This window comes from Paroedura picta, chromosome 2 (assembly GCF_049243985.1).
Source record: "Paroedura picta isolate Pp20150507F chromosome 2, Ppicta_v3.0, whole genome shotgun sequence".
In the NCBI taxonomy this organism is placed as follows: domain Eukaryota; kingdom Metazoa; phylum Chordata; class Lepidosauria; order Squamata; family Gekkonidae; genus Paroedura; species Paroedura picta.
This window is the reverse complement of record NC_135370.1, coordinates 182,279,339-182,524,470: the sequence shown is the minus strand read 5'-3', so window position 1 is coordinate 182,524,470 and position 245,132 is coordinate 182,279,339. Positions and strand designations below refer to the sequence as shown.

General features: G+C 49.1%; 2 protein-coding genes across 14 annotated transcripts; both read left to right on the top strand.

The window, feature by feature from the left end:
* Nucleotides 1-15,652: 15,652 nt before the first annotated feature.
* Nucleotides 15,653-80,069, top strand: DDHD1 (DDHD domain containing 1). 7 transcript variants are annotated; one of them, XM_077324083.1, is made up of 14 exons: nucleotides 15,660-16,660; nucleotides 43,104-43,277; nucleotides 50,707-50,748; nucleotides 51,849-51,950; nucleotides 56,961-57,089; nucleotides 61,169-61,316; nucleotides 64,712-64,818; nucleotides 65,851-65,957; nucleotides 66,977-67,239; nucleotides 71,081-71,156; nucleotides 72,634-72,783; nucleotides 74,452-74,691; nucleotides 77,167-77,361; nucleotides 79,081-80,069. In XM_077324083.1, the coding sequence occupies exons 1-14, from the start codon at nucleotides 15,781-15,783 to the stop codon at nucleotides 79,345-79,347; spliced, it is 2,880 nt and encodes a 959-aa protein (XP_077180198.1). In that variant the 5' UTR covers nucleotides 15,660-15,780; the 3' UTR covers nucleotides 79,348-80,069. The 7 variants fall into 7 exon arrangements, with proteins under 7 accessions (XP_077180205.1, XP_077180198.1, XP_077180199.1 ...); XM_077324086.1 differs by having other exon boundaries at nucleotides 15,664-16,660; nucleotides 74,452-74,704; XM_077324084.1 differs by lacking the exon at nucleotides 50,707-50,748 and having other exon boundaries at nucleotides 15,661-16,660.
* A 17,071-nt stretch (nucleotides 80,070-97,140) lies between these two features.
* Nucleotides 97,141-223,399, top strand: FERMT2 (FERM domain containing kindlin 2). Of its 7 annotated transcripts, XM_077324066.1 has the most exons (18): nucleotides 100,503-100,650; nucleotides 100,683-100,730; nucleotides 102,277-102,446; nucleotides 126,799-127,032; nucleotides 161,985-162,119; nucleotides 178,237-178,269; nucleotides 178,885-179,110; nucleotides 179,196-179,298; nucleotides 180,916-181,023; nucleotides 184,053-184,187; nucleotides 186,996-187,045; nucleotides 192,798-192,922; nucleotides 199,326-199,432; nucleotides 202,393-202,614; nucleotides 211,107-211,127; nucleotides 218,313-218,437; nucleotides 219,651-219,792; nucleotides 221,651-223,399. In XM_077324066.1, the coding sequence occupies exons 3-18, from the start codon at nucleotides 102,290-102,292 to the stop codon at nucleotides 221,822-221,824; spliced, it is 2,097 nt and encodes a 698-aa protein (XP_077180181.1). In that variant the 5' UTR covers nucleotides 100,503-100,650; nucleotides 100,683-100,730; nucleotides 102,277-102,289; the 3' UTR covers nucleotides 221,825-223,399. The 7 variants fall into 7 exon arrangements, with proteins under 7 accessions (XP_077180187.1, XP_077180181.1, XP_077180182.1 ...); XM_077324072.1 differs by lacking the exons at nucleotides 100,503-100,650; nucleotides 100,683-100,730 and adding an exon at nucleotides 97,141-97,161; XM_077324067.1 differs by lacking the exon at nucleotides 211,107-211,127 and having other exon boundaries at nucleotides 100,506-100,650.
* The last annotated feature ends 21,733 nt before the right edge of the window (nucleotides 223,400-245,132 follow it).

Below are 245,132 nucleotides of genomic sequence, written 5' to 3'. Positions count from 1 at the left end.
CTGAATGAGAGCTTAGCCCAGCCACATGTTCTACAGGCAGAGAGCTGTGACCTGCAGAAGGGAATGGAGCTGCAGACAAACTAGGGTTTAGACTCCAGAGTTGTTGCAAAAGCTCCTCATTCCTCTGCCCAGCAGCTGCAGCTGCTCGTCAGAACACCTGGCTCACCTGAGCCAATTGCCAGCTACCTGCTCAAAGAGAGCTCCAGTCTAAAAGGCACGACAGGTTAGCAAGACTGCTGTTGACTGCAGAAGCCTGTGTCATCATAGAGTGAGGACTGAGAGGCTGCTGACACCATATATAAGCTTGCAGCTATGAGGTATAGGCTGTGGATGCAACTTTGCAGCTACCTGTGACATGCTCCTTCTATTGGATGCCCTGAGTGAACCTTTGATTCACTGGACAGTCTGACCTTGCATTCTGCCTGTCCCCTTGGCATTCTGTTTTTGGATACTAATTCTCCCTGCCTTCCTGTCAGCACTTCTGTGCTTCCTTCCGGCAGATAGATGAAACCCGAGATCAGCACACCCAGGGATAACTAACCTCCAGGTAGGGCTGTACAATAGTAGCTCTAAAACAACAGTAAACAATGCCTTCAAAAGTGCAAAATAGTCATTTAGCATTATAATAAATCAGTAATAACCATACAATGCTGTAAATGTATGTACCATAAGTGTAATACAAAAATTAGTTCAGGCAAAAGTCCAGCAGGAGTTCCAACTGAAGTCCAAATGAGGATCCGGTAGTCCCCTGTTTCGGAGGGTGGCTTTACAGTGGACCTAAATGATTGTTGTAAAATACTACTTTTTGCTACTTTTTCAAGACACGCATAACCTGCTCAATGGACCAGAGAAGGAAGAAGTTACAGTCCCATAGAATATCAATACCTGTGAATTATTATATACGTTTCCACTTAATAATCGAGGTTAAGACTCATTAGCCATTTCAAGGGAAATTCCTAACCTCCATTTTATAATGCAAAGCAATGTCCAAAAAAGGTGTAAGCATGGAGACTATATATAAAAAACTAATAAACCCAAGAGGGTCTAAACAATTAATCCCAGGCTTTCAAAACAGATTGTGGCTATGTATTTGTATGTGTTCATAGTCACTCATAGCCAGTTTGGTGTAGTGGTTAGGAGTGCGAACTTCTAATCTGGCATGCCAGGTTCGATTCTGCACTCCCCCACATGCAGCCAGCTGGGCGACTTTGGGCTCGCCACGGCACTGATAAAACTGTTCTGACCGAGCAGTGATATCAGGGCTCTCTCAGCCTCACCCACCTCACAGGGTGTCTGTTGTGGGGAGAGGAAAGGGAAGGCGACTGTAAGCCGCTTTGAGCCTCCTTCCAGTAGGGAAAAGCGGCATATAAGAACCAACTCTTCTTCTTCTTCTTCATACAAAAATAGTGGCTGAAGGGTGGACTGAGATACTTAGAGGAGTCCGGCTTGATAGAATACAGAGATTCTATCTTCTTAGGGGCTGGTTGAACTGATGCAGGTTCGTCCCAGATAGGGACTGTAAGATCCTCATAACCCTGAATGACAGGAAGGGCATTGACGGAGAGAGTACTAGAGTATACCCTGCTAAGGATCTTGTGCTTCGGTCTAGTATCTGAAGTAGAGACATACAACTCCAGAGCTTTCGCCATTCGGAGTAGTTGCTCTCCATACATCCTATAATCCTCGGTAGGTGAGGCGGTGAGGAAGAGGTCGGATCCGACACCACTTCATCAGGCGATGGGTCCGATGCGGTTTCCGGGCTCTCCGCGTTTGGAACTATCTCCGGTTCCAGGAAGTGGGCAGAGCCCATAGCAGAGGTGCTGTCAGGGAAATCCATTGAAGGATCCTCCTCCTCCAATGGGCAATCCCATTGCCCAACGTACACCGGAGATTGATCCACAGGCGCCGTATTCACTGACCCAGCAGGGCTCTTCTGATGCTCTTAAGAAGGTCTCAGCCTCTATGCCCTGTTGTTGTCCATCCAAAGGAACCGGCAGTACATTGGGGACCCCTGCTGTAATCTGCAGCTGCACTTTCTTCCCGTTTTGCAAAACAAGGAGTCACTGAGCCTTTAAGGTTCAGAGGCTATATTAAGACACAAATAAAAACACACTGAAGGCTCCAACAATTCACTATGGCTTGAACAAATTAAAAAGGTGTTTTGTTGTTGTTTAAATTCTGCAGGATGTGGGAGGTCGTGACAGCCCGTGTTTCCTGGAAGGTTTCTGCTCACTGTACAGAGCTAATGACCTTCTTGAAGGTTAGAACCTAATGGCACAGCTTCCTCCAGCATAGTGTCATGGATCAGAACTTCAAAAACAGGTAGATCTGGAGCTTTATCTTGTTTCTTAGATGGATCTGAAGTTAGACCTGAGTCCAAGACCAACTTTACCGATGCCAAATAAGGAGATCCTGCAGAGCACTCCTGTGGTATGGACAAAAATGGAATTTCAGTCAAAGCCCCCTGCCACACATCCAGCGAAGCCGATACGGATGTTGCCTTCTGCCATAACGCAGCTTTTAGTCTAGCAGCGTGTTCAGATTTAGCCTTTGGTGTAAAGCCTTTACAGACAGAACAGGCAGACACATTGTGCCCTTCTCCAAGATATCAAGCATACTGTGTGATTGTCAGCACAAGACATCTCTCTCAGCCTCACCCACCTCACAGGGTGTCTGTTGTGGGGAGAGGAATGGGAAGGCGACTGTAAGCCGCTTTGAGCCTCCTTCGGGTAGGGAAAAGCAGCATATAAGAACCAACTCTTCTTCTTCTTCTTCTTCTTAGTAGCACAGGTAGCGCATTTTTAAAATAAAGACATGCTGCCTCACAGATTTCTTCAATTTCAGAAGAAGAAACACGAAGCACTAGCTAGTGAAGTCCTCTCAGTGCAACAGCAAAAAGAGAACTGAGGGGAAAGGGGGCAGCTCCTCCCTAGCCACATGACCGTTAGGCGGGAAACGGTTCCTGCGAGCTGATTGGAGGAGCAGCCCTCACTGTCTCTAGGCTAGCAAAAAATCTTCCGGCAACCGGCCTAAACAGGACAATGGCAACAAATTAGCCGCTCATGGGGCATGTTGGAGAAGCCCTTGTGGCTATTTTTACTCACCAAGGAGGACTCCATCACAATTCCGATAAGTAGCTATGAGCCTGTGGGACTCAACTCCCCAGAGATAACCTCTAGGTACCGAAACGAAGGTCGTGGATTATTTCTAATCTATTGCAATTCCGAGAAGTCTGCAGCCTCTCTCACATTACCCTCTCAAAGGAAGTGCGTGAGTCAGAGATTAGAGGATTTGCGTGCCATGCACCTTTCTGGTCACCCTTGATCACTTTCTCATGCGTGCCTCTTTCCTTCTGAAACCTCTTTTCATTCCCAGCGAGCTCCATCTGATCTCAGTGCTGCAGGGTCCATGTGCACCAGGAGCAAAAGGGTGCTCCACTGAGCAGGTTCGCCCTTTTCCTAGCAGCAACTGTGAAAGGAGAGGGAGGCCAGCTGGAGGGAGTCTGAGCCCTAACCCTTAAGCAGAGGACAGCCTGGTCTCATCGTAGCGGTGATCCAGAGAGACGATTTCCTTGCTCCTTTTGCTCTTCCGCTGCAGCAAAAGGGAAGAAGAAGAAGAAGAGTTGGTTCTTATATGGCGCTTTTCTCTACCTGAAGGAGGCTCAAAGTGGCTTCCAGTCGCCTTCCCATTCCTCTCCCCACAACAGACACCCTGTGGGGTGGGTGAGGCTGAGAGAGCCCTGAGATTCCTGCTCGGTCAGAACAGTTTTATCAGTGCCGTGGCGAGCCCAAGGTCACCCAGCTGGCTGCATGTGGGGGAGTGCAGAATTGAACCCGGCATGCCAGTTTGTTTGTTTGTTTATTATATTTATACTAGGAAAAGAGCCCATTGTAAACGAAATACAATGGGCGCTAGAATGTGGGGGCAGAGGGAGGGACAGGGCAGCGCGCGGGAAGGAAGGGCACCTTATTGAGGAGGCATCGTCGAGGACGGGCAGCGGCGGCGGGGTGTCCTCGGCTCCTCAGCGTGTCCGCGGCGGCCATTTTGAGTTGCGGGCGGGTCTTTTGCATCTCCGACTGGCAAGGGCTTGCTCGGGCGGTGGCCTGATGCGGCGAGAGGCTGCGTGCGGCTCGCAGTTGCTGCAGCTGGGAATCGGAGGGACCAATCGGCAGGCGCTGCGCGCCTGCCAATTGGTCCTTCCGATTGTCCGTCCGGAGGAAGGGTCCAATCCGGACCCTTCCTCATCACGGACACATCCCACTCTAGAACCCCTTAGCCTTTTATTTAGTCCGTGGCGCCCGCGGCACCACGGGCGGTTTAAAGATACCGCTCTCCCCAGGGGCTCAGGGCGGTTTACATAATAACATAAGAACAATACATGGAACAGTCTATAAAACAGCCTATAAGTCCGCACACCTAGCCACTACACCAAACTGGCACCAACAGCCACCAAAGGAGTGAGGCTACGAGGCGGTCCGAGAAGCGTCAGGCGTACCTTGGACCTCAGGAGGCAGTGTTACCTCTGCCGCCAGCCCCAGAGGAATCCTTGAAACAGGGCTTCCTGGTTCCCTTCACCTATCTCTGGCCCGCCAGGGCTTCCAATGGCCTGTTGGAGATCTGATTGGCTGGGCAGATGAAAATAACATTTCAGGGGCAACTGTCTCTTCAGGTCAGTTTGATTCCCTGACTTCTCTCTCCAAGCGTATTTTTAAATTTCGCTTCTCTTATTTATTTATGTTTATATTTTTATACTGGCTCGTGGCGGTTTACAGAAAAGAAAATAACGTAATATCCAGTAAAAACATAGAATATTAATAAACCCCTTAAAAACAAACCCCCAGAAACAGAAAACGGTGGTGTCCAGACTGACCTAAAAAACAAATCCCTCCCCACGCTCCGGAACTTCGGTCTTGGTGCAGAAGAATTAAACATGTGGCTGGCAGATAAGAGCGACATAAGGCTCCCAGCCAGCCTAACGACTTTTAAAGTATTTGCAACTTCCTCTGTTCTAGATATTTCACTTGGACGTTTTCTCACCCCTCAAGGGCATGTTCTCCTTCTCAGCTGGTTGGTAAAAACGATGCATGCAGGAAATGCCCCTCGCAGGGATTTGCTTGCAGTGAAACTCCAGCTGTCATCCCTTTCAAATGTGCCCTTTCCCTCCCTTCCAGAACCAGAGTCGAGAGAATAACTTCTGTACACCATTTGTGAGTGACGCTGCAGCCCAGGGTGAGGGAGATGAAACTGTGCAATGCGAAGGGCTGGTTTTGGCAGAACCTGAGATTCCGAGAAGGCCGCTTGGAGAAGACCGTTGCGAGGCCACCCTGTCGGGTTCCGTCCTGACGCAAGGCAGGGGCTGCCACACCCTAGCTGACGCCCACCGTCCGGACTACAGGGCAATTTAAAACACTGTGACTTCTCAATCAAAATAATTATCGAACATGGCTTTTTATTCTCAAAAACATTGATCATAGAATCATAGAATCATAGAGTTGGAAGAGGCCATACAGGCCATCTAGTCCAACCCCCTGCTCAACGCAGGATCAGCCCTAAGCATCCTAAAGCATCCAAGAAAAGTGTGTATCCAACCTTTGCTTGAAGACTGCCAGTGAGGGGGAGCTCACCACCTCCTTAGGCAGCCTATTCCACTGCTGAACTACTCTGACTGTGAAAAACCTTTTCCTGATATCTAGCCTATATCGTTGTACTTGAAGTTTAAACCCATTACTGTGTGTCCTCTCCTCTGCAGCCAGCAGAAACAGCATCCTGCCCTCCTCCAAGTGACAACCTTTCAAATACTTAAAGAGGGCTATCATGTCCCCTCTCAACCTCCTTTTCTCCAGGCTGAACATTCCCAAGTCCCTCAACCTATCTTCATAGGGCTTGATACAAAGTGCCTCTTTAAAAAAAATGTAATGTCTCTTCATCACAAACCTGTTCACGTAGAGTAGAGGCCACAAGGAGAATGCTTAGTGGTACAGTATCCACTTGGTATCCAGACGGTCCCAGGTTCAATCCCCGGCATCCCCGTAATTTGACACAAAAACCTTTGTATCTGAAGAGGGATGTGTGCACTGCACACCAAAGCCCATACCTTGAATAAAACTTTGTTGGTTTTCAAGGTGCCCCTGGACTCAAAATTTGTCCTACAAAACCTTTTTCTCTGCCTGGGATCCTGGAGAACTGCTGCCAGTCAGGCTAGACTTGATGGACTGAGGGCCATTTCAGGTGTTCTGCACTTTCAGAAAGGGCTCATGGGAACTGTAGTCCATCGACCTCTGGAGCACCACCCCTGCTAAATCAAAGTTTGGCCACCCCTGCTAAATCAAAGTCTATCAAGCACATTTCAAAGCCAACTGTTTGGGTAAAAGGGGGAAATGTCTTTTGAAGCCAAGCGTCATTTTCTTTGTTACATATCAACTAAGCTCATATAGTCCTTAGGCTGAAAGTCAGTGGGGTGTAGTGGTTAGCATGTCCCACTAGGATTTGCGAGACCAGGCTTTGAATCCCCCCTCCCACTCAGTTTTGTTGAGAGGATGAAAAGGAGCAGAGGAGGATAAGAGAGGCTGTTTTCGGTCCCTGTTGTGCATAACAGCAGAGGGTAAGCATGATCTATGGAAAGAAAGTTTTATCAGGCCTTCAGTGTGCAAAGCTTAAAAGCTACTGCAGTCTCTTCTGCCATAGAAACGAAGAATGGCAGGCAGTCTTACAGGAACAGATGAATGCATACATGAATACACAAAACTGCTGTATACTGAACTAGACGCTTGGTCCATCCAAGTCAGTATTGTCTGCTTTGACTGGCAGCGGCTCTCCAGGGTCTTAGGTGGAGGTCTTTCCTGTCACCTGCTGCCTGGTCTATTTTAGCTGAGATGCCAGGTACGGGACCTTCTGCATGCCAAGGACCGTTTATGCACTGGAGGTTTCATGCTGGGCTGCATGCTAGAGTTTTAGTTGTGGCAGGTTGCCTCACCTATTCCTGCACCGACATGGAGGAACATTTTGTCTGGTGTGCCTCATCCGGACCCGATTTGTGCTCCTGCAAGAATGTGGGGCAGTGAAGTTCCCAGTGCATAAACGGTCAAGCAGAGGCTCTTACAGTGAAGAAGAAAAAGAGCTGGTTCTTCTACGCCGCTTTTCTCTACCAGGAGGAGTCTCAGAGCGGCTTACAATTGCCTTCCCTTTCCTCTCCCCACAATAGACCCCCTGTGAGCGAGGTGAGGCTGAGAGAGCCTTGATATTACCAAAGAAGAAGAAGAGTTGGTTCTTAGATGCCGCTTTTCTCTACCTGAAGGAGTCTCAAAGAGGCTTACAGTCGCCTTCCCTTCCTCTCCCCACAACAGACACCCTGTGAGGGAGGGGAAGCTGAGAGAGCCCTGAGATTACTGAAGAAGAAGAAGAGTTGGTTCTTATATGCCGCTTTTCTCTACCCGAAGGAGTCTCCAAGTGGTTTACAGTCGCCTTCCCTTTCCTCTCCCCACAACAGACACCCTGTGAGGGAGGGGAGGCTAAGAGAGCCCTGATATTACTGCTCGGTCAGAATAGCTATAACAAGACTACGACTAGCCCAAGGTCACCCAGCTGGCTGCATGTGGAGAAGGAGCAGGAAATCAAACCCGACTCGCCAGATTATTAGTCAGTGCCCCTAACCACTACACCAAGCTGGCTCTCTAACAGTTGCTGCCTCAGAGGATTTCCTGATAATGGTGACACACACACACACACACCCTGGCCAGATCATGCATTACCGTGACAAGTTCAGAACATTTATGACTGTCAACCAAACAGTGTAGAGTAGCCATGGGGAAAAGAATCACATTCAAGTTAAACCAGTTGAATCTCCCTTGACTTTGAGAGAGCGAGCGCATGTTGGACCCATGGTGGCTTAATGTCTGACAGAAATCCAAGGAAGTTTTCAGTGGCAACTTGAGGTATTTTCTGTCTGACGGAGAAGCACTGCTTGGCCCAGAAATTTCCAGCACCTGCTTCCATTATCGAGTAAGTGATCTTGCTTAATGTCTAAGGGCTTGGATTACACTCCTAGATTGTATGAAGGCTACGTTTAGCTGCAAGCCATCTAGGCCGGCATCCTCTTTCCCACAGTGGCCTGCGGATGTTTCCAGAAAGCCCACAGTTAGCACAGCGTTATTAAAGCACCAGTGTGCATGCTGAAGCACACTGTGGTTGGACACAATCCTAGCTGTTGGACACACGGCATTCAGACAATGAACCGAGAACGCATAACTCCAAAGACACAAACACCTGAATGCTAGAAGAATGACATTTCAGAATGACATATAATAACAATAAATAATAATAGTAATTAACAATACACAGGCATGTCCATCGTCATCGTCATAAATATATCTAATTTTAAGGGTATTTCCACACATCAGTTAAAAAAGCATTATGCCAGCTGAATGGCAAAGCGCTAAATATGATTGCGCCTCCCAGGCCCTCCTCACCTTTTCTGTTGTCTCGCCTTGGTCTGCGCCTTTTTGCGTGTCTCACCTTCCACATCTGCTGCTGGAATTGGCAGAAGAGAGCAACGCGCCTTATATGTATTGCGCTTCTGCCTGTCAATCAATCCAGGCAACCAATCCCCTTTCTCCATATTTTTAATGCATACTTCTCCATTGAAACGCCTATGCATAGAATCATAGATGCATAGTGCTTTTTGAACACCACCCCTTATGGGATCATGAGTCCTTTGAGACGTTTAAAAACTAATATCATTCCTGATGTTTTTTAGGTGGGGGGCTTTTAAGAGGCATGCTTTGTGTTACAACTTTGAAAAAATCTTTTATTTCTGGTATTGCATTCACGCTTGTCCGCCTATTCACTGCTCCAGGAAGTTATCCATTTTTTAAAAGAAATTCCCATCCCCGGGAACAAGGGAGAGGGGGGCAGGAGTGAGGGCAGGATGAGTCAGGCGCCTTTAGCGTGTTTGAGCCTCCATAACTTCCCTCTGCCGGTTGCCTGCTGGTTGCTCTTTGGTAGCTCGCGCTAAATAGGTTGGGGAATCCACTTTATGCGATTCCTGAACTTGTGCTTTAAAATGGAGGATGTAGCCAGCCGGTTACTGCCCAGACACTGGGAAGTTGGCGACATCATATGGAGGGGCCAGAATATAATGATTACATAAGGTAAGCATTTCAATACATTTAATGGGTGCGGAAACGCCCTGAATTTTGTCCCCATCTGTGGATACTTAAATATGGACATTGGAGCCATGAACAGACAAGACAGCTCTTTCTACAAACCATAGAATAATAGTTGGAAGGGACCTCCTAATCCAACCCCCTGCACAGCAAATCCCCAGGTTTGCAGAAAGAACTGAAATATTTGAAAACTAGGAACAAAGCCCATTGTAGAATAAATACAATGGGTGCTAACAGGCTCTCGTGGTTGTCGGGGGTTGCGGGCAGGGGCCCGTGGAAGCGGACATGCAGGCCGCGTTCGTGGCGTGCGGCGCAATTAGGCAGAAAGGGAGAGGCGAGGGAGTTTACCGTGCAGAGGGGCCATTTTTGAGGCTGGTGTGCGGCTCCGCGGTGCCATTCTGGTCGCGTTGGCGAGCAGGGTGTGGGCTCCCGTGGCGGCTGGTCGTTGGGCCTCGGTATTTCGGCGACGAAGTTGGCGCAGCTGGTCAACGGCACTCATGATGTCGGCGGCGAACTGGGAGCGGGCGGCGGCTCATCGGGGCGTTGTTGTTCGGCGCGGCCATGTTGGACGGTGGTCGGCGACTCCGCAGCGTCGTGGTGGTGGTGGCGGGCAGCAACAGGAGGTAATAAGGTAGGCTGTGGGCTCCTGCGGCGGGTGGTTGGCGGTCTCGTGCTGTTTGTATTCTCACCGTTTGAGGAGGGTGGCCGCCCCCCCCCCCCCCCGCGGCTCAGCAGCATCCTGGCTGTGTTGGCTCAGCAGCGGGCTGCAGGGCTGTGTGTTGATGTCAGAGGAGGCGGCGAGAGGCGAGTGCGGCCAGCGGTTTGGCGGCGGGCCGCGGGGCTCTGCGTCGATGTCAGTGGAGGCAGCGGGAGGCGAGTGTGGCCAGCGGATGGGCGGCGGGCTGCGGGGCTCCGCGTCGATGTTGGAGAAGGCGGCAGGAGGCGAGTGCGGCCAGCAGCTTGGCGGCGGGCTGCAGGGCTGCGCGTCGATGTTCGAGGAGGCGGCGGGAGGCGCTTTGTGACTCCCAGCGGTCGGAGCAGCCAGCGGCTCGGCGGAAGTGGGAGCGGGCATCATCGAGGCGGTAGGCAGTGCAGGGTGGTGGGCTATAGTCAGGGCGAGGTGGGCGCAGCTGCGGCGGAGCAAGAATCGTCAGGGCGCAGTGGGCGGCCAGGGAGAAGCCTGCCGGGGGTTCCCTCGGGCGGCGGCCTGACGTGGCAAGAGGCACTTCGCAGCTCTCTCCACGTCAGGCCGGGAGCAACTGCGAGCCGCGTTGTGCGCGGCTCGCAGTTGCTGGGGCTGGGAATCGGAGGGACCAATCGACAGGCGCGACGCGCCTGCCGATTGGTCCCTCTGATTGTCTGTCATGAGGAAGGGTCCAATCCGGACCCTTCCTCATTCCGGACACATCCCGCCCCAGAACTCCTTACTCTTTTATTTAGTCCGTGGTGCCTGTGGCGCCACGGGCGGTGTACAGATTGGGCATTGGGGCTTAAATAATAGAATTAGCATCTGTAGCTTCAAGAAATGAACGACCTCCATGACCATTGCTAGGCAGCCACACAATATTGCCAGCCTTTCCACCTTCATTTCTATCACTACAAGGCAGTGAGAGGGAGCATGGCCCTTTCAAGGGCTGCTTGGGCTGACTGCTTGCTCCTATTCAACAACAGCCACCACACAAAAGCAACCCCTACAATATTGCATAGACTGCCCTGCTGGGGTCAGACCTGGCGGCAACCACAACAAACCCCCTACAAATACAACTTGGCCCATCCCACAGCAACTGCAAAACTGGGCCAAGTCCAACACCACTACTGATTATGCAGGGTACAGTCCAGAGCCACCTCGGGCCACCACTATGCAAAACTGGGTCCATCCTAGCAGTCGCTGTACAACTTGCTCTGACTGTTCCCAGGGAGATGCGGCCAGGGGTAGGGGAGGAGAGTAAGCAGAAGGCAGGGGAGCAGTTGGTGGGTGGGAAGAAAGGAAGGGAGTGGAAAAAGGGGTACAGCTATGGGAGCTACCAGAGAAGAGGAAAAAAGCAGGGGAGGGGATACAGAGAAAAATAAGTCATTGCAGATTCCCTGCTCTTAACGTCCAATTTTGTTGTTGTTAGGTGAGAAGTCGTGTCAGACCCATCGCGACCCCATGGACAATGATCCTCCAGGCCTTCCTGTCCTCTACCATTCCCCGGAGTCCATTTAAGTTTGCACCTACTGCTTCAGTGACTCCATCCAGCCACCTCGTTCTCTGTCGTCCCCTTCTTCTTTTGCCCTCCATCGCTCCCAGGCTCTTCTCCAGGGAGTCCTTCCTTCTCATGAGGTGGCCAAAGTATTTGAGTTTCATCTTCAGGATCTGGCCTTCTAAGGAGCAGTCAGGGCTGATCTCCTCTAGGACTGACCAGTTTGTTCGCCTTGCAATCCCAGGGACTTGCAAGAATCTTCTCCAGCATCAGAGTTCAAAAGCCTCAATTCTTTGACGCTCGGACTTCCTTATGGCCCAGCCTTCACAGCCATATGTTGTAACTGGGAATACCATAGCCTTGACTAAATGCACTTTTGTTGGCAGGGTGATGTCTCTGCTTTTTAGGATGCTGTCTAGATTTGCCATAGCTTTCCTCCCCAGGAGCAAGCGTCTTTTAAGTTCTTTGCTGCAGTCCCCATCTACAGTGATCTTGGAGCCCAGGAAAATCTGTCACTATCTCAATTTCTTCCCCATCTATTTGCCAGGAACGTCCAATAGCTAAGAATAAATCTTTACCTCCATAAATGTCTCCAACTCCCTTTTTAAATGAATTTTATTTGAAACTGGAACACTCTCCCACTTGACCAGGTGGAGTCTTCATCACCAGAGGGTTTTTTCATAGTATTGATTAAATACTTACTTGTCAAGAGATATTATAGCTGTAGCTCTTGTGCTGGCAGGGGGTTGGACTAGATAACTGTGGTGGTCCATTCCAACCCTGAGATGTAATGAATAAATAATGTACATGCTGCCACACCAGCAGATCTGCTGCCGGCATCTGATGAGGCAAAAGCCATACAATATAACCTTAGAATCATAGAATAAAAGAATTGGAAGGAATCTCCTGGGTCATCTAGTCCAACCCCCTGCACTACGCAGGACACTTGGAGACCAGTGACCCTATTTTTGTGTGAAGTTGGACAAATAAATAACAAATAAGTTGATTCAGGTGGGTGGTTGTGTGGGTCTGAAGCAGCAGGACAATGTCTGAGTCCAGGCACACCCAACAGCCCTCTGTCCCTTAAACCAGGAGTCCGCTACCTTCTTGAGGCTGCGGACCGCCGGTGGCGGGGAGGGTGATTGCCCGGCCGTGCATGCCGTGTATGCGCGGCACTCCCGCATGCGCGGCCCTGCTTCCCTCCCCTCCCCCCAAAAGAAGCTTGCCGGGCCACAAGCTAATTGGCCGCTTTCGCGGCCTGGAAAGTTTCTTACTGGGGGGGCGGGGAGAGGGAGCCACGGCCCGGTGCCAGGGCCTTCGTGGCCCACCATCCTACCTAACCATCTTCTCCTTCCACTTCCTTCTAAGGCTCGAAGGCTGTAGATCCCTGCTGTATGAGAGTTGCCCCGGCCAATGAGTTCCCTAACAGCTGCTCCCAGGTCCTGGAGGGAGGGGAAAGCTGACCCCAGAATGCTTCCACTCCACCCCCCCCCCCCAATGTAGCACCCATTGTATTCCTGAATGCAACCAGCTTGGCCCCTAGGCTTAACTATAATTGCCTAGTTCAGTGGTTCTCAACCTTGGGGTCCTGACCCCAAGTGGGATCGCCTGGCCCCTTCTGCGGGGTTGCTGCGGCAGCAGCAGGAGGTGGCGGGAGGCGGCGGTGGGTGGCAGCGGTGGCAGTGAGCGGTGGTGGCTGGCGGCGGTGGAGCCATGGCACTGGCCGCCTACAGATCGTTGAGTGCCACTGTGCCTGTGCGTGTGCCACCGCCACCACAGTTGGGGTCACAGTGTTACGGCAGTTGAGAACCACTGGCCTAGTTAATTCTACATCTAATTTAACACACACACACACACACCCTGAACACACACCTATATTTAATAGTTGAGAAAATTCTGTTTCGTTATATCTGGGATGGGAAGTATGTGTGCACATGAAAGCTGATATATATCTTGAATAAAACTTTGTTGGTCTTGAAGGTTCCCTGGACTTGGTACCTGTAGAAGTGTGCATGCATACGAAAGATTATATATATATATATATATCTTAAATAAAACTTTGTCAGTGTAAAAGGTCCTGCTGGACTCAAACATTGCACCTGATGAAGTCTGTGTGCACACGCAAGGTTATACCCAGAATTTAAATTTAGTTGGTTGGTTTTAAAGGTGCCTCTGGACTTGAACTTTGTACCTGTAGGAGCATGCATGCATATAAAAAGTTATAGCTTGAATAAAACTGTCAGTCTTAAAATTGCCCCTGGACTTAAACTTAGTGTCTGAAGAAGTGGGCGTGCACAGGACAGGTTACACCCGGAATTCTGTCTGTCTTAAAGATGCCCCGGGACTCGAGCTTTGCACCTTAAAAAGCTTTTGTGTGCAGGAAAGGTTAGACCCAGAATTAAACTTGGTCGGTCTTAAAGGTGCCCCTGGGCTCAAAACTTTTGTCTCCAAAAAAATATGCTTGCACACAAAAGATTATATCTTGAATATAAAAATTGTCGCTCCATTTAAATTTTGAAATGTTAATTAACTATGTTGTGTCTGCAGTCCTGCTGAGGATCGAGCTTGAGGCATGAGTCAGGGTCGTAATCCTGCGAACGTGATTACCCAGCGTGTTGTTGGATCCTGTCTGCTGGATCTAAGTGAAACTGACCTATAGCACGGGCTGGCAAGATCTCATGTGTATAAGTTGGGGTTGTTGGTGGGTCTCTCTCAGATCAGATTCAAATGAGTAGCCGTGTTGGTCTGAAGTAGCACAATCCAATCAAAAGTCCAGGAGCACCTTTAAGACCATACAAGAGTATAAGAAGGACGGTCTAATAATTAAACCAACCAGAGCGAAACAGACTTATCCACTGGCAATATAATATATATATTCATAAAAGAAAGAAAAGTGTCCTATTTTTGTAGTTTTCCTTGTTTCTTTATTCTGTAGGACTTCTGTCAAAACGGAATCCAGGTAATGTCCATTTTCAGTGACATTCTTTCATCAGTGACAAGTCCTTATATCAGGGGTAGTCAAACTGCGGCCCTCCAGATGTCCATGGACTACAATTCCCAGGAGCAGCATTTGCTGACAGGGGCTTCTGGGAATTGTAGTCCATGGACATCTGGAGGGCCGCAGTTTGACTACCCCTGCCTTATATATATTAATAGTATAATACTGGCCACAGGCTCACATAGGTATGGGGATACCGGTCTGTATTGACATGTTCACCTTTAATACCAACAAAGATTTATTCAAGGTGTGAGCTTTCGAGTGCAAGCACTCTTTGTCAGCTATCTCTTAGATCAGTTTAGCTCAGTTTTGTTGGAGTCACAGTAAAGAGCTTCTGGCGTCTTGGTCTCTGAACCACAACTAAACTAAGCACAATTTAATTTACAGTTTAAATTCTACTTAATGTTGTTTTTAATAAGATGTACACCGCCCTGAGCTGGTTTGCTAGGCGGGCAACACAGAAATTAATAAATCCTGATGATTTTTATTTTATTTATTGTAATTATATACCGCCCTCTCCTAATGGGATATTTTAAACTGTTACTGCTGTATTTTTCTTGTTTTGTGAACCGCTGCGAACCAGTTTCTGGAAGCGGCAGTTTAAAAATAAAAGGCTCAGGGCAGTTTATAATAATATATAATTATAATTATACATTTTGCTCGTAAATGTGCCTCTGCTGGGCTGTGGAGAACTTTCTCCCACTGCCAATGAAGCGAAAATTATCTCCTCCCTGACAGGAAGCATGCGATGACAAGGCAACTGAGGTTAGGGCAGAGGAAGTTCTATCATCTGGATTTAACTCTTTTTCATTCTAAAACGGTTCACGCGCGCGTTTTGATCTTTGGACGGTGTGTTTTTTACCCTTTGAACCGAAAGTGTTATTGCGCGTTGACGAACCGTGACCGTTTTCCGCCCACGAAAGCTCCCGCCTTGAACCCATTTTAGTGGGCCTTAAAACGTTTCCTGACTAGACTCAGATTTTGTTATTCCCCCAACGTGTCTGTGAACGACAATTTTGGCCGAAAGCCTGATTTGCTTTTCTAGCTTTAGGCATTTCCCGGCTGCCTATTCAGGCTGAGCTTTGACTCTGCCCTCCTCTCCGAGTCCTTCGGCTCCCGCCTCGCGGGTCTGAGGGAAACTCCCGCCTCGAACCAACCGCCCTCCCCCCCTCCCCCCTCCGCGATGGAACGTTCGCCCGGCGAGCAACCGTCGTTCCGGGAGGCCTCCCGGGCGCCCCGGGGGGTTGGCGCGCGGGGCGAGGGAGGCTCCGCCCACGCCGCCCGTCCCCTCAGCCGCGCGCGTGACGGTTGGCGGCCCCTCCCCGGGGGCGGGGCTGGCGCAGAAGCCGGGCAGAGGCCGGCCGGCCGGCGGGCGTGGCCGCGGGTGAGGTGAGGGGACGGAAGGCGGCGGCGGCGGCGCCTCATCGCGCCCGCCGGCATGGAGAGCCCTGAGGAGGACGACGAGGCCGCCGCCGTGGCTTCCCGCCTGCCCGAGGCGCTGAGGCGGCCGGCGTCCCGCTTCCACAAGCGCTCGGCGGCGCGGGGCGACGGCGCGGCGGCGGAAGAGGCCGAGTGTGCGGGGCGGCGTCTGGCGGGGCTGCGGCAGGAGGGCGCCCCTCCGCCGGCCTCGCTGTCGTCGTCGTCGTCGTCCTCGTCGGCGGGGTCGGACGAGGCGGCCACGCCCCCGGCCGCGGCCCCTCCCCGCCGCCACGCGCGGCCCACCAAGGCCTCCCCGCTGCCGCCGCGCCGCCGCCGCCGACCCCCGCCGCCGCCGCCGCCCCCCCGCTGCGCCCCCCGGAGACCCCCGCCCGGAGACGACGACGACGACGACGAGGAGGACGACGAGGGGGGCGAGGAGGACGGCGAGGGCGAAGGCGGCGGCCTGGAGGACGACGACGACGAGGAGGAGGGCGGCGGCGGCGGCGCGGACGACGAGGGCGAAGGCGGCGGCGTCTTCCCGGAGGCGCGGCGGCGGGCGCGGGGCGCGGGGCTGACGGGCGGGCCCGGCTGTGGCTCGGCGGCCTCGGCCTCGTCGGCGTCGCGGGGCTACGAGGTGGTGCGGGAGCTGGGCCCCGAGGAGGTGCGCTGGTTCTACCGCGAGGAGCGCAAGAGCTGGAAGCCCTTCATCGGCTACGACTCGCTGCGCATCGAGCTGGCCTTCCGCGCCCTCCTGCCGCTGCTGCTCCTGGACGAGGCCCCTGCCCCGGCCACGGGAGGCAGCCCCGAGCGCCCCGCCGGCCCCGAGCCCGTCTGCGTCCGCGGGGGCCTCTACGAGGTGGACGTCGCCAACGCCGAGTGCTACCCGGTCTACTGGAACCGTAAGTCCCGCCCGGGAAACCAGGAGGAGAGGTGGGTTTTGTGGGGGCTCAGAGCGGCTGGCGATCGCCTGCCCTGGCGCTCCCCAAGGGAGAGCTCTGGAAGAACTGCCCTGTGGCTGACCTAAGGTCACCCAGCTGGCTGCATGGGGAGGAAGAAGAAGAAGAGCTGGTGGTTATACCCTGCTTCTCACTGCTTGAAGGAGTCTCCAAGCAGCATGTGATCACCTTCCCTTCCCAGCCAGTTTGGTGTCCTGGTTAGGAGTGCGGACTTCTAATCTGGCATGCCGGGTTTGATTCTGCGCTCCCCCACATGCAGCCAGCTGGGTGACTTTGGGTACGCCACGGCATTGATAAAACTGTTCTGACCGAGCAGGAATATCAGCGCTCTCTCAGCCTCACCCACCCCACAGGGTGTCTGTTGTGGGGAGAGGAAAGGGAAGGCGACTGGAAGCCGCTTTGAGCCTCCTTCGGGTAGGGAAAGGCGGCATATAAGAACCAACTCTTCTTCTTCTTCAACCGAAGACCTGGCGGTCCACAGAGCCTGTAAAACGAAGCTCCGTTTTACAGGCCCTGCGGAACTGAGACAGCTCCATCAGGACCCTCATTTCTTCTGGGAGCCCATTCTACGAGGTAGGTGCCAAGACCAAAAAAGCCCTGGCCGGGGTCAAGGCCAGGCATGCTTCTCTGGGGCCGGGGACAGCAAGTAGATTTGCACCCGCAGAGCGAAGAACCCCTACCAACTCTAATTCTTTTAGACCTGTGAGTAGAAAGCCAGGTTCATCTATTATGACAAGGGGAAAGGCACCCGTGAATAGAGGAAACCTTCATATTCAGAGTTGTCTGAAGCTCAATCCTTCAAAGATGGTGGTTCTATGGCTAGGCAGGAACTGTCCAAGCGAGGAAGCGCATTTGCCCAACCTGGACAGTGTGTAGCTATCAGTGACTCACTTGGCCAGGAACCTGGGCGTGATCCTCGACATCTTCCTTTATGGAGGCCCTGGCATTCTGCCTCCTGCGCCAAGTCAAATTACTAACACCCTACTTGGCCTGGGAATACCTGGCCACAGTGATCCATGCATCTCTAGGCTGGACTGGACTTCTGCAGCTTGGTCTATACAGGCCTACCCTTAACTTTGATCCAGAAACTACAGCTGGTCCAAGGTCCTCACAGGAATACTGTGGAGGTCCTACACCCAGCCTGCCCTACAACAACTGCACTGGCCACCAGTTGAATTCCAGATCAGACTTAAGGTTTTGGTAATCACATTTGAGGCCGTACACTATCTGGGTACCTGAGGGACTGCCTCACTGTCTAGCCAAGTTAGAGACTGGCGCTCTTAACCATTACACCAAGCTTGCTTACTCCCAAAGAAGCCAGCATCAGGATTACATAAGTCTGGCTAGGATCTGGGAGACCCAGGTTCAGATCCCAGGAGAGCTCGCCCTTTGGACAGTCCTGCTTCCTCCGCCTTGCCCATCTTGCTGGGTGCTTGTGCAGAGACAAAAGTGAGAGGAGAAGTTGCTTCAGGTCTCTGTTGGGGAGGAAGGCAGGGTATGAACGCAGGCTAAGAGTTGGGCAGACAGGAGGGATGTGGCCAGCAGCACACTCAGGGCCATTCATGTTTTTTCTTTACACCCAGCTTGGTATTATGCAGGGCTGGCCAAACTGTGGCCCTACCATGTAGTGGACATCTGGAGAGGCACAGCTTGGCCACCCCTGATGGAGTGGTTGAGAGCAGTGGCCTCTAATCTGGAGAGCTGGTTTGATTCCCCATTCCACCTTGACATGCAGCTAGCTGTGGGGCCTTGAGCTAGTCTCGGTTCTCTCAGAGCTGTTCTCACAAAACAGTTCTGTCAGAGCTGTCTCAGCCTCACCCACCTCACAGGGTGTTTATTGTGGGGAGACAAAGGGTTAAGCCATCTTTTTATCATTGAGAAATACCAGAAGTGGTGTGATGGTGCAGAATATGGTTGGAAAGCATAGTTGTGTACATGCCCACCCGGGCCTTCTCCCCATCCCTTCCCGTTCAGGCCCTTCATTGGCCATTTTGAGAGGGGGTGCTGTGTCAACATGACCATATATCATGCAATAAATGTTTCACAAATTTAAAGTTTAGATATAAAAAATAAATCCCGCCCATTCAGGAAACCGTTCCAGGTCTGTCCAAAAACCCCAGAGTTTCACAAAACCCTGGTTGAGAACGTTTGACAGGCCCAAGAATACAACACTAGCTTCCTAGATCCTAATCTGACATTTAACCTGTATCCTGTGCAGTCTTTTACTCAGAGGTGATTCCCTTAGAAATATTTTGGAATTGAGGGTGGGGCAGCAGTCTGAACGTTGTGTGGTGGGGGTCTGAAGACTTGCTGCGAGCGTGAATAGTTTATTTCTCTTAGGCTGCCTTTGCCACCCACTCACCAAACTGTTCCCTTTGCTACAATCTTGTTTGACTCCTCCAGTCACACCCCCCAGAACACAAGATATGATGGGCTGGAACCCTGTTCTAGTTGGCTCTCCTTTCCTTTCTGTTTCTTCCTTCATTCTTCCCCTATTGCTCAGTTCCGCTGTGCTGCTCTTGGTGCTGCGATCAGCGTGCTCAAACTCTGTATAGTGATCATGGTGCATTCCATGGAGATTAAGCTTATGTGTGCACACCTGAGTATCTGGCAAAGATGATGAGCAGCTGCCTGCTGTCATACAGCTCTGTATCCACCATCCTGCCGTACCTGCTTACTCACAGCAAGAATCCCCACCAGCTGGAACTGAATGCCTCTCCCTGCGTCTCAGTCCCTCCCTCCCTTATCTGTCGAGAGTCTGACGGCCGTTTGTATATTATTACTGGTTTAAAATTAAAATAAGCTATTGGATAGAGAGCCATTGTTTTTGAAAACGGACTAATTGGAGGACTTCCCACCGAGGAAAGTTGTTTTCCATTGAAAACGGACGTTACCAGGATGCCGTTCTGATAGAAGTCCCGACATATATAAAGGAATAAGGAAAGAAAGAACATATAAGGAGAGGCTAATCTTGTTTTTGATAGTATTAAGTTTGTTGTACTGCCTTTGGATAGGTTTCTTTTTCTGAGATTGTATTCACTTGGAAGCCGTCCTATTTATCTTGTTATTTGATGGAGAGACTGATTCTGTGAAGGCTCAAGGCAGTGGATGAGCGAGAGGTTTGGGAGTGTCCTGCGTAGTGCAGGGGGTTGGACTAGATGACCCAGGAGGTCCCTTCCAACTGTGATTCTGTGTTTCTATGATTTTTATCAAGCACCACCTGAGCCAGTCTGCTGATTTGGAGGATGCAGGGTTCCCTGTTCTATCCCTATGCTCTTTTCCCTGAATAAACACCAAATGTGTGTGAGGGGGTATTCTGGCTGCCTTGGAGGCTTTCTGTACTGTGCCGTATGGGGCCTGCCTCCTCTGGGTGATTCACAGCATTTAATGATCACAAACAGTTAAAATCAATAAAAGCATTAAACAGTTAAAATCAAACCAAACGGTGACATCCCCATTGGAGTTCTTTTCATTAAAGGAAAGCAGATGGGAGAGATCTGTCCAGGGGGCGGGGGAGGTCAAGGCCAGTCAGACTGCTCTGGGGCTGGGGACGACCAGATGAGCGGTGTGCCCTTCAGGGAACATCTTCAGATAGTCTCTTTAAGACCAACAAAGATTTATTCAAGGCGTGAGGACAAGATAGCTGCCAGCTGAGCTTCTACTTGTAAGAAAGTTTCACACTGGTATGGAGAGAGATGGGGCTGGTAGTAAATAGTAGGGTGTGAGCCCTGGGTCACTGGCTTGGACTGGCTTATGAACTACAAATGTGTTCGAGGGGTTTGATTGGCTGGTTTGGCAGGGAGTTCTCATGTGGCTGTGTTTGGATGCTGTGACACAGTTTAATAATGTAACAGGATTAACTTTTGCTTATATATTCCCACTGTTATGATGGTCAGTTCTTAATCTGACGAAGAGTGCTTGCACTCGAAAGCTCACGCCTTGAATAAATCTTTGTTGGTCTTAAAGGTGCTGCTGGACTGTGATTTTATTGTGCTACTTTAGACCAACACGGCTACTCATTTGAATCTTCAGATAATCTGTCCCTTTTATACACTGTGGCTGGACCGTGTATAGCCTTGAAGGATAAAACCAAAACCTTGAAGCAAACCCCAAACTAACCCCAAACTCTCCTGGAAACCAATATTGCTGCCGCAGTAGCCCTCTAATATGGACTCTTCACAGCATTCTGGTGAGGACCCGTGTGGCAACATTCTGGACCAGATGTAATTTTTGGATTAGGGTCAAGGGTAGGCCCATGTAGAGCAAGTTATAGTAATCCAGTCTTGATTTTGCATGGATCATTATGGACAGGTGTTCAGTTGGCAGATAGGACGCTAGCTTTGCTTTGCTGCTATTGTGACTTGACATATCAAAAATTATGCCCATATTCCTGGCCATACGAGCAATTGACTGTTGTACCCCATCAAGGCAGGGCAAGGGTGCTTTCTGGTCTGACCCTTTCCTTCCCAGCCACAGGATCTCCATCTTCAAGCGACTAACCATGAGCCACTCCACCACCACCTAAAAATACTTGGCCAATGAGTCCAGAGGAGCATCCGGTCAGTCATCCATCAGGAGATAGTGCTGGGTGTCATCTGCATATTGGTGACACCCAAGCCCATAAATCTGGATCAGTCTGGTGAGCAGGCACATGAAGATGTTAAATAATGTCGAGGAGAGGGATCACCCACCATGAAACACATTTTCTCAGGCACTGAATTTTTGATCTGTGCAAAGTATTCATATTTGTGCTTCTCTTGCTTTTCATGCATTACATTTTTATATAAATTCAGGCTCCTGTAAGTTACAAGATAGTTAGCAGTTTGATCAGGAGTCGGAAAACAAGCCCTCTCAGTCAAGGCTTGAGGGATTTGGGAATGTCCAGCCTGGAGAAGAGGAGGTTGAGAAGGGGAGAGGAATTTTTTCTTTAAGAATTTGAAAGATTGTCACTTAGAGGTCAGGGAACGGTGTCTGTTGGCACCAGAGAATAGGGCTCAAAGGAATGGCTTTAAGCTACACAGAACAGTATTGGCTGGATATCAGAATTTTTTCCCCACAAAGTAGTTCAGCGGTGGAATCAGCTGTCTCAGGGGATGGTGCCTAAGAAGCTCCTCCTCACTGGTAGTCTTTACGCAGTGGCTGGACAGATACTTACCTTGGATGCTTTAGTCTGATCCTGCATTGAGCAGCAGGTTGGACCAGATAGCTTTTATTTATTTATTTATTGGATTTTTATCCCGCCACTCTCCAGAGACTCATGGCGGGTTACACTAAAGACAGAATTAAGCCCCAATAAAAACAACCCCTAGTACTAAAAAAACCCAAACCCATAAAATACCCACTAAATGGCATAATCCCCAAACCTTCCCCAATTTACTCAACCCCGACAGGTACAGGATTGCACAGGTACAGGACTGCAGAGTATAATAACGCTGGCTGGAGGATGTGCCCCAGTTGTCGCTGAAACCCGGCCTCAGTTTGGTGTAGTGGTTAGGAGTGCAGACTTCTAATCTGGCATGCCAGGTTCGATTCTGCGCTCCCCCACATGCAGCCAGCTGGGTAACCTTGGGCGCAACACAGCACTGATAAAGCTGTTCTGTCAGAGCAGGAATCTCAGGGCTCTCTCAGCCTCACCCACCCCACAGGGTGTCTGTTGAGGGGAGAGGAAAGGGAAGGCGACTGGAAGCCGCTTTGAGCCTCCTTCGGGTAGGGAAAGGCGGCATATAAGAACCAACTCTTCTTCTTCAACCGAAGACCTGGCGGTCCACAGAGCCTGTAAAACGAAGCTCCGTTTTACAGGCCCTGCGGAACTGAGACAGCTCCATCAGGACCCTCATTTCTTCTGGGAGCCCATTCTACGAGGTAGGTGCCAAGACCAAAAAAGCCCTGGCCGGGGTCAAGGCCAGGCATGCTTCTCTGGGGCCGGGGACAGCAAGTAGATTTGCACCCGCAGAGCGATGAACCCCTACCAACTCTAATTCTTTTAGACCTGTGAGTAGAAAGCCAGGTTCATCTATTATGACAAGGAGAAAGGCACCCGTGAATAGAGGAAACCTTCATATTCAGAGTTGTCTGAAGCTCAATCCTTCAAAGATGGTGGTTCTATGGCTAGGCAGGAACTGTCCAAGCGAGGAAGCGCATTTGCCCAACCTGGACAGTGTGTAGCTATCAGTGACTCACTTGGCCAGGAATCTGGGCGTGATCCTCGACATCTTCCTTTATGGAGGCCCTGGCGTTCTGCCTCCTGCGCCAAGTCAAATTACTAACACCCTACTTGGCCTGGGAATACCTGGCCACAGTGATCCATGCATCTCTAGGCTGGACTGGACTTCTGCAGCTTGGTCTATACAGGCCTACCCTTAACTTTGATCCAGAAACTACAGCTGGTCCAAGGTCCTCACAGGAATACTGTGGAGGTCCTACATCCAGCCTGCCCTACAACAACTGCACTGGCCACCGGTTGAATTCCAGATCAGACTTAAGGTTTTGGTAATCACATTTGAGGCCGTACACTATCTGGGTACCTGAGGGACTGCCTCACTGTCTTATGCTTTGCCGCTTCTAATTGACTGGTGATTCCCTGGCCCCAAAGAAGCATGTCTGACCTCAACCAGGCCAGAGCTTTCTCTGTCCTGGCACCCACCTGGTGGAATGAGCTCTCTGAAGAGCTCTCGGGGTCCTACCTGAGCTACCACAGTTCCTCAGGGCCTATAAATGGACCTCTTCCACCAGGCAAGTGGTTGAGGTCGACCGAACCAACATCTCCAGAGAGCCAGTTTGGTGTAGTGGTTAGGAGTGCGGACTTCTAATCTGGCATGCCGGGTTCGATTCTGCGCTCCCCCACATGCATCCAGCTGGGTGACCTTGGGCTCGCCACGGCACTGATAAAATTGTTCTGACCGAGCAGTGATATCAGGGCTCTCTCAGCCTCACCCACCCCACAGGGTGTCTGTTGTGGGGAGAGGAATGTGAAGGCGACTGTAAGCCGCTTTGAGCCTCCTTCGGGTAGGGAAAAGCGGCATATAAGAACCAACTCTTCTTCTTCTTCTTCTTCTCCTGCTGGGTCCCCACAGAAACTCCCCACAGAAAGCCGCAGCTGACATTGTCACTACTGTAGTTGGAACTGTTGTATTGAAATGTTGAAATTGCTTTTACCGGTTGTTGAGACTATTAGAATCATAGAATCATAGAGATGGAAGGGACCTCCTGGGTCATCTAATCCAACCCCCTGCACTATGCAGGACACTCACAGCCCTATTGCGCATCCACTGTCACCTGCCACCCCCTTGAACCTTCACAGAATCAGCTTCTCTGTCAGATGGCTCTCCAGCCTATGCTGCAAAAGCATTTTTAATGCTTTATAAGTCCCCCTAAGGCTCCTGAGAATTGGGGTTTAGCATTAGTGACAGAAGAACTAAAGACAATCCGTTAGATACAGCCCAAAATCCCATTTGCCTTTTTAGCCACCGAGTCCCACTGCTGACTCATGTTCAATGTATGATCTAGTAAGAGTCCTAGATCCTTTTTGGACATGGTACTGCCAAGACAAGTCTCCCCCATCCTATAATGGTGTATTTGGTTTTATCCTACCGAAATGCAGAACTTTACATTTGTCCCTATTGAATTTAATTTTATTCAGTTTAGCCCACTTCTCGAGCCTGTCAAAACCATCCTGTATTATGTTTCTGTCTTCTGTTGTGTTTGCTACCCCTCCCAGTTTAATATTATCTGCAAATTTAATAAGTATCCCCTCTAATCCCTCATCCAAATCATTTATAAATATGTTGAACTGACGGGTTGATAATTATCCGGATCCTCCTTTTCCCCTTTCTTGAAGATGGGGACAACATGTTACCATTTTAGTGTTTGAAGTTGTTGAATTGTACTTACCCCTACATTTCATGTAAACTGCCCTGAACCTCAAGGGAGGGCGGTATATAAACAAACAAACAAATACATTCAAACAAACTCTGAATCCCAGTGCCAGGAGGCAACTTGAAGGGAAGATGTTTGCCTGTGCTCTGTTGCTGGCCCCCCAGAAGAACTGGCTGGCCACTCTGTGAGACAGGAGGCTGAACTGGATGGACCCCTGGTCTGACCCAGCAGGGCTCTCCTGATGTTCTTAGGAAGGCCTCAGCCTCTCTGCCCTGTTGCTGGTCCTCCAGAGCAGTGGTCCCCAACCTTTCTGAGGCTGGGGACCGGCAGGGCATCGTGCCGTGCCCACGGGGGGGCCGCACCCGCACATTGCGCATGCGCAATGCATGGCCCGGCCCTGATTCCCTCTCCCCGCCCTCCTGCAGTAAGAAGCTTCCCGGGCCGCAAGCTTGTGGCCTGGGAAGTTTTTTACTGCGGGGGGGCGGGGAGAGGGAGCCGTGGCCCGGCACCATGGCCTTCGCGGCCCGGAGGTTGGGGACCACTGCTCCAGAGGAACTGGCTGGCCCCTGTGTGAGACAGGAGGCTGGACTGGAGGGACCCCTGGTCTGACCCAGCAGGGCTCTCCTGGTGTCCTTAGGAAGGCCTCGGCCTCTCTGCCCTGTTGCTGGCCCTCCAGAGGAACTGGCTGGCCCCTGTGTGAGACAGGAGGCTGGACTGGATGGACCCCTGGTCTGACCCAGCAGGGCTCTCCTGATGTCCTTAGGAAGGCCTCGGCCTCTCTGCCCTGTTGCTGGCCCTCCAGAGGAACTGGCTGGCCCCTGTGTGAGGCAGGAGGCTGGACTGGATGGACCCCTGGTCTGACCCAGCAGGGCTCTCCTGATGTCCTCAGGAAGGCCTCGGCCTCTCTGCCCTGTTGCTGGCCCTCCAGAGGAACTGGCTGGCCCCTGTGTGAGACAGGAGGCTGGACTGGATGGACCCCTGGTCTGACCCAGCAGGGCTCTCCTGGTGTCCTTAGGAAGGCCTCGGCCTCTCTGCCCTGTTGCTGGCCCTCCAGAGGAACTGGCTGGCCCCTGTGTGAGACAGGAGGCTGGACTGGATGGACCCCTGGTCTGACCCAGCAGGGCTCTCCTGATGTCCTTAGGAAGGCCTCGGCCTCTCTGCCCTGTTGCTGGCCCTCCAGAGGAACTGGCTGGCCCCTGTGTGAGGCAGGAGGCTGGACTGGATGGACCCCTGGTCTGACCCAGCAGGGCTCTCCTGGTGTCCTTAGGAAGGCCTCGGCCTCTCTGCCCTGTTGCTGGCCCTCCAGAGGAACTGGCTGGCCCCTGTGTGAGACAGGAGGCTGGACTGGATGGACCCCTGGTCTGACCCAGCAGGGCTCTCCTGATGTCCTTAGGAAGGCCTCGGCCTCTCTGCCCTGTTGCTGGCCCTCCAGAGGAACTGGCTGGCCCCTGTGTGAGACAGGAGGCTGGACTGGATGGACCCCTGGTCTGATCCAGCAGGGCTCTCCTGATGTTCTTAGGAAGGCCTCGGCCTCTCTGCCCTGTTGCTGGCCCTCCAGAGGACCTGGCTGGCCCCTGTGTGAGACAGGCGGCTGGACTGGATGGACCCCTGGTCTGATCCAGCAGGGCTCTCCTGATGTTCTTAGGAAGGCCTCGGCCTCTCTGCCCTGTTGCTGGCCCTCCAGAGGAACTGGCTGGCCCCAGTGTGAGATGGGATGTGAGACTAAATGGTCTGATCCAACAGAGCTCTTGTACTGACCTTATGTAGCCAACTACAGTAGAAGGCCAAAAAGTGTGGCTATGCTATCTTAGCCAGTTTAATTACACAATCTGGTCAGAGGGAAGGATTCCAAAAAAATCCCTTTCTTCCCTTACAATTGCCTCTATATTAACCATTATTCTTTATTTTTCCACTCTTACAGGGTAATGTCACATGTTAGGTCATGCTGTGCATCCACAGTTCTTTTTTGAACTGAAACCTGCTTTTCCAGCAGTTCTGACAAATACTCATTATCCTGTGTGATGTCAATGCTCAACCTTCGGTAGAGGAAATTCCCCAGTCTCCTGCCTATCTGATGAGCTAGATCTGTTCTTAACCTTTAGTCCACTGCTGCTCATCCAATCGGTATATGCCGGGTATCACTGAATGCCCTCCCCCAAACCACCAGTGGAAAATTAGGGTTTGAAAACGTCTTGCCAGACGAGGCAGGATGTTCATTCATACAGGCAAATTTAGAATGTATGCACATGCCGGTCTCAGGCATATGTTCAGTCAGATCCTGCTGGCCATCAGCCAGCTCCTTTACGCTAGGCTTTATTCCAGTTCCTACTATGACACTTTTCATTTTATGCATTCAAATATTTATGCCCCACCTTTCCCTTGTGGTCCAGCTGCAACTTAAAAATTTTAAAACATGCTAAGTGCAATAACTCTCCCCCCCCCCCATCCCAAGAAAATGCCTGTGGTTTACGCACATTAAAAGTCCCACTGAATGAAATGGTTCTGCGGTACTTCCTAAAAACGTAGTGCTTAAGAGCTTGTTCCATATGAAAAAGTACAGGCTTTGGCAGAATCATAGAATAACAGAGCCTTCTGGGTCATCTAGACCAGGGGTAGTCAACCTGTGGTCCTCCAGATGTCCATGGACTACAATTCCCATGAGCCCCTGCCAGCAAACCCTTGAAGTATGCAGAACACTCTTGCTCATACACTGTTACCTGCCACCCTCTTGAGCCTTCACAGAATCAGCCTCTCTGTCAGATGGCTCTCCAGCCTCTGTTTAAAATGTCCAAAATGGAGAGCTGACCACCTCTCTAGGAAGCCTGTTCCACTGAGGAACCGCTTGTGAGGAACTTCTTCCAGATGTTTAGATGGAATTTATTTTGCATTAATTTCATCCCATTGGTTCTGGTCTGTCCCTCCGGGACAAGAGAGAACAACTCTCCTCCATCCTCTACATGGCAGCCTTTTAGAAGAAGGAGTTGGTTATTATATGCCACTTTTCTCTACCCGAAGGAGGCTCAGAGTGGTTTACAGTCGCCTTCCCTTTCCTCTCCCCACAACAGATACCCTGTGAGGTGGGTGAGGTTGAGAGAGTCTTGATATCACTGCTTGGTCAGAACAGTTTTATCAGTGCCATGGTGAGCCCAAGGTACCCCAGCTGGCTGCATGTGGGGGAGCGCAGAATCGAACCTGGCTTGCCAGATTAGAAGTCCATACTCCTAACCACTACACCAAACTGGCTATAAAATACTTAGAGATGGCTAGCAGATCCCCTCTCAGTCATCTCCTCTCCTGGCCAAACAGACCAAGCTCCCCCAACCTTTCCTCATACGTCTTGGTCTCCAAACCCCTCACCATCTTTGTTGCCCTCCTCTGGACACGCTCCAGTTTGTCTACATCCCTCTTCAGCTGAACATGGTACTCCAAGTGAGGCCGAACCAGAGCAGAGTAAAGCGGTACCATCACCTCCTGTGATCTGGACATGATACTCCGTTTGATACAGCCCAAAATCCTATTTGCCTTTTTAGCCACTGAGTCACCCTGCTGACTCACGTTCAATGTATGGTCTACTAAGACTCCTAGATCCTTTTCGCACGTGCTACTGCCAAGACAAGTCTCCCCCATCTTATATTGGTGTATTTGGATTTTCCTACCTAAATGCAGAACTTTACATTTGTCTCTATTGAACTTCGTTTTATTCAGTTTCGCTCACTTCTTGAGCCCAATTCTCTTCATCATTAGAGTCTTCCCTTCGGAATCAGTCCTTATTCAGAACTGATGCTGTAATGCTGAACAGAACTGAGAATGTGCGTAGGTGTTCACATCTATGGGTCTGTTCCTTGTCTCTTTCCAAATAAGCAAAAGTTTGGGCACCTTTGCATGATTGCCGTCTCCCTATAGCTTCTGCTCTTGTGGTCCCAACTTCCGTTTCTATAGACTGGTCTTCGAGAATTGATGGTTGCTATGCCTTTGCCACGTGGCATTTGCTGGACCAGGTTGTCTGTCTAGCACATTTTTATTCTGTTCTCCTTCCTCTTAGAAGCAAATTGGATTCAGTATAAATAACCCTTTCCTCTCAGTGTTTGGAGGAAGACGAGAAAGGCTGAGAGAGTGTGCGTCGCCCAAGATCACCCAGTGGATCTGAACTCCATCTAATCCTTTACATCAATCCTACACCTTTTTCTGGTTCTTTGAAGTTCAGGTGGGCTGCTGTGTTGGCTGAAGCAGCAGAGCAGTGTCTGAGTCCAGGGGTACCTGTTAAGTCCAACAGAGTTATTAAGGGCACCAACTCTTCGGACTGCTTGTGTCCACTTTCCATAGCTTTTCCTTAACGTTGTTTAAAATAGCCCTGTTGAAAACCTTGGTGATGGAGACAGAATAAATGGAGCAGAAGAGAGCAGCTGTGTGAATGTTCTTGCAGACTCAGGTCACCGAGTGCAGGTGTTCTTGCTGTGCCCTAAAACCATGTGTGAATGCACATATAGCCCAGCTGCATCTGACCTGGATAGCTCAGGCTAGGTTGCTCTTAGAAGCGAAGAAGGGGTTGGGGGTCCACCGAGGAAGTTCGTGGTTGCCCCACAAACCAAGCAAGACTCCTACAGCAGGGGTAGTCAACCTGTGGTCCTCCAGATGTCCATGGGCTACAATTCCCATGAATCCCTCCCAGCGTTTGCTGGCAGGGGCTCATGGGAATTGTAGTCCATGAACATCTGGAGGGCCACAGGTTGACTACCCCTGTCCTATGGTGTTGTCATAAGTCAGATGCAATTTGACTATGCTTTTCCACCACCATCTGTTCATCATCTGAAGAGGGTGGAGAAGGGGAGGTCTCATACAGAAACCTTTTGAATGTAGAAGGGGAGAAACTGCTTAAATTCTTGGCCTATAAACAGAAAGAAATTTCCAAGCAGGCGATGGCGAAAAGCTATATTCAGAACGAGTTCCTAGGTATAAAACCTCGTTTTCGTATTTTACTTCCTCAATAAACTTATTTTTGAATTGGTTTTTTTCCTGGGTTACAAACAAAGTCTTCAACCCACTACCTGATTCTTATATTTTATATACCTTTATATTTTAAGCCATATAATTTGGGTCTATTAGTATCAAAGGTCCATAAAGGTAACTATCATATAAATGACACGCTAAATTTTTGGCCGGGCTAGTTGTAGAGTGGGCCGCAGAGTGGGAAGAAAGCAATACCTGCTTGGCTGATGCAGTAACCGTGGGGGAGGGGAGGCAGGGATTAAGAGACAGTGAAATGTAAACAGAGCAGAGACTGAAATCAGTGCCCTGCTGAGCAGTTTTTCCACCACAAGCAGTTCCGTCTTATTAAATCTGGCTGGCAGATGTTTTAAATGGCAGCATATGCTGTTCACAGAGGGATTTCCGAGGCATGGAGGGAGAAGTTCTGGGGACACCAGCTTCAAAAGCGGCACTGTGTCAACAGAGGATGTAAACATGTGGCCGAGAGAAGATTAAGAGCAAGATGCCTTTCTGTGACAGTAATATTATAGCAGTGGTGACCTGTTTACCTTGGGTAGCTGTATCAGTTTTCAGGGCTAAAATCTCAGCTGATACGTGAGGTCTTTTGACTTTTGATGCTCTTGGGGACTCTCTCTGTGGTTACTCTGCCGAAGGGTGTCCCTAGCTGTACTTCCTCAATGTCTTCTACCGTGGTATAGAAGCTTATTACCCTCCTATTGAGTCTGTTTCTGACAAACCATTACAGACTGTTTTAGGAGGCAGTTTTCATTATTATGCATTTGGGTTTGTTTTGTTTTTATACGTGGTTTGTCGTTGCACTACCTTCTGTAGGGTCCAATCCAAGAAATTCCCCCCTAGGGCGGGTACCATTCACAGTTGCACGGTTTCCGTTCCTCTCTTTAAAGATAAGAACATCAGAAGAGCCCTTCTGGATAAGACCAATAGTTCATCTAGTCCAACATCCTGTCTCACCCAGTGACCAACCAGTTCCTCCAGAGCAGTGGTCCCCAACTTGCGGGCCGTGGCCCGGTGCCGGGCTGCGAAGGTCATGGCGCCGGGCCGCGGCTCCCTCTCCCCGCCCCCCCCCCCGCAGTAAAAAACTTCCCAGGCCACAAGCTTGCGGCCCGGGAAGCTTCTTACTGCGGGAGGGCGGGGAGAGGGAATAAGGGCTGGGCCGCGCATCATCTAGTCCAACATCCTGTCTCACCCAGTGACCAACCAGTTACTCCAGAGCAGTGGTCCCCAACCTGCGCATTCGCCATGCGCAGGCACGGGCCGATGCCCTGCCGGTCCCCAGCCTCAGAAAGGTTGGGGACCACTGCTCCAGAGGACCAACAACAGGGCAGAGAGGCTGAGACTTTTATGAATATAAGGAGAGCCCTGCAATATCCTGACGGATTCATGGGAATTGTAGTCCATGGACCTCTGGAGAGCCACAGCTTGGACACCCCTGATAGTCTTGTACTGGGGCCATTCAGTTCTTGTGGGGGGACAGTCAAGCAGGGCATAGAGGCCAAGACCTTCCCTTTATGTCGCCTTGTAGCACTGGTATTCAGAGGCTGACTGCTTCTGAACATGGGAGTCCCCTTGTAACCGCCCCCCCCAAGAGCTAAGATCCTCAAAAGAGGTGAAGTTGGCCCTAGTCTCAGCCCAGTGGAATGAGCTTCCAGGAGAGATCAGGGCCCTGTGTACATATGTATTTCCTTCTGCCCGCCCTGAATCAACTGCTCACCAGCTTCATTGGATTCCCACATGCTGACATCTCCAGCTATCAGCCTGAGGGATCTCTCTCCTATAAATGCAACTGCTGTGCAAAGCAGCTGCCTAGCAGAGACCCTCTGTAGCATCACTTGGAATCAGGCATCAGCTTGAAGAATAGAATCTGAGAGTTGGAAGGGGCCAAAGAGGCCATCCCGGTCAACCCCTTGCTCAGTGCAGGATCAGCCTCAAGCATCCCTGAGTCTGAACTCATTAGATCTTGGAAACGAAGGACTTGATTAGTATTTGGAGGCCACCAAGGATGTCCAGGGTTGCTATGCAGACGCAGGCAACGGCAGAATTCCTCTAAACATCTGTAGCCTTGCAAACCTTCCAGGGGCTACCATAAGACAGCTGTGATTTGACAGTAGGAACAACAACACGCAACTAGGATTGTGCACAGTCATTCAAACTCCCCAAGCATAGCAGCAACCTCTGAGAATTCCTGCCAAAAATTTAAATTGTTTGGTGGAGTAACAGTGCACAGCGGCTGGTAGGTCGGAATTCTGAAATATTTGGCTGGCCCGCCGTGAAGGCATGGTGTGCACCTCTCCAATGAGGCATTAATGTCTGCGTGAAGCAGTTAGGGCAGTGCTTCTCAACCTTCCCAGTGCTGCGACCCTTGAATACAGTTCCTCCTGTTGTGACCCCCAACCATAAAATGAGGCAAGGGTTCTTTCGCAGAAATTAAACCCAAACTGGTCAAAGGCGGGAAGAGCCATTGTTCATGATTGTATAGAAATTGTATATAAATTGGTGGACACCTGCAGGAGGAGCAGCAACAGTGGCTGCTGCTCACCCTCCCGCCAAGCTGCTCACCCTGCTGCGACTCCTGTGAAAGGGTCATTTGACCTCCAAAGGGGTCCCGACCCCCAGGCTGAGAATCACTGAATTAGGAAGTGGTGTGTTAACTGGGAACGGTGGGTGACAGAACATCGGGTCCCATCCACAGTCAAATTTTTCTTTGAGAAGAAGGGCCTAGTAAAATAGCAAAAACTTCTCTATAACTTGGGTTAAAATGTGTCCGTAGACAATAAATGTGCCTGGGTCCCAATTTTTATTGCTGTGTCCAAAGCTCCTTTCTACGTAGAAAGGGAGGGGTATAAATGTTTTAAATAATTTTGCAGACCAGTCATGCTTCGGTCAGAAACCATATAGCATGTATAAAATTCTTAATGAATAGCAGTCAATTTTCTGGAGTAACTGGTGATTACAGTTGGGAGAAAGCGTTTGTGAAAAGGCCATTAATTCAGTGATGATTCTTATGCTTTACTAGGTGTGCAGGATTATAGCCTTATTTATATTTGTTGTTGTTATGTGCGAAGTCGTGTCCGACCCATCGCGACCCCATGGACAATGATCCTCCAGGCCTTCCTGTCCTCTACCATTCCCCGGAGTCCATTTAAGTTTGCACCTACTGCTTCAGTGACTCCATCCATCCACCTCATTCTCTGTCGTCCCCTTCTTCTTTTGCCCTCGATCTCTCCCAGCATTAGGCTCTTCTCCAGGGAGTCCTTCCTTCTCATGAGGTGGCCAAAATATTTGAGTTTCATCTTCAGGATCTGGCTTTCTAAAGAGCAGTCAGGGCTGATCTCCTCTAGGACTGACTGGTTTGTTCGCCTTGCAGTCCAAGGGACTCGCAAGAGTCTTCTCCAGCACCAGAGTTCAAAAGCCTCAATTCTTTGACGCTCGGCCTTCCTTATGGTCCAACTTTCGCAGCCATACATTGCAACTGGGAAGGCCATAGCCTTGACTAAACGCACTTTTGTTGGCAGGGTGATGTCTCTGCTTTTTAGGATGCTGTCTAGATTTGCCATAGCTTTCCTCCCCAGGAGCAAGCGTCTTTTAATTTCTTTGCTGCAGTCCCCATCTGCAGTGATCTTGGAGCCCAGGAAAATAAAATCTGTCACTATCTCCATTTCTTCCCCTTCTATTTGCCAGGAATTGAGAGGGCCGGATGCCATGATCTTTGTTTTCTTGATGTTGAGTTTCAAGCCAACTTTGGCACTCTCCTCCTTCACCCGCATCAACAGGCTCTTTAGTTCCTCTTCACTTTCTGCCATTAGAGTGGTATCATCTGCATATCTGAGGTTGTTGATATTTCTCCCTGCAATCTTGATCCCAATTTGTGACTCCTCTAATCCCGCATTTCTCATGATGTGCTCTGCATACAAGTTAAATAGGCAAGGCGACAGTATACAGCCTTGCCGAACTCCTTTCTCAATTTTGAACCAGTCAGTGATTCCATGTTCAGTTCTCACTGTTGCTTCTTGACCTGCATATAAATTTCTCAAGAGACAAATAAGATGCTCTGGTATTCCCATCTCTTTAAGAACTTGCCACAATTTGTTGTGCTCCACACAATCAAAGGCTTTAGCATAGTCAATGAAGCAGAAGTAGACGTTCTTCTGGTACTCCCTAGCTTTCTCCATGATCCAGCGTATGTTGGCAATTTGATCTCTAGTTCCTCTGCCTCTTCGAAATCCTGCCTGTACTTCTGGAAGTTCTCGGTCCACATATTGCTGGAGCCTAGCTTGTAGGATTTTGAGCATAACTTTGCTAGCATGAGAAATTAGTGCGATGGTGCGGTAGTTTGAACATTCTTTGGCATTGCCCTTCTTTGGGATTGGAATGTAAACTGACCTTTTCCAATCCTGTGGCCATTGTTGAGTTTTCCAAATTTGCTGGCATATTGAGTGTAGCACTTTTACTGCATCGTCCTTTAAGATTTTGAATAGTTCAACTGGAATGCTGTCACTACCACTAGCTTTATTGTTGCTCAGACTTCCTAAGGCCCATTTGACTTCACATTCCAGGATGTCTGGCTCCAGGTCAGTAACTACCCCATTGTGGTCATCAGGGATGTTAAGCTCGCTCTTGTATAGTTCTTCTGTATAATTTTGCCACCTTTGTTTGATCTCTTCTGCTTCTGTGAGGTCCCTACCATTTTGGTCCCTTATCATACCCATCTTTGCATGAAACGTTCTCTTCATATCTCCAATTTTCTTGAAAAGATCTCTGGTCCTCCCCATTCTATTGTTTTCTTCTATTTGTTTGCACTGTTCATTTAAGAAGGCATTCTTATCTCTTCTAGCTTTTCTCTGGAATTCTGCATTCAATTGGGTGTATCTTTCTCTTTCTCCCTTGCCTTTCACTTCCCTTCTCTCCTTAGCTATTTGTAAAGCTTCCTCAGACAGCCATTTTGATTTCTTGCATTTCTTTTTCTTTGGGATGGTTTTAGTTGCTACCTCTTGTACAATGTTGCGAACCTCCGTCCATAGTTCTTCAGGCACTCTGTCTATCAGATCTAATTCCTTAAATCTATTTGTCACCTCCACTGTGTATTCGTCAGGGATATGATTTAGTTCATACCTGAGTGGCCTAGTGCTTTTCCCTACTTTCTTCAATTTAAGCCTAAATTTTGCAACAAGAAGCTCATGATCTGAACCACAATCAGCTCCTGGTCTTGTTTTTATTGACTGGATAGAACTTTTCCATCTTTGGCTGCAGAGCACATAGTCAATCTGATTTCTGTGTTGACCGTCTGGTGATGTCCATGTGTAGAGTCGTCTCTTGGGTTGCTGGAAAAGAGTGTTTGCTATGACCATTGTATTCTCTTGACAAAATTCTACCAGCCTGTGCCCTGCTTCATTTTGTACTCCAAGGCCAAACTTGCCTGTTATCCCGGTTATCTTTTGGCTTCCTACTTTAGCATTCCAATCCCCCATGATGATAAGCACATCATTTTTGGGCGTTGCTTCTAGAAGGTGTTGTAGGGCTTCATAGAACTGATCAACTTCATCCTCTTCAGCAGCAGTGGTTGGGGCGTAGACCTGGATCACTGTGATGTTGAATGGTTTGCCTTGGATTCGAACTGAGATCATTCTGTCATTTTGGGGATTGTATCCCAAGACTGCTTTTCCTACTCTCTTATTGATTATGAATGCTACTCCATTTCTTCTGCGAGATTCTTGTCCACAGTAGTATACCTGATGGTCATCTGAATTAAATTCACCCATTCCTGTCCATTTTAGTTCACTGATTCCTAAAATGTCGATGTTCAGTCTTCTCATTTCTTGTTTAACCACGTCCAGCTTGCCTTGATTCATGGATCTGACGTTCCAGGTTCCTATGGAATAAAAATCTTTACAGCATCGGACTGTCTTTTCGCCACCAGTTACTTCCACAACTGAGCGTCCTTTCGGCTTTGGCCCAGCCGCTTCATTCATTCTGGCGCTACTCGTACTAGCCGTCTGCTCATCCCCAGTAGCATATTGGACACCTTCCGACCTGAGGGGCTCATCTTCCAGCGTCATATCGTTATGCCTATTGGAACTGTCCATAGAGTTTTCATGGCAAAGATACTGGAGTGGTTTGCCATTGCCTTCTCCAGTGGATCACCTTTTGTCAGAGCTCTCAGCTATGACCTGTCCGTCTTGGGTGGCCCTGCACGGCATAGCTCATAGCTTCACTGAACTACGCAAGCCCCCTTGCCACAACAAGGCAGCGATCCTTGAAGGGGGAATTTATATTTATTTTATTTATATTTATTTTATTTATATACTGCCCTTCCCTGAGGCTCAGGGTTGTTTACATGGAACATAGAATACTGTACATGGAACTTAGTTTTCATAATAATAATATTAACATTTTTGTTGTTGTGCGAAGTCGTGTCCGAGCCATCGCGACCCCATGATCCTCCAGGCCTTCCTGTCCTCTACCATTCCCCGGAGTCCATTTAAGTTTGCACCTACTGCTTCAGTGACTCCATCCAGCCACCTCATTCTCTGTCGTCGCCTTCTTCTTTTGCCCTCGATCGCTCCCAGCATTAGGCTCTTCTCCAGGGAGTCCTTCCTTCTCATGAGGTGGCCAAAGTATTTGAGTTTCATCTTCAGGATCTGGCCTTCTAAAGAGCAGTCAGGGCTGATCTCCTCTAGGACTGACCGGTTTGTTCGCTTTGCAGTCCAAGGGACTCGCAAGAGTCTTCTCCAGCACCAGAGTTCAAAAGCATCAATTCTTTGACGCTTGGCCTTCCTTATGGTCCAATTTTCAAAGCCATACATTGCAACTGGGAATACCATAGCCTTGACTAAACGCACTTTTGTTGGCAGGGTGATGTCTCTGCTTTTTAGGATGCTGTCTAGATTTGCCATAGCTTTCCTCCCCAGGAGCAAGCGTCTTTTAATTTCTTTGCTGCAGTCCCCATCTGCAGTGATCTTGGAGCCCAGGAAAATAAAATCTGTCTCCATTTCTTCCCCATCTATTTGCCAGGAATTGAGAGGGCCGGATGCCATGATCTTTGTTTTCTTGATGTTGAGTTTCAAGCCAACTTTTGCACTCTCCTCCTTCACCCGCATCAACAGGCTCTTTAGTTCCTCTTCACTTTCTGCCATTAGAGTGGTATCATCTGCATATCATCTGCATAACTTTAATAACATTAATAACTTTAACAGGGGAAATGGCACAAACAGGTCCAGGGCAGAACACAATAATTGGTATCTGGGAGGGATGGAGCAGGGGGCCTGTGGATGTTGGTGGTTTCGCTTGGTCTCAACCGAATGTCTGACGCTGCCTTTTGCAGGCCCTGCAGAACTCTTTTAGCTCCGTCAGGGCCCTGATCTCCTCCGGGAGCTCATTCCACCAGGTGGGGGCCAGGACAGAGAATGCTCTGGCTCTGGTTGAGACGAGGCGGGCTTCTTTAGGGCCAGGGATCATGCATAATGAGAGTCAGAGACGAGGATTCTGAAGGGGGGACGACAGTGGTGTGGATTTTCATCTTTCCTACTCGAGAACCCCGTGAATATCTTCTTCAAAGAAGCACTTGTCAGGGGTCCGCATAGTGTGGCATTGTTAGGTATCAAAATCCACGTGGGCGTTTGTCCTGACAGGTCCTGGGAGCTGGATTTCTGTTCTGTGTATGGGAAGCTAAAAATATTTGTGAATAGGAAAGCAGCTCTTTTGAATGTCACACCTTGTGTCTTAGATGGCGATTATGGCTGGAATCCAGAAGTCAGTCCCAGTTTAAAATAGCTCTTTTTTGCATTCCGTGGAAGCTGTAAACAGCATTTGTTCCTGAAGTAGCTGCTTCTGTGTGTTTCCAAACAAAGAGATTTCTTCAGTCGAGGCCTGAGGCAAGTGACACCAACCTCCTCTTCTTTGTTTGGTTTTTCTGACCAACACATCCTGGGCTTGGCTAATTCTGAAAGAAAAGTTTTATTTCTTTGAATTCCTTTGTGTTCCTGTCTACATCACATGTTATTTCATTGGAGAACAACAAAGACGAATGTGTGTTCTTTTCCAGTCTCGGTATATATTATCCCTGCTGACACTGTAGATCCCTGCAATGGAGACTTCCTCCCGGACAGAAGAGCAGAGGAGCCTACAAATGAGTTGGATTGATTTTGTGGTTGCATTTGGCACTTTTACAGAAGTGTTGCAAAGCTTCCTGTTAATTTGCTAAATGGTTTTAGGCCTAGGGAAGAAGAAGAAGAGTTGGTTCTTATATGCTGCTTTTCCTCTCCCCACAACAGACACCTTGTGATGTGGGTGAGGCTGAGAGAGCCCTGATATTACTGAAGAAGAAGGAGAGTTGGTTCTTAGCTGCCGCTTTTCTCTACCCGAAGGAATCTCAAAGGGGCTTACAGTCGCCTTCCCTTTCCTCTCCCCACAACAGACACCCTGTGAAGGAGGGGAGACTGAGAGAGCCCTGATATCACTGCTCGGTCAGAACAGTTTTATCAGTGCCGTGGCGAGCCCAAGGTCACCCAGCTGGCTGCATGTGGGGGAGTGCAGAATCGAACCCAGCGTGCCAGATTAGAAGTCCGCACTCCTAACCACTACACTAAACTGAGAGAATGTGAGCCAAGGTTTTTGCAGTCTAAGAAGTTTCAGTTGCAGACCTTGCTGTTTAAGGCTGGTAGAGAGCAGAGATTAGAAATCAGCATTTTTAAAATGTGCTTAATGTGGACTTTTATTTTTGATTCCTAGTCTGTCTTGTTGATGTTCAAGGAGGATTACAAAATTAGAATCATAGAGTTGGAAGGGACTTCCAAGATCATCTGGTCCAATCCCCTGCAGAATGCAGGAAGAATGCAGTAAAAACGTAATATGCAGTAAAAGTAGCTTGCAAAAATAAGAAACAAATGCACTAAGAACCAGAAAACACATGCTAGCTTCATTGAGGCCGACAACATGCCCGCTAGACCCTTGCCCTTATGGCTCCTTAAAACGGCTGATGAAAGGGAAATAGTCAACCTTTCCCTCTCAATGGAAGAATTTCTGGAATGATTGAAAGAGGCAGGGGTACAGCCGCTACTGAAAAAAAATCCCTGGATCCTCAGGGCCCTGCCAACTACTGAAAAAAACATCTTTAGCCCAACAACTATCGCCTTGTCTCACATCTAGCATTTCTGGGGGAAATGGTAGAAAGGGTTCCTGGAAGATGATTCAGTTCTAGACCCATCTCAGTCAGGTTTCTAGCTTGGCCATGGGGTAGAGACAGTTGTAGTTGGCCTGACGGAAGACCTCTGTGTCCAGCCTGACCGAGGTAGGTTGGCACTGCTGGTGCTACTAGACCTCTCAGCAGCGTTCGACACGGTTCACCATGATCTTCTCGCTCTCTGCCTGGCCGATGCTGGAATATAGGCGATAGCCACCTGGAATCATAGAATAATAGAGTTGGAAGGGACCTCATGGGTCATCTAGTCCAACCCCCTGCACTATACAGGACACTCACATCCCAATCGCTCATCTACTGTAACCTGCCACCCCCTTGAGCCTTCACAGAATCAGACTCTCCGTCAGATGGCTATCTAGCCTCTGTTTAAAAATTTCCATAGAGAACCCACCACCTCCCGAGGAAGCCTGTTCCACTGAGAAACCACTCTGTCAGGAACTTCGTCCGGATGTTTAGATGGAATTTCTTTTGAATTAATTTCATCCTATTCATTCTGGTCTGTCCCACTGGGCAAGAGAGAACAATTCTGCTCCATACTCCATATGGGGGTTATCAGCCCCCCCCCCCAGTCATCTCCTCTCTAGGCTAAACAGACCAAGCTCCCCCAAACTTTCTTCATATGTCTTGGTCTCCAAACCCCTCACAATCTTTGTTGCCCTCCTCTGGACATGCTCCAGTTTGTCTTCATCCCTCTTCAACTGGGTGCCCAAAACTGAACACAGGACTCCAAGGGAGAACGAACCAGAGCAAAGCGGTACCATCACCTCCCGTGATCTGGACACGATACTCCGTTTGATACAGCCCAAAATCCCATTTGCCTTTTTAGCCACTGAGTCCCACTGCTGACTCATGTTCAATGTATGGTCTACTAAGACCCCCAGATCCTTTTCGCACTTGCTACTGCCAAGACAAGTCTCCCCCATCTTATATTGGTGTATTTGGTTTTTCCTACCTAAATGTATAACTTTACATTTGTTTCAATTGAACTTCAGTTCTTTGTCTTGTTATTTTACGTTCCATGTTAATTGGCCTGAGCCTCAGGCAAGGTCAGTATACAAATGTGATAAATAAATAAATGATAGTAAAGTAATGCATTTTCCGACTAAGTAGCAGGACAAAATTTGAATCCAGTGGCTCCTTTGAGACCAGCGAAGTTTTATTCAAGGCATATAAGCTCTTCAGATATATTTACAAATTGTAAGAGAGCAGGTGGGGCTTAGATTTCCAAATCGTTTACAATGTTTAAATGTTTATTCAATTCAACATTATATTTACCAATAATGCTTTTAGTAGATACACATTCAGTCTTAACCAGGGGTAGTCAAACTGCGGCCCTCCAGATGTCCGTGGACATCTGGAGGGCTGCAGTTTGACTACCCCTGGTCTTAACCATTATCAGGAAACTACAATGTCCGTACTCAAAATTTCTAACAATGAAAAGAAAGCTTATGCTAGAGCCTATGATTCTAGTGCATTATGAATAGCCCTCATTTCTCAATCAGTTTATTATTGTCAGAACTGAACGGTATTTTATTGTAAGATTTTATTAAGGTGTCAATAGGAAATCCTGTATTCACTTATACCAATCAATTTATGAAGGTGCTTTTGTTTCCCCTCCCACCATGCAACTATACAGATGCAGGCATCAATTATTAAAGACAGATAAATGCCAGGTCTGCATCTTAAGACATCAACATACTGAAGATAACCCAGCAAAACTTCAGCCCGAATGTTACGTTATATTCAGTCGTATCTTTTCCTTCATCATGAATTTCTTCCCAGGATTGTTTTATAACTGAGCACTGCCAGAAATATTGTGATAACACCTGAAGTCTGGCACTGCCAGCAAATATCTAATAACTAGAAATAAAGCCCATTTTATATCTGAATAAAATGGGCACTAGGCCCCCGTCCCCGGGGAAGCCATGGCAGGGCGAAGGCTTCCCGGGGGGGGGGGGGATTGGGGTGTCCTGGTTCCGTCCTGGGGCATTCTCCTGTCCCCGGGAGCAGCCTGGTCGCGGGGAGGCTGGTTCTGGAGGCGGGAGAAGGGCTGTGGCAGGGCACCCACCCACCCTGAAGGCTTCTGAAGCCTTCTCTGCGGCCCGGGAGCACCCTCGCCGCGGCGAGCCTAGTCCCGGGGCCCAGAGAAGGCCGGCGGGAGCCCCCCCCCCCCACCCTGAAGGCTTGGGAATTGGGGACGCGGGGCGGGAAAGGAGCAGGGACTCCGCATCTTCACCATGCAGGCTGGCTGTTCAGTCTGCTCGGCAAGTCCTCGGCCAGGGCAGGCGAGGCTGGGCCAAGCAGCCAAAGGGGAGCCGCGCTTTGCGCAGCTCCCCATTGGCTGGCTGGCCCTGGATGGACACTCAGAGGGGCCAATCAGGAGCTGCTTTGCGGCTCCTGATTGGCCCATACAAGTTTTTATCCCGGACAGGGACCGCCCTAATTCCTCCCCAGGCGGCCTTACCCTTTTATTTAACCGCAGGAGCGGTTACAGATGAGTCCCAATTTATATTGAATCCAGTATACATAATCCAGTACCAATATCAGATACCATAGGTACTGGATTTTGTACAGATATTCTCTCCTGTCCGACGCAATAGAGAGCCAGCTTGGTGTAGTGGTTAAGAGTGCGGACTTCTAACCTGGCGAGCTGGATTTGATTCCCCGCTCCCCCATATGCAACCAGCTGGGTGACCTTGAGCTAGTCACAGCACTGATGAAGCTGTTCTGACCGAGCAGGAATCTCAGGGCTCTCTCAGCCCCACCTCCCTCACAGGGTGTCTGTTGTGGGGAGAGGAAAGGGAAGGCGACTGTAAGCCACTTTGAGACTCCTTCGGGTAGAGAAAAGCGGCATATAAGAACCAACTCTTCTTCTTCTTCAGTAATCTCAGGGCTCTCTCAGCCTCCCCTCCCTCACAGGGTGTCTGTTGTGGGGAGAGGAAAGGGAAGGCGATTGGAAGTTGCTTTGAGACTCCTTCGGGTAGAGAAAAGCAACCTATAAGAACCAAATCTCCTTTTTCAATATTAAATTTTTAGACAATACTATTATACTATTTAGTTCCTGCTTCTTTATCAAAATTGGGAGGATCAATGACTGAGAATAATACATTATATGCTACATTAGATGGGCTGTACATGTAATTTTTGTTACATGCAGAAGTAGACCAAAGTACCAGATGATACAGATGGTATCCCTGAAAGAAGTAGAACATAGCCCACTTATATTGATATCATGCCCCGTCTTGGGTGCTCAAGACTGGCAGCTGGTTCTCCAGTAGAGGTCTTTCCCATCACCTACCACCTGATCCTTTTAGCTGGAGATGCCAAATAAGGATTCCTCCACACTCACAAACGCACCCTTTTGCAATTGACAAAACTATTATTAGGAAGCATCTAGAATCATAGAGCTGGAAGGGGTTCCTGGGCCATCTAGTCTAACCCTCTGCATTGCGCAGGACACTCACAACCCTCTCGCTCATCCACTGTCACCTGCCACCCCCTTGAGCCTTCACAGAATCAGTCTCTCCGTCAGATGGCTATCCAGTTTCTCTTTAAAAATTTCCAAAGTGAAATACACTTGATGCTTAATTGAGGAACTTTTGCTTATGAGTTTCAAGGCTCCAGTAGTTGAAATCCCCTGAAATAAAATATAGAATGCTTGAATTGTTACAGATATTTTAGGCTGATTCTGCACTGAACAGCGGGTTGGACTAGATTGCCTGGTGCCCCCCCCCACTCTAGGATTGTATGTGTCTAGTTCAGCAGTAGAATGGGCTGCCTAAGGAGATGGGGAGCTCCCCTCACTGGCCGTCTTCAAGCAGCCGCTGGATTCTTGAGGCTGATCCTGCACTGAGCAGGGGGTGGGACTGGATGGCCTGCATGGCCCCTTCCCACTCTAGGATTCTAGGAGTCTAGTTCAGCAGTGGAAGGGGCTGCCTAAGGAGGTGGGGGCTCCCCCTCACTGGCCGTCTTCAAGCAGCGGCTGGGCAGATCCTTCTCCTGGATGCTGGAGGCTGACCCTGCATGGAGCAGGGGGTGGGACTAGATGGCCTGCATGGCCCCTTCAAGCCCTAGGATTCTAACTTTTAAATGGGGATATTGTTTTGCAGTGTACTGACTTCCTAAAATGACAGGACAAGTAATATCATTGGTTTCCTTCAAGTTCAGTAGATGCCTTGGACTTGTCCAGTTTGCAATCACCGTAAAAACAGTTCCCAGCGCGAAGATGTGATCTACTGCAGTTAATTTCTTCTTGTGCTATTTTGCTAGCCTGCAATCCTAAAATGATTGTGTGCCTTGCTTTTTTTTTAGCAACAGAAAAAATTCCTGTGATGCGTGGCCAGTGGTTTATCGATGGCACGTGGCAGCCCTTGGAAGAAGATGAAAGTAATTTGATAGAACAGGAACACCTCAGCTGTTTCAAGGGGCAGCAGATGCAGGAGAACTTTGATATGGAATTATTGAAACCGGTGGATGGAAAAGAGGGTGAGTAGACCAGTGGTCTTTCTTTTTATAACCTTTGATGATGATGTGCAAACATGAAGTATTAGGCATGATTTGTCTTGCTTTAGTCTTCTGTTTCTGAGCACATCTTTGAGGTTGGGAAGGGGTTTTTCTTCCAGGTCAGATAAGTCAGGGATCCTGGAGGGCTTTTTGCCACCTTCTAGGTATAGCCCTTGAGGTCCCTTCCAGTTTTCTTTCTACCTAAAAATTGGCTCATTCAGTATCTATAACACTGTGCGGCAGTAAAAATCATACTTGTTTTTTCCGACCAGTTTTTCATTTTGTTGTCCTAGGTATCTGTTGTCCAATCCCTGATTTTGTCCCCCTAGAAAATATATTGAGTTTATTTTTTAAATGCTATCAGGTCTTTAATGTCTTCCAGTTAGACCCCAGTCTCATATCTCTTAATTCTGGATCTTTCTGTATCAATTAGAATCGTTTGTTATGTTTTTGTTGCTTTGGGGTACAAAAAAAATTATTTATTTTCTTGCCTTTCTTTACTACCTTCCCATAAGGCCCAGGGTGGTTTACATGAAACGCTGTTTTTTACATGGTTATGAGTCCTGAGAGTAATAACCAGTCCCTTTCCCCCTGTGTGTGTGTGTAAGCCCTATCTATTGTCTATAATTGAGCCATTCATCTTGTACCATAAAATCAATTATTACGGGTAAACTTGTCAGCAGAGCTGGCCTGAAGCTTGACTGTGCTCTGTCTGCTGCTTATTCTGCTTTGCTCCTGCCTGCCACTCCCTTTTGTCTCTCTGCTGCCACCAGCTTTCTTCCCTGTCTGCCTGCCGATGCCTGAATAATTTGCTTCAACAGATTTCGACTTTGTTGGTCGGTGGCCGTCAGGGGGAAGCACCTGGCAACTTGGCCTCTCCTTCCATTCCGGTGCTTAAGATACTATTAATGCCTAGTAATAATTTATTTACTTCATTTATGTCCTGCTTTTCTCCCAGATGGGGACCCAAAGACGTTTACATCATTTTCCTCCCTTCCGTTTAATCCTCATGGCAACCCTGCGAGGTAGATTAGGCTGAGGATGTGTGACTGGCCCAAGGTCACTGTGAGTTTCCATGGCAGTGTGGGACTTCGAACCTGGGTCTCCCAGATCCTAGTCTAGCTCTCTAGCTACCTCACCAGACTGGCCATCATTAATTAACTCATCCTCTGTGAGTTCAGGTTTTACAACCAACTTGTTAAACCCAGTCAGACAGTTCCTGAAAATGAAAGAGAAGAAGAGGAAGAAGAAGAGTTGGTTCTTATAGGTTGCTTTTCTCTACCAGAAGGAGTCTCAAAACAGCTTACATTCGCCTTCCCTTCCCTTTCCCCACAACAGACACCCTGTGAGGTGGGTCAGAGTGAGAGAGCCCTGATATTACCGAAGAAGAAGAGTTGGTTTTTATATGCCACTTTACCCGAAGGAGGCTCAAAGCGGCTTACAGTCGCCTTCCCTATCCTCTCCCCACAACAGACACCCTGTGAAGGAGGGGGGGGGGCTGAGGAAGCCCTGATACTACTGCTTGCTGTGGTGAGCACAAGGTTGCCCAGCCGGCTGCATGTGGAGGAGTGGGGAATCAATGGGAAATCAAACCTGGCTTGCCAGATTAGAAGTCTGCGCTCCTAACCACTACAACAAGCTGGCTCTGGAGTTTCCGTTTCAGAACCCTTGTTGATGCTTCTTCCATTGGGTTTAATAATTATCTTTGGTAACAGTTTAATCTGCTATCACTGTATTTGACTCAGTTCTTCCAAGACAGTTTTAAAATATGTTTTTAGCAGGGGAAGCTGCCCATGTTTCCTACAGTAGAAACTGACATAAACGGTGTATTCTATTTCTCTGCAGTCTTCCTGTCTGTCTTTAGCAATCTCTTCATTGCTTCTTCATGCACCCACCTCTGTGGCTGGTGCTTTGCTACTGATGTATTTAAATAAATTCTTAACTATCTTTAAGTTTTTTAGCAAGATAACTTATCCTCTTTTTGCTTGGTGTAGTGGTTAGGAGTGCAGAGTTCTAATCTGGCGAACTGGGTTTGAATCTGCGCTCCTCCACATGCAGCCAGCTGGGTGATCTGGGGCTCGCCATGGCACTGATAAAGCTGTTCTGACCTAGCAGTGATATCAGGGCTCTCTCAGCCTCACCCACCTCACAGGGTGTCTGTTGTGGGGAGAGGAAAGGGAAGGCAACTGTAAGCCGCTTTGAGACTCCTTCGGGTAGAGAAAAGCGGCATATAAGAACCAACTCTTCTTCAGTAATCTCAGGGCTCTCTCAGCCTCACCCACCTCACAGGGTATCTGTTGTAGGGAAGAAGGGAGGGAAATTGTAAGCCACCTTGAGCCTCCTTCGGGTAGAGAAAAGTGGCATATAAGAACCAACTCTTCTTCTTCAGTAATATCGGGGCTCCTTGGATGTGGATGTTGCAAAAGAAATGACCGTGGGTACAGCAGTCCTTCAGATAATCCTCTGCTCTTAGCCCCACCTCCTACTGTGAGCCATCTTGCTAATCTGCCATGTGGGAATGTGCAGAAGCCACGAAGATGAAAACAGGGTTGCACTTACCTAGAACCGCTGTTCATCGAGTGGTCTTCTGTGGAGAACAATAGTTCCACCAGCTGCTCAAGAAATGTCAGACCTTGCCCTCAAAGCAAGTTGCCTTAAATAGCCTTAACATGACCACTTTGTCCCTTCTTCAGAATAACTGTGCAGATCACTTGGAATGGGATGAAGTTTTTAAATAACAAGCTTTCCTCACACAAAGTGGGAGATGCAGAGGGCCTGTTCTGGTGGTCTTGTTTGTTTGTTTGCTTGTTTGTTTAATGAATCTCACGGCGGTTCACAATAAAATGATAAAATCACAATAAAACCCCCATAAATACCCATCATTACAATACGAAGGATGGTGTTCTGTCCTATAGCTTCCCCCGCTTGTTCAAGGAGAGGTCAAACGTTAGTTCCATAAGTGAGAGGAGAAAAAGCTGGCCGATGGATTAGGGATCTAATATGGAACCCGGGCTCATGTGAAAATGACTTTCAAGCGATCTTTTTAAAAAACATCTAAGAGAATTTGCTTATTTCTTGAATTTGCTTTCTTCCTTCTCCATCACCTTCCCCTTCTGTTTAAACACGCCTTGTTATTCATATATTTGATGATGATGATTTATAGACCTCCCTTTTCTGGTCACAGTCTTGGGGCCGTTAAGGTCATATAAAAACCCGTACAACATTGTTAAACATAATCAGTGTTGCTTAGACATCACACACGAGAGTTTGGATAAGATGAGGGCTGCTGAGATCGGCAGTACCTGCTAAAGAGGGGAGCCCTATTCAGGATATATACCTTGTCGAGGTAACTTAGTGTCAAGTATATGTTGCTTGAATGTCTACGTCAGGGGTAGTCAAACTGCGGCCCTCCAGATGTCCATGGACTACAATTCCCAGGAGCCCCTGCCAGCAAATGCTGGCAGGGGCTCCTGGGAATTGTAGTCCATGGACATCTGGAGGGCCGCAGTTTGACTACCCCTGGTCTACGTTCTTACATCTGCCTGCTAGGTCTTTCTGTGCACCCTGCTGCCTGATTTGCAGCGTAAGAGCATAACTTGTTTTCTGGAGGAAAGTGTTGATCTGAATGCATTGCTTTCTACTTTCCTGCTGTTAGCTGACCTCTTTTCAGAAATCTTGAAAATTCCTGGAATCCTGTAGCTTGTGGAAAGTTTATGCGTGTGTATTCAGAGTGGAAAAATGCGCTGTTGGGCTTAAATTGCGGCCCTCAGCAGAGTATTGTGTGCCGTGTCCTAGATGCTGATGTACTTAAAAAAAAATAGAACAAAAAAACAAAACCCTTCCTCGTTGCCCTCTATTGTACTTGGCTTTATTTTTCGAAATGCTTCATCTTCCATCGGTCTGACTCTGTAGGAAGCAGCATCATGTATTCATTTCCAGCTTTCCCCACTTTATACTTGTTCCTGTTTGTGCTTCTGCTGAGGAAGCACATGTGCCTGCAACAGCCTGTTGCTGAATCAGACCCCTGGGTCTGTCAAGGTCCGACTTTGGTGCTCAGACTGGCAGCTGGTTCTCCAGTAGAGGTCTTTCCCATCACCTGCCACCTCATCCTTTTAGCTGGAGATGCCGAGCATTGAACCTGGGACCTTCTGCATGCCAAACAGATACTCTGTCACTGAACCATAGCCCTCCACCCCACACAAACCAAAGCTGTTTTATACTAAATCAGGCCCTTGGTCCATCGAAGGCAGCCTGGTCTGCTCAGACTGGCTGCCGCTCTCCAGGGTCTCAGGCAGAGGTCGTTCCCATCACCCATCTCTTTTTTTTTTTATAAGCATTTTTTATTGTTATTTGTTCTTATAAAAGCATTTACAGAAAAACAAAAAACAAAAAAGCGACCAGCTGATAAGTATCGTCAATACACGTATATCATACTTAATGTAGTCTGATATTATCTCAAGAGATATATAGTCAGTTCCCATTACATATTGGTCCTAATCTAACAGTTACTGCTGTCTTTCTTAAGAAAGTCGAAATAATCACTCCACTGTTCATCATATTCTTCCAGAGATCTCTTCTTAACCATGTTAGTGAGTCTTGCCATTTTTACTAAGTCCGCTAATTTATCAAGCCATGTAGAAATAGTTGGAGTCTCAGTCGCCTTCCAGTGCTTCGCCCACACCAACCGTGCCGCCGTAGTTGCATGGAAGAAGAGGATTCTAGAGGAAGTTGGTAAAGCACTTAGGTGGAAGCTTAACAACATAGATTCAGGCTTCATTGGGTATCGCATTTTAAAAATTTCCTGTAACACCATATGTATTTTAACCCAATACTTTTTTGCTTTCTCACAATTCCACCACATGTGATAAAAAGAACCCATCACCCATCACGTGTCCATTTTAATGAGAGATGCTGGGGGTTGAACCTGAGGACTTCTGCATGCCAGGCAACTACTCTGCTTGTGTCACAGCATCTCCCGGGGCTAATTCTTTCTGCCAAACTTATACCTTCCATTGTCCAATGACAAGACAGTCCGCTCCCTGGACCCATGGAGTCTTAGGCAAGAGGTTTTGATTTTAAAAAATTCTGCCACAGCCAAGTTCATTGTTGATCTTCTGTGCAGTTCCTCCTACCTTTGATTTGACAGAGCTTCCCGTTCTTCCAAGTTTCTGCTCTCTTCTACTTTTATTTGGAGACCTAGAAAATCATGAAGCGGAGCGTCCTCACAGCTGTAGTTTCACTTTTTTCCCACCAGATCAGTGGTGGTAGAAAGAGTTGCCAATTCACAGACGACATATGGTGACCCTGTAGGGCAGAGGTGGCCAAACTGTGGCTCTCCTGGCAGGGACTTGTGGGAATTGAAGTCCATGGATATCTGGAGAACCATAGTTTTGGCCACCTCTGCCATAGAGTTTTGAAGACAAGAGACGTTCTGTCTGACTCCGCATTATGACCCTAGCATTGCTTGTAGGTCTTCCTTCCATTTACTAGCCAGAACTAAACAAAACCCTGCTTATTTTCCAAGATCCGATGAGCTCAAACTAGCCTAGGTGATCCAGGTCAGTGCTTGATTCAGGTTAGTAAATGTTTATGCATCCATTTACATCCAGTACTTGTGGGACATTTGGAATCAGGATATAAATTCCAGTTCTGATTTCTGTGCTTGGGAAAGTACTTTTGCAACTTTGTCCTCGTGCCTAGGGTATTAGATTTTTAGCCAAAAGGTGGGCTTATTAATATATATTTTTACTTTTAATTTTTGTTTTAAGTACAGGTTCCTCACAAGGCACTTTTAATGGAAGACCTGAACGGTGGACTGATAGATATTTTAAAAAATATTTCATACAGAAAAATCCTATTACATGTTCACAATCATGGCTGGGAATGGAAAAATTGTGGCCCAATGGGTGTTCTATGAAGCCTCCTTTGCATCTGTGAGCGCGTGCCAGGCACAATTATTTAGTTGAATCACTCAGTGCCCTGGAAGAAGAGCACACAAATCATAGTAAATTGGATCTAAGCGGTGAGGCATTTGCGAGCGATTTCGCGGATGAGATCTCACGGCTCCTCCTTCCCCCAACTTATGGATGCAGTAAAGGAGCTAGAGGGGATTTTCAGTCGCTTCAGGCCACTTACCCAGACTGAGGCGGACAGGTTACTAGCTTCAATGAGGCCTACCACCTGTCCTCCAGACCCTTGCCCCTCGTGGCTCCTTAAAATTCGTCAAAAGAAGTGAGGAGGACCACAGCAGGAGATAATAAAGCTACCCCTAGCAACAGGGATCTTCTTGAAGGTTCTGAAGGAGGCACTGGTCCACCCTCTATTGGAGAAACCATCCCTTGGGCCTCATGATCCAGCCAATTATTGCCCTGTGTCAGAACTCGCGTTCCTGGGAAAGGAGGTTGGATGAGTGGCCATGAGCCACTTGCTAGTATACCTGGAAGATACTTCAGTTCTTCACCCATTCCATTTGAGCTTCTGCTTGGCTACGGGTCCTTCTGATAGAATAGCATCCTGTTCTATACTGAGGAAGGCCTTTTTCCTGAGCAAAAATGAAGGCATGCTTTACTCAGAAGGTTTTCTTCTAGAATTGAGAAGAACAAGAAGATTCCCTCCCCAGTGGAATCTGATCTATGTCCAGAGAGGAAACACAGGTTCTTGTTTTTTGTTGCTGCGTGCGCCGTATTTTCCAGAATTTGTTTGCAGACATCCAACAAGCCAGGACAGAACAGTGACCAACTTCCTCCCTAATAGGAACAGTTAACATATTGCTTGCAGCATGCTGGCAGTGCTCTCCAAAACAGACTTGTTGGGATGGCTGAACTCGAGGACTTGGCTGAGGAGTAGCCAGTAGCAGCATGGGAGAAAGGTTCTGCTGTGTACACATATGGAGTCCTTTCACCCTTCCTCCATTAAGCCCTTTAAACGTTATGCTGCCATATTGTTCCGTGCAAGAAGGGAATTTGTACAATACTTTTTTATTAGGACCAATCAACAATTTGGCTGGTCCCAATAAAAGGTATTACATAGATTTCACTCTTGATTTTGTGTTGTCTTCTGTCCCAGTTGATTATCAGTCAGCTTCTGCCTCGCCTGCCATTTCCTTGAAGATGAGACTTTAGAATACCTGTTTTTTGGCACTCTGATTCATTCTGGGTCCACTGGCGAACATTAAAATGTACCTTCCTTTTGCTCTGGTTCCTGATTTTTATAAATGCACGCTTTCTCTGAACTGGCAGCTGGCTTTTTAAAGCTTGAGTCCGATTTGGAGGGGTTACATTGGAAGTACTGGCTCCGATTCCACTCCAGTTCAAGAAAAAGCGTTCCCATCTTTTGACTGGGGCTCTCCTTGACCTCCCTGCTTGAATCCCCCACTGACCTTGGCGGTGCTTGTTGTTCTCCCATTTCTTAGGTGGGGCACGGCCGCTTCTTCCCGACCCCTCCCTTCCCTCTGGTGAGATGCCACAGCACTCATTCTCCCTGTGATGTCTCTTGCCACTGAACAGCACTGGCATCTTCCTGTGAGGGTGAGGTAAGTCCGTCCAACCACAGCACAGCCGTTCCCGCAAGGAATCAGTCGCGCCTTTCCGGCGTTCTCGCCGGAGGGAGCCAAGCGAGAGTGCCGAAAACGGTCCCAAGCGGATTTGCGTTACCCCCACAGGGAAGGAAGCTCCAGTGCTGTTCAGGGACAGTGCATGCGGGAATGCCCCTTTCCCTTTCGTCAGGTGACCTCTGCTCGTCATGCCATCAAAAAAATCTTTCTGGCTTCCCTACGTTTTAGAGGAGTCCTTTCGTGTTTTTTTTTTTTTTCCTTTCCTCTTAGGCTAGCTAACACTTCTACCGGTCACACATCAGAAAGGTCCACTAAGGGCTGAGTTCCCACAGTGCATTTGGCCCCAAGTCAGGTTGGGGTTCCTGTAACTCTACTCCCTTTTTGGCTGTTGGGGGTCTTAATTATCCAAGCAACTCAAGACCCAATTTGGATTGGAAATGAGGCACGGGGGGATCCAGCCTTCCCCACCACCCCCACACAGTTGAAACGATCGTGGGACACTGCGTGGTCGCACAAGTGACATTAGGTGTGCATGCTACGTCACAGTGGGACAAGGAACAGTGTCCCAGGAGACTTGCAACAACAGGGTTCTTTGGGGAGAATGGAGCTCCTCCTTCCCAGGTGCCCCAGTTCCCAGACCCAGTTGGGCCCTGCTCTGCCTGGGAACCTGAATTGCCACGAAGAGGCAGAGAGAACAAGTTGGGGAGCCCTGATCCGACTCAAGGCCAAGCGTTTTGTATTGCGCGGCCCTCACGCAAAGAGGATTCTGTTTCTTTTGCATACGCCTTTGGCCTTACTTGCAATCCCGTGCATTTTATGGACAATGCAAAAGAGAAGTGTAAGTAATTCCATTTCCCTCAAAGGCGGAGCTCCCTTGTGTCATTTGCACGGTGTGTTCTGTATTTTCAGCTTTCAGCAGCTCTCCTTAGTGTGTTTTCTGCCAAATTGGACGATGTCCCTTCTCCTACTTTCAGTTTGAAGCTTGGTGTTTTTGCTTTTAGTTGCCTACCACCTCCCTCCCTTCTCCCTCCATTCTCTGTTCAAATGGAGAGGATATAACGAGAATGCAGAGGCGCCAGGGCTTAAGCGCAAGCGATCTGAAGGTACGGTAACTGCCGATTTGTATTCTTGTCTCCTCCTTGCACAGGAAATTTTCTGTTGTAGCTAGCGCCTCTCAGTTTAGTGCAGGGGTAGTCAAACTGCGGTCCCTCCAGCAAACGCTGGCAGGGGCTCATGGGAATTGTAGTCCACGGACATCTGGAGGGCCGCAGTTTGACTACCCCTGGTTTAGTGTGTTAGAGAACCCTATGCTTCTGTGTTTGCATGGCATCGATCATCTTCTTCCAAAGCAGAGCAGAAGGAAGAAGGCATGGTGGGTCTTAGCAAGAAGATCCCTGCTTTTTTGAAGCACAGAAAAAAATTAGTGGCTGTCCGTGTCCTAACAATGCATACTAATGGGTCATCAGGAACCTGAAGCATTTGTTGTGTGTTCAGCACCACAAAATGTGTATTTCCTTTCTTAATATACAAGGTTTCCTTGCTGTAAATTGCTGTGCCATGCTTTTCAAAAGGTTGTCAGAGTATTCACAAATTCCATCCAGAGAAATGAAATGGGTGGGGGTAGGGTCTGGGGTGGGGGTCTGCAGTTCTTTTCCCCTCTGTTCAGCTGGGAAGCTCACGGAAATGGCTTTGATCAGGTCACTTGGTCACAATTCAGCTTAATTTAAAGGCTGGTTATGGGGATGACTGGAAGCATAATCAACCACATTTGTGATGTACGGTGATGCAAATTGTATAGAAGAGCTCGGTGTGTCGTGTCTCTCCCCCCCCCCCCCCCAAATCTCCCGCCTTGAACTTAACAGAAAAATATCCTTCCAAATAGCTGCATGACTCCTCCCTCTCATGACAGATCCAATCAAATAACTTGGGGGAGATTGTCGCCCCTGATTGGGCTTGCTGCTAATCACGTACTCTCTCTCTCATGTTTGTTTTACTTTGTATGGCATGCCTGTTATTCTCATTTGCATCTTTTTTTTCTCACAAGAAAGGATCCCTGTTAGCACTGCTAGTTGGCTGAATGGGGAGCATCAGTCTTACTGCCCAGGCGCCTAAGACAGGAGATGCCTCCACCTGATGAGTGTTCTCTGCAGCTTTCATGGCAAAGGTGGTCACAGTGGTAAGGGAACACCTCTAGGGCAGTCTAAGCAGCACAAGGGTTTTTATGCCCTGCTTTTCTCTACCCAAAGGAGCCTCAAAGCGGCTTTCAATTGCTTTCCTTACCTCTCCCTACCACAGACACCCTGTGAGGGAGGTAGGGCCGAGAGAGCTCTAAAAGAACCAAGGTCCACTAGCTGGCTGCATCTGGAGGAGCGGGGAATCAAACCCGACTCTCCAGATCAGAGTCCATTGCTCTTAACCACTCCACCGAGCTGGCCAGTACCAAAGAGCTTTTTAAAAAATATGTAATTGACAGTAGCATGCTAATGATCTATTTACTAGCTCCTAGGAATCCCCAGATCTCTTTTGGTAATATGCGATCCCTTTTTGTTGCGGGTAAAGGCATGCATCTGCAACAAAAAGAATTAGAAACCCACTTAAAAAAATGAAAACTGGAAATTCAAAGGAGCTTGTTGCAGGAGCAGATTGTTATAATGATACTAGGGGCCAAGCCCGTTGCATTCCGGAATACAACGGGCGCTAGATTGGGGTGGTGATGGAAGAACTCTGTGGATGGCCTCTCCCTTCCCTCCAAGACCAGGAAAGGCTGCAGGCTGGAGGCCCTCGGGAAGGGAACTCACTGGCAGGCGCAGCTCTCACGGGGCAGGGATCTGAGGCAGCCTCCGAGCCTCAGAGGGAAGAAGAAGGAGGAGGGGGTGGCCAGGGATGGGGGACGGAAGATGATTGGCTGGCCGCTGGACAGACAGGCAAGCCGGTTGGAGGAGGAGGCACTCAGGGGCGGGACAGCTGTCCTAATTTAGGTGTTAAGCTTTGAGTGGCACTTAAGTCTCTGAGTGGCACTTAAGACCAGCTCCTCCTCCAAGCCCTAACCAGGAAATATGTGGAACAGATAGTGATAGTCAGTTGCCAAGGTGGGGGGAAATGGCTGCTGTGGGGAAGGGAGTGGTTGGAGACAAGGCTGGAGTTGATGTGAGCAGGACTTTGCCAAATATGTACCTTCCTACCCACACAGCTCACAAACCATGGAAGTGAATAATCACTGATGATGTCATGACATGATAGGCATGGGGCATGTTGTAGTGCTTTGGAGTGCAGACTTCTAATCTGGCATGACGGGTTCGATTCTGCACTCCCCCACATGCAGCCAGCTGGGTGACCTTGGGCTCACCATGGCACTGATAAAACTGTCCTGACCGAGCAGTGATATCAGGGCTCTCTCAGCTTCACCCACCCCACAGGGTGTCTGTTGTGGGGAGAGGAATGGGAAGGCGACTGTAAGCCGCTTTGAGCCTCCTTCGGGTAGGGAAAAGCGGCATATAAGAACCAACCCTCCTTCTTCTGTATAGTCTGCACGTTACTGTGCCAGCACCGTGGTGATCAGACTTGCAAATAGCAGGTATCCCCATAGTTTCCTGCCCCAGTCCCTTGTCAGACCAAGGCTTATCCATTTTAAAAATTTAACTGGCAATTTGGTATCTTTTCTTTATATGGTTATAATGATAATGTAGCTTTTTCTGCGTTACCAGAGTTCATTTTAAGAAGTTGGTATCCCCTTTCAATACAGAGATCTGCCTTTCCCCTGATATCTCGACAGTTAAAAGGTCTGGAGATGGACTTTTATAAATGAAGGCAAATAATGCAGGGAACCTGTTGCATGGGTGGTTGTGCCATTATCACAATATTCACCTGCTGATGTAAAAAAAAAAAGAAAAGTAGAAAGCCCCCTAGTGGCAGTGGCAGGAAATAGCCACCGAACACAGTAAGAGTGGCCCTATAACTGGGAGCCCCACCAACACAGCAGTCATGAAGATTTTGCTGTGATCCTTCCCAAATTGTCACAGCAAAATATGTTTGGGAGAGAAAGAAAAGCTGGGGAAACCCCAGGGGGTGCACAGAAGTGGAAGGATTGGCAGTCTTCTAGCAGTGTGTGGACAGATCCTTGTTTTTATTTGTTTGTTTGTTTGTTTATGTATTTATTTATTAGGCAGGGGCGGATGGCGAACACTTTCCTATAGATAACATCATTATCATCTATTTATTATATTTATATACCACCCTCTCCTGAGGCTCAGGGCTTGAGGCTGATCCTGCCTTGAGCAGGGGGTGGGACTAGATGGTCTGGATGGCCCCTTCCCACTCTAGGATTCTTTCATCTGTTGCAATAAGGTATATTGCATTGTACAATGTACTAAGCCAGAGCTTTCTTTAAAAAAAAGACACCAGCAGTTTTTGTTGCAGAATCATAAGGATGAAAGGTAGCCTTACAACTCTGCTACAAAAAGCGCTAGATACTTTAAAAATGAAAGCTGGGATTTAATAGTGTTACAATAGATTGTTATAATACTGTAGCAGTCTAGCTATTGTTGGGAGACACACAGAGAATTGTTTTCATGTAGAAGCAGCCCAGATAGTCATATGTTTGTGATTTCTGCAGTGATTTCTGCAGTTAGGAACACTCCAGATGGCAGGGGGAGACAATATAGACACTTCCAAGCAAGTTTTATGTATTGTTGTTTGTTCTTATGTAAACCGCCCTGAGCACCCCCGGGGAAGGCGGTATATAAATATAATAAATAAATAAATAAAATCAATAAATAAGCAGTGAATAAATAATCTGATCAACAATCCAGTCCTCCATTAGACCCAGGTTTGTGTGTGTTTTGTGCAAGCATCCCTCCCCACCACCTCGATCGTATTAAAGTACTCAGCATGTAGCCAGAACGCATTCAATCTCTGTGTTCACTTAAGTTTGCGTGATGTGTCTAATCACATTTAGCAGGTTTGTGCTGTTCTCCGATGTCACTACAAACTCTGTGCTATTTGAATACAAACTAGTTAGTACTCACCGGGCATTTCAAGCCTATGTTTTTTGGCCACAGAAACTGCCGTGTAAGGAGAAGAGACTCCCTGCTGGGAAGAGAAGTAAGCAGGTGACAAACTGGAGCTTACACCCCAATCAAGCTTGGCCAGTTATGACCGGCAAATTAACCAGAACACATTGCCTCAGAATGCACTTTTGAGTTCTTCTAAAATGATGAGATTTGGGCATGGCTTTGAATGGCAGAAGGCAGACTGAGGAGACGAGCAGGGCGGGATTAGAATCTGGTTCTCGGCAGCTCTGGCCGCTGCTCTCTAAGCCTTTCAGCAACCATGGGGCGGCATTATCTGACTGCCGTGATACTTTATTAGCTAGTGGGGGTGGAAGACAACTAAAATGAGATTCTTGTGATCCCAAATACTTTGTCTTGCCAGCATGCTAATACATGAAAATACAGTTACACGCTTACTTTTCATGTTGTTCTGCCTGCCTTTGAGAGAAGTTCTGCCGGCTGCATTCCTTATAATAACAGAAAAAAGAACCTATCCTAGGCTATAATAAACGATTTCACAATAAATGTAGCCAAACGTGTCTAATCTCTTCTTTTAATAGAACAGCCAAAACGGCCTCTAGATTAAAACCGTTTTCAAGTGAGTTTTCATCAGTGGTTGTTTTTCAACTTAATGTTTGCTAATGAAGTCCTTCAATAGGATCTAAAATAAAATAAATAAAATAACACAAGTCAAAAAACAGTCTTTTGACTAGACTTCCCCGTACCTGTGAGCCAAAGGCCACATATATATTATTTAAATCCTGCCAAGAAGAATTGTGTTATTTTACTTTAGATCCTATTGAAGGACTTCATTAGCCAACATGAAGTTGAAAAACAACCACTGATGAAAACTCACTTGAAAACGGTTTTAATCTGGAGGCCGTTTTGGCTGTTCTATTAAAAGAAGAGATTAGACACGTTTGGTTACATTCATTGTGAAATTGTTTATTATAGCCTAGGATAGGTTCTTTTTTCTGTTGTTATACTAATTTCGAACCGTCCTTTTTTTCGGACTGTATTCCTTACACTGAAGATAGTCTCTCTCTCTCTCTCTCTCTTTCTCAGCTGTCCACAGTTTGAAGCTGAGTCGCACCCATGTGGACTGGCACAGCGTGGACGAAGTCTATCTTTACAGCGATGCGACAACTTCAAAAATTGCCAGGACGGTGACTCAGAAGCTGGGGTTTTCCAAAGGTAAGCCTCTCTGAGTTGCACTTGTTTGTTCTCTGGACAGTCTGTCTTTGTCACAGGAGCTCGAGGCAGGTTACACTTAGTGAGTCCGTGCAGTCAACAAGATGGAGCGTTCAGTAATCCAGGGGTAGTCAACCTGTGGCCCTCCAGATGTTCATGGACTACAATTCCCATGAGCCCCTGCCAGCAAAAGCTGGTAGGGGCTCATGGGAATTGTAGTCCATGAACATCTGGAGGACCGCAGGTTGACTACCCCTGCAGTAATCATTGCATCAAGGATTTAGAAGCCTGGAAAACCCCCAGAAGGAACTGAAATATTCATATGATACATTAAGCAGTACAGAAGTTATATACATTAAGATCCTGCTTACAGTAAGCTCAAAGAAGCAGTTTGTTTGCTTGTTTGCTTGTTTGCTTGTTTGGATTTCTCCCTTGATATTCAGGAGGATGCCTCGGTGGGTCTTTCCCGCCACTTTAACTGGGAGGCAGGACTAATTTTCAACTTCCTGTCCCGCGTGGTGGGAGGGACCCTGCTCCAGTCGTCTTCCTGCCTATCCTGGGAGTAGCAGGTCTGACTGGTCTCTCCCCAATTATTAATGTGTAATGTTAAAATTGATCGTTAATTCAAATTAAATTGTCGTTCATAAGTCAGTAGTTCTTAGTACTAAAGTGTTAAGAGTGTTAGAATTGTTTCTTCTTAAGATTTAAACAGTCACAGTCTAAATTCTTTTACAGTTGGGCACATGCCCTTAAGGCGCCCCCCCCCCTTAACAGAGCCATAGCTCTTAAGGTTTAAAGCCTTAAAAAGTTGTTTTTTCCTGTTGGAAGTTTTTAGTACGCACTTTTTAGGCGGTCACCTAAAGAAGCCTCCGTACGTTTGGATCACAGCAATCCTTTACAGCAGTGGTCCCCAAGCTTTTTGTCACCGGGGACCAGTCAACGCTTGACAATTTTACCGAGGCCGGGGGGGGGGGGGGGGGCTAGTCTTTTGCCGAGGGACGTCGCCACCGCCTGAGCCCCTGCTCCACTTGCTTTCCCACCGGCGCCCTGGACTTTCCATCACCGATTGCCAGCAGCAGGGGAGCCCCAGCCATGGCAGCCGCTGGAAAGCACCCAAGATGAGCCGGTGGCAAAGTGGCAGGGCAGCCCTGAGGCAGCAGCCTGGGAGGAGGACAAGGAGGAGCCGTGGCCCGGTACCGGTCTTCGGACCGGGAGTTGGGGACCACTGCTTTACAGAATGTCTGTAATGCATAGACCACAGTCCCAAATTTGGCGGAGTAGCAAACACCCCAGAAGATAGAGAGAGAGTTCAACGAGATCTGAACATGCTGGGAAAGTGAACAAGTGAGAACAAGTTGCAATCCAATAAAGGGGATTGCAGAGTTCTACTTCTGGGAAGCAGCGCATGTGAACGAGATCTTGTGGGATTTGTGGACTGCCAGCTAAATATGAGCAGACAGTGTTATGCGGCGGTAAAGGAGGCAAATGCAGTCTTGGCCGGTATCAGCAGAGGCATCCCATCAAAATTGCAAGATGTCACAGTCCGACTATATACCGCATTGGTCAGACTGCGCCTGGAGTACTGCATGCAGTTCTGGAGGCCTCACTTCAAAAAGGATGTGGTCAAAATTGGGAGGGTGCGGAGAAGAGTGACAAGAATGATTTGGGGCCTGGGGACCAAGACCTATGAGGAAAGACTTGGGAGTGTTCAGCCTGGAGAAGAGGAGGTGGAGAGGGGGCATGATTGCTGTCCTGAACTATTTGAAAGGTTGTCACTTAGAGGAGGGCAGGGAGTGGTTTCTGTTGGCAGCCGAGGATAGAATCTGCAATAATGGCTTTAAACTACATGTAGAATGATACCAGCTAGATATCAGGAAAATTTTCACAGTCCGAGTAGCGCAGCAGTGGAAGGGCCTGACTAAGGAGGTGGGGAGCTCCCCCTCACTGGCGGTCTTCAAGCAGCGGCTGGACAGATCTTTCTTCTGCAGGCTTGAGGCTGACCCTGCTTTGAGCAGGAGGTAGGACTAGATGTCCTGTATGGCCCCTTCCCACTCTAGGATTCTATATATCCAAGCAGGTTTATAAAGCTATTTTGTACAGTTCATTTTTACATCTTTTGTGGAAAGTCTCATGTTAACGTAGAACCTGAAGGCTGAAATAGCTGTTCACTAGTTGTTCCTATGTAAGGATGACTGGATGGGCCAGACTTGCAAGATCTTGGCTGCTAAGGATGGTCAGCCCGGGTCAGTCCTTGGATGGGAGACCACCAGGGAAGAGTTGTGAGTGGCAAAAACAGCCTCTAAATGTCTCTTGCCTTGAAAATCCAGTGAGGGGCTGCCATAATTCAGCTGACACGTGACAGAACTTTCTGCCGGGACCAAAAATGACCACTATATTGTTAAAACGGGCAGTAGCCTCAGCCAGCCAATCGCAGTGGTTTAAAGGGCTTGTACATCTTCACACCGGGGATTCTCCAAGTCTAGAAAAACAACTAAGCTTGCCGATTGTAGGACAAAGAGCTCAGCTGGCTGTCTTCAGTTTTGCCAAGGAATTGGGAATGCAGCATTCCACACACCACAGCAATTTCAAAAGTACAAAGAGCTTTGGAAGAAGAATGGCCATTGAATTCCTCTTATTCAGTTAACAAAGGCACAGTGACTCCCAGGAGGCTCAGAGCCTCCTAGTGGGCGGGCAGACAAAAGCTTCTCATTGCTAGCTCTCCACGCCTACCTTGAGAGACTTGATTAACACTTGATTTAGGCAGAGGATGTAGTGATGGCCACAGGCATAGCTGCCTTTGAAAGGAGGCTCGACAGATTAGTGGAGGCTAGGTCTGTCAGTGGCTGCCAGCTACAGTGACTCGAGGGAACCTCCTCATTCAGAGGCAGTCAACCTTGGAATAGTAGCGCCAGGAGGCAAGGTCTCTCTACACCAGTGGTTCTCAACCTGGGGTTGAACGAACCTTTCACAGGGGTCGCATCAGGGCAAGCAGTTTGGCCGGGGGGGGGGGGGTGCCATCCACACAACAGCCTTGCGGGGTAGATCGTGATAGAACGTTCGTCTGTCTGGAGCAGCGGAAAAGAGCGAGATCGGCATGGTGGGACGAGAGGCAGAACTGAACTGAGAAACCCTGGAAAAAAATCAATTTATATAAAATCATGAACAATGGATCTTCACACCATTGGTCAGTTTCGGTTTAATTTCTGTGAAAGAACCCTGGCCTAATTTTATGGCTGGGGGTCTCCACAACATGAGGAACTGCATTAAAGGGTCGCGGCATTAGGAAGGTGGAGAACCCCTGGCCTATGCCCTGTTCCCGGACGTTCAGAAGAACTGATTGGCTCCCATATGAGATGGCGCTGGACTAGGTGGACCCTTGGCTTGATCCAGCAGGGCTCTTCTTATGTTCTTAAAAGGTGCTATGCAGAACATATGGCACAAATTTCGCACATGCAGTTTGCAAGTATCTGTTTGGAAGACGCACAGCAGCCCTTGGCATGGGGGAATTGTCAGCTGCAGACAATCATACGCATTCCTACTTGCAAGGGGAAAGCAGACTGCCAGCGGACAGGAGCGCTCTCACCCTTTCGCAACAGGAGGTTGTACTGGTCTCTAAATTTTTATGGAACATTAGAATAATAAAATGTAATACTATACAAGTTTCAATACAACATCACAACAATCTAGTAACAATTCGCAACACAACATAAATAACAACAACACTGGGGAGATCAAATGGTTCAGTCATGGAAGGGCCTCTGGGGGGGGGTGCGGGCAGCAGAAGTTCTGAGTTGGTCGGCCTCAAATCTGGAGGACCACAGGTTGACTACCCCTGGTGTAAAGGACCCAAATTGTAGACTTAAACTCGCTGCAGATAAGTTTGCAAAAAGCTTCAGGCACCTTCCCCCCTCCCCTTTGTCCTTGGTTAGCCATCAAGAACATAAGAGAACGGAGCTGGGGTGCATTACCTCAGCTGATAGGAGCTTCTCTGCCTCCTACCTCGGTGGGGATTTCACTGCAGCGGGCCAGGTGAGGGATTGTTGCTGTGCTGGAATCAAAATGTTGGTCTTGCTTTTCTGCAGCTTCCAGCAGCGGGACGAGACTTCATCGAGGCTACGTGGAAGAAGCGACATTGGAAGACAAGCCGTCGCCCACCACTCACATTGTGTTTGTCGTGCACGGCATAGGCCAGAAGATGGACCAGGGGAGGATTATAAAAAATACTGCCATGTGAGTCTTCCAGTTCTACTCTGCTGCTGCAGCCACCGCCGCTGTCATAATTGTTTTAATTTATAGTCTGCTTTTCTTTCTGGGACTCACAGCAGATTGCAATAAGCAGGTTATTTTGGTCCTGGCCCCGACCTGGTGGAATGAGCTCCCGGAAGAGCTGAGGGCCCTGCGGGAATTACCAGCATTCTGCAGGGCCTGTAAAACAGAGCTCTTCCGCCAGGTCTACGGTGTGGCCGGGCGGTGAGGAGGATCAGGCCCCCCCCTCATGAAATCTGGCGGTAGTGAGTAAGTGCTAGCTCCCTCCACCTCCCTGTAGCTGAGGCGGTGGAGACTTGATGATTAGTATTGCCATCCATTGTTGTATTGTTGTTATTGTTGATTAATTGGTTGTTATTTATTGTAATTTTATGCTATAGTTATGGATTTTAAGGGAGGGGTTTTTATGTGAGCCGCCTCGAGCCTTCGGGGGGAGGCGGGATAATAATAGTTATTATTATTATTATTATCATCATCATCATCATTATTATTATCATTATTATTATAATAGCTTGGGTAGATTATGCTGCATGGTGGTCAAGAGCCAGCTTGGTGAGAGCAACAGCCTCTAACCTGGAAAGCTGGGTTTTAATTCCCCACTCATCTAGATGCAGCAAGCTGGGTGACCTTGGGCTAGTCACAGTCCTGCTGGAGCTGTTCTCACAAAGCAGTTCTCTTAGTGCTCTCTCAGCCACACCTGCCTCACGGGGCATCTGTTGTGGGAAAAGGAAGGGAACAGTGTTTGTTTGATGCTTTGGGATTCCCTTGGGTGGTAAAAAGTTGGGTGTAAAAAGCCAGTAATACTTCTAGGTTATCTTTATAAAGTTTCAAAGGGTTGATCTGTAGTCGAGCAGCTAGTTCAGGGGTAGTCAAACTGCGGCCCTCCAGATGTCCATGGACTACAATTCCCAGGAGCCCCTGCCAGTGTCTTGGACATCTGGAGGGCAGCAGTTTTACTACCCCTGAGCTAGATAGTCCTAGAGCGAACTGGAGACCAACAAGATTCATCACTGTCACGAACCATAGGCTGGTCCGGCTGGCCAGAAGAGACCCCCTCACAAAGATCTGCTCCGTACACATATGTGGTGCAAAGAAATCATCAGTCTTTATTTAAAGGCTCCATAAGGTAAAGCAGGACAAAGCATGGCAAGAACAGAAACATTGACAGATAGCCCCCTTAGGTCTATTTATAGGGGAGCAGTTTAAGCAGGAGATCCAGTTCCCATAGGGGAGCCCTTTGATCTAAAAGGCATGAATCCAGGAGACGTCCAATCTGTTCCCCCTGCCATCCCTGGCATTAAATTTCCAACCTTTACTATGCGAACCAAGGACATGGATAGGTAAGAGAGAACTCCTCGCAGCGGGAAAGAGAGTCTCTACGGGTCATAACCTGGGGGTGGAGGTGAGAAGGGTGGCACAGAAAAAATGAAAGGAACGTGGAGGTAAGGAGGGGGGAAGAGTTCTCAGGCCTGTTAGACCTCTAGGTCAACACTTCTGAGGAGATCAGGAGGGCGATTATGACAGTCATCGATCTTCTGTGTGGGCTCACTTCTAGGAGGGGCTGTGCATGAGGAGGCCTGCCCTGAGACCAGTATTTGCAGCTGAGCTTCCAGGGGGCTGTAGGTGCTGGATCTTGGAAGCTTGTTCCTGCTTGCTGTGCAGCAGTGCCCCCGCCCCCAGCTCCACTTTTGCTGCCAAAGGAGAAGGTCATCCTTGTAGTCTCCTCGGTTCGTGTCGGGGAGGAATTGCTGGAATGCCTTTTGCTTCTGAGATCCAGATCGTGGCTCAGAAAACTCTCTTTAAAAAGCGCAACCATTGTGGTGCGAAGATGACCCAAACAGACGGATACAACTTACATCTGTTTCGTTTGAGTGAAGGGCGTAAGGCCTGCCAACAAAGCCTTATCCCCAAAACTCGAGGGGAAAGGCCTTGAAGCTTGAAACAGCGTGGTGGGAGAAAGCCCTTCAGTGGGTTGTGGAGGCAGCTGCTGCCAAAGCAACCTATTTCAAATGTGCACAGCCAGCCAAGCTTCCAGTGCCCAATCAGAAGCTCCTTTGGGCAAAAGCCCTCCTTGGCCCCACCCTCTTTCTAAAATCAATTAGTGCCAGGGAAAGTACTGGTGAGCACGTCAGTCCCCCTGGGCATCACTGTCCTAGGTGAAGGTGCTTCTCCTTTCCCTTTGTATGATGTGCCCTTAGAAGGAATTTAAATTTTCTAGACAACATATAAGAGCCAGTGGAAATCCTTCCACCTGCAAAGCCTGTTGGATCCCAAATTGCCTCTGAATGCTTCAGATAGGGGCATCGGGGCCTCAGCAGGATGAGTGGGGCAAGGACGTCATGCTCAGCGGAAGAAAGTCCTTCTCATAGAAACATTTGACTGGAGAATCTCGCTCTCACTACAGCCACCTTTGAATTGACCTAGTGATATAATTCAGTAACACACACACACACCATGGGCACGAATGGCATCTTGGTGTAGTTGTTAGGAGTGCCAGTTTGGTGTCGTGGTTAGGAGTGCGGACTTCTGATCTGGCGTCAGGTTTGATTCTGCACTCCCCCACATGCAGCCAGCTGGGTGACCTTGGGCTCCCCACGGCACTGATAAAACTGTTCTGACCGGGCAGTGATATCAGGGCTCTCTCAGCCTCACCCACCCCACAGGGTGTCTGTTGTGGGGAGACGATAGGGAAGGCGACTGTAAGCAGCTTTGAGACTCCTTCGGGTAGGGAAAAGCGGCATATAAGAACCAACTCTTCTTCTTCTCCAGTAATCTCAGGGCTCTCTCAGCCTCCCCTCCCTCACAGGGGGTCTGTTGTGGGGAGAGGAAAGGGAAGGCAACTGGAAGCCGCTTTGAGACTCCAGGTAGAGAAAAGTGGCATATAAGAACCAACTCTTCTTCTTCTTCTTCTTCTCTAGGAAGTATCGTCCAGGGCAGTGATTTCTAAGGCAGTTTGGAAAGGGTCCTGAAGATGAAAATCTCACTGCTGTGGTTGCATAAATAAAGCATTAAGGAACAAATGGATAGTTAGGCTTCCTTTTACTGTAAGCCAGAAACCTGACCCTGATGGTGGGGACTAGCCTCCCCCCTACCAAGTGTGTTCAAGAAGCACGACAGTAAAACCGGTGCGGAAGATCTTTGGGACTGCAGTGAACTTTCTAGGTGCCTCGGTTATTTGGCATCAGGGATTTGTCTAACCCTGACAAACTCCATGACCTGAACCCAAGGCCAATCAGAAGCCGGAGCTGTTGCGTAATATGCTCCGATCTGCTTATTCCCGAGAGCAAAATAGCTGCTGTGTTCTACAACCTTGTCTCTGTGTATGCCTTCAGTTAATACGTAACTTCACCTTTTTCTAGGATGCGGGACACTGCAAGGAAAATAGAAGACAAATATTTCAGCAACCATGCCACACACGTTGAGTTCCTGCCTGTTGAATGGCGGTCAAAGCTTACCCTTGATGGAGGTAATTTGGTTTGCTGTGGCAGTGGAGGTTTTCAAGATAGTGGTGCTCAGACCACGTTGCAGGAAGCTGTCTCCTTTTCATCTTTCAGAGAAGTTCAACAGTGGAAGGGGCTGCCTAAGGCGGTGGGGAGCTCCCCCTCACTAGCAGTCTTAAAGCAGCGGCTGGACAGATCCTTCTCCTGGATGCTGGAGGCCGATCCTGCATTGAGAAGGGGGTGGGACTAGATGGCATGCATGGCCCCTTCCCACTCTAGGATTCTAGGAGTCTAGTTCAGCAGTGGAAGGGGCTGCCTAAGGAGGTGGGGAGCTCCCCCTCACTGGCCGTCTTCAAGCAGCGGCTGGACAGATCCTTCTCCTGGAGGCTGATCGTGCATTGAGCAGAGGGTGGGACTGGATGGCCTGCATGGCCCCTTCCCACTCTAGGATTCTAGGAGTCTAGTTCAGCAGTGGAAGGGGCTGCCTAAGGAGTTGGGGAGCTCCCCCTCACTGGCCGTCTTCAACCAGCGGCTGGACAGATCCTTCTCCTGGATGCTGGAGGCTGATCCTGCACTGAGCAGAGGGTGGGACTGGATGGCCTGCATGGCCCCTTCCCACTCTAGGATTCTAGGAGTCTAGTTCAGCAGTGGAAGGGGCTGCCTAAGGAGGTGGGGGGACCCCCCCTCACTGGCAGTCTTCAAGCAGCGGCTGGACAGATCCTTCTCCTGGATGCTGGAGGCTGATCTGAATCGAGCTGGGGGTTGGACTACATGGCCTCTGTGCTCCCTTCCAACTCTCCATTTCAGGTGGAAAATTCTTTCTTCTGGGGAACACCTGGGCTCACTTTGAAAGCAAGTGTGCAATAGGAAGACCCTTGCTACTTACCGTGAATTTATTTTAAAAAAACATACTCAGGACTTCTGGAGAGGATGCTTCACTCATAGACTGAATGATCCTATAAGTGTGTACCCACATTTTCCTGAACTGTTTAATCGTAAGTCAACTGTAAGCTTTCCCATACTTAGCGAAACACACTTGGTCTCCTTTCTCTCCTCAGACACTGTTGACTCTATTACGCCAGATAAAGTCCGTGGCTTGAGGGACATGCTCAACAGCAGTGCGATGGACATAATGTACTACACAAGTCCCCTCTACAGGGATGAAGTAAGTACGCATCTTCAAGTGCCTCGTTCACAGCATGCCCAGATGACTTGGAAGCAACAAAACTGGGTCCAATTCAAACACACTTCAGATTCTCCATCTGCAAGAGAGGAACTCAAAGGAATAGCAAAGGCTAAATGTCGAGTTTTCTCTCAAGCAGAGAATGCCAAAGAATTTGATATTATTGAGGTCACTTTGAAAAACTTAAGCAATCATAAGCAACTAGAACGGGGTCCCAGGTATGCAATAAACCCATTTTTGTAATCTTGCTCTTAGGCAACCCCATAATTCAGGAGCAATTGCCAAGGCAATAACTATTACTGTTAAAAAGAATCTCCATACTGAGAATAGCAAGCAATCACTGAAGAAGACTGAGAAAAACGGGTTTATTGACTACCTGGGACACTATTCTGATTGGTTAAGTTTTTCGAAGTTACAGTAATAAAAAAATTCTTTGGAATTATCTGCTTTGAGAGAATTCTCAACATTTAGCCTTTTCCTTTATGTTCAAGAGAGGAACTCGGGCGTTATGGGTCTCCTTTGCCTGGGGACTTCTTCTTGGACAGCTTGAGATTCGTATCCCACCTCCTGGCATTCTGTTTTAAGGAGAAACTGCCAAAAAGCAGGGCCCACATGGAACTTTCAAATTTCTGAAGGGCTTGTAAAAGCGCTCTTCCACCAGGCATTTGGTTGAGACCCAGGGTCGCACCTCCAGCACCTGTATGGAGCCCACCACCTAATCAACACCTGAGGTTTTCGCGCAGGTCGCTTGCCCCCCTCCTGAGCCAGAACGTCACAAACTGTACGACTGGTGCATTAGAGTTTGATTCTGGGATGAAACAATTACGTAGCAGGAAACTGAGTGATATTTTTTAATAGGAAATCTTGTCAGTTTCGTCTATTTGAATTTCATACACTGTATAAGCTGCCCCAAGACCGTTCTGCAGGGAAGTGGTCTATAAGTCACATGGATAAAGTAAGAAATATGTGTGCATTTTGTATCTCCCCCACCCCACCCCCAGTTAGTGAAAGGCCTTCAGCAGGAGCTCAACCGCTTGTACACACTGTTCTGTTCGCGGAATCCGGACTTCCGAGCCAAGGGCGGGAAAGTGTCGATTGTGTCCCACTCCTTGGGATGTGTGATCACCTACGACATCATGACCGGGTGGAATCCAGTCCGGCTCTACGAGCAGCTGCTTGAAAAGGAGTACGAAGACCTTGAAGACACCTGGATGAGCTATGAGGAGCAGCACTTGCTAGAGGAGTTCTACTTAACCAAGCAGCGGTAAATGGATTTCCTTTCCTGTTGTTAGGGGAAAAGGTGGCGTGCCGGGGATGGAGCAGCTGCAGGCTGGGCGGGATTGCTGGTGAAGCAGTTATTTGTATCATCCAGGCCAGATCGATCTTGGCTGAGCCCAGGAGCTAAGCAGGGGTCGGCCCTGGTCAGTGTTTCAACAGGAGACTCCCGAGTGTCAAGCGTTGCAAGAACTCACTACAAGCTTCTTGATGAAAGAAAGTGTTTATTGAGAAATTACTTCAAACACCTAAGCTGAGAAAGTCAAATCTGCCTGAGGACAGATTTGCCTCCCCTTATCAATACATTGAAGAGCCTCTTGTGGCGCAGAGTGGTAAGGCAGCCGTCTGAAAGCTTTGCCCATAAGGCTGGGAGTTCAATCCCAGCAGCCGGCTCAAGGTTGACTCAGCCTTCCATCCTTCCGAGGTCGGTAAAATGAGGACCCAGCTTGCTTGCTGGGGGGTAAACGGTAATGACTGGGGAAGGCCCTGGCAAACCACCCCGTATTGAGTCTGCCATGAAAATGCTGGAGGGCGTCACCCCAAGGGTCAGACATGACTCGGTGCTTGCACAGGGGAGACCTTTACCTTTACTTTATCAATACATTTATCTCGCCTAAAACTTGAAAGTTCCCATGGGAGGGGGGAAAGGAGGCACCAGGTGCCATAAACTCTAGTGTTACAACTCACACGTCCTTGGTTGTCTCCGGACAAGATAAGATGTTATGGTTACAAAAGACAGACCCAGCCGGGAGGTTCAAAAGAACAAATAATTCACAGCTCCCTGTGATAACAGGATGCAGCAACACAGTTTCAGTTTCAAGCATGCAAGCCTAATATATGGGCCTTGGGTTACATGGGGCCCCGAGAGCAGAGAAAAGACAAGGTAAACAAAGATGGAGAGACTCAGGCTAGCTTATGGCAGGATTCAGCAGCGATCCTGACACCGAGGAAGGCAGGGGGGCCCACTAGACCATTTTCAGTGCATGGTTGGACATGGATGTGGTCACAGCCAATGCCGTGCTATGGTCAGACCACTGTGCTCTGAAGGCTCGGCTAAAGCCGCCTCTCCCTCTTCATTTGGGCGCCGAGCAGATTGTGGCTCGTCCGCGGAGACTTGTGGATCCAGATGGATTCCTGAACGCTCTGAAGGACCCAGAGCCCCCCAGCACTTCTCTGAATGGTCTGGCCAGCGACTGGCATGACAGAACGCTGCCCGCCATTGATGAGAGCTGCCCGGCGTCCTCTCCAGCCCCGTCTCAAGCGGGGGCCCCTGGTATACTGACGAGCTCCGCAATAAGAAACGGGAACTGAGACGACTAGAGCGAGTTTGGAGGAAGAGTCGCAGTGGAGAATTGAGAGCGTCTTATAGAATGCAGATGAAAGCCCGTGAGATGGTGGGGAAGTCAGTCTAACGCAACTTTGACTCGACTGCCATTGCGTCTGCACACTCACGCCCAGCACCATGATTTAGGATAGTTCGATCTCTCACTGCCCTCGACAAAAGGCATCAAAGCAGTAGCCAATTAGGCCTTAGCTGCGAGGCGTTTGCGAGACCCTTCGCAGACAGAATCTCGACTCTTCGCCGCGATGTTTCCTCTAGCTTGGGCACAGAAAGTGAAGTCGGGGCCCAGGGCTGCTGTCCAGAGGCAGGCAGCAGCATCCCCCCCTCCCCAGACGTCTCTTGCCTTGGATCGGCTGCAACCTGGCAGCACTTTCCACCCCCACCAACAGTGGGAAGTTGCCTGGGGATCTGTTAAGTCTTCGGACTTTCCCTGCATAGCTCGGCGCAGCACTCGGTGCTTGGGTGTCATTTAGCCCTGGGGTAGTCAACCTGTGGTCCTCCAGCAAACGCTGGCAGGGGCTCATGGGAGTTGTAGTCCATGAACATCTGGAGGACCACAGGTTGACTACCCCTGATTTAGCCCACGCTGGGTTTTTAGAAAGATCCATTTCAGCACCTTTTTAATCATAATTCTCTACGTGCCTTGCAAATAATAGAGACTTTAATGAAGTCAGTAGGTGCTAATTGTAGGCAAACACAGAAGTCAGCAGGAGCAGGCAAGCCAGGCCTTAAACAGTGAACGTGGCAAAGGGGGAAAAAGATTAAATTATAAAAAGGGCATTAATTACTAAACATGTTCAGAGGGCCAATATGGTATAATGGTTAATAGCAATGGACACTAGTCTGGAGCACCAGATTTGATTCCCCACTCCTCCGCATACAGCCAGCTGGGTGACCTTGTACCAGTTATAGTTCTCTTAGAGCCATTATCACAGAGCAGTTCTCTTGGAGCTCTCTCAGCTCCACCTACCTCACGAGGTGTCTGATGCAGGGAGAGGAAGGGAAGCGGCTTGGGGACTGCTTGGGTAGTGAAAAAACGGGTATTAGAAACCAGCTCTTCTCTCCATTCCTGAGACCTGAAAAGTCAAAGAGTAGGCACCAGTGTATCGAAGCAAGGAGGAAGTTGCATGGAAGAAATCATAGAATCATAGAGTTGGAAGGGGCCATACAGGCCATCTAGTCCAACCCCCTGCTCAGGTGACCACTGGCTGGCCTCAGACGTCGAGGTGCTCTGAGCAGAGCCTCTGCATGAGTTCTGAGGCAGGGCATTCCAATGGATGTGTGGACCGGACACTCATCTTGTGCCATTTCTGTGGCGTTTCAGCCAGGGCTTGACAGACCCCCGTGCCAGCCTGACATGGAGCCTAGGATTTTGGGCATTGGTAGTGCTGTAGCATCTTCCAGTAATCCCCTGTAGCCATACAAAGCTCACTTATCATAGAACGTGCATGTAGTTCCTGTCATGTTTCATTTATGGACCTTAATTTACGCCATTTGACGGTGACCCAGTGAATTAAATCCTTAATCAGCAGCTTTCTCTGCTGGCTCCGGCATTCAATTACATGGTGCCTTCTAAGGAAGATAATTAAATTATGAGAAATCAGAGCAAATAAATTAAGTTAAAATTAGAGGCTAGCTTTTCGTTATGGCAAGAACAAGCAGGAGCTCAGTGCTCTGTCACTGGATTAATAAACTGTTGAGAAGCTGATGAAAAAAGTTAGGATTCTGTTTTGGAGCAAGCGTTAGAAAATGTTGATTTAATGTAGGAAACCCTGAAAGCAGAAAAACGGGTCAGGCTCCTAAATTTGAGGGGCTGGCTCCTGAACTCACAGCGTAGTAGTCAAGTCCTAGTTCAGACACCAGGTCAAACCTGTTCTCTCCAACTAGATTTCCTGGCGGTCGTTTCTCTGGTTTTTTTCTGCCAAGGTTAATTTTGGGAGGAGACAGGTGCCATACCGAAGTACGAGTGGTTCATCGCTTGCTCCAACTTGCAAGCCACAGAAGAACAAGCTGCAGGGAGAGAAGTGTGCTTCAGTCCACCTCCAGACCCTTAGTTTAGGCAGACTTCACAAATGAACAATATTGTGTACAGCGCAGCTCTTAGGGCTAAGCCAGGCGTTCTGCAGCCTCAATCACTTTTCTCCCCTCCTGAGCTCCAGTGCTGGAAGTGGTCCAGCCTGGGAAGGAAATGCTTAAAAGAAGCAACCCATTCAGTTGTAAAAATCAAGGATGGGTTTTCCTCCTCTCAACTGAGCACTCTTTTCTTGCATTTTCTTTAAAAAAAAAAATTAGGCCAGCTTCAGGTGCAAACAAGCCCTGTGTGACTGCCTACATCCCGTTTCTTTTATTAATTTCCATTTGTATATCCTGCCAGTCCTCTTAGTGGGGGCTTACCCATCTGGGTTGGCCTTTCAAGAAAGCATCCCGTGTGGACGCCAAATGAGCTTTTTCTCTCCAAATGTTCATGCAACTGGTTTTTCTTCCCTAGATTGAAAGAGATAGAAGAGAGGTTGCATGGACTGAGGACTTCTACCATATCCAAGCCACCTGCCTTAAAATTCAAGGTAGGAATGACTGTGGAAAGGTGCTCTCATACAAGGTGGCCGTGGTTCTCCAGCTTCCAGTGTTGTGCTCCCTGTGCCCCCAGCCCCGGAGAAACTCCCAAGGGGAATCCAGTTGGGGACTGGAGGGGGGGTCGCCTGGTCTTGAGCCGTGCAAGCCAGCTGACGGGCGCTTCTTGCAAGTCCTCAGCATTTTTGCAGGCTGCCGGCATATGCACTTGGCGAGGTCACATGTCACCGCTGCAAATGCAGAGTCATTCATATTGGCAGCAGAGCTTCCACACAAGAGTTTTTGGCACACTTCCCCTTCATCAGCCTTCATCAGGGAGGGAGATTTTTGAAGACTTTTTTCCAGTTGGCAATTCCTGTAATGCTCTAGCATTGGTGACCACTGTAATGCTACAGCAGTTGTACTTGCCCCTCCCCCAGTGGCGTGTCGGGGGAATTGGTGGCCATGGGGAAGGGAAGTGGTGTTGGTGGGACTTTGGGAAATGCAGTGCCCTCTCCAGCCCCTGCAGTAATTTGATGGGACTGCATGTCTTCCCCAAAAGATCAGCGACAAGCAAGCTCGGAAAGGACAGGGAAAGGAGGATTAGAGCACAAAGTCATCTGGATGTTTTCCCCCACCTAAATAGGTTCACGTTAGTTTGGAACTGAAAGTGTAAGAAAGAAGCAGCATATAAGAACCAACTCTTCTTCAGTAATAGGGCTCTCACAGCCCCCCCTCCCTCACAGGGTGTCTGTTGTGGGGAGAGGAAAGGGAAGGCGATTGGAAGCCGCTTTGAGACTCCTTCGGGTAGGGAAAAGCGGCATATAAGAACCAACTCTTCTTCTTCTTCAGTAATCTCAGGGCTCTCTCAGCCTCCCCTCCCTCACAGGGGGTCTGTTGTGGGGAGGGGAAAGGGAAGGCGACTGTAAGCCGCTTTGAGCCTCCTTCGGGTAGGGAAAAGCGGTATCTAAGAACCAACTCCTTCTTCTTCTTCTTCTTCTTCTTCTTCTTCTTCAGTAATCTCAGGGCTCTTTCAGCCTCACCCACCTCACAGGGTGTCTGTTGTGGGGAGAGGAAGGGAAGGTGATTGGAAGCCGCTTTGAGACTCCTTTGGGTAGAGAAAAGCAACATATAAGAACCACCCCAAAGATCTTGTTGGTTTCTGAGACGTGTTGCAGGGTTCAAATCTCCATCTCCTGCAGAGACCGTCCCGGCTACCTTCCGAGATCTCTTTCCCTCCCGGCCTCTCAGGGTGAGGTTTCTGGCGATGTCCTTAGTGTTCTTACAGCCCACGCCAAGGTTTCCCCCAGCTGTCGAAAGGCAGAAAGGGGGCTTGTTATTACGCTGTGGTTTTCCTCCAATTGTGATGTCTGGCTTGAGACCTTGAGCTTGCAGCCGAGAGCGGGAGGGGGGAGGGGGGAGGGGAAGCAGCGTGGGCTGGCCAGCTGCCGTCTTCTCCGCCTGTTAATTCCGCCTGAAATGTCTCCGTAGGTTGAGAATTTCTTCTGTATGGGATCTCCATTAGCAGTGTTTTTGGCCTTGCGCGGCATCCGTCCCGGAAACAGTGGAAGTCAAGATCACATTCTGCCCCGAACTCTTTGTAACCGGTTGCTAAACATTTTTCATCCAACAGATCCAGTGGTGAGTGTTAGTGCAGTAACAAGCTTTCACCTCGAGAGCAGAGGCGGCCCTACCCTGAGGCAAGGTGAGGCGGCGCCCTCAGGCGGTGGGGTTTTGGGGACCGTTAAGGGCGGAGCAAGAGCAGAAGATGGATGAGGCACAAATCACAGGCGCTCCCCTGGGCAGCCGCCTCTGAAGGCAGGGGAGGGCTCCCAAAGAGCTGCTCCCTTTCCTTTAGGCGGGGCTCGGCCAGGAGGGCGTCCTCCTGACTTGTATCCCATGCTGGCTGCGGCAGGGAAGGAAGTACCCGCCATGGGATGTCCCGCCTCAGGCCCTGCTCAAGAGGCCTCTCTGAAATCAGCCGCTCAGACAATCCATGTGGTGTGTATGAAGGGTTGGTCAGAGGTTCCCACGTGGAGTAGGTAGCTATGTGTGTCTGTGTCTGTGTGTGTGTGTGTGTACTAAGGCAGCCTGTCAGAGCACTGTGGTTTCAAAGCCAAAAACTGATGCCACGGAAAAGGAAAAGGATTGGCGTGAAAGAAAGCTGCAGAGTGGACCCCAACCATCACAAAATGACTGGCACAGTCAGCGTTCCTGCGGTGGAGCCAGATTGTTTATTATTTGTATCCTGCATTTCTACAGATGAATGTGCAAGAATTTGCTCAGTTGCTTAGCTTCCCTCCCCAAAAGCTTTTATAAGAACACAAGGGAGGCGAATTTCTTCCAGATCAGAGTGGCCAGGGATTTTTTTGTTGTTGTTTTTTTTTTTGGGGGGGGGGGTCGGAGTATAATCTGGGCATGGAATTGCAGTCACTGTGGGTGGGCAGGTAGTTGTGCATTTCCTGCATCCTGCAGGGGGTTGGATCCCTTCCAACTCTGATTCTAAAACTGCTCTAAAGTCTGGAGGCAGGGGGGTTTCTTGGTAGCGTCAGACCACTGGCCAATTGGCGCTGTGCGCAGGCCGCTTCTGCTTCCAGTTTGCAGTCCCAGAGCAGCCCGACTGCGTGTGTCTTAGTCGTCGTCTTCAATCTGTGTGTGAGCTCAGTTGGGAAAAGCTGTATCAAAACAATTCATCCCGTTTTCTTTAGTAATCATTTGTACCTGAGGAGAGAGGAGCCATCAGACGGCGGGAACCAGCGGCAGAGACCATATCAGAGCCGGGTCCCCGTGGACCTCAGGCCTGTGTGTCCCGCTGGCATAGAGGAGCTGAAATGTGAACTAGCGCAGAAAGCTCGTGTTCAGGCAGGTTCCAGACTTTCAGCGCTCCAGTGAGTTCACGGCATCCTGGAAGTGCCTGCTTTCGAATGCTTCTCAGCATTTTGTGGCCTTGTGCAGATGGTGGTGAATTCTTGGAGGTCTCCGGTTCCCAAGAAATAGAGGAACTTAAAAATAACCTCATTGGTTTTTTGGTTTTTTAACTTCTGTTTCTCCCTTGAGGCATTCTTTGTTTCCAGGGCATCTCGTTGTCAGTCCAGGGCTGCGGAGGGGCGGTTTAACTTTTTCCAAGCATTCGGCTCCCCAAAGCGTTTCAGACAGTCATTTTTATTTTGCCAGCCAAACGGCGGCAGGAGTGAATGGTTTAAATTTGAAAACACAAGATGTTTATCCATCTCGACGGGGAATGGACGGCCGAAGGAAAGTCGGGCGCTTGTGTCTCACTCTGGGCTTTCCTGCTCTTTCCTCTTGCAGGCCTACAGACTAGAACCTCTGATCCTCAAGCACTATAGCAACATTTCCCCCGTCCAGATCCACTGGTACAACACCACCAACCCGCTACCTTACGAGCACATGAAGCCAAGTTTCCTCAACCCAACTAAAGAACCTACCTCAGTCTCCGAGAGCGAATCTGTCCCGACGATCCCCAGCCCAACGACGTCGCCTGTCCTGGCACGGCGGCACTACGGCGAGTCCATAACAAACATAGGCAAAGCAAGTATATTGGGTAACTATTTCAGATTTCCATAGGATGAACTCTTCCCCCCCACCCCACCCCGACCATGAGATTCATAAGGCACCATGAGCCCCTCCTCTAAATCGTACTTCTAAGGCAGGGGCGTGTGCTGGCAGGGGCTCCTGGGAATTGTAGTCCATGGACATCTGGAGGGCTGCCGCTTGACTACCCCTGTTCTAAGCGGTAGAATTGACAGAGGCGGGCAGGGAGAAATATCCTGAAGGCAGTTGAATAAATGCTACCCTAAGTGCCTTAGAAACAAGGACAAAACATTTTAAAACGTACGTCCTGTTTGCTGCCTTGAAAACTTTGGTTTTCGGGATGCAAAGTTTAAACAAGTTTCATACATTCTCCTACATGCACCAAACCTGGGCTCCATACTTGCTGTGACGGAAGCGGCCCACTTTTGCCCTGCAGGTCTAGTCCTGCCTGTTCTAGCTGGTTGCTGCTAAATTCTCTGACCGGTCATGTAGTTGCCACAAGGTGGCAGCCGTGTCAGAGGAAAGGCTGGGATCGCTTTGAAATGGGAACTGCCCACTTTTAAGTTTTCCTAGTGAGAGCTTTTAGAGCAGGGGTAGTCAAACTGCAGCCCTCCAGATGTCCATGGACTACAATTCCCAGGAGCCCCTGCCAGCGAATGCCCATGGACATCTGGAGGGCCGCAGTTTGACTACCCCTGTTTTAGAGTCTTGGTCCCATAATCAAAATAGGAACTGCAGCCATGGTGAAGATTTGTGCAAGAGGGATAGCAGTGGTGGGGGGTGACCAGAAGCCCTCTTTCACTGAGTTTAACTCTCTGCTGTCATAAGTTTATTTATTTATTCTTGTCCGGGCGGTTTACATATAATTAAAAACATACAATACTATAAATCTACAAGTTAAAATCTAAATTATTATAGGTCTTGAAATCTAAAATTAAAACCGGCATCACTGCTGATGGTTATTGCTGCTGTGTTTTCTTGTGATTTTATGTGATTCTGTGTATTTACGTAACAGTCCTTGTGGACCTCGTAGTGAATGGCCAGGAGCCGATGGTTCGGGAGTGGCGGTCGAGAAATATAAACATAAATAAATTTCAAAAACGAATTTACCTGGGCCACCTCTTGCTTGGAAGGGAGGCAAAGGAGTGCCAGATAATAATGAACTAAAAGTAATTAGGAAGAGAAGCCAGCAGAATTTTAGATGCTAATTTTTGGGGTCTCAACTGTAGCCCAGTGGAACGGTTCCATCTTACAAGCCCTGCGCAACTGTCCAAAGTCCTGCAGTGGTCTGAAGTTAGCAGGAAGGCATGGGATCTGCAATTCCTCTTCCCCGTTTTAGAAAATTTTCAGAGCGACACTCTAGGACAGGGATAGTCAACCTGTGGTCCTCCAGATGTCCATGGACTACAGAGTAGCCCATGAACATCTGGAGGGCCACAGGTAAACTACCCCTGCTCTAGGAGGTCCCTTGTTTCTCCTCCAGTGGCTCCTGGCATTGTTCCCACCATGGAGGAGGAAGATTTGGATCTTGCGTTTTTTAAGCAATGAACAATTGTTGTGTCAACAGTGAATAAGATGTAATCATTGCCTGATGGATTGTAGGCCATTCCCACAAAATGCTGTCTGACAACTGCTATCAGTTTAAGTATGTAGATTCTCCAGCTGTCTGACTTCTGGGTTTGGCTCACTAATTTGTAGGCTGAGATAGTTACTAAGATAAATGCATACTCTTCACCAACATGAGGATGGCAGATCTCTCCCCCTCCTCCTCTAATTTCTCTCCTAACTTATCCACGTTCTGACCTAAGGCACGTTCACAAATGCAAAATATTGCCGTTTCAATCCACTTCAGCAACCATTTGCTGGTGAATTTTGCCTATCCCACACGGTCAAATCCAGTTGCCGCGTGCATTGATAGTGTGTTATTTAGCGTGTACGAAAACAGCCCTTGTGATGGTTTTGTACATTGAACCCTATCCTGCTACCCCCATCAGGAGGGAGGGAACGGGCACAGAAGGGAACGAGGTCGAGATGGTGGTAAGGCATGTTTGATACTGGCAGAGGCCGAGTGGGGATTCTGCCAAGCCTTGGGTTCTGGCAGCAGTTGCTCCTTCAGTGATGCCCTGTTTAGCTTTGAGCATGTTTGTTGTCACAAATGTAAGAGAGCCAGTTTGGTGTAGTGGTTAGGAGTGTGGACTTCTAATCTGGCATGCCAGGTTCGATTCTGCGCTCCCCCACATGCAGCCAGCTGGGTGACCTTGGGCTCGCCACGGCACTGATAAAGCTGTTCTGACCGGGCAGTGATATCAGGGCTCTCTCAGCCTCACCCACCCCACAGGGTGTCTGTTGTGGGGAGAGGAAAGGGAAGGCAAATGTAAGCCGCTTTGAGCCTCCTTTGGGTAGGGAAAAGCGGCACATAAGAACCAACTCTTCTTCTTCTTCTAAGTCCTCTCGTACTGTGCTCACACACAGGAGCGGCCAGTATTGGGAAAGGCCTCGGAGGGATGCTCTTCTCAAGGTTTGGACGTTCGAGTGTCCCCGCCTCCCAAGCTCTCGAGCCAGGAAAAGAAGGGGCCGAAGCCGAGGAGAAGAAGCCGACCTCCAGTCAAGCCTCCATTGGAACTCAGACCTTTCCCCACAGCAGCTCTGGCTTCCTGGACCCCACACGTGAGTGGACCTCTGGCCTCAGGCGAGCGGAAGCAGAGGGGGGGGGGGTTCAGTTTAGGAAAAGAAACTGCTTTTTGAGGGGTGGGGGGTTGGTAGTGGTGTATGAAACTATGCCTGGGGTGGAGAGAGAGGACAAAGAGAAATTTCTCTTCCTCTCCCAAAAGTCTAGAACACAAGGCCAACCGGTGAAAGTGATGGGCATTAGGTTCAGGACGGACAGCAGGAAATGTCTCTTTGCACAGAGAGTGATAAAAATGTGGACTTTGCTGCCAGAGAATGTAGCCATGGCCACAGGAATAAACAGCTTTGGAAGGGGATTAGATTCGTGGAGGATAAGCCTATCAGTGGGTACGAGCCCTGGTGGCTCAGGGGGACCTAATCTGCTGAATCCCAGAGCCAGGAGGGGGGAGGCCGTGGCCTCTATGGCCTGCTGTCGGCCCTCCAAAGTAACTGGCTGGCCGCTATGAGAGATGGGATGCTGGACTAGGTGGACCCACATCGGTCTGATCTAGCAGGGCTGTTCTTAGGATTCAACCTCCATGCCCTGTTGCTGGACTTTCAAAGGAACTGGTGGGAGGCCAGGTGGACTGCTGGTCCGATCCAGCAGGGCTCTTCTCACAGACTCCACCTGCTTGTTGCTAACATACAAAGGGCTCAAAATGCCTTTTGTGGGTCAGTAACAGAGTTGTGAGAACACTGGACACATGGCTTGCATGTTAAGCCTGGAGTTCTCAGGTTTTATCATGCCCAGCCTGCATGAATGGCTGAGCAAAGGGGAGGGGGTGGCAGATCAGTGCCTTGCTTGGCGACTGTCACCCTTCTCCTTCCTGCTGAGAAAGTGGGGGCCAGGAGGGGAGCCAGCTGTGTGCCACAAGCCACCCAAGGGGGAAGAGAAGTCGTAAAACAGAGGAAGGAGGATCCTGGGGGGGGGGGGGGGGCTCATTAGGGTTCCAGCACTGTCCATAGTGGAGGGAGGCCTTCCTTCCCCCTGAGACTTGTGTTGCCGAGGATGTGAAGGGCGAGGCTTGCCTGACCCCCAAATGCTGCTAGGGACTGAGCGTGAAGAGAGTTGCCCTCTGAGGTGTCCATCCAGAAGACTGCCGTTGTTTCCAGTGGCTCTTCATTCAGCCCTGGTTGCTGCTTTTGAGGATCCCACTAGCTGGTCTTGATGATGTCCACAATGCCCCTGATGGGGACCCCCTAGCCTGGCTTCCACTCCAGAGAGAGCGCTGTGGGAGGGAGGCTCAGCCTAACTGCCCCCCCTCTCTCTCTCACTCTCTGCTGCTGCTGCTGCTGTGCATCTTGTCTCTTGAATGGGCTGGCTCCGTTCTTTTAAAATATTTTCTGACTTGACTGCTACTGTGTTCTGCTGCTCTTCCAAAGGGCAGCTCCATGTGTTGTGCGCAGGGCCTCCCTGACCAGCCCCGCACTAGCTGAGCTTGTGGTGTCCTATATTTGGGCCCCCTAGAGCCACAGCACTACCCGGCTGTGCTCCTGCCTGTGGTGGGTCCAGCCCCACTGCTGGGGATCCCCAGTGGATCAGCAGCTGTGGCCTGCATTGTGTAGCAAAACCCCGTTCCCCAAAGGATAGCAGAGGTGAAAAGAACGGACAGTGTCCGGGGGGACGGGGGGGATGGGGAAGAGCGGCTTCCTTCTTGGGGCGGTCGCCTCATGGTGGCTCTTCCTGCCTGACCGTGCTGCTTTGTGTTTCCTGCCCAGTGGAGCTGGAGCACAGGATCGACTTTGAGCTCCGGGAAGGCCTGGTGGAGAGCAGATACTGGTCGGCCGTCACGTCGCACACAGCATACTGGTCGTCCATGGACATTGCCCTCTTCCTCCTCACCTTCATGTACAAGCAGGACCAAGGAGAAGAGGACGGCATCAGATCACAGCCAGATCCCGTTTGATTTTTGCTCGGGGGGAGGGGGGGAGGGAATGGTGGGGGGGAATAAAACTCATCGACCATCACAGACGAATCTTAAGTGAAAGTAAGGCGCACGGATGTTTCAGGTTTAAATGCATGCCTGGGTTTCTTCCTTCCAAGTTTATTTGTCCTTCCTGGGCTCCCTTCCGCTTCTCGAACCGTCCGCTGTTCTAACGCAGGCCCCAGCAGTAAACACTTGAGCATCTATCCTGGGGGGAGGGGTGTCTTCTGGGCAGGCTTAATAGAATCACTCCTCCACCAAGTTCCCCTCCCCCACACCTATATTTTTAAGTGCAGACCTTTGGTCTGCTAAAATTAAATCAGTTTTTACTCACGGAAAATGCCTGCAAACCTCAAACAGCCATGTTCCGTGTCCGGGGAAGTATGATGTGGCGACATCCATGTCCTAACCTGAAGTCTGTCACTCCCGGGTCCACTAAACCTCCTTTGGGGAGGCAAGACTCCGAAAACGGGCTAACCCCGCTCCTTCCAAGGCTAACAGGCAGGCAGAAGACAGGTAGACCGGACCCGTAATTTATTATTGCCTCCGACTAACCCTTTTCTGTTACTCCAGTGTGTAAAAAGCGTTACTTTTCTACAGATTTTTTTCTTTTTTTGTTGTTTATTTGGGGGGGGGTATAATTTAAAGAACCACATTTCTTTTCTACAGTGTTAAGACTCTTCCTCAGATGACATAACTTTGTATTATTCCAATGGAGCGATGAACACTGTGGCACAATTTTCAGTATTTTTTCATTAAAAAATAAATCTTTGTGGTATCACACTGAGCAAAGTTTGTGAAAGTTCTTCAGGTCAAGGTAACCAATAAGATTGGGGGGTGGGGGTGGATTTCATACGGGAATGTGAATGTCAGTTGCAACAAAACTGAAGTTATATTCCAAAAACTTGATCTGTGCTTCATAGAACTCTTTTTGGGTGCATATCTCTGTACATTTCCCTGCTGTAAAAGAACTTTTATAGTAAAATCGCCCTTGTACACATAACATTTATCCTACATGTTGACCCCCCCAAAATAGCAGTATTTCCCAACATTCCTGTATTTGGATTCAGTAAATATTTGTGAATCCCACATTTTTGCAGCTCCATTATACCCTTTTTACAAGAGCCTCTTGTGGCGCAGAGTGGTAAGGCAGCAGACATTCAGTCTGAAGCTCTGCCCATGAGGCTGGGAGTTCGATCCCAGCAGCCGGCTCATGGTGGACTCAGCCTTCCATCCTTCCGAGGTCGGTAAAATGAGTACCCAGCTTGGTTGCTGGGGGGTAAACGGTAATGACTGGGGAAGGCACTGGCAAACCACCCCGTATTGAGTCTGCCATGAAAACGCTGGAGGGCGTCACCCCAAGGGTCCGTCATGACCCGGTGCTTGCACAGGGGAGACCTTACCTTATACCCTTTGGGGAACCATTCGGGCCTGCAAAACGGCAATCTCCTGCCAGGCATCTGGTTGAGGCCACAATCACACTCCTGCCATCTGAAGGCCCCCCTCCTGCCTAGTCTCTTACCAGGCTCTCAGCCCATTCGCCCCCATCTGACTCGGACTGACTCCTGCAATTTTAGGCCTGTAGGGAAGGATTACACGACGGAGTGAATGACCACTATATTATTTTAATAGGAATAGAGTCCAATAGCACTTTTTATCGCTGGGGACCACTCAACGCCTTTTACTGAGGCCCGGTGGGGGGGGGGGGTAGTTTACCCCTCTACTCTCAACCACTGCCCTAACGCTCTCTGATCGCTATGGTAATGTTTAAACATCCCTTCAAAATAAGATACAGACACGCCACAACAATGAAGTGTGTTGTAAAGGGCTGCGGGGGGGGGAGGCGTCCTTCAGGGCCCACCTCCAATTAGTCGAAGGACCACATGTGGTCCGCGGCCCACAGGTTGGGGATCGCTACAATAGCACCCTTAAGACCAAGATTGATTCAAGGCGTGAGCTTTCGAGTGCATGTAGCATATGCCCTCGAAAGCTCCCTTGAATCCATCTTGGTTGGCCTTAAAGGTGTCACTGGACTCTGTTTTTCTTGTGCTACTTCAGACCAACACAGTGACCCACTTGGATCTAACTTTAATAGGCTAATTTTGAGGATTTTAAATATTTTATTGTACTGGAGATTTTCGTATTCTGCTGTAGCTGCCCCGATGCCTTATTGAAAAGGGGCAGCCCCAAAAAGCCAATTTTTTAAAAAATTCACTGCCCCGAGGCAAGTGGTTTCAAGGAGACGTTATAGAAATTGGAGTAATAAATAATAAATATCTTCAGCTAAAAGAATACCCAGAAAATACCGATGAGATTTTTCACATGACTTACTACCTGGTTCCTAACTGGAGATGCAGGGATTTGAACCGGATCCTATTTCCAGCCTGGCCCACAGCCCTTTTCTGAAATGTTTCTGACCCAAACGCTGGCCTTCCCCCAAGCAAGGGCCTTCTGATGCTCTTCCCTGCCTGTTTGCCAAATGGTGCTTCATCCAGAGGTTGCGAAGGTGGTGCTGCGTGCGACAACACAGACGGCAAGCTCTGCTGAAGCATCCCATGACCTACGAGGGACGCGGACTGCAGTCACATAAATCTACATCTGCAGAGCTAATCCTCAACAGGCTGGAATGGAAAAATGCCGTTTCATTTTTGCTGCGGCTTTGGAATGCAGGCAAGCATCTCGCGCGCTCTCAGTCGCGGAATAGGCTTAGGGAAGCTGCACAGGCCAAAATTCTGAAATCCTTTCAAGATGTCAGTTTTATCTCCAATTTTGACAAGACTTTTTCTTTGCAAGAGTGTGCTGGAATGGCTCCTGTGGAGGAACGGACAGGGGGAAACATCCAGGCGGAATGAGCAGAAAAATCACAAAAACAAACGAGGCCTTCTTAGGAAGTGAGACAGGAGGCTGGACTTGATGAACCCCTGGTCTGACCCAGCAGGGCTGATGTCCTTAGGAAGGCCTCGGCCTCTCTGTCCTGTTGTTGGCCTTCCAGGGGAACTGGCTAGCCCCTGTGTGAGAGAGGAGGCTGGACTGGAGGGACCCCTGGTCTGACCCAGCAGGGCTCTCCTGATGTCCTTAGGAAGGCCTCGGCCTCTCTGCCCTGTTGCTGGACCTCCAGAGGAACTGGCTGGCCCCTGTGTGAGACAGGAGGCTGGACTGGAGGGACCCCTGGTCTGACCCAGCAGGGCTCTCCTGATGTCCTTAGGAAGGCCTCGGCCTCTCTGCCCTGTTGCTGGACCTCCAGAGGAACTGGCTGGCCCCTGTGTGAGACAGGAGGCTGGACTGGAGGGACCCCTGGTCTGACCCAGCAGGGCTCTCCTGATGTCCTTAGGAAGGCCTCGGCCTCTCTGCCCTGTTGCTGGACCTCCAGAGGAACTGGTTGGCCCCTGTGTGAGACAGGAGGCTGGACTGGATGGACCCCTGGTCTGACCCAGCAGGGCTCTCCTGATGTCCTTAGGAAGGCCTCGGCCTCTCTGCCCTGTTGTTGGCCTTCCAGGGGAACTGGCTGGCCCCTGTGTGAGACAGGAGGCTGGACTGGATGGACCCCTGGTCTGACCCAGTAGGGGTCTCCTGATGTCCTTAGGAAGGCCTCGGCCTCTCTGCCCTGTTGCTGGCCCTCCAGAGGAACTGGCTGGCCCCTGTGTGAGACAGGAGGCTGGACTGGATGGACCCCAGGTCTGACCCAGCAGGGCTCTCCTGATGTCCTTAGGAAGGCCTCGGCCCCTCTGCCCTGTTGCTGGCCCTCCAGAGGAACTGGCTGGCCCCTGTATGAGACAGGAGGCTGGACCAGAGGGATAACTGGTTTAATGCAGCAGGGCTGTTCATATATTCTAAGAAGTTCTTGGTCTTTGCCCTTGTTGTTGGCCCTCCAGAAGTTTTTATTTATTTATTTTTATTTATTTAGATTTATATACTGCCCTCCCCGACGGCTCAGTTGATCAATGGTTGATCCTTGTGTGGGACAGGATGCTGGACTAGGGGAACCACTAGCCTGATCCGGCAGGGCTGGTCTGATCTTAATGGAACAAGCCATGTATCGTGCCCTTCCATCTGCTCACCTGAGAGTCAGTGGGCTGCAGCAAAACCAGGAGTCTATTCTGACCCGTTTGCAGGGGAGTCGAGAGTTGTGTGGCCTGGAGGCAAGCAGTATTGGGGATCATGTTTTTAGGGATCCCATGTTGCTCAGAGTCCCCCCATCATTGCTCTGTACCTACGGTGTATTTTAAGCCCAGCACTGGAGAAAAGGAATATTTCCCCCTTTCGGACCTGCGCTTGGCTATATAATAGGAGAGGAAACACCATAGAAAGACATTTGCCTGAATAGTGGTTGCTGCAGAAACCCCTGACTTGAAACTTCTGGATCCCTTGACTAAGTTGCATGTGTGGTTGAAGGCAGTCCTCGGTTTTGTGTTTGTCGTTCTAAGGACAGGGAAAGGCACATGTTTTATCTCTGGACTTCAACCAGACCTAGGTGAGCCCCAAGTTCTTGCAACTGCCTATGCATTGTCCGGGACTTTCTGGTTTCTTCATTAACCCAAAAGGTGTAACCTTCTCTTCCCCCCGCCTGCTTTTCTTTTTGAGCCAACGCACCCACCCCCAGAAAGGTTTTCCAGCCAGAATGCCTTCCCAGACATTTCCTCTGTTTTTCCTGGAGTTCTAAAGTTAGCACTGAACTTTTCCCTTGAAAATTTAGCCTCTGAAATGTGCATCTTCTGTGAATCATTTCCTTGGTGAGACGGTGGCCGGGTACAGCTTGACCTTCTGTCGTCTTATGAGTCCGATATGTTGGAGGGAGGTGGGGGGGTTCCTAAGTTAGCCGGGGCTTTCCGTTCCAGAGTCCAGTCCTGGAATCTGCAGAAGAGACAATCTTTCCCTTATTGGAGAGTAACTGCAGGAGGGCCCAGACAGCTTCCAGTAGGGGCTGTAGAAAGGGCTGCCTAAGGAAGTGGGGAGCTCCCCCTCACTGGCGGTCTTCAAGTAACGGCTGGACAGATCCTTCTCCTGGATGCCTGAGGTTGTTCCTGCATTGAGCAGGGGGTGGGACTAGAAGGCCTCCATGGCCCCTTCCCACTCTAGGATTCTAGGAGTCTAGTTCAGCAGTGGAAGGGGCTGCCTAAGGAGGTGGGGAGCTCCCCCTCTCTGGCCGTCTTCAAGCAGCGGCTGGACAGATCCTTCTCCTGGATGCTTGAGGCTGACCCTGCATTGAGCAGGGGGTGGGACTAGATGGCCTGCATGGCCCCTTCCCACTCTAGGATTCTAGGAGTCTAGTTCAGCAGTGGAAGGGGCTGCCTAAGGAGGTGGGGAGCTCCCCCTCTCTGGCCGTCTTCAAGCAGCGGCTGGACAGATCCTTCTCCTGGATGCTTGAGGCTGATCCTGCATTGAGCAGGGGGTGGGACTAGATGGCCTGTATGGCCCCTTCCCACTCTAGGATTCTAGGAGTCTAGTTCAGCAGTGGAAGCGGCTGCCTAAGGAGGTGGGGAGCTCTCCCTTTCTGGGGTCTTCAAGCAGGGGCTGGACAGATCCTTCTCCTGGATGCCGGAGGCTGATCCTGCACTGAGCAGGGGGTGGGACTAGATGACCTGCATGGCCCCTTCCCCCTCTAGGATTCTAGGAGTCTAGTTCAGCAGTGGAAGGGGCTGCCTAAGGAGGTGTGGAGCTCCCCCTCACTGGCCGTCTTCAAGCAGCGGCTGGACAGATCCTTCTCCTGGGTGCTTGAGGCTGATCCTGCACTGAGCAGGGGGTGGGACTAGATGACCTGCATGGCCCCTTCCCCCTCTAGGATTCTAGGAGTCTAGTTCAGCAGTGGAAGGGGCTGCCTAAGGAGGTGGGGAGCTCCCCCTCACTGGCCATCTTCAAGCAGCGGCTGGAACAGATCCTTCTCCTGGATGCTGGAGGCTGATCCTGCACTGAGCAGGGGGTGGGACTAGATGGCCTGCATGGCCCCTTCCAACTTTAAGATTCTTGTGACCTGGTAGTTCAAGACAGATGCATTTGTTAAAAAGCTGCCAAAGAAAACATTGTCTGATTTAACAAGGTGATGCGCAGTTAGCAAATCCAGCAGCTGGCTTTTCAGCCGCCTCGTATGAAGTGGATTTAGCCCCCTTTCAAAGGGCTCCCCAGTAATCAGTCCTCAACTTTCTTCCCTAAAGGGGAGCACTGTGCCCAAGGAGCTCCGGATGAAAGCGCCTGTTGGATTGAACCAACATCGTTTGCACATTCCTTGGCCCGTCCTCCCAGCGCTGCTGCTGTCTGAGGGCTGTTTTCCATCTCTGCATTGCCAGAAAGTAAAGGGCTTTTCCCTTCCAAGAAGTCGTCTTTCTGTCAAATGTCACCAGACATTTCCATCATTCCTCCTCCTGATTGCTCTAAACCAGGGGTAGTCAAACTGCGGCCCTCCAGATGTCCATGGACTACAAGTCCCATGAGCCCCTGCCAGCGAATGCTGGCAGGGTGCTCATGGGACTTGTAGTCCATGGGCATCTGGAGGGCCGCAGTTTGACTACCCCTGCTCTAAACAGTCAGAGGACAGGGAAACGGGGACAGTTGCATCCTCCCCCTGCTTGTCATCTGTTGCCCCCTCTGCTTGTCCTCAAAGCTGTTTTATTCTGCAGGGAGGGGAAGGAGCCTGCAGTCAATGTCCACTTACCCACCCCACCCAAAGCCACTTGGCGGGCAGCTGATGGTGAGTGGATAAAAGGCACCAAAAGCAAGGAGTTAAGCAGCTCCCCCAGCCCCAACTTCAGCCTCTGATAGGCATTTGTTTCTAAGGCAAGGAGGGGATTATGGAACCGTCCATAACAGAGACTGTCCACTTGGCCTTTAGCTATCCCTAGAACCAGCAGGGTTGGCCCTTAAATGCAAACAGCCTTTGGGACAGAGAAAGCTTTCGTGAGTCACGGCTCACTTCTTCAGATCCTTCAGATTCTTTGGATATCTGAAGAAGTGAGCTCTGACTCTCAAAAGCTCCTTCCCACCGCAAATATTAATATTTCAGGTGCTCCTGGACTAACAGCCAGCGTGCCTGTTGTGGGGAGAGGAAGGGAAGGTGACTGGAAGCCGCTCTGAGACTCCCTCGGGGAGAAGAAAGCGGCATAGAAGAACCAACTCTTCTTCATTAATATTAGGGCTCTCTCAGCCTCCCCTCCCTCACAGGGTGTCTGTTGTGGGGAGAGGAAAGGGAAGGCGACTGAAAGCCACTTTGAGCCTCCTTCGGGTAGGGAAAAGCGGCATCTAAGAACCAACTCTTCTTGTTCAGTAATCTCAGGGCTTCCTTAACCTCCCCTCCCTCACAGGGTGTCTGTTGCGGGGAGAGGAAAGGGAAGGCGACTGTAAGCCGCTTTGAGACTCCTTCAGGCAGAGAAAAGCAGCATATAAGAACCAACTCTTCTTCTTCTTCAGTAATCTCAGGGCTCTCTCAGCCTCCCCTCCCTCACAGGGTGTCTGTTGTGGGGAGAGGAAAGGTAAGGCGAATGTAAGCTGCTTTGAGACTCCTTCGGGTAGAGAAAAGTGGCATATAAGAACCAACTCTTCTTCTTCTTCAAACTTCTGCTGCTTCAGACCTACATGGTGATCTACCTTGGGATGCTATTCTCCAGGTGGGACCTGGGGATCCCCCAGAATTACAGCTCCTCTCCAGACATCAGTTGCCCAGGAGTTCACCCTCTGGAGGGGGGACTCTCTGGCACTGTACCCCACGGAGGTCCCTGTCCTTCCCCTGCTTCCATCCCAAAATCTCCAGGTGTTTCCCAATCTGGATCTGGCAACCCTACCCCTGCATCCACCACTGGGGGGACCTGTTGGCCCTAGCCCCACCTGAACATTACTGCCCTGACTGTGAATGTTATCTTCAAGAAAATGGAAATAAAATGGCTTTTCACCCTAGGTTTCTCAGGGCTGACGAACTTGCTTTCGCATTTACGCCTCTATCTCCGTGTTGTTAATGGCCCCGCAGTGGGCTGGCTTCGCTCCACACGCTGCTGAAATCTGTGGCAAGCCTAGGTTCTGAAAGACGAAGCCACATTTCCTGTTTTCTACGCCTGCGGTTTAACCACAAGGCTCGGGTTCCCTTTTCAGCCCAGCGGTGCCGTCCTGCGAACAAGACATGGTGTGTGCTGCCACCACATCAATGCCTCGCCACACCTGCCCCGCCAGGGATGCACAGCTTTGCGTCCCAAGGGCAAATTCTGCCACGGAGAGAATCCCAAGCATTAGAAAGACAAACCTGGTTCGCCTGACCTTGTCAAAGTGAAATGCAAGTGGCAGGGGGTAGATTTGGGGGGGGGGGGGAGTAGAACTAGGATCCCGCGTTCTGGCATGCTACGGTGAGCTTCCTCTGAAATTGGTATGGGAAGGAATGTCCCTTTGTCCCTGTGTGTTTTTCTAAATTATAAGAGTTCTTTTTACACACACACACCCTTTTCACTGCCTGAAGGAGTCTCAAAGCAGCTGACAGTCGCCTTCCCTTCCTCTCCCCACAACAGACACCTGTGAGGGAGTGAGGCTGAGAGAGCCCTGATATTACTAAAGAAGAAGAGTTGGTTCTTCTATGCTGCTTTCTCTACCCGAAGGAGTCTCAAAGTGGCTTACGTTCGCCTTCCCTTTCCTCTCCCCACAACAGACACCCTGTGATGTGGGTGAGGCTAAGAGCCCTGATATCACTGCTCGGTAAGAACAGCTTCATCAGTGCTGTGACTAGCCTCAAAGCAGCTTTCAGTTGCCTTCTCTTCCTCTCCCCACAACAGACACCTGTGAGGGAGGTAGGGCTGAGAGAGCTCTGAGACACCTGCTCTGTGAGAGCTGATCTAACAGGACTGTGACTAGCCCAAGATCACCCAACTGGCTGCATGTGGAGGAACGGGGAATCTAACCTGACTTTCCTGATTAGAAGCCACCGTTCTTAACCACGACACTACACTGACAATACTGGCACTACACCAATAATATTTAATTGTATAATTATGTATATACTAGTCTTCAAGCCTGTTGCAGTCTAAAGTTGCACTTGATTCCATGCATTTTACGACGTTTGCCTAATTATTTCTCGGCTTGACAAATATCCATGCTTTTGCAGAGCCAATAATGTAACAAAAAGCTTTTGCTCAAGCTTTCTGATTGGCCATTGGAGATTTGTTTGGTTGGGCAGGTTTTTAATATGGGGCTCTTTAATATGACTGAAAGCAAACCACGGCAGCTATTTTGTGGTTGGCTAGTCCTTGCATGGCTCCGCCTTTGGTGGCAGCTATTTTGGGGCTGCACCCACCACAGCGTTAGTAGCTTGGCTTGGCATAGGTGGAAAACACCACCTGAGCTACTCCTGTGATCTGTTCCTCCATAGAGAGTTCGTAGCTGAGTGCGTGAGTGATAGTTGCACCCAATCCAGATAGGCAGTCTCAATTCCTCGCTTAGACATTTCCTACCAAACTTGTTGTTGTTATGTGCGAAGTCGTGTCCGACCCATCGCGACCCCATGGACAATGATCCTCCAGGCCTTCCTGTCCTCTACCATTCCCCGGAGTCCATTTAAGTTTGCACCTACTGCTTCAGTGACTCCATCCAGCCACCTCATTCTCTGTCGTCCCCTTCTTCTTTTGCCCTCGATCGCTCCCAGCATTAGGCTCTTCTCCAGGGAGTCCTTCCTTCTCATGAGGTGGCCAAAATATTTGAGTTTCATCTTCAGGATCTGGCCTTCTAAGGAGCAGTCAGGGCTGACCTCCTCTAGGACTGACCGGTTTGTTCGCCTTGCAGTCCAAGGGACTTGCAAGAGTCTTCTCCAGCACCAGAGTTCAAAAGCCTCAATTCTTTGACGCTCGGCCTTCCTTATGGTCCAACTTTCGCAGCCATACATTGCAACTGGGAATACCATAGCCTTGACTACACGCACTTTTGTTGGCAGGCTGATGTCTCTGCTTTTTAGGATGCTGTCTAGATTTGCCATAGCTTTCCTCCCCAGGAGCAAGCGTCTTTTAATTTCTTTGCTGCAGTCCCCATCTGCAGTGATCTTGGAGCCCAGGAAAATAAAATCTGTCACTATCTCCATTTCTTCCCCTTCTATTTGCCAGGAATTGAGAGGGCCGGATGCCATGATCTTTGTTTTCTTGATGTTGAGTTTCAAGCCAACTTTCGCACTCTCCTCCTTCACCCGCATCAACAGGCTCTTTAGTTCCTCTTCACTTTCTGCCATTAGAGTGGTATCATCTGCATATCTGAGGTTGTTGATATTTCTCCCTGCAATCTTGATCCCAATTTGTGACTCCTCTAATCCCGCATTTCTCATGATGTGCTCTGCATACAAGTTAAATAGGCAAGGCCTTGCCGAACTCCTTTCTCAATTTTGAACCAGTCAGTGATTCCATGTTCAGTTCTCACTGTTGCTTCTTGACCTGCATATAAATTTCTCAAGAGACAAATAAGATGCTCTGGTATTCCCATCTCTTTAAGAACTTGCCACAATTTGTTGTGCTCCACACAATCAAAGGCTTTAGCATAGTCAATGAAGCAGAAGTAGACGTTCTTCTGGTACTCCCTAGCTTTCTCCATGATCCAGCGTATGTTGGCAATTTGATCTCTAGTTCCTCTGCCTCTTCGAAATCCTGCTTGTACTTCTGGAAGTTCTCGGTCCACATATTGCTGGAGCCTAGCTTGTAGGATTTTGAGCATAACTTTGCTAGCATGAGAAATTAGTGCAATGGTGCGGTAGTTTGAACATTCTTTGGCATTGCCCTTCTTTGGGATTGGAATGTAAACTGACCTTTTCCAATCCTGTGGCCATTGTTGAGTTTTCCAAATTTCCTGGCATATTGAGTGTAGCACTTTTACTGCATCGTCCTTTAAGATTTTGAATAGTTCAACTGGAATGCTGTCACTACCACTAGCTTTATTGTTGCTCAGACTTCCTAAGGCCCATTTGACTTCACATTCCAGGATGTCTGGCTCCAGGTCCGTAACTACCCCATTGTGGTCATCAGGGATGTTAAGATCGCTCTTGTATAGTTCTTCTGTATAATTTTGCCACCTTTGTTTAATCTCTTCTGCTTCTGTGAGGTCCCTACCATTTTGGTCCCTTATCATACCCATCTTTGCATGAAACGTTCTCTTCATATCTCCAATTTTCTTGAAAAGATCTCTGGTCCTCCCCATTCTATTGTTTTCTTCTATTTGTTTGCACTGTTCATTTAAGAATGCATTCTTATCTCTTCTAGCTTTTCTCTGGAATTCTGCATTCAATTGGGTGTATCTTTCTCTTTCTCCCTTGCCTTTCACTTCCCTTCTCTCCTTAGCTATTTGTAAAGCTTCCTCAGACAGCCATTTTGATTTCTTGCATTTCTTTTTCTTTGGGATGGTTTTAGTTGCTACCTTTTGTACAATGTTGCGAACCTCCATCCATAGTTCTTCAGGCACTCTGTCTATCAGATCTAATTCCTTAAATCTATTTGTCACCTCCACTGTGTATTCGTCGGGGATATGATTTAGTTCATACCTGAGTGGCCTAGTGCTTTTCCCTACTTTCTTCAATTTAAACCTAAATTTTGAAACAAGAAGCTCATGATCTGAACCACAATCAGCTCCTGGTCTTGTTTTTATTGACTGGATAGAACTTTTCCATCTTTGGCTGCAGAGCACATAGTCAATCTGATTTCTGTGTTGACCGTCTGGTGATGTCCATGTGTAGAGTCGTCTCTTGGGTTGCTGGAAAAGAGTGTTTGCTATGACCATTGTATTCTCTTGACAAAATTCTACCAGCCTGTGCCCTGCTTCATTTTGTACTCCAAGGCCAAACTTGCCAGTTATCCCGGTTATCTTTTGGCTTCCTACTTTAGCATTCCAATCCCCCATGATGATAAGCACATCATTTTTGGGCGTTGCTTCTAGAAGGTGTTGTAGGGCTTCATAGAACTGATCAACTTCATCCTCTTCAGCAGCAGTGGTTGGGGCGTAGACCTGGATCACTGTGATGTTGAATGGTTTGCCTTGGATTCGAACTGAGATCATTCTGTCATTTTGGGGATTGTATCCCAAGACTGCTTTTCCTACTCTCTTATTGATTATGAAGGCTACTCCATTTCTTCTGCGAGATTCTTGTCCACAGTAGTATACCTGATGGTCATCTGAATTAAATTCACCCATTCCTGTCCATTTTAGTTCACTGATTCCTAAAATGTCGATGTTCAGTCTTCTCATTTCTTGTTTAACCACGTCCAGCTTGCCTTGATTCATGGATCTGACGTTCCAGGTTCCTATGGAATAAAAATCTTTACAGCATCGGACTGTCTTTTCGCCACCAGTTACTTCCACAACTGAGCGTCCTTTCGGCTTTGGCCCAGCCGCTTCATTCATTCTGGCGCTACTCGTCCTAGCCGTCTGCTCATCCCCAGTAGCATATTGGACACCTTCCGACCTGAGGGGCTCATCTTCCAGCGTCATATCATTATACCTATTGGAACTGTCCATAGAGTTTTCATGGCAAAGATACTGGAGTGGTTTGCCATTTCCTTCTCCAGTGGATCACCTTTTGTCAGAGCTCTCAGCTATGACCTGTCCGTCTTGGGTGGCCCTGCACGGTATAGCTCATAGCTTCACTGAACTACGCAAGCCCCCTTGCCACAACAAGGCAGCGATCCTTGAAGGGGGTCCTACCAAACTACAGGACCCCTGTTCTTGAAGGATTAAGTCTCAGACGGCTCTGCTTCCAGGCAGCTGGCTAACGAACCTAGGAGAGAGTCAGGATGGCCGTCCATCACGAGAAAAAGTTGGGTCTCATCCACATATTGATGACATCCCAGTCCAGGCTTCCTGGGCAAGGGGCCGCATAAAGATGATAAATAGGATTTGGGGGAGAGCGGCTCCTTGTGGCACCCCCAAAACAGGACAGGTATTGCAAAACGTTCAGGATTTGAAGAGTGAAGCGCTGGGGACCCAAAAAGAAAACAGCTTTCTTACCGAGCACAGAAAGAATGAGAGAGAGAGAAGGCCAGAGAAGTAGCGAAGCTGAAGCCAGGCCTGGCTCCTGTGATTTATGCCTGCTTTCCCTAAGCCCCCTCGCTCTGGTGCCTTATTTGGACACGGCTGCCTGTAAAATCCAAACCGCACTCAGAACTGCTGGGGTGAGCTTACGGCTCCTTTGCTCCTTATGACGCAGACCGCCTGGATTCCCAAGGGGCCGGCCCATTCCGAGATGGAGTGCCCAGGGAATCTGCCCGGAGGCGCTTCCAGCATCCATTACGAACAGGGAGGTCGCAGAGGCATGTCTGCACACTGCTGGTTGATGGGTTTGTGCGTTGCGTTTTGCCACCGGTCCCCCTTCCCCCGAGGGCAGTCGGCAAGAGAAGCGCCTGCTTTGCATGCATGAGCTAGGGCAGTGGTTCTCAACCCCTTTGGGGGGTCCGAAGACCCTTTCACAGGGGTTGTGGCAGGGCAAGCAGCTTGCCCGGGGGGAGGGGAGCCATCCACACAACAGCCTTGCGGGGTAGATTGCGATAGAGCGTTCGTTTGTCTGGAGCAGCGGAAAAGAGCGAGATGGGCATGGTGGGACAAGAGGCAGAACTGAACTGAGAAACCCCAGGAAAAAAAGCAATTTATATACAATCATGAACAATGGATCTTCACGGCATTGGTCAGTTTGGGTTGAATTTCTGCAAAAGAACCCTTGCATAATGTTATGGTGGGAGGTCACCACAACAGGAGAGGAGGTCAGGTGGGAGGTCACCACAACAGGAGGAACTGGATTAAAGGGTCGCGGCATTAGGAAGGTGGAGAACCACTGGGCTAGGGCCTGGTACAATCAGCCCAGATGAGCAGGGATGCCAGCCTCCAGACGGGACCTGGGGATCTCCTAGAACTGCAGCTCATGCTCCAATGACAGTTCTGGAGAAAATGGATGCTTTGGAGCAGGGGTAGTCAAACTGCGGCCCTCCAGATGTCCATGGACTACAATTCCCAGGAGCCCCTGCCAGCGAATGCTGGCAAGGGCTCCTGGGAATTGTAGTCCATGGACATCTGGAGGGCCGCAGTTTGACTACCCCTGTCAGGACTATGTAGCATTGAATCCCGCTGAGGTCCCCGTTTTCTCCAGGCTCCATTCCCAGATCTCCAGAAGTTTCCTCACCTGGATCTAGCAATCACTGGGGTAATCAGCCATTCAAAGCCTTCCTTAGTTTCTGATAGGAGGGTAGTGTCATCAGCATGCCTGGGACTTCCTCCAATCTCAATTCCAATGCTTGATTCTTTGGGCTCAATCTAAATATGCAAATCAATAAAATAGGATGATGCCTGTACTCACACAACCTTGATCAGGTACTGAGTTTCCAATAGCTCTGGATGTTCATCACCAGGAGATAGAGTCAAACAGCCAAAATTTCTAAGCATTCTCCAGGCTGGACCTGGCAACCCGACCCCCGTCCCCTGCAGGTTGCCAGGGGACAGATGGCCACCCTAACCAGCTTGGTGTAGTGGTTAGGAGCGCGGACTTCTAATCCGGTGAGCCAGGTTTGATTCCGTGCTCCCCTATATAAGAACCAACTCTTCTTCTTCTTCCTCTTATTGTTGTATCCCACCAGGGTCCCTGTCTTCCCCTCAGCCTACCCCCAATTCTCCAGGAATTTTCCAATTTGGTGCTTGCAATTCTCCCCCCTGTTCCCTGCTGGAGGCCACCGAGGACCAGGCAAAGAGAAGATATAGTTTGCTCATGCCAGAATCTAAATTTTTGTAGTGTGACAGCAGAATGCCGGCTTGGACAGCTTGTAGTCCTTCTACAGTCTAGAAACATGGGGCAAACAAGCACTAGGAAAATAGTTATAAATTTGTCCTGAAAGATTTTTTTTTAAATGACAAAGTATAAGAGAAGGTGCCACAAAGAGTATGGATTAGTTGCATGTCAAAGCAGAGCCAAGGCTAAAATTTAGTACCTCTACTGCGAACTTTACCAGTGAAAGCATCACGGAAATTAAGTAGGACCTGCTTCTTCGCTGGCACAAAGATTGCTTTTGAACCATGGCACTAGGTAGGGAAATGAGCCTCTTGTGGCGCAGAGTGGTAAGCCAGCTGTCTGAAAGCTTTGCCCATGAGGCTGGGAGTTCAATCCCAGCAGCCGGCTCAAGGTTGACTCAGCCTTCCATCCTTCCGAGGTCGGTAAAATGAGTACCCAGCTTGCTGGGGGGTAAACGGTAATGACTGGGGAAGGCAAACCACCCCGTATTGAGTCTGCCATGAAAACGCTGGAGGGCGTCACCCCAAGGGTCAGACATGACTCGGTGCTTGCGCAGGGGATACCTTTACCTTTACCTTTATTAGGGAGGGAAAGAGTCACTCCCAGAAAAGCATGAGAGGTATCATGGTTAGTGTGCTGGATTATACCTGGGTTAGAGACACGTTCAAAACTTTGCTAATCACGAAAACTTACTGGCGAGCCCTGAGCCAAGGGCTGTCTCTCAAGATAACTGCCCTCGAGGGTTGGTCAAAATAACCAGGAGAACAATGCACACTGTGATTTCAACGTGCACGAAATCCTGGAGATTGGGGAATGGTGCACTGAGGAGACTGGGACTCAGTGGGGTTCAACGCTTCTTGTGCTTAGAGCAAACCGGGGCAGAATACTTTTAGTAACTTGAAGCTTTTCGACATTTAAACTGACCTCCTGCGTTTTCATATCCTGATCTGAGGATAGTTGCGCAAGTCGAAAGTATGAATTGTGAAACTTCATTTTATAAGGGGACACAAAACAAATGTGTAACGATTACTAAATGCAGGATCCAGGATCTAGGGTTAAAAATCTCTTTTTGCTCCTGGTAGGTTGTCGGGCAACTTGACAAGTTTCCACAGGAGTGGCTCTTCTGGGGCTTGGTGACCATTCCTAAATGGCTTCAGCACCACATCCTGGAACTTGGGAATCGGGCCAGGGTGCAGTTTGAGAAGGAAGGTGTGTTGGCCTGCTAGATTTGAGTCCAGTGGCACCTTAGAGGGAGTCTCAAAGCAGTCTTCGATACATCAGAATGGGGATCCCAGCACTATCAGCTTTGCTTCCAGAGTCCCTTCTGTGCAACCCCCTCCCCAACTTCTGGATGGGGAGATAAAGATCATTCTGACGTGTATGATCTGACGAAGGGAACTTTGACCCTGCAAAGCTCATACCTCCCAAATCCTCCTGGTTTCTAAGGTACTCCTGGATTTGAATCAAGGCAGGATCCAGTCATCTGTGCCCTTGGCACATATTGGGACATTCCCAGCCACCATGTTGGGAACAGTTTTCAATCATGTCTTTAAAAAAAAGAGTTTTGGGCTTGACTTCTTCATCACGACTTTTGCTGCTGTTTTTAATAACTAATTTTGTTGCATTTCATTTTTAGGGAAGGTATGGAGCCAATGTGGTGTACTGGTTAAAAAGCAGCAGCATTTAATGTGGAGAGCCAGGTTTGATTCCCCACTCCTCAACATGCAGCCACATGGGTGACCTTGGGCTAGTCACATCCTGTTAGAGCTGTTCTTGCAGAACAGCTCTCTCAGAGCCCTCTCAGCCTCACCATCTCACAGGGGATTCCTAACAGCATATAGTTTTCAGCATCCATACATTCGCTTTCAAGGCTTTTTGCTCAGGTTTTGTGACATTTCCCGTTGCTGAGCCTCTCCTCAGTCAGCTGCTGACCCCCACCGCCCAGCAACCCTCCACGAGGATCACTTCAAAGCAGTCAACCTAAAACACAGACATCATCTTCAAAAAACAGCACCAGTTCAGGAGTTTCCACCATGGACTCTAAACAGGGGTTAAATAGATGGCGAGACATCTCTCTCTCCACCATCTCCTGAATCTGGTTGGTTCCCACACTAACAATAATAAAGAGAATATTTTAACCCACCCTTCCCCGAAGCCTCAGGGTGGATAACATACATATTATATGACATGCAAAAGTCAACTCGCTCAGATAAAATGTGTATAGATTATCCTCAACACATGAATGCTGTTGGGATAAGTGGAGAGGTTGTTTTGGGTAGATTGACCCCTGGGGGGGCATCTTTCTCCATACAAGTCCGTGGTCCCACCCCCACCCTTGCTGACAGAAGGAGCTGCCCTGTTCTGGCCTGCCCTCCTCTTCCCTCGCTCAGCTGGCTTGGCTTGGTTGCTCTCCAGTTCCTGTATTTTTCCAGCTGTTGGGTGACCCCCCTGTGCTGTGCTGGTGGCCTGCAAGTAGCAAAGATGGGCTGGTGCTCCTCCAGAGGAGCAGAGCTCTGGAGGTTTTGTCCTTTTCTTTTGTTCTGGATGGCCAGTCCATCTGCAGGGCTAGCTGGGCAGGGGTGCACAGAGTGAAAAGGCAGCTGTTTTCATGGAGGGAGAGAGAGAGAGAGGGAGGAGTGTTTTAGCTGGAGTGGCCATACTCAGGGGGCACCTGATCTCTTTGGGAACTTGATGCTGGATTAATGTTTTTGCTGTTCGCTGCAGAAAGTGTTTGTTTGCTCCAATGTACTCTGTATGTGTGTAAAACAAATGTAGTATTAGAACACACTAAGATGCTCTTGTCTAAAGGAAATAAAGTTTCTGCCTTGTTACCTTTCAACCTATGAAGGTGGTTCTTGCTAAATTGAGAAATCCAGCATTCCTGCATATTGGGGGTGGGGGTGCTACATCACTCTAAGTGAGTACAGGTGTCATCTCCTTGAATGGCTTGCCTCTCTTTGCCTTCACCTGGGAGTTTCCCTCTGACCCGGCCTCTTTGTCCTCTCTCTCTACCTGGCTGTCCATGGAGCTGCAGGTCTCTGTAGAGGCAATGCCCTCATACTCCCCCCCCCCCACACACAAGCTGGCCCTTTGTGAGGGGAAAAAGATTAGGCTTTGATTAGGCTTCTCCCTCTCCTTAAGACTACAACCAAAATGTGATCTACTTGAATAAAGGTAAGTTGACTTTTTTTTGGGCAATGTACTTGGGGGATATTTTAATTTGCTCAATATCGTGCTTCTATGACCAAGCAAACTCTGCTGTATAATCCCAATACTTTTGATTACATGAACATGTGGAACTGCCTCTTTCTGCATCAAACCATTATCTTTTCACCCTCCCTTCAACTTACATCAGCCAGGTAGTGGGACATGGAAGACCCAGGTTCCAGCCTCTCTGCCCTAGCAGCATGCTGGTTGACCATCCGCCAGTTATACTCTCTCGACCTAGATCACAGCGTTGTTGTGAGGACAAAAGATGGTGGAAAGGCAAACAATACAAAATGTTTTGGGTATAATGCCAACCTCACCCCCTGCAACTGTCTTTCCTCCCCTTAATTATTGTTTCCTCCCCTTAAATCTACTTCTGTCCCGTCTTTTGTATCCTCCAACCCCACATTATAAAACAAAGCCATTTTTTAAACATACACTTGACATGCTATACATTTGGAGCAGATTGTCTCCATGAGGGGTTTGAAACTGCTTTTGTATTCCATTTTAGTGACTAACATTTTAGTAGCCAATGGCTACTAACAGATTTTTTTTTGTCATTTCAGATTTTGTAGCCAGCTGATAGAAGAACTTATTTACCTGTTCAGAAAATTTGCTTGTGTCAGGTTAGCAAAACATGGGAGATTTGCAATTGACGAAAACTATTTTCTTCTGGTTTTCAGATCTCCCTTGTGCTTCTGAATCGCTGTGTGGTGCTGTGTTAAATGTTTGTCATGCTTCCTTCAATGCAACTTCCCCCCTGCAATCTTCCTCGGAGTTTTGTGTTTGTTTTTAAGGTTCTAAGTTGAGCATTATGCATTAGTGGCCAAAATGTGGCTCTTGAGGGGCAACTTTAAAACCCACAAAGTTTTATTCAAGGTATATGAGCTTTATTGGGCAAGCACACTTCCTTCAGATATCTCCTGGAATCAAAACTCATCTCTGTCACTAACAGAGTGATATAGAAATGTAACATACATAGAAATGTAACAAAAAATACAGCATTCTCTGTCCTGGCCCCCACCTGGTGGAAAGAGCTCCTTGAAGAGATCAGGGTCCTGTCTGAGCTACCTCAGTTTTGCAGGGCCTGCAAAAGGAAGCTCCTCCACCAGGCCTTTGGTTGAGGTCAGCTGAACCAATAACACCTGCTACCCCCCCCCCCCCAGAAAACCCCTCCCCATGACCAGCTCCTGAACAGGCCAACCTATGGGACCATTCTTAACAATGTTGTTACCAATGGTATTGGAACTGTTGTTGGGTATTGGTGTTATTGAAACGGTTGCTATCAGTTGCTGAGACTACTGTTACTATTGTGTTGTTGAGGTGTGCTTATCCCTACATCCCAAGTCAACTGCCCTGAGTTGCAAGGGAAGGTAGCCTGCAAACAAACAAAATATGTGAAGTGTGCATGCCCACGAGAGAAAGCTCACACCCAGAATGAAATTTTGATTCAGGTGGTTCGCCTTGTGGGTCTGAAGCAGCAGAATAAAGCTTGAGTCCAGGGCACATTTTGCAACTCACAAAGGTTTATTCAAGATGTGAGCTTTCTTGGATGGGCATGCACACTTCTGCACTGTCTGAGGAAACTGGTGCACACACAGCAGCTCACACCTTGAATGAAACAATTTTTTCTCAAGTTCAGGGGCACCTTTTAAACCCACAAAGTTTCATTCAAGGTATGAAGAGTTGGTTCTTAGATGCCGCTTCTCTCTACCTGAAGGAGGCTCAAAGCGGCTTCCAATTGCCGTCCCTTTCCTCTCCCCACAACAGACACCCGGTGAGGTGGGTGAGGCTGAGAGAGCCCTGAGATTACTGAAGAAGAAGAAGAAGAGTTGGTTCTTATATGCCGCTTTTCTCTACCCGAAGGAGGCTCAAAGCGGCTTACAGTCGCCTTCCCTTTCCTCTCCCAACAACAGACACCCTGTGAGGGAGGGGAGGCTGAGAGAGCCCTGAGATTACTGAAGAAGAAGAAGAGTTGGGTCTTAAATGTGAGGGAGGGGAGGCTGAGGGAGCCGCTTTGAGCATCCTTCAGGTAGAGAAAAGCAGCATAGAAGAACCAACTCTTCTTCCTCTTCAGTAATCTCAGGGCTCTCTCAGCCTCACCCACCTCACAGGGTGTCTGTTGTGTGGAGAGGAAAGGGAAGGCGACTGGAAGCCGCTTTGAGCCTCCTTCGGGTAGGGAAAACCGGCATATAAGAACCAACTCTTCTTCTTCTTCTTGCATGCAACAGCAAGTTACTTTTGTGCCGTCTTCTTATATTTTGGAGGTGACATGGCACTGCTTTCCCATTAATTCCTGGGTATATTTGCTTCTTGTAAATTCGGTTCTGTTGTCTGAACTCCAGTCTTAAGGTAGAAGTCCGTATCGTGTCGTGGACACGATATAAGAACCAACTCTCCTTCTTCAATAATCTCAGGGCTCTCCAAGCCTCACCCACCTCACAGGGTGTCTGTTGTGAGGAGAGGAAAGGGAAGGCGACTGGAAGCCACATCGAGACTCGTTTGGTTAGAGAGAAAAGCGGCATCTAAGAATCAACTCTTCATCTTCTTCAGTAATCTCAGGGCTCTCTCGGTCTCACCTCCCTCACAGGGTGTCTGTTGTGGGGAGAGGAAAGAGAAGGCGACTGGAAGCCACTTAGAGACCCCTTCAGGTAGAGAAAAGCAGCATATAAGAACAAACTCTTCTTCTTCTTCAGTAATCTCAGGGCTCTCTCAGCCTCACTTCCCTCGCAGGGTGTCTGTTGTGGGGAGAGGAAAGGGAAGGTGACTGGAAGCCACTTTGAGACTCCTTCGGGTAGGGAAAAGCGGCCTATAAGAATAAGGTGACCAGATTTTAACATTGAGAAAGCGGGACACCATTGACGGGGGGGGGGGTTCTTGATTTAAAAATTGGTCTATCACAGAACACGCAGAATGCAAAAATGGTATTGTAATATATATTTTTTCATTTCAATTAAGTACAATTTGCCAGGTGCCCCCAGAGGTCCCTCCAAAAGCGGGACAATCCGGTCACTTTACCTCAGGGTCCGCCGCGCCCCCCCCCCCCGCCCCCCTCGGCCCCGCCCCCTCCGCGCGCTCCCGCCCCCTCCCCCCCCCAACGGCAACAGCAGCAGCAGCAGCAACGGCGGCGCTTCCCGCGCTTTTCCTCCTCCCTCCTCCCTTCCCCGGAGCCAGCCAGCCAGGCCTCCTCCCCCCTCCCCTCCGCTCCCGGGAGTCCCGGATGTTGGCCCCTTGCCCCGCGTCCTCCTTGGCTTCCATAAAAGGGCCGCGCCGCCTCCCGCCCCTCCCTCCCCTCCTCCCTCCCTCCCCGCGCAGCCCCCTCAGGCCGCCGCCGCCGCCGGGGGGCGGGAAGGGCCTCAGCAGGGCCGCCCCTCCGTCCCTCCCTCCCTCCCTGGGCCTCTCCCTGTCCTGGCGGCGTCCTGAGGGGAGAAGGGCGACCGGCGCGGCCCCCACCCAGCCACCCACCCACCCGCCCGCCCGCCCGCCCGCCCGCACCTCCCTCGGTCTCCTCCGGCAGCGCCGCTCGGGGCGGGGAGGTAAGGGACCCCCGACCCCCTCCCCTTTTCGGAGGACCCGCGCTGTGGGGTGAGGGGGAGTAGGGGGAGGGGGCTTTCCCCGTCTCCGCCTCTCGCTTTTGCACGGACTCCCCCCTTCCTCACGTGCACCCCCTCTCCCCCCCCCTTCCCACGCGCGCGCACGGCTGGGTCTTTCTCCCTGGGCTTGTCTCTCCTGCAGCTGTGCCTTTTCTGTTTCTCTTTTGCGCAGGTTTGTCCCTTTCCCAAAGGTTTCCTTCCCAGCACCCTCTTTTGCACGGATGCTTCCCTTTCTCGCATGCATACGCACCTTTGGTTTCCCCCCCCCCTCTCCAGCAGTTTCTCTCTCTTTTGCACGGATTTTGCCCTTTCTCACAGGCAGGCGCACCCCTGGGATATGCTTTCAGTATGGACCGCCGGGGGGCTTTCCCCATTCCCACCTGCAGGCACACTTCTAGGTCTTTCCCTCCCACCGTAATTCTTTCTCTCTTTGTGTGTCAACTTTTGGTTGTTCTTTTCTGGTCGCCTTTAATTGATGCTCCCCCCCCCCCCTCCTAGCACTGTATTGCGTGCACACAATCTTGGTTCTTCCTTTTAGGACGCGGATCTCAAACTGCTGAAGTCCTGTGCTCCGTATTGCATGTTGGAGAGTCTGAAAAAAGAAAAGGCAGGCCCTCTAGGCAGGGAACTTGCGGTATATGTCTGGTGTCTGCTTTTCCTCCCCCTGGAAAGTCAGTTTTCCTCCTCTTCCCGTGGGCACGTAGCTATTTCTGGTCCCTTAAAAGAAACCGGGTGATCCGGCACCGCATCTGCTTAGACGGAAATGAGGGTTTTCTGAACTCTGTGTCTGTGTTTGATTATATCTTTCCTTCAAGGGGAGAGGGGAAAACGTGGACGAATCAAGGATTCAGGGTGACCTGTATGAGCTGAACTGTTCGGCCAGGCTTGCTCTGCTATACATTCCCCCCATGGGTTTCCCCTCGACTCCCTTTAACGCAGGTTTTGGAGTGCGTAGGCACTTCATCCCTCTTAACCGAGATTGAACTGGACCAGTTGTAAACGCTCAGGGACCTCTCTCTTTTTTTAAACGTGGATGATGTATTTGTTTGCGCGAGGCGCTGAATAAATAGAGGAGAGCTATTTGAGCTGGGAGGAAGGACAGCCGAGGTACTGAATAGGGGGGGGGGAACTTCTATAGTAACACTGTCTTTAAATACGCAGAGCCGCCAGGCAGACTGGGAGCTAAATAAGGTTTCAGTTTGCATACCCTTCCAGCTCCCGTTGCTGCTGTTGTTTCAGGCAGCTGGAACTTTGTGCCGCCCTCCCCCTTGACCAGCCTCCTTACGGAGCGCTTTGTAAACTGAGCCGGAGGAGTCAGTCAGACAGCTTGGTGCTTCTCCGAAAGCAGCTGACTTTGGGGGAGCTCCGCTATTGTGCCTTCTCTCCCTTTCTCTTTCCCTTGTGATCCCTCCACCGGAGCGGGGAGGACGGTGTGCCCGAGGCTTCTGCTTCGCTAATGAATGCTATTTCCTCTGCTTCTTGATCGCAGGAAGGAGGGAGCCATGGCTTTGGACGGTATAAGGATGCCAGATGGCTGCTACGCGGACGGGACGTGGGAGCTGAATGTCCATGTCACAGACCTGAACCGGGATGTCACTCTGAGGGTCACGGGGGAAGTCCACATCGGCGGTGTCATGCTGAAGCTGGTGGAAAAGCTCGGTAAGCTGCAGTTATTAGGAGGAAAGGCGTGGCCGTCCTCCTCGCTTTGGTTTTTCTCTGAGTGTTTGGAAGGCAAAGCGGGAGAAGGGTGTGGGAACGGGATTGCATATTTGTGCCTTGCTCGTTTGGAGAACCCTGTGGCTGTTCTAAAACGCTGGTGCCTTCGGGTGTGGATGTGGTATAGTTTTCTTCCTCTCTTGTCTCACCCTCTTGGCCCGTGGCACTTTTTTTCCCCATCTTTATGGAGGTGGCTGTCCTCTTTTTAGCTACGGGGTTGAGCTTGCGCAAAACTGAAGTATTTGAGAGGACTTTCCCACACAGCCAATAGGGTGGCCCCACACAAAAAAACTTCACAAAGTTACTTGGATAAATTAAAGGGGACTGCAGTCTGTATGGACAGAAAGGGAATAGAACAGAATGAGGGGAATGCTCCTTTGCGCAGGGAGAGGCTGAAATGTGGAATCTGCTACCAGAGGATCTTTTGATGGCCACAGGAATAAACAGTTTTGCAAGGGGATTAGATAGACTTATCCTGCAGTGGCTACTAGGCATGGTGACTGTGGAGAACGTCCATATTCAGAGGCACTATGTCCAAGAGCCAGGAGGCAACATCAGGGGAAGGTCTCAGATGGTATGACCTGTTGGTGGTTGTCCACAGGAAATGACTGTGTGTGTGAGACAGGATGATGGACTAGATGGACTATGGGCCAGATCCAGCAGGGCTGTTCTGACATTCTTACTGCTGTGTATAACTACTGTGTGTTGGGTCCTACTCTGCAATTTTGCACCATTTAATGTGTCGTAATGCCTGTGCTTTGCTTCAGTTTGTTTTTAGACCCGGTTGGTTCTACAACCTGAATAGTATTTCGTTGTGTATTGAACGTCCCTTCTTGTTGAGCGCAGGGATTCACTCCTTGAGTCATAAGAACGTAAGAGAAGCCATGGATCCACCTAGCGGCCCTTCCACTCCACACTCTTGTGTCACACAGTGGGCAAAACCCAGGTGCCCTCAGGAGGTCCACCGGTAGGGTCAGAGCTTGTCCCATTGAGCAAGACTTGCTATTGTTGTTAGTTGCGAAGTTGTGTCCGACCCATCGCGACCCCATGGACAATGATCCTCCAGGCCTTCCTGTCCCCTACCATTCCCCGGAGTCCATTTAATATTGCACCGACTGCTTCAGTGGCTCCATCCAGCCACCTCATTTTCTGTCGTCCCCTTCTTCTTTTGCCCTCGATCGCTCCCAGCATTAGGCTCTTCTCCAGGGAGTCCTTCCTTCTCATGAGGTGGCCAAAGTATTTGAGTTTCATCTTCAGGATCTGGCCTTCTAAGGAGCAGGCAGGGCTGATCTCCTCTAAGACTGACCGGTTTGTTTGCCTTGCAGTCCAAGGGACTCGCAAGAGTCTTCTCCAGCACCAGATAAGTAAATATAACTTGCATTCAATTTCAGAGAAGCAACTAGCAAGGATATGGCATTGGCCACCATGCGGGGAAAACAGTCGCTTCAAGAAACAGCAAGTCAGGGTGTGGTGGAGATATTAACCCCCGGTATTAAGAGAGTTTGTTTGCTTATTTGGACCAGTTTCTCTTCATCCTCTGCCCTCACCTGTTTGTATAATGACCATGCAGCTGAATTCTAAAACTTGTGACCCCCCAGTATAAGTGCTTAAAATCCAAAACCAGTCTATGCAGTTGGTGGAGTAGCATATCGAAAGCTTTTATTAGACTTTTTGGCTATAGAGTGCATGTTTGAATGTTAAACTGCTTCTTGCGTGCAAAAACCTGACTCCGGGCCCTGTTGTTTTTTAAATGGGAGAGCCTGGGATGGTGCCTCCTGTGGTCATCCCTACAATCCAGAAAAAGCATCATCTTTTGATATAAAGTGACCCTTAAATGTTAACTAGTGTAAAGATGAAGAGATAATGCAAGTAGGAGTTTTGCTGTCTGATCTTACGCTGAATTTATGGACAAAATGGAGACGGTGCAGTGGAGAGTTGACAAGAATGATCCAGAGCCTGGGGACCAAGCCCCATGAGGAAAGGCTGAGGGACTCGGAAATGTTCAGCCTGGAGAAGAGGAGGTGGAGAGGGGATGGGATGGCTCTCTTGAAGGATTTGAAAGGTTGTCACTTAGAAGAGGCCAGGGAGCAGTTCCTGTGGGCAGCAGAGGAGAGGACCCGCAGGAATGGGTTTAAACTACATGTAGAAAGGTACTGGCTAGATAGCAGGAAAAACAATTTCACAGTGAGAGTGCGTCATTAGTGGAATGTGCTGCCTAAGGAGGTGAGCTCCCCCTCACTGTTGGTGTTCAGGCAACAGATACTTATGCTTTAAACTGATCCTGCATTGAGCAGAGGGTTGCATGCCCCCTTTCCCAACTCTACAATTCTACGCTTGCTTGCAGCTGAAGCAAGGTCGTGTGTTTGACGAATGGGGAAAGTTAAAGCAGGGGTAGTCAAACTGTGGCCCTCCAGATGTCCATGGACTACAATTCTGGAGGGGGCTCATGGGAATTGTAGTCCATGGACATCTGGAGGGGTGCAGTTTGACTACCCCTGCTATAAACCCTTAACATCTCAGAGTCATTATTGTTGCCCTTTGAATATAGTCCTGCATACCACCAGTGGTTCTAGCCTCTTCCTCCTCAAGTTTTGAAATAAAGATGGACGGCAAGCCTAATACCAGACAGGCCCTGCGAACAGCTGGAGCAGTCTAGGCACTAGACCAGGGGTAGTCAAACTGCGGCCCTCCAGATGTCCATGGACTACAATTCCCAGGAGCCCCCTGCCAGTGTTCGCTGGCAGGGGGCTCCTGGGAATTGTAGTCCATGGACATCTGGAAGGCCGCAGTTTGACTACCCCTGCACTAGACTTTGTGATCATGAGTGCAAAGGGATGGGGGAGGGGGAATGATTCCCAAATCGCATTGCAATGTACTAAATTCCAGCTTCAACAAAGGCGCTGTTGTGCGTAGCCGTTTCTTGATTTTGGGGTCATCATGTTCATGTTTGAAAGTATTTGACTGACAAAATACTATGGCAGCTTTTTGCAGTTAATTATAGTATTCTTTCCCTTTTATTCTGACCAGGTTTGCTGAACATTGAGAACAGAATTAGACTGTGAAACGCATGCTGTAATTTTGTTACACACACCTTGCATTGAAGATGTAATGTGCGGGATATTTGTTGTACGTAGACAGGGTGGTGCTTTTTTTGGGTTGTTTTTTTTTTTAAACCACTGGCCCTTTGGAACTGGGAGCTCTTTAGTAACCTTAAAGTGCATGCTGTTTCTCTTCTTCAGGCTGGTCCCTTGGCGTGTGTCTTCAGGAAGGCCTGCAAGATGGCTTTCTTTAGGGAGATTTATAACCTCATGTGAATTGGCCTGATGTAATTGGTTTTGAGTTTTATGGACTCCTAATTTTAATCGTCTTTTTGTGCATCTCGTATACATTGTTTGGGAGTAAAGTAATAAGTATTTTGATACATTCAAATATGCCTCATTTGAAACCAAAGTGCAGTTTATAGCATCATGCTCTTCCATCTGCACTCCCGTTCAGTTAACCACTGATCCTGGATATATTAAGAGGAAGATGCCAGCCTGATCAGCCTTAAGAAGACACACATGATTTTTCTGGCAAAAACGGAGGACATGTAGGACATGTAAGAGAAGCCGGCCCTTTTGTTCATAGTTCTCTCACTTAGCCCCACCTGCTTCACAGAGTGTCTGTTGTGGAGAGAGGAAGGGAAGGCGATTGTAAGTTGTTTCAAGACTCCTCCAGGTAGTAGAAAGGTGAGGTATAAAAAACAACTCTTCTTCTTCTGTGTCAAACCTTCCTTTCAGCTCTCCTATTTTGTTTCTCGGGTTTTAGTACATTTTTGTCCTGCCCTTCTCAGCTCTGCCATGGGTTAGGTTGAAAGAGTGTAGCTTTCCTAAGGTCACCCAGCAATCTTCATGGGGCAAGGGTGGTTTGAACCTGGCTGTCCCAAAATTTAGTCCAGCCTTCTTCAACCTTTCGACTGTAGAGGACATATTTTTCAGGCTTTGAGGAACCCTCGAAATAAGATGCAGAAGCCAGTCAGCCAATCAACAGATTGTTAACCGTTTCCATTGTGGAGAAAGAGACGAGGCCTGTATGCCAACAAGGGAAGTGTGCTCCATTGACGTCCAGTGATCTGAATTTCTGGGAAAGGCTGCATAACCCCTGGGGGGCTCTTCTGTAACCCTAGGGTTCACTGACTTAGTCCAGTGCTTTAATCATTACATGAACCTGGGTGTTTTGAATGCTGTCAAGTTACTTTTGACTGATGGTGACCCTAGGAATTCATGACTTCCAAAGTGTCATAAGGACAGCAGATCTATGTAAGCTGATGGCTCCCCAACGGGGAAAAAGAAAAACGATAATAATAAAACCACAATAATATTTATTTCTAACCTGCCCCTTTCCTGAAGTCTCAAAGCAGGTAACAACAACTGTAAAAACAATTATAAAATAACAGCAATCAATATTTTAAAACATTCTATATCCAAGTTAGTTAAAACCAAACTCTGATTTCTCAGTGGGAGCAGTTCTGTTGTCAAATGCTGAAGATTTGGCTGATGTTTCAAGCAGGGTGACCAGAATTTCAGTGACTTTCTGGCCTCCTGTAGGCCTGATGGAACTGTGCCCAGTCCCACCAGGCCCGGATCTCTCCAGGGAGAGCGTTCTACCAGACCGGGGCCGGGGCTGAAAAGACCCTGGCCGAGGTGAGCTTAATGCATTGAGGCCAGGGATCTTGAGTAGGCTTTTTTGGCTCGATCTCAAACTTAAAATATGTGGGCAGAGTCCATAGCGCAGCGCAGAGTTTGACCAAAGAGTCTGTTGAGGAGCTTCAGGTTGAGTCAGAAGTTTTCAGCTGGCCGGGGTTTACTCTGTTAAATCTTGCCTTATCAAGGCTGCCCTCTTATCTTGTGACCACGTGCCTGCTGATATGTGGCAATGTTTGTGCTGCCTCATTGTTCCTCTGTCCCTCGCCTTCCTTTCTGTGATGTGCCTGCAGTTAACTAAAGCAAAGCATGAACTGTTGTCTCTAATCTGTGAGTCCCCGTTCCCTCGTGATCCCTGGCCTTCCCGCTTGACCCTAGCTTATCTTCGTCAGATAAGTATGCCCATGTCCTGTTAACAATACTCGGTGGGCTTCTTGGCCTGCATCATAGCCTCATAGACAACCCTGCCTGCGACAAGTAACCAAGCCATTCGATTCAGCGGTGTGATGAGCCTACTGCCCATTATGTTGGCTGGTAGACTAGCTAGCACCCTGACCTGAATGGCCCAGGCTAGACCAACCTTAGAGGTTAAGCAGAGTCAGGTCTGATTAGTCCTTGGATATGAGGCCACCAAGGAGGTCCAGTGGTGGCTACAGTGCTGTTCTCACAGAGCAGTTTCTCTCTGAGCTCTCTCAGCCCCCCCTCCCTCACAGAGTGTCTGTTGTGGGGAGAGGAAAGGAAGGTGATTGGAAGCCGCTTTGAGACTCCTTCAGGCAGTGAACAGAGGTCTCAAATCCAATACTTCTTCTTCAAGCCACCATTGCTAATCTCTTGCCCTGACCTTGCTGGCTCCCCTCAGATTGCAGAAAATGAGTTGTTTTTTTTGTCTCCTCCTTTCTGCTCCCCGAAGGAGTGTCAAAGAAGCTTACAATCACCTTCCCATTGTCTCCTCACTACCGACATCCTATGTGGTAGGTGCAGCTGAGAGAGCTCTGGGAGATCTGTGACTTTCTCAAGGTCACCCAGCAGACTGCGTGTGGAAGAGGAGTGGGGAATCAAACCCGGTTCTCCAGATTAGAGGCCGCCGCTCTTAACCTCTACACCACACTGGCTAAGCAGAGTCAGCCCTGGTTCCTATATGGATGGGAGACCACCGGGGAAACCCAGAGTCTCTGCATGGAGCCTGACAGTGGCAAACCATCCCTGAACATCTCTTGACTTGAAAGCCCTACCAGGGGCTTGCCAGAAATCAGCTTCAACTTAGCAGCCGCCACCCCCAGCTAGATTTTAGCACTTCAGTGCAAGCAAAACAAACAAACCCAGAAGGCTGTTAAATTGGATTTTAAAGAATGGATCGGCCACAGAGGGCACTGACACTCCGGCTTAGGCCGATGCTAATAGAGTTGTGGGCTGCTGAAGGAAGACCGTGAGCTGCCCGGTGGGGCTTCCCCCGGCAGTGCAGAGCATGGGAACACAGAGACTTGGCAGAGTGCATCCTTCCGGGGGAGGCACATTTATTTAACAATAACACACAACTTCCTGCTGTTTTTTTAAAAAGGCCGAAATTGATATAGTCAATCTGATTCGTTCTTTCCGTAATGATATATCTGAGGCTGCTTAGTGGAGTAGTGCAAACAAAGCACTCCTATCTGCTCCCCAGCACACTTCTGAGGCTGAGTATTGGAAATTTTTAAGCAGAGGCTGGGTAGCCATCTGACAGAGAGGCTGATTCTGTGAAGGTTCAAGGGGGTGGCAGGTGACAGTGGATGAGCGAGAGGGTTGGGAGTGTCCTGCATAGTGCAGGGGGTTGGACTAGATGACCCAGGAGGTCCCTTCCAACTCTAGGATTCTAAATTCCGTCTAAACCTCCGGAAGAAGTTCCTGACAGTGAGAGCGGTTTCTCAGTGGAACAAGCTTCCTCAGGAAGTGGTGGGTTCTCTGTCTTTGGGGATTTTTAAAGAGAAGCTGGATAGCCAGGAGGTCCCTTCCAACTCAAATACCTGACTTGTTTCCTTGCTGTGTGCAGAAGTCTTCATTGGTTCGGGGGACTTTTCTTTTTTTCAAAAGAGCCACTCTGTGCTCCACTAAGACTTATGGCACTCATGTAGTAAGGAAGGAAAGGTCGATATAAATACTTGCTTTGAAAGGAAGTGTGCATTTTCGTGAAGGACTCTTTAAGTTTGGCAAGGCTTTGTGAATAAGGAAAACCAGTTTTAATAAAATGTTTGTGCTTGTGTTATGAAAGGAATGGCCGAGGGTACTCAAGTTGTCGGAAAGCGTCTTGTTCAGCTTCTACGAATGATAAGGGAAAAAATACCACTGATTCTCGCGGAATGACTAATATAGACTTAGGGTGTCCCTGAGCTTGTGTGTCTAATTTGCTCAGCTATAGGATGGGATCCGGTGGAGACAGGAAGCAGTTTGACGGCTCTGTGCCAGGTCAAATTTAACTGCTTCGGGCAGGATAAAAACTTGCTTGGAATCCCAGACATGTATTTTGGGGGACAGAGCATCTCATGAGAAGAATCATTAATGAAATGAGTTAAGTATGTAGTCAAGGGGCTACGTTTGCGCATGCCACTAAGTTGTCCAGGATGGTGGAAACCAGGGAGGACTCTGAGGCGCTCCAGAGGGGGATCTGTTGAGGTTGGATGAATGGACATCATTGTGTCAAATGAGGTTCAGAGTGGACATGTGCAAAGTGGCACACCCTGGAGCCAAAAAACCCTTGAAGGGGTGTACATAAATGGCCTGAAGAAGAGGAGATTGCTCTCTAAGTATTTGAAAGGTCGTCAGAGGAGAGCCTCTTGTGGTGCAGAAAGGTAAGGCAGCAGACATGCAGTCTGAAAGCTCTGCCCATGAGGCTGGGAGTTCGATCCCAGAAGCCGGTTCAGTGTTGACTCAGCCTTCCATCCTTCCAAGGTCGGTAAAATGAGTACCCAGCTTGCTGCTGGGGGGTAAACGGTAATGACTGGGGAAGGCACTGGCAAACCACCCCGTATTGAGTCTGCCAAGAAAACGCTAGAGGGCGTCACCCTAAGGGTCAGACATGACCTGGTGCTTGCACAGGGGAGACCTTTACCTTTACCTTTTACAGAGGAGAGCAGGGAAAGGATCCCGTTGGAAGCAGAGGAGAGAATCTGCAGACAAGGGTTTAAACCAGTGGTCCCCAACCTTTTTATCGCCGGGGACCGGTCAACGCTTGACAATTTTACTGAGGTCGGGGGTGGGGTAGTCTTTTGCTGACGGAACCTGCCACCTTCCCACTCTGGGATTCTGCTGCTAAGTCATCAAGTGGCTTTTGCAAGTTCTTTGCTGCTTTTCAGCTTCCGTTTCCCATCCACAATATGTGAGTTGCAGGCCTCTCCTTTGAATGTGTGTGAATTGCTTCAAACATTGGAGGTACTCTATAAAAATTCAAAGTAGTTATTAGAAGTACCCTAGGACAGTAGTTCCCAACCCCCAGTCCGGGGACCAGGACTGGTCCGTAGATCTGTTGGTACCGGGCCGTGGCTCCTCCTTGTCCTCCTCCCCAGCTGCTGCCTCGGGGGCTGCCCTGCCACTCTGCCGCCGGCTCACCTTTGGTGCTCTCCAGCAGCCGCCATGGCTGGGGCTCCCCCTCAGCATGGCACTGCACAGTTGCTGCTGGCAGCAGCCCCCAGTGGGCGGCAGGAAATCAGGGACACCGGTGAGAAAGCAAGTGGAGCAGGGGCTCAGGCGGTGGCGACGTCCCTCAGCAAAAGACTACCCCCCCCCCGGGCCTCGGTAAAATTGTCAACCGTTGACCAGTCCCCGGTGATAAAAAGGTTGGGGACCACTGCTCTAGGAGATCTTCCATGGAGGTTTCCCATAACTTTGCATGATGTATACCATATTTCTCCAAAAATAAGAGAGTGTCTTATATTTATTTTTCCTCAAGGAGACACACTATGGCTGATTTTCAGGAGGTGTCTTATTGGAATTTAGAAGTCGATGCCATCAACAAAGGTGTTTGTGTGGGGTGAGGCAGACCTCTGGTTGGTGCTGGGGGAGAGAGACCCACAGTGCTGAGTAAAACGGCAGCCACAGCTTGACTTCTATGGCGTAGCTTGTGCAAATGCTTAGAAATCCTGCTACGGCTTATTTTTATGGGTATGTCCTATTTTCGGGGAAACACGGTACTAGTATTCTGCATTAGGCTGCATTTGGCTGCAGGAGTCTTGCCAAAACAAGAAGTAAATATTAGTGAGAGTATACACACATGCATATGGCTTCTGTAAAATTAAGACCAGTAAATACTGGAGTGAGCCTCCTTACCCAATGAGCTGCTTCAGTTTTTGAAGATGTATTTGTGGTGACCCACTGCCAGTTCTGCCCCACATTTTGCATAAACATTGAGTGCAGTAGCATTAACTCGCAGAATCAGCCTCTCCGTCAGATGGCTCTCCAGCTTCTCTTTAAAGATCTCCAAAGACGGAGAACCCACCACCTCCCGAGAAAGCCTGTTCCACTGAGAAACCGCTCTGACTGTGAGGAACTTCTTCCAGATGTTTAGACGGAATTAAGAATAATAGAATGATAGAATCGGAAGGGTCCTCCAGGGTAATCTAGTCTAACCCCTGCACTATGCACGACACTCCCAACCCTCTCGCTCATCCACTGTCACCTGCTCACCCCCTTGAACCTTCACAGAATCAGCCTCTCTGCCAGATGGCTCTCCAGCTTCTGTTTAAAAATTTCCAAAGTTGGATTACCCACCACCTCCCGAGGAAGCCTGTTCCATTGAGAAACCGCTCTAAGTGTCAGGAAATTCTCCTGGAGGTTTAGACGGAATTTAGAATCCTAGAGTTGGAAGGGACCTCCTGGGTCATCTAGTCCAACCCCCTGCACTATGCAGGACACCCACAACCCTCTTGCTCATCCACTGTCACCTGCCACCCCCTTGAGCCTTCACAGAATCAGCCTCTCTGTCAGATGGCTCTCCATCCTCTGTTTAAAAATCTCCAAAGTTGGATTACCCTCCACCTCCCGAGGAAGCCTGTTCCATTGCGAAACCACTCTAACTGTCAGGAACTTCTTCTAGATGTTTAGATGGAATTTAGAATCATAGAGTTGGAAGGGGCCTCCTGGGTCATCTAGTCCAACCCCCTGCATTATGCAGGACACTCACAACCCTATCACTCATCCATTGCAACCTGCCACCCCCTTGAAGCTTCACAGAATCATGTGGAACCTTATCAAAGCTTTACTGAAATCCAGATTTAGATTGCGTGAAGGAAAAAAGTCCCTTCTGCAACGGTCAACCACCTCCATTCATCTCTTGCCTGGAAAAATATAGAGTCAGCTGCAACTTGAAGGCAATTTCCACCTCCATTTAGATGGGGACTGAGCATTCTTGGAAGTAACTAATAGGAGAAAAAGACCGTGTCAGGTTCTTTTATTTGGACGGAGGCTTAACTTCCACAGACAGACCTTTCTGGCTAAATGAAGAGGCCGGCAATGCAATGCTGTTTATAGAACTGAAAGGGAAGATCCATACAGAGAGCTTCTATTGTAAACATACATTTGGTATCCCAAGTTCTTTCTCAACAACAATGCGACAAACAGGATGGACAAAAGACAACTTCGATAATCTGCCTTTTTTAGAGCTGGAGATTGAAGCCATTTCCTTTGAAAGGTCAGTTTTGTGGATGTCAGCTGGATTTCAAAACGTGGGTGCCTTGAGCCAATGCTTCATGCAACTAATCTGTGCAACTGTCACAAGCTTCAGGACAGGTTTACTTGTAAGGTGCCTGGACATTTAACATTGTCAAGATACACTATGTACTCTGGGTCTTGTTAAATACCAATATATTGGTTTTTCTTGCAGAAGGGATGTTTATCTCTGCTCTGATCTCACTTGGAGTCCTGTGTTCAGCTTTGGGCACCCCAGTTGAAGAGGGATGTAGACAAACTGGAGCGTGTCCAGAGGAGGGCAACAAAGATGGTATGGGTTTGGAGACCAAGATGTATGAAGAAAGGTTGGGGGAGCTTGGTCTTTTTAGCCTGGAGGGGAGAGGACTGAGAGTGGATCGGATAGCCATCTTCAAGGATTTGAAAGGGCGCTATATCGAGGATGGAGCAGAGTTGTTCTCTCTCACCCCGTTGAAAGGGACCAGAAATAATGGGATTGTTCTCTCTCACCCTGTTGAAAGGGACCAGAAATAATGGGACGAAGTTAATGCAAAAGAAATTCCGTCTAAACCTCCGGAAGAAGTTCCTGACAGACAGCGGTTCCTCAGCGGAATAGGCTTCCTCAGGAGGTGGCGGATTCTCCATCTTTGGTGGAGATTTTTAAACAGAGGTTGGAGAGCCATCTGACGGAGAGTCCCTTCCAACTCTATGATTCTGTGATACTAAACATGGTTTATTAACAATGAAACAGAAATTGTCCAGAGGTTTCCGGAAACAGCAAGCCTGGACTTCCCTGGCGGTCTCCCATCGAATGACAAACCAGGGCCAGCTCTGCTGAGCTTCCAACATCTGGTGTAGCTTGAGGCATCTAGGTCACAACACCATGTAAATACACTCACCTTAAGTCCTACTTTTTAAGTTTGTTCAGGGTAGCTTCTGGAGGAAGATGCTCAGTTAGGCTGTTCAGTAACTCTCTGAGTCCAGAGCCGATCCAACACAGCATATCCTCGGGGGATATAGAACTGCTTGAGGCCGACCGATCAGTGGGAAGGAGCTACCACATCCCCCCTTCAGTGGAGTTTTGGCTTCTAAGAACTGTCAAATGGGGGTGAATTGTCACATGGGAAGAGATATCCCACACTGTTCAAATGACTGCTTTTATCTGCCAAGGGGAAGGAGTTCTGGGGAGAAGAATCAGTATTTTTGAAACGTGTGGGTTAAAGTGTATTTGGCCTTTTTTGTTTATCCTCAAAAGGAACTGTAATTGCTTACGCTGCCTGTTCCTAGACATATAATTTGCTTTTATAGCTACTGCTGTTGTAGTCACTGGGACGGTATACTGCTTAGATGTTAGATTTGGCAAGAAACTTTGGTTGCTTGACCTTTTGTGATTGAGGATTCTGTGTGAGCATTCTCTAGTTTTTTTTCCCATGGAAGAGCAAATGTACTTGAATCATGTATATTTGGGATGTATTGCTAAGGGCTTGGGTGAGCATGTGCCTGTTGTAAATGCATGTATCTTTGGAACAGGTATATTAACTCAGGGTTTCTGTGTCTTGGGCTTCCTTCGTTGCAAAGAGTTGCTCTCCAGAAGGGTTTTTATTTACTGAGAAGCTCCATGTGAGCTAGAGGTTGGGGAGGCAATGCTTCTGGAGCAAGGCATGCCCCCAAAATTTCCCCACATCTCCCTCACTTTATCAGCCAAAATAGACATGGGTTAATTCAGGAAAGAGCTGTTTAGAGTAGATGCCAGATTAAAGGGCAACACTTAGAACATAGAACACTTAGGGACGTAGGCCTGGCCTCGACCCGGGCCAGGGCCTTTTCGGTCCTGGCCCCAACCTGGTGGAATGAGCTCCCGGAAGAGCTAAGGGCCCTGCTGGAGTTACCAGCTTCCCGCAGGGCCTGCAAGACGGAGCTCTTCCGCCAGGCATACGGTTGAGGCAGGGGCAGAGTCCCGGGGGAGGGGTTTTCCAACTGGTTCCCAAATTCATCTCGGGCCCAGCTCTCATTACATTAGATTAGATCTAGTGCCCCACCCTGAACAAGAAGGGATTACGAGAGATTATGGTCGCCATTGTGATTGTTATTTTAATGGGGATTTTATTGGGGTTTTATTGTTTTAGAATTTTATGCGTAAACCGCCGCGAGGCTACGGCAAGCGGCGGTATAGAAATCAAAGAAGAAGGGGACGACAGAGAACGAGGCGGCTGGATGGAGTCACTGAAGCAGTCGGTGCAAACTTAAATGGAATCCGGGGAATGGGAGAGGACAGGAAGGCCTGGAGGATCATTGTCCGTGGGGTCGCGATGGGTCGGACACGACTTCGCACCTAACAACAACAAGTGTTGACCTTGTTGTTCTGTTTGTTACAATAAGCTGCATCATCCCCAATTACGACTCTAATGCCTCCATACCAATCAGCAGCCCCTTGAAAGAATATAATCTCCTCTTTGGAAAATGTAAACACACAAATCTGTTTTTGTCATGAAATCTGAGGAGAAGCCGCAAGTCCGACCCGATAGCAAGCCAGGCCTGCAGTGAAGTCGATGACTCTGTGTGCTGAACATCAGTACATTTCCTCCCGAGGAAATGAAATACACGCTTAGGCACTCAAGCTATTCGACTGGCAGGATTTGTCCCCAAGCACGGCTTCCAGCGACTGACTCACTCTTGGGAAGAGAAATATGCTTCCTTTTCTGTGCAGTACTTTCAGCGAACTGGGTTTTTCCTATACAAGGTTGCTTTTAAATAATACTGGCCTGACGAGCCTTTTTGCTTCTAGATTTCGGGAGGGAGGCTAGCTTTGAGACGAGTACTGATGCAGGGGTAGTCAAACTGCGGCCCTCCAGATGTCCACGGACTACAATTCCCATGAGCCCCTGCCAGCGGCAGAAGGAATGGTGGAGAAGGAAGGGGGAGGGGGAGATGGCGGAGGTGGGGAGATGGCGGGGGGGTGAGGAGCAGGAAGAGTAAGTTGGTGACCCATGGAAATGGGTGAGAATTCCCCTCCCACCAGCTTTGCAGTTAAATGCCTGTTAGGTTTCTGTGATCCTAAGCAAAATATTTTACTCTCTCCAAGATGTAAGGGAGGGAGAGGAAATTTAGCCTGAGCCATTATTCTTTTAGCTCCCTCCCCTCCCCTCCCCCTCTCCGTCCACTTGTATTTCTTGAATGCTGCACAACTTTTGCTCAGCAAAGAAGGTGCCGCGTCACAGCAGAGCATGCCATCCTTCAATCACGTGGTGAAAATCCTGTCTTGTGGTGGCACCTGCTGCCAAAGCGATGTTAAGAAAAAAATGCACAGCCGATCAGAAGCTTTGCTGAGAAAAAAAGACCCAAGAAGGGTGTTGGTGATAATCTTTTGCCCCCCCCCCCCCAGCCGTGGAAACGAGAGTGCAAATATTTACTTTTTCCTTCACCTTTTTCATTGTCAGAGTTTTATCAGTCAAGCTTGCTTTAAAGTTTCAGTATGAACTTGAACTAACATAAGCAGCGGTTGGCAAAACTTTAGATTTAGTGCTTTGATTTGTTTGCTTGTGTGTTCGTTTTTGCAGGTGTCTGTTCATGGCTGTCATTCTTGATTTCAGCATAATAGTAACCTGAAACCGAACAGAGAAGCGTAAAGAATATTCCCCCAACAAGGGAGCAGAGTTCTCATGAGCCAACTTTTTCTGCTCTCAGTTCACTTAGATCTGGCTGTGTATTCTTCCCAGTGGCTTGTCTTGCTAGTTTGAGATTAGCTGCTAGTTTAGAACAGGAGAATTGTGTCGTTTCCTTGAAACAAAGACAGACGACTGAGATTGGGAGCAGATTGGCTCCCGAAGATTGCAGCTGTCTGTTAGCCAGTTCTCAAATTCTGGCTTGTCATACCACACACAGGAAGTAGCTGGTTTATAATTTAGACCCAGCCCAAATCAGTAGCTTCCTTTTAGGGACAACCCAAGTTACGGCCTCTTCCCTAAAACATTGCATGGTTCTAAAGACGTACCATTAAAAACTGAACTAAGGTGCTCTTTAATTTTCTCATTTACAGTAAATTGGGGGTATTGGAAATAAACGGGAGTCTTGTGGCATTTTGCATCCTAAACAGAGTTATATCTTTCGAAGCCCACAGTATTTGTGTAGGGTAGCACTTTTTTCATTCTGGTGTAAGGTTTTGTGGATTAACTCAAGCGGACTTCATCAAAGCCCTGACCCTGAGGGCCCAGGCTAGCCCAATCTCACCAGTTTGGGGATCTATCAAAATGAACTGCAGCAATTTTTTAGAGGCTGTCAGTTCCCAGGATCAGTTGTGTGTCTCTGTTTCAAGGAAGATGAGCAGCCCTGGTGAGTTGCACGGATAAGAGATCACCAGGGAAGCCAGGGTTGCTATGCAGAGGCAGGCAGCTGGAGGCTCCCTCTGTTCACCTCCTTTCTGGAAAACTCAGCTCTCCAGGGAACTATTTGGTGAGCAGAATTGTTTTGCCTCGGAGAGATGGACCAGAACCAATGGGATGAAATTAATTCAAAAGAAATTCCATCTAAACATCCGGAAGAAGTTCTTGACAGAGCAGTTTCTCAGTGGAGCAGGCTTCCTCGGGAGGTGGTGGGTTCTCCATCTTTGGAGATTTTTAAGCAGAGGCTGGAGAGCCATCTGACGGAGAGGCTGATTCTGTGAAGGTTCAAAGGGGTGGCAGGTTACAGTGGATGAGCGAGAGGGTTGGGAGTGTCCTGCATAGCGCAGGGGGTCGGACAAGATGGGGTTGGAATGGGCTGCCTACGGAGGTGGAGAGCTCCCCCTCACTGGCAGTCTACAAGCAGTGGCTGGACTGGTTGCTTAAGGCTGATCCTGCATTGAGCAGGGGGTGGGACTAGATGGCCTGGATGGCCCCTTCCCACACTAGTTGTCTATGAGCCTTCACTAGGCATATTTGTAAGGGTACATCGTCTAGGATCGAGTCACTGAAGAAGTCAGTGCAAACTTAAATGGACTTCGAGAATTGGTAGAGGACAGGAAGGTCTGGAGGATCATTGTCCATGGGGTCGCGATGGGTCAGACACAACTTCGCACCTAACAGCAAATCATCTTGGCCTCATCCATTTGTGATTTCCCAGTACAGTGTGTTGTCACGCATATGTCAGTGTTGCCCTTCTGTTCTTGATGTAGGACAAATAGGTCAGTTCCCAAGCTGAAGAACAAATGAACACACACTTAAAAATAAAAATGGCAATATTCAGAAACAAATGAGGGAATATTTCAGTCTCCCAGTCTCTCCTAAACTGCTGATTTAGAAGTCTCTCTTTCCAGGGGAAAAAGATAATATGAAAAGGAAGCTCTTAACAAGGATTTAGAAGTCAGCTACCTTATCAGAACAAGGAATACTGGCTTATGTTTTAATTTTACGTGGTTAATGTCGCATCCTCTATTTCCTGCATTTTATTTCCCATTGACCTTTTTTCATTACCTTTGTGTGTGTGTGTGCGTGTGGTGATGATCTGCTACATGCTCCCAGCAAAGCAGATTTCAGTTCATTGAACCTTGCACTAGAATAAGAGTGCTTTGGTCTTCATGGTGCCATGGGATGCCGCTTTTGATTTCAGTGTATGAGCCCATTGGATGTCCCTTCAGATAATTATTGCAACCATGGAGTATATTGGAGAATCTACAGTCTTCCTGAGAAGCCCATTTAAAAGGAGACAAAAGTATTGATGTCGCAGTGTTTAATTCATTTATTATTTGAAATCGAGTGCTTTTACTAAATAATGTTGTCTGCCTGTGGGTTTGCTTGGGAAGATAAACAGGGCTGCCGACAGAATCTTGTGGGTCTAGTACACCAGGGGTAGTCAACCTGTGGTCCTCCAGATGTTCATGGACTACAATTCCCATGAGCTTCTGCCAGCATTTGCTGACAGGGGCTCATGGGAATTGTAGTCCATGAACATCTGGAGGGTCACAGGTTGACTAGCCCTGTAGTACACTGTCTATGTCTCCCTTTGGGGTAACTTGAAAGCTATTCCGAGTCCACACTGGTTATACTAGTATCCATCTATACATCTGAGTGCAGATTATCTGTCTATCCTAAGATATGGGGATCAATATTGAAGAGAAATTATAACTGGTTTACGTGGTTTCCCCTTAACTAAGTGGAGAGAACCCATGGTATTGTGGATTGAAGGATTTCTGGCCAGAGCTGTAGATGATTGCACAATAGTTAAGACTTGGTGTAGTCCAATGATATACTTACGTTTTGTTCTAGCCAGGCAGGTGGTAATGTTGTAGCCTTCTAAATCCACAGAAGTCAATATGCTTGCAAGTCAAAAGCTCTTGCTAGGGCACTGGTTCTCAACCTCCCTAATGCCGCGACCCTTTAATTCAGTTCCTCCTGTTGTGGTGACCCCCAACCATAAAATTATGCAAGGGTTCTTTCACAGAAATTAAACTAAAACTGACAAATGGCGTGAAGATCATGATTGTATAGAAATTGTTTTTTTTTACGGGGTTTCCCAGTTCAGTTCTGCCTCTTGTCCCACCAATCTCGTTCTTTTCCGCTGCTCCAGATAGACGAACGCTCTATTGCTATTTAAATTGTGATTTTATTATTCTTAATAATTTTAAGTGCATTCAACATTTCACCTTGTATCGTTATATCCCAGCGTTCACTGTGGTGGTCGAAATTACTGTAAATAAAGTGTTCAATGCTTGGAAGGGAATACTTGGACTCAAACTTGGTTTTGGGGCTTCACACCAACACGGCTACTCACCTGAATCTATCTTCATGGAAGGCACCACAGTAATAACCACCGTCAAGTATTTTAAAAGCTGTTATGTAGAGGATGGAGCAGAGTTGTTCTCTCTTGCCCTGGAGGGATGGACCAGAACTAATAGGATGAAATTAACGCAAAAGAAATTCCGTCTAAACATCCGGAAATTTTAAAGCAAGGGCTGGATAGCCATCTGACAGAGAGGCTGATTCTGTGAAGGCTTAAGGGGGTGGCAGGTTACAGTGGATGAGCAATAGAGTTGTGAGTGTCTTGCATAGGGGATTGGACTAGATGACCCAGGTGGTCCCTTCCACCTCTATGATTCTATGATTCTAAATTCCGTCTCAACATCCGGAACAAGTCCCTGACAGTTAGAGCGGTTCCTCAGGAACAGGCTTCCACAGGAGGTGGTGGCTTCTCCACCTTTGGACATTTTTAAACAGAGGCTAGATAGCCATCTGAAGGAGAGGGTGATTCTGTGAAGGCTTAAGGGGGTGAACAGGTTACAGTGGATGAGCGATAGGGTTGAGAGTGTCCTGCATAGTGCAGAGGGCTGGACTAGATGACCCAGGAGGTCCCTTCCAAGTCCATAATTCTATGATCTCTTCAGGTCTTGAAAGCTAAAGCTACAGTTGGCCTTGGTTAGTATTTGGATGGGAGGCCACCAAAGAAATCCAGTGTTGCAATGCTGAGGCCGGCAATGGCCAACCACCTCTAGAGTCCCTTGCCTTTGAAACCCCAAGGATGCCATGGTAAGTCAGCTGGAACATACATCCAAGACTGAAACAGCTGGAGATCCTGGTAATGCAGAATGCTTTGGCTTTCAGTGCCAAAGCTCCCCCCTCCCCCCCATTTTTCAGAGTACGGCCAATTTGGACCGGAGTTCATTGTAATGATTTGACAGTTTCTCTGAGAGCAGCCAGGTCTCCTCGCAAGCTGCATGCTTTTCTATATTTGGTTTTGTTTAATTTGATGGTGTAATGCTATTGAGATTCATGGCTGCTGCTCCTGCTTTCTGGCCAGTGTCGTTTACTTTTGACCGAGAAGAATCCAAGTTTAATCTCTATTTGTTAGGAAAATGATGCCGGTGCATGGATGACTTTCTAAATTCAATTACAGTTCTCCTTTTTTGTCTTTCTTTGGATAGGACTTTTCTGTTTCAGCAATTTAATGAGAGCATGAAGTAGATTTTTCAAACCTTTATTTGAATGTGTCTTGTTTGTCAGCCCAGTCTTAAAACTTCAAATTATTTGCTGAGATGAAGTTTTTGCCGTGGCAGCTAAAGCAGTTTTCCATGCTTGGCCAGTAAGGCAGAGTCCTTCTACCTCTCACACTGTAATTCTAGTTTCCAGCCAGAAGGGCGTCTTTCTCCCCTTAGCGGAGGACATCTTGCTGGGTGATTTTTCCAGCACGTGCTCAGGGAGGCAGGAACGAAAATCATTTTCTGTCTCCTGCTGTGCGTGTCACCCATCTCTGTCTGCTTCCAGTCACTTTGTCCTGCCTCTTCAGCCTTTCTCAGTATTTTTACTGTTGAGAAACCCCTGGAATATTCTTCAGGCTTAGAGAAACCCCAGAAGTGGCACGATTGTGCACAATATGGGTGGGTAGCATAGTTATGTACATGCCCACCCCTGGTCCCTCCCCTTCCCACCCCCTCCAGGCCCATCATAGGTCATTTTAGGAGGGGGGCTGTTGATGTCACCATACATGGTCATATCACCCAATAAATATTTACCAAATTTTGAAAATATATTAAAAATAGTTACCTCCCACCTGTTCAGGAAACCCAAAACTCTGGTTGAGAAACCCTGGCTTAGACAGTGGACTATCTAAACTCGTTGCTATTTTTCTTCGGTTTTTCCTCCATCTATTCTCCTACTGACTATTTTTTCAACCCTTTTCTAAACCTGGGCTGCAGGGGACAGCAAGAGAAAGATGTAAACCAGGAGTAGTCAACCTGTGGTCCTCCAGATGTTCGTGGACTACAATTCCCAGGAGCCCCTGCCAGCAAATGCTGGCAGGGGCTCCTGGGAATTGTAGTCCACGAACATCTGGAGGACCACAGGTTGACTACCCCTGATGTAAACCACCCTGAGTCTCAGGGGAGGGTGGTATATAAATGTGACAAAACAAATAAATCCTGTGGAGCTGACTTTTTTTTTTATGGAGCAATCCCACCAATTGATGCTCTCATGGCCGATGATGGGCAGGAGGTTGGCTTCGTATCTGATGCCAACCTGGAAGCCCCTGTTGCAATGGCCGAGCTGCAAGAGGCAATTATTCATATTGTCTTGGATTGCGCCAGCAAATAAACACAAAGAGAAAGCCGAACCATCCAAGCATACCAGAAAAGGGGAGTGAAGAAGAGAGGGAGAAGGAGGCTCAGGCATTCTCCTGTACTGAAATCAAAAGCGGCATCTCATGGCACCTTAAAGACCAAAGCACTCTTATTCTAGCATGAGGTTCAATGCACTGACGTCTGCTTTGCTGGGAGCATGTAGCAGATCATCACTACACACTACACACACACACAAACACACACAAGGTAATGAAGAAAGGTCAATGGGCAATAAAATGCAGGAAATAGAAGATGCAACATTAACTATGTAAAATTAAAACATAAGCCAATCTTCCTTGTTCTGATAAGGTAGCTGACTTCTAAATCGTTAAGAGCTTCCTTTTCATATTATCTTTTTTCCCTGGAAAGAGAGACTTATAAATCAGCAGTTTTATTCCCCGGGAGACTGAAATATTCCTTCATTTGTTTCAGAACATTGCCATTTTTATTTTTAAGTGTGTGTTCATTTGTTCTTCATCTTGGGAACTGACCCATTTGTCCTACATCAAGAACGGTAGGGCAACGCTGACACATGCGTGACAACACAGTATACTGGGAGATGACAAATGGATGAGGCCAAGATGTTTTGATGTTGTTGTTGTTAGGTGCTAAATTGTGTCCGACCCATCACGACCCCATGGACAATGATCCTCCAGGCCTTCCTGTCCTCTACCATTCCCTGGAGTCCATTTAAGTTTGCACCGGCTGCTTCAGTGACTCCATCCAGCCACCTCATTCTCTGTCGTCCCCTTCTTCTTTTGCCCTCAATCGCAGCATTAGGCTCTTCTCTAGGGAGTCCTTCCTTCTCATGAGGTGGCCAAAGTATTTGAGTTTCATTAGTATTGTGTTAGCAACACTTATACAAGAAAATCCTCATTTTTGCCAAATGTCTCTGTCAGATCCCCATAAAGTTATCCCTCCTATCCTCCCCCATACAAGATGAGTAGATGAGCGATAGGGATGTGAGTATCCTGCATAGTGCAGGGGGTTGGACTAGATGACCCATGAGGTTCCTTCCAACTCTCTGAGTGTGGGGGGGAGGTAATTTGGAAGGCCACTCTAGATGGCTTTACTAAAGTGGCCAGGAAGAGAGCTAGTTCTCTCAGGGAACTGTATGGATGCAGATCATAGGAGGAGGGAGAGTTTCTCAGAGATGAGGAAGAAGAAATTCTGGTACCAGAACCTTAAGGGAGGGGATTACCAATTCATGCTGGCTAAATTGGTGGCTGACCTACCTGAAACAGGCTCCCTTACCTGAAGAGATAAAACCAGAATCTAAAAGAATCTGTGGCCCAAAAGGGCATCAGGAATTCCTCCCTAGAACTGGGGCTGTGTAAAAACAGTTCCCACTACCAGAATTCTTTGAAAAAACAGATAAGAGCTGATTGGCAGAAGCCACTTATAAATAAACAGCAAATTAAAAACTTCCCCTCCCTCATTAAAAAATTATATACCCTCCAGGATTAGCCTGAAGAGACACTTCATGTGCCTCTCATAGATGCTTACAAACTGAGGGCCTCTTATCTGAAGATTGAGAGGGTAATCTAAGGGATGCTATGGGAAAGAAAGCAGAAACCTCACTAAGAAGAGATAGATTCAAGTGGTTTGCAGTGTTGGTCTGAAGTAGCCCAACAAAAATAGAGTCCAGCAGCACCTTTAAGACCAACAAAGATTTATTCAAGGTGTGACGAAGAGTGCTTGCACGCGAAAGCTCATGCCTTGAATAAATCTTTATTGGTCTTAAAGGTGCTCCTGGACTCTGATTTTTGTTCTCCTTAAGAAGAGTACATGTAGATGCCACACTAAACAATTATTTTTTCTTCCAGAGCAATAGCCTCAACCACGGGGGCAATCCAAGTTGTATGGTTAAAAGCGTGGCGAGCTGACTACCATTCGAAATCAATATAAATAATAAATAAATAATAAATAAATTAGTCGCAACTTACCTTTGAGGGGAATCAGCTCTTTGGGGAGTCATTGGGAAAGATATTAGTCAAAACCAGGGTTGAAAAGACGGTGCTGCCCAGATATAAAAGATAGTAGGCATTAAAGTTGCCTTTAATGGTGTTTATTATAAAAGATAGTAGGCAACCCTTTCAGGGTTATTCTTTTCATACCCAGATCACCCAGGTTTCAATCAGTTGGAAGAAGGTGGATCTGGGGGTCCTCCAGAGCAGGGCTTAGGAGAAGTAGCTTATAAGTTTCAAAGAGGAAATATGGCCAGGAACGAAAGACCTGACAGACACCAAAAGCCATGACTCTTTAGTTGCATGCCGGAATTCACCTCGTTGCCACCAGAGTGCTTCCTGATCTCGCCAACATGAAAAAACCCAAAGAAACCTCTGAGAACTTTTCAGGCAGTAGAGCATTTCTTTTAGAAAAATTTATTAAAGGAGCCCAAATGTTTAAAAACCATAAAAGAATAGCTATTTGGCACACATAAAACATCTGATAATGCCAAATAATTTTTGACCTTGACCTATTAATCAAATAGAACTTCATCAGAGGTCGAATTCTTCAATATCCAGGGGAGGAATAAGAAATTTGCTGGCTGAAGATTCTGCTATTATAAACACCTTACAGGACCAGAACTAGCCAGAACAGACTGAATAAGTTTTTTTCACCCCACCCCCTATTGAAAATTGTAAAAAACTTGTTGAATGTATCTGTGTGCATTTGTACAGTTGACGTCTGATGAAACGTGTTAGGTCAAGATCAAAAAATTATTTGGCATTATTGGTGGACACACTTAGATGTTTTATGTGTGCCAAATAGTTATACCTAATCTTTTTTGTTCTCGCCTGTATTTCAGGTTGGGTTTTTGTTTCCCTTTTTGTTACTCTACCAGATAACAGCCATAGAACAAGTCTTGGATTCAGAAAGAGTGCAGAGTATACTCCATTTCAGGGGTAGTCTGCGGCCTTCCAGATGTCCACGGACTATAATTCCCATGAGCCCCTACCCTGCTCCATTTATTTCACAGTGCACAAGAGAAACTGTGACTGGTGAGCCATCCTGGATCTAAAATTTATCAGTAAATTCATTTGGCTTCAGCACTTCAGGATGGAACCTAAGATCAATCACAGAGGCTTTTCATGACATTATTGGAACTGACCAAGGCCTACTTCCACATTCCATTTTTTCCAAAATGTCGACAATAACTCAGATTCTGTTTCAAGGCAAGGCATTACCCGTTTTGAGTCCTGCCTTTTGGATTATCGATGGCTCCATGAGTGTTCACAGAAATCTTGGTCAACCCTGTGAGGTGTCGGGGAATATACCCACATTCGTAACTCGATGACATTCAGATCAGGTGATGCTCCCATCAGCAATCAGTTGTGGACACTCGGAAGACCATCTTTTGTTTTGAGGAGTTTGGATTTCTGCTAAATGTAGACAAGAGCTCTCTTACCCCAATCTGGGGATTATAATAGACACCACTTAGAGTCTTTTTCTTACACCAGAAAAGATAAAAAAGACCAAGTAAAAATACTTAAAAATTAACTCCCACTCATTCAGGAAACTCTTCCAGGGCCATCAAGAAACCCCAGGGTTTCACAAAAACCTGTTTGAGGAAGCCTGGTTTAGTGCCTTGACAGTACACGTCTGATTGTGTGAACTGTTTTAGCACAAGAGGAAACAGCACATGCCTGTATCCCGGTCACTGTTATGGTCTTTGAAGCTATTTTACTACAGTTTTTACTTTGTCTTTTTGTAACACATTCTACATTTTTCCCCAGTCTCTCTGTTAGCTGTCGTTCTAACAACAAGTCTGCATGTTTTATCTCCATGCAATAATAAGTGAATCTTGAAACAGGAACCTAATGCATAAGATAAAGTTTTTGATGAGGTTAAAAAAAATCTTTCCTCTTACACATCCCTCACACGGCTGTTTCCTTTTTGCACAGCTGATGAGGTCTGATCCAACATAGGGCACGTACTCCTGGGGTTGATATAGGCACCGGCAAACATAATATCTATACCATCTGTCATATGAATAGAGCTGGACAAATTATGCATGTAGATAATGGCTTCTGAGGAGAAGCGTGATCTTTGCTTCAGAGTACTGCTTCCTGGCCTGCGGGCTGGATCAGTATCAGGGGAAGCCTTTGATCCGTACGATAGGGACAGAGCAGACATAGAAATAAATGTCTGAACAGATAATAATCCTCATGACAAAATGTAGATACTGTAGATACGGCATATTTATGTCACACTTCCTTAAGGCACATGATTCTTCCCCCCTTCCCCTTTCCTTGTTGTTTAATTATTTACTTTAAATATTTATTCAATCCATTACCTTTACTGGCATAAAAGCGCAGGGGTAAGATGGGTCGTAGCAATAAAGTTGTAACAATAAGATGGGTCATAAAATATTTATTAGCTGCCTTCCTCCCTTGGAGAGGGCAGCTTACAATGTAAATATCTCCATAACAGGCTTATTTATTTATATTTATTTTTAAATTTATATACCGCTGCTCTCGGACAGGTCTCGCAGCAGTTTACATGATAAAATATTAAAATACTATGAACCCTATAATTTACCCAATTGGACAGTACAACAATAACAACAGGCAGCCGTGGACATCCTCAGTAGTCAATTCTAACCCCATCTTGTTCTGACTGGGGCCGACTTTTGAGAGTTGGGCTAGCTAGGGAGATGCATTCCTGGCCTTTGCAAGAAATCAAACTTACTTGCAACCTGAGATGAATTCTCAAAACAGGAGTCATGGGTGCCATTAGACCAGGGGCCTACAGACCTAGCGACTGATGACTGTGTTTCTAAGCCCAAAGAAATGCTTTGTGGTCTCCCTGTCGGCCTCGCTGCAATAATTAGATTTGTTGTTTCATCTACGGTTTCCTCTCTTTGCTCTCCTAGATGTCAAAAAAGATTGGTCTGACCATGCCTTGTGGTGGGAAAGGAAGAAAACCTGGCTCCTTAAAACCCACTGGACCCTGGACAAATACGGGATACAGGCGGATGCCAAGCTGCAGTTCACTCCCCAGCACAAACTGCTCCGGCTCCAGCTCCCAAACATGAAGTACGTGAAGGTGAAAGTCAACTTCTCGGACCGAGTCTTCAAAGCGGTTTCTGACATCTGCAAAACCTTCAGTGAGTATCTGCGACCGAAGTTGATAAGCGCCGCTTCTTAATGCGACAAGCAATCTGCTCCTGCAGCTCTGGGCCCCTATCTGGTAATGTGGCCCCACGGCAGAAGCCGGCAGAGATGTTTTAATCAGTCTTCCTTTGACTTGGCTGATTAATTTGCTGTGACCTAGGCTTCAGGCGGTCCCCCGGCAACAGGAAGAGTGGATTGCTTTCTGCTTGGTGGAAATATGCATGCTGAACATTACTGAAATGAAAGGCGTGGAGCAGCTTTGCCTGCAATAATTCGTTAGCCTTTTTCCCAGGCTTGTAATTCGTGTTAGCCTTTGGCTGTCTCAATGTGAAGTCTGTCATGATGGTCTGTCTGAGGAAGAGTGCCTGCACTCGAAAGCTCACGCCTTGAATAAATCTTTGTTGGTCTTAAAGGTGCCACTGGGCTCTGATTTTGTTCTGTTGCCTGCAGTTCAGGATACAGATCTCAGATTTAATTGCTGCTCATGTTATAAAAGGTACTCTTGGTTTCCTGCAAGCAGAGATTTCCCTGTGAGGTTTCCGGCAAAAGGGGTGAACCGTTGAAGATCCTAGACTGATCTCTTCCTTATGTATTCAGCACAGAGTCCCTCTCAGCTCTGCTGGCACAAATCTGATGGGGAAAGACATTAACAGGTGGTCAGACATGTGGCGGATTGAGTTACAGTGATTGGAAATCATGCTTGTTGGAAATGTATTCTGGAGAGTTGGTGGGAGAAATGCAGGTTCAGTGATCTCATTGGGTAAAGGAGCTCTTTTGTTTCCATTCTTTGTGTGTTTTTGGCGTCCCACCAGATCTTAGTGACAGATACTTCCATGGAATTTTGTAATGGTTCTTGTATAGGTACGTAGCGCAGGGTGGTAAGGCAGCCGACATGCAGTCTGAAGCTCTGACCACGAGGCTGGGAGTTCGATCCCAGCAGCTGGCTCAAGGTTGACTCAGCCTTCCATCCTTCCGAGGTCGGTAAAATGAGTACCCAGCTTGCTGGGGGGTAAACGGTAATGATTGAGGAAGGGAATGGCAAACTGCCCTGTATTGAGTCTGCCATGAAAACGCTAGAGGGCGTCACCCCAAGGGTCAGTCACGACTCGGTGCTTGCACAGGGGATACCTTTACCTTATAGGTATGGAAGCTGCTGGGCTACCAAGTGAAAGGCCAGAGCAGCCTTTTTCAACATTTTTACAATTGCGAAATCCCTGAAACATTCGTCAGACTTTGAGAAACCGCGGAAGTGGCCCGATTATTCTGTGGCAAGAAAAATCTTTGCAGCCCATCAGTTCTCGGTAAAACTGGCTTTTCTCATTCCTTAAAGAAGCAACCTGTGGTTGTAAGTGTGAGTTATAAGAATGGTAAAACTTCCAGGTCTTTCTACAGCAGTGGTTCTACAGGATATTGCAGTATTCAGCAAAACAACCTGCTCAATTCTCTTTCTTATAATTGCTAGCGTCAGTATTGGAACTGATGTCTTTTGGCCTATTCGAAAAGGAAACCAAATGTTGGAATGTCCCGCCGGTATCTGCCACTTGAACTTTGCCGCGAGAAATCTATCTTAGCTTTTAAAATATAACCGGATTACTCTTGGCTGACCTATTTCTGTCAATATGCAGTGCACTGCTATTGGTAAACTATCATGGCATGGCAACGCTCTTGTCCAACGGCTTCCTGATTTAAAACCACTATCCCCCTTCCCTAATAATACGGACAACATTGAAAGATAATACTCTGGTTTATATTAGATACCATCTGTCTGCATCCTGAAGCCAAAGAAAGGAGAGCAAAGCCACATTGCGTTGCATTACAATGTCTAGTTACAAAAATAACATTCTGTTCTGAGTTCATTCTAAAGGCAGAACTCATGGGTAATTGGTCCAAAATGCACTCCGTTCTACATTCTGGTGTATCCTCAAAGGGAGGGAGTTTATAGTAGAGTGAGGGCACAGTCTGATACACAGGTGTGGTGACATTGTCAAGAGATTGTACAGGGTCATATGTGAGGGGATGGTCTCTGAGGGATTGATTATCTATCTGTCTACCCGTCTATCCATCTACCTGTTTATCCGTCTACCCGTTCCCCACCCACCCATCCATCCATCCATCCATCCATCCATCCATCCATCCATCCATCCATCCATCCATCCATCCATCCATCCATCCATCCATCCATCCTGCGGTGGTTGACAACAAATCCAAAATCCAATTATTAAAACTAGTACCAAAGACATAAAACATTAAAACAACATAAGAATTCTCCCACCCCGACCCATACCATCCCCCTGGCTGCCCACACACCAGTAAAAGAAGATGCTACCGAGTTGGGGATCCTGGGGAACACTGGAGGAATGCCCAAGATGACCTGTCTATCCATAGTCTACCTTCTCTCTCAGTTAAAATTATGTGGCCGGGGGCATCTTTATGACCAACACAGTTTTATTCAAGGTATAACCTTTGCCAGTTTGGTGTAGTGGTTAGGAGTGCGGACTTATAATCTGGCATGCCGAGTTCGATTCTGCGCTCCCCCACATGCAACCAGCTGGGTGACCTTGGGCTAGTCACAGCACTGATAAAACTGTTCTGACCGGGCAGTGATATCAGGACTCTCTCAGCCTCACCGACCCCACAGGGTGTCTGTTGTTGGGAGAGGAATGGGAAGGCGACTGTAAGCCGCTTTGAGCCTCCTTCGGGTAGGGAAAAGCGGAATATAAGAACCAACTCTTCTTCTTATTATTATTTCTTCAGAAGATACAGTCATCGGAAGATAGACAGGAAAGCTTATACCCAGAATAAGACGGTTGGTTTTAAAGGTGCCACTGGACTCAAACTTTATTTCTTAATTAGATTAGATTGTCCACTGCTCCTGGAGCGGCTAGTTTACGAGCTAAAAACAGTAAAACATACTAAAGTAGGAATATAAACATAAGCTTTCTCAAAACAGGAATATAACCCCATTTTATCTCAGACTAACCCCTGTAAGATTTCCAGCCCGATTTCACAGACCTGGTCTCGATCCCCATGCCTCAGGGATCCCCATGCCTCAGGGATCCCCATGCCTCAGGGATCCCCATGCCTCAATCCCCATGCCTCAGTTAAAGATGGTTGGAGGAGGAACCCCATAGAACTGGCCAATCCTGGGCTCAACCAAAAGCCTGGTGGAAGAGCTTCGTCTTGCAAGCCCTGTGGGACTGTGATAGCTCCGACAGGGCCCTTAGCTTTTCAGGGTGCTAATTCCGCAGAGGTGGAGGCATATTGGAAAAGGCCTAGGCTCAGGCTGATACTCAACAGAACAACCTAAAAGGTGGAAGGGCTGCCTGACAACTGAAGTGGATGTGTAGTGAGCTCCTCCTCATTGGCTGTCTTCAAGCAGCGGCTGGACAGATCCTTCTCCTGGATGCTTGAGGCTGATACTGCACTGAGCATGGGGTGGACTAGATGGCCTGCATGGCCCCTTCCCACTCTAGGATTCTGTGAGTCTAGTTCAGCAGTGGAAGGGGCTGCCTAAGGAGGTGGGGAGCTCCCCCTCACTGGCCGTCTTCAAGCAGCGGCTGGACAGATCCTTCTCCTGGATGCTTGAGGCTGGTCCTGCACTGAGCAGGGGGTGGGACTGGATGGCCTCCATGGCCCCTTCCCACTCTAGGATTCTAGGAGTCTAGTTCAGCCGTGGAAGGGGCTGCCTAAGGAGGTGGGGAGCTCCCCCTCACTGGCAGCCTTCAAGCCAGGGCTGGACAGATCCTTATCCTGAATGCATTGAGCAGAGGGGTGGGACTAGATGGTCTGGATAGCCCCTTCCAACTCTGTGATTATAAAGAAACATATGATAGGAGACCATCTGAGAAACTTCCATGTGGAACCAGCCTAACATAATTTCCCACAACCTCTTTGCCCTGTTCTCACCCCCTCATGGGATAGGGCCCCTCTTCCACAAGAGTGGAACTTAAACAAAACCTTTTAACCCCGATGTGTTCTCTCTTTTTTTTCAGGTGGGAGTATTTGTAGTGCAATGTCCTGTGTGCAGTATTCCCCTTTGCTGAAGCAGGGAAGGCAAAACAAAGAACTTCCTTCCCTTGCATCAAATTTCTTACAACTCTGTTACATGGTGAATCATACCATTATCCAGAAACCAAGGGGGTTTCTTAAGAGTGTCTCATTCTCCTCTTGTGGTTCGATGTGTTTCCTGTCCCCCACTGTTAGAACAAAGTTCCATGTTCATCCACACACACTTATGTCTTACTCTGAATATTTGCTGAGTAGAATTAAGATATCGATCTCAAAAAGTACACTATAGGAAGTGCCACTGCAATTTAGGAACATTTTTGAGCTGTGTAGTAAATATTTACTGGTTATGTAAACATCTCTTCCTCTGCTTAATACCCTATAAGTAGATGTTTTTAGGGTGGTGAGCTATGTTGAACAAACTACTTTCTGAGGCTTAGGTTTGCATGCGGTTGAACTTTATACAGCTTTCTCATCCTTTCCCATGCCTATCTGTCAGGTTCGTAACAGTGGTTTTTGTGCCCTTAAATCCTTCTTGAGAGAGGGAAAATATTAGACTGTTCATGGCTTGGACACTCTCCTTTGCCACCAAGCCTCTTGTTTGCCCTTTGATTTTTACCCTGAAATCAACTTCTTAGCCTACTGCTTGTGAAAGAACCAAGCCAGGGATTTCTTTTGTGGTTTGGGGCACAAGATACCTATTAGTTGCTGTGAGAATTGCAGGAGGACATTGGAGTAGCTGCAACACAAACCACCTAATGGAACCCATAAAGAAAGAGGACTATAAATAGGATGCTCAGGTGGTTGGTTTTGGGTGAAAAGTTGGAGGAGGTTGCTTCAACTTTTTCCAACCTTTGGATTGCGGAGATTCTGCAGGGGGTTGGACTTGAAGACCCCGGAGGTCCCTTCCAACCCTATGAGTCCGAGAAGCCCCTGAAATACTTTCCAGACTTCGAGGAGCTGCCCTCCCTGCCACGTCCCAGGAGGACTGGGGGAGGGGGGGAGGAAGTGGTTTGAAGCAGGGTAGGTGTCTGGGCTCCGCCCCCTTTCCCAGATATGGGAATCCCCAGGGCAGAATTATCATCACCTTTATTATAGTTAAATTTATTTTATATTTTATTAAAAATATTGGGGAAAGGCTGGGGAGCCCCAGGGTGCCCTGGTTGGGAATTCCTGCTTTAGGCTCTCAGAAATGGGGGTGGGTCATAGAAATCATAGAATCCTAGAGTTGGAAGGGGCCATACAGGCCATCTAGTCCAACCCCCTGCTCAACGCAGGATCAGCCCAAAGCATCCTAAAGCAAGAAAAGTGTGTATCCAACCTTTGCTTGAAGACTGTCCTTTATGTGAAGAATGATGACTCCCATGAAAGGTGGATAAATAAAACACCATTGTGCCGGTGACAGTGGCTGATGTCTTTCATCCGGAGCAACAGAATAAATGGATAGAGTAGAAGGGAGAAGATGCCTCCTGAAGGCCTTCTGGTCTGCAGGGCGCATTCTCCCTTCCACCCAGTGAAATCTTGTTTTGTTGGGGAGCCATTATTCGCTAGCCTGGGGCACCCCATTTGGCTCGTACAGCATGCCAGCTCAGTAACTGATGTTAATTGGGGTTTTTATGGGGATTTTATTGTGTTTTAACTATTTATGTTGAAAACCGCCCTGAGACCTATTGGGAGAAGGGCGGTCTAAAAATTAAATAATAATAATAATAATAATAATAATAATAATAATAATAATAATAATAATAATAATAATAATAATAATAATAATAACGTCAGCATAAGGCCACTCCCAGTACGGTTTGAGCGACACACGGTTTGGTGTAATGGGGAAATAATAGTGTTCAAACCTGGAACTGCAAAAGGACTTGAGAAGCTGATTCTTGAACACTTGAAACATACCCAAGGGGATGGGGCCTGTTTGGCAATGGACTTTAGCAGTCGTTTATAGTATTTATTTTAAATCTTGTTAAAGCACAGCGGCCGTTAAAACTTTGCAGAGCAAAAATGGTTGTTGCTTTTGCCTTTGAAGGAGCAGCCGTCACACAAAAATTTATGGGTGGAAGCTGAAGAATCTTGCAGCGGATGTCACACTGTTTGAGCCTTTGATATTAAGAGACACTGCTATGATAGTAAGGTAAAGGTAAAGGTATCCCCTGTGCAAGCACCGAGTCATGTCTGACCCTTGGGGTGACGCCCTCCAGCGTTTTCATGGCAGACTCAATACGGGGTGGTTTGCCAGTGCCGTCCCCAGTCATTACCGTTTACCCCCCAGGAGCAAGCTGGGTATTTCACCGACCTCGGAAGGAGGGAAGGCTGAGTCAACCTTGAGCCGGCTGCTGGGATCGAACTCCCAGCCTCACGGGCAGAGCTTTCAGACTGCATGTCTGCTGCCTTACCACTCTGTGCCACAAGAGGCTCATAAAAGTACTATGTACTATGATAGTACTTTATTGATAACTTTTAGTGTGCTTGGTTGTGTGTCTTTAAGTAATTTATCTCAAATACTGTATCTTCGGCAGTCTACTAAGTACCCCCACAACTGGGAAGACTCAGACTTCCTCACTAAACCCTTTTTTATTTCTCTGAAGGTAGCTGCCAATACCATTTCTTCTGAAACTGGGTCCATATGTGTGGTGGCTTTTAAAAAGAAAGAAACCTGCTCAAAGCCATACCCTGTTTTACTGGAAGGAAGGCTGGACTTTTTCCGCATATGCTGTCAAGAAAAAATGGGGGCTGTCTTACATACAAGGTGCATAATTCAGTACATAATAATACAAAAAAACCTTTTGTGTATATCCAGAGGGAGCCTTGCATTCATGGATTTTTTTTGGGGGGGGGGGTTAATGCAATTTTCAGTATTTGTTGTCCATGCAAACTCTGACAGGACAACACCCTCCCAACCCTGTGAAGAAGATAACAATGCAGCAATATTTAGGTGTGGGTTACTGTATCTCAGCCTTTCTCATTTTTTTTACCATTGAGAAACCCCTGAAACATCCTGCAGGCTTAGAGAAATCATGCAGAATATGGTTGGGAAGCAGAGCTCCATACATGACTACCTGGAGCCCCTCCCCTTCCCACTCCTTCCAGGCCCATCATTGACCATTTTGGTGGTGGTGGTGGTGGTGGTGGTGGGGAGGGGTCAACATGACTATATATAGAGACAAACCTAGAGTCAATTAAGGAATCACATAAATAAGACACGTTTAGATCTTCTCCATCTCCTTCCATTTACAAGGCTGCAGAGGAAAGGACGCACAGTAAAGGGTTTAAACTACAAGTACAATGATATAGGCTAGATATCAGGAAAATAATTTTCACAGTCAGAGTAGTTCAGCAGTGGAATAGGCTGCCTAAGGAGGTGGTGAGCTCCCCCTCACTGGCAGTCTTCAAGCAAAGGTTGGATACACACTTTTCTTGGATGCTTTAGGATGCTCTGGGCTGATCCTGCGTTGAGCAGGGGGTTGGACTAGATGGCCTGTATGGTCCCTTCCAACTCTATGATTCTACAAACATTGCTTTGCCTTAGTACAGCCTTTCTCAACTTATTTACCACTGAGAAACCCCCAATACATTCTTCAGGCTTTGAGAAACTCCAGAAGTGGTGCAATCGTGGCTCCGTACATGCTTACCTGGGGCCCCTCCACTTCCCACCTATCCCAGTCCCATAATTGACTATTGGGGGGGGGGTTGGTGTGACCATAGATGGTTATATCACCCGATAACCTCCCAGAGTCATCAAGAGACCCCAGGGTTTCACAAAACTCTGGTTGAGAAAGCCTGCTGTATCTCATGAACTTTCCTGTGTTTTTCCTTTAAGATTGACAGTAGCAGCTTTTTTGGCCTTTATTTCCTGCACAGCAGTGCTTCCCCTGACGTCTGATCCCACCGACAGCTGCATCACACCCACCCACCCCACCGCCTTCCGTTACCCAGAAAACTTGTAAAACTGGGGGGAAATAGGACTGGGAGTCTTAAGATTTTAGGATATTCCTGAATATTTCTGGAATTTTTCAGGAATCAATATCTGATGTTCTTGACAGGGCATGGGCTTTTGTGATTCATTACTCACTCCTTCAGTGAGGAAGTGAGTGGTGACTTAATCTGCCACAAATTCAAGTGGGTCACCGTGTTGGTCTGATGTAGCACAACAAGAATAGAGTTCAGTAGCACCTTTAAGACCAACAGAGATTTATTCAAGGTGTGCATGGCCTCAAAAGCTCATGCCTTGAATAAATCTTTGCACTCAATGCACTCTATGCATGCACCCGAAAGCTCCCACCTTGAATCAATCCTGGTTGGTCTTAAAGGTGCAATTGGAGTCTATTTTTGCGCTGCCACAAATGTTACATTTTTAAGGTGCTTCTGGACTCCTTCTCTTTTCCACTGCTGCAGGCAGCCTAACATGCCTTCCTGTCTTGATAGGTATTCTTGAGAATCCCAAGAATCATCCAGATAACCAGATTAATTAGCAATATACTATTAAGAGTTCTTCTTTTATATACACCCCCTCCCCAAGAATATCTGTATCCAGGGATGTGCATTCAAGATTAACTATTCCATTTGAAACTTTGTCTGAAAACACATACCAACTCTGACCTGCGGAGAATTTGGCAGTGCGAGACCAAACTTTGACACGATGCTGCTTTTGCAGCCCCATAGTCAAAGGCAACCCTTGCTATAGAGCAGCAGGACTATAAAATGAGTACATTGTGAAACCGAACGGCTTGGCTTCCAAGTACAGTTCTAGCCTTCTTCCCCATCAAGATGGCTTGAAGGGGCTCAGTGTGGCGGTTTCAATACAGTCGGTAGACTTCATTTCCCTCGGCTCGGATGCCAGAACACTGGCTGCTTTGTCAGCTCTAGAAGCTAAACTATGCAATAGGCTGGCTTACAAAGTCTGGACAAAAGCCACTGGTTGCTGTGTCTTTATTAGGGAAGGCCCTGGAGCCTGAATGCTTCAATACTTCCTAGAATGCTAATTAAGGGGGGGTGGGATGAGAGACAACTGATTTACTTTTCTTATTTGATATTAAGGCTTTTTCAAAGCAGCAAAGCAAAGTATTACCTGTTGCTGACAGGAGTGCTAGTTCTCCACCCAGGGAAAGGAGTACAGCCGTCTTTCTTTTGCAGTGGATAAAGATAAGAGGAGCGTGCTGTTCTCTAGGAGTTTGTTGTTAATTAAGTTTGAAGAGCCGAGTCGCGTACAAATCGTCTGCTGCTCGCCTCCATCTTTCCCTCTTCTGCAGGACTGATTGAGCGCTCCCTTCTGTTGCTGTAAGTTCTTTTAGCTCTGCTCCCCTCAGGCCTGTAGCATAGTAGATTTCCTTTAAAAGCCTTTGTCAGTGTATTTGCAGCGAGAGGTTCCCACAACTATCGTATTTATTACTTTGGGGTGAGCTGCCCAAGGGGGCTCCTGTCCACTCTCTCTTCCTGCTGCTACAATTTGTCAGTAGCAATATCTGTGGGCTCTTGGGTAGTTCAGAAAGGCCATACCCAAAGCTGAAACAGTCCATCAGGGCGGCAACTCTCCAGGTTCTCAGGCTGAGGCCTTTCACATCATCGACTCCGTAAAATGCCACACGTTGATCCTGGAACCGTCTGCAGATGTTCCGCCACCGAGCCACGGCCCTCTCTGCTTGTTCATGTCCATTAGCCCAGCTTACACCATGGTATCAAAAACAAAGGCCACACTTCAAAATCTCTGCAGAGTTTTATTATAAAACTAGTCAAAAAGCCCATTGCAAAAAAAATGCAATGGGCGCTAGCAGGGGCTCTAATGGAAAGGGAGAATGGGGGGGGAGGCGAAGCACCTTGCGGGGGCCCCCCATGAGCATGTAGTCTCCCCGCAGCCCGCCAAGCACACCCGCCGCCTCGCAGAGGGGGCGGGTGTGCTTGGTTGGCCGCGGGGAAGGCTGCCCGTCCCCCCCTGGAGAACATGCGGGCTCCCCGCAGCCCACCTCTTAGGAACGGGCTTTGAAGCTAGTAGTGAAATAAATGTTGTTTTGAAGGCTCCACTGGACACCTGGTTTGTTTTGCTGTGCTAGATTATTAGGACCACCTCACTGGGATCGTGACAAACGGTAGCAATCTTTCCGTTGCTGTTTCTTTGGAAAATATCACTTCTGATAACATGGGCCCAGGATCCCCCAATGAATAGTTGAACTTGATTTCCATCCGAGAGACCAAAGAGTAGCATTTCAATTCCTGGGACAAATTGCTGTCTGTGCCTTGATTTGTGAGATGTGCAAGCCATGGGGCTGGTTTCCAAGGAGTCTGCTGCATTTCTGAGAGGCCAAAAAATGATCTAGACACAGGGGCTGTTGCTGGGGTTGGAATAAAGAAGCCTCTGTTGAGGCTTTAAATTTGACATTTAATGACTCCTTTGATGTCTTCTCTCTGCAGTGGGCTCCTTTAGGAACTTAGGGCTGTGGATCCGTTTTCCCCTTAAACTGGATAAACATGTATCTGGGGAGGCAAAGGCAGACTACAAAAACATGCTGTATATGACCTCCTTTAGGTGCCTGGCCTGTGAATTGCCTACCTGTCAACCACCAAGGCAAGAGCGTTTTCATTGGCTGCCACCTCTCTCCGGAACCAAGTTCCCAGGGAAGTTAATGCCCTATGACAGCTGTCCCCAACCCCTGGTACAGGGACCAGGACCGGTCCGTAGATCAGTCGGTACCGGGCCGTGGCTGCTCCTCGTCCTCCCCGGCTGCTGCCTCGGGGGCTGCTCTGCCACTCTGCCACCGGCTCACCTTTGGTGCTCTCCAGCGGCCGCCATGGCTGGGGCTCCCCCTCGGTGTGGCACTGCGCAGCTGCTGCTGGCAGTGCCCCCCAGCGGGCGGCGGGAAATCAGGGGAGCCGGTGGGAAAGCAAGTGGAGCAGGGGCTCAGGCAGCGGTGGTGACGTCTCCCTGGCAAAAGACTACCACCCCCCAGGCCTCAATAAAATTGTCGTGTTGACCAGTCCCCGGTGATAAAAAGGTTGGGGACCACTGCCCTATGAGAACTTCCAGTATTCTCTGGGACAGGGGTAGTCAACCTGTGGTCCTCCAGATGTCCATGGACTACAATTACCATGAGCCCCTGCCAGTGTTTGCTAGCAGGGTCTCATGGGAATTGTAGTCTATGGACATCTGGAGGACCACAGGTTGACTACCCACGCTCTAGAAATAGAGCAGCCTTTCTCAACTTTTTCACCATTGAGAAACTTAGTTCAGACTTTGATAAACCCCAGAAGGGGCGAGATCGTGCAGAATGTGATTGGGAAGCAGAGCTTTCGACAAGCCCACCCAGATCACCTCCCTTTCCCACCCCCTCCAGGCCCATCATTGGCCATGGGGGGGGGGCAGGTTGGCATGACCATATATGGTCATATCACCTGATAAATGTGAACAAATATTAAAAAATAAACTCCCACCCATTCAGGAAACCCTTTCAGAGCCTCCAAGAAACCCCAGGGCTTCATGAAACACTGGCAGAGAAGGCCTAGATTAGAGGTTGGTTGGCAACTGTGCTTTCTGAATCGCTGCCATAAAGCTATTATCCTCAAAATTGGCCATCAGCTTCCCAGTGATCATGGGGGTTGCAGGGCCAGAAATGAAGGGAATTGGAGCATGCTGGTGCTGGCAGTCTCCAGAAACCCAGGCCCTCAGCAAACCACCTTCATCGTCTTGGCTTTTCTGTAGACACACATGGGAGACTGCATGGCTGCAGGCCAGCTGCAGAGAAGTGCTTACAAGCTTTCTAAGGAAATTTCTAGGCTCTGGAATGTCCCCCTTCTCTGGCTGCAGAGGTGCCTTTTCTCGCCCAGAGGGTCATGTGAGCGAGGTGGGGCAAGCGGCCACCTCACCTCTCTGTTCAAGCTGCTTTGTGGGGCCTCCAAAGAGTAGTGCACTCAAGTTGATAAAACTGTTCTGACCGAGCAGTGATATCGGGGCTCTCTTAGCCTCCCCTCCCTCACAGGGTGTCTGTTGTGGGGAGAGGAAAGGGAAGGCGACTGGAAGCCGCTCTGAGCCTCCTTCGGGTAGGGAAAAGCGGCATCTAAGAACCAACTCTTATTCTTCTTTAGTAATCTCAGGGCTCTCTTAGCCTCCCCTTCCTCACAGGGTGTCTGTTGTGGGGAGAGGAAAGGGAAGGCAACTGGAAGCCGCTTTGAGACTCCTTTGGGTAGAGAAAAGCAGCATAGAAGAACCAACTCTTCTTCTTCTTCAGTAATCTCAGGGCTCTCTCAGCCTCCCCTCCCTCACAGGGTGTCTGTTGTGGGGAGAGGAAAGGGAAGGCAACTGGAAGCCGCTTTGAGACTCCTTCGGGTAGAGAAAAGTGGCATATAAGAACCAACTCTTATTCTTCTTCAGTAATCTCAGGGCTCTCTTAGCCTCCCCTTCCTCACAGGGTGTCTGTTGTGGGGAGAGGAAAGGGAAGGCAACTGGAAGCCGCTTTGAGACTCCTTTGGGTAGAGAAAAGTGGCATATAAGAACCAACTCTTCTTCTTCTTCAGTAATCTCAGGGCTCTCTCAGCCTCACCCACCTCACAGGGTGTCTGTTGTGGGGAGAGGAAAGGGAAGGCAACTGGAAGCCGCTTTGAGACTCCTTCGGGTAGAGAAAAGTGGCATATAAGAACCAACTCTTCTTCTTCTAAATTAAGCCAGTTTGGCTCAGATGTCGCTTGTAGAGAAACAAAGTTGACTTCCATCGCACGAGAAGCGTTTCAGACTGTCATTTAATCTGGATGAAACCATGCACCTTCACAGGATAAAGCAACGTGTGATGATAAAAAAAAGTGTCTTCACTTTGACATCGTAGAAACATCATAGCTCTTCCGCCAGGCGTTTGGTGGAAGCCGGGTGGTGATCCCAGGGCTAGGATCGGGTCCCCTCCCCCACCTTCCCTTTGGGGTTGGGCCGGTATTAGACTGTGCCTGAACCATCGTGTGAGCGACCCCTTTTGATACATTTTTTGATATATTTCCATCTTGAGATCTGCCTTATTCTAGCCCGACCCAGTGATTCCCTGTGTGGGAAATTAGGTTGGTTGCTGACTATTCCACCATTGTAATACGGTTTTAGAGAGTTTTTATGGGGAGATTGTTTCATACTACTGATAATGTTGCTTTATTGCCGTGGACTGGATTTTGTATTTTACATGTTTGTAAACCGCTGCGAGCCAGTTTGCTGAGAGCGGCAGTCATACAAATCCAAATAATAAACAAACCGAGTGAGCAAAAGAGCGGGCACCCTGGATAACGGGAGTGTTGGCATCTGTGTATTCCTTACCATTTCTGCTCAGATTCTCTCATATTTTAATGGGATTTGGAGGTCAGGGAATGAAAGAGCTTTCACCGCACCTGGTTCGTGGTGGTCACCACCGATTGCTTGCTTCCTGGAGATGGCAAATGGCATGACTTTTATTTGTGCGTGTTTTTAATCTTTACAAATCAGATTAAAAGATGTGCTCCAAACTAGAAACCAGTTGGCCGTCCTCAGTGTAATTAGACATAATGCATTCTCCTATCATAACTACAGAGGACTAAGTGTGCCTCTCATTAGTTCTGGCTATAAATATGCCTGGGGGCGCATTCTTCCCAGAAAGAATACAAATTAGGCAAGACAGAATGAAGTGGCTTTGTCTGAGAACGGCAGGACCTGAGAGGGATTCTAATGAGGCCTCGAAGTTTCATTGAATCCTAATAGCAAAATTTGGGTCGCAGACAGTCTAGCTTCAGAATCTGAAGGCAAAAGGTAATTTTAAAGAAATTTTTTTTTTTTGCAAAAACTGTAGGGTTGCATTCCGATATTTCTGCAGGTTATAATTTGATTGAAGTTGAGCACAAATACAATTTGTCTGGCTCACGTGCTCTCCTCTGGTGGGCAAGGGTTGACTGAATCCTAGAATCCGAGGCCATCTAGTCCCAACCCCTGCTCAAAGCAGGATCAGCCTCTAGCTTCCAAGATAAGTATCTGTCCAGCTTCTGCTTGAAGGTGAGGAGCTCCCCACCTCCTTAGGCAGCCCCTTCCACTGCTGAACTAGACTCCGAGAATCCCAGAATGGGAAGGGGCCATGGAGGCCATCTAGTCCCACCCCTGCTCAGGGCAGGATCAGCCTCAAGCATCCAGGAGAAGGATCTGTCCAGCCACTGCTTGAAGACGGCCAGTGAGGGGGAGCTCCCCACCTCCTCAGGCAGCCCCTTCCACTGCTGAACTAGACTCCTAGAATCCTAGAGTGGGAAGGGGCCATCCAGGCCATCTAGTCCCACCCCCTGCTCAGTGCAGGATCAGCCTCAAGCATCCAGGAGAAGGATCTGTCCAGCCGTTGCTTGAAGACGGCCAGTGAGGGGGAGCTCCTGACCTCCTGAGGCAGCCCCTTCCCCTGCTGAACTAGACTCCTAGAATCCTAGATTGGGAAGGGGCCATGCAGGCCATTTAGTCCCACTCCCTGCTCAGTGCAGGATCAGCCTCAATCATCCAGGAGAAGGATCTGTCCAGCCGCTGCTTGAGGACCCCCAGTGAGGGGGAGCTCCCCACCTCCTTAGGCAGCCCCTTTCATGGCTGAACTAGACTCCTAGAATCCCAGAGTGGGAAGGGGCCATGCAGGCCATCTAGTCCCACCCCCTGCTCAAGGCAGGATCAGCCTCAAGCATCCAGGAGAAGGATCTGTCCAGCCGCTGCTTGAAGACAGCCAGTGAGGGGGAGCTCCCCACCTCCTTAGGCAGCCCCTTCCACTGCTGAACTAGACTCCGAGAATCCCAGAGTGGGAAGGGGCCATGCAGGCCATCTAGTCCCACCCCTGCTCAGGGCAGGATCAGCCTCAAGCATCCAGGAGAAGGATCTGTCCAGCCGCTGCTTGAAGACGGCCAGTGAGGGGAAGCTCCCCACCTCCTTAGGCAGCCCCTTCCACTGCTGAACTAGACTCCTAGAATCCCAGAGTAGGAAGGGGCCATGCAGGCCATCTAGTCCCACCCCCTGCTCAGTGCAGGATCAGCCTCAAGCATCCAGGAGAAGGATCTGTCCAGCCACTGCTTGAAGACTCTCAGGGAGGCCTCATGAAATAAAAATTAGCAGAGGAGCTTCAGAATGCCAGAAGGGACCAACTTGAAGTGATGATACATTAAGGCTGACCATCTCTAATCTTGATGGGCGAGGGGACAGAGGGAAAACCTCAGGTGAATCAGCAATTCCTTTGGTGAGATCCTTTGTATTGTAGAGAGTCTTCAGTGTTTGACATCTTACTGTGGTCTAACTGGCAGTTCTAAGTGTTGTCCATTGGGCTCGTATTTGCTCTAAGCGACTTATCGAAAATAAAGATGTCAGCTGTGGCTGCTCTCAACATTCAGGATGTCCACCAGCATACCTACTGAGATCATCTTTGAGAGAAGCCGCCTTCTGGTTTTACGGGGTCTGCTGTCACGAAGTATTGCTCATAGGCTTGTGGGCCAGGGAGGAAGAGAATTGGTACCCAAATAGAGTTATTTGCCCGGCATCCCCTTTATTCAATTAGAGTTCTGTCTTTTTCAGGAATCTTTCTGTGGCATCCATCATTGGGCATTCGCCCGCCCGGCAGATAACCTCATTTGTGTATCAGAATCACAGTAGAAATTGCATCTTACAAAGTGAGCTCAAATTCATGGGCCATAATAAAATAAATTTATTTCTAGTGTGAATTGGATAGAACTGAGTTTCATCAGTACCGTTTTTTGGGAGTGGAACAAATTGCTTTCATGCTCTTGATGTCTGTTGAGCCACCCATGTGCCCTGTCTGCTCAGACTGGCCGTGGATCTCCAGGGGCTCAAGTCGAGGTCTTTCACATCACCTACTGCCTCATCCTGCAGGAATTGAACCTGCGGCTTTCTGCTTGCGAAACAGGTGCTTGACCACTCAGTATGAGCTTTGGGAATCCACATGTCAGATTCTCTGTTGACTTTTCTTCAGGTCTATTGGGGAGGAGATTCCTATGAAATGCATTCGACATTTTACCTTGTATTTTGATATCCCAGTCATTATGTGCAAGGCCTGCAAAATGGAGGCCTTCCGCCAGGTCTGTAGTTGAGGCCGGGGTAGCGAGGAAGACTGGTGTTACTCTGTCATCTTGACACCTCATTCCATCCCTCTAGGGCAGGGATTATTTAAACGGTAATGACTGGGGAAGGCATTGGCAAACCACCCCGTATTGAGTCTGCCATGAAAACGCTGGAGGGCGTCACCCCAAGGGTCAGACATGACTCGGTGCTTGCACAGGGGATACCTTTACCTAGGGCAGGGGTAGTCAACCTGTGATCCTCTAGATGCTCATGGACTACAATTCCCATGAGCCCCTGCCAGCAAATGCTGGCAGGGGCTCATGGGAATTGTAGACCATGGAGGATCCCAGATTGACTACCCCTGCTCTAGAGGTAGAGGTAGGGATGGGGAATGGGGGAGTTTGGAGGTATTACTGCCAGGTTGCTCTGTTTTTATTGTGATTTTGTTGTCTGTTTTAATGGGGTTTTACTGGACGTCCGTAACTTGCCAGAAGCCGGTCTTGAGAGTGGTGGGAAACAAATAGAAAAAGTAAAGAAATTTATTGCACTGGTGTTGTTGATTCCCCTAGTAAGTCGTGATGTCTTTCCTACATTTGTAGTAATTCATATCTCCTATTTTTTCCCTTATGAAAGTAATGAAGTAGTCTTTCAAAGTGAGAATTGTTCTCTTTTTTGAAGTCTAAGTATTTCCATCCTTTTGTCAGTTAAAATCTCTTAACCTGGATATTTTCTATATAGATTCAGTCATTTCAACATGTGCTGCAGAATTTCTTCCTCTTTTCTTTTTGCCATTTCAAATTTTATTTATAATCCATTTCATCAGAGTACAACATTTAGCAAGCTCAGAAAGTGGGACGCTAATAGATTATTAAATTACATTGACAAACAGTGACTTCCGACTGTATTTGTGAAGAACATATAAAAAGATCACTAAATCTCCTACTCTAATTTTCTAAATCCAGTCTCGTTTCCCTTTATAAATCATGACCAATAGTCATAAATCCACAATTATACCTTTTTCTAATCTACTCTGTGCAGAAAAATTCTTAAATGTATTGAGACATGCTTATGGAGACTTTTAGCTTGGCTGTTTTGGCAGGAAGCAGCTTCACTGCTGGCAAAGCCTCCCTTCCCTCTCTCTTTTTCCTTTTACTGTCTTTATGTCTGCAGTATTTTGGGATGGTTCCAGTCAGTCTTGCTTCTCGAAAGCTCATTGGCACTTGCCAGGGACCCTCCCCTCCAAAGAAGCATTGCCACAGCACTAATTCAACTTTGGACAGAAGGAAACGGCTTGGCCTACATTCAAGCGAACATTTTCAACCACCAGCTGCAGAGCCTCTGCCGAAAAACTCCAAATGCTCTCTTTTCCTGTGTGTGATGCGTAACATACAATTAAAACGCAGGAAGGGCGAATTGACCAGTTTCTTAGTTCTCACATACGAAAAAAGGTCTTCTATCACAGGGGTAGTCAACCTGTGGTCCTTCAGATGTTCATGGGCTACAATTCCCATGAGTCCCTGCCAGCAAACGCTGGAGGACCACAGGTTGACTACCCCTGTTCTAACACAATTGTCAACTGTGTGTGTGTGTGTGTGTGTGTGTATATTAGTTTACTAGGAAGAGCTAGGTTAAGGAGGTGGCCTTGACTAAGCTAGGAACCAGGATGGTCGTAGCTCAGATCTTGCTTCTGCTATTAGTACGGAGCTTTAGGCAAACCTCTATCTGCTTCATCTGGGCATGGAATCGGGGTCCCTGTGGGTGGGCAGGTAGTTGTGAATTTCCTGCATTCTGCAGGGGGTTGGACCAGATGACCCTGGAGGTCATAGAATCATAGAATCATAGAGTTGGAAGGGGCCATACAGGCCATAGAATCAAAGAGTTGGAAGGGGCCATACAGGCCATAGAATCATAGAGTTGGAAGGGGCCGTAGAGGCCATCTAGTCCAACCCCCTGCTCAACGCAGGATCAGCCCTAAGCATCCTAAAGCATCCAAGAAAAGCGTGTATCCAACCTTTGCTTGAAGACTGCCAGGGAGGGGGTCCCTTCCAACTCTGATTCTAATATGGAGAAACTCTGCCCTTGAGAGCCCAGACTAACCCAGCCTCGTCAGATCTTGGAAGCTAAGCAGGTATCAGTTGCTGTGAAGACAGTGTCTGTAATTGGTGCCTTTAGTTGTTGTCAGCAGTGATCTTATTAGTGGGTTATTCGAGGTTGCTGATTTCTTTCCCCCCTTAGAGATCAGTTGATAGTTTGTTGGTGAATTGCGGAAAACTTTAACCCAGATGTAACTTCATCTGTCTGGTTTCCAGTAGCTATCAAAGTCTATCTCTAAGTCTTGTCTGAGGAGTCTTTGTCTTTTTTTCATACTGCTGATGTGTAACTTCAATTTTGTTAATGATTCATCGGAGCCAGACATCGGTGAGAAATATCCGCAGACCCAGTTGCGTTTCCTAGTTGAAGGTAATATTTTTTTTCAACCCTAAGTGGATTTTCCCAAGTTTCATTCTCTGTTGGAACAATAGAAGTAAAGATTATCAAACCCCACGGTGACTGGAATGGTTAGGTTAATGAAGCGTTGAGGTTCTCCTTTATTTGGATTCCTTGGCTGGCATTATGGTGGCAGGAGAGGAGAGGTTCCCTACAGCCGGCTTTCTTTTTAAAAGCACGCTCTGGTTTGACTACCATAAATGTAGAACATTTGAAATTATGAAAGCTGACAGGAAGAACGTTGATTGATTTGAAACGGGGCGTTGGATGAGAGTTTTGCAAATACCATGGACAGCCGAAAGGAAAAACCAAACAGTAGGTTGTATAAATCAAACCTGAACTCTCCCTAGAGCTGAGATTCCCAACCTGGTGTCCATGGTGTCCGGAGAGGTTCCCCCCCTAACTTAATGGACTTGGCCACAAGCTAGGGAACGGGCTCCCTCCACCCAAAGGGCTCTGTAGTTAAGGCATGGGTGTCAAAATCAAAGAGGAAGGGAGTAGGTCACAGTCCGGGTGTCAAAATCAAAGAGGAGGGAGTAGGTTGGGTCACGATCCGGGCTGTCTTCTCAGCTCCTGCCATTCTTTCAAGCCAACGTGAGGTGGAACCGCCATAGTAGTAGTAAAGGCAGGGGAGGGGGTGAAAGGAGGATGAAGAGTACGAGTGATGATGATGATGGAGGTTGGACTAGATGGCCTGTATGGCCCCTTCCAACTCTATGATTCTATGTCATTTCTAGTGACGTGTCCCTTCCGGGGTGTGTGGCATGGAGGCGTGGCCAGCTGACGTCCCTTCTGGGGGTCCTCAAAAGCCTGAAAATTTATTTCAGTCTAAAGGTTGAAAAAGGTGGCCCTAGAAGCTAAAATGACCAGACTTTCATGCTTTGGTAAAGCTACGTGAAGACCAGAAACATAGGAAAAGGCAATCATGCTAGTAGTTGTGATGTGAATGCAGTTTGTGTGTGAGTGTCTGGCAGTGGGCAGCCTTTCTTCTAAGACTCTGCACAAGCCGTTAAGCGTGTTTAAAACGTGCCAAGGAAATGTACTTACACTGGGTAATCTGCCTTGAGTTTCAGTGAAAAAGCTAGGCTATAAATAAGGCAAATAAAATAAAATATAATAAATTAAATCCCGGAGTAAGGAAGGAAACCAAAGCACAGTGAAGCAAGAGGGACCAGACTGTACCAGGATAGTCAAGGCAAAGCAGCAGGTATGGAAAAGGTTACCTTAAAAATAAGTTGATCTCCAAATGTTGCTGAACTCATTGCCCTAAGAAAAATAGTCACTCTCTGAACTACTTTTCTTCAGTTAGCCTCTCTTAAAACAGGTCGTCCACCCCTTAAATGACCGGACCAGGAGCTTAATTTTTGGCCAATGTGTTAGTGGTGATATATTTTATTCATTTTTTTTAAGTAGTTAAGTAGAGTAGATATATTTCCTGTCACTCCCACTTCCCAGGATGGATGATAAACGAGGGAAGAATACCTTCAGTGAAACGTTGTCGGAATCCTTACTCCAGTCTGCTTTATGGAAGATCTCAAGATGGGTCACCATTGGATAGCTAGAATTTGGTAACTTAACGTCCAGCTCTAGTCGTGTCTAGTGTCTAGTCGTGTCTAGTGGGAGAATTAAAACCAAAACGGACTTGTCCTTCGTAATGAAATCCTCTTAACCAGTGATGTGAGGCAGAAAATTTTCCGTGCTATATTTGTCAGGGGAAAAACTTCCACCTGGCATGTTTATCTCCAGCTGTCAGATTTCGTTGGGCTGGAAACCCATCATGTTAGATGAGTTAAATGAGGGATACGAGGCATAGACAAACTCCAGTCCTTGTGCATCATCCTGGCTCGTCCAAGGTTTATTTGGCTTTCTTTGCTAACATTTAAATAAATTATTCATTTAAATGCAAATAGGAATTTTTTTTTTCTGGGAAATGTTCCAGTTCTGCATTTCCCAGAAAACTCACATCACTGCTCTTAAGCATTTATTGAGCCTTACTTATATGGCAGCCCGTATATCTCTTGCCCATTGTGGTTGCAGCTAAGGAATAGGTACAGTCATTTTAAAGTCAGGCCCTGGAATAATAATTGCACGCTCTGCTGTGATGTGTTTAGGTTCTAGTAAGAATTAGTGTTCCTGCATTGAAAGTATGGAATAAATTCACACTCCTGAAAGATTCACACTCCTGAAAAATTTGCTCACTTCTGGTCTAGAACCATGATAATATACTTTGTCTGTTGTTGTATAGCCAGCTTGTCAATTAAAAATCTCCGGAGAGGTCCTTTCTTGTATGCCTCCGCCTTCAGAATGAAGGCAGGGTATTCATTAGGAAAAGATCTTTGTCATGACATCTCCTTTTTTGTGGTTCCTTCCCCACACTGGCAGAAGCCATAGGAGATGGGGCAATGGTGGCCCACACCAGGGAGGGGGGGCTTGTGCCAAGAGCTGGTAGTGGGAACGAGGAAAAGAGGAGTAATTTAAGTAGAGAAAGGGAAGCTGCTTAAAGTCTTGGGGAGTGCCATGATGGAAAATGGGAGGGAAAAAAATTACTTGCACTCAGTGGAGTTACAGTTCATTACCAGTCTTCTGTGCAGTTCCACATTGGAACTGCACTTGCAAAGACCAGCTGTTGGAGGCTGTCTTATTGCTATTCTGGTATACATTACCACTCCAAGGGGAAACCCCTCCCATTCAGAGATCAGAGGCAATTTTTCGCCTAACCTTCATGAACTCCACAGGGAGTTTCCCTTTCCTTCAGTCCTCCTGAGACCCCGTGAATGCCATAAATGTAATTGCATCTTGTGGACTTGCAGTGGGCTAGGAGGGAGGGAATGTGTGCTTGCACTGAAGAAAAGCTATTTTTATACTCCACTTTTCACTATCCAAAGTAATCCCAAAGCAGATTACAAATACCTTTCCCTTCCTCTCCCCACAACAGGCATCCTGTGAGATAGGTGGGGCTGGGAGAGCTTTAAGAGAACTTACTCTGTGAGTACAGCTGAGATAAATGTGACTACTCCAAGTTCATCCAGCTGGGAAATCGAACTGAATTATCCAGACTAGAGTCTGGTGCTCTTAACTACTACATCATGCTGGCTGCCTACCTACCCACAGTTAATGAGGGAATGAGGAATTATAAAAGCTCCAGTTACTTTTATGGAAGTTCTCTCAATGGTTCACCATTGGACAGCTAGAATTTGGTAAAAGCAATGGTTTAGACCAGTGGTCCGCAACCTTTTTATCACCGGGGACCACTCAATGCCTTTTACTGAGGCCCGGTGGGGGGGGGGTAGTTTACTCCTCTACTCTCAACCACTGCCCTAACGCTCTCTGATCGCTATGGTAATGTTTAAACATCCCTTCAAAATAAGATACAGACACGCCACAACAATGAAGTGTGCTGTAAAGGGCCGGGGGGGATGAAGTGCAGGGCCGGGGGGGGGGGAGAAGGCGTCCTTCGGGTCCCACCTCCAATTAGTCGAAGGATCACATGTGGTCCGCGGCCCACAGGTTGGGGATCGCTAGTTTAGACAACTGAACAACTGTTATCGAAAGTGAAGCATTGTTTTATTTTGTTTACTGTTCAACCTTTCTCCTTGTCCCTGTAGATTAGTTTTTAACATCATACTTGCATGATACCTGAAGACAGCCCTGCAGTAACCGTGCACTGTGTATGTTGCAGTTCTTGATTGGTACAGCAAAGGGCTTTAGTGCTGGGCGTGGCCAGACAAAGGCCAATTTCCTTCAGAAGCTCATCTTGGATTGCAAAGCTCTTATTACTGAAAAGCCTAGAAAAAGGGCAAGAAACAAACGGCGTCATTCATAACAGGAACACAATACAGCGAGTGAATTAAACTCCTCAAAGCTCTCCCACGCCTTCAGCAGGGCTACACTTTTTCCTGAGGTCTCGTAGGCTGCTGCTGTGAGTGAATTAATATCTGCAGTTTAATTCACAATTCTTCTAAATCTCTTGGCAGTGCTAATCATAAATGTCGAGTAAAATGAAAGATGGAATCATATTGGGTGTACCTGTGTTGTGAACTCATGGAGGAGCGACAGATTAAGGGGAATGTTAAAAGAAAACATACTTCCCCCCCATTGTGGTTCTCGCAGAAAACAGGATTCTTAACGCTGGTGTGTGTTTCAGGATCCAGTAAAAGCTGGTTTTCAAAGTTCTTTTTAAAGACCTTGTCTATCGGTATTTTTAACGCAGACAGACATAGTCGCTAGTAAACAATTCCAGCAAATAAAGGAACCAAAGTTGTTGTCCAGAGAATTTGACAGTTGATTAACAGCAACATTTTTCTTAGAGGCCCAACAAAGCAGAATTTTCCTGCGACATACCATTATAAATATATCAACGGTATGTTCTTGCACTTAGCACCGTGTTCCAACTCTTGCAGTAATTAGAAACTGGGCCGGGCGCTGCCATCTGGTAGTCTTTAAAATCCTGGAATTTCTTTGCTTTCGCTACAGAAACTAAACTCCGCCCTTGCCAAGACTGTGTCTTTATTCAAAACATGTTTTAGGAGCCTTTCTGAAAAGTTTATTAATCACATAAACGGAGGAGGGAAGGACCCGCTGCTGTACTTTCCAATAAATGGAGCGAGCGATTTAAAAATCCTTCAATAAAACATGCAGAATGGAATGGTTTCATTCTCTCTAGATGTCCAGTTCTCCTGTGATCATCCAGGCTACATGATAGGAAAGTAAATATAAATAGCATCTGGCAAATACCATCATCAAGCTTTTGTTATAGGGACAGGAGGTTTCTTTTTAAAAAGCAGCCTTAGGGAGTTTGAGGCCTCAGGCCGGAAATGAATACTTGGGTTTGGATCCTGTGAACAAATCCCATGCATACTAGACGCTGTCTTCCACAGAGTGCGTTCTGCTCAGCCATTTGTTCAAGGACTCATTGATAAGCATTGCACACTCCACAGCAGAGGCAATCTAGCATGCATGCAGCTTATTCCTAGGATCCAAGCTCTAAAGACTGGCCTTTCCGGGTCAAGCAGAACACCCTCCCTGCTTCTCTCCAGCTGCAGCAACTGAGAGGAGGGATTTTTGGACTGCAGAACATGCACTCTACGGCATGGTTGCGACTTAACTGGTTTTCTGCAACACCAATGAGCATTGGGTTCCTCAAACTTGCATATGGATTTCTTAGTTTACCTGCAGCCGACTAACTAGAGCAGGGGTAGTCAAACCGCGGCCCTCCAGATGTCCATGGACTACAATTCCCAGGAGCCCCTGCCAGCATTCGCTGGCAGGGGCTCCTGGGAATTGTAGTCCATGGACATCTGGAGGGCCGCAGTTTGAATACCCCTGAACTAGAGTTTTCTATTTTTGCAGCTAGCCGTAGTTTACCCCTGCGTCTGATCCAGTGCAAACCGCGGTTAAGCCACCATTTTGAAAGCAGGTTTGCCAAGGAGCCGGAAAATCTCTACTAGGCAGCTTCTAAATGGCAGTGATTCTTCGTGTAGCTCTTATTCCTGCGAAGAGGTAGCAAAAGATCCAGCTCCCTGTGCCTTCCATGCCTCAGCCCTTTGAAGCTGCCGTTTCCTCCCTTGCCTCCAGTGTCCAAAAAAAAAAGAAAAAAGGTCCAGTATGCTGATAACCCCCCTTCAAGGATCGCTGCCTTGTTGTGGCAAGGGGGCTTGCGTAGTTCAGTGAAGCTATGAGCTATGCCGTGCAGGGCCACCCAAGACGGACAGGTCATAGCTGAGAGCTCTGACAAAAGGTGATCCACTGGAGAAGGCAATGGCAAACCACTCCAGTATCTTTGCCATGAAAACTCTATGGACAGTTCCAATAGGCATAACGATATGACGCTGGAAGATGAGCCCCTCAGGTCGGAAGGTGTCCAATATGCTACTGGGGATGAGCAGACGGCTAGTACGAGTAGCGCCAGAATGAATGAAGCGGCTGGGCCAAAGCCGAAAGGACGCTCAGTTGTGGAAGTAACTGGTGGCGAAAAGACAGTCCGATGCTGTAAAAATTTTTATTCCATAGGAACCTGGAACGTCAGATCCATGAATCAAGGCAAGCTGGACGTGGTTAAACAAGAAATGAGAAGACTGAACATCGACATTTTAGGAATCAGTGAACTAAAATGGACAGGAATGGGTGAATTTAATTCAGATGACCATCAGGTATACTACTGTGGACAAGAATCTCGCAGAAGAAATGGAGTAGCCTTCATAATCAATAAGAGAGTAGGAAAAGCAGTCTTGGGATACAATCCCCAAAATGACAGAATGATCTCAGTTCGAATCCAAGGCAAACCATTCAACATCACAGTGATCCAGGTCTACGTCCCAACCACTGCTGCTGAAGAGGATGAAGTTGATCAGTTCTATGAAGCCCTACAACACCTTCTAGAAGCAACGCCCAAAAATGATGTGCTTATCATCATGGGGGATTGGAATGCTGAAGTAGGAAGCCAAAAGATAACCGGGATAACAGGCAAGTTTGGCCTTGGAGTACAAAATGAAGCAGGGCACAGGCTGGTAGAATTTTGTCAAGAGAATACAATGGTCATAGCAAACACTCTTTTCCAGCAACCCAAGAGACGACTCTACACATGGACATCACCAGACGGTCAACACAGAAATCAGATTGACTATGTGCTCTGCAGCCAAAGATGGAAAAGTTCTATCCAGTCAATAAAAACAAGACCAGGAGCTGATTGTGGTTCAGATCATGAGCTTCTTGTTGCAAAATTTAGGCTTAAATTGAAGAAAGTAGGGAAAAGCACTAGGCCACTCAGGTATGAACTAAATCATATCCCTGACGAATACACAGTGGAGGTGACAAATAGATTTAAGGAATTATATCTGATAGACAGAGTGCCTGAAGAACTATGGACGGAGGTTCGCAACATTGTACAAGAGGTAGCAACTAAAACCATCCCAAAGAAAAAGAAATGCAAGAAATCAAAATGGCTGTCTGAGGAAGCTTTACAAATAGCTAAGGAGAGAAGGGAAGTGAAAGGCAAGGGAGAAAGAGAAAGATACACCCAATTGAATGCAGAATTCCAGAGAAAAGCTAGAAGAGATAAGAATGCCTTCTTAAATGAACAGTGCAAACAAATAGAAGAAAACAATAGAATGGGGAGGACCAGAGATCTTTTCAAGAAAATTGGAGATATGAAGAGAACGTTTCATGCAAAGATGGGTATGATAAGGGACCAAAATGGTAGGGACCTCACAGAAGCAGAAGAGATCAAACAAAGGTGGCAAAATTATACAGAAGAACTATACAAGAGCGAGCTTAACATCCCTGATGACCACAATGGGGTAGTTACTGACCTGGAGCCAGACATCCTGGAATGTGAAGTCAAATGGGCCTTAGGAAGTCTGAGCAACAATAAAGCTAGTGGTAGTGACAGCATTCCAGTTGAACTATTCAAAATCTTAAAGGACGATGCAGTAAAAGTGCTACACTCAATATGCCAGCAAATTTGGAAAACTCAACAATGGCCACAGGATTGGAAAAGGTCAGTTTACATTCCAATCCCAAAGAAGGGCAATGCCAAAGAATGTTCAAACTACCGCACCATCGCACTAATTTCTCATGCTAGCAAAGTTATGCTCAAAATCCTACAAGCTAGGCTCCAACAATATGTGGACCGAGAACTTCCAGAAGTACAGGCAGGATTTCGAAGAGGCAGAGGAACTAGAGATCAAATTGCCAACATACGCTGGATCATGGAGAAAGCTAGGGAGTACCAGAAGAACGTCTACTTCTGCTTCATTGACTATGCTAAAGCCTTTGATTGTGTGGAGCACAACAAATTGTGGCAAGTTCTTAAAGAGATGGGAATACCAGAGCATCTTATTTGTCTCTTGAGAAATTTATATGCAGGTCAAGAAGCAACAGTGAGAACTGAACATGGAATCACTGACTGGTTCAAAATTGAGAAAGGAGTTCGGCAAGGCTGTATACTGTCGCCTTGCCTATTTAACTTGTATGCAGAGCACATCATGAGAAATGCGGGATTAGAGGAGTCACAAATTGGGATCAAGATTGCAGGGAGAAATATCAACAACCTCAGATATGCAGATGATACCACTCTAATGGCAGAAAGTGAAGAGGAACTAAAGAGCCTGTTGATGCGGGTGAAGGAGGAGAGTGCCAAAGTTGGCTTGAAACTCAACATCAAGAAAACAAAGATCATGGCATCCGGCCCTCTCAATTCCTGGCAAATAGAAGGGGAAGAAATGGAGATAGTGACAGATTTTATTTTCCTGGGCTCCAAGATCACTGCAGATGGGGACTGCAGCAAAGAAATTAAAAGACGCTTGCTCCTGGGGAGGAAAGCTATGGCAAATCTAGACAGCATCCTAAAAAGCAGAGACATCACCCTGCCAACAAAAGTGCGTTTAGTCAAGGCTATGGTCTTCCCAGTTGCAATGTATGGCTGCGAAAGTTGGACCATAAGGAAGGCCGAGCGTCAAAGAATTGAGGCTTTTGAACTCTGGTGCTGGAGAAGACTCTTGCGAGTCCCTTGGACTGCAAGGCGAACAAACCAGTCAGTCCTAGAGGAGATCAGCCCTGACTGCTCTTTAGAAGGCCAGATCCTGAAGATGAAACTCAAATATTTTGGCCACCTCATGAGAAGGAAGGACTCCCTGGAGAAGAGCCTAATGCTGGGAGAGATCGAGGGCAAAAGAAGAAGGGGACGACAGAGAATGAGGTGGCTGGATGGAGTCACTGAAGCAGTAGGTGCAAACTTAAATGGACTCCGGGGAATGGTAGAGGACAGGAAGGCCTGGAGGATCATTGTCCATGGGGTCGCGATGGGTCGGACACGACTTCGCACATAACAACAAAATGCTGATAACATGCATCCAGATCAGGAGTCCAAATATGTACTCAGTCAAATACAGAAGTTGGCTGATGTCCAGACTGGTGTCATTTCAGAAATCTGACCTGGCTTGTAGCCCAGTCCTCGGAGGCCTCATTCTGTCACCTTAATCCTAATTGAATACTTTCTTGCCCTGGAAACAAATGGCCGCTTTCCTCTAGTAAGAGCTCTGGGCTGCTAATGAGCTACAAATAAAAAAAATATATATAGCACATAAACGCAAGAAGCAGGAAGTCAAAGTAATGGCAGTAAATGTAGCAGAGCGTTTTAACGTTAAGACAAAAGGTCCGTGCAGCGTTTCTGGTGCAAAATCCAAATCCAGAATTGAAGCGCAGTCCACTTAATGCCTTTTATTGGGACCAGCCAAAATAACACAAAATGGTGTGTAAGCTTTTGAGTTGCCGCAATGCTTCATGAGATACAAAATAAAAAAGAAATGTGTCTGTGTGTGTGGGGGGGGAGATTCAGGCTGTGGTTTTTAGGGCCTCTTCTTGCTAGCGTTTCTTTGCTTAACGTTGGCAGGCACGTAGATACGACAGAGATGCTGTTGATGTCCACTTAGGGGGGGGAAAGAACCACTCATGGCTATAGGGTAGATCAGCCTTTTTCAACCTTTTGACCATGGAGGAGCCCCTGAAATACTTTCTCAGGCTTGAAGGAGCCCTGGAAGCGATGCCAGCTGGCCACACCTCCCTGCCACGCCCCCGGAAGTAACATGTCACAGGAAGTGACATCATCACTGGTGCTAACAGGCAGCCGAGAATGGGCGTGGGGAGAGACAGGAGGAGGTTCCCTCCAGGTGCAGAAACCACAAGAGAACTTACACTCAGGGAGGGGAAAGGAGCAGTGGAATTGGCAGCTTCCTTTGCCTGTGGCTGAGTCCATTAAGGCAGGAGGGGAAAGACCACAGGATGGAGAGAGTGGACAGAGGGAGCTTCTTGCTTCTGTCCTACAGAAACAAACTGGAAGGAGATGTTGACCCACTGAGGAAGGGGTCATCAGCCTTCCTGCCCCGTCCAGGCTGACTCCCCTTCCCTCAAAGGAGGGAGGCAGAGGGGGCCTTCCTTTCAAGCTAGCCTCCACTTTCCAAGCCTCCTATACACACACACACACACACACACACACACACACACACACACACACACACACTGTTTGGGAGGGTTGGAAGTAGGGTTGTTGGCTCGGCCGCCTTGGTGATCACCGAAGCCCGAAGTGTTGCATAGGCAGCGGCCGCATCAGGCTTTGGTGATCGCCGAGGCGGCTAAACCAAGCCGAAGCACACAAGCCTAGTTGGAAGTGTCCCCTGTGCAAGTCCTGGATGAGCCATATGCTGCCTCTTCTTTGCCATCTCCTACCATTTGGGTTGGCCTCAAATGGACTGAGTTGGGATTCGGGAGGGCCTTGGGCTGGGCGAGTGCCTCTTCCTGCTGGGCATGCAGTTCTGGTGTAAACTGGGCGTCACCTTGCATGGGCAAACACCCGTTGGCTACCCTGGCAGTGGCTGGCCAGGAGAAGTCCCAGTGGCCATAATGGTGAATCTACCCTTGCTCTCCCATAATATTACAACACAAGGCACCTAAAGATGTCAATAGCCAATAGATTGGGGGCAGACAAAAGGGAATTCTTTTTTCAGCAAGTAGTTAGATCAAGGATTCCCAGCCAGGGGTCTGTGGCCTTTTCCCCTCTTACCTTAATGGACTTGGCCACAAGCTAAAAAATGGGCTGCCCCTGCCCAGAGGGCTCAGTGGGTAGGCCATGGGTGTAAAAATCAAAAGTGGGGGAGTTGGTTGTGGTGTGGTATGGGGGGGGGTCTGGGCTGGCTTCATAGCTCCTGCCCTTCCTTCCAGCCTACATGACAGAGCTGCCATAACAGTAAAGGTGTGGGGAGGGAGTGAATGAGGGCGAAGGGTGTGAGTGGTGATGTCACTTCTGGTGACGTGTCACTTCCAAGGGGCGTGGCAGAGATGCATGGCCAGCTGACATCACTTCCGGGGGTCCTTGATGCCTGAAAAGTTATTTCAGGGGCTCCTCCACAGTCCAAAGGCCGAAAAAGGCTGAATTGGATGGTGGAATCCATTGCTAGTGGACATGGTGATGGCTGCTATCATAGATGGCTTTGATAGATTCAGAGGATAAGGTCCATTAGTGGCTTCTGGCAATTGTTATAAAAACCAGAGGCGGCTAACCAGCGCTAGAAGCAACAGCAGTTCCAACTAATTTACTTGGAACAGATATTAGACTAACTGGCCCATAATTTCCCCCATCCCTTCTAGACCCTTTATTAAAAACCGATGTGACCTTTCCTATTTTCCAGTCCTTTAATGCAACGACTAATTTAATAACGAGGTACATATGCCGGTGAGAAGATCACCAATTTCACTAACGTGGCTACCCATCTTGGTCTATCCGGGCCTCTATTATTAGGGTTTTAATACCTTCATTAAGGTATTTTCCATGATCATAAATGTTCATAGCAAACCAGGTGGCACTTTTATGTCTTTATTCATGCCTGACACGGAGGTCAGTTCTTAAAGATGCTAAGGGCTCTTCCGGCATTTTGGTTCTTTGAAACATGGCAGCTTATTGTGGGAGACTCCTGCTTTCCTCTCAAGGAAAAAGAATCATATACCGGGCTTCTTGGCAAGAGAGACCAAGCGGCAGCCGTAAGCCCATACTCTGCTAAGAGCTCTTAATCCTTTTAGACGGACATGGCAGGTCAGATTCTGATGACTGAACAGGGCAGCTTCCGTGACGCCTTTCGGAAACATGTACCCCGGGCGCTGTTGTGCTCAAGTTTACCGTGGCTTGTTTTGACCAGTGGCATGGGCGCCAGGCTTCAGAAGGTCAAGCAAATAAAACAGTTGCGAGCTGTCACTCAGGGAAGATGTGGTTCATGATATGTTGGACCTCACTGCTGTTTGTTTTCTCACCTCTATTTCTAGTTAGAAGGTTGCCAAGGGGCAGGACAAGCTAGGACGATTTGGAGAATTGCTTCACCACAGTTGTCGGGGGTTAGTTGGTCAGGACCCCCAGTTGGGTTGAAGTTAAGTTTGCCAGGTTCCCTATAGTGTTGATAGCAATCTTAAATTTACAAGCAATGGATTCTTTCCAGACTCCAAAATGCCAGAGTCCCAAAATGCTAGGCTGAAATATTTATTCTTCTCAGTGAAACCAGGGTTCTCTTGCTTGGCATTGTCGCCATAATTGATATATTACATTTTGCATCTCAGCAGCGCCCCTCATTGTGGCAAACTGGTCTCATGTCTACACTTTCCCAGATCTGTTAATTGTTTAAGGCGACCTACAGAACAAAGGAGCATGCTCATAAGTGTCTGAGATATGCCTTCTTGTGGCACAGAGTGGTAAGGCAGCAGACATGCAGTCTGAAAGCTCTGCCCATGAGGCTGGGAGTTCGATCCCAGCAGCCGGCTCAAGGTTGACTCAGCCTTCCATCCTTCTGAGGTCGGTAAAATATGTACCCAGCTTGCTGGGGGGTAAATGGTAATGACTGGGGAAGGTACTGGCAAACCACCCCGTATTGAGTCTGCCATGAAAACGCTGGAGGGCGTCACCCCAAGGGTCAGGCATGACACGGTGCTTGCACAGGGGATACCTTTAACTTTAACTTACTTTTACCTTTGTGAATGAACCCTGGCATTGATAGCTTCTTCCTTGCACTCATAGCTCAGGGCAACATATGTGGTTCTTTTCCCCATTTCATTGCCTCAGTGACCCTTTGAGGTAGGCTTGGCCGAAAGAGAGCGAAGCTCTGGTCTTCCAGGCTGCCCGTGTGCTGGGACACACTGCCTCTTTATCTGCTGCGAGACAAACTGGTACAGAAGCTCCCCTCACAAGCATTTCTTTAAGATGAGTATGAACCGGCAGTGATTTTGCAGCCGTGCTTGCTAGCACTGGAAGTCAACCAGTATTAATTCCTTCTGCAGCCAATAGGATTCCGTACCAGGAGCATGTCGGCTTGTCCATCAAAATACGAGCAGGCATAATGGAGCGGCATGGATTGCAACAGTGCTGAGTTTGTGTTTGTCTCTTAGGTTGCAACTCCCACGGGTGTAATTCCTAAAGTCCAGTTGCTTGCTTGCCAGGTTCGATTCTGCACTCCTCCATATGCAGCCAGCTGGGTGACCTTGGGCTCGCCACGGCACTGATAAAACTGTTCTGACCGAGCAGGAATCTCAGGGCTCTCTCAGCCTCACCCACCCCACAAGGTGTCTGTTGTGGGGAGAGGAATGGGAAGGCGACTGTAAGCCGCTTTGAGCCTCCTTCGGGTAGGGAAAAGCGGCATATAAGAACCAACTCTCCTTCTTCAGTAATCTCAGGGCTCTCTCAGCCTCACCCACCCCACAGGTTGTCTGTTGTGGGGAGAGGAAAGGAAAGGCGAATGGAAGCCCCTTTGAGCCTCCTTCGGGTAGGGAAAAGCGGCATATAAGAACCAACTCTTCTTCTTCTTCAGTAATCTCAGGGCTCTCTCAGCCTCACCCACCTCACAGGGTGTCCGTTGTGGGGAGAGGAAAGGGAAGGCGACTGTAAGCCGCTTTGAGCCTCCTTCAGGTAGAGAAAAGCGGCATATAAGAACCAACTTTTCTTCTTCTAGAACCATAAAACCTTTTATCTAACAAGTTTTGGTTCACAAGCTTTGGTCTTCTCCTCCTCCTCCTCCTCTTCCTGCTCCTGCTCCTGTTGTTGTTTCTTGGAAAGATATGTGGCAACCCAAATGCCCTTGTTCTCCTGAAAAATAATATAAAGAGAGGCTCATAAAAACTTAGCATGATTTGTTCTGTCTCTGAGGAGGAGGTCAACTTAGAATGGGTGAGTCCCGACAGTTGCTCAGGGAAGCAGGACTCAACTCTTAAACTTCCTCTCTCTGTTTGCTTCCTGGCTCCTTAAGGAGTTCAGCTTTGGAGCTGAGCTCTTTGCTCTTTTTCTCCTAGAATGATTTCATACCTGAGGGAGAGCTTTGTAACCTCTCCAGCGTGTTCCTCTTCCATTTCACCCCGCCTGTTTACGTAATATCATGTAATATTATAGCTGCTGCAAACCCCATTCTGACAATTCCAGGATAAAACAATGGACGTAAATGTGTTTTACTGCTACGTCAGTGTTCTGGAATGATAGGACAGCGATTGGCGTAGTCAGAGTGGGAAAGGAGATTAACTGGTAGCCCAACAGATCCAGGTCTGGCAGATCAGAAGCCATCCAGCATGAAAAAGTGGTCTTTGCAGATGAACTTGTAACGGGAGATGAATGCCCTGCAAGATAATGGAAAGGAAGTTATTCATTATGAGTGATTTGTGGTCTGGCAAGTATCTAATGCTGTGAAAAATTAGCAGAAAGTGAAGCCATTTCTCCTCCTGGTGGATTCCTGGATTTCTCCATAGCCAACTAGCAAAAACAACAGCCTTGTGAGAGCCAGCTTGGTGCGGTGGTTAGGAGTGTGGACTTCTAATCTGGCGAGCCGGGTTTGAGTCCTCACTCCTCCACATGCAGCCAGCTGGGTGACCTTGGGCTCACCACAGCACTGATAGAGCTGTTCTGACTGAGCAGGAATCTCAGGGCTCTCTCAGCCTCCCCTCCCTCACAGGGGGTCTGTTGTGGGGAGAGGAAGGGAAGGCGACTGGAAGCTGCTTTGAGACTCCTTCGGGTCGAGAAAAGAGGCATATAAGAACCAACTTTTCTTCTTCTAGAAAACCTTTTATCTAACAAGTTGTGGTTCACAAGCTTTGGTCTGTAGAGTGCCAGAACTCAATCTGCAATACTGGAAATAGGGGGGGATAGGCATTAAAATGGCAAATGAGATTCCATGGAAGCAAATGTAATGGGATGCATATTGGGGCAAAAAATCCCAACTTCAAATGTACAGTGATGGGATCCAAGCAGGCAGCACCAGACCAAGAGAGGAATTTTGGGATGGTAGCTCAATGAAAAGGTCGACCCAGTGCACCTCTGCTATGAAAAAGCCAGTTTCCATGCTGGCCTTAATTAGAACAGGAGCAGAGAATAAAACTCCATTCTGAAAGGGGACATTCCAGAACTTGACAAGGTGTGGAGAAGAACAAATGAAATGATCAGCTAGATTCAAGTCCAGTAACGTCTCAGGGACCAACAAGAGTTTCAAAGTATAAGACTTTGGGGAGGGTGGTATATAAATATAAATAAATAAAATAAATAAGCTTTTAAAGAGCCAAGGATTCTTTCATCAGCTATGTCAATTTCACCAAAATTCCCTTTGTCAAAGTGATCCGAGATGCGCGTAAGCTTAGGGAAAGGCAAGGAATGGGGAGACATGATGGATAAAATTATTCATGGTGCAGAGTGACAGGAAGAAGCCTGTTAAGCGTGATGGACTCTAATCCGGAGAACTAGGTTTTGATTCCCCACCCCTCCACGTGCAGCCACTTGGGTGTTCTTGGGCTAGCCTCAGTTCTCTTAGGGCTGCTTGTGCAAAGCAGTTTTCGTAGAATCAGAGTTGGGAGGGACCTCTAGGGATCATCTAGTTCAACCCCCTGCACAATGGGAGTTAGCGCTCTCTCAGCCCCACCTATCTCACTGGGTGTTGTGTGGAGAGGAAGCGAAAGGGTTGGGACTGCTTTGGGAAGTGAAAAGTGGGGTATAAGTAACCAGCTCTTCTCTTCCCCCCTCCCCAATAGAACGTGGGGCCATCCACTGAAGCTGAAGGTTGGGAGATTCAGGACAGACACGAGGAAGTATTTCTTCACAAAGTGCATTGTTAAATTGTGGAACTCATTGCCACAGGAGGCAGTGATGGCTGCCAACTCGAAAAGTGCGGCCCAATTCATAGTGGAAGGGCTGTCAGTGTCTTCTAGTCACGATGGATATCTACTTTTTCCAGAACCAGAGGCAGCCTGTCCCCTTAAATGCATTGTTGGGGAGCATGGGTGGGAGGATGCTGTAGCCGTCGGCCTCTTTGTGGGCTTCCTAGAGACGGCTGGGTGGCCGCTGTGAGAAGAAGAAAATGCTGGACTCGACAGGTCTGTGGTCTGATTCAGCAAGGCTCTTCCTGTATTCTTGCCTGAACGACACTGCTATTTTCTGGGGTTTAGCATTAAGTGGGGGTTCAGAATCACACTGTCCGTTTGATTTCCAGACGTACAACTAGTCATGTCTATGATGATTTTGAAACAAGAGTCTCTGCACTGAGGCATCTAAATGGAATTCCTCACGTATCTATGCTTGCCTTGTGGAATGTATATGGTTTAAAGATGTTTCTTGGTTACTTTTTATGACGTGTACTACAAACACTCCATAGCTGGGGGTAGTCAACCTGTGGTCCTCCAGATGTTCATGGACTACAATTCCCATGGGCCCCTGCCAGCATTTGCTGGCAGGGGCTCATGGGAATTGTAGTCCATGAACATCTGGAGGACCACAGGTTGACTACCCCTGCTCTTTAATATACTGTTGTTTTGTGTGCATATGATCATTACTAATTTGGTCAAGCGAAAAGTGGACCAGGGGCTACAGTTTGTTGATGTCGACAGAACAGAAAACTATTATTTTAATGTGACGTCCTCGTTTTGCTTCCCTAGACATCAGACATCCAGAAGAGCTCTCTCTCTTAAGGAAGCCCAGAGATCCCACCAAGAAGAAAAAGAAAAAGCTCGATGACCAGTATGAAGATGAAGCGCTTGAGCTGGAAGGACCATTAATTACCCCCGGATCAGGTGAGAGTCCTACCTTTTTTGCTTTATTGGAATAAGAAGATGGTTTGGTGGAGGGAATGGGATTCATTCATTAATTCATTCACTTACTCACGTGTTCTATTACATTTGTATATTGCCCTCCCCTAAGGGTGGTTCACTTAGAACGTAACAACAATACATTAAACTGACTGCTTATAATATATAAAGCTAACAATAAACCGAGAATAACATTCTAAAAGTGAACAATCTAACAGGCCCATGATTGGTCAGATCTGTCGCAGGGAGGGAGGATTGGGGGCCCTGTAGGTGTTGTTTAGTTTTGGTCGACCTCAACCAAGTGCCTGGTGGAGGAACTCCCTTTTGCAGGCCCTGCAGAGCTGTTTTAGTTCCGTCAGGCGCCTGCTCTCCAGGTGGGGGCCTGGACAGAAAAGGCTTGAGGTCAAGTGAATGTCCTTGGAGCCAGGGATCACTAGGTGGTTGGAGGTGGTGGAGGGCTCTTTGAGGGGTGTAGACGGAGATGCAGTCTCTCAGATATACTGGGCCCAGTCTGCATATGGCCTTGAAGGTAATTACCAAGACCTTGAACCTGATCTGGAATTTGACTGGTAACCAGTGCATCTGTTGGAGGATGGGCCAGATGTGGGACCTCCATGGTGTTGCTGTGAGGACCCTGGCTGCCACATTCTGGACCAGTTGAAGTATCTGGATCAAAGTATAAAGCAGACCTGCGTAGAGCGAGTTGTAGAAGTCTAGCCTGGAGGTGGGTGACCATTGCATGGATTACTGTGGCCAGGTGTTCTGGGGTCAAGTAGGGCACTAGTAGTTTGGCTTGGGGAAGGTGGTAGAAGGCCAGCCACACTACTGTTGTGACCTGGGCCTCCATGGAGAAAGAAGCATCCAGGATCATGCCCAGGTTCCTGGCAGAGTGAGTCCGTTGTGGCTGCACTCCGTCCAGGTTGGGGCGGTGCGCTTGCTTGAACCCTTCGTGCCCAGCCACAGGATCTCCGTCTTTGAATGATTGAGCTTTGGACGACTCTGTTTGAGCCACTTCGTCACTGCTTCCAGGCAGCTGGCTAATGTTTTTGGTGGAGAATCAGGACAGCCATCCATCAGGAGGAAGAACTGGGTGTCGTCCGTATATTGGTGACAACCCAGCCCAGACTTCCGTACCATTTGGGCAAGAGGGCTCATGAAGATGTTAAAGAGGATTGGAGAGAGGACCGCTCCTTGCAGAATTCCCCACGTGAGTTAGTGGCGGCTTGAAGATCTCTCTCCTAGTGCTACCCTCTGTTTGCTACCCTCTGTCAGCCACTGAAGGGCTCTCCCCCAAATTCTGCCGTTGGTGAGGCGATGAGCTAGAAACTCATGGTCGACTGCGTCAAATGCTGCAGAAAGGCATAATAATACAAGCAGCGCCGACCCACCTTGGTCCAACTGGCAACAGAGGTCATCTGTCCGGGCGACTAGCGCTGTTTCTACCTGGAAACCTGACTGGGATGGGTCTAGGACTGAAAGAAAGAAATTTGCACAAGTTCTGTACATTTTGAAAAAATGCACAATTCATTAGCGGAAGTTGCTGATAATCATCTTCCTTCCTTCCTTCCTTCCTTCCTTCCTTCCTTCCTTCCTTCCTTCCTTCCTTCCTTCCTTCCTTCCTTCCTTCCTTCCTCCCTCCCTCCCTCCCTCCCTCCCTCCCTCCCTCCCTCCCAGTGTGGTGTAGTGGTTAGGAGCGGCAGCTTCTAATCTGGCAAGCCAGATTCCCCGCTCCTCCACATGCAGCCAGCTGGGTGACCTTCGCCTGGTCACATCACAGCATTGATAAACCTCTTCTGACTGAGCAGTCTCTCTCAGCGCTTTCTCAGCCTTACCTACCTCGCAGGGTGTCTGTTCTGGGAAGAGGAAGGGAAAGTGATTCTGATCCACTTCCTTTGGACAGTGAAAAGTGGTGTATAAAAACCAGCTCTTCTTCTTTCTTTCAATTTTTACCTACCCTTACCACAATAAGACAGCTTACTGGAATTAAAACAATAGTTAAAACATGAATACAATAAATAGCAATAAAAACTTGTGGGGTTCATTCCCACCCAGTATGATGACTGCTATGTATTATTCACATTGTTCTTCTCTTCTCCAGTTTATTCTCACAACAACCCAGTGAGGTAGGTGAGGCTGAGAATGTGTAACTGGTGGAAGGTCTTCTAGCAAATGGCCAGGGCAGAAAGGAGATTTCAATCTGGGTCTCCCAGGTTCTTGTCTGACCCTCTGACCACTCTCTGACCACTACATCACCCTGGCTGTCCTTCGCTTAATATATATTAATCATATTACTAGTAGCGATGTTTGTATTATTTGTTTATTTTCATTCATTCATTCATTTCTCACATTTTTATAAAACCACCAAATGGCGCTCAGGGTGCATAACAGTAACAAACAAAAACAGCAAGAGAATTTATTTAAAGCCTGGTTTTATTTTAGTTTTTCAAGGAAGCAACAAGTAAGGAAAGGAAGGAGTTCACTAATGGGAAACCCTCCTTGGGTCCTGAAACGTTCAGGAGAAAACTGAGTTTATGCTTATCACGGATGCTTTAGGCCAGGGGTAGCCAAGCTGTGGCTCTCCAGAAGTCCACAGACTACAATTCCCATGAGCCCCTGCCAATTGGCCATGCCACAGTTTGGTCACCCCTGTTTTAGGCTGATCCCACCTTGAGCTAAGGGGTTGGACTAGAGGGCCTCTATGGTCCTTTCCCACTCTACGATTCTATATTCTTTTTGTTGTTGTTGTTATGTGCGAAGTCGTGTCCGACCCATCGCGACCCCATGGACAATGATCCTCCAGGCCTTCCTGTCCTCTACCATTCCCCGGAGTCCATTTAAGTTTGCACCGACTGCTTCAGTGACTCCATCCAGCCACCTCATTCTCTGTCGTCCCCTTCTTCTTTTGCCCTATATTCTTTATCTTAAATAAATAATAAATTAATCAAATTCCTACTATGGGTCCCCCGAGAAGCTGCTAAGGATCATTCTCCAGTTATATTTGAAGATCCGGAGAGAGGAATGACGACGGAGAGGGAAGAAGAGACGGATTCCACCCGGAAAGTTTCCACACCCAGGAGTTTACAATTAGGCTTGTGCGATTCGGCCACTTCGGCGGACGTTCCCTCCGGGTGCAGCCAGCGCCGTGCCGCGGGGGGGGAGGGCGGTGCCGGCAGCGGCGTGACAGCGGGCGCAACCACGCAGGCGCGGAGTTCCACGCCTGCGTGGTTGCGCCCGCTGTCACGCCACTGCCGGCACCTCCCTCCCCACCCCCCACAGCGCGGCGCTGGCTGCACCCGGAGGGAACGTCCGCCGAAGTGGCCGAATCACACAAGCCTATTTACAAGCTTCCTCTAACCTTGAGAGCAGCTGGCGGATGGGCATTAATACCCACCAGGTTAAGATTCCTGGATCAGGTCCAGATGAATGTCAAAGTCAACCAGTGCATTTAAATTAAAATTGCCATTTTATTAGTCACCGATTTCACCGGATGTGACATCGTGTTGACATAGTGGTGGTGTTCCACCAGGCGCTTGCCACCACTGTGGGGAACTGAGTCATGGCAATGTCTGGTACGCACAACTCCATCGGGAACACGCTCAGGGTTCTTTGATAAACTGTAGACTCTGTGTCTCCCGTCCTGCCGACCGCATCCTAAATTTACTTGTGGGTCACTGTGTACCGGCTGGAGAAGGAACCGCGTCCCCTTCAGCGTCACTGCGGGAAGTATTGAAACCGAACTCTCTGAGGCATGGAGAGGGCATGCAGGGGCCGGTCCCAAGGAAAGCCCAGCGGAGCAGCGTCTAGCGGATCGTTTTACCCACACAAACATGACTGGTGACTTAATGCCCCAACCCTCTTTCCTGTCCAGTCTGTCTCCTCTTAAAATGCCAGCCAGCCGCTTTCGCTGGCAGCAGGAGGTGTCATGAACTTTTGAAAGACTTCCGGGCTGAATATAGTCTGACTTTTGATTTTGGCTGTTACCTGATAACCCAGTAAGCAAAGGCACAGACCTTACGTCCTAGGAAATCTGCCCCCTTGAAGTCGGTAGGGCAGACTGCAGCAGCCAACCTGCCTATCCTCAAAGTAGAGGAGACAGACTGGACAGGAGTTGCTCCATTGTCCCTGATCCTCTGGATTGCCCATATATATTGAGGGGGAAAACATAAGTAAATTAGGCCCAACAGTAATTTTAGCCAAAGGGTTTGTCTCCTCCTGATCTTGAGTAGCTCTTCCTTGGACTGAGAGAGACGGTGAGCTGTAACATAGCTGATTGGATATTCATAAGGAAGCTTGTACGTAATAGATGTTTAATTTAAAATTACGAATAGTAATGAATTTGCCAGGATATGGCATCAAGGTAACCCTGATAACCCAGTTTATATCTTCTCAAGAACTTACTTTGTGTAGCCTGGATGAAACGTCTTCAGATAGACATTCGGTTGTTTTTTTTACAGAGGCTGGAGATGGTTGCACAAAGTGTGGCACGTTATCTTAGGGCCCAAAATATCTCTCTAAACAAGGCTAACAAACTACTTCTGCCTAATCACTTGCAGGCCTGCTCCTTTGGCCGTGCCAAAGCCTCCGGCGCCCGCCCCCCAAGCAAGGCCAGAGTGTTAGGGATGGGCCAAGGGGCCAATCGGCTCCCAATTGGCCCCTTGGCCCCGGACTGACATTCGGAGGGGAAGAAGGATATCGATAAAATTGAAAGGGTACAGAGGAGAGCGACGAAGATGATCTGGGCCAAGGGACCAAGCCCTATGAAGATAGGTTGAGGGACTTGGGAATGTTCAGCCTGGAGAAAAGGAGGTTGAGAGGGGACATGATAGCCCTCTTTAAGTATTTGAAAGGTTGTCACTTGGAGGAGGGCAGGATGCTGTTTCTGTTGGCTGCAGAGGAGAGAACACATGCAGTAATGGGTTTAAACTTCAAGTACAACGATATCGGCTAGATATCAGGGGGGGAAATTTTCACAGTCAGAGTAGTTCAGCAGTGGAATAGGCTGCCTAAGGAGGTGGTGAGCTCCCCCTCACTGGCAGTCTTCAAGCAAAGGTTGGATACACACTTTTCTTGGATGCTTTAGAATGTTTTGGGCTGATCCTGCGTTGAGCAGGGGGTTGGACTAGATGGCCTGTATGGCCCCTTCCAACTCTATGATTCTGTGATTCTATGATTCTTTCTCCTTCCACTTAGGCCTTACTCTTTTTTTCTTACCGCTCCCGTGGAATGGTTTACAGATTATTACTATTGTTATTACTTTGATTTTTATTTGCTGCCCCTCCCGAGACCGGCTCGTAGTGGGTCTCAATCGGCCTCAATGAAAACCCCCAATAAAACCCCATTAAAATTAAAAAGGGACATACAAATTACAATACATCTTCATATCGGATGCTTGTTTTGGGCAGCTGCAAGTGACTGCCACGCTCACAGCCGATGGGACTTCACAACCGTTTTGTGCTATTTCAGAAATACTTCTGAGGGACTGTCGATTGCCAGATTATTTCATGCCCTACGACGTCACGTAAGATGAAGTTCCTGTTGGGACAACCCTGGGTGCATTTCTTGTTGATTTCTCTCTCTCGATCTTAGGAACTTGTCCCTGTGTTTTAGTCTGCTGCTTGATGCTGATCTAAAAACGCTTCAAGAAGCAGCCCCTGGTATAGCTATCAGGACGTTCCATCCCAAGTACTCCTGCATGAGCCTCTGAGAAATGTTTTAAGAGCTCTGGCAGCGTAATGAAGGGTATGGAACAGCTCACCTCTGGAACACTCCCTTCCCCGCACAGCCTGGCCAGCCAAAGTACTCATGTTCATGCACAGCCATCCAAAGGTAGCAATTTGGTCTCCAGAAACTCACGACGGGCAAGGCAGACGCTGCCTGGTGCCAAAGAATGTCCTTGACCTCTGCTTTGTGAAGTCAGTACTAGACCCTGAACTTTAAACAGTGGTTTGTATTTTTAAAAAATATAATAAAAAGCCTGCACAGGTGGTACCCTGTGGTCACCCCCGCAATCCTCTCCACTCCTGCACTCCTGTCAATCTAATTATAATCAATGAATAAAGCAGGGGTAGTCAAACTGCGGCCCTCCAGATGTCCATGGACTACAATTCCCAGGAGCCCCTGCCAGCGTTTGCTGGCAGGGGGCTCCTGGGAATTGTAGTCCATGGACATCTGGAGGGCCGCAGTTTGACTACCCCTGGAATAAAGTTATGAAGATCGTTCCTAACATCATGGGGCTGCAGTAAAGCGGACGAGGGGGGGATGAAGTTGCCCATCCTCCTTACACCAGTGCAGAGGCCACTGATGGAAAAAGGAGACGGGTATGATCCCTCTTTGGCCCCCTTTCAGCCTACACAGATGCAGTTGGGCATATAGAAACCATCACTGCTGCTGCTTCTGTTATCCCCACAGAGTCCCCTCTGTCCCCAGCATCTGCTGGGTTAGGTTATTTTATAATAAGTGTGTTTTACTGCCTAAATTTTGTTACCTATGAGCCAACTCGAGCATTTTCTAAATCAGGCGTCCCCAACCTATTTGAGACTGTGAGCATATTTGGAATCCTGACAGGGCATGGCAGGCACAAAATGGCGGTCACAGAAGGCGGAGCCAACCACAAGAGGATTGCCACGACATAATTTCAACAACACACTTAGATTCCTGTATTGTGGTGAGAGCTTCTGTCAGGGCAGATTTGTTTGTTTGTTTAGATTTGATTTAATTTATATACCAGCTTCTCCTGAGGCTCAGGGCAGTTTACATAGTATGTAGAAAGCAGTGCGTGGAAATTAGTTTTTTTCATGTGAATAACTACAGGAATAATAGTATTAGCATTAATAACTGACAGAGGTAGCGGACTATAACAGTGCAAACAGGCCCAGAGGCAGAACGCATGAGTGGGTTTCTGGGAGGGAGGGGAGCAGGGGCCCTGTAGATGTTGCTGGTTTCACTCGGTCTCAACCAAATGCCTGGCAGAAGAGCTCCCTTTTGCAGGCCCTGCAAAGGTAATTGTCAGAACCTTTTATAGCCAATCAGAATCCTTGCCAGACAAAAGCCTTACTTGGCCCCACCCACTTCCTAAAACATGCGTGGGCACCAGATCTCAGCAGACACCACAGAATCACAGAATCCTAGAGTTGGAAGGGGCCATACAGGCCATCTAGTCCAACCCCCTGCTCAGAATCAGAATCACAGAATCCTAGAGTGGGAAGGGGCCATACAGGCCATCTAGTCCAACCCCCTGCTCAGAATCAGAATCACAGAATCCTAGAGTGGGAAGGGGCCATACAGGCCATCTAGTCCAACCCCCTGCTCAGAATCAGAATCACAGAATCCTAGAGTTGGAAGGGGCCATACAGGCCATCTAGTCCAACCCCCTGCTCAGAATCAGAATCACAGAATCCTAGAGTGGGAAGGGGCCATACAGGCCATCTAGTCCAACCCCCTGCTCAGAATCATAGAATCATAGAGTGGGAAGGGGCCATACAGGCCATCTAGTTTGGTATAGTGTTTAGGAGTGCGGACTTCTAATCTGGCATGCCGGGTTCGATTCTGCACTCCCCCACATGCAGCCAGCTGGGTGACCTTGGGCTCGCCACGGCACTGATAAAACTGTTCTGACCAGGCAGTGATACCAGGGCTCTCTCAGCCTCACCCACCCCACAGGGTGTCTGTTGTGGGGAGAGGAATGGGAAGGCGAATAGAAGCCGCTTTGAGCCTCCTTCGGGTAGGGAAAAGCGGCATATAAGAACCAACTCTTCTTCTTCTTCTTCTTCTAGTCCAACCCCCTGCTCAACGCAGGATCAGCCCAAAGCATCCTAAAGCATGTTATCACCATGTTATCCAATGACACCGTGCGGGGGGAACCCTTGTTCTAAATAAATAAAACATAATATAGGGACTGCAGAAAGAAGCGCAGAGGCCTATGGGAAAGCTCCATTCACCCTCCATTCAGGCTTTGCTGAATAAAAATCAGGACCTTCTTTTAAAAAGCGTTCCCTGCCAGAGATCTGTCTTTTCTTTTCCTCTAATTAAAATTTAAGGCTATGAACTTTTTTACCTGCCTCAATTCTGGTGCCATCATTTATGTCAAAATCGCGTACACTCCCAATATCCAGTGCCGGTAATTGGAAAAGGGGGAAGAAGCTACTCGTCCGCCCCTGAAAACGGAGCCAAAAATGTGTTCTGAAGCAGGGTGGTAGATTATTTACAGGTCTGCCTTCTGTGCAGTTTGCGGAATTGCGTAATTGGCTCTTACAAGCGTTGTGGCCACCCAGTTCTGGTTGCTGGGCGCCCTGTGCTTGTTTCAGGATGGGGCCGTTATGGAGAATGCAAACCTTAAAATGTGAAAAAAATTCCGTCTGTTGTTGTAAAAGAAAAAGAAATTGTCATGCGGGGACTTTGTTAAATTTGCAAAACAGCTGCAGCCCTGAGAAGGAGAACGAGACAAATTAATTTTTTGAAAGAGCGTTGCACTGCTACCCCATGCAAACGGCAAGGACAAGAACCTTTTAAGTGTCAGGGAGCAAGCTCTCCATCCTTGTCAGGCGATGCCCTTGCTCCTGGTTTGTGCTCCCGGTTCTGTCGATGGCATGCTAATTCCTGGGATTCTTTGACCTCCTCAAGTCAAGTCCTCACTTTATCTTAAAGTGTGCGGATAACCAGGGATTAGGATTTCTCAACACGGAGCGAGCAGAGCCTTAGCTCTTCCCTATCCCTCACTTCTCAGATGCTTGGGCGCATTCTGCATCAGTGTGTTTAAAAGATCAGATCAGCTGTTGTTTAGGGAAGGGAGCAGCCAAGCAATCTCTGCTTGCAGTCCATCCTCCCTCGCCCTTGGCGTTCTTCCACAAGACCCAGAATTAGAAATAAGCCAGCAAATTGCTTTGTAAGAATGCCTCCCCCTCCCCGAATGAGAGGCCAATTAGATGCTTACTGGGGCTTTTTTTTCTTCTAAGTTATGGAATGCGTCTTAGCTTTAAGGATGTAGTCCTTGGCCCATTTCCTTACACAGTTTGAGGAGTTCAGCATGGGACTCGCTGTGCCGTGTTCAGAAGTTAAGCAACGTGTCGGGGAAGAAGAGGTTGACCAGCAGGGGAGTCCTACGCAGCATCTGAAGCCATTGACTTAGAACAGTGGTTCTCAACCTTCCTATTCCTGCGACCCTTTAATCCAGTTCCTCCTGTTGTGGTGACCCCCAACCATAACATTAGGCCAGTGTTCTTTCACAGAAATTAAACTAAAACTGACCAATGGTGTGAAGATCCATTGCTCATGATTGTATATAGGTTGTTTTTCCCCCTGGGTTTCTCAGTTCAGTTCTGACTCTTGTCCCACCAGGCCGATTTCGCTCTTTCCCGCTGCTCCTGACAGATGAACGCTCTCTCTCGATCTACCCCACAAGGCTGTTGTGTGTCTGGGGCCCACTCCAGGCCAAGCTGCTTGCCCTGCTGCGACCCCTGTGAAAGGGTCATTTGACCCCCAAAGGTGTCCCAACCCCCAGGTTGAGAACCACTGACATCATACCTCCAGGGGACCTCCAGGGTCATCTAATCCAGCCCCTGCACAGTGGGTGGACAGGTACTAGACAGCTACATGTCCATCCACAGTGACCCCAGGTTCATGCTCAAGTGATCCCTCCACCAAAATTGCCAGAATCCAGCCTGGCCTGGAGGAAATCTACCTACCATCCCACCATGGCGATCAGCAATTCCCTGGCCATGCAAGGAAGGGCCACAAGAGACAAACCTTGGCACATCCCTTCCTGCCCCCCCCCCAAATCTGCCTAAGTTCGTAAAATCAGCATTTTTGTCCGATGATTGTCTAACCTCTGCTTAAAAGCTTCCAAAGGAGGAGAACCCACCACCTCCCGAGGAAGCCTGTTCCACCGAGGAACTGCTAAAAAACGGGAGGTGGGAATGCACAGGAGTATCTTAGAGGTGGATTTTTAATTTAAACATCTTGTTTGCTAGCTTGGCTGAAAACGATTAAGTGCTGCTCCTCCATTTAGTCCACGGAAATAAACAGAGGCCGTGTGCATCAACAGTGCTCAGCGGGTTGGCTCCCTTGTGGCCTCAGTGTGGACTGCAAGATGGCTCTGACAAAGCAGCTGGCTTCCTTGGAATTCTGGAGGGCTTTGCTGGTGGCGGCTGGATTCCAGCTGTCCTTGTCCTTCGGGCCGTGTGGCCGTCAGATGCCCGTCCTCAAGGCGCTGGTCTGAGTCCTGCTGCAGATTCTGCAGTTCTCACAGCAGGAAAGTGGTCCCTTAAAACAGAAGCTTCCCTGCCTGCCCAAGAGCAGATCGGGCAGATGTCCTAAGAGGTGCCCAGCCTCATTGGCCCCCTTCGTAGTGGGCAGTGCCCTCCCATATAAAGCGAAGGTTTAGAATAGGTGTGTAAAATAGCCACTCCTAAATAAATACACAAGCCTCTTGTGGCGCAGAGTGGTAAGGCAGCAGACATGCAGTCTGAAAGCTCTGCCTGTGAGGCTGGGAGTTCAATCCCAGTAGCTCAAGGTTGTCTCAGCCTTCCATCCTTCCGAGGTCGGTAAAATGAGGACCCAGCTTGCTGGGGGGTAAACGGTAATGACTGGGGAAGGCACTGGCAAACCACCCCGTATTGAGTCTGCCATGAAAACGCTAGAGGGCGTCACCCCAAGGGTCAGACATGACCCGGTGCTTGCACAGGGGATACCTTTACCTTTAAATAAATACACATTTTATTTTCACCCGTGTGGATCCCTAGGGTGCTAGGGGTATTGGCAGAGCTGCGATAATAAATTTGTATCTTAAGTGAAACGAGGACACATTTCGCGTCCGCCTTTTTGGAAACTTCAGTTTCGATTTTGTTGTTTATCTCATTATTTCGCCCTCTCCCTCCCCCACCGTATTTGTTCCTGGTGGTCACCAACATTTTAGAAAAAATCCCATGCCAGCCTTGCCTTTCCGGTATGAATGTCTTTGTCCTCGGGGGTTGCTTCGGATCAGCCAGGAATGTTTAGGATTGATCAGAAATGACTTCTCTTGGCACTGTGTCGTTTCATAGACTGAACATAAACAGCAAACATCTCATGAAAATCATCTGATTGGACTGGGAAGGCATATTTTGCCAAGGGACACTCATCTGTATCTTCTACCCAACTGCTCTCTTGACTGGCCAGTAAACATAGTGAAAAATATGATCTTTGTTTGGCTAATGTCGATTTTTGTTGTTGTTTTAGGGCTTTTTTCCCAGTCCCAAAGAAGCACGCCTGGCCTCAACCAGGGCCAGGGCCTTTTCAATCATGGCCCCAACCTGGTGGAATGAGCTCCTGAGTGAGCTGCGGGCTCTGGGGGAGCTTCCGGCGTTCTGCAGGGCCTGCAAAATGGAGCTCTTCCGCCAGGTCTATGGGTGAGGCTCAGGCAGTGGGGAAGATCAATGGGGGGGGGGCTGGTGTCAAGCAGCAACTTGGGTTATCTTGTTCCTCCTTCCCCTTCTCTAGAGGTAGGGGCGGATGGGGGTGGGTGTTCCGCCATGTTGTCTGGTTTATTGCATTTCATGTTATTTTGTGTCCATTTTAATGGGGTTTTAATGGGGTATTTAATTGGATATTTATAACCCAAGGTTGACTCAGCCTTCCATCCTTCCGAGGTCGGTAAAATGAGTACCCAGCTTGCTGCTGGGGGGTAAACGGTCATGACTGGGGAAGGCACTGGCAAACCACCCCGTATTGAGTCTGCCATGAAAACGCTGGAGGGCGTCACCCCAAGGGTCAGACATGACCTGGTGCTTACAGGGGATACCTTTACCTAACCCGCCACGAGCTGGTTTGGGAGTGGCGGGTAATAAATTCAATAATACTTCTTAGTTATTGTGTCGGTGTGTGTTATAAATTGCAGCCTTGGTAAGGTCTCTGTCGCAAACCAGGACATCCCCTAATTAAGCTGATAAGAAACATCGTGGCCTTATCTCAGTTGATATGTATAAGAACTCAGAATTTCTGCTTTGGCTCTCAGTAAACCCCCTGGATTCCCTATAGCAAACAGAACATTATTCTTTGTTTAAGAAGGGCTTAATGGTGGTATTACTGTTGGAATAGTCTTTCAGGGCTAGAGAGCCGTGAGAAATGTGGAGTTTTCCTAAAATCCCTCCACACCGGCTTCGCTCGGGATATGTTGAAATAGGTGCTCTTGAGAGAAGCAAGACACAAATAAACAGAGGGATCTAAATCGGTCCCCTGAGGATCCCCCGTCCTGCCCCTCTGGAAGAAACATTCTGTCTTCCCGTCGGTTTTTCTTAATGTCATGTGGGATGGTGGCGAGAACAACTATTCCAAAAATGAATCTCGCCGGACACGCATAGCAAAAGGTCATAAGCAGCTCGCTGCAAAGACAACATGGGTCTTCGGCTCCCATGAACTATTTTAAGAAGCGTCCATTTGGACGAGGGGGAGCCACACACTGTGCGGAAGCCCAAGCAGCCTGCGTTTCTGGAAGTTCAGCCAAGAGACCCAAAAAAACATATCCCAGCCATGTATTTGAAGGCTGTTTGTGTTGCTCGCTTCTCACGCTTTGATCATCGCCTTGGTTTTTTGCGGATAAAAGTTTGCGAGTTGCTTGGCCTTCTGGTGGAAAAGTGAAAACAGGGAGCACACTGTGGTTTCTTTCTTTTTTTATTTAAGGCATCTTGTCGCCAACGTGGCTCCTTGTCATGTGGTGGCTGTCATTCACTCTCCGTGCAGATTTGAGGGGGTAGCTGTTGACGGGAAGACACCCCCCAACAGATTCCCCAGAAGATAGACCACAAAAATTGAGTCCGATAGCACCTTTAAGACCGACCAATATTTATTCAAGGCGTGAGCTTTCGAGTGCCTGCTATTAAAGGTGCTATTGGACTCTATTTGTGTTGTGCTACTTCAGACCAACATGGCGACCCACTTGAATCTACCCAGAAGATATAGGCTAAAGGTAAAGGTAAAGGTATCTCCTGTGCAAGCACCGAGTCATGTCTGACCCTTGGGGTGATGCCCTCTAGCGTTTTCTTGGCAGACTCAATACGGGGTGGTTTGCCAGTGCCTTCCCCAGTCATTAACGTTTACCCCCCCCCCCCAGCTGGGTACTCATTTTACCGACCTCGGAAGGATGGAAGGCTGAGTCAACCTTGAGCTGGCTACTGGGATTGAACTCTGGTGGTCTCCAAGTAGCATCTGGAGAGATCCTTCTTCTGGATGCTTGAGGCTGATCCTGCACTGAGCAGGGGGTGGGACTAGATGGCCTGCATGGCCCCTTCCCACTCTAGGATTCTAGGAGTCTAGTTCAGCAGTGGAAGGGGCTGCCAAAGGAGGTGGGGAGCTCCCCCTCACTGGCGGTCTTCAAGCAGCGGCTGGACAGATCCTTCTCCTGGATGCTGGAGGCTGATCCTGCACTGAGCAGGGGGTGGGACTAGATGGCCTGCATGGCCCCTTCCCACTCTAGGATTCTAGGAGTCTAGTTCAGCAGTGGAAGGGGCTGCCTAAGGAGGTGGGGAGCTCCCCCTCACTGGCCGTCTTCAAGCAGCGGCTGGACAGATCCTTCTCCTGGATGCTGGAGGCTGACCCTGCACTGAGCAGGGGGTGGGACTAGATGGCCTGCATGGCCCCTTCCCACTCTAGGATTCTAGGAGTCTAGTTCAGCAGTGGAAGGGGCTGCCTAAGGAGGTGGGGAGCTCCCCCTCACTGGCCGTCTTCAAGCAGCTGGACAGATCCTTCTCCTGGATGCTTGAGGCTGATCCTGCCCAGAGCAGGGGGTGGGACTAGATGGCCTGGATGGCCCCTTCCCACTCTAGGATTCTATGGATCTAGTTCAGCATGGAAGGGGCTGCCTAAGGAGGTGAGGAGCTCCCCCACACTGGCCGTCTTCAAGCAGCGGCTGGACAGATCCTTCTCCTGGATGCTTGAGGCTGATCCTGCCTTGAGCAGGGGGTGGGACTGGGTGGCCTGTGTAGCCCCTTCCCACTCTAGGATTCTATGGATCTAGTTCAGCATGGAAGGGGCTGCCTAAGGAGGTGGGGAGCTCCCCTTCACTGGCGGTCTTCAAGCAGCGGCTGGACAGATCCCTCTCCTGCCTGCTTGAGGCTGATCCTGCACTGAGCAGGGGGTGGGCTAGATGGCCTCTGTGGACACTTCCAACTCTATGATTCCAAAAGCCCATCTAGTCCAGCACTGTGTCCACACTGTGGCCAACCAGACTCCATAAGGAGGATGACTATGATAGTTGTTGTGCATCCATGCTCCCCATCAACTGATACGTAGAGGCCCAGAACCTCTGTATATCCATCATGTCTGGTAGCCACTGAGAGTCCCAGTCTCCCCTTCCTTGTCTTTTTTCTCAGCGGACGAGAAAAGGACAAAGGGTAGCGGGGAAAAGATGCAAGATACAGGAAACAAAAGCATATCCATGAACATACTGCAAGCTCCTCCCAGTTGTTCTCATTCCACACACACACACACACACACACACACACTCTTTGAGGATAGGCAGGTTGGCTGCTGCACTCTGCCCTACCGACTTCAAGGGGGCAGATTTCTTAGGACGTAAGGTCTGTGCCTTTGCTTACTGGGTTATCAGGTAACAGCCAAAATCAAAAGTCAGACTATATTCAGCCCGGAAGTCTTTCAAAAGTTCATGACACCTCCTGCTGCCAGTGAAAGCGGCTGGCTGGCATTTTAAGAGGAGACAGACTGGACAGGAAAGAGGGTTGGGGCATTAAGTCACCACTCATGTTTGTGTGGGTAAAATGATCCGCTAGACGCTGCTCCGCTGGGCTTTCCTTGGGACCGGCCCCTGCATGCCCTCTCCATGCCTCAGAGAGTTCGGTTTCAATACTTCCCGCAGTGACACAGAACAGGATTAGTGCCTCTGAATGGAGAAGATCCCCCTCGTTCACCATGACTCGTAGCCTTCAATAGATCTCTCCTCCATGGATAGCTAATCTCTTTTTAAAGCTGTTTATTCCTGTGGACGTAACCACGTTTTATTTATTCCGTCTCGGAGTTGGAAAGAACCATTGGAGTCATCTGGTCCAACCTCCCTCCAGTGCAGCTATATTCTCTCCTTCAACTAGGTCTCCAGTCACTACTGAAAATCTTCAAACAACAAAACATCTACTGCGGTTTCCCAAGTCAGCACGTCCACCCAGTTCTTCTGTTCTTTCCTCTAAACTTATTTTCAGCGCCACTCCTCTATGTTGGTGAACAAGTTTAACAAGGACAGTACCCTTCACCTCCATGTGTATCGCCTTTTGTATCACCCCCTACAGACACACTTGTATCTCCGCATAACAGCAGTAGGCAGGTCTATAAAGTGGAGTGCCCCCCTTTCTCAAAGGCCCCTCCCAAAGGTGGTAAAAGGTCATCTTCCTTTCAATGAAATATGGTGCCGCCTTTAGAAATAAGCATCTGTTAGTACCTGCAGTGAGTTGACAAACTGTGGCCCTCCAGATGTCCATGGAGTACAATTCCCATGAGCCCCTGCCAGCAGGGGCTCATGGGAGTTGTACTCCATGGACATCTGGAGGGCCACAGTTTGCCCATCCCTGCTGTAGAATCTGTGACCAAGGAATGGGAGCCAAGATTTCAGATGAATAAATCAGACTTTTTAAAATAAAAAAACCCTTTTCCTCCTCCTGTTCTGTGGTTTTCTGCCCTTTTCTTGCAGTGTTCTTCCTAACAGTCTATTAAAAAAAAAAAATAACAACCCTGACTTGAAATGAACTTTTCTTTCCCCGGCTGGGATAGGTCCGTACTCACCCAGAAGCTCCCTAGGGTTTTGAGGCAAGTGCTAGAGGCTCATTCCAGGGTGATGATGGCGCTTCCAAGTTGCGCCAAATATGACATCATCATCTGGGGACAATCACCCTTCAGGACATACTTTTATCTCCCCATCTCCTGCCAGTCGCTACTCAGCTCGCAGGCGGCTGCTTCACTGGGCACTTAGAGGAAGGAATGCATGCAATGCGCCATGTGAAGGATTTGCGCATGCGATGTCCTGGACTTCACCCTTGATTACCTTCTCTTTACCTGTATTTCACCTCTTGTTACTTACTTCAATCTCTTTCTTTGTCTCCACTTTCCCCCTTTCTTTCTGTCTTCGTAGGCTCTGATGTTCTTTACATCGGACCCGTGAAAGGTGAGCCTCTCAAACAGAACTCCGCGTCTCCTGTAACTTTTCTGTGGCTGCTTTCCTTTTTCCTCACTAACCCATGAAACTGAAAAATTTGATGACACAAGATATTCTCAGCTGCTTTGCCACCTCCCACCCCTACCCCCTTACGAGAACCTGCAGTGATCTGGACAATTTAGAAACTGCTACCAAGGTATGGGAGCAAAGTTTCCAAGACTACTTTTCCGTTGGTTAATTACTTATTATCCGGTGTCGTTAAAACTCACAAAGAGTTGGTTTGGGTATTACATCAGCTGTGTGGCCTGCAGGATTTCAAGTTGCCTGTGCTTCTCCGTCCCTGTCGGTTATGTAGTATGTGAAGTTGTGGCTTGCAGATCTTCTTAGCTATATGGAAAACCCATGAATGCCAGCGGTCATCTGGAAACACCGGCCTCTTCTCAGACATTACATGGGCAAAGGGGAGTCTGAGATGAGGAATGCAGGTTGCCGCCATGAAATTTTAAAATTTGTCCTTGTAACAGTTTTGATTTGTTGTGTGGCCCTCAGGTAATCCTTGTTCTGTGCTAGATGAATCCAAATATATAGCATTAACGAGATGCATTTATTCTTCTAACCCATCAGGAAGCATTTATTCAAGCCCAGGACTTTATAGCAAAACCATGACGCCAACTTACGATTCTCACGATGGGAGCCCTTTATCACCCACTTCTGCATGGTTTGGAGACAGTGCCTTATCGGAAGGGAATCCTGGGATTCTCGCTGTTAGCCAACCAATCACCTCTCCCGAAATCCTGGCAAAAATGTATAAGCCACAGACGCTTCTGGATAAGGCCAAGATCAACCAAGGGTAGGTTTTTATTCCTTTGTATTGTTCAAAATGTATCTCCCAGCTTTTGTTGCCTTACAATGACTAATGTGCAAATGATTGGCAGGTGGTTGGACTCTTCGAGGTCACTGATGGAGCAAGAGGTCAAAGAGAACGAAGCCTTACTTCTCCGGTTCAAGTACTACAGCTTCTTCGATCTGAATCCTAAGGTATACAAGGATGCCTGCAAATCTCAGTGGAGTCAGCTAGATCTAGTTCAAGGTTTTGGTACTTACCTTCAAGGTCTTACATAGCCTGGACCCTGAGAGACCACCCTCCTTCCTTCCTCCCTCCCCCCCCTCCCTTCCAGAATTCAATTTCTTTCTTTCTTTCTTTCTTTCTTTCTTTCTTTCTTTCTTTCTTTCTTTCTTTCTTTCTTTCTTTCTTTCTTTCTTTCTTTCTTTCTTTCTTTCTTTCTTTCTTTCTTTCTTTCTTTCTTTCTTTCTTTCTTTCTTTTCTTTCTTTCTTTCTTTCTTTCTTTCTTTCTTTCTTTCTTTCTTTCTTTCTTTCTTTCTTTCAACACCAGTGGTGACAACTTTGTCAGCTGTGATCCCATAGGTGGGTTGGTGTGGGGATCAGTTCATGGGGAGGGATTTTCTGGGTGGGCCAGTAGGTGTTGATTCAGTTGACCTCAACCAAATGCCTGGCGGAAGAGCTCCCTTTTGCGGGCCCTGCAGAACTGAGCTAGCTGCTGCAGGGTCCTGATCTGTTTTGGGAGTTCATTCCACCAGGTGGGGGCCAGGACAGAGAAAGCTCTGGCTTTGGGGCCAGGGATCACCAGCCAGTTGGAAGTGGAAGAGCGTAGGGCTCTTTGGGGGGAATAGACAGAGAGGCGGTCCCTCAAGTGCACTGGGCCCACACCATATATGGTCTTAAAGGTGATTACCAAGACCTTAAGTCTGAATATGTCCCCTTAGAGACCATTATGGTCAACTAATACCAACCAACTGAGGATCCCCGGCCCTAAAGAAATATATTTGGCGTTCACCAGAGCTAGGGTTTTCTTGGCCCTGACACCTGCCTAGAACATCAGGGCCCTGTCGGAACTTCCTAAGTTCCACAGGGCCCGTAAGACAGAGGTCTCCCGCCGGGTTCCCTGTTGATTAAGTGAACTGCTAAGATCAAAACTGACAGCAGGCAAAAATATTTAAATTGTATAATTTAACCTTGAATGCTTTTTAAAAATATATATTTGTGTATTTTATTCTGGTAAATGGTGTTAACCACCCCGAGACAGTGGTAAGGTAAAGGTAAAGGTATCCCCTGTGCAAGCACCGAGTCATGTCTGACCCTTGGGGTGACGCCCTCCAGCGTTTTCATGGCAGACTCAATACGGGATGGTTTGCCAGTGCCTTCCCCAGTCATGACCATTTACCCCCCAGCAAGCTGGGTACTCATTTTACCGACCTCGGAAGGATGGAAGGCTGAGTCAACCTTGAGCCGGCTGCTGGGATTGAACTCCCAGCCTCATGGGCAGACAGCTTCAGCTAGCATTTCTGCTGCCTTACCGCTCTGCGCCACAAGAGGCTCATGAGACAGCGGCATATAAATCAATTAATCAAATAAATCAAATCACATTAGTCTGCGGCAGCCATGCTGGTCTGCTACTGTTAGCGTACTAAAGAGACACAACAGTATTTTCATTAGGAGTGTGCTTGATTTGCGCCTTGATTGCGCCCCGTCCTTAATTGCTTTTTCGTTGTGATTTTCCCATTGCAAATGGGCATAGATGGGATTCTTCCTTAGGTGGGACGCTGTACCCATTTGCTTGGATTGTGTCCCCACAGTACGACGCAATCCGAATCAACCAGCTCTACGAACAGTCCAAATGGGCCATTCTTTTGGAAGAAATAGAGTGCACGGAAGAGGAGATGATGATGTTCGCAGCTTTGCAGGTGAGTGGGGAGGCCGGAGGCCCAGACTCCTTAAAGCCTCTCGAGAACAAATAATTTCTGGCCGTCTTTTCATACCGAGTCGATAGTAAGTGTCAGGAACTCTCAGCATATTGCACTCAGAGCGTTCAAAAGCCTTGCCCCGTATTCCTCCGGGAGCCAGAACGTTTTGTTCTAACAAAAACTTGGCTTGTTTCCCCACCCGGCAGAGTTTGCTTGAACCTTTTTAGGTAATTTTAAATAGATTGCCTCTTACTGTGTCTCATGCAAAGGAATTTGGATTTCTTTTTTTTACCAACATGTTTGTATCCATTCTTCGTTTTGGGTCGGCTTATAAACAAACGACAACCATGCTAGGGTTGCTGAACTATGAAGTCTTGGCCCTGAGCCTCTTAAACAGCTGGAGTTAATCCCTGGATTTTCCAAATCTATACGTAGATGTTTCTTTTTTTATCCTGTGGTAAGTGCCACATCTGCCACACAGATACAGGGCTTAGAAACGCAAGCCGCTATCTGAAAACTGACTGCTTCAGATGTGAACTCGAGGTCTGTCACTTGCCTTTCTGGTCAGTAAAGGTCCACACGGATTCAGTAATACGGTCCAAAACCAGCAAAGTAAAATTGATTGTTTGATTATTAACATACATCAGAGAAAAAATGTAAACATCAGTGATAGATTATAAAAATATGGCAACAATGAAATTACTCATTTTGTTTCAGTAAAGCTTTCTATTTCTAAAAGGAATTTTTAGCAGGCACCCCTCTGCATAGTTCAGGTAATTATCCAAGAGCTTAAAGCAACAAAATATGGGATCAGAGGTTTTTCTCCCAAAATACTCAAATGTGAGGGAATCCAATGAAACTGATGGGCACTGGGTTCAGGATGGAGAAAAGGAAATCCTACTTCAATGCAGAGTGATAAAAATGTGGAATTTGCTGCCAGAGGTGTAGTGATGGCCACAGGGAGAGATGATTTGATGGGGTTCATGGAGGAGAGGTCTACCAGTGGCTTCTAGCCATGGTGACTAAAGGAAATTCCACATTCAAAGGCAGTAAACCTCTGAATCCCAGTGCAAGGAGGCAACATCAGGGGAAGGCCTCTGTCTCCAAGGCCTGTTGTTGGCCTTCCAGGGCAACTGGTTGGCCACTGTAGGACATGGGATGATGGACTAGATGGACCCTGGTGTGACCCAGCAGGGCTCTTCTGATGTTGTACCCTGCATTCATTTTTCCATCTTCATTATATTTCCAGCACCAGCATTTCTAATTCAACTCTAATATTGTTGAACATTACTTGATTACTACCTCTAGATTCTAAATGGCCTGTTACAGACTTTCTGGTACAGAAGCAGGTATGGGACTGCCGTAAAAAAAACACTAGTTGTCCCGGAATTAGAAATGGGGAGAGGCCACAAGGGGCTGTAGGTAGCTTTAGGTTCGCCTCTCACAGAATGCCCGTCCATAGTAGAAGAGTTAAAGTAATGCTTCCTGGACAATTTGAAGGACGTCCAGGCCTGTCTTTCCCCCTGGGGAAATACACAGGTGTGTTCAATCACAGGTGTGTTCCGAAAGCAACGTTTTATGTGCTACATCTGAAGGCCTTTCAAAATACAGGAGTTCCCAGCCAAGTGGAACAATCAGTTCTGTTAGGTCTGCTGTTCAGGAAGATGGGGGTCTGGCCATGTAAACTATAATTCCGCAGACTGTTATGTGGGCTGTCACCCCTCCATCAACTTTGTGATTCTATCCCTGCCAACGGGTTAGGCCAACTGATGCACATTCCATGGTGTGGTGAAAACTGCAGAACCATCTTCTGGATTATGTTAAGAAAATTCCCACTGTATTAAGATGTTGAAAACGTTGGAAGACAGAACTTTCACGCAGGGCTGTGAGCCAGGGGTCAACTCACCTTGTGAGGGCTCCCCAATAGGCTGTTAATGTCGGGGTTCTGTTTCTTTAAAACATATTTTGATTGTGGGTTTTAAATTGATTGTGGGTTTTGTTATTAAGAAGCTGCCTGGGGGTACCTTGCAGGAGAAAGATGGGGTAGAGGTATAAATAGAAGACAGAATACAGACAGATTCGCATGTATGTGCCACATGGGTGTATCCTGGTGGTGAAGTTGGGGGCAAGCAGGAGGATGAGGGGGTCAGAGCCCCCTCCTTATGAGGAAAGGCTGAAGACTCTGCAGGGATGGGTGGGGAGGGAACATGATCAAGCTGTATAAAATTATTCCCAGGGTAGAGAGAATTTTCAAGGCTAATTTTTTTCTGCCTCTGCCAAAATACTCGAACCCGAGAGCGTCCAGTGGAACCGACGGGCAGTAGGTTCACAACTGACAAAAGGAAATACTTCTTTACACAGAGCATGATTAAAATGTGGAATTAGCTGCTGGAGGACCATCCTCTGTAATAGCCACAGGAATAAACAGCTTAAAAAGGGCGCTAGAGAGATTCCTGGACGAATCTATCCAAGGTTACTAGGCATGGTGACTAAGTGGAACCTCCATGTTCAGAGGCAGTCATCTGAATCCCAGAGTCAAGAGGGAAACATGAACCTTGGCCTTCATGGTGTGCTGTTGGCCCTCCAGAGCAACTGGTTGGCCACTGTGTAGGGCAGGATGCTGGTCTGATCCAGCAGGGCTCTTCTGATGAACTGTCTTAATGGGCAGAAACAGTAGCAGGGCTGTGTCGTCCCGTGTGGTTGCCAGGCTTTCTGATAAAAGTTTTTCAGAGCCATATGTCCTCGCCAACATAAACAGGTGAGTTGCAAGCAGCAAGGGGAGAGATAACATAATTATCCATTTGATTGATTGTGAGCCCTGGATTATTCCTGGCAGAAAATCTCTGTCCCTTGCATTTGCTCTCCAGGTGTAGAAGAGGTAAGATTTTGAGAGTCAGGGGTGGCCTCTGGGTTTGTATCCACGTGTTCTTCTGTTTGCTAAAGATTTCTGCCATGGCAGTCTTGTTGGGCTTCCCTCTCCCCCGTCCATCTGTTTGCTGATCCCTCCCTTTGCTGTGCTTTCATTTCAGTACCACATCAACAAGCTGTCAATCACGTCCTCCGAAAACCACTTGAACAACAGTGACAAAGAGGTGGATGAAGTGGACGCTGCCCTTTCGGACCTGGAGATCACTCTGGAAGGTGGGAAGACGTCCACAATTCTGGTAAGACCTGGCATATGTGTGCTTGGCCCCACCCTGAGGACCCCCCTTTGATAGCGGGGCTGGCAGTGATAAGGCAAACATTCACACAGGAGGCAGGCAGGGGTATAAGTAGTTACACCCCCCCTAACTACTCAGTGGGTGAGGAATTAGAGTGTGGCTTAACTTGCGTCGCTGAGGATCCAGGCCAGCATCTGCAGTTTTGTAGAACTAGGTGAAACCCTCTTGAATCATTTTGTCACTTGATCCTTGTTGAAAGGTTAACTAGCCAGCTTGGTGTAGTGGTTAAGAGTGGCAGTTTCACAACGTGAAATGTAGTGAGCTGGATTACAACAGGGGAGAAATAATGAGGGGCAGAAAATCAGCATGTTTTATTATGTATGTGTTACCTGCTTTGGTGGCCCAGTTTAAGAGAGAGACTCATGGGGAAGGGAGCCCGGGGCAGGAATCCACAGGCCTGTTTTAAATAGGCTTTGGGAACTGGCTAAGAAGAAGTCATCCGGGGCCTCTTCCTCAACCGGGGAGAGTCTGGGAAGAGAGGAGGAGGTCCTGGGGAGACGGAAAACCTTTCCGCCTCTAGCTTGAGGTCAGGGAGTCCCTGCAGGGCCTGCAGGCTCGGCCAGAATGGCTCCTGCTCTTGTCGATCTACCATGAACTTTGAACCTCGACAGGGAAAGTCCATTTCGGTCCTCTCTTAAGCCCGTCTCTGGAACGGTGCACATATTTAGACAGATGGAGAAAGAAAACGTTCCATCGGCAAGGCAGAGCTCGGCTCTGCATGCAACCTGGAGGAATTCCTTTGTCTGAAACTCGAGAGCTGCCGAAATCTGCATCCCTTCAGTTCTCAAGTTCCCAGGAATGCCCTTGCCAGCGGCGGCAGGAGCCTGTTGGCGTGGGCCCTTTGATTTCTCAGCAGCTGTGAAAAGCGAGAGAAGAAAGAATGAGCAGCATCTGCAGCCAGAGGAGGCGGTTTGGAGTTCAGCCGCAGCCCCTGAAGCAAGGCTGTTGTTTGCCCCCGTGAACCAAGATCTGCTCTTTTAAGGACAAGGCACAGGAGAGAAAGGCATACGAGAGTGTCAGTGGGCAAAGCCCAGTCCTTCGTAGACCTCAGTCTTTTGCAGAACTGATTCTTGAATCCTCACGGTCCACGGATGCTGTGTCGAATTTATAAACCGAAAGGTGATGGAAGGGCATTTGTTTGGCATGCAGGAGGCCCCAGGCTCAACGCCCCCCATCTCCTGTTAAAAGGGCCAGATAATCGGTGCCGGCAAAGAGAACTTGATGGGTGCTTTCAGCTGATCTTGCACTGAGCGTTGGATGGACTAGATCAGTGGTCCCCAACCCTCGGTCCGGGGACCTGTCCCGGTCTGTGGATCAGTTGATACCAGGCCGTGGCTCCTCCTTGTCCTCCTCCCCGGCTGCTGCCTCGGGGGCTGCCCTGCCACTCTGCTGCCGGCTCACCTTTGGTGCTCTCCAGCGGCTGCCATGGCTGGGGCTTCCCCTTGGTATGGCACTGTGCAGATGCTGCTGGCAGCGGCCCCCAGCAGGCGGTGGGAAGTCAGGGGCACTGGCGGGAAAGCAAGTGGAGCAGGGGCTCAGGCGGCAGTGGCGATCTCCCTCGGCAAAAGACTACCCCCCCCCCGGGCCTCAGTAAAATTGTCAAGTGATGACTGGTCCCCGGTGATAAAAAGATTGGGGGACCACTGCACTAGATGGCTTGTATGGCCCCTTCCAACTCTGTGATTCATCCATCCCCTTCTCGACTCTCCCAATTTAGCCTTCTGTCTGATTCTGTATCAGTCAGCTTCAGGTGTGCTCATAATCAATATCATCACGTTAGAAAAACGTCCAGTCCGTGCTAAGTGACTTTTAAGTTTGAACTCAGTCGCTTAGGCAGAAGGGCTTTGCTGAACGTTATCAAGACCCAACCAGTCAGCCTTCTTTGAATAAACTTCTCTCCACCCTACCGTAAGGTGTGGCTACCCAATCCACTGGGCTTGCTAGTAGCCAGCAAGGTGTAATGGTTAAGAGCAGCAGACTCTGATCCGGAGAACTGCGTTGGATTCCCCGCTTCTACTCCTCGGACCAGTTACAGTTCTCTTAGAGCGCTCTCAGCCCCACAAGGGGCCTGGTGGGGAGTGGAAGGGAAAGTGGTGGTCAGTCGTGTTGAGACTCCCCAGGGCAGAGAGAAGGTGGGGCATGAAAGCCCCAGGAGCACTCCCCAATGGGATCAAAATGGAAGAGTTCCCCGTGACTCTCTGGAAGACTTCGCAGGAGACGCCTCAGTGCCAAATGATACACTTCCAACATCCTGCAGCTTATATAGACTCTGCCCTACTTTCTTGAATGAATCGGAACAACGGACTATTTGAGTGAAGTAACTATGGCAGGGGTGGGCAGGAGCTCATGGGAATTGTAGTCCATGGACATCTGGAGGGCCACAGTTTGCCCACCCCTGAACTATGGGCATTTATTTATGAGAGGAATGGGAAGGCGACTGTAAGCCGCTTTGAGCCTCCTTCGGGTAGGGAAAAGCGGCATATAAGAACCAATTCTTCTTATTATTATTTATTAATTGCGGTATTTTTGCCCTGGTTTCCCTCGGTATGCAACTCTTTCCAGTTTCTGTCCAGCACCCCCTGGACAGTGAGCCTTTTGAGGCCCTGTTGCTCTGATTTTCCTCCTTGGGTCGAGGACCCCCTCTCCAATAAGCTAAATCATTGTCCCCCAGGCCCTCCTCCTCAGCCCGCCCCTCCTGGCGTGAGTCTCAGTTCTGGCTCAGGATGGTAACAGCTGCTCTCTTGTTCCCAGGGTGACATCACGTCCATCCCAGAGCTTGCTGACTACATCAAAGTGTTCAAGTAAGTACCGCTGCTTGCCTGCTTTGGGTTCGTGAGAAGAGAATTCTTCCGCTGCACCTTATAACCTAAAGCAGCTTCCAGAACATCTACTTAGGCCAGTGGTTCTCAACCTGGGGTCGGGACCCCTTTGGGGGTCAAACAACCCTTTCACAGGGATCATGGCAGGACAAGCAGTTTGGCTGGGGGGGGGCACCATCCACACAACAGCCTTGTGGGGTAGATCTAGATCAGGGGTAGTCAAACTGCGGCCCTCCAGATGTCCATGGACTACAATTCCCAGGAGCCCCCTGCCAGCATTCGCTGGCAGGGGCTCCTGGGAATTGTAGTCCATGGACATCTGGAGGGCCGCAGTTTGATTGCCCCTGATCTAGATTGAGCGTTTGTCTGTCTGGAGCAGCAGAAAAGAGTAAGATGGGCCTGGTGGTACAAGAGGCAGAACTGAACTGAGAAACCCCAGAAAGAAAAAAAAAACATATACAGTCATGAGCAATGGATCTTCACACCATTGGTGAGTTTTGGTTTCATTTCTGTGAAAGAACCCTTGCATAAGTTTATGGTTGGGGGTCAACACAACAGGAGGGACTGCATTAGAGGGTCACGGCATTAGGAAGGTGGAGAACCACTGACTTAAGCAGTTCTTTTCTTCTGGCGTCACAGACCACCTAGAACCTTTTCTGCCGGCAGGAGGCTCACTCTTTGCTGCCTTGGCTGCAAACGTCACAAAATGCACGTGCAAAATGCAACTTCCTCAGCAATAAGAATGACAGGTTCTTCCTCCAGTTGGGCCCGGATCGCATCTGGGCATGGTTTGGTTTGGGCAATCTAGCCATGAGATAAATGAGAACTGGAGAGGCCCCTCCAAGCTGTGAACAACACAAGACAGACTGGTTTTTGCGATTTGCCTATCAGTTCTTGAGATTAAGCCAGGCTTTCTCAACCAGGGTTTGTTTCGAACTCCGGGGGTTTCTTGACAGCGCTGGAAGAGCTTCCTGAATGGCTGGAACTTAATTAATTCCTAAATATATTTTTAAAATGTGCAAAGCATTTATCAGGGGGTACAACCATATATAATGTTGACCCACCCACCCCCTAACAAAATTGCCGATGGGCCTGTGAAGGGGAGGAGCCCCAGGTGGGCATGTGGACAGCTGTGCTTCCCACCTGTATTCTGCACAATCACACCACTTCTGGCGTTTCACAAAGTATGAAGCATGTCAGGGGTTTCTCGAGGGTTAAAAAGTTGGTAAGGCTGGATTAATTGCTGGGAGGCCTGAAACTTTTAACTGAAAGGATAGGACCTGCAGTAATGGCGTTAAACTAGATGGATATCAGGAAAGAAATATTCGCAGTCAGAGTGAATAAGGGGGTGGGGGGCTCCCCCTCACTGGCCGTCTTCAAGCAGCGGCTGGACAGATCCTTCTTCTGGATGCTTGAGGCTGATCCTGCCCTGAGCAGGGGTGAGACTAGATGGCCTGCATGGCCCCTTCCCACTCTAGGATTCTGTGAGTCTAGTTCAGCAGTGGAAGGGGCTGCCTAAGGAGGTGGGGAGCTCCCCCTCACTGGCGGTCTTCAAGCAGCGGCTGGACAGATCCTTCTCCTGGGTGCTTGAGGCTGATCCTGCCCTGAGCAGGGGGTGGGACTGGATGGCCTGCATGGCCCTTCCCACTCTAGGATTCTAGGAGTCTAGTTCAGCCATGGAAGGGGCTGCTTAAGGAGGTGGGGAGCTCCCCCTCACTGGCCGTCTTCAAGCAGCGGCTGGACAGATCCTTCTCCTGGATGCTGGAGGCTGATCCTGCACTGAGCAGGGGTGAGACTAGATGGCCTCCATGGCCCCTTCCCACTCTGGGATTCTAGGAGTCTAGTTCAGCAGTGGAAGGGGCTGCCTAAGGAGGTGGGGAGCTCCCCCTCACTGGCCGTCTTCAAGCAGCGGCTGGACAGATCCTTCTCCTGGATGCTTGAGGCTGATCCTGCACTGAGCAGGGGATGGGACTAGATGGGCTCTGTAGACCCATTCAACTCTAGGGTTCTTGGAAGATACCTTGATTTCCAGCATGTGTGGTCTCTGTGCTTGGAATATATTCATCAACTGTCCCTCCGCCCCCAGTTCCCCCGTCCACACGCATTTCCTGAATTACCCGAGCCCCTTGCTTGCGTTAAAAAGGGCAGCAGACCCTTCTTCTGAGTCCTTCTATCCTTAGCGGCTTCAGTCTGCAGCAGGAGAGCAAGATTCAAGTGAAAGAGCAACAACAGGATTCCCCGGCCATTCGTTTTCATGTCAAAGCCCCCTTTCTTTTCATTGCCCCTTAAAGATGCTGCTTGACTCGAATCTTGCTCTGCCCCGCGTTCAGTGTCTGACGAGAGGCAGTGTGGACTTTCGGAAGCTTAGGCCCTGAATCTCTTGTTGATCTCTCCAGTGCTGCTGGCCTCAAAGGTAACTGTTCCACTGCAGACCGACATAGCTGCCCTCTGAAACGATGCATCGCAGTTGTTGGCCTTGTGGAAAAGCTCCTTTCTCTTCCCACCTGCAGTAAAAGAGCTCTGTGGGCCTACCTCAGCTGTAACGTGATACGGAGCCCTGTGCACAGGGCCGTATAGGCAGCGGCCTGGTCTGTGCAGCGTGGCAAAAAAAATAGGATGCACAGATGTTTCTCCACGTGGCGCTCCCATGTCTTTTGAGGAGTTTAATGGAAGGAGAAAACAGGTGTGTGATTCTCTGTTGGCAGAACTGCAGCACTGGCCTTAGAGAGCCAGTTTGGTGTCGTGGTTAGGAGTACGGACTTCTAATCTGGCATGCCGGGTTCGATTCTGCGCTCCCCAACATGCAACCAGCTGGGTGACCTTGGGCTTGCCACGGCACTGATAAAACTGTTCTGACCGGGCAGTGATATCAGGGCTCTCTCAGCCTCACAGGGTGTCTGTTGTGGGGAGAGGAAAGGGAAGGCGACTGGAAGCCGCTTTGAGACTCCTTCGGGTAGAGAAAAGTGGCATCTAAGAACCAACTCTTCTTCTTCTTCTTCAGTAATCTCTGGGCTCTCTCAGCCTCATCTCCCTCACAGGGTGTCTGTTGTGGGGAGAGGAATGGGAAGGCGACTGGAAGCCGCTTTGAGCCTCCTTCGGGTAGAGAAAAGCGGCATATAAAACCAACTCTTCTTCTTCTTCTAGTCAGATTATTGTTGGGGCCAAAGGTAACATCCATCTACCTAGATTCAAGTGGGTAGCCGTGTTGGTTTGAAGTATCACAACAGAATCAGAGTCCACTGTCACCTTTAAGACCAACAAAGATTTATTCAAGGCGGGAGATTTCGAGTGCAAGCACATTAGTCTGAGGAAGAGTGCTTGTACTCAAAAGTTCACACCTTGAATAAATCTTTGTTGGTCTTAGAGGTGCTCCTGGACTCTTGATTCTGTCGTGATCCATCTACCGACCTATTTATGGCCCCACCCACTCATCGGTCCATCTACTTACATACTGACCACTCCCAGATCAACTTGAATTTCGGGGAGAATGCAAAATTCATAATATATAATCGCTGCTGTTTTTTAACCTGTTTTAAGTTGTCATTTTTATTAGTTTAAAAGTTCCTGTTACTACTGATAATGTATTTCAGTATCTGGGTACACTGCCCTGAGCCAGCCTGCACAAACTTTAATGCTCCCTTTCTGAACCATTGAGTCCTATTTTTTAGCTCAGTTGAAGAGATGCCCTTTTCTGTTCTTCTTTATTGTTTATTTGTTTATTTGTTGTTTGGACTTATTGCCCACCACTCTCATAACTTGCTCGTGTTGCGTTAGTTTATCCATGTTAAAAACCCTATTAAAACCATTCCAGACATTCCTCCATATACAAACAGACTCCTAAAAACATTTAGAAAAAACATAGTGGATTACAACCCACACTGACCCCCCCAAAATCTAGTCCAGGAGTGGGAGGAGGGAGCACAGACCACATGGTGAATGCTCGCGCTCTTAACACGCTCTTAGTATCTGTAGCTGCTGCTGAAATGTTTAGCAAGCTGTCCTCAGATTAAGGGGCTGTGTTTACAGCTGGAACTATTAGTCAGGTATTTTGGGCTTCATTGAATCTGTGGGCGGATAATAAACGCGCCTCATTCCAGCTGTTTTTGCTCCGGCCAGCCTGCCAGAAATGACCAGCTTTAGGCAAACGGTGCTGTTCTTAAGTCAGATTTATTTGGACTTTGAGGTATTATTCTTATTTTAGGGAGAAAAAAGGGAAACGTTATCTTGGATTAAGGCATGTGGAAGCTGGAAGCAATTGTGTCTGGACTTTTACGAACGTTTTGGCAGCTGTAGCTGTCTCTTGCAAACGAATACTCGTCAAATTAAGGATATGACAAAAAGCTCTGGAATTGGTATAAAGGGGCATGTGGAACATTGCAGTAGAAGTCTGTATGGGAAAAGCAGTGGCAAGGAAAGAGAACCGAAACACACAAGCCAGCTTGCTGCACAAGACTCTTACTTGGGAAAACATCAAGAGCCAGCTTGGTGTCGTGGTTAGGAGTGTGGACTTCTAATCTGGCATGCCAGGTTCGATTCTGCGCTCCCCCACGTGCAGCCAGCTGGGTGACCTTGGGCTCGCCACGGCACTGATAAAACTGTTCTGACCGAGCAGTGATATCAGGGCTCTCTCAGCCTCACCCACCTCACAGGGTGTCTGTTGTGGGGAGAGGAAAGGGAAGGTGATTGTAAGCCGCTTTGAGCCTCCTTCGGGTAGGGAAAACCGGCATATAAGAACCAACTCTTCTTCTTCTTCTTGCATGCAACAGCAAGTTACTTTTGTGCCGTCTTCTTATATTTTGGAGGTGACATGGCACTGCTTTCCCATTAATTCCTGGGTATATTTGCTTCTTGTAAATTCGGTTCTGTTGTCTGAACTCCAGTCTTAAGGTAGAAGTCCGTATCGTGTCGTGGACAGAGTGCTAAACTTGGACTTAGAAAGAGCTGAGTTTAAATCCAGACGTGAAGCCCACGGAGTGGCTCGGGCAGGTCACACATTCTCCCTGAGATTAACTTGCGGATGGTTTAAAATGGGCTAACCGTGTTTCCGTCCCTGTCTTCTTCAGAGGAAGGACAGGATCCCAATATAATAAGCAAACTTTAGAAACAGGATTGAAAAGGAGGAAGCTGGCCTGTGATACAGAAAGACAGTAATGTGCCATGAAAGGCAGTAATATTAAAGAAAGAGGAGGACCCAACATGAGATGAATTGACCCGATAAAGCAGGGGTAGTCAAACTGCGGCCCTCCAGACGTCCATGGACTACAATTCCCATGAGCCCCTGCCAGCATTCGCTGGCAGGGGCTCATGGGAATTGTAGTCCACGGACATCTGGAGGGCCACAGTTTGACTACACCAGCGATATAGGAAGGCACGTTTTTTGGTTCTGCATGGCTATAAACGATAGTCCGTTTAAGTCGGAAGGCTGTGCACGAGACTTGTGAAATGCAAGGAAGTCGAGAATAGGGGTGCACGATTCCATTCAGATCGCCCCAAAATTACTATTCAGATTGCCACAAAATTAGTTCACCAGTGGAGTAGGCTGCCTAAGGAGGTGGTGAGCTCCCCCTCACTGGCAGTCTTCAAGCAAAGGCTGGATACACACTTTTCTTGGATGCTTTAGGATGCTTAGGGCTAATCCTGCGTTGAGCAGGGGGCTGGACTAGATGGCCTGTATGGCCCCTTCCCACTCTAGGGTTCTACCTCAATCAGCCTAACCGAGAGTTTTATTTGACAGGCCAAAGAAACTGACCCTCAAGGGCTACAAGCAGTATTGGTGCACCTTCAAAGACACATCTATCTCTTGTTACAAGAGCAAAGAAGAATCCAGCGGGACTCCAGCTCACCAGATGAACTTGAGAGGTGAGGCACACGTGCAGCTGTGGGACGCTGCCTCTACTTTGTCTGCGGTAACATTGGGTACAGTGGTCAGGCGCTTTATGATATGCACAACCCCCCCCCCAAAAAAAAATGTTCCCCTTAATTTTGACATTACGGTGGGGTATGTCAGAGTAGAGTCTCACATTCAATATGAAGGTTCAAGGGGGTGGCAGGTTGCAGTGGGTGAGCGAGAGGGTTGTGGGTGTCCTGCACAGTGCAGGGGGTTGGACTAGATGATCCAGGAGGGCCCTTCCAACCTTGTGATTCTGAATTCTGTCTAATCCTCTGGAAGAAGTTCCTGACAGTCAGAGCGGTTTCTCAGTGGAACAGGCTTCCTCGGGAGGTGGTGGGTTCTCCATCTTTGGAGGTTTTAAAGCAGAGGCTGGAGAGCCATCTGACGGAGAGGCTTATTCTGGGAAGGCTCAAGGGGGTGGCAGGTGACAGTGGGTGAGCGAGAGGGTTGGGCGTGTCCTGCATAGTGCAGGGGGTTGGACTAGATGACCCAGGAGGTCCCTTCCAACTCTATGATTCCTACTTAAATGTCATAACTCTGCAGTGAGCTGTTCTCACAGAGCAGTTCAGTCAGAGCTCTCTCAGCCCCACCTACCTCACAAGGTGCCTGTTGTGGGGAGAGGAAGGGAAGGCGATCGTAAGTCACCCTGAGACGCCTTCGGACACTGAAAAGCGGGGTATAAAAACCAACTCTTCTTCTGGAGGGTTAAGATGAAACCGTAATCTAATTGTGCTGCAATAAAAAGGGGGTCCAAGGCCTTTCTGTGCTTCTGGAATGGTCTCATTTTGCTCCTGCAGAACAGACACCAGAGCGAAGCAGAAGCCAGCCATGCCAGTTCAAAGTTTGTGCAATAAAGAACTTTGGCAAAAGCATTAGGAACGCAGGCTCATAAACCGAGAGCAGTGGTCTTGCAGAATTTCCTTGTCATTTGAGACATCCCACCCCCGCCCCCAGTCCAGTACGCACACATGCACTTTGTTCCCTTTGCAAGGAAGGCTTGCTGCATCCGAGATTCCTAAGGCTACCAGCTCTTCTCATATTCAGCAGTAAAATATTCAGTCTTGGAGCACTGTGAAATGACAGGCATGACTGATAATCAGAAATCCCCCCCGCTCTTTTTTTTTTTTTTAAGCCTTTGAGGCAGAACCAGAGCAGCTGCCAAATGACCTCATTCTGTAGCTACGAAGATCTGAGCTGGGGAAGGACAGCACGGGAATACCTTTTTGGGAGCTTTTTTTTCACCGAGCCGCTGCTGACTGAACAGTAAAAGAATTCCGCAGGAAGGGCTGGAAGAGGCCTCAGAAATGGACTCCCTCCTTCCAAGAAAACTGATTGCTCTATCGCCTTCCTTGGAGGGTTGTATTAAAAGCCTTTATGCATGGTTCTAAGTCAGGGGTAGTCAAACTGCGGCCCTCCAGATGTCCATGGACGACAATTCCCAGAAGCCCATGCCAGCGAATGCTGGCAGGGGCTTCTGGGAATTGTAGTCCATGGACATCTGGAGGGCCGCAGTTTGACTACCCCTGTTCTAAGTGGTTATGCAGTCCCCATGAGTACACCATACTGGGGTCGTGTCTGCCCTGTCAGCTCCCAGCCAACCACTGGTTAAAACTGTGCAAGTTAAGTCTTGAGTTTGTCAGGAGGGAAGAGGAAACTAAAGCCACAATTGCATACCCTTCACCCCTTATATCAGTCTTTCTTAATTCTTTTTTTACCATTGAGAAACCCCCGAAACGTTTTTCAGGCTTGGCAAAACCCCAAAAGTGGCGCGATCATGAAGAAGCTGGTTGGGAAGCAGCGCTGTGGCCACGCCCACCCGGGGCCCCTCCCGTTCCCACCCCCTCCAGGCCCACCATTGGCCATTTTGGAAGGGGTGGGTGGGTCGACATGGCCATATATGGTCGCATCCCTCGATAAATGTTTAACAAATTTGAAAGATGTATTAACAATTAATTTAACTCCCACCCATTCAGGTAAGGAAACCCTTCCAGGGCTTCATGAAACCCTAGAGCAGGAGTAGTCAGCCTGTGGTCCTCCAGATGTCCATGGACTACAATTCCCATGAGCCCCTGCCAGCAAATGCTGGCAGGGGCTCATGGGAATTGTAGTCCATGGACATCTGGAGGACCACAGGCTGACTACCCCTGCTCTAGGGTTTCATATAGCCCTGGTTGAGAAAGCTTGACTTATACTCCTCAAGGCTTTTACTAGCTGCAGCTGTTAAGGTCCTGCTGAAATATGTAGCAGTGGAAATTGTCTGGATTGCACACATTCTGCGGTTGTGAACCCCAAAGACTTTTGGCAGAAATTTACTTCTGCGTCTGTTTCCAAACCATATCTCCAGGCTGTACACCAGGGGCTCATGGTAATTGTAGTCCATGGACCTCTGGAGACCCACAGTTTGGCTACCTCTGCTATGCCCCTTCATTCAGACTGCAACAGGCATGCACTTGTCCCAGTGTACAGATGTTCGTTCACATCCACACAGATGTTTGGGAGCCTGGCCTTTCTGCTTTGCACGCTCTCAGAATAAATTCATATTTTTAGTTGTGGAGAAATTTGACTTGGTTCCCGTGTTGCGGTTCACACATTTGCGGCCTCCTGTGCCATTCAGCTGTCAGTTCTTATCACCCCCACATGCCTAATAGCTACTTGGAGTTCCTCAGATGACAGACTTGCAATGTGTTGGAATCCTGGCTCAGCAAAAAGGAGGAAAAAAAGTCAGGGAAGGAAGGAGGATTGGCCGAGTCATTCTCCCAAGCAACCTCAACGTTCAGAGGCACTAATCCTCTGAATCCCAGAGCCAGGAGGCCACGACAGGAGAAGGCCTCTATGTCCTGTTCTTAGACCTCCAGAGGAACTGGCTGCCCACTGTGTGAGACAGGAGGCTGGACTGGATGGACCCCTGGTCTGACCCAGCAGGGCTCTCCTGATGTCCTTAGGAAGGCCTCGGGCTTTCTGCCCTGTTGCTGGCTCTCCAGAGGAACTGGCTGGCCCCTGTGTGAGACAGGAGGCTGGACTGGAGGGACCCCTGGTCTGACCCAGCAGGGCTCTCCTGATGTCCTTAGGAAGGCCTCGGCCTCTCTGCCCTGTTGCTGGCCCTCCAGAGGAACTGGCTGGCCCCTGTGTGAGAGAGGAGGCTGGACTGGATGGACCCCTGGTCTGACCCAGCAGGGCTCCCCTGATGTCCTTAGGAAGGCCTCGGCCTCTCTGCCCTGTTGCTGGCCGTCCAGAGGAAATGGCTGGCCCCTGTGTGAGAGAGGAGGCTGGACTGGATGGACCCCTGGTCTGACCCAGCAGGGCTCCCCTGATGAAGAAGAAGAAGAAGAAGAGTTGGTTCTTATATGCCGCTTTTCCCTACCCGAAGGAGGCTCAAAGCGGCTTACAGTCGCCTTCCTTTTCCTCTCCCCACAACAGACACCCTGTGGGGTAAGTGAGGCTGAGAGAGCACTGATATCACTGCCCGGTCAGAACAATTTTATCAGTGCCGTGGCGAGCCCAAGGTCACCCAGCTGGTTGCATATGGAGGAGTGCAGAATCGAACCTGGCATGCCAGATTAGAAGTCAGCACTCCTAACCACTACACCAAACTGGCTCTCCACTACACCAAACCTCCACTACACCAAACCTAACCTACACCTAACCACTACACCAAACTGCCCTGATGTCCTTAGGAAGGCCTCGGCCTTTCTGCCCTGTTGCTGGCCCTCCAGAGGAACTGGCTGGCCCCTGTGTGAGACAGGAGGCTGGACTGGAGGGACCCCTGGTCTGACCCAGCAGGGCTCTCCTGATGTCCTTAGGAAGGCCTCGGCCTCTCTGCCCTGTTGCTGGCCCTCCAGAGGAACTGGCTGGCCCCTGTGTGAGAGAGGAGGCTGGACTGGATGGACCCCTGGTCTGACCCAGCAGGGCTCCCCGATGTCCTTAGGAAGGCCTCGGCCTCTCTGCCCTGTTGCTGGCCCTCCAGAGGAACTGGCTGGCCCCTGTGTGAGAGAGGAGGCTGGACTGGATGGACCCCTGGTCTGACCCAGCAGGGCTCCCCTGATGTCCTTAGGAAGGCCTCGGCCTCTCTGCCCTGTTGCTGGCCCTCCAGAGGAACTGGCTGGCCCCTGTGTGAAAGAGGAGGCTGGACTGGATGGACCCCTGGTCTGACCCAGCAGGGCTCCCCTGGTGTCCTTAGGAAGGCCTCGGCCTCTCTGCCCTGTTGCTGGCCCTCCAGAGGAACTGGCTGGCCCCTGTGTGAGACAGGAGGCTGGATTGGATGGACCCCTGGTCTGACCCAGCAGGGCTCTCCTGATGTCCTTAGGAAGGCCTCGGCCTCTCTGCCCTGTTGCTGGCCCTCCAGAGGAACTGGCTGGCCCCTGTGTGAGAGAGGAGGCTGGACTGGATGGACCCCTGGTCTGACCCAGCAGGGCTCCCCTGGTGTCCTTAGGAAGGCCTCGGCCTCTCTGCCCTGTTGCTGGCCCTCCAGAGGAACTGGCTGGCCCCTGTGTGAGACAGGAGGCTGGACTGGATGGACCCCTGGTCTGACCCAGCAGGGCTCCCCTGATGTCCTTAGGAAGGCCTCTGCCTCTCTGCCCTGTTGCTGGCCCTCCAGAGGAACTGGCTGGCCCCTGTGAGAGACAGGAGGCTGGACTGGATGGACCCCTGGTCTGACCCAGCAGGGCTCTCCTGATGTCCTTAGGAAGGCCTCGGCCTCTCTGCCCTGTTGCTGGCCCTCCAGAGGAACTGGCTGGCCCCTGTGTGAGACAGGAGGCTGGACTGGATGGACCCCTGGTCTGACCCAGCAGGGCTCTCCTTATGTTCTCACCCATCCCCTCAATCTAGCTTGAGTTATGGTATGATTTTGTGTATTATTTTATTTGTACTGTGATTTCCTTCCCAGCCACGTTGCTTCCTCCCTCTTCCATTTTATCTTGAACACCTGAACCTGCCTTACACTGAATTAGACTGCTAGTGACCGCTATTGTCGACAGTATTATTTTTCGGAGCCAGCTGGTATAATGGGAAAGGATGGATTTTCTTTGAATAAAAGAAATGAGCATAGAAATGTTTACCTGGTAGACGCTACTCCTTACTGATTAATCACTGAGATCCTTTTAGGATAAGCTGATTCTCCCCTGCCTTAGTCTTCCCTGCCAGTGAGTTTTCCTTTATTTGTTTTCAGTTACTTATTTTAAGCATTCATAAGCTGCCTTTCTTAAGGAGATGAAGGTGGCTTACTGTATAAATGATATACATAAAACAGAATACTTAAAAAAAACACATTAAAAACCAAAATGTAAAATCACAGTTTGGGGCTGCTGCCACCCAATGCAGTCCTAAATTAAATTGTCTCCAGCTGTCCCCAAAAGCAGGGGGAAGCGATGGAGCCAAGTGCCCCTCCCTGGTGAGGCTATTCCGTAATTGTGCTGGTTTGAACCTCTCTCTGTGGCCGCAGGCTGGCTTTGCTGCACCTCTGGTCACCTGCTGAGTGTACTTTCCATTGTATCCAGATTTGGAAGGGAGAGGGAGAGGAGATCAGGTTTCTGGGAGCTTCCGGGCAGGTCACTTCAGCATCTGTCATTAACAACTTGAGCACTATTTAGCAGTTCCTTCCGTTCAAAGAATTGCTTGTGGGGAGGTAACATGCATGGATTATTTTGCCATGCCTTGACCTGTCAGCTTCCCATGGTGCTTGGCTGGGCAAAGCAGGATACTGGGTGAGAGGGGCCATTGGTCTGATCCAGCAAACCAGTTATTAATAGTCTTAAGATCACTTGTTGTCTGTCATCCTAGTCTAGATGAGAATGCTTGTTGTGTGTCTTCTTTTCCCTTTTGCTTTGAGAGCCAACTTGGTGTAGTGCAGGGGTGGCCAAACTGAGGCTCTCCAGATATCCATGGACTACAATTACCATGAGCCAGACCCCAGTGGGCAGGGGTTACTGTAGTCCATGGACACCTGGAAAGCCACAGTTTGGCTACCACTGGTGTAGTGTTTAAGAGCGGTTGCTCTGATCTGGAGAACTGGGTTTGATTGATTCCCCACTCCTTCTCCATAAACAGCCAGCTGGGCAATCTTGGGCCAGTCACGCTTCTCTCCACCCTCTCTCAGCCTCACCTACGTCACAAGGTATCTGTTCTGGGGAGAGGGAGGGTAGGCAATTATAAACTGCTTTTTATTACCTGACAAAGCAGGGTATAAAAAACACCAGCTCTTCTTCTTAATGGGCCAGCTGTCCCATTGCTGAAACCTCTGATCTCCTCCCCTGCTCACATCATCTTTATCCAAATCATCTTCTAACACCCAACAGGAGGTAGTTTCCCTCTGCACTGTGTAGACCATTTGCCACATCCACAGGCAGCGTATTATCTCCAGCTTCCTTTTCGTTGTAGGCTGTGAGGTGACTCCGGATGTCAACATTTCCGGCCAGAAGTTTAACATCAAGCTCCTCATCCCTGTCGCTGAGGGCATGAATGAAATCTGGCTCCGTTGTGATAATGTAAGTGTGAACAGCTGCCTTGCTGCACCTCCGTTCTTGCTGTTTGGGGGGGCTTTCAGACTCTCAACATGACACTTTGTGCTAGGGATCTGGAGGATGGGAGAGGCCCTCCTGACCATCCCACCAATCAAAGAAGCTCTTCTGGTGGGCTCATGAGAGAGAGCCTTTTCGGTGGCAGCCCCATAATTTTGGAACTGCCTCCCCAAGGAGGGGTATCTGCCTGGCCCCCTCACTTTTAATATTCAGAAGGCAGTGAAGATGGTTTTATTTAGGACTGTGTTTAACTAACTTAAAAGGGTAAGGGTAAAGATATCCCCTGTGCAAGCACTGGGTCATGTCTGACCCTTGGAATGATGCCCTCCAGCGTTTTCATGGCAGACTCAATACGGGGTGGTTTGCCAGTGCCTTCCCCAGTCATTACCATTTACCCCCCAGCAAGCAAGCTGGGTACTTATTTTACCGACCTCGGAAGGATGGAAGGCTGAGTCGACCTTGAGCCGGCTGCTGGGATTGAACTCCCAGCCTCATGGTCAGAGCTTACAGACTGCATGTCTGCTGCCTTATCACTCTGCGCCACAAGAGGCTCATTTAACTTAATTTTTATTTAAATGGGTAGCCGTGTTGGTCTGAAGTAGCACAATAAAATCAGAGTCCAGTAGCACCTTTAAGACCAACAAAGATTTCTTCAGGGCGTGAGCTTTCGAGTGCAAGCACCCTTAAAGGTGCTACTGGACTCTGATTTTAGTTTTTATTTGTTGGCAGTCATAATAGGAGATTTTGAATTGTGGTTTTTAAGGTCCTTTTTAATAATCAATCAAGACAGCTAATAAATGTTTTAAATAAAATACCTAAGTCAGGGAGCTCTCCAGGGGATATCGCCCAGCCTTGGATCACTGTGAGCGGTTTATTTTTTTTTCCTTTGAATTTCTTTTTCTGCCTGTAGGGAACAATTAGTTTCTTGCTTCGAAATATGCCATTAAAAATGTTAACAAAAAAACCCCCCCAGACTACATTTATACATACCTGTGACGACCTCTGCTAGGATGTTCATTAGCCTTAGGCAATCCATGAATACCTAAGAAAGAGGCAGACTAGACTGTAAATGAATTAGGCCCTCTCTTTCTGTCTTAGCCCACGTTTATAATATTGGGGTGATAACGCTGACCTGATTTGCAGGACAGTTGTAAAAATTAAAAGGGGGGAAGTGTTTTTGAACTGCCATATTTCTGATCATTGTCACATTGGAGGAATTACACATCTGTTTCCTCTTGGCTTAAATCTTTCCTTTCCTTCCCAATGGGAGGTCTTTTTTTTTGGCACCTCTCCCTCCCCGTTTCCCAGTCTCTCATAATTTCATAGCAACAGGTTAAGAAATGGATAGAAACCCACCTTAACTTTAAGTCAGGGGTCCCCTACATGTGGCCCCTCTGACACTTTTCCTGTTGTCCAGGTGTTTTGAGAAAGTGCGATGGGTCAGGTGGGGCTTTTACCTAGCAAAACTTCAGATGGGTCATTGTTGAGTTGATTGGCTGTGCAGATTTTTTAAAACATTGTTTTGGCAGCATGACGAAGTGATGGCAGCCACCACCACAGCCAAAGGGTCTTCACAGTGTGACTGAAGGTCACCATAGCAGCCATTTTGGGCTGTTTCCATTTCCTGTGGCTGCCGTTTTGTGGCTGTACACCCTCCCCTGTATAAGAGTTCCAAGGTGGCCACAGGCTCAAAACAGGTTGGGGACCCTTTCTTTAGGTTTCCTGTGGCAGTCAGCTGTAAGCTCACTGTTTTGTATCCACACTAAGTGTAACCACTGTTCATTCATTGTCGTGGCTTCTGTGCCAGTCCCACATGGGAACTGCATAGTCGCCCTCCACCAGAGCTCAAGCTTTTTCAGCAGTCTTCCTGACCCAGTTGTTGCTAGATGGACTGCAAAAGTGGTCCATGCTGTCCACCTTCATTCAGTACAACTCTGTGAATGTGGACACTGAAAAGGAGACAGCTGTTGGGAAAGCGGTTCTTTGGTCTGTTTTCTGCTTATCATCCTCTTCGGTGAGTGAGCTTGCTTGTCTCCTGTGTGGGACTATATCAGGGGTAGTCAAACTGCGGCCCTCCAGATGTCCATGGACTACAATTCCCAGAAGCCCCCTGCCAGCGAATGCTGGCAGGGGCTCCTGGGAATTGTAGTCCATGGACATCTGGAGGGCCGCAGTTTGACTACCCCTGATCTACCCTATTGAATCATATAGTGGAGATATGGGCCAACCACTCCTGAGCAGAATGCATTCGCTGGCAGGGGCTCCTGGGAATTGTAGTCCATGGACATCTGGAGGGCCACTGTTTGACTACCCCTGGACTATATGAAGCCACGATAATGAAATCAGGGTTGTTCTTGCCTGTAATCGTCGTTCACTGAGTGGCCTTCTGTGCAGGCACACATCCCTCCCTCCTTTTCCCGCTGTGGACTGCTCATTGTTTCATGTCAATTTCAGTCCTCACTGGGTCAAAGGGAGGGAAGAGTGTTCACCCCACCCCTGTCATATGACCCTTTGGGGTGGGGAATTGGATACACCGAAAAAAGGCATGGGGAGAAGCACTCTCTTGCTCTAGAAAGATCTTTTGCAAAGTTAGTTAGCTCTTCCACAGCTGGCCCACGACTGTGCAGACCCCATGGAAGACTGCACAGCAGACCAGTTGATGAACAAAAGTTACAGGTAAGCACAGCTCCGTTTCATGAAACAAAAGGTATTATTGTATTGCTTCAGTATGTTCAAGGTGCCCTTTGGTCCCCAGCTCCTTTGTGTTCCTTTGGGTTTTTGCATCGCTGCCTTGGCTTCTTCCCAAGAGCGTTCAGCTCTTGAACTTTTCTTCTTGCCATTGAATCGACTAAAGAATTGTTGGAAACAGGATGAGACACAACAAAGGCCCCGTCTAACGAGCACCTCCTTTCCCCTTTAAATCGCAGGAAAAGCAGTATGCGCACTGGATGGCCGCGTGCCGTTTGGCCTCCAAGGGCAAGACCATGGCGGACAGTTCGTATAACCTGGAAGTCCAGAACATCTTATCTTTCCTGAAAATGCAGCACCTGAATCCAGATCCACAGATAATTGCAGAACAGGTCACGCTGGACATCAATCCCGAATGCCTGGTCTCCCCGAGATACCTGAAGAAGTACAAGAACAAACAGGTACGACACTGTCAGGATTGAGTTTGCGGATGAACAAAGTTTAAGACCAAGAAAGTTTGCTTCTGGGCGGGCGGGCGTTGCTTATGAAAATGGCCAAAAATATAGTTTGGCCTTTCCTTGGGCAACTTGCTGGTTTTCCTGGCCCGTTCTGAAGATCACTTGGGCCCATTATGCATGGAGTGGAAGGTCTGCATTCAGGGTGGAATGGCAGCTGCTAAAATCACCAATTATGCACGCTGCAGGCGGCAACCGGGCGCAGAGTCAACGTATGCCGCTGAAACAGCCGCGTTAGCGAGATGTGGAAGAAAGTGGAGCTTCCCAGGACCAGGGCGCAACCAGAAGTGGCTCCGGAGTAGCTGCATGCATAATCGGCTGCTCTGGGTTTTGCCGCCGTTGTGTTCCGTCCCGGGTGTAAGCGGTTTGCTCCGCTTCTTCCTCCTCCGCATTCTCCATGCCGCCATTTCAGCGGCCGTGCATAATAGGCCTTGGTGACACCCCTGAGCCCTTCCTCCCACTGTCTCTCCAGTTTGGGTAATTATTTTGCCTTCCCTTCAGCCAGGAATCTTCTTTGGTTGCTATACACTGCATGGATTTTCAACATGGATTGTATTGTGTATAAACCACTCACTACTCCCGAGCACACTTGGAACTATTCTTGCATTTTAAAGAATCTGGGGGGGGGGGGGGAATGATGATTCTCCCACACACTCCCAATGCATGCTTTTTTAATGGTGTGGGCATCCTTGTCCAGTGATCTGGCATAGAACTAACAAGCTGTTTCAGGGGCATCATCCGTGAACCGCTTGGCCTTATTCTTTTGTGAGTGCGGTTGCTGCTTGCTTTGCATCTTCCTCTTTATGTACCAGTTACGGGGCACGGGTTGTTTGTGCAGCCTTTGGAGGAAGCAAAGTGAGGCATTCTGACCAAGAGCTGAGCAATTCTCTCTCTCTCCGTATGCTGCTGATATTTTGTCCCTGTTAAAACAACTATGCTCCTCTCCTGTTAATGATCTTTAATTGTTCACTGTAGAATTTTGTTCTGATCAGTTTCAGAAGGTTGGACCGCAGTAGAACAACTAGATGGTAGTCCAGGAGCACCTTAGAGACCCTAAAGCCTTTTCAGGTAGAAGCATTCAAGAGCCAAAACATCAAGGGAGCTTTGACTCTCATAGAATCCTAGAGTGGGAAGGGATCCCCTGAGTCATCTAGTCCAACCCCCTGCACTGTGCAGGACACTCCCAACCCTCTCGCTCATCCACTGTCACCTGCCACCCCCTTGAACCTTCACAGAATCAGCCTCTCCATCAGATGGCTCTCCAGCCTCTGTTTAAAAATCCCCAAAGATGGAGAACCCACCACCTCCTGAGGAAGCCTGATCCACTGAGAAACTACTCTAACTGTCAGGAACTTCTTCCAGATGTTTAGACGGAATATAGAATCACAGAGTTGGAAGGGACCTCCTGGGTCATCTAGTCAAACACCCTGCACTATGCAGGACACTCACATCCCAATCGCTCATCTACTGTAACCTGCCACCCCCTTGAACCTTCACAGAATCAGCCTCTCCGTCAGATGGCTATCTAGCCTCTGCTTAAAACTCTCCAAAGATGGAGAACCCACCACCTCCCGAGGAAGCCTGTTCCAGTGAGGAACCACTCTAACTGTCAGGAACTTCTTCTGGAGGTTTAGATGGAATTTCTTTTGCATTAATTTCATCCCCTTGGTTCTGGTCCGTCCCTCCGGGGCAAGAGGGAACAACTCTGCTCCATCCTCTACTTGACAGCCTTTTAAATACTTGAAGATGGTGATCAGATCCCCCTCTCAGTCGCCTCCTCTCCAGGCTAAACAGACCAAGCTCCCCCAACCTTTCCCCCTGCATCTTGGTCTCCAAAAGTTCTCAAAAGCTTATAAGCAAATAAATCTTCTGGCATCTGAAGTGCTGTTGGAATCAAATCTAGTTGTTCTGATCCGATTCTGACAACAGCTTGGAAGTTCTTGTCCAGCTGTCCGCCAGGCACGTTGACCTCCATTTTGACAAGGCCGGCTCTACAGACATCCACTGAAGCACAAAGCATAGAGTGCAGCTGGGTAGCTGTTTTCATGTTCCCTATTTAGACTGAAAATAACAGATGGCAGAATTACCCAATGCCAGGCTTGGGACTGGCTCATTAAACAGACTTCCTAAGTATTCTCAGGCTGGAGATAGTGCAGGCTGTAGCTTTTCCGAGCAAGCATTTACAGAGCCGTTGCGATGTGCGTTGTGCAGATGCAGCTTCTGTGGCTCCCCAAAGTCCTTAGTCAAACCAGCATCACACATTTTTATGGCATTCTAAGTTGTTCCCTGGAAGCGCCAAAACAAACAACCCTGAAGCATGACAGCAATAATATAATAATATATTTCAGTGCTCCTTTCCAGGGTATCTGCTGATCAGTCCTTGTGATTTATCTCCTTTGCTCCCAAATGCCTAGTAGTATCTTTTGTGGCACCATCCTAGAGTTACTCCGTCCACATGGGCTAACGCAGTGGTCCCCAGCCTTTTTATCACCGGGGACCAGTCAACATGTTACAATTTTACTGAGGCCCGGGGGGGGGTAGTCTTTTGCTGAGGGACGTCACCACTGCCGCCTGAGCCCCTGCTCCGCTTGCTTTCCCGCTGGTGCCCCTAACTTCCCGCTGCCCGCTGGGGGGCGCTGCCAGCAGCATCTGTGCAGTGCCACACCGAGGGGGAGCACCAGCCATGGCGGCTGCCGGAGAGCACCAAAGGTGAGCCGGCGGCAGAGTAGCAGGGCAGCCCCTGAGGCAGCAGCTGGGGAGGAGGACAAGGAGGAGCCACGGCCCGGTACTGACTGATCCACGAACCAGTACTGGTCCCCGGACAGAGGGTTGGGGACCACTGGGCTAACGTGTTTCGGTGGTACAGTTAATGTTGTTTTTCAAGTAGAAAATGTATATGGCTGCATATGAAAATGAGAGCTCATGAAGCCCTTTTCCTTATTTATTAGTTTATTTCATTTATATACCGCCCTCCCCTAAGGCTCAGGGCGGTTCACGGGGAACAAAAACAAGACCAACGCGTCAAACTCAGTGAATATATCAGATGAAATGCAACAGGAATAATCCTATAACAACAAACATCCTTCCGAGGTCGGTAAAATGAGTACCCAGCTTGCTGCGGGGTAAACGGTAATGACTGGGGAAGGCACTGGCAAACCACCCCGTATTGAGTCTGCCATGAAAACGCTAGAGGGCGTCACCCCAAGGGTCAGGCATGACTCGGTGCTTGCACAGGGGATACCTTTACCTTTACCTTACAGGACAGAGTGAGAGGAATTAAGCCAGCTGGACTTTGATTTCCTCAAAAAGTTCTGTTAACATGCTTTTTTAAACGCCCTGTGTCAGCAATACTCACTCAGTGGCCCAGGAGCTGCTGCACGTGGCCCTTTGACTAGCTAACCTGTAGTTCTTCAGAGCGCTGCTCCCCAGTTGAACACTTGCCCGTGTTTCAAAAAGAGAAGGAGAGAGCCAGGTCAGCCTGGGACAGCCATTTTCAAGTTGTGTACCATTGAGAAACCCCTGAAACATCCTTGTGGGGGCAGGCGCTCTAGGGGCCAACCCAATCCAGCCATGCCCGGATTGGCCCGTGGAATGTGTCCAGACGTAAGTGGAGTTCGGACAGCTGGATACGGTCTGGACACACTCCTCCCACAGTAGCTTTCCCCAAATATTAGAACCACTAGTGGTTAAGATTAATTTACTCCCACCCATTTGGGAAACCCTTCCAGGGCTGTCAGGAAACCCCAGGCTCTCATGAAACTCTGGCTGAGAAACCTGATCTTGCACCTGGGAGGTCCAGGTTGGAATCCCCACTCATGACATGGAAACTTGCAGGGTAACCTTGGACACCCTCTCAGCCTGACCCTACCTCACAGGGTTGTTGTTGTTTGGATAAAATGGGGGAGATGAGAATAGTGTAAGTTGCTTTGGGTCCCTGCTGGGGAGACAAGTAAGGCGCAAATAAATACAATTTACCCTCGCCTGATGAGCTGGTGGTTGGCAGGTAGATTCCGCGTTGAAATGGGTAGAGCAGGGGTAGTCAAACTGCGGCCCTCCAGATGTCCATGGACTACAATTCCCAGGAGCCCCTGCCAGCATTCGCCAGCGAATGCTGGCAGGGGCTCCTGGGAATTGTAGTCCATGGACATCTGGAGGGCCGCAGTTTGACTTCCCCTGGGGTAGAGAAACGGGTAAGCTATTCGTTTCCCTGAGGTGCAAGGATGGAAATAAAAGTTGCTTTTCTGTAGGAGAGTAGCTGGAATTTGGGTTCCCAGGAGCTCTGTTCTGGCGTGAGTAACGCTGCTCTAAATTTTAACTTTCCTAAAGTGCCGTTGGCTGCAGAACTGCCACCGTTTTCCAGGGAGAGAGCCCTGTTGACTAAAGCGGGACTTCCATCTTCATAGACCTGCTTAGGACCACGCCCTCTGGGCCTCAGGGCCTCTTGCTAGATCAGCACAGGGTAGCGAAAGGCAGCACAGAGCACCAATTGCATAAAGGACGGCTTGGCAGATCTTTTGAAACCTGCTTAATTGCTACTTGGAGGGCAGCGCTGGTGTCTGATCTACTCCAAACACTGGAGAAGGGAGAGAGCTACTCAGAAGAAGGGAGGGAGGGATCCTTTCTTGGCACAGCATGACCACTTCCTGGCCACAAAGCGTTCCGTTTTTTATAGCCTGCGTTTATTCTCTGAAAGAGCCATTATGGCCTGTGCAACGGAGGAGACATTATCCACATAGCAAAATTATAACCTTCGGAATACTGCAGGCCCGAGCATAGAAAGCACAGACTCGGGGAAAGGGGGCAGATCTTATGATGTCATTTGGCATTGCTGCTGGCTGGACGAACGGGAAATGACGGAAAGCCGTCCTGACAACCAGACAGACAGACAGACAGACAGACAGAGAAAGACCATTGATGGAAAACGGTGTAACGAAATCAGCACTTTACTCTCCACAGGCTAGCGAGATCACTCAGCTACCCCGCTGAGCTTGTGTTTGTGGGATTGCTTATGCCAGTGGTCCCCAACCTTTCTGAGGCTGGGGACCAGCAGGGCAACTGCCCCGCCCACGCATGCGCAAAAGTGCCACACATGCACGATTTCGGCCGCGCATGGCACATGCGCAGCCCAGCCGCGTATGCGCAGTGCGGCCCTGATTCCCTATCCCCGCCCTCCCGCAGTAAGAAGCTTCCCAGGCCGCAAGCTTGCGGCCTGGGAAGTTTTTTACTGCGGGGAGGCGGGGAGAGGGAGCCGCGGCCCGGCACCATGGCCTTCGCAGCCCGGCACCGGGGACCACTGGCTTATGCCACTCTTTTTCAGCCTTTTGACCCTGGAGGAGCCCCTGAAATACGCTTCGGGCTTGGAGAAGTCCCAGAATCAGGTCAGCAGTGATGCCAGCGAGCCACGCCCAAAGAGCGGGAGAAAGGAGGCAGTTTGAGGGAGGAGTAGGCATCCGGGCACCGCCCCTTCTCCCAGGCACGGTCACCATGCAGGGCCACCACTTCCACTGCCATGCCAGATCCCTTAAGGCAGGAAGGCTGAGGAGCCAGTGGAGATCTCTCAGGGAGCCCTGGGGCTCCAGAGAGTCTTGGCCGAGAATCCCAGGCTTAGACTTTGGAAGCTCAGCATTCATCCCACGAGGCCACGCAGCGTGGGGGTTCGTGCGGAGCGGAGGAGACGCTGCCGTGGTGGAATCCGTAGAATGCGGGGAGTATGCCGTGAGCAGAAAGAGCGGCCGCTGCAGAAGCTCTGGTGCATCTGCTGGAGGAATGCACGGCGTCTGCAGTTCGTTAAAGGGAGCACTTGTGGTGTGTTTGGACTTGTTTTGAGCAGGGAAACTAGATTTCCTCCCGACTTTTTGCTTTCTAGTCCAGAGCCCAGATTTAACTCTCTAAACTAGACAGCCGGCTGCAGAAGCTGATGTTGCCGTTGGCTAGCGAAGCCCCCGGGCTATCTCTTCTGATTGGCAGGGGTGTCATGGTTGAACTCCCATGCCGCAAAAGGGAAGCATTCCTTTTGCAACAGACATGTGGGAACTGACAGTCTCTTGGCCTGTCCTGAAGCAGTGCGTTAACCTAAGGAAATTTTTAAGCAGAGGCTGGAGAGCCATCTGAAGGAGAGGCTGATTCTGGGAAGGCTCAAGGGGGTGGCAGGTGACAGTGGGTGAGCGAGATGATTCTGAGTGTCCTGCACTGTGCAGGGGGTTGGACTAGATGACCCAGGAGGTCCCTTCCAATTCTATGATTCTATGATTATAAGGCATGGAGCTGGATCGGCCTTTCTCACCATTGAGAACCCCCTGAAACTTTCGTCAGACTTCAAAAAAACCCAGAAGGGGCATGATGGTGCAGAATATGGCTGGGAAGCAGAACTGGGTACATGCCCACCCGAGGGCCCTCCCCTTCCCACCCCCTCCAGGCCCATCATTGGCCATTTTGGGAGGGGTGACCATGACCTTTATTGTCATATCACCTGATAAATGTGTAACAGATTTTAAAAATCTGTTTAAAATTGATTAGTCCTACCCATTTGGGAAACCCTTCCAGGGCCATCAAGAAATCCCAGGGTTTCAGGAAAACCTGGTTGAGAAAACCTGAGCAGTGTTCTCTTCAATAACCCATCTCTATAGGTGATCAGCCCTCTGACTGAAGAGATTGGAAGATTGTTTATTCCAGGTGTCCAGCAAAAACCTTGTATCTCAGCCAAAGATCCCAGATTCTGATAGGGGCTCAAGGAAATTGTAGTCCGTGGGCATCTGGAGAGCCTCCCTTTGGCCACCCCCGCGAGCATGTTGTTTTAACTCTACAGTGTTCAATTTCTCTTTGTAAGAGTGCTTTAGCAATAGCATCAGAAGGTTAGCTCCCTATAACAGGAGTGATGTCATAGGGAGCCCTTAAGGAGGGGCCATGCTGCCCATTCAGCCTGGTGGAAGAGCTCTGTCTTGCAGGCCCTGCGGAACTGTGCTAGCCCCAACAGGGCCCGTAGTTCTTCCGGGAGCTCCTTCCACCAGGCTGGGGCCAGGGCCTAAAAGGTTTTAAACTATACATTGTTCTGCATAAGTTTAATTTGAAGATTTTTGTGAACCAATCTGAGCGAGAAGGATGGTATATAAGCCCAATAAATAAATAGTACAAAAGGACTTGATGAACCACAGCAAAGAGCCCCCTAACACGCCCCTGCTTGCGGTGTCCGAGAAGGCTTTTCTGAACTGGTCTTGCACAGCTTTAATGCGATTTTCATCTTTGTAGTAATTTTCCTGCCTTAATCCAGTTCACGTCTTAAAACGTGAAAAATGTTTACTGGAATTGTGGCCTGCAGTTCCCGGGAGTGCTTTTTAAGGGTCTGCTGTGCTGGATTGCCAGATGTGTTCTGTTTTGATGTGTTCTGTTTTTCCCTGAAAGGCAGGGAGGCATGTATTTGGCATGGAGGGCCACGCAAAAAACATGCTTTGGGGGGGGGGGGGTCGGGGGTTGGTTTGCAACTGATCTGCATGTTGCGGTTGTTTGTGACACTGGAATTTTTAAAATCCGTGCAAAACCAAGGACAAGTGATTGTATTGCCTTTTTGTTATTTATCTTGATAGATGGGTCACCATGGGAAAAAATATTTCTTATATGGATTTGGAATGTACAAGCCAGAGAAGCCTAATTTCAGCATTAACCTTATTTCTGTCGGGGTCCTTATATCTGATCTTTTTTCACGCTTTTCACTTTTTTTCTTTCGTTTTTTTTTTTTCTGTTTCATTTCCAATAAATTCAGACTTTATGAGGGCTTAGTTCAGGGGTGGCCAAACTGTGGCTCCAGTTACCACGAGCCCCTGTCAATTGGCCCTGCTGACAGGGGCTTATGGTAACTGTAGTCCACAGACATCTGTAGAGCCACACTTGGCCACCCCTGGCTTCAAAGCTTGCTTGCTTCAGAAGTGAGTTTGTCGGCCATGAAGAAGAGTCCGGTGGTGGTGGAAAGTCCCGGCATATCACAGCTGACTTATGGCAACCTCGTAAGGTTTCCAAGGCAAGTGGCGTTCAGAGTGGCTTGCCATGGCCTGCCTCTGCCTAAAGACTCTGGTGTCCCCTGGTGGTCTCCCATCCAAATACTAACCAGGGCTGACGCTGCTCAGCTTCCAAGGTCTGATGAGGTGGGGCTAGCCTGGGCCGTCCCGGTGAGGGACTCTGGCCTCCTAACAATGGACAGCTTTGCCATTCTCCTCCGCTCTCTTTCTCATGCTTACGTTCATCTCTCGCTACTTTTCTTTTTTCTCCCCGGGAGAATTATATGAAAATTTGAGTTTCTTATTTCTTTTAATCGGCTCATACCTTTTTATTATTATTGTTGATAATTTGCACATTTCCTCCCTTTGCTTTGTGGCCATATTTCTGATTTGCCTTTTTTATTTCTTTCCTTTCCTTGATGCTTCCTTTCCTTTCCTTCGCCTTTGCAGCCAGGCTATATAAGAGACTTGGTAAGTGTCAGCAACCCAAAATCAGCACCTTAAGACGGCTCTGTTGGTAACCTAGAAGCAGGGAAAGGGGGCTGCTGGAAAAGCCAATTCAGAAATGCATCCAGGGGCTCCACGGATTTTATGCTGCATCCCTTCTCATGCAAACAGGAAAGGGAGACTGCCCTTGGCCGCTGTGCACGGTTTCCATGGCACAGTGCTACAGTAGTTGGTCATCGTTGTGGTATCTGTGTAGCGCCACATGGATTGCTGCACATGCGCAGGTCTACCATGGAGAGATTTTGAAGCTCAGAAACTCTAGAGCAGGGGTAGTTAAACTGCGGCCCTCCAGATGTCATAGAATCATAGAGTTGGAAGGGGCCATACAGGCCATCTAGTCCAACCACCTGCTCAACGCAGGATCAGCCCTAAGCATCCTAAAGCATCCAAGAAAAGTGTGTCTCCAGCCTTTGCTCGAAGACTGCCAGTGAGGGGGAGCTCACCACCTCCTTAGGCAGCCTATTCCACTGCTGAACTACTCTGACTGGGAAAATTTGGAATCATAGAATCATAGAGTTGGAAGGGGCCATACAGGCCATCTAGTCCAACCCCCTGCTCAACACAGGATCAGCCCAAAGCATCCTAAAGCATCCAAGAAAATTGTGTATCCAACCTTTGCTTGAAGACTGCCAGTGAGGGGGAGCTCACCACCTCCTTAGGCAGCCTATTCCACTGCTGAACTACTCTGACTGGGAAAATTTGGAATCATAGAATCATAGAGTTGGAAGGGGCCATACAGGCCATCTAGTCCAACCCCCTGCTCAACGCAGGATTAGCCCTAAGCATCCTAAAGCATCCAAGAAAATTGTGTATCCAACCTTTGCTTGAAGACTGCCAGTGAGGGGGAGCTCACCACCTCCTTAGGCAGCCTATTCCACTGCTGAACGACTCTGACTGTGAAAAACGTTTTCCTGATATCTAGCCTACATCGTTGTACTTGTAGTTTAAACCCATTACTACAATTCCCATGAGCCCCTGCCAGCCCCTCTAGAGGGCACTCCTTCCATCCACCATACCGTTTTCCGCCTTTTCCAGCATAAAAGGAGGGACTGCAGTGCCCTTCCTCCAGCTGTCTTTCCTCCGCTTAGGAGAAATCAGTTCTTTATCAGCATAACTCAAACAGGAAAGTCCAAACTGAACTACGAAAAGTTCAAGAAGGCCACCCGGCAAATCGAAAACTCAAGATAAGCAGTAACATAAGGTAGACGGAGTTTTCCTTCCCCCGTTTGGAGGGACAACATGGCAGCGGACAGCTTGTGGTCTGCCTTGAGTCTCAGGGAGAAAGGCAGGCCACCCCTGACATAAATAAAACCACCGTCACGTTGATGTGAGTCCCTGTAGCACGTTGCTTACGGGACTATTCTAGCGGCCTCTGCTATGCCCAAGTAGTTACAATAATTCATATGAATCACGGAAGCACGTAGGCACTGTCAGTAGCAGCCAGAAGAACAAACAGGCCTGCTTGCTGGCTTACGATTTCGTAGAAAGAAAATAAGGATTGGGGGGGGGGGGGTAGATCATGAAGGTATCCAAATAAACACACACAAAAAAGCCCTCTCCAGGGTCAGAAGACAGGGAGCGGCAGCCACTGTAGTGAGACCACATAGTAGCACACATGAATCCTTTGGGCTCGTCAAGGGCTATAGACGTCTAAGGGCAGAAGGCCAAGGAAGGAGTGAATTTACCATGTTGGAAAAGGCTACCATTTGCAGCTCTAAGCAGCTGGGCAGCTCCTCAGTGGTAGGCACAAGCAGGCAAACTGTGAGAGGAGAAGGTACGTCACCAACCCACTGCTCACTTGGAGGCCCTTGTTACCTGACACAGGTGAGTGGAAAGTTGCATAGCTGCAACCGTGCCATTTTGATTGAGCAATAAGTCTCGGTCTAAGGATGATAAAGAAGAAGAGTTGGTTCTTATATACCACTTTTCTCTACACAAAGGAGGAGTCTCAAAGTGGCTTACAATTGGCTTCCCTTTCCTGTCCCCACAACAGATGCCCTGAGAGGGAGGGGAGGCTGAGAGAGCCCTGAGATTACTGAAGAAGAAGAGTTGGTTCTTATATGCCGCTTTTCTCTATCCAATGGAGTCTCCAAGCAGCTTCCATTCGCCTTCCCCTTCCTCTCCCCACAACAGGCACCCTGTGAGGGAGGGGAGGCTGAGAGAGCCCTGAGATTACTGAAGAGGAAGAAGAGTTGGTTCTTATATGCCGCTTTTCCCTACCCGAAGGAGGCTCAAAGTGGCTTCCAATCGCCTTCCCTTTCCTCTCCCCACAACAGACACCCTGTGAGGGAGGGGAGGCTGAGAGAGCCCTGAGATTACTGAAGAGGAAGAAGAGTTGGTTCTTATATGCCGCTTTTCCCTACCCGAAGGAGTCTCAAAGTGGCTTCCAGTCGCCTTCCCCTTCCTCTCCCCACAACAGACAACCTGTGGGGGGGTGGGGCTGAGTCAGCTATGACAGGACTTCTCTGTGAGAACAGCACTATCAGGCCTGTGACAAGCCCAAGGCTACCCAACTGGCTGCCTGTGGAGGAGCGGGAATCAGACACTGCTCACCAAATTAGAAGCTGCTACTCTAGAACATGAATCAAGGCAAGCTGGATGTGGTTAAACAAGAAATGAGAAGACTGAACATCGACATTTTAGGAATCAGTGAACTAAAATGGACAGGAATGGGTGAATTTAATTCAGATGACCATCAGGTATACTACTGTGGACAAGAATCTCGCAGAAGAAATGGAGTAGCCTTCATAATCAATAAGAGAGTAGGAAAAGCAGTCTTGGGATACAATCCCCAAAATGACAGAATGATCTCAGTTCGAATCCAAGGCAAACCATTCAACATCACAGTGTCCAGGTCTATGCCCCAACCACTGCTGCTGAAGAGGATGAAGTTGATCAGTTCTATGAAGCCCTACAACACCTTATAGAAGCAACGCCCAAAAATGATGTGCTTATCATCATGGGGGATTGGAATGCTAAAGTAGGAAGCCAAAAGATAACCGGGATAACAGGCAAGTTTAGCCTTGGAGTACAAAATGAAGCAGGACACAGGCTGGTAGAATGTTGTCAAGAGAATACAATGGTCATAGCAAACACTCTTTTCCAGCAACCCAAGAGACGACTCTACACATGGACATCACCAGACGGTCAACACAGAAATCAGATTGACTATGTGCTCTGCAGCCAAAGATGGAAAAGTTCTATCCAGTCAATAAAAACAAGACCAGGAGCTGATTGTGGTTCAGATCATGAGCTTCTTGTTGCAAAATTTAGGCTTAAATTGAAGAAAGTAGGGAAAAGCACTAGGCCACTCAGGTATGAACTAAATATCCCCGACGAATACACAGTGGAGGTGACAAATAGATTTAAGGAATTAGATCTGATAGACAGAGTGCCTGAAGAACTATGGACGGAGGTTCGCAACATTGTACAAGAGGTAGCAACTAAAACCATCCCAAAGAAAAAGAAATGCAAGAAATCAAAATGGATGTCTGAGGAAGCTTTACAAATAGCTAAGGAGAGAAGGGAAGTGAAAGGCAAGGGAGAAAGAGAAAGATACACCCAATTGAATGCAGAATTCCAGAGAAAAGCTAGAAGAGATAAGAATGCCTTCTTAAATGAACAGTGCAAACAAATAGAAGAAAACAATAGAATCGGGAGGACCAGAGAACTTTTCAAGAAAATTGGAGATATGAAGAGAACGTTTCATGCAGAGATGGGTATGATAAGGGACCAAAATGGTAGGGACCTCACAGAAGCAGAAGAGATTAAACGAAGGTGGCAAAATTATACAGAAGAACTATACAAGAGTGAGCTTAACATCCCTGATGACCACAATGGGGTAGTTACTGACCTGGAGCCAGACATCCTGGAATGTGAAGTCAAATGGGCCTTAGGAAGTCTGAGCAACAATAAAGCTAGTGGTAGTGACAGCATTCCAGTTGAACTATTCAAAATCTTAAAGGACGATGCAGTAAAAGTGCTACACTCAATATGCCAGCAAATTTGGAAAACTCAACAATGGCCACAGGATTGGAAAAGGTCAGTTTACATTCCAATCCCAAAGAAGGGCAATGCCAAAGAATGTTCAAACTACCGCACCATTGCACTAATTTCTCATGCTAGCAAAGTTATGCTCAAAATCCTACAAGCTAGGCTCCAGCAATATGTGGACCGAGAACTTCCAGAAGTACAGGCAGGATTTCGAAGAGGCAGAGGAACTAAGAGATCAAATTGCCAACATACGCTGGATCATGGAGAAAGCTAGGGAGTACCAGAAGAACGTCTACTTCTGCTTCATTGACTATGCTAAAGCCTTTGATTGTGTGGAGCACAACAAATTGTGGCAAGTTCTTAAAGAGATGGGAATACCAGAGCATCTTATTTGTTTCTTGAGAAATTTATATGCAGGTCAAGAAGCAACAGTGAGAACTGAACATGGAATCACTGACTGGTTCAAAATTGAGAAAGGAGTTCGGCAAGGCTGTATACTGTCACCTTGCCTATTTAACTTGTATGCAGAGCACATCATGAGAAATGCGGGATTAGAAGAGTCACAAATTGGGATCAAGATTGCAGGGAGAAATATCAACAACCTCAGATATGCAGATGATACCACTCTAATGGCAGAAAGTGAAGAGGAACTAAAGAGCCTGTTGATGCGGGTGAAGGAGGAGAGTGCAAAAGTTGGCTTGAAACTCAACATCAAGAAAACAAAGATCATGGCATCCGGCCCTCTCAATTCCTGGCAAATAGAAGGGGAAGAAATGGAGATAGTGACAGATTTTATTTTCCTGGGCTCCAAGATCACTGCAGATGGGGACTGCAGCAAAGAAATTAAAAGACGCTTGCTCCTGGGTAGGAAAGCTATGGCAAATCTAGACAGCATCCTAAAAAGCAGAGACATCACCCTGCCAACAAAAGTGCGTTTAGTCAAGGCTATGGTCTTCCCAGTTGCAATGTATGGCTGCAAAAGTTGGACCATAAGGAAGGCCGAGCGTCAAAGAATTGAGGCTTTTGAACTGTGGTGCTGGAGAAGACTCTTGCGAGTCCCTTGGACTGCAAGGAGAACAAACCGGTCAGTCCTAGAGGAGATCAGCCGTGACTGCTCTTTAGAAGGCCAGATCCTGAAGATGAAACTCAAATATTTTGGCCACCTCATGAGAAGGAAGGACTCCCTGGAGAAGAGCCTAATGCTGGGAGTGATTGAGGGCAAAAGAAGAAGGGGACGACAGAGAATGAGGTGGCTGGATGGAGTCACTGAAGCAGTAGGTGCAAACTTAGATGGACTCTGGGGAATGGTAGAGGACAGGAAGGCCTGGAGGATCATTGTCTACGGGGTCGCGATGGGTCGGACATGACTTCGCACATAACAACAACAACTCTAGAACACAACACCAAGCAGACTGATCTTTTCCCTACAGCTGCTGTGAAGGCGGCCAACTGCTGCTGGTCGAGGATTTCATAGAATCATAGAATCATAGAGTTGGAAGGGGCCATAGAGGCCATCTAGTCCAACCCCCTGCTCAACGCAGGATCAGCCCGAAGCATCCTAAAGCATCCAAGAAAAGTGTGTATCCAACCTTTGCTTGAAGACTGCCAGTGAGGGGGAGCTCACCACCTCCTTAGGCAGCCTATTCCACTGCTCAACTACTCTGACTGTGAACATTTTTTTCCTGATTTCTAGCCTATATCGTTGTACTTGAAGTTTAAACCCATTACTGCGTGTCCTCTCCTCTGCAGCCAACAGAAACAGCATCCTGCCCTCCTCCAAGTGACAACCTTTCAAATACTTAAAGAGGGCTATCGTGTCCCCTCTCAACCTCCTTTTCTCCAGGCTGAACTTTTCTCCACGCTGATTTGCCCCATCCCATGTTTTTTTGCAAGACCCTTGAAAGCTGCAAACCCGAGGACATAAACCTCAGGGGTGGGAAAGGGAGACGAGTCCTGGGAGAGGCCAAGTACAGTGGACCCCGTTCAGTAGGGGCTTTGTCCAGGGTTCCCTTTGAATCCAGAGTCTTCCTACGCAGCTCTGGGTTTTTTAAAACCAGAAATGAGAGCGAGAGGAAAACAGTTTTCTAAAAGTTAGATGGGAGGTGCTGACGAATCCGAATCCCAGCAAGATGTTCACATCATTAGCAGAATAGACGTGTGGGGCTTCTTTCAGCGTTTGTACCAGCTAATTTTCATGCGACAGCTCGTTTTTCTTGACCTTTCTTTTTTCCTGTGCTTTCTGCCAATAGTTGACCTCTGCAGCCATTTGGGGTCCATATCAGGGCACATGAATCAGTTCCCAGCAATTTTTCCTCTCTCTTTTTGAAGGGGAAAAAGGACCGGGAAGGGAAAGTGCACATTCCCAGATGCTGCTTCTTCCCACAGAATTGTCTCCAGACTCTCAACCCCCCCCCCCATACATTTATGCCCTGTTGTGTGTGTTCAGTGGTTGTCTGCAGTTTAACCAATCAGACTGGCCTCCTCTGCTTTTTAAGAGGTGGCAGTGTATATGAAGGAGAAGCGGTCAGAAATTAACATTGGGACACACAGAAATTCCAAAAGAAACACAAAGGGGCAGACAGAAACCAGTATGTCCAGGACCAACTTGGGGTCATTTTAAAGGTGCTTCCCCCTCCCTTCTGTGTTTACATGCTCCGTGGTGATTCCTTCCATCTTTCTTTTCTTTTTTTTTTGTAATCTGTACCCCCCCCCCCGGCCAATATTGCCTAGTGACTTCTATTCAGACATTACAACTGCAAACAGAAGAGCTGTGGTGTTGGGGTGCAGACTGGGTATAAATTGTTGCTGCCATCAATTGGATTAGTTGTGTTATTGTATGAGGATATTGGGTTTTTACGCTTTTAATGTAAACCGCCACAAGCTAACCAGGCCGGGAGTGGTGTCTATAAGTTTAATGATGGATGGATGGATGGATGGATGGATGGATGGATGGATGGATGGATGGATGGATGGATGGATGGATGGATGGATGGATGGAGGACGAGTGGATGGATGGAGGACGAGTGGATGGATGGATGGATGGATGGATGGAGGACGAGTGGATGGATGGATGGATGGATGGATGGATGGATGGATGGATGGATTCCATGCCAAGGTGGAGCAGTGGCCTCAAGTCTGTGTGCCTCCTCCTTGCAGATCACTGCCAGGATCTTAGAGGCCCATCAGAACGTCGCTCAGATGAGTCTCATCGAAGCCAAAATGAGGTTCATCCAAGCCTGGCAGTCCCTTCCGGAGTTCGGCATCACCCACTTCATTGCAAGGTTGGTGGACTCTGCGTGAACAGCCAGGAGCAGCCTCTGGCTCTGCCTCCCCGCTTTGGGTGTGCTGAGAGCTGGGAATGGCCAGCGTGGCCTGATGGACACAGTTGGGCCTGTTGACTGGCCAGGCACTGTGGCAGCACCGCCTGTCGTAGCTTGGTGGAACTGAGCTCGGGAAGAGCCTTTTGCAGAATCTTGAGCCTTTTTCAACCTTTTGACCACGGAGATATTTTCAGGTTTGGAGGTGCCCCAGAACCAGGCCGGACGTGATGTCAGCTGGCCACGCCTCCCTTCCACGCCCAAGGAGGGGTGGGGCGGAGAAAGGAGTAGGCGTCCAGGCTCCACTGCCTTTCCCAGGAGCCACGGGAGAACGCTACCCGCGGGTCAATGGAAGCGGCCAGGTCCCTGCTTTCACAGCACTGGCAGGAATTGCCTGTGGCCGAGTCCATTAAGGCGGGATGGAGGGGAAAGGCCGGGGAGACGCTGGGGAGCTCTCACAGAGCCCCATGGTTCCAGGGAGCCCTGGTTGGGAATCTCTGGCCGACACAGTTCTTTGTATTGATGTCACCTTTCCTCAGAAAGACGCCCTGGGAGCCTGACGTCTTACGGTCAGGAACTGAGCTCAGCGTTTCCCTGCCCCCCTTCCCCTCTCCCCGGTGCCTCAGACAGCATCTGACCTGCTGGAGGAGGTGGGGGGAAGGGGAGATTCCTGGCTGCAAACATCTGGATTCCATTGGGGGGTGGTTAGCAGGGGTGAGCTGAATGCAAACTTTGACATCTCTGCTTCGGGTACAGAGATCCAGGTGAATGATTTCCTCTCGCAGGAATGCACCAGTTGTGGTTCTGTGTGAGTCCCTGCGGGAAGCTTGCCTTCCCCCCACCAGCCACTCTCCAAAATAGTAGCTCCATGCAGAGGAAGGCCCAACGTGAGATGGACTGACTCCATCAAGGAAGCCACGGCCCTCAGTTTGCCCGAGAACAGCTGCTAACAAGAGGGTGTTTGGGAGAACGTCAATTCATAGATCTGTTGTAAGCACTCAGCACACATGTGCAGAAGGAGAGGGGGCAGGCTTCTTCCAAAACAGATACCTCTTCCACAAGTGGTTTGGAGGGGAGGCCTAAGAGTACAGACCGCCTCCCCGTTTAATCCAAAGTGTCTCCGGCCTCTCAGACCCTCAAAACACCGACCTCGGCTGCCTTTTTATAAAATGTGCAGGTTCCAAGGAGGAAAGAGAGAGGAGCTCATCGGCATCGCGTACAACCGGCTGATACGGATGGACGCCGGCACCAGCGACGCCATCAAGACGTGGCGCTTCAGCAACATGAAACAGTGGAACGTGAACTGGGAAATCAAAATGGTGAGTGCCACCACTGGCTCCCAGAAAGCTTCCCTGGCGTACTCACGATCCATCCACACCGCCGTTGGCTGAGCTCTAGCCTTGTAGTTAAAGCTCTGGAATTTTTAAAGCACTTTCCTCACAAGCCTGTACAGGAAAGTAACTGGTAGTCCCAACGGGTCAATAGCTCTTGCAAGGTATTTGGGGTAGTGAACCTGTGGTCCTCCAGATGTCCATGGACTACAATTCCCATGAGCCCCTGCCAGCGTTTGCTGACAGGGGCTCATGGGAATTGTAGTCCATGGACATCTGGAGGACCACAGGTTGACTACCCCTGCTCCAAAGGGTGTCTTTTTAAAAGGTAATCCTTCACTGCCTCTCCATAATATTTATGGTCAGTGCATCGCTGGCTGGTTTATTGTCACATGGATGCAAATGAGCTGAGGAGCTGAGCTGTCTTTAGCCCTGGAAGCATCTGCTCGGCTGATGGGTGGTCATTGGTTGACCGTGGCTGGAATCACAGAGTTGGAAGGGTCACACCAGCCATCTAGTACAACCCCCTGCTCAATGTGTGATCAGCTGCTTAAAAAAAGTAAGGAGAGAGTCGTCCCCCCCCCCCCCCATAGCAGCCAAACACAAGGGGTGACTGTGTTGGCTGGCAGTAGCACGGCCAGGTTTGAGTCCAGAAGAATCTTAGCAGCCCACAAAGATTTTCAGGGTATGAGCTTTTGAGAGTTAAAACTCTCTGATGATGGGAACTTTGACTCTTGGAAGACTCATTCTTGGGGGAAATCTTGAGGGCTTCTAAGGTGCTGCTGGAATTAAATCGCATCTGGAAGGGGAGAGCGCTGGGTCGATTTCAGCATCATAAAAATTACTTGCCTTTTTTAGTTTTCCTGGGTTGCGGGGCCACACCCTGGTCGTTTTTGCTCCTAACATTTCACCTGCATCTGTGGCTGGAGTCTTCAGAAGTCCATCACAGCAAGGTGTGCATCTCTCTGTGTCATGATACCCATCTTAATCTGCTTTTTAAGTTGCTGTGGCATGATAGTTCCACAGGGCCTGCAAAACAGAGCTTTCCCGCCAAGCCAGTAAGGGACCAGTAAGCGGATAACAATCCAGAACACACCGGCTCCCTGACACACCCTCTGGACACATCACAGGGCAGTCCTCGGTCCAGCGAACTTGTTTGGATACAGTCAAACATTATTTTAAATGGTTAAATAGTAATGATTAAAGGTTGAGTTTGAGTTGGGTTACAGTGAAATGGCTTATTATTATTATTATTATTATTATTATTATTATTATTATTATTATATTTATTTATTTCACAACAACTAATCCCATTAAAATTCCCATTAAAACATCAATCTACTAACATGACAAATTAGCCTCTTGTGGTGCAGAGTGGTAAGGCAGCCGTCTGAAAGCTCTGCCCATGAGGCTGGGAGTTCAATCCCAGCAGCCGGCTCAAGCTTGACTCAGCCTTCCATCCTTCCGAGGTCGGACAAATGAGTACCCAGCTTGCTGGGGGGTAAACGGTAATGACTGGGGAAGGCACTGGCAAACCACCCCGTATTGAGTCTGCCAAGAAAACGCTGGAGGGCGTCACCCCAAGGGTCAGACATGACTCGGTGCTTGCACAGGGGATACCTTTACCTTTACTAACATGACGGCTAAAAATCCCATCCCTCCCCCAGTGATGTATTTAATGATGCGGCGACAGTCCACTGAGTCTGATTCTGGAGTCTGTTGTACTGTTTTGTACTGGAGCACGTACATGTTCTGAACCTGTGTTGTCAACCGCCCTGACCCGTGTGGGAGAGTGGCATCAAAATGCAAACAGTAAATGAATGACCCCCTCGCTTGGTGCCTTCAGGTCACCGTGGAATTTGCAGACGACGTCCGCGTGTCCTTCATCTGCACCGAGGTCGACTGCAAAGTGGTGCACGAGTTCATCGGCGGCTACATTTTCCTGTCGACGCGGGCGAAAGACCAGAACGAGAGCCTAGACGAAGAGATGTTCTATAAACTGACCAGCGGCTGGGTGTGAGTTCAGAGGGACCGCCTCCCCGTTGTGCTGACACAAACTCAATGGCCATATTAAATATTTAACTTCCAAAAAAGAAAAAAAAAAAGCTGTTATTTGAAATATGCTGCTTAATCAATTTAAGCTTGAAGTGTATCTTTTCATTTAAAACAAAAATTTATCATGGGAAACTTTGCCTCCGCAGACCTGTTTTGTATGTGCACTAATCCACACTTCCGTTAATCCGCTAAAACGACAGCAAAACAGTCCTGCAAGCTTTCGGTGCCTCCGATCCCCTCCCCCCCCCCTCCCCGCCTACTCCGAAAGGAAAGGAGGAGTGGGAGGCTGACGGGGATGATTCCTGACAGATGTAAGCTAACCCAAATCAATTAAATTAAATAAAAAACAAACAACTCTAAGCCATTTAACTACAAAGAAACCCAGGGCCTAATCAATATGAAGTCTATTTATCATGTTTAATGCATGTTTTGTGGGTTGTGTTGTTTTTTTAAAAATATATATAGAAAAATATATATGTATATATATATATTGTAAAATTGACATTCATGTGTTCCCACAGCCTGCCTACTTCAGAGTGCAATTCCGGGCGTGTGACCCAGGAATTAGGGTGGGGGGCCTCCTCCCCACCCCCCACCCCCGTTAGCACCCACAGGGTTTACTCGTGGGGTTTTCCAGCTTTGTGGGATGCATCCTCTGACCCCTCCCCTTGTAGAATCGGGGCCCACATTAAAGGCCTGAAACCGGCCAAAGCAGGGGTAGTCAAACTGCGGCCCTCCAGATGTCCATGAACTACAATTCCCAGGAGCCCCTGCCAGCATTCGCTGGCAGGGGCTTCTGGGAATTGTAGTCCATGGACATCTGGAGGGCCGCAGTTTGACTACCCCTGGGCCAAAGCAATTTTGCGGCCTTGCAAAGGAGGGGCAAAAAAACCAAAACGCCTTCCTTAGATTTTAAATATATTTGTTAACTTCCCGTTTCCTGTTGGTATCATTTATATACTGTGTCCGTCTCGTTCTTTCTCCTTTGCCCTCCCTTTAATTTTTTTTTTTTACACCGTATTGTATTACAACCAACTTTAGTATTCACCAGCATAGCCACTCTCTACCTAAAATATGCAAAAAAAAAGAAAAGAAAAGAAATTCATTACAAACATGAAGTTAAGGTCTATGAAGTATAAGGAGCTTTTGTGTGTGTGTAACTAATGTAAAAAGAAAAACACAAATTTTATAAAATTGTACAGGTTTTTCTTTTTTTTTTAATAAAAAAAAGATAATAATAAAACTAGTCTCGCAAACCAAACTTGGCGGAAACAGCAGTATCCTCAAGCATATCGGCCTTACTATGATTTCTATCTCAGTTAAAATCTCAGTTGTTTTCGAGCGGTGCCACAAAGCCCTTAGCAACGAAGGTCAGGGGCCTGGGATTAGGGGCTCCCAGTTCCAAATCTGACACTAACAGCCAGGGTCCCCTAAACTGCCCAGCGCTGAGAAATAACCAGTATTGTTTTGGGTAGTCCATGACACGAAGACCATGTATAAATGCTTTGTACTTTAAATAAAGGTCAAATCTTTTATTTAATGTCTAGTCTTCAGGCTCTGTGTGTGTCCTTTGTCCTTTGGGGGCAAGCTGGATACTGAGGCGGTCATCCCTGCTGCTGCCCTTTGTGGAGAAGATTATGGAGCACGGGGTTTGGACCCAGCACCCCTGCCCAGACCCTCCTTCACCATAAGTCTCACCAAGACGAAGTTGCCATCTTCTACCCTGCGCTGGGTTCGCCAGGGGGCTGACCATCCCCTGCAACCTGGGAAGCTGATGGGCAGAAGATTCAGGACAGACAAAAGGAAATGGTTCTTTCCACGAGTGATTAAAAGGTAGAATTTGCTGCTGGAGGATGTAATGATGGTCCCAGGCAGAGAGAGCTGTAAAAGCAGATTAAACCGATTCATGGAAGAGAGGCCTGTCAGTGGCTTCTAGCCATGCTGACTAACGGGGACTTCCAGATTCAGAGGCAGTCAAAACTCTACATCCCAGTGTTAGGTAGCAACCTCAGCGGGAAGCCTCGGCCTCTCTGCCCTGTTGCTGGCCCTCCAGAGGAACTAGTTGGCCCCTGTGTGAGAGAGGAGGCTGGACTGGAGGGACCCCTGGTCTGACCCAGCAGGGCTCTCCTGATGTCCTTAGGAAGGCCGAGGCCTCTCTGCCCTGTTGCTGGACCTCCAGAGGAACTGGCTGGCCCCTGTGTGAGACAGGAGGCTGGACTGGATGGACCCCTGGTCTGACCCAGCAGGGCTCTCCTGATGTCCTTAGGAAGGCCTCGGCCTCTCTGCCCTGTTGTTGGCCCTCCAGAGGAACTGGCTGGCCCCTGTGTGAGACAGGAGGCTGGACTGGAGGGACCCCTGGTCTGACCCAGCAGGGCTCTCCTGATGTCCTTAGGAAGGCCTCGGCCTCTCTGCCCTGTTGTTGGCCCTCCAGAGGAACTGGCTGGCCCCTGTGTGAGACAGAGGCTGGACTGGATGGACCCCTGGTCTGACCCAGCAGGGCTCTCCTGATGTCCTTAGGAAGGCCTCGGCCTCTCTGCCCTGTTGTTGGCCCTGCAGAGGAACTGGCTGGCCCCTGTGTGAGACAGGATGCTGGACTACATGGACCCCTGGTCTGATCCAACAGAGCTCTTCTGATGATCTTAGTATATGGAGCACTAAGGCAAGTGGGTTAGGTGTGGCTGACTATGACAAAATCCGGGCTAGGTGAGAAATCAAAATTGCTATCTAAGTGTATCCCAACATATGCTCCTTGACCTAATCCTGTACATCTCCTTGAGGGTTATATTCTGTTGCCCTAGAGGGTCAGGCCAGAACAAATGGGTTGAAATTAATGCAAAAAAATTTTCAGCTAAACCTCAGGAAGAAGTTCCTGCTAGTTCTTCAGAGCAACAGGCTTCCTTGGGAGGTGTTGGGTTCTCCATCTTTGGAAGTTTTTAAGCAGAGGCTAGGTAGTCATCTGACAGAAATGCTGATTGTATGAACTTAGGCAGATGGTGAGTGGGTGGGCAGGAAGGGATGTACCCTTGTTTGTCTCTTGTGGCCCTTCCTTGCACGCCCAGGGAATTGCTAGTTGCCACTATTGGATGGGAGGTGAATTTCCTCCAAGCCAGGCTGGATTCTGAAGGTTTTTGGCTGGGAGGATCACTTGGGCATGAAATTGGGGTCACTGTGAATAGGCAGGTAGTTGTGAGTTCCTGGAATGTGCAGGAAGTTGGACTAGCTGACTTTAGGGGTCCTTTCCAACTCTGCTTCTTTATCATACATGTTCTCCTAGTGGAAAAAACATGTTGATTATATAATAATTTTTTCAGGCACTTGCTGTTGGGTTCCCTCATTTCTTTGTGGTCTCCAGCCCTCCCCAGAGTCCTTTAAGTCAGGGGTAGTCAACCGATGGTCCTCCAGATGTTCATGAACTACAATTCCCACGAACCCCTGCCAGCAATCGCTGGTGGGGGCTCATGGGAGTTGTAGTCCATGGACATCTGGAGGACCACAGGTTGACCACCCCTGCTTTAAGTCATAACCAGTTCCCTTATTGCTCCTATGTCTTTCCCCCACATCTCACACACCTTTGTACCTCCAGGCCTCATGAGATTCTTTGTGTTGCAGGATGAGAACCGAGCAGAGACAGTCTAAAGAAAATCACTGGGAAAGGCTCTAGAGTAGAATTGTTCAGATTTTGGTTGGTTTGGGTCTTGCCTTCCCGAGTCAATCCGGAAAGACCAAATGGTTGCGCGAGGGGAACTCAACTGCTTCTTTTTATAACCCTGATCCTTCAGCCATAATAACATTTCCCCCGTGTTCCTTTGGCTGTGAGTGTTCCGCAGTCAATGCTAATTGCATTTGGGAGAGAAATTGCCCCATTTCAAGCCAGGGTGGAAATGTTTACGGCGAAACATGGCCTCTTTAGCCTTTCATTTGGAAGCATAATGTAATAGAAAGACAATGTTTTACGATGGTTCCTTCTGTCAAAAAAGGGTAATCAGGCAGGACTTCCTCCCACTGTCGGATGAAATGCAGTTTACCAAACAGATCGTCAAGGTCCTTCCTTGTTCCCTCTTCATTAAATAAACAACCTGAGCAACGGCGCAGTTGTGATTGGGAAATCATCAGCATGGCACGAAACTTAATTTTGGGCTCCCCTTTCCCTCCCTGCCCCCCCCCCCCCTTGGCTTTCTGAGCCAGGCAAGGGTGGAAGAATCGAACAGAATAGAATGGGATAAAGAAGGTGGCAGGGAAGGTTTTGGGAAGACGGGGCTATATGTGGATTTATTTCATTCGGTGCTTTTGAAATTCTGTTCTGTCAGCTGCCTTGAGCCACGAGGAGAAATGGGATATAAATATTTAGAACAAACACAGTAAGCCCAGCAGAGCTTTCCTTAGCAGCCTCCCTTACAAATACCAACTTGGCCAAGCTTCTGAGATCGGGCTGTACCACGTCACCTTTCCTTCCAGCCGTCATCGCCTAAGAACCGTGAAAGGCCCCAGGCCTGAACTACAGGCATCTCTTGACCAAGAACTTTGTGAAGGCATCTGCTCAACTTTTTCAAGGTTTTGCGTGCGGGTTAAGTGCAGCCAAGTCACGGCCAGCTCATGCTGACCCTGTGAATCATAACGTCCTCCAAAACATCTTCTCCTTAGCAGCTCTTGCCAACTGAGGGCCAGCCCTTCCTTGGAGGAGTCCGTCCACCTCCTGCCGGGTCTTCCTCTTTACTTGCTGCCTTCCAACTTTCCGTAGCATGATTGCCTTTCCCCGGTTCTTCTTGGCATGTGACCCAAGTGTGATAACCTCAGTTTGGTTATTTTAGCTTTTAGGGAGAATTCAGGCTGGAGACAGCCATCTTGGTGTCGTGGTTAAGAGCGGCGGCTTCTAATCCAGCAAGCCTGGGTCCCGTCTACCTGCAGGACTGCTTGGTTGCTTATGCCCCTCGCAGGGCACTCCGCTCTGCGGGTATGAATTTACTGGTTGTCCCGGGCCCACGGGATGTTCGCCTGGCCTCGACCCGGGCCAGGGCCTTTTCAGTCCTGGCCCCAACCTGGTGGAATGAGCTCCCGGAAGAGCTAAGGGCCCTGCAGGATCTACCAGCTTTCCGCAGGGCCTGTAAGACGGAGCTCTTCCGCCAGGCATATGGTTGAGGCCAGGGCAGCTCTCCCACTAATCCATCAGAGGATCCCCTCCAATATTGAGATCTCTAACATCGAGATCATGGTTAGATCTATTGTATTGGTGCCACCCTCCTCAGAACATTATTCTCTCCACCAGGCTGAACTAAGATCAGAATTGTGACCACCGCCGCTATATGTTATATGTAACTTTTGCTGATGTTAATTGGGGTTTTTATGGGGATTTTATTGTGTTTTAACTATTTATGTTGTAAACCGCCCTGAGACCTATTGGGAGAAGGGCCGTCTAAAAATTAAATAATAATAATAATAATAATAATTCCCCACTCCTCCACGTGCAGCCAGCTGGGTGAGCTCAAGTGAGTCACAGCCTTGATAGTGCTGTTCTGACTGAGCAGTTTTGTCAGAGCTCTCTCAGCCCCACCAACTTACAGGGTGATGTTGTGGGGAGAAGAAGGGAAGGCGATTGGAAGCCACTTGGAGACTCCTTCGGGCAGTGAAAGGTGGTGGTGGGGGATAAAAATCAACTCCTTCTCCTCCTCCTGTCTTTTTCCCAGTCTACAGTATCCATAAAGTCTTCCTCCAACGCCACATTTCGAAAGAATCCTCTTCCTTCCCGTCCGCTCTCTTCGTTGTCCAGCTTTCACGCCCACACACAGTGGTGGAGAGTACTGCGGCATGAATCGACTTATTCTTTATTTCCAGTGACACATCTTTGCACTGAGGAATCTTTTCCAGCTCCCTCATGGTTGCCCTTCCCAACATTCATCTCCTTCCGACCTCTTTGCCGTCGTCTCCCTTTTGGTTGAAGATGAAGCCGAGGAACGGAATTCCGGTTTCTTCAACATCACCATAAAGTTGCGGAATCCCCCCAGGAGTCGTTCCTTTGGTCTTTTGATGTCCTGCAAGAATCCCGCTTGGCCGCATTCCTGCCTCGGCCTTCTGTAGCAGCCTTTTCCTCAAATAATCTTTTCCATTTGCGTTCCCTGCAAAGCTTCACCTTCTACCTTGCAAAGCTTCACCTTGAGTGGGAATCTCCTTGATGAGATGAGGTTATCCGTTCAGTCGTGTCCCACCCTTGGCGGTTCTATAGGAAAGTCTTTGCCATGTGTTTCTGTCTCTGACCGCTTCTTTTAGTTGGTTCATGGTCATCCCTGTATCGGCTTTGATCGTGTCGAGCCAGCGGATCTTTTGGTCACCACGTTTCCTTTTGCCGCTGACCATGCCGAGCATTAATGATATTTCTAGTGAGTTTGATCGCATGATGTGTCCAAAGTAAGTGAGCTTTGGCTGTAATATCTTCCCTTCCAATGACATAGTTGGTTTGCTCCTCTCTAAAACTCTCTTGTTGGTAACTTTGGCTGTCCGTGGTCTTCGCAGCATTCGTCTCCTTGCCTGCTTCCAAAACCCCAAACTCCCCCCCATCCATTTAAGTATTTTAGGAGCCCCCCACTCCAAACGCTCACACACCGTGAATTTGACAAGCGGGGTCTGCCAGGGTGACTGATAAGGACAGGGGATACCAATTCGCTGGCTCCAAGGCACTCTGCAACAGCCATCCGACCTCCGGTTCCCTCGAAGCTGTGCACATGGGCAGGCGCTCACGAATCAGCCGCGGTCTGGAGACACACGTGGTCTTGTGCTGCCCACCTGAAGATTGCAGCAGTAGGACGTGAACTCTTCCGTTCAGTGCAGTGTGTGTGGTGGGGGGGGGAGGGAACATTGATTCCAAGTACAGTCTTCCTGTTCTGAGATTCCTGTTTGCCTTTGACAAAAAGAAACCAGGATCTATCTTTAGTGGCTGGCTGGCAAGGATTTTTAAAATTTATTATTAGATTTCTATATCACCCTCCCAAACGGCTCAGGAGGTGTTTGAAAGGGAGAGGGAGGGCAGAGTGGGTGTTGGGACGGACTCTGCTTTGCTTTGGGGCCTTTCCATTATTCCTGGAAACAATTTGCACAAGGTAAAGCTAGAGCCTCTTGTGGCGCAGAGTGGTAAGGCAGTAAACATGCAGTCTGAAAGCTCTGCCCATGAGGCTGGGAGTTCAATCCCAGCAGCCGGCTCAAGGTTGACTCAGCCTTCCATCCTTCCGAGGTCGCTAAAATGAGCACCCAGCTTGCTGCTGGGGGGTAAACGGTAATGACTGGGGAAGGCACTGGCAAACCACCCCATATTGAGTCTGCCATGAAAACACTGGAGGGCGTCACCCCAAGGGTCAGGCATGACTCGGTGCTTGCACAGGGGATACCTTTACCCCAGCCTCTTGACTGTGGAGGGACCCCTGTAATAAACGCTCAGGCTTCAAGGACCCCAGGAAGTGGTCAGCTGGCCACGCCCCTGAAAATGACATCGCTACGCACGCCCTTCACCCTCCTTTTGCTTCTTCCACCTACTTTTACCACTGCTACGGTGGCTGCACCTCATGCAGACCAGAAAGAAGACGGCCCAAACTCCCCATGCCACGCCACACCACAGCCAATCCCTCCTCTTGGGGCCCTACACCCGTGGCCTGCCGGTCAAGCCTTCCGAGTGAAGGTGGGCAGTTTGCAGCCAAGCCCGTTAAGACAGGAGGGGAAAGGCCCCCTTCAGAGTTCTCCTGGGCCCCAGTTTGGGGATCTGTGACCTCAATTGCCCAGACTAGCCCAATCTCATCAGATTGCAGCAGCTAAACAGAGTCAAGGAAGTCCGGGGCAAGCAGTGGCAAACCTCCCCTGTTCACCTCTTGCCTTCAAAACCAGATGAGACAGCCCAAATTTAGTTCTGTCTTAATGGCTCCATGAGCAGATTCACTTAGTTGACTCAAATTGTGTTGCGTCACGTTGTAATCCTGGGGCAGCTTCTTGCATGCAGCTTTTCCTCTGAGCTTGGCAGCTCCTGGTCCGTGCCCTCTGGCTCTTCCGGTTCCCTTTTGCTCTGGCTTCCTGAAGGGGTGCGACTCTCCTGGCAACATGTTTTGTTTTGGGTTTTGTAGCTTCTCGCTTGGGAAGGAGCAGCCTGGCCTCAGCTCTGAACCCTTCTGGGCTGTGGCCACAGAGCCCTTCCTGCTGAGCTGGACTCCCAGCCTCAAAGCTCTCCACGGTCTTCTTCGCCGCCTCCTCCTGCAACTAGCTGGCCTGGGGACCTTGTGAATGACCTGGCCCCCTGTCAGAATCCAAAACGGGCAGGCACTGAGGCCCTTTGGTGGGGCCGGCTGCCTCTTGCAAGGATGCATGGGTGTGTGCGCACAGGACTCTGTTGCATGCCTTCTTCACCTTCCACCGGAACAAAAGATTATTATTTCTTAAAAGCCCTGCCCGTCTTCCCAGGCCCCTCGCTTGACCCGCTTTCCGCTTCTGTATCTCATTCCCAGCACTGAATTCAGCTGATCTGGCCTGTCTCTTGTCTTGTGTTTTCGGTTCAGCCTTGACCTTCGGGGGAGGGGGGTCTAGGCCGGCAGATCTTGCAGCCGAAGGACAAGCTAAATGGGGCAGAATAGACAGAGAGGGATCCGGAGCATCGGCTGGAGCATCGGCTGGAGGATGGCTCCCTGTTAGTGGGCTTTTGAGAGCAGCGGTTCCTAAGATTTCTGGTTTGGTGACTCTGTACATCCAGGTCTAAGGCTGCCAGGTTCCCTCGGGCTCCGGCTTGTATCCAGAATTAAATTTTGCTGGTCTTAAAGGTGCCCCTGGACTCAAACCTTCTAGTATTTCAATCTACTTTCATTCTAAGGCAGAAGAGCTGTTTTTTTATACCCCACTTTCTCTCACCTGAAGGAGTCCCAAAGCAGCTTCCAATCCCTTTTCCTTCCCCTCCCCACAACAGATACCCTGTGAGGTAGTTGGGGCTGAGAGAGCTCCTTTGTGAGAACAGCTCTAACAGCACTGTGACTGGCTCATGGTCACCCAGCGGGCTCCATGTGGAAGAATGGTGACTCAAACCCAATTCTTCAGACCAGAGTCCGCCCTCTCAAGAACTGCACCACGCTGGGCCCCTGGGTGATAGCAAGTGAGCCTGAAGGAGGCTCAAAGCGGCTTCCAATCACCTTTCCTTCCTCTTCCCACAACAGACACCCTGTGAGGCTGCTAGGGCTGAGAGAGCTCAGGGAGAACTGCTCTGCAAGAACAGCTCCAACAGGACTGTGACTAGCCCAATGTTGCCCATGATGCATGTGGTGGAGGAGTGGGGAATCAAACCTGGTTCTCCAGCTTAGAGTCTCCCATTCATTATGAGACTCCCATAATGACATTAAATGACATCACACTCGATCTCTATGATTATCATGACTGTGGTGACCAGAAGTCAGCTGTGACTTGACAGCAAGAGGAATAAAGAAACAGGGGTTCCTTAGATGTTGGCCGAGTTTGAATATGCAAAGAGGGGTGAAAGACCAGGCTGCTGAAAGAATACTACAGTTTCGTTTAGAAGAGAGTCAATTTTGTGCAGAAATAGAAAGAAGAGAGACCTCGGAGGTCTGACTGCTCTTTTCTGTCCGTTCTGTCCGTTGAGGAAACAAGCTGGGAGGAAGCAGCCGCAAATGGAGCAGGAAGACTCCAAAATCAGGACACAAGAAGGGACTATTTGAAAACTATCAGGAAGTCCCTAACTATGCCAAAACCACGTCTTCTCTGAGGCCCCCTGCAGGACATTCTTCTCAGGCTGTTAAATCATGCATAGGACAGGTCCCGCACGTTCCAGCATCAGAGGCCGTCAAGATTTTGGGAGTGCGAGCTTTCAAGATGGGGACGCTGCGTTCATTTGAGCTTTGACTCTCCCCGCAAAAAACCTTGCTAGATTCAAAACTTTCAAGAGTCCGTGTCCTCCTCGTATCAGACCAACCTGGTCGTGCTGCTGCTCCAGACCAACGCAGCCATGCCCCGAAACGATGAAGAAGACGGTGCAGATACACCCCAGGGACTCACTCTGCTCCCAGGTATCCGTGGCCAGGTAGGGAACTGATATTCTCCAGCCCCAGCCTGTCCAGGCACAGAGGCCCCGGCGTGTCCCAGAACGGATGACCGGCTCACACGGAACCCGCCAGGTCCTTTGGCTGGAATGCTCAGTTGGTGCGGTGTGAACAGTTCCCACCAGCATTGAGAATCCAGTGGGTTGATGGAAAACAATCAGTTCTGCCTGGATTTACTCAAGGAAACAGAAAACAGATGGCCGAGGAAGGGCGGGGAGGAAGGGAGAAGCAGCTCTTGGGCTTTCTCTCACAGGAAGGGCCAATCCCCTGAATTCGGCCATCGCAACACGGGGACACCCATGAAGACGCTTTTGACTGACCCAGACCCTGAGCCATCAAGGTTGGTTTTGCCCACCCAGGTTGGCAGCGGTTCTCCAGGGACTCACACAGGGGCCAGCCAGTTCCTCTGGAGGGCCAGCAACAGGGCAGAGAGGCCGAGGCCTTCCTAAGGACATCAGGAGAGCCCTGCTGGGTCAGACCAGGGTCCATCCAGTCCAGCCTCCTGTCTCACACAGGGGCCAGCCAGTTCCTCTGGAGGGCCAGCAACAGGGCAGAGAGGCCGAGGCCTTCCTAAGGACATCAGGAGAGCCCTGCTGGGTCAGACCAGGGGTCCATCCAGTCCAGCCTCCTGTCTCACACAGGGGCCAGCCAGTTCCTCTGGAGGGCCAGCAACAGGGCAGAGAGGCCGAGGCCTTCCTAAGGACATCAGGAGAGCCCTGCTGGGTCAGACCAGGGGTCCATCCAGCCCAGCCTCCTGTCTCACACAGGGGCCAGCCAGTTCCTCTGGAGGGCCAGCAACAGGGCAGAGAGGCCGAGGCCTTCCTAAGGACATCAGGAGAGCCCTGCTGGGTCAGACCAGGGGTCCCTCCAGTCCAGCCTCCTGTCTCACTCAGGGGCCAGCCAGTTCCTCTGGAGGGCCAGCAACAGGGCAGAGCGTCCGAGGCCTTCCTAAGGACATCAGGAGAGTCCTGCTGGGTCAGACCAGGGGTCCCTCCAGTCCAGCCTCCTGTCTCACTCAGGGGCCAGCCAGTTCCTCTGGAGGGCCAGCAACAGGGCAGAGAGGCCGAGGCCTTCCTAAGGACATCAGGAGAGCCCTGCTGGGTCAGACCAGGGGTCCATCCAATCCAGCCTCCCGTCTCACACAGGGGCCAGCCAGTTCCTCTGGAGGGCCAGCAACAGGGCATAGAGGCCGAGGCCTTCCTAAGGACATCAGGAGAGCCCTGCTGGGTCAGAATAGGGGTCCATCCAGTCCAGCCTCCTGTCTCACACAGGGGCCAGCCAGTTCCTCTGGAGGGCCAGCAACAGGGCAGAGAGGCCGAGGCCTTCCTAAGGACATCAGGAGAGCCCTGCTGTGTCAGACCAGGGTCCATCCAGTCCATCCTCCTGTCTCACACAGGGGCCAACCAGTTCCTCTGGAGGGCCAGCAACAGGGCAGAGAGGCCGAGGCCTTCCTAAGGACATCAGGAGAGCCCTGCTGGGTCAGACCAGGGGTCCCTCCAGTCCAGCCTCATGTCTCACACAGGGGCCAGCCAGTCCCTCTGGAGGGCCAGCAACAGGGCAGAGAGGCCGAGGCCTTCCTAAGGACATCAGGAGAGCCCTGCTGGGTCAGACCAGGGGTCCCTCCAGTCCAGCCTCATGTCTCACACAGGGGCCAGCCAGTCCCTCTGGAGGGCCAGCAACAGGGCAGAGAGGCCGAGGCCTTCCTAAGGACATCAGGAGAGCCCTGCTGGGTCAGACCAGGGTCCATCCAGTCCATCCTCCTGTCTCACACAGGGGCCAACCAGTTCCTCTGGAGGGCCAGCAACAGGGCAGAGAGGCCGAGGCCTTCCTAAGGACATCAGGAGAGCCCTGCTGGGTCAAACCAGGGGTCCATCCAGTCCCGCCTCCTGTCTCACACAGGGGCCAGCCAGTTCCTCTGAAGGGCCAGCAACAGGGCAGAGAGGCCGAGGCCTTCCTAAGGACATCAGGAGAGCCCTGCTGGGTCAGACCAGGGGTCCCTCCAGTCCAGCCTCCTGTCTCACACAGGGGCCAGCCAGTTCCTCTGGAGGGCCAGCAACAGGGCAGAGAGGCCGAGGCCTTCCTAAGGACATCAGGAGAGCCCTGCTGGGTCAGACCAGGGGTCCCTCCAGTCCAGCCTCCTGTCTCACACAGGGGCCAGCCAGTTCCCCTGGAGGGCCAGCAACAGGGCAGAGAGGCCGAGGCCTTCCTAAGGACATCAGGAGAGCCCTGCTGTGTCAGACCAGGGGTCCATCCAGTCCAGCCTCCTGTCTCATACAGGGGCCAGCCAGTTCCTCTGGAGGGCCAGCAACAGGGCAGAGAGGCCGAGGCCTTCCTAAGGACATCAGGAGAGCCCTGCTGGGTCAGACCAGGGGTCCATCCAGTCCCGCCTCCTGTTTCACACAGGGGCCAGCCAGTTCCTCTGGAGGGCCAGCAACAGGGCAGAGAGGCCGAGGCCTTCCTAAGGACATCAGGAGAGCCCTGCTGGGTCAAACCAGGGGTCCATCCAGTCCCGCCTCCTGTCTCACACAGGGGCCAGCCAGTTCCTCTGGAGGGCCAGCAACAGGGCAGAGAGGCCGAGGCCTTCCTAAGGACATCAGGAGAGCCCTGCTGGGTCAGACCAGGGGTCCCTCCAGTCCAGCCTCCTGTCTCACACAGGGGCCAGCCAGTTCCTCTGGAGGGCCAGCAACAGGGCAGAGAGGCCGAGGCCTTCCTAAGGACATCAGGAGAGCCCTGCTGGGTCAGACCAGGGGTCCCTCCAGTCCAGCCTCCTGTCTCACACAGGGGCCAGCCAGTTCCTCTGGAGGGCCAGCAACAGGGCAGAGAGGCCGAGGCCTTCCTAAGGACATCAGGAGAGCCCTGCTGGGTCAGACCAGGGGTCCCTCCAGTCCAGCCTCCCGTCTCACACAGGGGCCAGCCAGTTCCTCTGGAGGGCCAGCAACAGGGCAGAGAGGCCGAGGCCTTCCTAAGGACATCAGGAGAGCCCTGCTGGGTCAGACCAGGGTCCATCCAGTCCAGCCTCCCATCTCACACAGGGGCCAGCCAGTTCCTCTGGAGGGCCAGCAACAGGGCAGAGAGGCCGAGGCCTTCCTAAGGACATCAGGAGAGCCCTGCTGGGTCAGACCAGGGGTCCCTCCAGTCCAGCCTCCTGTCTCACACAGGGGCCAGCCAGTTCCTCTGGAGGGCCAGCAACAGGGCAGAGAGGCCGAGGCCTTCCTAAGGACATCAGGAGAGCCCTGCTGGGTCAGACCAGGGGTCCATCAAGTCCAGCCTCCTGTTTCACACAGGGGCCAGCCAGTTCCTCTGGAGGGCAAGCAACAGGGCAGAGAGGCCGAGGCCTTCCTAAGGACATCAGGAGAGCCCTGCTGGGTCAGACCAGGGGTCCATCCAGTCCAGCCTCCTGTCTCACACAGGGGCCAGCCAATTCCTCTGGAGGGCCAGCAACAGGGCAGAGAGGCCGAGGCCTTCCTAAGGACATCAGGAGAGCCCTGCTGGGTCAGACCAGGGGTCCATCCAGTCCAGCCTCCTGTCTCACACAGGGGCCAGCCAGTTCCTCTGGAGGGCCAGCAACAGGGCAGAGAGGCCGAGGCCTTCCTAAGGACATCAGGAGAGCCCTGCTGGGTCAGACCAGGGGACCATCCAGTCCAGCCTCCAGCCTCACACAGGGGCCAGCCAGTTCCTCTGGTCAGACCAGGGGTCCATCCAGTCCAGCCTCCTGTCTCACACAGGGGCCAGCCAGTTCCTCTGGAGGGCCAGCAACACGGCAGAGAGGCCGAGGCCTTCCTAAGGACATCAGGAGAGCCCTGCTGGGTCAGACCAGGGGTCCATCCAGTCCAGTCTCCTGTCTCACACAGGGGCCAGCCAGTTCCTCTGGAGGGCCAGCAACACGGCAGAGAGGCCGAGGCCTTCCTAAGGACATCAGGAGAGCCCTGCTGGGTCAGACCAGGGGTCCATCCAGTCCAGCCTCCTGTCTCACACAGGTGCCAGCCAGTTCCTCTGGAGGGCCAGCAACAGGGCAGAGAGGCCGAGGCCTTCCTAAGGACATCAGGAGAGCCCTGCTGGGTCAGACCAGGGGTCCATCCAGTCCAGCCTCCTGTCTCACACAGGGGCCAGCCAGTTCCTCTGGAGGGCCAGCAACAGGGCAGAGAGGCCGAGGCCTTCCTAAGGACACCAGGAGAGCCCTGCTGGGTCAGACCAGGGGTCCATCCAGTCCAGCCTCCTGTCTCACACAGGGGCCAGCCAGTTCCTCTGGAGGGCCAGCAACAGGGCAGAGAGGCCGAGGCCTTCCTAAGGACATCAGGAGAGCCCTGCTGGGTCAGGCCATTGGTCCTTTGGTCCAGCATCCTGTCTCACATAGCAGCCACTCTTTGTGTAAATGTGTGTTTCCTTCTGCCTGCCCTGGATCTATTGGAGTTGTGAAGGATCGAACCTGGGACTTTCTGCAGGCAATGCAGAGGTTGTTCCACCTTACCACAGCCCCCCCCCCCAGCCCTTGGATGGTTCGAGGCATTTTGTCTTCCTGAGCACCGACCCAAGGCCTTCCTAAGGACACCAGGAGAGCCCTGCTGGGTCAGACCAGGGGACCATCCAGTCCAGCCTCCAGCCTCACACAGGGGCCAGCCAGTTCCTCTGGTCAGACCAGGGGTCCATCCAGTCCAGCCTCCTGTCTCACACAGGGGCCAGCCAGTTCCTCTGGAGGGCCAGCAACACGGCAGAGAGGCCGAGGCCTTCCTAAGGACATCAGGAGAGCCCTGCTGGGTCAGACCAGGGGTCCATCCAGTCCAGCCTCCTGTCTCACACAGGTGCCAGCCAGTTCCTCTGGAGGGCCAGCAACAGGGCAGAGAGGCCGAGGCCTTCCTAAGGACATCAGGAGAGCCCTGCTGGGTCAGACCAGGGGTCCATCCAGTCCAGCCTCCTGTCTCACACAGGGGCCAGCCAGTTCCTCTGGAGGGCCAGCAACAGGGCAGAGAGGCCGAGGCCTTCCTAAGGACACCAGGAGAGCCCTGCTGGGTCAGACCAGGGGTCCATCCAGTCCAGCCTCCTGTCTCACACAGGGGCCAGCCAGTTCCTCTGGAGGGCCAGCAACAGGGCAGAGAGGCCGAGGCCTTCCTAAGGACATCAGGAGAGCCCTGCTGGGTCAGGCCATTGGTCCTTTGGTCCAGCATCCTGTCTCACATAGCAGCCACTCTTTGTGTAAATGTGTGTTTCCTTCTGCCTGCCCTGGATCTATTGGAGTTGTGAAGGATCGAACCTGGGACTTTCTGCAGGCAATGCAGAGGTTGTTCCACCTTACCACAGCCCCCCCCCCAGCCCTTGGATGGTTCGAGGCATTTTGTCTTCCTGAGCACCGACCCAAGAGGTGACCCCCCATACAGTGTCCTCTGCTGCCGAAAGAAGTGCATGAGCCAAGCCCCTGAGAAGTTTCTGTCCTCCACCCCATAATTCCAACCCCAGAAATCATTTAGGTGACTCAGCTGGAGAAGTGGCCCCGATGTCAGCACAACCCCCACAGGCCAAGTTCCCAAGCGGTGGGAAACAAGTGAAATCATGGACCACGCCTCTGAGCCTGGAGAATGCCCTTGCAGGGGAGAAGCTGCCCGTTATGTCTCTGCGGGAGCTCCGGCTTTGCACCCCTCCGTTCAGGGAGCAGGGGGCTGTCTTTGCCTTGGCATCACATGGGACCGGATGACTCACACCTGGCATGGCCAAACCAGCCGGTCTCCAAGGAGGCGCACCCCAAGGAAAGACTGTACCAGCGCCAGGGTGTGGGTGTCGTTTTATATGCCCCACCAGGAGACCTTGGGGGAGAGGGGATGAGGGCCAGAATTTGTGGGTGGGAGCTGTTGTGAGTCACTGCTAGCTCCTTCAGAGACATCGAGGATGTTAGTCCGTCTGTTTTCTCTTGGAGAGTGGACTGACTCTTCACCAGGTGCCTGGATTTCCCTCCGTGCCTTCTGTGGAGATGGATCTGTTTGTGGCAGCAGAAAAGAGTAAGAGTCCAGGAGCACCAGAAAGACTGAGACCATTTATGGCAGGGCAGGAACTTTTGTGAGTCACAGAAGCATAGAATAAGAGAGTTGGAAGGGACCTCCTGGGTCATCTAGTCCAACCCCCTGCAATTCCAACCCTCTCGCTCACCCACTGTCACCTGCCACCCCCTTGAACCTTCACAGAATCAGCCTCTCTGTCAGATGGCTCTCCAGCCTCTGTTTAAAAATCCCCAAAGATGGAGAACCCACCACCTCCCGAGGAATCCTGTTCCACTGAGAAACCGCTCTAACTGTCAGGAACTTCTTCTGGAGGTTGAGATGGAATTTAGAATCATAGAATCATAGAGTTAGAAGGGACCTCCTGGGTCATCTAGTCCAACCCCCTGCACTATGTAGGACACTCACAACCCTCTCGCTCACCCACTGTCACCTGCCACCCCCTTGAACTTTCACTGAATCAGCCCCTCCATCAGATGGCCGTCCAGCCTCTGTTAAAAAATCTCCAAAGTTGGAGAACCCACCACCTCTTGAGGAAGTCTGTCCCACTGAGGAACCGCTCTAACACTCAGGAGCTTCTTCCGGATGTTTAGACGGAATTTAGAATCCTAGAATCCTAGAGTTGGAAGGGACCTCCTGGGTCATCTAGTCCAAGCCCCAGCACAGTGCAGGACACTCAAAACTCTACCGCTCATCCACTGTCTCCTTCCGTGCCACAAAAGGCTTTCTTAGCAATTTAACTGAGTTTTAACGGTAACGGCTGATGCGTGTTTTTAATTCTGCTGCCATTCCATCCTGAACCTTCAGGGTGGGGCTGGGCTGGCGTAACTCTTAGGATTTTTTCCCATTTGGAATAGAAATATTGGGAAGGCCGACAAAGCTGCCAGAACTAAAAATAGACCCTCCAGCGGCAGACGTCAAACTCCCCGTCAGGCAGGGGCTCCTGTGGTTGAGTGATTCATCTCACGGCCGTGGTGGGCTGGCCGGTTGCTTTGCTCTGCTGACTCAGAGACGCCGTTAGGTAAGGGGGGGGGGCAAAACACACCCACCAGTTTTCCTTCCTTTAGGCCACCTCTTTCCCACGCGGGGGGTCCCCTTCTCTGGGCATGCGGGAGACGGCTACTCCAGTCCCCTTTGCAATTCTCAACTGTTTCACTGGTTGCTCCCTGAAGTGCTGCAGTTCTGGCATGGACCAGTGAAGAGCTGCCAGATTTGCAGGGGCACAGCAGAGATCGGGGAGGAAGGTCACCTGGAATCTGAGCCATACCATCAAGTCCACCCTTTGAGAATGTGTTTCATGCAGGAGAAGTGATTTTTCTTGTCTGGAGGGCAGTTGTGATTCAGAGAGATCTCCAGGTCCCACCTGGAGGCTGGCAACCCTAATTTTGAGTTGCAAAATTCCTGAAGAGTTGGGGATGTACCCTGAGGAAGGGGGGGGTTAGGGAGGGGGGTTCTCACCAGGGATATGATGCCCTAGAGCAGGGGTAGTCAACCTGTGGTCCTCCAGATGTCCATGGACTACAATTCCCATGAGCCCCCTACCATAGGTTGACTACCCCTGCCCTAGAGTCCCCCCTCCCAAGCAGCCCCTTCCTCCAGGGGGACTGGAGAGGAGTCTGGAGAGGAGCTGTCATTCCAGGGGATCCCCAGGCCCCACCTGGAGGCTGGCATCCCTGAGTCCCCCTCCCAAGCAGCCCTTTTCTCCAGGGGAACTGATCTCTGCAGTCTGGAGAGGAGCTGTCATTCCAGGGGATCCCCAGGCCCCACCTGGAGGCTGGCATCCCTGAGTCCCCCCTCCCAAGCAGCCCTTTCCTCCAGGGGAACTGATCTCTGCAGTGTGGAGAGGAGTTGTCATTCCAGGGGATCCCCAGGCCCCACCTGGAGGCTGGCATCCCTGAGTCCCCCCTAGTCTGCAGTGCCGCAAACTTTGAGGCAGACGTGTTCTCTGTATTGGGTTGCTCATGGGCCATAGGACTGCTCTGGGGCAGGAGAAAGGGGCTTTTTTCAACCTTTTGACTGTAGAGGAGCCCCTGCAAAAAAATTGTAGGCTTCAAGGAGCCTCAGCACCAAGCCAGAAGTGTGGCTGAGTCTATTAAGGCAGGATATAGGAGAACCCTGGGCTAGTCCCAGTTCTCTTACAGTGGTTCTCACAGAGCAGTTCTCTCAGGGCTTTCTTAGCACCACCTCCCTCCCAGGGTGCCTATTGTGGGGAGAGGGGGGGAAGGCGATGGGAAGCTGCTCTGAAACCCGCTCAGGTATAAAAACCGACTCCTCCGACTCCTTCTTCTTGCCCCCCTGCCCCCCACCCTCACCCCATTTCTAGGAAATGCTCCACCAGGGTTGCCAACCTCCAGGTAAGATGAACCTACGGATGTCTCTCTGTTTGGTCCTTCGCATTTCAAGATGATCATGTAGCTCCTTGTTTATGTCTTCCTTATCTTATAGACAGGAGAATCTTTCGTTCTCCAGACAACGTTCAACAAAACCGAGTTTATTTGCCGGAAAATGTTTGAGAAACTGAAGTCTTAAGGAGGATTCATTCCCTGAACGATAACACATTTTGTTTGCATTGAAGCAGAAGCTATTTGATGACTCTGGCAGAATTTCTTATTTACATTTCTTGCCTCGCAGGGACACATTTTTGTTTAAGTGACTCATCCTGTGGCCACACTGGTTACCAACCTCCAGGTGGTGCCTGGAAATCTCCGGGGCTATCAACTGATCTGCAGGGGACGGAGATCTGTTCCTCTGGAGAAAATGGCTGCCTTGGAGGGTGGGCACTGCTATAGGGCATTGGACCAGAGGAAGCCCCTCCCCTATCCAGGCCCCACCCCAAATTGCCAGGAATTTCCTGACCTGTAGTTGGCGAGGGGAGTAGCTTTCCCCCAGGAGGTCCTCAGGAGGTCTGCTGAAGCTGTGCAGGGGGACTTGAAAAGCAGACAGACCTCCTCCTGAGGCACCGTGGGAAGGGGGGCAGTGGGCAGGGTAGGACTTGGGGGGTTTATGGATCGTCTCCTTGCTGGAGTGGGATTTTGGTTTTATGTGGTTTTATATCCTTCCGTCCTTCCGTCCTTCTGGTTTTATGTGGTTATCACCATCGTTGTGTATTGTTCTGCAGGGGTTTTAATGGGGAATTTTAATGGTTATAACGCATTGATGCTTTAGGATGCTCTGGGCTGATCCTGCGTTGAGCAGGGGGTTGGACTAGATGGCCTGCATGGCCCCTTCCCACTCGAGGATTCTGTGATTGATTTGTATCTGAAAAACCGTAAACCACCGTGAACCAGTTTTCCGAGAGCCGCAGTTATACAAATCTAATAAATAATAATAGTAATAATAGTAATTGTAATAGTTCTAGTAGTTCTAGTAGTAGTGATGATGATGATGATATGTAGTTGGATTTTTTGTTGTTTTACTGTCACCCCTCTTTGGAAGATGGAGTCTACGGCCTTCTACCCCCTGAAGTGCCTCTCCTCCCCAAATCCGGCCTTCCTCAGGCTCCAGCCCCAAATCTCCAGGTCGTTCCCTGCCTGGAACGGAGAAGCTTGTCTCCTACGGCCCTTTCAGACGTGCTGAATCACGCACTTTCCATGTGCCTCAGTGCTGCTTTGCAGGCGGGTTGGGCCACTGCACTCTGCAAAGTCCAATTGCACCGTTTAGGGAACGTGGGCTGGGCGTGCCTTAGTCGGCCTGGGGGAAAGGGCTCCTGCGGAGGCTTCCTGGGGCTAACCAGGCCGTAATGACCCTCCGCAGGGCTGTGCTGGCGCTTCCCTCTTCTCCGAGCGGCAGGATTCCTAGGGGAGACGGCACCACCTAGAGGCAGGCTGGGCTCCATCAACGGAAATCTGGAGCGTGGCTGAAATATCTGTCAGCGAGCTTTTCTCAGCCTTTTGACTGTAGAGGAGCCCCTGCAAAAATAGGTCAGGTTTCAAGGATCCTGGCTTAGGGAGATACAGGAGAAAGGTTGTGGAACCCCTGGTTCAGCTCTCCCAGAGCTCCAGTTGGGAACCCCTGCAAGAGGGAGAGATTGGATGGACAGGTTCCTCTTCCATCAGGAAGCTCCCTGGCTGAAGCTAAGATAATCATTGACATTGAGATCAACCTTCCTTCCTTCCTTCCTTCCTTCCTTCCTTCCTTCCTTCCTTCCTTCCTTCCTTCCTTCCTTCCTTCCTTCCTTCCTTCCTTCCTTCCTTCCTTCCTTCTCACTCCTTCCAATCTCCTTCCTCCCTCCCTCCCTCCCTCCCACCTTTCTTTCTCTTTCTTTTCCTTTCTCTTCCTTCCTCACTGAGATTCAAGGCAGATTATACAGGATTACAGCCCTGGCTCACCTGCTATGAAATACAGAAGGAGGTTTACTTTGGCCTGCTCTCTGCTGGCATCAGAGGAGAGCGACAAGGAGGATCCTGGGGCAGACAGGCCAAGGGGCCTGGGAGTGTTCAGCCTGGAGAAGAGGAGGCTGGGAGGGGGCAGGAGGGCTCTCTTGCAGTCTTTGCACGGTTGTTGCCAGTTGGAGGAGACCAGGCAAGAGAGGATCGGCTCTGTGCAGAATGGTGGCAGCTAGATATTGGGCGGGGGGGGGGGTCTCAGTCCCAGCAGCTCAGCAACCACAGGCCTGGCAAAACTGCTCCATCTTAACCAGACATTCCTCCTCCTTTATCTCCAAAGAGCCGATTACTGACGATGAGCCCTGCAAACATCAAAGGGATTTTCGGCTATCTTCCAGGGGCGGAAACAGAAGATCCACCCAGATGCGGCGTCTTGGGGTTGAAGTGAATGTAAACTTCCTTCCCTGCGAACTCTTGAGGAATTTCCTGGTTTCTCTCTCTCTCACACGCACACGGACCCAATTCCCAGGGTCTGCTAAGCCCTAAGCCGATTTCTTGCCACGCAAACTGCATCTCGGCTTTGGGAATAATTCCGGTCTGTTAAAAGGAGCACGGCAGAATTTCCAGCTTGCCCATTTCCAGCCCCAAGTAGTGTCTTGGGGGGTTTGTCCACACAGGAGGGTCAAAAACAGCAGAGTTTTACTCATTTCAGAGTCCGGGGGAAGCATGCCATTGGGTGCACTTTGGAATGAACTTAAGAGGAACCTTCTCATATGAACACGCATGAAGCTGCCTTAGAATGAATCAGACCATCACTCTGTCAAAGTCAGCCTTGTCTACTCAGGCCGGCAGCTGCTCTCCAGGGTCCCAGGTCAAGGTCTTTCCCATCCCCTCCTTCCTGGTCCTTCGAACTGGAGATGCCCGGGATTGAACCTGGGACCTTCTGCAGGCCAGGTAGGAGCTCTGACTCTAAGCCTTGACCCTTCCCCAAAACATGAAGCTGCCTGACACTGAGTCAAACCCCTGGTCCGTCAAGGTCAGTGTTGTCAGACTGGCAGCAGCTCTCTTGGGTCTCAGGACGAGGTATTTCACATTGCCTCTTGCCTGGTATTATTTTTTTTTAAATACCTGCAACCTTCTGCATTCTAAACAGAGGCTGTATCACTGAGCCATGCCCCTTCCCCAAACACATGTGAAGCAGACTTCTCCTGAATCAGACCCTCGCCCCCCCAGAGTCAGTATTGCCTGCTCAGACTGGCAGCAGCTCTCCAGCATCTCAGGCTGAGGTCTTTCCCATCACCCCTTGCCAGCACAGTTTTAATTGGAGATGCCGGGGATTGAACCGGGGAACTTCTGCGTGCCAAACAGAGGCTCTTCAACTGAGCCAGGGTCTCAGGTCATGTCCTGCCTGGTCCTTTCAACTGGAGATGCTGGGGACTGAACTGGAGGCCTTCTGCACGTCAAACAGGGGCTCTGCCATTGAGCTACGGCCCCCTCCCCCCATGTTTTTGACTAGTGCTGAAGGGCCCACAGGTTTGAACAGTATCCTGCCATTTTGCCAGCCCTTGCGGATGGCTGTGATCAAAAGAAGGATGGGGAAAGCTGCAGAAGAAGCCACTTGCTAGGGTTGCCAGCCTCCAGGTGAGGCCTGGATCTTGCAGGATTATAAGTGGCTTTCAGAGAATGAAGATCAGAAGCTTTGGAGGGGGACTCCTGGACATTCGACTCCCCCCCCCCCCAATGTCTTTTCCTTTCCCAACCCTGACCCTCTGCAGGCTCCATCCCCCACCCCCACCCCAAACCTCCAGGTGTTTCCCAAGAAAGTGCAGCCAACTTGCACATGAGGTGATGCAACCAGGAAGGCCGGGTTGGAAAGGAGGCCTCCTCTCACTCATCACGCCTGCCTATCCCCTATATTTTTTAACATAGAATCATAGAATGATAGAGTTGGAAGGGGCCTCCTGGGTCATCTAGTCCAACCCCCTGCACTATGCAGGACACTCCCAACCCTCTTGCTCACCCACTGTCACCTGCCACCCCCTTGAACATTCATAGAATCAGCCTCTCCATCAGATGGCTCTCTAGCCTCTGTGTAAAAATCTCCAAAAATGGAGAACGCACCACCTCCCGAGGAAGCCACTGAGAAACCACTCTAACTGTCAGGAACTCCTTCCAGATGTTTAGATGGAATTTAGAATCATAGAATCCTAGAGTTGAAAGGGACCTCCTGGGTCATCTAGTCCAACCCCCTCCACTATGCAGGACACTCACAACCCTCTCACTCCTCCACTGTCACCTGCCACCCCCTTAAACCTTCACAGAATCAGCCTCTCCAACAGATGGCTCTCCAGCCTCTGCTTAAAAATCTCCAAAGATGAACCCACCACCTCCCGAGGAAGCCTGTTCCACTGAGAAACCACTCTAACTTTCAGGAACTTCTTCCGGAGGTTTAGATGGAATTTAGAATCATAGAATCATAGAGTTGGAAGGGACCTCCTGGGTCATCTAGTCCAACCCCCTGCACTGTGCAGGACACTCACAACCCTCTCACTCCTCCACTGTCACCTGCCACCCCCTTAAACCTTCACAGAATCAGCCTCTCCAACAGATGGCTCTCCAGCCTCTGCTTAAAAATCTCCAAAGATGGAGAACCCACCACCTCCCGAGGAAGCTTGTTCCACTGAGAAACCACTCTAACTTTCAGGAACTTCTTCCGGAGGTTTAGATGGAATTTAGAATCATAGAATCATAGAGTTGGAAGGGACCTCCTGGGTCATCTAGTCCAACCCCCTGCACTGTGCAGGACACTCACAACCCTCTCACTCCTCCACTGTCACCTGCCACCCCCTTAAACCTTCACAGAATCAGCCTCTCCAACAGATGGCTCTCCAGCCTCT

Excerpts from the sequence above, each read along its gene's own strand:
- DDHD1 (XM_077324083.1), top strand. The coding sequence starts at position 15,781 with ATGGAGAGCCCTGAGGAGGACGACGAGGCCGCCGCCGTGGCTTCCCGC. Across the intron at positions 64,819-65,850 it reads AAAGCTTACCCTTGATGGAG|ACACTGTTGACTCTATTACG; the intron begins GTAATTTGGTTT and ends TTCTCTCCTCAG. Across the intron at positions 71,157-72,633 it reads CACCTGCCTTAAAATTCAAG|GTTGAGAATTTCTTCTGTAT; the intron begins GTAGGAATGACT and ends ATGTCTCCGTAG.
- FERMT2 (XM_077324070.1), top strand. The coding sequence starts at position 102,248 with ATGCTATTTCCTCTGCTTCTTGATCGCAGGAAGGAGGGAGCCATGGCT. Across the intron at positions 184,188-186,995 it reads GGAAGACGTCCACAATTCTG|GGTGACATCACGTCCATCCC; the intron begins GTAAGACCTGGC and ends TCTTGTTCCCAG. Across the intron at positions 192,923-199,325 it reads TCACCAGATGAACTTGAGAG|GCTGTGAGGTGACTCCGGAT; the intron begins GTGAGGCACACG and ends TTTTCGTTGTAG.